Source organism: Xiphophorus maculatus, chromosome 23, assembly GCF_002775205.1.
Source record: "Xiphophorus maculatus strain JP 163 A chromosome 23, X_maculatus-5.0-male, whole genome shotgun sequence".
NCBI lineage: Eukaryota > Metazoa > Chordata > Actinopteri > Cyprinodontiformes > Poeciliidae > Xiphophorus > Xiphophorus maculatus.
Genome location: NC_036465.1, coordinates 25362862 through 25577335, shown reverse-complemented (window position 1 = coordinate 25577335; position 214474 = coordinate 25362862). Strand labels below are relative to the sequence as shown.

Here is a 214474-nt window from a genome sequence, read left to right as displayed (position 1 = left end):
CCATTATATTACTTTAAAATGGTCTCAAAACAACAATATTCTCATTTATCGCGATAACTTCTGGGACAATTTATCGTCCATCAACATTCGTCATTGTGACAGACCTAGTTTTATCCAGCCCTCTTTACTCTGATGCCCTTAAATAAAGTCCAATGTGACCAAATAACATCCCCAAATCTGTGTCATTTAATCTCAGCTGCTCTTTGTCGGAGAGCATTAGAGAACAAACAGCATCATGAAAACAAAGGAACACAACAGTTGGAGAAATTTAATGAACAGGTAATGCATAAAACAATATTACATTTCACACAGTCATGTAAGGTCAAACCAAAACTGAACTTTGCCTTTTTGCAAAAACACTGCACTTCGTTATTCTCACTGTAAAACACAGAGGGAGTAGCATCATGCTAGGGGGGTGCTTTTCTTTAGCTGGGACAGAGAAGCTAGTTAGAGTTTATATGAAAAAGGAGGACGCTAAATACAGAGCAATGCTAGAAGGAAACCTATTAGAGGCTGTAAAAGACTTTCAACACTATAAATATACAGCCAGAGATACAGTAGAATAGCTTAGGGCAAAGCAGAGTCATGTTTTAGGATGGCCTAATCAAAGTCAAGACTTAAATCCAACCAAGAATCTGGGTCAAGACTTCAAAATTGCTGTTCACGGACACACTCTCCCAAAAATCTGACTATTTCCCAAAGAACAAACAAGTAATTAAATCTCTAGACGACGAAAGCCGGCAGAGAAAACTTAATTGCAGACAAATGAGGTTTGTACAGTACGGCACTTACTCAGACGTAATCAACACAAAACACTGATATCTTCTGATTTTCATTTGTGAAGTGATTGAGAGCTCTGCATCACCTCCCTACCACCAAAAAATCCAAATGAAACGCATTGAGGTTTGTCACTGTAATGTGGGAAAACTGTCAAAACGTCCAGGGCTACAAGGCGCTAATGCTCAAATCCTGACATATGTTTTTGTGACAAACAGAGAGGCTTGTGTGCTGTTAGCAGTGAGGGAGTTGTGTTTCTGCCGTGCAGCCACCCGTCATGTAACCTGTCGCCGTTTGCAAAAGACGTAGATGTGTCTGACGCCGCTTTCTGACTGTAACCTTTGCCCTACTTTTAGCACAGATTTTCTATTTTTTTTTTATAATGCCAAGCATTATTTATAAAACGTGAACAATGATTTGCTGGCATAAGAAGGAATCACAAGCTACTATTCAAAGCTTTATGAATAATAACATTTTTTTGTTGTTGTTGAGACACTGACAATACCAAGGTATCATCTGCATAAAGTATGAAAATAGGGAAAAATGTTAAATTAGTGATAAAGTAGGGCAAAGGTCTACTTTTAGCACTAGTTTTTTTCACATAATGCTAAGTTTTATTTAGCATTCATTCTTCACATGCCAGAAAAGAATGAATCACTGCTGTGTGAAGGAATCACAATGTACAATTCAATGTTTTATACGCACCAACATCTTTTTTTGATGAGATACTGAGAACACCAAGGTGTCGTCCGCATAAAGTCTAACAGCGAAAAATGCTACATCGGTGCAAAAAGTAGACCTTTGCCCTAATTTTAGCACTAATATTTTTCTTTTTCCAGGCAGTACTAAGTTTTATTCATAAAATATGAAGAATGAATCACTGGCATATAAAGGAACCACAACCTACTATTCAAAGCTTTATGAATAATAGCATCTTTTTTTTTTATGAGAAACTGAGAACACCAAGGTGTCGTCTGCATAAAGTCTAATAATAGGGGGGGAGGAAAATGCATCAAAGGTACAAAAATTATTGGGCACAAAGTTGATGTTTGTATTCTGTTATAGTGGGGGTGGAGGAGGGAAAGGGAAATCATAAGACTTTTCACCCCCTGTGATTTGAACATGCCTGGACTTGTGGGGTGCTTCTGTGTGTGCGTGCACATGTCCCTTTGGTTTGGTTTGGAATAAGCGGCACTTGGCAGAATGACATTCCTCCCTTTGTGTCTGCATTCCTGAGGCAGCTCCATTCATTCTGTGCGACTGCCGCCGTCGCTGCTGCTGAGTTTGCCGAAGGAGCAGGAGGAGGATGCTGGAGCTGTGCGCATGGGAGAGCGTGGGCCCGGCCATCCTCTCAACAGCCCCACAAAGGCTAAGAAAATGGTTTAGTGCCATGGTAATTAGACATGAATGAGCTCTGAATGACACGACATGTCTCAGGCTTTTCTTTTTTCTTTTCTGCGGCTGAGGAATTTCCAACATCCAACTTGGTAAAAAAAAAAAAAAAAAAAAAAAAAAAAGAAAGAAAGAAAAAAAAAAATCGGACCGGACTGCAGAACTCTTAAGCTCCTGAATGCCAAAGTTATTTTGATTTCTATGCACTGTTTGATGACCCTTCCAACTCTTGAAGGCACTGAGGGGGTCTAACTAACTGTGTGTGACTGTGTAATTATTCAGAAAAATACATCTGGAAGAGGTAGTAGTGAACAGCAACACATCACAGTTGACCTTTCACAAGAACTGCCTTCTTTCAAGTCCCTTAAAAAAAAACAACTTTGTAGGACTTTTAGATTTTGCCACAGCAATCTTTTACACTGAAGGATGGATCCAGGGATCTCAGCTCACTGACTATTTTATTGTCAAAGCGGCAGTATGTCATTTTCATTTAAAAATACATGGTTTTTTTATGTATTTGTTGAAACTGTCACTATGTTGTGACAATATGGTGTCAGACAGATAATCTGTGGAACAAAATCAAGCTCCGCTGCCTTCTCCCAGTGCTAGTTAGAAACAACCAATCAGAGCCAGGGGGAGGGTCTTAGTGCTGTCAATCACCCTTATGTACGCTGTGAAATAATCTGCCAAAGGAACTGGAACTTTTTCCATCAATATCAAGGAATTACTTACCTAAAACAAGCTCCTATATGTTGCTGAAAAGTTACTTTTAAGTTAGTTTGGTCTTATTTCAAGTGCACTAAGATGCTTTCTGTAGAAGCTCGACCAAAACAATACTTGGTAAAATTTGGTGTTTTAGAAGTGTGCTGACATGGGCTGAAGGGCCGCTCAGACAGGAAGAAGCCAAATGCACCTGATTGAAAAACGTGCTTAGGAACAAAGCTTACTTTTTGGAAGCATGCCCTTTGTTAGCTTTGCCTTATTCCTAGTGTTCTATCATATTTGCACTAGAAACTGGTAAAAAAAAAAAAAAAAAAACACTTGGTAAAGTTTTGTGCTTTTGCAGTGGATTTCTCTTATTTCAACTGACGTTTAAATAATTTTATTTTATTCTATATCCTAACTTTGTACAGCAGGGGGGGGGGGGGTTAAAAAAAACAACCCAACTTCCAACTGATTACTTCATTGATCAGGAGACTCTTACTAAGATACATAAGCTCATGAATTGTACAGTAGTGAGTCACAGACAAAACTGCCCCGCCGATATCCTGCCGACTAACACTGAAGTGACCTTTCGCTCTTGGAACGGCGGCTGTTCCGGCATCGCCCCGAGTATTAGCCAATGGCCATTTCTCAAGCCTTGCGTTAGCATTCAGAGAGCAAACCCCCCCATCCTGGGCCAGCTGCTGTTCTCCCTGCTCATCTCCTCATAATCAGCCTCTCTTAACACCTTAAGAGCTGCAATCCAGCTCAGGCTGAAAAGCACAGCTGGACGAGGATGGCGTTTTAAAAAAAAAAAAATATTATTATTATTTTTCTTAATCTTGATCTGCTGGGAAGAAGGTGTGACTCACTACACCAGAGGGTTTCGGTGTGTAGAGTGTTTGCAGAGACAGACGTGGGGAGCTGACCTCGTTAGGAGAGCAGACAGACTTTGAGCGCAAACAATTAGGACTAATGAAGCTTGTTTCATTGTTTCGGGCGTGAATGAGCGTCTGTTACCAAAGGTGAACGTAATCAGGCCCGTTTAATCAGCGAGCTAATTCGCTAGTTGCGGAGCCCCGCGTGATCCGTCAGAGGAGAAGGGAGGAACAGAAACGAAACGGCAAAGGACGGACGCACGCACACGACCCGCACGTGGCGTGGCGGATTTGTGGAACTCCCAAGTCAGGGGAACCGTAAACTTCATGATTCACGGAGGGCTTTGAAGAGAAGAAGAGGGTGTAAAAAAAAAAAAAAAAAAGCACATGGAGCGATATATCTGCGGCACGGTTTGTCCTCTTCGTCACAGCGTGCCGTCCATTTTCTTTGGGTTATTTTTTTTCTTGTGGAACAATCATCAAATTATCAAACCTGTTGCACTTCACTGTGTTTTATTGCACTGGGAAGTTTTTTGTTTTTTTTTCCTTCCCACAAAACACCATTAAGGTTTTTAATACATTTTTTAACTACCAGCCTGCATGGCGAATGACTTCTTTAAACTTGCTGAACAACAAGCATCTCCGCGACGCCGTGCTTGAGAAACAAACTCTTAAAAACGCTCCTACGAGCACGAGAGTGGCACTCAGGCAGCAATATGGCCGACCAAAGAGTCCTGCGGAGGATAACAAAGAAGAGGCAGACGCAGTAAATCAAAGCGATTTATTTGGAGCTAGAGCTTTTATTCCGGCAGCCTTAAGAGTTATTTGTTGCATTTTAACTTTTTCCCTCATGCTCTAATGATAAGTCGGGCATGAGTCAGGGTGATAAGGCTAAATTGCTTTTTTTGTGTGTTCCCTAATTAGTTCAGCCTGAACATAATTGATTATTTTTGTGTGTTTTTTTTTTTTCCACTACCTAATCAGAAGTCGGTGGTTTCTCTGGCAGTGACGTAATCCTCCGTTGAAACCATGTTTGCGGTTAGCAGAGCAGCTCGTTCACCGCGATGGAATGGGCCGGTCTCTTAGCTAGACTGATTCCGTCAGACTGCTGTTCTTGGGCAAACCTGCTGAACTCACATTGACATTTTCAGAAATGTAAGCTACTCAAAGGGGCAGTATCGTGTAAAACTGACTTTACTGAGCTTCACATGTTACAATTTTATTCCCCCATCAAAAACAAACCTGGAGTGTTGATTTGATTCCTCCAATGCCTGTTTTAAGAAATCCTTTAATCTCCATGGCAACCATTCACTTGTACAAAATGCCTGGATGGACTTAGCACCGCCCTCGAGGACGAAGCTCCTCCTCTGAGCTTCAGTTTCAAAGCTTCAGCTTCACAGAGCAGCCCTGCCCCACTGGGCTCCTTCAGACTAGCCAGCAGCAATTAGCAAACACCTGGTGGAACTGCTGAGCTCATTATATTCGCTGCTTCTCTGTTAGAGGAGCCATGTTGTGACGACTACCTGAAGGCGGAGTTTCAGAAAGAGCAGGAGCTTCTTAAAGAGACAGAGGCCCAATTTCAAGGTGTTAAATTACTAAGTCAGTTTTTTTTTTAAGTTATATTGAATATAAACAGATTTGAACAATAACTGGAGGTAACATAGTTACTTGATCGTGTTATGCGCCTAGAAAATACATGATACTGCCCCTTTAAGCAAGTGAAAGATAAATTGCGCCGTCTGGAAAGATTTTGTAAATCATACTGAAGTGTTCAGACACCTTGAACGTTTCACCCTTCACATTCCAACCTGGAGCTTCAATGCATTTTGAGATTGACTGGAACAAAACAAAGTATTGCATAATTGTGAAGTGGGAAGGGAGAGGCATACATGCTTTTCCAAACTGTCCAAAAATCTGAAGTCTGGATTGGATTTGTATTCTGCCCCCTTTACTGTGCTACCCAAAAATAGAAATTAACAAACCGTTTGCGTCCAGAAGAACAAACGGCATCGTGATGGCCAGGGAACGCAGCAGACATCCACGGCGAGAGAGGCAGAGAAGGTCAAACACAATACTCCAAATCGTCAACAGTAAAAGTTTGGCTCAACTGCTGATCTACCAAGACATGGCCGTCCAACTAAACTGAAACTCTACAGAAGGAGAGTATTAATCCAGGAAGCAGACAAAGAAGAGCAGGCAAGTACTTTATCCTCTGGTTGTACATTTCAAATGTCGATATTCTGCTAATGTAAAATATATATCTATATATATAACATTTTGCAATTTCCATTAAATTTGAAATGCAATTAAACTCACACGAATAAGTTTGTTCACGTGGCAAATCACTATAAAGCACACCACTCCAACAACCTCCTCCCACTTCCTGTCGTTTTCTTCATCTTTTCCTCCATTAGTAACATCCGGTTGTTGATCACATGACTCCTGTGGCGCGGGAAAAGTATTTCCATTTTAGTTTTGCGAAATACGCCATTTCTGATACATCCACCTCATCCTAGCGCTTTTTTTTTTTTTTTTTTTTTTTACATTGCCGTGTTGCCATTAAGCAAATTTATTTTCGTAATTCCAACTTGCGCAAGCTGCCGGTAGGCATGCGGCAAAAGATCTGCTGTTGGCAAATGCCGGTTCTACGTAGTGTTTATTCATGGGGTCCGGACAAAAATACATGCCACACTTTTCAGATTTATGCTCGTAAAATAATGCGAAAACCCCGTGCTGCTTTCACTGAAAATCAATATGAAATACTGAGGTCTGTAGCTGGAACATGACAAAATGGGAACAATTTAAAAAGAACGCTCTTTGTAAAGTAGTGCGCTAAACCTTTACACACTTCGTGGTATCAAGTGCCGCAAAAAGAACAAAAAAAGTATTAATTAGCTACGCAGAAGCAGTGTCAATAACGTAACATAACAAGAGCTACGTTTTGTTGCTCTTGATTGGAAAAGAGGCGACAGTTTTCAGGAAAAAGAAAGAGAACTTCTCCGTCTGTCCACCGGCGCACAAACCGTCAGCTGTTGTCTGAACCAAGAATCGCCTCCTGCTTGTTGAAAGCCGCTTAACGTCCGCGAGGAAGCATCGCGTCTGAGGTGCCGAGCAACTGACACCGGAAACACTTTAGGACGTGCGCGATGACGCTGAGCGGGTCTCTGACATTAATAGCCGCGTCGCTGCGGCGGGAACGCGCCAACATGACCTCACACGTTCTGGAGAAAAGTCGACAAGCTCTCAAGAGGACCAGGCAGCGCACAGCATATGTTCATGTTTCCTTTTTTCCTCTTCTGACTCGGGCCGAAGCAGGCGGCGCCTGGTGCCGCAGAGAGGGACTGTGGAATGACACATCCCGGTTCGGTGTGGTCGTTAACAGACCGCGCCTGACCCCACCCTAATGTAATGACGGGTTGGGCTGGCTGTGAAGTCTGACAGGCTTTAAAATGGGACTGTACAGAGGTGTTTCCTCGAAAAAACTAAATCCCCACACATACTGCTCCGTGGACCACTACAGGAGAGAGAGAGAGAGAGGGAGGAAGCGTTGGCTAACATTAAACAAGTTAAAAGCAATTTTTTTTTTTAGCTGCTAAAATGTGTTTAGCTTGTTTAATATTTGTAAAAGTTGTACTTTTACAAAAAAATCAAAGTCGTTTTCCTCTATCTCTGTTAAAACTGTCATGGTGTGACAGTGTGAGACAGACAACTTGTGAAAACTGTCTTTCTCCTCCGCCTGCTCCCTGAGCTGCTGCTGCGCTCTGAAGAAACGCACCCGGACGAAAACAACCAATCAGAGGCAGGAGGAGGGTCTTAGCGCTGTCGATCAACCTACTGTACACACTGCTAAATGCGGAGAAACAACGTAGCCGTTTAGGAAATCTGTTTATCCGCCGTCATCGGTGGCAATGCTATTTAGCGTTAGCATTCATGACGGGCCATGCTGAGACCTAGACCCTCCTCCTGGCTCTGATTGGTTGTTTCTGGCTTGAGCGGCGTATGGGAGAAGGCAGAGGAGGTTGATTTGTTTTTCACAGATTATCTGTTTTATGCTATACCATTACAACATAATGATATGTAAAAAAGGTTTTTATAAGAGTTACATACTGTAGCTCTAAGCATGGCTTTTACAAACTGAATAAATACTGATTTGTGGATTAACAGAAATGGAAATACAAAAAATGACAAGAAAATAACTAAATCCTTCCATCCGCAATCAACAAGTGAGAAATAAAAGTAATTTAATAAAAAAGTAACAAACAAATAAGGAACATATGTGATGTAATTCATTAAATCGTGCTAAATCACTTCAAGCACTTTTCTACAAATAATGTTACATATATTCTATACAAGTGAACAACAGATGATTAGCACATCCAGTTTGTTTTGGGGCCTCGTACTTTTGTTTCAAAATGCTGGTTACTTACATCCAGCCACATAAATAAATCAGTTATTGATTAATACATTTTGTTTTCAAGGAAATTTTTGTCATAAACACTTTTTTTTCTCCCCCATTTAATTTAAATCTACTTGCAAATGAACTCTTTTACATTTCACATGCCTTCCTGCTTACGTTTACATACCAACACTTAGATTACTGTTATTACTTTAGTGAGACACATAATACTTACTTAAGGTGGACTGCAGGACTCTCTGTGATGGATTGCTGAAATGTCCGAGTCCACATTTTCACTCCGACTACTGGAAGAGTCACAGACAATAAATGATGGATGGATGGATGGATGGCCACACGCCTGATGTTATGGAGTCGCATTTTCTGAAAGCTTACCGCAATCAAATAATAAAAAAAAAAAACTACAAACATTTAAATCACGTATTATTAATGCAAGTGCAGAATTCACAGGACGCCTTTTTATGAGCCAGGTCAAAGTGCATCTGCAGAGCGGCGTTTTCTCTCCTCGGTGAAACCACTGAAGGAGCTTCTACTGCTATAAAATAATAATCATTATTATTATTTAATGTAGAAAGAACTCCTGGATCGGTGATTCTGCGTTTGTTTTCCTCTCCGTTCTGCGGCGGATGGACTGATTTTTACGCGGCTCCCCTGACCAAACATAAATTAAACAAATTAGGACAAAAACCATGACCTATAAATTCAAATCCGCTCACAAAAATAAAAGTTAGACGCAACACAAAGGGATAGTCTTTTCTAAGCTTCTCCTGTTGTCATGGTGACCAGGAGCCCATCCACTCATTGACATGTGAAGTTCACTTTGGTGCACCCAAACCCGCTTTTAAATGCTGCATTAAAAAAAAAAAACACGTGTTTTGAAATGAAGACTGACTTAGATCCTGTTTTGCTGATGAGAACCGATAAATGTTTTTGTAGATTTTCTTCAAAATTACAAGCAAGCTGGAAGTCATTTAGCAAGTTCTAGATCTATGATCTGGTTCCCATAAAAAACAACAACAAAAAATTTGGAGTTTCATTAAAATACCTTTAAAAAAAAAGTAACATTTCTGGCGATTTTAGTTATCAAAAATTTGACTTTTTTTTGGCCCGTCGTCATATTTTTGTTGACAGTTGTGGCCTAAGTGACAACGTCTGAACAAAACGTTTTTTTTTTTTACCCCTGAAATGAACCAAAGTGTTTAAAACTAGGACAGAATTGAATTCGAATACGTGCGTTTGACTGAATTGGACTTACTTCTGCATATAAAGTGGATCAGTTTGTCCTGGAAAGTGCATTGAAATGATGTTTGCTGTGAATGTGAGTTTTCCCATGTATGAATGGTGCAAATTTATTTTAAAAAAGTTTTCTTTTTTCCCCTGTAAAAAGTATGATTTACTGTAGATCGCAACATTTAATTGAGTTTTTCTTTTGAACAGACAGTAATTTTAACTTTAAAAACTACAACAACAAAAAAAAACCCCAAACAGTGAAATGATCTTGGTTTATTCTTGCTTTGTACTTTCCAGCGAGTTAGAAAACAGTCTGGCCTGCTGCTCCGCTTGCAGGCGGGAAACCTGCGTGGGAAGGAAGCCGCGCTACGGTTTATAATCACTTCCTCTTGCTATGACAAGTTAAACCTGCAGCTCCGAGCAGTCCGCAGGGTCCAGTTTTTGTTTAGCGTCTCTCTGCACATCCATCCTGCTTTCTGCAATACAAACAACACGGGAGCTGGTCTTGTTTTTTTTTTTTTTGTTTGTTTTTTTTGGGCCACACTTCCCTTTAAAATCCCAGTTAAATTAAACAAACAATAACATGAAATGGGACTTCCGACTTGTAGCCCCCAAAACCCCGAAGAGACCCAGGGATTAAACGCAAACGTCAGGATTTTGAAAAACCGGCTAGCTGAATGCACGCAAGCACACTACTGAGTTGCACCGTTTCTGTATATGCCATTTCAAAACTTGCTTTATGCACAGGGCGAATGAATAAGCGAGAAAGTCGTAGCGACGCGTCACATTCCAAACAGCGGATCGGTTCCCGAACTAAGAGATGGCAAATTAACACATTTTTATAAACGTGGCACCAACACAGGAACACACACACACACATCTGTACAGCTGTCAGGCTGAGTCACACACTTAAAGCTACCAGCTTTACAAAACGAAGCAGACTCCGCTCGTAAGAGTGAGAAAGAAAAACAAAATCAGCCAGAATTCATTTAGTTCATCAGATAAACACCCAAACAGGAACGATCAAGAGTTAAAAAGAGATATTTATAGCACAGCTTCTGAAAGGACAGTGCATCTTTAAAGGGATAGTGGAGAATTTTTCAGATGAGGTTCTGCTGAGAAGTAATGAGTAGTTAATGTCTTGCCTTCCTTGGCATCTTCTCTTGTCGTGAATCCGGATTAGCTAGTCTAAGAGGCTCGAGCTAACGGTTCAGGAGGAGCCGAGATTAAAAACAACGTCTGTCTCAAGAACTCTAGAGTGGTTTACGCAAATTCTATTTTATGAACCATGTAAACATTTGTCATGTTTACATTGGGACATTTTGAACACCAAAGTCAAAGATTATTTACACAGGAAATAGAGACAGGAAGTGGCGCCGCACCAAAGATCTTGCTGTGTGAAACGTATTGAGAATAAAACATTTCTGTTAAAGGGGCAGTATCATGCAAGGTAAACTTTTTTTTTAAGCTTTATATCATGTCAAAAACAAACCTGGAGCGTTGCCTTGATTCCTTCGTGCACGTTTGAGAAATCCTTTAATCTCCATGGCAACCATTCAGCTGTGCAAAACGCAGGGGTGGACCTAGCTCCGCCCCCTCAGAGCTGCAGTTTCCGAGCTTTAGCCTCGCAGGGCTGCCATAACCATCGACTCTCCCACTCAGCCCCTACAGACTAGCCAGCAGCAATTAGCAAACACCTGGTGGAACTGAGCATCAGCTGAGCTCATCATAGGAGCTACTTCTCAGTGAAACTTTGGTAAAAATGTTGTTAAAGGGTTAATGGAGGAGCCAGGTTGTGATGACTTCCTGAAGACGGAGTTTCAGAACGAGCTGGAGCTTTTGAAGAGACAGAGGCCCAATTTCAAAGCGCTAAATTACAAAGTCAAATTTCTTTTAAGTCGTATGTGATATTTATAGCGTTTTTATAACAGCTAAAGGTTCTGCACTTGCTTGATTGTGTTATAAAATGACACCATGTGCCTGGAAAAGTCATAATACTGTCCATTTAAGAGCAACTGTCCAGCTAAAATGTGGTTGGAGTTTAGTGAGTCATTCTGGTTTGAACTTCTGGGTTATTTTTTGTTGCTTTTCATTCTTACATTTCAATATTTTGATCACTTTAATTTCGGGTCATGCTTAAAGTTTCTGAGGCTTATTTCGTTTCCCTGATCTCACCGTTTCCCCAGTGGATTCATTCCACACTAATTAGTCATTTTCCCTCAGCTCCTTCAGTCTCTAACAGATGCAACCCTGCTCCCTCCCCCCCAATAGTCCCTCTTCTTGGTTTCTCTGCTTCCCGTCTCAGTCCTCTCCTTGTTGGATTAAACTTTTGATCTCCATGTCTGCCTGTTATTCCTGCTGTGGTTCATTTAATTCTCCGTAGTTTACTACTATAACTCAGATTCATAACAAATGTCACCTCAAGACACTTTAAAAGACCCAACAGACCCAGTTTATTTACAGAACAATGCAGTCAGTCCAATCCAATTATGAAATCAAGTTAAGAGTTATACATCCCAGCTGGATCCCAGCTCTAAGAGTGTTTTTAAGTTTATCTATGAACCTGCCTTCATCATGCCTGGAAAAGCCACAAAGCTCTTTAGACAGAACTTGTAGAAGTCCATGTTGGTTGAATCCGGCCCACCATAACTTTTAATGTGGCCATCTAGACTAGACAGACACATGGATATGAACAGAGCCTTTAGGATAATAGTTGTGGGCTTAAATATTCTTGTATCAATCAAATCAAAGCAGTTTTTGTCTGCAAAGTCCCAAATTACATCTATCTGGCCCTCCAGTTTGTCACCTTCCAGAGATCGCAGAAATTAGCGCAAAAGCAACATATCCCCCGCATAATGCATAATTGTGAGTTTATTGCAAATATTTCACAACTATGGTCAAAAACATCAGGTATAAGTATTGCCAATGTGGCAGTGTTTCTTACTGCCACATCGGCAGTAAGAAACACCAAGGCTGGAAGTAAGGCTCCAGCCTTACTTCATGTCAAGTTGAGGTATGTGGTCAAAATTGGGAGTAAGAAAAAGTCACATTTGTTGTCATGCATCAAGACAAATATTGCATAATTCATTGTAAATATCTCTAAAGTAGCTTCACAAATTCAGTTATTTCAACTGCAAAGAAAAAAAAAAATCACAAACACGACTGAAAAATCCAGGAGGGAGGAATCGATGTGAAAACATTTCAGTAGTATTTAGTTTTAAAGGAGCAGTGTTGTGTTTTTTCCAGGTACGTAGTGCCTTTTATAGCACAATCAAGTAACGACGTTACCGTCAGTTGTTATGAAAACACTCTATCAAATACGACTAAAAATAAATTTTACTTTGTAATTTAATGCCTTGAAATTGGGCCTCTGTCTCTTTAAAAACTCTTGCTTTTCATGAAACTCCGCCTTCAGGAAATCATCGCAACATGGCTCCTCTATTAACCCTTTAACAACATTTTTACCAGTGTTGCATTGAGAAGTAGCTCCTATAATGAGCTCAGCTGATGCGCAGTTCCACCAGGTGTTTGCTAATCGCTGCTGGCTAGTCTGAAGGAGCTGAGTGGGGCAGGGCTGCTCTGTGAAGCTGAAGCTCTGTGGGGCAGAAAATCGGCTTGGAAACTGCAGCTCTGAAGAGGAACTTCACCTAGAAAAGGGGAAGCAATGGGCCTTTCTGTCCCTTCATCTGTTTTATACAGCTTAATGGTTGCCATGGAGATTTAAGGATTTCTCATTGCATGAAAGAATCAAGGCAAGACTCCAGGTATGTTTTAGATTAGGGACTAACATTATAGCATGATGTAAAGCTAAAAAAAGACAGTTTTACATAACACTGGCCTATTAAGAAATACTTATCAAAGGCAGAGGCAGCCGCTTATTAATATTTTAAGAGTTTGTTATTGGATTTTATCAATACATTCTGGCCCTTTAAAAACAGTTGTGAACCAACTGTTAGTTTCTGCCTGGATCAACCAATTTGAATTCACGCTAATCGAAGATCGTTACCTACAGCAGGTAAGACGTTTACAGCACATAAGCACTCAGCAGAACCTTGTTTGAAAACAACTCTGGACTTTCCCTTTAAGTACGTTGATTCCCTATGAGCTTTCAGGTCCAGTGCTGGCAAGAGTTTCCCTCACAGTCATGAGGGAAGATGGCAGCGGCTGACGCTCGGTCCTTCCAGCTGGGCTACCAGTCGGTACAGACAGAGAGGTTGCACTTATTTACATGTCCACAGTTTAATAAATAATCAGCTTCTCTCCTGCCTTGTTGCTATAGAGACAAAGTCAGTATATGAGCATGTGAAGCCAGAGAGTACAAAAAAGTAAAGTTTGCCAGCTGGAAGTGTCCTTATTTACAAGACGGGATATGGAGTGTGCTTGATTTTGAAACGTCTGACAAATTTGAAAGAAGGAAAACTATTGTTAGAGTAGAAGAAAAAAAAAGGGGGTTTTGGTTGTTAATACTTCCTTTGATGGGGCCGCCGGTGTTTTAGAGGTCCAAAAGATTCATCACCTTCTACGTGTTTGTAAGGAATTTATAGCTAAAACAGGGGGCAGGAGGCCGGCTCCGTCAGTGGCGCCAAAGCGGGAGGAGTGCGAGCGTCGCTGGCAGCACGGGGACCAGGCCGCTCCTTGGCAACGGAGCCGCAGGTGACGGGGCCCCTCCCATCCCGGCGGTGGCCAGCCGAGGGGTCAGCAGCTGCTCCTGGAAGGTGAAGTCATCCAGGTTATCAGCGAGGTCTGAGGGGAGGCAGAGAGAGAAAGACAAAAGTGAGCGAAGTAGGAGATAATGGGGGCGAGGTAGAGGAACGAGAAACATGAGGGGGACGGAGAAGTTTAGAACAAACTTGGAGATGGAAACGGAAAAAATACACGCAATGCCTTGCGCAGCTGTAACAGACCGGACCTCCCTCCCTGCAGCTCCTGCATATAACCAGATGTTAAACGCTATTCTGCGGACGCACGTCGAACCGCGTCGCACGTTTGTTTAAGTCGGAGAGACTACCGAAACGGGCGGACTTGAAGGGCGCATCTGCTGGAAACAGAAAAAAAAAAAACCCCACAGAGGCTGCATGAAGTCAGTTTCAGACTCAGGAGGAAAAAAACAGCCAGAAATGTTTGACTGATGCGTGCCATCTGTGTGTCGGCTGAAAGCTCACTGAAACGTGGGGGGAATTATCTTTTATGACGCAACAGATGCTCTTCGCTGAAACAGCCGATTTGTGGAACGGTGCTGAGTTCGGGAGAGAGCAACTCACAACACTTTGAAGAATGGGTAGTGCTGCGTATGTTTTCGGTGGCTCCGCGGAGGATGATTTGCGGCGTTCAGAAATAGCTGAGATGGTATTTACGACGGCTACAAACGCCGTTTCCTCATGTCTCGGTTTAAAACCGTGGGGCCGTAAAACGGCATGCTTCCGTCTGCGAGAATGGCAACACTACGAACAGTAAAAACTGTTTAGGGAGCGTTGCACCAAGATACTCTGTCAAGATACCTGCTATTTTAAATAGACGGCTTTGGTAGGATCAGTCTGAAATGTCTTTTGGACAAAAATGCAGTTAAAACAACACATTTACATATAAACAACTGCTTTTTCTCACATTAAGCAAAACTTACATTTTACAGTTTCAGGCTAGTTAAGATGATCAACACTATTTCTACTTCCAGATTGCCAGAATAATGGGAGAAATACGTTTTTGAGGGGATTCTTTTTAAACTTTCTCCAAATTCAGATGCTTACCCTACATTTTTGTATACAGTAGGTCACGTTTCCAAAAGGTAAGACTGACGTCCCTAATCACGTTTCCAAAGTATAATCAGTTTTTTTCATGTTGCTTTAGGTACATTTGGCTTCTTCATCTGAGTGGCTTTTCATCCCACGTCAAAACCAGAAAATCTTACCAAGTATTTTGTCTAGTTTCTAGTGGAAATATTTACTTAAAACAAATTTTTGTAACTTGCTGAAAAGTTACCTTTAAGTTAGTTTAGTCTCAGTTCAGTGCTGCACAGTGGCGCAGTTGGTAGCACTGCTGCCTTGCAGCAAGAAGGTCCTGGGTTTGATTCCCGGCCCGGGGTCTTTCTGCATGGAGTTAGCATGTTCTCCCTGTGCATGGTGGGTTCTCTCCGGGTACTCCGGCTTCCCCCCACAGCCCAAAAACATGACTGTCAGGTTAATTGGTCTCTCTAAATTCTCCCTAGGTGTGAGTGTGTGTGTGCATGGTTTCTGTCCTGTATGTCTCTGTGTTTCCCTGCGACAGACTGGCGACCTGTCCAGGGTGACCCCGCCTCTCACCCGGAACGTTAGCTGGAGATAGACACCAGCACCTTCCGACCCACTAGAGACGAGGATGTAAGAAAATGGATGGATGGACTCAGTTCAAGTATACTGAGATATTTGCACCAAAAACTAGATGAGATACTTGGTAAGATTTGGTGTTTTCTGCAGTGTTCAGGACTTGTTTCACTGAGGATATTGATCACGTTACCAGCTTAAGTCAAACTCTTAAAAAGACATTTTGCTTTTGTTCTGCGATTGAGTAACACACCCCTGAAGATTTAAAACTTAAAACTATTAGGACTAGTTTTTGGAACCCGTTAATGACCAGATCATTTTTGACGTGTTCTGATTCAGAATACCGACAAACTAAGAGAGACTTTATTTCTGTTGGCTGTGGCACAGCTAACCTGACTATTGAGTTCAACAAATGAGAAATCGAGCTGGGTTTGTGACGTGAAACCAGAACCAGATAAAGTTGGGTATCGTCCTAGCCAAAAGCAAACGCAGTATAAAGGTTGTTTAAAAAGGTCGAGTGCTTCCGAAGAGAAACTTTATATATTTTTTTATGACTCTTTTGAATTTTTCTAAATCTGGAAGCAGAATCTGTGCTGTGATGATAATCTAAAAAAACAAACAAACAGAAAAACCTCAGATTTGACTTCGGTGCCAGTTTGATTGATAGTATGATTTTTGGATGGTTGTAAATGCCCGCCACGGACACAGGAAGTGGAAGATTTTGCTAATGTTATGAATTACTAGCAACAAAAAAAAGAGAAAGGGAAAAAAAAGGAAAACCCTTACTTTCCTTATATATTTGTTTGTTTCTTTCTTGGTTTCCCTTCTCTTTAGCAGTAGTAGCAGCTTCTTGAACACCTGCTGCTCTCTTCTTTCTTACTGCCGTCTTGTTTTGCATCCACAGCTTTTTCCTTACTGTGGATGCAAGTAAGAAGAGCAGGAGGACTGTGAGCAGGAGGACTCACAGGCAGATCCTCCTGCCTCTGAGTGTGTCTGCGGGTGTGTGTGTGAGTGTGCTATCTTGTCTAGCAGATAGCAGTGAGAGACTGAAATGAAAGAAGCGAGTTATGAGGCAGGCCAGAAGGATATCAGAAGTAAAGCTGCTCCGCAGCGAGGAACGCCAGGTATGAGGCGCGGAGTCCCCAGTCATGCCAGACGCAGACCAAACACACGGTACACGCTGATGAGTTTTTGAAATATCCGCCTAGTCTTCACGGACTTGGTTGCTCAGCATCATTCACAGCTTTTGGATTTTTCCACGTCCTATCGCTTCGGCTGCAGATTTTGAAGTGTTATAGGGATGTTATACGATTAAAACAAACAAAAGAGCGTAAATTACGAGGCGGAGGGATTTTTTTTTAATGAAGGGAAAGAATTCAGTATTATGAAATATATGTCTTTTCAGCTTTAAATCATAATGTTATTACCTAATCAAAAACACACCTGGAGTGTTGCCTTGATTCTTTAATGCAAGTCTCAGAAATCCTTTAATCACCATGGCAACCATTCAGCTGTGCAAAACAGTTGTACCTAGCTACGCCTTGGAGGGGTAGCTCTGCTCCTACAGACTAGCCAGCAGAAATTAGCAAACACCTGGTAGAATCTACTGATCTCATGAGCTGGTTCTCAGTGAAACGCTGGTGAAAATGTAGTTAAAGGGTTAATGGAGGAGAAATGTTGTGATGACTTCCTGAAGGCGGAGCTCCAGAAAAAGCAGGAGTTTTTAAAGAGACAGAGGCCCAAATTAAAGGCATTAAATTACAAATTCACACTTATTTTAAGTCATATTTAATACAGATAGCATTTTTTATCACAAGTGAAGCTTGTGCTATAAAGTGATACTATGTGGCTGGAAAATACATAATCTTGCCCCTTTAATAAAACACATTGTAGTTTCAGGTTGACGTGGCAAGAAATAAAGAGTTTAGGAAGTGTGAATCCCTTCGTAGGACTCAGTAACTCTCTGAGTTCTTACAGTCTGTGTCAATCTGCGGAGATGTCAAACTAAAGCGGACGCTCGGTAAGAGTGCCGGGTGACAAAAGGGAGCAGTTAGGAGTCTGTGGAAAAGCTTTGCTCTGGTGGAGACACAGAGCATGAGGCCCTTTCCCTCACGCTGTCCATCGCCCTCTGCGCCGCCAGGCTCCGTCTTAAATAGAGGAATGAGGCAAATAAATAAACCTCCGAAAGCTCCAAACTGCATCTCCCACGAATTCATCCGCAGTTACGACATCTTTTGAGCCGCGGCCCGAAGGACAATTAACTTTTTCCCCCGCCCCCGCCGTGTCCCCTGACATGGCAGTGGGCAGACATTCTCTGGGGCTCTGAAAGGGCGATTTGTCACTTTCGACAGCGGCACACTGTACCGCCGAGCCAATTAAGCTCAAGGTGCAATTCGATACAGCTTTTATACACAGTGTGGATAAGGGGCAGGGCGGGGAGTCGAGGAGCGGGGCGCGTCTGCATTTGTGTGCGGATGATTGAGTGGGGTGGATGTGCCCGTCCCAACGAGCGCTGTGTGAAAAAGCGAGAGACAGAGTGGAAGGACATTGTTCCCGCTGTCGCTGCTGCTATGCAGCGGCAATCATGTGAAGGGAGAAAAAAGAAGAAGAAGAAGAAGAAAAAAAAAAGCCTCCGTTTCTGAGAAAAAGAGAAGAAAAAAAAATCCCAGGGAGTGAGAGAGGGTCTTTCTCTCTAGTTTAAACACACGGACGTGAGCGGCACCACAGAGGGGCCTTGTTCCGCAGGATTTTAAAAACAACTCAGTTGGGACTGAGCTCTATGCAACCTAGATCCCTGCACAGTGCTATACGCCAGGCTGGGACTAATAATATCCTGGTATAATTAGTGACCAACACCTGTGGCTGTGTTTCTAGACCTAAATGCAGACAGGGTGGGAGTGAATCACACAGACAAGAAAAAAAAAACTGAAAACAGACAGAAGTCGTCCATATTCATGTTCCTCTGGTTCACTTTTTCCTTTTATGGCCTCGTGGGGAGGAGTGACAATTAGACACAGTATTTACATGCCTCACATTTTTTTGCATTTGTCACGTTACAACCACAAACTTGTTATCAGATAGAGCAAAACAAGGTAATGATTCTCATCCTCTCCGCAGGGAGTTTCAATTTCTTTTTAGTCCCTAAATGTAGGACAAGGCAGATTTAAAGAGGCAGTATTGTGCATTTTCCAGGCACAATTCTGAAAATATTTAGTCTACTCTGTTTACTCTGCAAAGTCTTCTCTGACTTTGCAGAGTAGACGTGCCTAGATTCTTGATGGTAGCGATCAAGAGACTACGCTACCATCACTTGTTATAAAAATGACATGGATATCAAATATGACTTAAATAAAATTTTTCATTGTAATTTAACTCTTTAGGTGGGACTCTATCTCTTTAAGAAGCTCCTGCTCGTTCTGAAACTCCGCCTTCAGGAAGTCATCACAACATGACTCCTCTATTAACCCTTGGACAACATTTTATACCAGCGTTGCTCTGAGAAGTTGCTCCTATAATGAGCTCAGCTGATGCTCAGTTCCATCAGATGTTTGCTAATTGCTTCTGGCTAGTCTGAAGGAGCTGGGTGGGGGAGTTGAGGGTGTGGGCTGCTCTGTGAGGCGGAAGCTCAGCTTTGAAACTGCAGCTCCGAGGAGGAGTTTCGCCTCAAAGGCGGCACTAAGTCAATGAAGACATAAAATCCCAATAAAACACGCTAAAGACTGTGGTTGTTGCCGTCCTGTGAGTGATTAATGTGAGCCCTGTAAGGTCCCTTCAGGTTTTCAGGAGGACACAGGCCTCCTGTGGCGCATCCATTCAGATCTTACGTTCTCAGACGCCCTCACACTGCAAAAGGGACACCACCTAGCTGGAGCATCCCCGCTAGTTCCACCCGGGCTTCAGGAGCTCAAGTTACGACCGAGGCGAAGGGTCAACGGTCCAACCATTGACTGGTAGCCCCATGAATGAGCAGGCCTGGTAGTCGCACGCAAGCCAACAACCGCGGCCGCATTCAAGCTTTAAATTTATGTTGTCTTTAGTGACCAGTTCCTGTCGAGAACAGAATGCGTGCAGACACTGCGGGTCTCTTAAGGCGGGGAGCGGATGTTCGTTTGGATCACCCTGACAGGTCTAACAGAGGCTGGAGTGCAAGTCCCATGTGTGTCGCAGTGGCCTTTCTGTCTGTCTGTCTGTCAGAGCAACAGAGGGAGGGCGGGCGGAGGGGGCAAGAGAGTCTGGAGTTTTGTTTTCAGCGGATGCCTACGGCTCGCCGTTTACAGTTGTCACAACAAGCAAACTATGTGGGGGAGAAAAATGGCTACAGGTGAAGATTACATGTTCTGGAATCGATCTGACACAGTCTGGACACATGTTGACTGAATTTGACTTTGCAGAGTAGACGTGCCTTGGTAGCTGGTTGACACATTGCTACAAGCCCTCTGGAGAGAGTGCAGCTTCACGGTGCTGTACAGTTTATTCAGCACATGTGTGCTGCACGCAAACTCCTTTTTAGGGTCAGATAAGTATGTGGAATGTTAAGTCTCCAAACACAGGTGCTTCTTATGAAACGGGAGAGATGGTTTAGATTGCCGCTGCATTGGCAGACCGTGTGTTCACATGGCACACCTAAAGCAGTCGAATTTGATTTAGGCCCTCGAGGCTGGACAGCTTACATTATGGTTCCTAAAGTAAAGCAAATATTTTATCAGTTTGGGTCAGTTCTGTGGAGCAAAAGTTTGAATGGATTTTGGACTCAGCACATTTGGTGGGGGGGGGAACAAAACAAAGGGGCTGTGTGCAGTTCCTGGCCCAGAGCCACCAAGAAATGTAAAAAAATAAAAAATAAAAAATTACATGACTGACCAAATCTGCAGAGTTTGGTTTCCTAAAAGAAGCTGCGTTTCCATTGAGTGTAAAATTGCGCAAATTGGAATTATGAAAATAAATTAACTTGATGGAAACATGCCAATTAAAAAAAAAAAAAACTCACTTTTTACGATCCAACATTTTTTCGGCTGTACTGAAATTGGTGTGTCTCGCAAAACTGCAATGGAAACACTTGATCCACATCAGACGAGCCACGTGATCAACAAGCGTTTGTTAAAATTGGCGGAAAAGGTGAAAAAGATGACAGGAAGTGGGAGGATTATGATGGCATGGCTAGGTCTAATTAATCGCATGATGAATTAAAACTAGCTCAATCATTTCTATTTGCATGATTTATTGCTTTTTGTCCAAGTTTGGTAGAAAACCTGTCATCCAGTTTTTGGTAGAAAACTGGGTGACATAGGTTTTCTGTTAGTCATTTCATTAGTTGTTTCTGTTGAAGATATTTAAAATGTCTTCCAGTTCCAGTGTTAAATGTTCATTAGAATATAAAATGCATTAATCTATGAGATTGTTAATATTATTACTTTCATATCACTTTAAAATTGTCCCAAAACAAAATGATCATTTATCGCAATAACTTCGGGGACAATTTATCGTCTAGCAAAATTTATTGTGACAGGCCTACTCATGGCATACCTTTTCAGGACTTATCACATTAAACTTTTTCATGTGTGATTTTAATTGCATTTCTTTTTTAATGGAAACTCCAAATGTGTTAAATATTCAACACAGTTATGCGCAGATTTGTAATGGAAATGCAGCTGCTGGTCGTTGGCCGGTTTGTCACTTTGCATAAACAGTGCGGAGCCGCTGCGCATTGACAGACTGGAGCTGGATGCCTTTGTCTGGGTGGTGGGGGGGGGATGACAGTCTCACAGACCAACAGGCCGACCACAGGGGCGCACAGAGAGGCTGGGAATGTCGAGCCAAGACAAACGAGACGGCCGCAGGAGGCCCTGCCCCGGGCCTTTAAAACAGCGCCGCTCCCTGAGCCGCTCCTGCCTCCCAGCTTCCCCAGCGCTCGCTGTTATTCCAGGCTGAGGGACACTCCCATAGAGAGGGCCAGAATGTGAGACGGGGGAGACGTCATGGCACAGACTGCTGCGGATGTAAAGACACAATAACGTCTGGATGTCTTTTAAACTGGAGTGGAGAAAAAGTACAGTGCAGTCTAATGGGACTGACACCTGTTAATCGTGTTCCAGTCAAGTCTAGTTTCTTTGTTTCAGCAGCAAGGCAGCTGAAACAAAGAAACTATTAACGCTATTAACAAAATACAGAAACCAATTCTGAAACAAGCAAGGAACATTACATTTTGTTCAATTCTATCATCAAAATCATCAGGCAAATTAACATCTAATATACTGATCAATGTTGGGGAATTCACAGTGAGTAGTTGTCCTGTCAACAGCCTTTCCTCACTGAACTGTGGATCAGAGTTTTCATGAGCCTCTTGATTGCTTCCCTAAATGACATGTTGTCCTTTGCTACCAGTTTAGGTTGACCAGAGTTTCAGCAAGTCAGACTTTTAAGAACTTTTTAATGCTACCTTGAACCAAACTATTAACAACAGGGATGGTTGGGGGATCATGCTGTATTACAATCAAGCGTAGCATTTATTGTGAAATTTCTGGCATCTGTGGTTGGCTCTTAGCAGTGGGTTTGTGCTTCTCACACTGCATGACTCTCTATGGTGATAACCCCCGCAACCCCAAGCTTAAGCATTTAGTTGTTTTTTTTAAAAAAATTTTTACAGAATGCACCGTAGCTTCAGATTGGTTGGCAACAGAAGTGAGTCAGTGGCATAAACGTTCGTCGTCTAGCCAACTGACGATAAATTTACACTTACCCATGTCTGACACAACAACCCTGCTGTATTACGCTTGATTGTAATACAGCATGATCCCCCAACCATCCCTGTTATTAATAATTTGGTTCAAGGTGGCATTCAAAAGTTCTTAAAAGTCTTAAATTTGACTATTAGCAGTTGGTTGATTATAGATACATGACTTTAAGATCTTTTACAGACGTGCAGACACCGTGTTGACGGCCATGTCTTGGTAGCTTTCCAGTTGTGCCTGTTCTTCCTATTTTCAGACAATGTATTGAACAATGCTTGGTCAGACGCCCAAAGCTTGGAAATAGAGGCTAACCCTGCTTTAAACTTGTGGTGCTCCTTGGTCTTCATGATGATGTTTGTTCTCTAACAAAGCTTGGAGGCCTTCACAGAACACCTGGATCTACGCCCAGATTAAACCACACTAGTTACCAACAACGCTGCTTCTGGACGCCATCTGCTCTGGTTTTTGTTAGGGAGCAAATGGAGCTTAATAAAAATGCCTGTGAATCCTTAAGCATGTTCAAAAAACCGTGTATCATTTTCCTTCTACTTTACAGTTATGAGCTACTATGCGTTGGTCTATCCCAATAAAAATCGCAATAAAACACACTGAGGTTTGTGGTTGTAACATGACAATATCGGGGGAATTTACAAGGGTGTGGACACTCTAGCAAGACACAGTAAGTGGAATCAGAAGACAAGTTCAGAAAAAAACAAAAAAGAAGATACAAATCTGCAGAACTCTAACTCCAAACCCCACGTCTAATGCCGTGGTTAGCTCTGATATGACTGGAATATAACTCATCACAAAGACTCTTTGTGGCTGGTGGAGAAAATGCAAGTCAAGATCCATTAGTTATATTGCATTGGCGAGGGAATAAACAGGAGCCTGCACTCACTGACCTCGCCGTGCACTGTCCAAATTACATTGACTTCAATGTATTTTTAGTCTCCACTTCCAGTTAATGGCTCACACCATCATAAATAGGAGAACAAGCCCGAGGCGGAGGAGAAGCTCGGAACAGACACATAAATTTTCGCCACAAATTCCTCACAGTAGCAAAGCTGCGATGGTGGAAAAAGGCGCACACGGCTGAGCGAAGTAAAAACCATAACAAATCACACATACAAAGAGTTGATTCTGTCCTGAGGGGAAGCAGCTTGTTCAGGGTGGGGCGTGGTAGAGCGCCCTGCGAGGAGCTGAGGTTAAGGCTCCGTGGAGGGTCAGAGGTTGGCAGGGAGCCCTGTCTCCGTGTCAGGACACAACGGACAATGACGGCTCTTATCAGCGCCAGAGACATTCTTCGGATGCTGCCTTTATCTTCTTGCGGCTAAAGACCTGACGCACGTGTTTCCATTCTCCTCCCAGTTCCTGAGGTTAGTCCAGTTAAGGAGACGTAGCTGGCACATTGAGATGGATTCGTAGCGGAAATTTTCCAACCAATGAGCGGGCAAATCCCCCCCACATTCCTGCAGCGAGGCAGACTGGGACCGAAGGCACATGCGACAATTTGACCGCAAACTGTGAGGTTCTTCTGTGCAGTTTCACTATCTGCCTCAACCCTTTCTAGTGGTTCACTCGTGGTTCTCTTTGGCAGTTCAGAGCGAACTTTACAGGGACCCTGCGATGCTCGCAGGGTCTTTGGGTTGCTTTCAAGAACGGTCTGGAAAACTGAGCCGAAGCAGGTCAGAGGAAAGGGGATGGAGGGCAGGGCAAAAAAAAAACGAACAGAAGGAGAATTTAGGATGCAGGTGAGAGTGGAGGGTGAACACGAGAAACGCAAACCGCTGAAAGCCTCAACCAAACTTTCAGGACGTTTCCACAAAATGGCTTCTGTGTGTCCCTGTGGCGGCCAGCGGGCCTCGAGAATGGCCCCGCTGTGTGCGGAGTGTTTGTGGACAGCGGCGGAGCTGATGGACACGACCCAGGAACGGGCCTGGAATCAATTTACTGCATCCAAAAAGTGCCTGTGAATGTAAATAAAGCTCTTGAGCAAACAAACGCTTTTCCAAGAGGCACAGTCACAAACATAGAAAAAAAAAAAAAAGAGTACGGTGCTTAGAAAAGGAACCAACTACTGGAGGGGCCCCCACCCCATCACATGTACTCTGAGAACCGAGTCAACTCTGCGCTCGTATCCACAGAAATTAAAACCAAGGGTCTTCATCCTGCCTTCGGGATATTCTTAAGGGTTTTATCTCTGGACCGATTTGGGAAAGCTTCAGAGTGAAAGAGCATTAAGGGTCCAATAAGAGGATAATTTCATCCATTCCTTCCTCTCCTCCCTCCTTTTTCCTCTCTTCCCCCCTATCTTCCACTCCACTGTCACCCCACTCAGACGCAGAGCAGGGAACGCTCATGGGTTGCTTCAGTGAGAGCGAGATGAGAGGCTGCAGATCCAACTAGCCGTGCCTGTTTACACAGATGGCAGCCGGCTACATAATTTTTGCAAGAGGCGTGGAAGCAGAAGGAAAGCAGAGGGACTGGCTCAATTTAAACAGACTGTTTAGAAACTACAACAGGGATGGTCACTGAGAACGTTGGGTCAGAACATTTCCAGTGGGTTACACGTCATCAACCACTATAGGAAAAAAAAACCCTGCTAAGCTACCCTACAAATTTGACATTTTACAACTTTTCAATCTAAAAGAAGGTTTCCTAAGCTGTGGTGTAACAATGCTGGTTGGGTCATGTTTAGTGATGCCAAGTCATCTACCACAAGGTAAATAAAAAGCTAACTAGCTACAGAGTTAACTGGCTACAGCCAAAACGATGAGGTGGTGAAGCAATACCTCATCGTTCAGAAGGAAACTACTCAAGAGAAGTGAAGAAGAGAAAACTTCAAGGACTTTAAGATGACCACAGTGAACCAGGAACAAGTGCTGATGGCTAGGCAATTATTCAAGTAAACCATAACCTGTGGGATATGCTAACTGTTGTGCTATGTGACAAGCTAACAATTAACAATACAACCTAAAAGGCTGTACTCTTTTTTTTTTTTCATTTTATGGTTTTGTTCCCTTCAAACTGAACATAACTTTATGAATGTGTACAGCACTAAGTCAGTAAAAGAGCTAACGAGACACAAAAAGAAGCACAAATAAACTACAGCTAAAACAACATTTTAAACAAGTGGTAGCCATTTTACATGAAACCGCTACTACCGTATTTTTCGGACTATAAGGCGCACATAAAATCCCTATATTTGCAAAAAAATCAGCAATGCCCCTTATATTCCAGCGCACCTTATGTATGAACAGTGTACCGTATGTTTTATTACGACTTTGGTAAGCGACGAAGCCACTCCCCTTGATTGTCGAAGCATAACCGCTGCTGGTCAGAAACCTCGTGGAATCAGCTTTCTATGCTGTCTAGACAGACTTGTTTTGTGGTGGCGAACCATTTCTCAACTGTCGTCCGAGCTTTCACAAAGGCCGGAATCATGAATGAACAGCCAAGCAACAGCAATGAGACTGAATCGGATGATGACGAGAGGGATTCTTGCTTGCTTGATGCAGCTATCGCCCAACTGTTAAATAATAATTTGGTTCAAGGTGGCATTAAAAAGTTCTTAAAAGTCTTAAATTTTAAAAGAAGGTTTCCTAAGCCACAGCTGTTCCTCGAACAGCTCTGTTCGAGTAATTTGATGGATTCGTAGAAGATGAATGATTGAAAAAGTGAGTGTACTTTTTTGTGTAATATTGACAGCTGTTGTTAATGATTTGAATAAAGTCTGACCTATCCGACTACCGTATTTTGTTTCGCTTTATGCGCCTTATAATCCGGTGCGTCTCATATATGAAAATAGACCCGTTCACTCATACTGCATCTTATAATCCGGTGCGCCTTATAGTTTGAAAAATACGGTACTTGGAATTCATGACTTCAGGCTTTTTTCTTGATTAATCAAACTTTAATGTTGTACATTTAATCTGAGTGAAACAACCATTACCATGGTGCATATATGCTGTATAATTCTGACAGACTGATAAATCTAAACACTTTGTTCTTGGTGGAGTTGCAATGACTGATGAGCTAATTAGCTAATCCAGTGGATTGACCCAGTTGACATGGTAAAATAACAATACTTAGGTCGTAAAATTACGGACTGTTAATATACGCTAATATAGCATTCTATCCCATTATGCTTTTCAATTTGAGTAAATTTAAAATAGCTAAAGTCAGCTAAAACAGGAAGATCAGGTCTGGCAAGCTGTTAGCTTCCACAGCTTGCTAGCTACAAACAGCTGCTAACAGAAGTTGATAGCTTGTCTTAGCTAACAGCTTATGTTAAACTTCTAAGCTTGGAAAACGTACCTAATTTAAGATTACTGGACTTTATTCTACTTCAGGTAGAGGAACCGTCACAGATGATAACTTCACAGAACCTCATGTCAGAAATATGCAACTATCCCTTTACATTGTTACCCATGTAATGCGTGGTACGATCATTCTCCTTTAGGTAAACGTTGGATACAGAAGTTGAACGTGGATCTTTTGTGTAGCCCCAGAGGATTCAGGCCATGTGGGCACCCACATCCAGATTCTTCCTCCTCAGACACCTGCACTCACATCTGGATTGTCTGAGCCTCTCTCCCTTTGGCGAGGCCTCACCTGCAGCACACAAGCTGTAGCTGACTGCCATGTTTCTCCTGCAACAACATTCATGAAGCTGTGTGGCTCTGGGAAACCAGACAGAGCTGAAAAACTGCAGGAACAAACATCCAAGTTCCCTTGATATCAACAGTATGAATTATGGCCGCGTTGATGAAGACATGTGGCGAACATTAGGGTGCGGGACCGGCGCCCGGTGACTCACCTATCCCATCAGGTGTAGTGGGGGTCAGGGGTGACAGCTGCAGCTAATTAACATACCAGCTTCCTGTACTGGCAGCGTGGTAATTCCACCCACATACAGAGCGAGGAATATTTAGGTTTTCCCAGTGTATCAACCTTTGCAGGTATCAAAGGTGTTTTTGTCTCGTTCTGTTCTATCCCCGCGTTCTTTCATCGCCTCCCTCTTTCCTTATGCGCCTTTGTTCCAGCCTAAAAAAAAAATAAAAAACTGAAAAAATTTGAAAGGTGAGCCCGGCCATGCCTCTCATCGCGAGGTGCGTGTTTCACATAACGGGAATATTTTCACTTTGGGTTTCCCTGACCACTGGGAGTTGATAAAAAAATAATTTAAAAAAAGCTATGGATTGCCAAAAAGGAGCGCTGCTTCAGTGACCGAACGTCTGATCGCGAGAGCGGAACAACAGCTCTGTTCGCTTGTCAGGGTGGGAGCTGAGAAACAAAGTTTCACTCCAGCGCATACTGTTTTTTTAACATTCTCGCAAAGGGCCAAAAAAACTGATTAGCCCACCTCTTCGCACTCAGTTAGTTCCTGAGGAGTTGTTCTAAGATCCCTGAAGTGATTTTGCCCAGAATTTCGGCACTCTCGTGCCGGTTCATCTCACCTCTCACCTGGAAACTAATGATTAATGTGACCGCCACAGAGACGGATCAATTTAAATCCAATTTCAGCCTAATGTATTCTGAATCAACAAGTTTCTGAAGCAGCAGTACATCTCTGATCTGACAGCAGGAGAGGTGGGGGCGTCTATGAGAGTATGAAGAGAGTGAAACCTGTGAGGTGAGGTTTTTTTTGTGTGTGTGGGGATGGTGGCGCGTTCTTTTGTTCTCCGCAGAGGCAGTACAGTCGGGGAGCAGGTGTGCATGAAAGCACAGAAACACAGGTGAGCCCTTATCAGGAGCACGTGGAATCCAAGATGAATGGATTTAGGGACAAAATTGAGTCCCAAACACCACCAACAGATTACTCTGTGGGCATTCCCACCGATGGAGGTGGGGCATGTGTCCCTTTTTTAGCTACGGGACGGATCTGGAAATAGTCACCCGACGCTGAAGTTAGAAAAGGAATCAGCTGACATTACATCAGCTTATTTGAAACAATGCGCAAGCGACAATTTGTATAAATCATCTGACCGTCTCCATGGCGATCTGACTCCATCACATGGGCGAACATATGACTGACTTTAGCAGATCTAAGGGTGGTTGGCAAACTAAAACCTACAGCCAGTATGTTTGATGTGTGTTGTAGAAGCACACATAGCACATTGTTATATTTTACCAAATTACAACCACAATCTGCCGTTTATTTGGGACTTTATTCAATAGAGCTACACAAGGTAGAGTAAAACAGAAACGTTAAAAGGAAAAATTATTTTTTTTGTTGTACCAGTCCCTGTGAGTCAATACGTTATGGTTTATGTCGCTACCAGCTTCTGACTGAAATGTTTTGCACAAGCTTGCAAAATACCCCAAGATCCCTCAGATTGGATGGAGATCGTCTGTAGACGTTAATTTTCAAGTCTTGCCACAAATTCTTGGCAAAATTTATGTCTGGATTTTGACAGGACCATTTTAATACATGAATATGACCTGATCTAAACCAGGAATCTGCAACCTGTGCAGCCCAAACAGCCATTTGTACAAAAAAACAAAACAAGAATGCACTAAAGTTGATCTGAAGTTGTTAAACTACTTACTGTAGGCAGGTAACCCTGTTGAGGACAGAAACAAAGTAAGTAGCGCGCAGACGTTCACTAGACTATAACAGCATGTGGGCGTGGCTCCACTCTGCTCCGCTCCTGTCAGTCACTCATCCCAGATGATTTGCACTTGACCCACCCTGCGGTCACAACAAGTGGCAAAATGGAGCTGGAGAACGCTAAACAAAAAACAAAAACGCCAGAAGTTACACTGCTTACATAAATGGTGCTCTAAAAACAAAAGCCGTAAAATCTCAATGGAAATAATATGTTGGGTTTACTTCTGCCTCCGGTCTGTAATTGAAGCTAATTAGTCGGATCGGGTTCAGACACAATGCCTATGGGTTCGGGCCGGGTCGGGTCGGATTCTTTTAGGCTCGATCTAAACTATGTTCCAGACTCATTGATGGTAAGATTTAAAAAATTACATACAATTCCTCCTTTAAAGCAACTTCTGAAAGAAATGCAAAAATTGTTTATTAAGGGCGTGGAATACAAGAGTGTAAAGTTTTATATACTTTCTTTTTTTGTATTTTGACAAAAAAAATACAAAATAAAAATTTATTTTGTCCAAAAAAAAAAAAACTTAGCCCATTAGATTATAGGAAGGTAAAAAAAAATCTATAAACTTTCTTACAAAACATAAAAAAAGATAAAACGGTGTGAACACTTTTGCGAGGCCCAGCTCAGTGCCTTACTGTAGGTCTCTCTTTAGGGGTTGTTGCTGCACGGGGGGTCCCCCGTCCTGGAATAGCTGCACTGGCCTGGAATGCTGTGGGGAATGTTTAACCGGGCGCTCTGATTGGTCGGCGGGGGAGGCACGTGTGCATCTGTGTGTGAGCGGCGTTAGTTATGAGACACTCATGGCCGAGAAGAGATCAATCATCGCGCCTGTTTGGGAACATCGTCGGTGTGGTCAGCAGGTTGACAGGGAAGCTGTGTCGGGGTCCCAGCCATGTGTCCGTCCTGTCTGCACCTTGTTGTTGTGGCTTCCACTACCTTTCCCCCCTTCCCCAACTCCAGCATGTAAAACACATATGTGTGTGTGTGCCTCGCCTTAGATCCGTGCAGGGGCTTTGTGAAACCAGATCCGGCTCGTCCATCTCAGAGGAGCGGAGCACAGACAGGGAGCCCATTAGGCCTCGTGCTCTACAGGTTGACCTTTGAACTCCAGCCCCCTCCCGTTTGGCCAAAAGGGAACCGAGCGGGGTCAGCGTTTTGTTGCCAAGTCATCGCGAGCTATCGGCAGCTATCTCTGCCAGCGAGCGGGGCGGACTACTCAGGGTCTGCAGAGCGGTGACGCATGAGGGGAACGCACAAAACGGGCTTAATTCATGGCTCTCGCAAGAGATCAGATCAAAGTCTAAAGTGGAGCTTTCAGCAGCCTGTAAGTCAGGGCAGGCGGCGTGATGACTCCGCGCTGAGGCCAGCAGCAAAGGGAGAGAGGGCATCGGACTCTCACGGCCTTCTGAGTGAACCCCCAGTTCCTCTCTGGGCCTGGCAGACCCAAACCTCCGCCACTGGAGGACTACTCCCACCACGCTGACTGCTCAGCTGCTCTGGATTTATGTCGGCAAATCGAACTCACTCGTTGCTCCTTTCTGGCTGGGTTCATCTTCTTTCTTCCAGCAATTTAAATCTTTTTCATTGTTATTATTATCTACAGCTGAAAACAGGATAGTTATATACAACACACAAAAAGATGCAGTACCTTTTTATCTCAAAGTTTAAGGTATAGGGGGAGTATTATGCGTTTTCCAGGCACTTAGGGCCATTTTGTACCACAATCGAGTAACAATGGTAACTTCAGTTGTTATAAAAATGTTTTGGATCCTTCTGCCCACCTCTGCTACAAACCTGACTCGGTTGCAGCAGTTCTGTCAGGAGGAAAGGACCAAAACCCAATAAAGTTAATGTTAGACGCTTTTGTAAATATACTAAAGAAATTCCTGTAAACTTCAAAACGTTTAAGAAAGTAAAGAAATCTTTAAAAAAATTCTCTCTCGTTGTAATGCCATTTAGAAGACAAAAATAATTCCAGTCATCCTGAAATTATTCAGGATAATTTCAGGACTTGAAACTTAAAACAAGAACCTGATTTAATCTCAGATCGTGAGGAAACAGCAACGGTCTGCTCGTCTTTTGCCGACCGTGTCTGACATTTTTCGTGAATGCTGACGCCAACGAGTTGCCTGCTACCAGCAGAAGTGTCACGTTGGTGTCAGCGTGCGCCGTAGCCACGTAAACACCCCACTGCCGAGCCCGGGGCTGTGATCGCACCAACTCTGGATCTGTCCACTAGCTCACCAGCATTTAAGTAAATGGCTCTGATTGGGTTAGTGGGCTTGATTGTAAATAAGTCATTGCCCGGGCTGAAGGTTTCTTTCTCGCAGCCATACCTATTAATCCAATTTCGAATAAATGCAAGTGACGGATCAATATATCACCTCAAAACCAATATTATCATTTATTGTGATAACTACTTGCGCAGTTTATCATCCAGCTGATTTTGTTGTCGTGATGGCGCCTTATGTGCGTCTGACCTGTGAAGATCCGTAGCCGTTTGCGTCTCGGAGGAGGCCCCAGCCCCGACACTTCGGCGCACTCGTCCTCGTCGTCGCAGTCGCCACTCGCAAACCCCTCGTCGGCGTCGGCTGCTCTTGAGCGCGCTCGCCATCGCTTCTCGGACACCGTCACCATGTTGAGCAGCTGTGGACGGGGAAAAGCACAGAGGTTAAAGGAAGCCGCGCCGCACTGGGCGCTTTGTCACATGAGAGAGCCAAGCAAAGTAGAGCATCATTTCCAGGTGAAAAGAAAATGATTCATGGTTTTTCAAAATATTTTACTAAGAAAATTTTTTTTTTATTTTAATTTAAATTCTGACACGCCTCAATAAATGCTCAGTAAAACTGCTTTGTTACATGTCTCCGATATTTTTGACTCTACTTCTGCTTAAAACCGGTGGGACTGGATGTGAACATCTGATGGATACAACCAGTTAAGTAAATCACAGGCATCTCTTAAAGATATGGAAATGGAAGAGTACTTCTATTCTATTCTATTCTAAATCTGGAAGAGTTCATTTCATGCCTTGAAATACTGAGAAAAGTCGTCGTCTTTGGACCAGAACCTTTGAACAAACAATCCGCTTAGTCAATCAGTCGATCTTTATGTTATTAAAATTGGCTTAAAGTGAAGAATCTCTGCGTTATTTTTGACCACAATATATCATTTAAATCCCATCTGAAGCAAGCTTCCAGGTTTTTCCTTGTTTCATCTGCAGAATGTTGCCAAAATTAGAAACGCCCTGTTCAGGAGTGAGGCTGAAACACTCGTTACTTCAAGGCTGGACTACTTTAATTCTTTACTGTCCAGGAAGTCCAAAATAAAAATGCAGCTGAAAGCCTTCAGCTGATCCTACAGCTGAAGGCTCTTTCTAATTTTCTAATTTTCTGATGAAATTAGAAAGAGAGATCATATTTCCCCTATCTTAGCTTCTCTTTGTCGGCTCCTTGTTAAATCCAGAATAGAATTAAAGATTCTCCTTGTCACAAATAAACCCTGAGGTCATCCTGAGCCATCTCTGTAAACGCTGCTTAGGCTGCTAGAGGACATAGTTACCACTTTTTTGTCTTTGCTACGTTTTCCTACTACTCTCCAATTTTCATTATTTGTTGTTATTTCAGCTTTTAACTTCATGTTCTCTCTGTTTTTTTGTTGTTGTATCCTCTTCTTTAACATAGAAAGGACTCCTGGATCAGTGCTTCTGTTTACTTTCTCCAGCCCGGTTCTGGTTCTGCTGGAGGTTTCTTCCTGTTAAAGGGGAGTTTTTCCTCTCCACTGTCGCTAAACGCTCATTATTTTTTGAGCAATCTGAGTTAACTGACAAAACTCGGAAAAGAACTGCTTTTAGCTTTTTATTTCTAAAAAGAAAAGTGAACCTACATATCATCTTCCTTCCATTTCGCAATTATGCACTGCTTTGGTGTTGGCCCAGCATGTGAGGCGCTCTACATTAACGGTTTATCAAAGCTGGGGCAGAGAAGTAAGGCTCGTCTCCGGGCCCGAGCATGTTCTGCATCATTACAGGAGTATGAGGGGAATTCCAGACAAAAACTCAGCGAGATCTGAGGGTATCGCTGTTTACCAAACGCTTACAATCACCAGGCAGCAAAGCAGGGTTTTTTTTTTTTTTTTTTGTGATTTCTGCCGGTTTTGTTATTTTTGTCCAAACGTGATTCACTCAAACGGCTGCGGCTTTCAGTCCATGTAATTTACTGGTAGAAAAATAAACTGAGGTGAGCGCACTGGGGCAAACTGCACGCTTACTGGCAAACACTGTTGTCTACGGTGGTCGTCACAGGGTAACGGCGCAGAAACACACACACCGGCCGGGTGAAAATCAAGGTCTAAGGATCCAAAATTAACGAATGCTCTGGGAAACACTGGAAGGAGTGAACGCTTAATGTTTGTTGTGCTTGTAGGCTACGGCTCACCGGGTCATGTAAGGCCGCACTCTACGGCAACCAAAACAGACCAAAGAGCAAGACAAAAAGTGCAACAGCCCTTATGAAACAAACACAAACTGAGCAAGTTGGAGAAGTGCGTCCAGGGCGGGACACAGAAGTAAAAACAGAGATGTTTTCCAGCGAACTTTAGTGAAGTCCGTTATATGTTGAACAACTGGTGAACGAATCAACTCAGGAATGAAGTTCTGAGCTCAGCAATGCAAGGTTAGGAGTTTCTTGAGTCCTTATTAAGACATAGCAACCTGTAATTGTTTTTACCAAATAAATAAGTGAAAATAATAACAATCATAATAATAATAATAATAAAGAAATTAATCTGTCATTATTTGTTTGTGTTGCTTTTCTTCAGAATCCAAAGGCAGGTGAAAAGCTTTCAGGAGGTTTTTCACTAAATCTTTTAGAAAAATTTAATTTTCAATTTTAGAATATTTAATTAGTGGAAATAAACAAACTATTATTTTTTTAAAATCAGGAGTTCACACCGGGCAACCAAAACCAGACTGTGGGTCTAGTATCACCAGGGTTACTAAGTAATCAATCAAAATGAGTTGTTTCTGCAGTTTTGATGAGCAGAGTGTTAGTGTCTCCTTTTATTTCGAAAAAAAAAATAAAAACCTGTCCTTCTGTTGGTGCTTCAGGAGTAACAGTATAAGCAGCTAAAAGGTGTAGAAAGACAAACGTCAGCGGTAAGAGAAAAAGGTGCTTTAAACAAACCTTTTTTTATTCATACTGTGCTTTTTAAGTTAAGAGCATCAATAAACATTCATTTAGTAACTCTTACTTATGCCAGATAGTCTTCAAAATGGTGTAAATAAGAAAACTATCAAGGCTGGTGATCTGATCTTCAAGAAATTGCTCCAAGCAAAACTGAACAGACCTAATCTTAACCACATCTGCAGTCAGAGAAATAATTGGAGTTTGAAGCAACAGGAAGTTGGTCAAACCGGGCCAGTGGAGAAGATACCAACACACAGCTAGCAGGACAGTGTGGCTTTAAAAACATACGTAAAGTTCAATCATAGCAGCAAACTATGCAGGTTTATATGAAACAAAATAATCATTCAAAGGAAACGAACCCCATGCAAATGTAAAGTATGGTGGAGGATGTGTGGTGCTGTGGGCCGGTTTCTCTTCTCTGGGAATGTTGTCAGACTGCATAGTATCATGAACTCGTAAAAGAAATTTGGTGGTTTTTACTGGCAAACTGAAAGTGGATCCTAATTGGGTCTGTCAAGAAGGTCATGATTAAAATCCAGATGAACGCAGGAATGGTTCAAAACACAAAATCTAAACGTGGGATAAACCGGATAAAAGAGACGACCCAGGCATGTAGTAGTGGGGATTTTATTAAATTTGAAATTCTGATTGGATTTTAAGTCTTTTAGCGTAATGCTATGCAGCTGCAATAAAAGTATATTTAAGCCCAGGCTTTTTACACACACTGAAAAATCAGAGCAATCGAAATGTACTGCGTTAATTGGTCACAAGTAATCCAGTTCAGTTTATCCAAGTTCATTTATTAGGTTTATTAAGTGGTCGTGTCAAACAAACAGTTTGACACAATTACTTGTGACCAATTTTCTTTTTTTTTAAGTTGGGGCTCTTATTTTTTTCAGTACACCTTTACTGCAATAAGTTTGGACGGCGTTGTTTGTTAAAAAAAAAAAAATCCCCAGAATGGATGAATGTGTGATGGTTTGTAGCTAACCTTCGGAGCCAGGCTCGTGTTCGCCTCCGGTGCCGTAAAGCACTGAGATCCGTGCCAAAGCAACAGATGTGTCAAATTCCAGCGGCCTGCCCTCCGACCGGCGTTTCATCTAACCGCGCTGCCTCCCGCTTGTTTGCGTTTTATTTATTTCCTTCCTCTCTGCACACGTCAGCATGCATTTTTTGGTTGTTGTTGCATCTTCTGGTGGCGGTGGTGGTGGTGGGGGGTTCTGTGGGAGAAAATTGGGTTCGTATGGCCTCGTCTCAGGTCGGCTGCGGCGTCTGGCTGGGCTCAGACGTCTCATTTGTGTGCGCGAGACAGAAAGCGGAGGTATAAAAAAAAAACAAAAAACGAGTGCTAATTACGTCATTATGTCAGTCCGGAGATAAACATGCCTGCTCCTGCCTGCTCGCGTACACAATCTGGGTTTTGGATGTGGCGTAAGCGCCAAAGTTTAAAGTGGGAACACACATCATTCTGTTCCCAGCAAGGCCGCCCCAACAAACCTCCATTCATTTCCCAACATTGAGGCCATAGATGGACGATGACCGCAGCGTTTCTGCAACCCTGCTCACTTTAGACCAAGGGATGGACAAACAGACTGCCAGGCAGCAGGAGGAGGAGCGTTTCCACCTCTGTTTTCTTTTTTTTACCAGTTATTTGTTAATTCTTACATTGTGTGTGAATTGTGAGACAGTTATTTTTTGTTTTAAGCATATGCACTGACTGATGGCACCTTTTAAATTTTGTTGTCCTTGTGATAGTGACAATAAAGATTTATCTTATCTTATCTGTTCGAGTTGGTAGTAGAGCAAGGCGTCACCTGTCCAGAGAACCGAGCCTGCTGCGGAGTCACGTCGAAATGCGCCGTTATCTCCCAGAAATAAACCCTCGCCGTGATGAATAAGACTTTAATGTAGGACAGCTTGTAGATAGCAAAAAAGAAAATAAAAAAAAAAAGGAAATAAAATGTCTGAGTTTAAAATTTCCTTCAGGCAAGTCAAAAATTCAGAGATTAATCTCAGAAATATCCTAAAAAAATTGAAAATTTCTGAGTTTGAGAAATTGACATGCTGGAAAAAAAACTATATTTTTTGATTAATCTCAGAAATAAAATAAAAAAGTTTGTGAGCTTCAAAAGTTGAACATTTGTAAGCAGAAATTTCCTCCAAATACAGAATATAGAAATTTTCCAGAAAAAAATTTGAAATTGTTTTTGACATTTTACATTTTTTTGGAGAAAATTTTTTACTCAAAAAAAAAAAAAAAAAAATCTGAGTTTGTTTCTAGCTTTTTTCCCCTTCTTTTTGAGCTCAGAAATGTCAAAATAAAAAATCTAAATATTTCTCAGATTATACTCAAAATTCTGGAGTTTTTTTCTAGCAACTTTTGGGGCTCAGAAATTTCAACGTTTTGTTTTTTTTTTTACTTTAAAAAGTCTGACAATCTCATTTTGAGTATTTTGGCAAAATTCACTCCTTTCTTCTTCTACAAACAGGAGCGCTAATACGCCGTCGCATTAATGTACTCAACCTTTTTGGCACGAGTTGAATGCATTTCTTCGACCTTCCGCAACGATTTACTGAACTCCTGAAATTCCTTATCGTGGTTTGCAACTTGGGAACTAGCTGGGACTCACCACCTCTAAAACCTTGTTAAACGGCAAACGGTTGTAAAGATGTTCAAGTGAGGTATTTCAATGCAACCAGAAAGAAGGCGAAGGAGTGCAGGAAAAACCCTTGACAAGAACCACTTGGCTCTTTTAAGAGCTCGGTATTTGCACGTTTGCATCAACAGCTCACCACATTCAACAGAGAAAAAAGTTTAAAGTAAAATGTGTACAGCTGCAGCTTTGGCTTTGGAGGTTTGCATTTTTTGTGTGGATCTTATTCACATTCGACAGCATCATATTAGATGTTATGAACCATGAATAAAATGTTACTCTGACCCAACAGAGGAAAGAGGTAATGTTGGTAATAAAATGTGTTAAATTCCACGTTGTTTCCAAAGGAAAAGCTGCAGTCATTGTAAGTTCATCTTCTTTGGCCTATGAAGACTTAGTTCATCACCAGTGCAGAGGTCGATGGAAAACCATGACTTGGCTGCTAAGATGTGAACAAATCATTTTTGCAGGTCAAAGTCAAGTCTCAACGATTTGAATCATATCACTTTATAGCTCTAATGGTCTGTCATGTCACTTAAGTTACATGGTTTGCATTGTAATATGTACAGATTGATCATTAGCTTAAAAACTAAATATTTGCAGATTTTACTGCAATTTCACTTTTATTCATAGATTTTTTCTAACAGATTTGATAGAAAATGCTAATCGGGCCACGCCCAAACGTTAGCAACTTGGTAACGTTTAAAACTTCAACAGAGTCCACGCCTCCAGGAAGCTTCTTAATAGTTGAGAGTCCAGACCCTCTGAACTTAGTGAAGCATACATGGGGGAAGTTAAAATACCTAGCTACAATGCTACTTAACATGCTACTTGCCAGCATCTCCAAAGGAGCCAATCCTATAGTGCAGTGTTTCCCAATTCCGGTCCTCAGGCCTCCCTGCCCTACATGTTTTAGGTGTTTCCCTTCTGCTACACACCTGGATTGAATATATGGGTGATCAACAGGTTTCTGCAGCACTTGATGGTCATGCAATCATTTGAATCAGCTGCTCTGGAATAGAGGCACATCTAAAACATGCAGAGCAGGGAGGCCTGAGGACCGGAATTGGGAAACGCTGCTATAGTGTCATCCATTTTCCTTGGAGCTGATTGGCTGTCTCCCCAAGAGCAGAGATAAGAAAGACTAATCATATTTGGTCCTGCAGGAGTGCTAAGGTGGTTTACACTGTGTATTTCTCCATATCAAGGTAGACTTTTTGTGTTCAGAAAGTTTTAGAGAGTATTTTTGGATTTCAGCTGCTCAAGGATCAGTTTATTTACATGTAAAACTGCCAGGTCAGAAGTTGCCAGCAGAACTCATGCAGCTGTGGCGGGATGGAGGGATAACAACAGAGTTTAGGTTAAATAAACGACCCAGCAGTTGGTAGAAGTGTCGAAGCAATGCCACACCAAGGGGCAGCGTGATATTATCCTTTGGAGACCATATAAATGTTTAGTAAGAATATAATAATAATTCTCAAGGCAATTCCGGATAAATTTTCCTGGCTGACCCACAGACAGAGAGACAAACCAACAATGCCATTTTAATAGGCCACGGGGTTAGCGCGGCTCCAGCTACCGAGAACCCGGTGTTCTGCTTCCTGACACTCGCAGGGTGAAGCAGAGTTGAGAAAATACCAACGATGGAAGCACATGAACCAAAGTTGAAAATAGTGCATGAAGAAGCGAACTGGCTGTGGCGCAAATGAGCCGTGTCTCTCCCCACAAAGGGATGACTAGTTCTGGCTGAGTCCGCCTTGGCGGGCTGCTGCCCGCTGACTGCCTGACTCGGCCACAGCTGCGGCGGGCAGGGAGGGGTCGCCTGGATGTTTGTTTTGAAAGTGACGCTGCACTTTTGGCGTTGCTGAGCCGCTGCCCGATCAGCCCTGGGCCTCCAGAGTCACCACAAGAGAGGGAGAGAAAGAGAGAGAGAGAGAAACCGCGAGCCGGCTCTAGATGGGACTCTTCTGGATTACAAAAATGTTGAAAGGAAAATAAGGCATGGAAGAAACGCGTAAGCTCCAACTATGATGCAGGGTTTTTTGGACAGACAGCTGGACTCGGAGAACGTGTAATCAGTGCGACGGCATGAGTCCCGCAGACCGCAGGGTTCACCTCCTTTTAGCACAAAAAGCCCAAGCAAACGGTGCAGAAACGTCGCACGGAGCCCCCAAAGCATGTGGCCTGATTGCTCAGGCGACGAGGGGCCAAGACACGGAAACACAGAAGCCGCAAGGCTGTCACTGCCTCCCGACACATGACATGAACTGCACACACAGGGTCACTGTTTGACACGACAGCCGCAGCTGAGCCTCCGAGCCGCGCCGCTCGATCCGCGCTGACGGAAATCAACCTGCAGCCCGCTGGGCTATCAGCTGCGGGAGACAACACTGAAGCGCACATACAGCTGAAACCAGAGATGGTGGAAAGAGACGCAACATTTTTTCCACACTCTTGCTAAATCATTAAAGCTGGGGTATGCAACTTTAATTAGAAATATGTTGTTTTTCAACTTATATGTCATGACATTATAGTATGAGACAGTTTGTGAAAAAGGTTTAACTCCTCTGCCTTCTTCCTGTGGTTCTAATGCCATCTGCAAAAAATACACCACTCCTCATAAGAAACATCCAATCAGGGCCAGGACGAAGGTCTTAGCGCTGTCAATCATTCTCACGTACGCACTGCTCACACCCTCCCTAATGCTCTTTTCTGTTACTGGTTGCCTTCCTGTGAAATTCCACTCGATTCTCATCTCCCTTCACCGCTCAGTCTGGGATTTCTCCCATTGAGCTGGATTCTCTCCAGTACAAAGTGCACCAGTCCCTCCTGCAGCAAAACATGATCCTGCCATCACCGTGCTTCAAAGTCGAGATGGTGTTCACACTTCTTCCTTCATGTCAGTACGGCCAAACACCATTTTGTCTCATCACACCAGAGAACAAGTCTCCAAAAAAATAAACGCTTTGTCCCTGAGTGCATTTGGACCACAGACTATTAGGACCACACTCAGAAAAATTTAAACATAAAAGCATAAAATGATGAGAACAAAGTCATAATTTTACAAAAATAAAGTCATACCATCATCACTATTTGATACAACTTTACTCTTGTATTATTACAACTTTATTCTTGTGATACTATAGCTTTATTTTTGTTTGACATTATTCTTGTAACTTTATTTTTTTTAGCATGGCCCTAATACTCTGTAGTAAATTTGTAAACTTCCATTTGACTTGTAATTTGTTTTTGCTTTTGTTCTGTGGTTGATTTGCAGAATTCACACCAAAACAATCTCAATCTCTCCACATTTGAAAAGAGCAAAAAATAATTTATTGTTTTTTTTACCAAATGGAAAATATCTTATAAGCCTAAGTGACCTAAAGCACTAAACTCAGATGAAGGAGGCCTGGGGGGAGGAGGGAGGAGGTTATGTTCTTTTTTTATTGAATGCAAATAACTGGTGTCAGCTGCTTGTTTCAGAGTCTCAGAGTAACACATTTAGAATCTGTTTAGACGAGTGCGGTAAGCTGTGGAAGGCAAAGAGTAAATGCAGAAACTGTGTTTAGAGAAAGGGGGCCTCCTCTGTGGCCGTGATTGGGATCAGGGCCCGCGGTGCGTCCCTCCTCTCTCTCCTTTTCCTTTAACTAGTCCGGACAAGCCCGCATGACTCGGGCCAGACGGAATCTGCTGCTCTGAATGTTTCTATCAATGCCTCGACTCATCTCGTCTGCAAATCTAATCTGCAAAAACTGAAGCTCCAAAACAGACTACTTACTGCGCGCTCCTGAAAAAAGCCGGGGCCTTCGCCATCTGATGTTGATGCTTTTTCCCCATAATTGTGCCGAGTTGAAGGCTTAAAACGCAGCCAGTCATCGCGGGCTGTTTTCCAGAGAACATAGCGACGACAGACTGGCCTGATTTGAAGAGTTTCAGACTCAAACCTGCTCTCATCGCAGGAGTTTGGGATATTAATGAAACATGTGGTGGGGAAAATCTGCCGCTGAAAAGTTTGGTGTGAAATTGTATACATCCTCCCCGCTGAGTTGAAGTTTGTAGAATCACCTTTGGCTGTAGTTAGAGCTGCTGGTCTTTTGGCTGTTTTACGTCTTCTATAGAGACGGACATTTGTCTCTTTCTTTCTTTGTCCAGTGAACATTAAGAGCTTTGTGTGTAGGATTAAAAGAGACACAAATATTTCCTTCTATTTGCAAGGAAATAGAAACTATTTCTAACATGTTTCTTGATTGTAAGCGACTTGCTTATTTTGTCTGGAGACATTTTTAAGAAATGTTGAGTTCATTGGTCTTAAGTGGCTTTTATAGTTGGTGCAGGTTACACAAAAACGATGTGCAGCCTGCACATCTTTTTTGAGACTATTAGGGCCACACTCAGATTTACTAAGTGTAAATTGTTGAATTTTGATGCAATATTACCAGGGCGAAAAGGTGACACAATGTTCACTTTGATTAATAAAAACAGAGTTTCTGGTTTTCTCAATGATTAACAACCTGACTTAGTTTTCCTCTCAGTCAGGTTGCAACAATGTTGCCTGTTTTGTGGTTGGTTTTTAACTCTGTGTTAATGTGAATGTTTTACTTAGGGTGTAAAATTCCAATATCATAATGCATATCAGTTGAAAATTTTGTTAAAATAAAAAAAAAAATCTCACAAAGCTTGTTTGACCTATACATCTAAGGTCAAAATTAAAAAATTAAAGGTTTGAACATTGATGGAACCATGCTAACAAATATGTCTGATCTAAACCACTTCATTATGTTTAGGGTAGTAGTCCTTTCAAGATTGCTCTGAATTTGCTGAAGAAACGCCTCTCCGTAGCATAATCCTGCCACCACCTTGCTTGATTGTGAAGGTGTTTCTTCTTGTTTTTTTCCCCACCAGGTGTTTTCCCCACCAACAATGTCTTTATTTGTTGCTTTTTCCACATATTTCCCCAAACATGGGTCACAAAACCATTCCAAATGTCTACAAATCCCAGAATGCTATGGCTGCATCCGAATACCAGAACTTCCAACATTTTTTCAATAATAATTCAATTGTCTTCCACGCAGTATTTGACTCTGACACCCATGGTTTATCGCATGAAGTCCCAAGAAAATACATTGAACTTTGTGTTGATAACATGAAAGCTCAATACTTTTGTGAAGAATAATAATAATCTTTTAAAAAAAGGATAGAGGCTGGTATTTCAAGCATTTTTCTTTTGGCATTTTTAAAGGAATTATTTCTCCATGTTGAGGAAATAACTATAAATTTGTTGTTTGCAAGACTTCCTGTACAGGAGGTAACAGAGCCTTCGGCTAAAGAGACTCAGTATTACTTTGCGGAGGCTGTGTGGTGTTATCCAGTACAGGGAGCGGTTCTTGCAACAATCAGCTGTTAGGACTCCAAGGGACAAAGCCTGCCTCTTTTTTAAATTAAAGTCCCAGACTCTGATGCTGCTACCCAAAGCCATGGCTGAAGCCAAAAAAAACCCCATCTTCACCACAGATGAGTAGCGTCTGAGCTGTAGTAGAAAAGCCAAGAGGTGCAAGTGGCGAAGACCAAATCTTAGAACGGGGTGAAAATAAGGGATAACCCATGGGACAAGAGTCATCAGGCCCCAGAAAGCTCTGATTTCAGAGAACAAGTCCCAGATCAACAAGCAAGAATAATAAACTCCAGTTCTAGTGTGTTTATCAGAACAAATTCATTTCACTTGAGCGCAGCCCCATGAGCTGCCAGACTCCAGATTTGTTGTTTTCCTCTCACTGTGGGCTCCCTGCTCTGTGCCTGCACCAGTCAGATCCACTCCTCGGGTGGACACACAGAGCACTGACTTGTTTACTCAATCGGTCTTGGACTCCGGGATGATGTAGACGGCCACTAATGCGGTGTTACTCAAGAATGTGGAATTGCTTCACTTTGTAAAATGACTGCATCGGATGAGCTGTGCCTGTTTTTAAGAGCACTGCAAACTCAATAAGCTTGAGTCCCATTAAAGCAATAACTGTACAAAACTTTTAACATGTCAGATAAAGACTTTATAAAGAAAACTGTAATTAGGGTTAGGATTTAGTAAATCTACAGATAACAAATGTTACAAAGCGACTGGTTGTAATAGCATGATCTCATGATTTTCAGTTGGATTTAAGTTTGGAAACTGGGATGGCCATGGAAGAAGTTGGGTGTTTTGTTGTCTTGCGATTCATTTCTGTGTTGATTTGCACAAATGTTGTCGATCATTCTTGGGAAACACATAAACTGACCATTGCCTTTTTATGCAGTTCCATTCAATTCTCATCTTCCTTCCCACGTCAGGCTAGGATTTCTCAAATTGGCTTGGATTTGTCCAATAGATTTTCTATCGGGCCAATCAACGTACAGAAGACAATGTTGTTAACGATGACGTTGATTATCTGCACTGTTTTAGAATTGTAGTCTGCCTGTAGTTTTAGCAATGGTAGCAAAAAATGGAAGAAAGTTCAGTCCATGTTTGCTATGCTTCCAAATATTGAATTAACACCAACAGTCGCCTCATTCGGCTCAGCACTTCTCTCTTCGCAGAGGAGAATGGTTGTTTGCAGTGCAGGCAATTTCCAGTAAGCTTCATAGCGTCGAACTGGCGCGTTACATATGTCACTGGCAAATGTTAGCAATTGGTTAACATTGAAAACTTCAACAGAGTCTACGCCTCCAGGAAGCAACCGTTTCTCAATAGCCGAGAGTCCAGACCTTCTGTACAAAGTCAAACAAAGAACAAGAATGACCCAATTTAAGCTATTTGGGGCGACATTGGTATTTGAATGTCTGAATGAATGGCTGAATGTAGAGTAAAGCACTTTGGAGTTCTCTGGGCTAGACAAAGTGCTTTTCAAGTACACTTCAGACACAAGATTTAGAGACAAGGGAGCCACTGTGGATAGGTGGGTAGTGTAGTCATCATCTTGTAGTCCAAAAGCTGTAGGTTCGACTCCAGCAATCTCTTGTCTGATGTTGATGTGAACACTAAAGGCACTAAAAGCCAACTTGCCTACTCGTCTGATCTGAATATTGGTGTATGAATCTAAGTGCAAATGGGAGAAAGTGGCTCTAGTTTAAAACACTTTGAGTGGTCAGTATGACTAGAAAAGTTCTGCATACAATACAATTCAGTCCAATTAGTGTATCTAAGAGATTCTGGTATTTCACAGGGTTCACGTCGTCACTCCAACAAGGTTCCCACTGCTTTTTTTAAGGGCAACATCACCACCATACTTCATAATGGACATATTCCTCATATCCTTCATGCCAAGCTAACCAGGAGAGTTTGTTACTAACCACAGCACAAAGTTTCAGTTAAATTCCCAACAAACTCCATATGTTTATGTTTGTAGTGGTTGGACAGGAAATGCCTTTTTTCCCTAACAAGTGAAAACAAGATGCTGCCTTTTGCTGCAGATTTGGCTGCCCTATTTGATTTTTTCACACAGTGAACAATAGATATGCGTTTCAGTTCAAACAATCTCAACTGCTTCATTTGGCAGCCGCAGTCTTCATTAATATGAACAGAACTATTAGAAATGCACAAAGTCAAAGCTGCACCAGCTTGTCCACCAACTTTGTTTCTCTTACAAATCAGTAACCCGTGGTTTTATTTCCAGCATGTATAACTCTCTGATTGTTTGCATGTCTTTCCCCATTAGAAACTTCTTAGCAAAGCGTGAAACACAATCAGAAGGCAGATTTATTACCCGCAGAACTTGTGCTCGGGCCGTAAACTCAATTCACCTTCTATTTCGACAACAGGACCTAAATGGCCCTTTTATGTTGCAGAACAACAGGCATACTGTAACTCTGATATGGTTTCCAGACAATGATTTGCAAACAAACAAAATGGTGCATTATATTATGCCGTGATGATCTGAATGTTTACTATTTGTTTCAGAGTTAATTTATATAGGATAGTTCAAGCCATGAATGCCCCACATGTGCACAACTACTACAGCATTCACACAACTGCTGCTCAAATATGGCAACATTGACCCAATAATATTGCCCCATCTTGTGCAACACGAGTACATTCCCTTTCTGTGCAGGTGAAGATTCACTCGCCTCAGAATGGCAGATCTTTGAAACTGACAGCATGACCTACTTTCTTAAGGTCCTTTTTTAAACAAAGACCAAAACATTAAACAAAGATCAAATCATATATTAGGTACAGAGAACCTTTCTTTCAGATATGCATAATGATTGCAATATATTGCACAGCGCTGCTCTAAATATTCAGAATTTTTCCTTTAAGACCAAAAGTGTACAACATATTATAAACCAGTGTAGTAACCAGGAGCTACTGTAATGCTTGGGTCAACCAGCTTACACAAACACGCTGCCTTTCAGCACTCAGACATCTTCTTTTTCGTTTTTTTTGATAAATGGAGGAAATGGACTTTCCTTCCAGCTAATCCCCACATGTCCAGGGAGCTGCTGGCTCCGTCTCATCCAGGCAGATGTCCTCCCCCCCCCGTTCGGAGCTGGGAGCTTGACACAACAGGCATGCGAGTGGAAATGAATGAGGCACTTCTCGGGAGAGCAGAAACAGACGGAGAGTGAATCATGGAAAGCTCCTCGGGCCGGACAGAGCGGCGTTTTGGGTCGGCTCGTCCTGGCCCGCGTTCCCACCGGCTCCCCTCCCCTCGTTACTCAACTTTTATTAAATCTGAAGAGGGAGGGGCAGAGCGAAGGAGGAGGTTGCTGTTTCATTCTTGTCCCTGTTTTCTTCCCCCCCAACCCGCTTGTCCTCTGCTATCTGTTCAACACTTGAGAATGTCATGAAACGGGTGCCCAGCCTCAGACGGTTAATGCAGACAACATTAATTTCCTGCTGTTCATTCCAGTCGGAAACAAAAGTCTCAGAAAAGAAAAAAAAGGAGGGCTTTAGTCCCCGCATTAAACTGGGCGTGTGTCCACTCCACCTTTCTGACTCAGCTTGTAAATCTATTTCCAGATTTCCCTGCATTTAAAAAAAGAAAAAACAAAAAATTCCGGCTGGGTTTTTTAAATGTGTCTGGCAGGAGCGTTAGGACTCTGCTGAGCACACTCTCAGACCTTACAGTTAAATATGCAGCAAATTGTCGTAGTCCTCCGAAACAGAAAGAATGGAAAGTTTCGCTCCGGTTCAGTACGGATCAGAGGGCCGCGTGAGAGCGGAGGGTTAACATTTGTAATATATCTGGTATGACAGCAATTTTCAGTGTGTTTTGTGAGGCTAACCAAATGAAAATCTTGACTTATGTCTGTGAATGTGGCTGATTGTGAGTTCGGGGTTTAAATGTTTAAGAAGTCTTCTCTTCCTGCACAAGCCTCTGGTTGCTAAATCAGATTACGCCTCTTTAAGACAATCTCTTTTTGTCTGCTGCTTGTCTGCTTTGCACATTATCGCCGTGGCGTCCAGAATCACGTGTTGCTAAGAGACCCTTTGTGTCGGCGTCAGCAGATGGTCGCCGGGCGTCCCGCAATCACACCTACTGGAAGACAGGGGGCGCTCCGGTGGGTAACAGGACGCAACTCTAAAACTTTTCACATATTCTGTCACTTTACAGTCGGAAACTTTTATATTTTTTTACATAACGAAGTAACATGAATGTTAAGTGGAAGAACTTTTTTTTTTTTTTTTTTTACAAATTTGCAATGGGCTACAAGAAAATTTATAAAAACAACTAGTTTAAGAAGTAATTTTTTGAGGATAACAACCACAAAGCTAACAAGATTCACATAAATTCCCGTAAACAGCACAGGTGGGCAGGCCAATCCAAAAATATCAATAATATTGATACAGAGCAGGTATTAGTATCGGATCAATATAGGAGGGATAAAATTGATACTATTTGAAAACTGATTTCTGTATTGTAGTTTGTCAACCCTAACTCTAAAAAGATTTAATTTTGATTTGCTCTCAAATTATTTGTTTTATCGCACTGTTTTCGACGGCATGCACAACTAGCACTCCAGGTACTCCGGCATCCACATCACGATACATGGTGATGGAAGAATCATGCTGTGGGGAGGCTTTTTTTTTTCCTCCTGAAGAAGAAAGTAAGAGTTAATTGTACGATGGAGGAGCTCAAAATAGAAAAAGAAAATCTATTAGAGACTTGAAAATGGGGGAATAGATTCAATTTCCAGCAGTATATTCATCCTAGAATGTCCTAATCAAAGTCCAGACATAAATCAATAACTTTATTAGCTTATTTAATTGAATAAGATTTCTTAATTACCTGTATTGTTGCTGTGTTTGTAATTTGTTGTATCAAAACAGGCCTCTCTTGTAAATGAGATCTCGGATCTCAACTTGTAAAAATGAAGGTAAAAAAAAAAAGCATAAAAAATGTCCACAGTTGCTTTCCATCCAAACCGAATGAGAGGAATGAGCGACAATATTCAGCCTTTTGATTCACAAAGGTGGCAGAGACCGAACACCGCAGTACTTGCAGCTGCGATTGCAGGCAAAGTTTGCGGTCACACATGAAAGTGTTGGCCGCTTTTTATTTAACAAACAACATCTTAAAAACACGTATGATTTTTCCTTCCACCTCAATTACGCACTTTGTGTTGGTTTATTACATTAAAAAAAAAAAATCCTAATTAAACATCCTGAAGTTTGCGATTGTGACAAAATGTGGAAAAGTTTAACAGTTTTGGGAGACACTGTAAAAAGCAGGGTGGAGTGACAAGCTTCACCGGGTCATCTGCAAAAACCGCCAACCGCTGTCGTCATCCATCTCGCCTAATGATGGATAAAAACCCGAGAATAACAGAAAAGAGGAGATGAAAAGAGAAATGAGGGACAGAACAAACTACTACTAAAAAAAAACATAGGGGTTGGAGGGGGGTTCGGACGGGATGAGAAGCGGTGAACATGTGGGGGAATGGAGGAGCGCAGGTCGGGGAGAGGCGCCTCAACTGAGCCGTGGACCCCCTGGGAGAGCGCTGCCATCCCAAACAAAAGGCAGAGCAGGAACACAGGAGGTCTCTGACCCTCGCGGAGAGACCCTCTCATGACCCAGAAGAGACAGGAAACAGGAAGTGCGACCCCTGACCTCTGCAGGGGAGGGATCCTGTTGTACGGCAACGTGTGGCTGTGCCCGGCGATAACAGGCCCGGGCCGCGCGGATCGAATCGGACGGGCAACAGGAAGACTCGGCTGTTTGTGTTCCTTCAGCTTGACGGCTGAATGAGAAGAGAGGAAGAAAGAAAAAAACATCTACTGCCAAAGAGCAGAATTAGAAAAGAGATGATAAGACCTCAGCTGTGATTCCTGGGACGAAAGGTCAACCTTTAAGTTTCACCAACTCAAATTTTAAACTTTTTAAGATTATTTTATAAGACCTGTGTGACAACAGAAAATTAAGTGTACAAAAGTAAAATTACATATTTTACATAGTAGTCCCAAGCTTTTTTTCCCCCAGAATGCATTGCATTGGCAACAGAAGTGAACCAGTGGCAAAGACTAACGTACTGGTGATAATTTACACTTACAAATGATAGAGTTAGCGAGCTAGGGTTTATTAGCAGCTATTTAGCGGTAGCTGCAATCACCTCGAGTCAGAATAGATTGAAGATGTCTGTGTGTCTCAAACGTTTGCCTGACAGAAAACTCCCACGAAATAAAATACTACATAGTATACAAGATCAACCGTTTCTACCAAAACAAAATCTAAGATCTGTGATAAATGCATTTAAAGCCAACTTACATTTTTTAAATGAATTTAAGACTTTATAAGGTCTTAATTTAACATTTATTAATTTAAAACGTTTTAAGGATGTGCACACACCGGCCATAGTCTGAGCCGGATTTATAAAGGGCTTAGAGGGGGTCTCAAAATACTTCTTTTTTTTTTTTTTTGCTTTTATATAAAGTACAATGCAAGACACGTGTTTTGCATTGTACTTTATATAAAACTTATTGGACCATATCAAATGAATTATTCTAACATTTTTATTAACATAAACAATACTCAAGTATTTGAAAATTAAGATTTTTTTTTATGCACATCATGGAGCAACTATTAAACCTACTGCATCAATTCATGAATAGGACTACGTATTAAAGCTGCAGTATGTAACTTTTACTATGTTTTTAATATATTCATTGAAACTGTCAAGTTGTCATGACAACGTAAGATGAGACAGATAATCTGTGAAAAAAATTAAGCTCCTTCACCTCCTCCCAGTGCTTCCATGCACCTTACCAGAGGGGCCGCGTTTCATTGGCTGATGCCCATTCTACGTGGTCATGTGCGTGGCCGTCTCACAAACACACTTAGCTTCCCGTTAGCTAAGTACAGCATAATGGCAGAACTGATACAACTTCTACACCTTGAAGCCTGTCTGCTACACAGTCTTACGTTAGCTAAACAGATCAATATGCAATGTGTCTGTATCTGACATACACTAAAGATTTTATTTGAGCAGAAAAGGCTTTGGACTAAACTGTTACTCGTGTTAGCCACGTTAGCACCAAGTACAGCTAGTCAATCAACCATCGCTGTGTTCAGGGAAGCGCTGATTAATAATCGAGACATAAATATCAAGCCTGGAAACTTGATATCGTAACGGACTGAATGTGTAATCTTTGCTCGTCTCGCGGGGCGCAGGCGGTTGCCACGGTAACAGGTGTGCTTAAACTACAAAGAGAGAGAGAGAGTAAAAAGGTAGGAGTGGTTTTGAGTTGATCACCTGTTCAGGTTATTTTACCTTTGTTTACCTTTGCTGTGGCGCGTTACAGCCGCTGTAGTTTCTAAACGTTGGACTAATTACCTGGTTCGTTTGTGAGTTTACGTCATTCACAACAAACATCAAATAGAACAAATATATTTAATAAAATTTTAACAAACAAATGGCTTCTACCGCGGTAATTATGTGAAATTAAATTAATTATATCCCAACTTCAGAAGATTTGCCTTTACCTTTACATAGCTCTTTGGTTCCTCCTATCAGTCTGTAGCTTCTCATATTGACGTCATCAAACCAAATTTCAGATCTACCATAACTGACTGACACCTGCTGGCCTCAGGTTTGGAACCAGTTTGTGACTGAGAAACCAGTAACCTCCTCCCAGATGATGACATGAACTTGTTAGTTCCTCTGTCCATTGTAGTAGCTGATATATTGTGAAAATCCGGTAGAAATGATGCACTAATCGAGTCATGTTTACATAGAAACAACGCGACGCGCTGCAAGGCTTTGTTTGTGAGACTTGCGGTCACGTGGGTCGGTTGTGGGCGGAGCTTGGTAAGGTCCATTTCTGTCTGAAGAAATGTACCGCTCCTGGTCAAAAACAACCAATCAGAGTCAGGGGAGGGTTCTAGCACTGTCAATCAAGCTCATGTACGCTGCTCAATGTGCTAATGGTGGAGAAACAACTCACCGTTACAGGAGAATTGTTTATTCCCCATGCTAACTAGTGTTAGCATTCTTAGCATGTTTGGTTGTAGTGAGCTAGCTGTAGTGTAGCAGCGTGAAAGATGGAGCTTGTAAGCAGAGCATACACGAGAATGATTGACTGCGCTAAGGCCCTGATTGGTTGTTTCTGACTGAATTGTGGAAGAAGGCAAAGGAGTTTGATATTTTCGCACATTATACAGTCACCACATAATAATTTTAACAAACATATGAAAAAAAACTTTTTGTTCATAAAAGTTACAAACGGCAGCTTTAAAGAATTGTAATTCGCATTAGAAGAAGAATTTTACTGTGGTGGATAGGGCACCAAAACACAGGCCCACATCGTTGTAGATGCGGCCCTGCTCAGTCAGAGGAGTGGTAGTGGGGGGCTGGGAGGAGCAGATAGATTGATGGTGGAGGGGGGATGAGGAGAACGGGTGAAGTAGAGGTATGGAGGTGAGGAGGAGTGGATGGCAGCGGTAGTAGGGATGGTTGGGCCTCATTATGAAGCAGACTAATTGGAAGGAAAAGGGCCCTCACATGTTCTGTCTGCCCTCACAATCAGCAGGGGAGGAAGCCAGAAGGAGAGGGCTCTGGGAGTGCACGGGAGGGTGTGAGGGGGGTGGAGAGGCTGAGTTAGATTTCTAGAGTCAAGGAACCATAACCCGGCAGAAAACAAAGACAGTGTGCTTCGGTGCGGCCGCCCCGCGGCTCCTCGCAGGTTTACACCAGGTGTCACACTTCACTTAAACAACCCTCATGGCTTATTCCTGCTCACAAACATGGCAGCATTACAACAACGCTTCTTCCACCCCCACACCTGCCCACCCACCCTGCTCTGCATCCTGAGCAGCCATACTTCACTTCACACACATAAAACCGAACCGAGCCAGAGTACCGAGGCCCTGAAGGTGTGTGTGTGTGTGTGTATTAAATGACGCTTCAAAAACCCCTCGGTAAATAACATCAGATGAAGGTGAGGCTCTTTGACGGCGTCAGAAGGAGAGCATTTACAGGACAGCAGGCCCGGTCTGACACCTTTGGCGTCTGTTAGGAAACCGGCTGAAGAGCGTCGCTTTCTTTAAACCAAGCCTTTTCCACATCCCCGTTTATCACGGCTTGTGAATGTCAATCTGCTGCAAGTTGCATTTGCAGATTACTGCCCGTAAATCACGTGGATGAGGAACGGCCACGGCGTGGGTGATGCTGCACGCACGCAGAGTGTTTTTGGTTTGCGCGCGCATGTCCAGGATCACAGAAAGCGAGGTTGCGTGATGGAATTTTGCGGCACTCGGGATCTGGTTTATTTTTCCATCCCCGGATTCCTGACCTGTATACCTGCAGGATTTTCCCAGGTTCTGGCTTCAATTAGGCTGGGAAGGCGCTAGCGTAGGGTGGGAGAGTGTCGGGAGTGGGTGTAGGGGGCTTGGAGGGGGGTTAGGTGAGGGGTAAGGGGGCGACAGAGCTGGAGTCTGTCACACACAACTCAGCACAGCTGTGGAGATGGAAAGGGAGGTGTCAAACATTCAGAGAGGGAGTGATGGGAGGTCAAAACTAAGAATACAAAATCACAGCTCCGAATTGAAATGTGACGAGTTCGAAAGTGAAGACGATCCAATAATAGACACTTTCAAGAGTCACATTAAAATTAAAATACCACAAACTGCAATGTATTTAAATTGACATTGGATTATAATCTTATTCCCTCATCAAAAACACACCTAAAGTGTTGCTTTGATTCCTTCATGCATTTTTGAGAAATCCGTGAATCTCCCAGCTCTTTCAGACTAGCGGCAGCAACAATTAGCAAACACCTGTTGGATCTGTGCATCAGCTGAGCTGATCACAGGAGCTACTTCTCAGAGAAACGCTGGTTAAAACGTTGTTAAATGGTTAATGGAGAAACCGAGACAGAAGCCCTATTTCAAGGCATGAAATTGTAATGTTACTTTTATTTTAAGTCATGTTTGATATACTTGATTGTGCTATATTAAGGTTTCCCCCAGAAAACTTGCTGATCCCTGTGGTTGGGGCATTCGGCAGTCATTCATCCAGCAGCCCGTTGTGTTTTTGAGTTAAAAAAATGTTTAAAGTTGACAGGAAATTTTTAAAATACCCCTTGATAATTATGTGTTATTGGAAGATTAGTATCTGAACACCAACTAAAAGTCTTAAAAATGCAAAGATTAAAAAAAAAATCATAAATAAGCCATGCTAAGCCTGGTGGGGTAACAAATAAAGCCTGGTGGCCCACCCTGTATAAATTGCACTATGTCCGTAAAACACACAACACTGCCCCTTCAAGATGAACACAAAATGGTACAAAAGAAAAATAGTGCATGATTTTCATGTATTTTTACTTTTCTTTTCAAATCGAAAAATGAAAATTGTGTCCTGCAAAATCCACCTTTGACACTTTTTTTTACAAAATAAAACCGACTAGATTGGACTTTGAGCCGTTCTAGCACATGAACATGTGATCGATCTAAACCATTCCCTTGTTTCTCTCTCTGTATAGGTAGCGGTTTCCAGCCTTATAGCAGGTTTTCCACCAGGATTATCTGTACTTCAACAGAGTACTGCCACCCCTTTATTTCGCCGTGGGAAATAAAGAGGAGGCAGTACTCTAAACCCGTTGATTATCTCTGACCTGAAAACAGCCAACCAAAAAGATCAATAGGTATTAATATGATTACTGTTTCCGTATTATTCGTCATGCAGCTCTACGAAGAGCATCGAATCGAAAAGAAGAGTTTGCTCAAATAATCCCACGAGGCTCTACCCTCCAAATGGCAAACTCATCTGACAAACGAAGCGCTCTGTAATCAAAAGCCAATCACATAATTGGCCTATTTTGCCACTAGCTCCAACATCTCCTGCCAGATTAGTTACTCAGAGGAGAAACCTGATGCCCTGGGAAGTTAAACAGATGTTTTCAGGGGGAGGAAGGAAAAGAAAGAGAGAAAATAAACCAATCCCACCAGAACAAGAAGACATCTTCCAAATAAAAATCTTCTAATTTGGGCAGACTGTGTGCAGAAATTCACTCGGCCCCAAAAAAATCAGAGTCTGGTTTGCTTTACGGGGAGAGACAGAGAGAGAGAGAGAAGGCACAGAGGTTCGCCAGCGTGGCATCAGAGTTATCTTCAAACTGACATGAGGAGGCGAGTTAAACGACGTCCGTCTTTATCCGCTTCAGCTTGCCGTGTGTACAGGGTGCCAACACACGGACGGGGACCTCGCATGGGAATTTGTTGCACAGATTCCTGCGGCCGTGTGGGAGACGGCGACTCGCAGCACGAAGAGAGCGCTCTGTTTAAAGATTCCTAGAGAAGAGGAGGCATTTAAACAAAGCCGAGAGACGGCTCTCCTCTCCCATTTAGAAATGTTGCCGACTCTCTTGGCCGACGCTCAGTCATGACATCAACAGCCTTGGGCGTGAGAAAACAGTGTTTTACAAGCCGAGGCGACCGGCTTAGAGTGCTCTCTCTCTCCTTCTCTCTCTCTCCCTCCCTCCCCTCTTGGTGTTAAGTTTAGGTTCGCTCAGGCACAAAGGCAAAGGAGTCCGCCTGCCAAACCATAGGTGCCTCCGCCAATTGCCTGATCAACATCGACCACAGTTGGGTAGAAACTAGTTGCTCATTTACATTTACTTGAGTAACTTTTTTTTGAAAAAAATGTTAATTTTATGAGTATTTTTACTAAGCTGTACTTTTAACTTTGACTTGAGTAAAAGTTCTGTATTCTCTACCCACTCAATGAAAATACATGTTTTAACAAAAAATTGACCAGGCACAGAAACAGACCTTTGCCTGATTTTGTTATTTTTTGTTACTTATACAAATTATTGTAATTTTGATCCTTAAAATACCAAAGTTTCCAGGTAACTTTATATTTTGGTCAGTCTGATTACATAAGTTGTAAATGTTAAATCATTGGTAGTTTGATCAGTAACTTCAGCAGACTTTTTACCAAATAATTTTTTACTCTTATTTGAGCAATTTATTGAACATCTATATTTTATTTTTACTTCAATAAAAATATGTTTAAATCTAATTACTCTTATTGAATACAGTTTTTGGGTACATTGCCCACCTGTTACACCAACAATGTGAGAAGTGACACATTTCAGTCACCACGTTTTTGTACAGCTGTCATCACGGAGCATTTATGACAGAAAACCCCCCCAAAACAACCAAAACTTGGAGGGAAGTTGATTCTGGCCCCCTCTCGCCCCCGCCTTCAGTGAGTGTGCAGTCCCTGGATTTTTAAAAAGCACAGCCTGACGTGCTGTGGTCTGGGGCTAATTTGAAGTTTAAAAGTGGGTCAGCGCAAGCTGGAAGAACCACTGGTTATGCTCAGTGTTTCAACCAAAAGGAAGAATATTGCTCATTCGAACGGAAAGTGTTTGCAGGATGAAGGCGTCTCAGAAGAGCCCTAAAGGCCGGCATGTGGGTGACCCAAGCCCTGAATGCATCGCCCGGCGACAATGCCTCAAAAAAGTGTTTATACCTTTTGAATTCTGTCCACATTTCATCACGTTACAACCACAGATTTTAATGTATTTAATATGACTTTGAATTGTAATGCGCAAGGCGAAGTGTTGTGTCCGTTTGCATGAGGCCTCTTTGTGCAGCAATTTTTATTTTTTTTGCAAGACCATGCCATGGCAGAAACTTTAAAAAATAATTTTTGCAACTTTGACCGCAACCTTTTGAAAAATGAGCAATTTTAGGCTGCAACAATCAGAAAAAATACATCTCAACATCCTGCAGCACATAGTCAGAAATATATTGTCCAGATCAAACCATAGTCATGTGTTAAAAATGGCCCAGTCAAAGTCCAAGCCAACAATCAGATTAGAATTAGCAAAAAAATTCAAGAATTGGCATAAGAAAAAAAAAAAATCATTCTAATATGCAACGCTAGTGGAAACACACCCCCAAAGAGAATAATTTCTTCCCAATTTACAACAATAATGCCGATAATATTGCTCTCATGCATAGAATTTCAGAAGAGAAAAGTAAATTGAAGTCTGTGGCTGTAAAATGGCAAAAGATGAAAAGTTTTAACGGGTGCAAATAGTTTTGCGGTTCTGCTTGTGCTCTGAACGCAGCCAGACCCAGGGGAGTCCACGAGATCAGCTGGTAAACAGCACCGAGCTGCTCCGCTTTCAGGAACATTACACATTATCTAACTTCTGGCCCGCCTTCATACACTGGGCATAAAAAAAACAACAACAAACAAAAGAAAAACACAGGACATGAAAGTAATTATCTGTGCGCTGAGGGCTGCTCTCTCACATCAGATGGTTAATTAGCCTGTTCCCTTTCAGCCGTGCCTCATCCAGAGCCGCTGGTCTTTCAACTGGGCGGGAGGCGGAGGCCTTGTAAAACTGCTTTTAACTAAACAACATCACTTTCCCTGGTGCCCGCCGAGGATGTTTAAAATACGCAAGCCGAGAGCAGACAGGGCCATGAAACACCGAGGACAGTCAATAAACACTTAGCGGCATTAGAACGGTTTTGCCTCGCTGGTGACGAGTGACATCATATTTTCCCTTCGACAGACTCGGTGGCGAATATGAGGGGAAGTTTGCGCAGCTCTGCCGAAGTGAACAACTGCTCTTTTTTTTTTTTTTTTTACAAAATCCCCCCATTTCAATGATGGTGGCGGGGAGCTGAGACCCATCGGACCGGGTTCACGTTAAACAGATGTCTGCCTCAGGGTCTCTAAGGGCTCCAGGTGTAAGAAAAAAAAACAAAAAAAAGAAGACTGAATCAGCAGGGGCAACTTCTGTTAGTGTGCTGTGTGAAGATCCATCAGGAAACTCAAGGTTTAGGAACCAGTCTGCCACTGGTTCCTTATTAGCGCTGAACAAGCTGAGAACTATGCGATGGCGAGAAAAGCAGTCTCATTAGAAACAGACAGAATTTTAATCCTTTGCAATGTTTACTTTTTTTTTTTACTTTAAATTTCACCTGCAAAAACTTGCATGCAAATTTAGTGACTGAAGCCTAAGAAGTCAGCTTAAAGGGGCAGTATCGTGTATTTTCTAGACACAGGCTCATTTTATAGCCCAATTAAGTAATATGTTGACTTCAGCTGTTATAAAAATGCTGGATGTATCAAATACGGCTGAAAAGAAATTAGGCTTTGTAACTTAACGCCTTAAAATTGGCCCTCTGTTGCTTTAAGGAACTTCTGCTGTTGTTTTGTTTATTTTTGGATGTTTAAGATGTTCTCCAGTCCTAGTGCTAAATGTTCATCAGATTTTTAAACTTTATCGATCGTCGAGAATGCGTTCTTGCGTCATCATGCCGTTAAAATAACATTACTTGAAAATGGTCTCAAAACAACAGTATTATCGTTTATCGCGATAACTTCTGGGACAATTTATCGTGCAGTAAATTCTGTTATCGTGACGGGCCTAGGAATAACATCATAACATGACATAAAGCTCAAAAGAGTCGATTTCACACAAACTGCCACTTTAACAGCTTGAACTCTTAGCAGCGCTACATAGCTAGCTAACTGTCACGTGAATTAGGGAGCATAATTTAATTGGCCAAAACCTGCCACCATTACGTGAGGTCCGGTTTTCAACTACGAGTCTACTGTTATGTGCCTAAACGAGCAGAAATCCCCTGGACTGTGTTATCAGATGGTAAAACTAAAACATGCTAGCCTCATTAGATGGCAAAGGACTTGTTGAAGTCATCCTGACAACCTTAAAAAAAGATACAGAAAAAGGCAACCTATATGCTGGACTTAATTTGATTCAGGAGGCATGTAAGACCAGCATAATGATGATTGGTTTGTAAAAAAAAAATAGTTATCTGATTTTTGCAAAAAAGAAAAAAAAACCACAGCTAGAAGCCAAACAGCCTCGCTGCACATAAAATACTCAATCAAGCGCAGCGATTCTTCTGTCAGATGTTCCTCCAGCGCACTGAAGTAAAGATCTGATGAGAAGCTGGAGCTGAGGAAGAAACACTGAATTACTTCACTTTAAAGTCATCAGATATGACTGTAAAAGCTCCCATGTGGATATAAAACCTGCAGAAATATCAGGAGGTCATGGAAACACCAATCAGAGCCCCCCATAAATGTCAGCATGCGCCACACGTCACCCCATAGGCACGAGCCAATTAGAGAACAGAACAAGGTTACAGAGGGAGCATTTGATTTGAATGAGTCCATGTGTTTAAGGTATTTTGTGAATGGCTGTAAGAAGTACAGCTCAGCCGTTTTACCAAACTACCTCTCTCTCTTTTTCTTTCCCCCTATCAAATCTCCACAGGAGCCAATCAGAAACCTGAGCTTCCTCAGTAAATGTAACGGCTGCGGGGACGACAGCTGGTCCCTGGAAGCGCAGGTAGACGATTCCAGCAGAGTGTGTCCAGGGCTTTATGACTAAATGGTGACTGCCTGATTCAATGTTTCAGAGTTTTTTTTCTTTTTTGTTTGTTTTTTGCTGTCACTCTCTATTTAAAAATAAAGTTTTATATGTCATGAAAAAGAAAACCAGCAAGGGAAGTAGCATGTCCCACTTTTATGTTCAGGCGCGTTTCAGTTACAAATGTTCGCAAAACTTGGTAGACATGTCGCTAATGTCGAAAAAACACAATTTCGTAATTGCTTCCATTTAAGGGGCGGTATTTTCCGTTTTCCGGCCTCATAGTGCCAATTAATAGCATATATTATATCAAATATGACTTAGAAGAAAGTTGACTTTGTAATTTAATGATGTGAAATTTGGCCTCTGTCTCTTTAAGAAACTCCTGCTCTTTCAGGAAGTCATCACCCCCTGAGGAGGTGCTTCGTCCTCGAAGGCGGAGATAGGTCCACCCCGACGTTTTGCACAGCTAAATGGTTGCCATGGAGATTAAAGGATTCCTCAAACGTAAATGAAAGAGTCAAAGCAACACGCCAGGTATGTTTTAGATGAGGGAATAGCATTATAACACAACGTAAAGCTCAAAAAAGTTAATTTTACATAACACTTCCCTTGTTTTATTCATGTGGTTTTTATCTCTGTATTAATGTACTTTAAAATCAACCTGTTGACGGGACTACAGATGGAAATATCCCACCTGGCTATAATCTCATACATTTACTTGTAAATGTTTATTAATACATAATGTCCCATTTAAAAAAAAACAACCTTGAAGATAGTTGGAGATAAAGACATGATAGAAGAAAACCTGGTAGAAGCTGCATAGCACTTGAGGTTTTCTCCTTCCAGCAGAAAACCAGAGCTACAGTGGAACAGCTTACAGCAAAGCATATTCATGTTAGAATGGTCCAGTTAAAGTTCAGACCAGCAATTTATTTAGCAAGCTTCAGAAATCTACAATGGTAAACCCATAGAGCTGTAACTGCATCTAAAGATGATTCTGCTAAGCGTTGGCTCAAGAATGCTCTATATAAATAGAAAAAAAGCCACTTTTTGTAAGAGTTGTAGAAATAAAGTTGCAAAAACCGCTTCTCAATTACGCACTACTTTGTGTTGGTGAGTCGCACTAACTCACAATAAAACTCACTGATGTTTTTGGTGAGAAAGCGTTAAAAAGGCTAAAAAAAAAAGTGTGTGATTGCCGTTGCGAGGCACTGCAGCTGTACTTTATTATGAAGCTCTTCTCACAATTTACACCCTGCTCTTGACTTTCCGAAAGGCCCCTCTGACACGACGGCGAGGAACAGGAAGACTTACAGTACTTCAGATGTGCGTCGTATCCGCAGAGCCCTGGGCTGTTTAGCTTGGCTCTACAGTTTGGGAGCTGTTCCTGGTATTAGAGGATGTTTCTCAGGTGGAAGTTTTGAAAACTAGCCTGGGGCTTAAGGGGCCAAAGCCCTTCCAGAGCCAGATCTGCAACAGATATGTACGGAGGCCCGTTTGAAGGTGGCTGGGAGGGGAGTCTGCCGTATATAAATGGAGTAAAACAGCAAGAGTAAATGAGAAATGAAACACATTGTAATGCTTTCATTGAGAGTCCCTGGCTGTCAGTCAGAAGGGAGGTGATGGGGTTCCTCAGATCTGGCAAATAAAAGGGGGGAGAGGGAGTGTAATCCATCGAGACGTGGGTCTGCTGTGCTAACAAAGTGCACGCATGTGAAGCTGGAAGAGTGCAGGTGCCCGGCTGGGTGTGTTGACAGCTACAAGTGGCAAGACGCTGGCAGCTCCGGCTGATCTGCAGGGCTGATACATCAATCTAAACAGGCGCAGTTTGATCTGGCAGCAATCGCCAGGCTCAAGCGGCGAAATCCAGAGGTTTCCATCAGAGACGAGTAGGGCTGCAACTAACGATTATTTTAGTAATCGATTATTCAACAGATTTTTCCAGTGATTAAGTTGCCAATCAATCTAACAATTAATCGATCATCTAAAAAATCTGCACCTTATGCAGATTTTTTTTAACCTCTCCAATGTTTCTTTTAGACAATGTTAGATGTTTATTTGCATCTAACAGATGCAAATCTGTTAGATCTCCAGCTAAATCACTACTCACATCATCATGTGAAAAGTTCAGCTCTTTCTGCCTGACTTGGCGTCAAACAGCGTAGGTCTGAGCAAGCTTCATTATGTTGGTCATTTTTTATATTAACCAATTTATTATAGGACAGAAAAAGGTGTTTAACTCTCCCTCGGTCTTAAGAGACGGGGTCCATTCGAGTTTACCCTGTGTGCGGTCCAGCAGGGTGGGACCGATGCCACCTGCGCTTTCTTTGTGTCGTTTCGGGAACTGACGGTATGACTGAACAGTCACCCCCGCCGTTGTCCGACCGTGACATTTGCCGCGCTCCTCCTTGGCATCACGCTAAGACTACATGAGGGTTAATTGATTTTTTTTTAAATAGATTTTGCACTGGGTGAAGCTAAAATTGTTACCTGATTTCTGTGTACAACATATTTACAGACAAAGGGTTTTTTTCCCCATCTTGAATGCAAAATGTTTGTATTTTCTGGCCAGTTTTGGCTCAATTACTGCTATGAGTGTGTTTTTCTTTCAATAATCTGCCTTTTTTGGAGTCTATATCCTCCAGTTAATGATTAATCCATTCCTAAATTAGTTGACAATAACTTCAATAATCGATTAATCTGGATTAATCGTTTCAGTCCCAGAAAACAAGCCACGAAGCAAATTTGAAAAATGTTGGCGAGTATAGATTTTGACGTAGATGAGCTGAAGTGGAACTCATCTCTTTGTTTCAGGAGAGGAGAGACGCAGAAACACGCCATGTAAAGGAAAGTTCAGAAATTCCTGCTGCCAAAGCACATTTGGTGCAAACAGAAACCGAAGCGCTGGGCCCTTCAGCTCACCTGGTTGATGTGTTTCAGTTTGTCAATGATCTGGCTGATGACCGGCTCCGGCTGCTTGTTGCTCTTAGACTCCGAGGCGGGATGAAGCCGTTTCTGGCTGGGCCCGGCAAACCTGAAAGACAAAAACAAACAAACAAGAAAAAACAATAAGTGTTGCTGAATCTTTCCTCTTTTTTCCTGTAATCTGTGCTTTGCAAAAACCACAGTGTGAGCTGCCATGTCTCCCCAAATACGGTGTTTATCACCATCTAGTGTCAGGAAAATTGATGACAGGTCTGAGACGTTTCCTTCCAGAAACCTGAAAAGTCCATTTGTAACTGAGCTCTGACTGAACGGAGAGCTGAGCCCTCAGTGGAGAAACATTTCTAAAGTTAGAAACAGTGTTTTCCAGGACTTAATGTCTTAAAATAGATTTTGTGGTAGATAATAATAAAAAACAACAACAATGGAATCCAAATGGGATTTTCTGGACAAGATTGAACATAAATCTCCACCAGCCTCTGCGCGTAATGGGTCTTAAGCTTCTAATAAGTGGATTTACACGCGCAGTTTATGCACATATTTTGTCGAGATGAGGCAAAAAAAAAAAAATCCTCACACGGTTTCAGTCATTATGCAAAGTTGAGTTGGAGATTAATTTTATGCATATTAACTTGCCACTAAGCGATGTTTTAATCATCCGTGTCGATGCAACGACTTCAGGAGAGATGCGTTTCTGAGCTGCTGCTGCAGCTTGGAGGGTGAATTTAGCTCAAGCAGCCAACAGGCGAGTGCTTACAAGCCTCCATGTGTACCTTAGGAAGCGCTGCTCTGTTGACTGGTTCGTGTGCGTGCGTGTGTGTTAAGAGGAGGAGGAGCTGCTGTGTCTAAAAGGCGTGTCCTCTACCCCCAGACTTTCATGCTGAGACTTTCCTGCACACGTTTGCTGAGTTCAGGCGGCGCCGCAATTAACCCGTTCCCATCTTTCAGATTAGCCACTGCTTCCAGGTACTACCAGATTTTTCCATCCATCTTCTAACACCCTTGTCCCTAGTGGGTCGGGAGGTGCTGGTGTCTATCTCCAGCTAAAGTTCCAGGCGAGAGGCGGGGTTCCTGTAGAGGTCGCCAGTTTTTTTTTCGTTATCACAACAGTGCCAGGAAATATTGTGATAAGATTTTAAGTCCATAGCACTACTTGACAAGACTTTAAAAATTAGCTTTAGTTTGTGTGTTCATCTGTTTCACACTTTATTACTTTATGTTTATCTTCTGTAAAGACCATAGGGTAGTGTGTTAAATTAACAGATATGTTTTTTCCAGCATTAACTCAGAGGGTGGAGCCAGGGTTGTGTATTTTAGTCAGCATTGAGCTTTTTAAATCAGGATTACTCCATAGATTTGGAAACAAATGACATTTAAGGCGCTGCAAGGCAACACGTAAAATTTTTTTTTCTTCTTTTTTTGCAGATTGCATTGTTTTTGTGATCAAACTTAAACTGAAACACAAATGTGGTTGTTTGCAACCTGAACCCAGATCCGGTTGGAGATGAAGTATCATCCTCTGCAGTAAATGATTGAAACCTGAATGTCTAACTCAAATCTGGACTCTTTTCTTCTTCTTCAAAGAAACTCAGTAAGCCTCAAAGAGCCTTGAGATAAAAACATATGAAGGCATATGTGTGTGTGTGTGTGTATGTGAGGTCATTCTCTGCTCTCATCTCTGTGACACTGGCCTGACTGCTCGCCCTCACACACACACACACACGCACACACGCACACACACACACACACACACACGCATACACACACACACACACACACCCACATACACACACACACACCTCTCTCCTGACGTCTGCGCTCATCACTCTTTCCCTCTATACGCAAAGTCAGACTTTTCATTAAACTCGAATTACGTTCCCCCAGTTATTTATTCTCCTTATTAGCCATGATCTCATCTCCTCTCAGCTCCTAATTATCACATTAATAATGGAAAGATGTGTGATCAATTAGTCAGAGGAGAAAGAGAAAATATGGGTCGAGGAGAGAGGATCTGGGGAGAGGGAGATGGAGTGAGAACGGGGAGCCGAGGCAGGTTAGCGTTTCATGTGATAAATGCCACTCAGATAATTTTACCACAGGATCATTTAACACGCGTCGCCGCGTTTCCCCACCCACTCCGTCTCTCTCTCTCTGTTTGTTATCCAATCTCTGTGTTGCCGCCTGCCGAGCTGATCAGATGGGTAAACTCCTGCGATAAACTAATCTAATCACACCCCGATTACCGCACTATTACGCCCAGTCTGACCGGGACCAGCGCCTCCCACACCGGCACAAACAGACGAGGAGGAAATGGGAGCCCAGGTAATGGAGTGCGGAGTCTGACACGTTCTTATCACCTGATGGATCACGCCTCCACCCGGTCCCAATAAGGGCAGGCAGGCGCGCAGGTCACGGTGCGCCAACACTGCCGCTGCTACTGCCGATGAAAGAGGAAACCAGTTTTATCTGGAATGGTCGGTAATTGAAACTCAACAGCAGCTTTATTAGTTTTCTGGTTGTTATAAAGGAGCTAATGTGGTCAGCACCGGTTCAGCAGTGACCTCACGCGGAACGGGTTTTGATTGTGTGTGTGTGTGTGTGTGTGTGTGTGTGTGTGTGTAGGAGTGTTTCATCGCAAGCAATCAGTGCTCAGCTTTCCTGGTCGCATATGGAGGCTCACACTGCAACTGTGTAGAAACGGCGTTATGGAAAATATGTCCAACACGCTACCTTAGCCTCAAACATTTTTACGTGTTTTATTCATAGCTACATTTCTGGAAGCGGTTGTCGACTCCCTTATGTTGGTTTTGAATGAGGGTCTAACAAACACATGTTTAAGATTTTTATGACCTTTTTAAGAGAACAATGAATTAAATTTAACACCTGTATCACGGCAGAAATGCCCAAGAGAAACAGCCATTACTGCTGTTTTTGCCCTTTTAAAAATGTATCGATACACAGAATGAATGTAGCGTTGTAATGGGTTGGCAACATAAAAGAAATAGTAGCAAGGACAAAAGTCATCCAACCAACTGGTGTTAAATTTGCACTTAAAACCATGACAGTCGCAAAAAAGCTAGCTAGCTTTTCTCCTTCTGTTTTCACTGCATGAACCAGAACCAATGCTGCTAATATACCTGTCAGTTAATTTATTTATTTAAAATGGGACAATGTACAACATTAAACCACATGAGGAGAAATGTACTGCACCAGGTTATAGATAAAATTGCTAATTTCCACCTTTAGTGCCCAGATGGAAATTAGCTAGCAAGCCTAACCAAAGCTAGTTAGCGATGGTATTTTAGCACCTGGTTAGCTTCAACCTCCGTGAGTCATAGTAGCAGCTATGATAAATAACTTATTTTAAAGGTTTAGTGATAAAAAGATAAACTTACAAGTCTTTCAATGACAAAAGACAAGCATGGAAAAGGAAGAATCCAGCACTGGTGTATGGACAGAGTCGCTAAGTGACAAAAGAGGCAGAAACTCTAATCAGCTGTGATAGCAGAGAGACTGGAAATGATCTAAGAAATAGAAATTCAAGAAACAGAGCAAAAGAGTATACCAAGAAACTAAACATAAAATGAAATAATATGGCAAAATCTTAGAAACAATATTAAACAGAGAAATGAACTGAATATAGCAAGACCTGTAGAACACAACCCAAACGAGACAATCAAACACAAACAATAACCAAAACCCAAAGAATGAGAAATTAGTACCACAACAGACGAAGACAAGCATAAAAACCACCAATAAGTGGATGAGGACAACATGAACTTAGATATTTAACACTGATTATTACAAATTCCTAAGAACAAGGTATGTTATTTAAGAAAACCTTACTGAAAACAAATCAAAGTCTCGTGTCGTCTGGACACGTAACAAATGGCTTGTGTGTATTTTTTATTTACTTTTTTTTCCCAATTTGGCTGAAATTAGAAAAAGCAAATGTAACAGAAAGTTTTGCTGTGCTAAAGTATAGATAATTAAGAGTTAAATGTTGGTTTACTTTTTAAGTTTAAACATTTGTATTTGGTTTTTTTTTTGTTTTTCAATTAACATTACGGCTCCATATTTTAGCTCCTTACCGGAGCTTTTATCACTCCTTGTGATTTTCCAGCATCATTAGATCCAAAGCAGGCAGGGAAGCCGGATTCTGCATCGCATCTCTCTCACGCCTATCGGCGAGGCGCTCTTTGATGTGGAGCAAAGTGTTGCTCCTCTGATCTCGGTTCCAGGTGGGGTGGTAAACACACGCCTGATTAAAAAGCAAACAAACAAAAAAGAAAAAAACGCCTCATTTAGCGCCAAACGCCGCTCCTAAAGCATGTCGGAGGCGTTCAGCAGTCGACCTCTCCGGAGCTCACCCTTTTCCCCTTCCCCCCCCCGCTTCGTCTAAATTTAACAGCGTGAGACAATACGCCCGGTCCGGGTTTCTGGAGAAGGTCCTAAGAGAGAGGGGATAATGAACGACGATCCGGAATAGATTGAAAACGAATCCCGGCTATATTTGCAGGCGGAATGCCCTCGCAGATGACACGGGAGAATTGCCTGCTGCAGGACATTGTAATCTCTCCATCATTTTGTCTCCCTGCCTGCCTCCCTGCCACGCTGCTATCGCGCCGTTCGGTCCAGCTTGTAATCATCCCCTCAGGACAGCTTCGCCCTCCTCTCGCCAAAAACGGATGTCTCCTTCACAGGCTGATGCCAGCTTTATGGAAAGATAAAAGAAGTTTGAGCAAAGATGGGAATTTAATCTTTGGAAGGCGAGAGGAAAAATATTAACCCGCAGGGGACTCCTATCTCAAATTTGTTAAGACTCATAATTAACAAAACAAGCGAGGAAGAAACAGATGTGTGTATCTGCCCAGGCTAAAAGTAAGCAATGTGTAACAGTTTTTTTTTTGTTTTTTTTTTACATATCTGTTAATCATTTTGCTGTGACAGTGTAATCTAAGACCAATAATCTGTGTAAAAGTCGAGATCATTTGTTGTTTCCCAGTGCTACCACAGAAACAGCTCAGTCAGAAACAACCAATCAGAGTCAAGAAGAGGGTCTTAGCGCTGTCAATCAAGCTTATGTGAGCATGGCTCACAACCTTCCCTTTCGCTCTCTGCTAAGCTTCTTCCCGACAGCAGAACCTGTTACTAATGCTAAGGCTAGTTAGCATAGTGGTGGATAAACAGTTTTTCTGTAACAGTAAGTTGTTTCTCCGCCATTAACACATTTAGCAGCACGTACAAAAGGTTGATAGACAGCGCTAAGACTAGGGTTGCTGACTGTCCCGAATTTTTAGTCAGTTTGAAGTGTGCTATACAGTATGCTCTATCAACCGTATTTTTATTGCCATTTGTAATTTGTATTTGCAAACACTAGATGGCACTCCTCCTCTTACTCAACATGACCTGCATAAAAAAAGTAATGTGGAAGTAGAAAGCGAGTCTCTGGAGGAGAACAGGAACGCTTAAATATTCTTGCATGGGCAGATGTAACTCCAATGTTGGGGAAATAAGAAATACTGCGGGATGACGTAACAACGGACGAACTTGAACTGTATTTTGGAGGTGCTGAGTTGGCAACTTAGCTAAGCCCCTCCTCTTGCCTATGATTGGTTGATTTTGATCGGGCTCAAATATTTTTTCAAGCTCATTATAGTAGCTCAGGGAGGCGGTGGAGGATCTAGATTTTTCTTCCATAGATTATCTGTCTCACACCATGGTGACAGTTTTAATATGTAAAAAACTGATTTAATAAATAAATAAAAGTTACATTGTGCCGCTTTAATGGGAAAAAGTGTGCAACTGGAGCCACACAACAGGGAGCGAGTGAAAAAGCGCTCAAAGCAACCACAGTTCTGCAGGGTGCAGGAGATGTGCTGGAGGCGGGAGGCAGTTAACGGAAACAGCAGTTAACTGCGCGAGGAGAAGGGGACAGCACGCTTGACATTTATAACATCCCATAGAGCCAAAGTCAAGATTTACGCTCACACTCAGCTGGAGGAGAAGGAGAGAGGAGGAGGAAGCCCTTCAGCTCGGGGAAAACTTACCCTTCAAGTCACCTACGCGCTCCGAGACGTGAAATCAACCCGCCGGATCGAGGATCTGCTCGTGAGCCGATACGCTTTAAAAGCACCGGGCTCCGTGGATTTCCCAGCAGATGCGCTCAGAAATAAATGCCATTATTAATCCGTACCTGTCTGTCATCTCCTGTCCGTTCCAGCAGAGGGAGTTGTTCGCCGCGGCGAGCTCCCGACTGCACAGCGCCTCCCCGAGGCCGCTGTAGAAGGAGCTGAAGCTTTTCAGGTTGGTGATGAACTCCCTGAGGTGAAACGGAGAGAGAGACACAGAATAAAACTATCACAGAGATAAAGAGAGAGAATTCAGCTTAATAAGACTGAGAGCAAGTTGATTAGATCCACCCCGACGCCCCCCCATGAGACGCAGAGATTAAAAGGGGCCAGAATAGGCGGCTGTCTCTGCTCCTTAATTGACTTTAATCTGACCATTTGGAGACTGAAGCCTGCAGTCCTGCTGGGCAATTACGGCGCTCAGCTGGGGTCTCGAGTGGAGAGAGAAAGAGTGTTACAAGGAACCTGGTGAGACTGTGAGGAGCCTCTTTGCATTTTACATTAGAGATCAAAAAACAGCAGGGCATCACTGGGAATTTAAAAGACAACGATACATGGTTTTAAAGATTTCTATTTAAAAATCTCTGCTTTCCTGAGTCTTAAGAGTGTGGCATGCTTTTATTTTCAGCCATTAATCTGATCCCCCAACATCAGAATCCATCTGTGTAAATTATTTTCTTGTTGAAAGAGCCACGAGAAGCCAAACTTTCATTAAACTTTGACAAAAATATAAAACACTACAAAATGGACAAATTCTTCCAACCAATTGAAGTATATGAAATTATTAGATTTTTAGCAAATTTGTTCAGAGCACAACCAGAAAATTCATCTTAAAGTTATTTGGTGTCCCGCCCCTTTCTTCTAACACCACCCTGGGCAACTGCCCGCATCAAAACACGTCCCTGTTTCCAGTGATTTCCTCACCTGCGGAGTCCAGCCAGCGTCTCATCGGAGTCTGAGGGCTGAGCGTCCCGGGTCGCAGATGCAGCAGGAGGCTGATGGAGAGGGGGGGCCTCTACAGAACGGGAGGCTCGCTTCGTAGCGTGTCCACACATGCCGCTCACCTGCAGAGCAGAGAGGAGGAGAAACCGACACTGAGTGAACGAATTAACTTCCCTCTTCCCCCTCCAGCTTCAACCTGTTTATTTCATCTCTTATAAGAAGGGATGCTTTAGAAAACAAGAACCTGTCAGCAGCCAAACCGGCGGCACTTCTTCTTTTTTTCCCCCACTGAGCCCCTCTGCAAATTGTCATCTGTTTTCTGTGTGTTTATTTTTGGTAAGGATGAAAGCAGTGGGGGTGAAGATGTGGGGGGCTAAGGGGAGCATTGGATTTGCATAACAAACAATTCACTGGATCCTCTGCCAGCCGCCTTGTTCAAATTTGTAATCATAACTCAAAAAAAAAAAAAACACGAGCAGGAAACCGAGGCCTCCGGTTCGTCCTGTCTGTCCATGCGCGCTGTGGCTGCCATTGTGTCGTCCATGTGGGATGACATTACAATAACAAATAAGGAGTCCCTCTCTGTCTCCCGGAGATAATGGAGCTGGCACATTCTTTTCAGGTGTAATAAAAATGCAAATGGCTGCTAATGTTTAGCTTGTGATTTAATGATTTGGCGGATCCTTAATTTCCCCCGGGGATGCCGGCCCAGGCTTAATTCTGCCATGTAATGTTAACAGCTAATTGTGCCCGGCTTCCCTTAAAGCGAGCTGCCTGGAGAGACTGCAGCTGAATACCAATGGGTCCGGACGGAGCAGCACCGTAAGTCTTCATTTGGTTGTAGCAAAGGGCCACAAGCTCTCTCACACACACAAAATCGTGTTTTAATGACTTGTGGGGACTTTACATTGATTTCCATTCATTTTCAACAGCCCAGCTCTTACCCTAACACTAACCATCACATACCAAACTCCCTAACCCAAAAACAGCATGTCCCCTCATGAGGGGAACCCACATTGTAGACAGAGATAGGTCCCCACAAGGATATAAAAACAAGGATATCTCTCTCTCTCACACACACAAACGTATGGACATGGTCGTGCGCGAAGACATACATGTTTTACAGCTTAAACAAAAGTCCTTTCATCTATTATTCACTTGAATAATGCACCTGAACCCATTAACATGACACAGTGCTACATCATACACACTCACACACACACGCAAGCAAACACACACGTTAACTTAAGCATTTATATTCAACAAATGCTGACAAGCGAAAGTGCTTATTGTCAAGAACACAGATTTATCAGGGTTAATCTATTCAGAGCTGCAACAGCACACACACACACTCCACCCTAACAAACATCAGGTCATCACCATGGCGACTTCCCTTCACCTCAGAGCTGACATCTAACCATAACGAGGAACACTGAATGCAGTTTAAGTCCCGTTCGGATGGATCCGTGGGGGCCTGTGAGGCTGACTTGTCCTGACAACATCCGGGTTTACGCCGAGAGAGAAATGACAGAAATGAGCGGATTGTGCGGAGATACATGCGGTATGTTGCCAGGAGTATTACGATATCACTCCATATCGGTGAATCTCAGTGTTACAATCACTTGGATGTTTGAAAATCGAGCAGCTACACGTTCAAACCGCTTCTGCAGACATCGGTGACTGTCTGCAAAGGTTAGAGTGACAGAACAGGACTGGGCAAAATTCAATAAAATCTTGCATGTTTAAGTTTATTGTTGAGCAGATTAAAAAATTGCACACTACATTTATTTATACAGTTTTATTAATCCATCCATTTTCTAACACCCTTGTCTCTACTGGGGTCAGGACAGGTGCTGGTGCCTATCTCTAGCTAACGTTCCAGGCGAGAGGCTGGGATCACCCTGGACAGGTCGCCAGTCTGTCGCAGGGCAACACAGAGACAGACAGGACACAACCATGCACACACACACTCACACCTAGGGAGAATTTAGAGAGATCAATTAACCTGACAGTCATGTTTTTGGACTATGGGAAGAAGCCGGAGTACCCCGAGAGAACCCACGCATGCACAGGGAGAACATGTAAACTCTGTACAGAAATACCCTGGGCTGGGAATCGAACCCATGATCAAGGCAACAGTGCTACCAACTGCGCCACTGTACAGCGACAGTTTTATTCAATTAAAGTAAAATTTTGACGCAACCAAAGTGGTTTCCACAAGATGATTTTGGTCCTTCTGGTAAAAAGTTAATAAACAACGTCCCTAGGCGCAACGCAGAGTTCGCTGCCACTGGACTCCAATTTTTCTCTTTTCTTTCCCTACAATATGAAATAAAATAGTTTTTTTACTTGATCTTTATCGAAAGGGTCATGCAGCTCTATGCTAATCATATTAGTAGAATGGAAGGTAAAAATGTCTCTCTGGATTGCAAAGGGTTTGCTCTAGAGCAGGGGTCTCAAACTCCAGTCCTCGAGGGCCGTAGACCTGCAGTTTTTAGATGTGCCACAGGTACAAAACACTGGAATGACATGACTTAATGACCTCCTCCTTGTGTAGATCAGTTTTCCAGAGCCTTAATGACCTAATTATTCTGTTCAGGTGTGGTGCAGCAGAGGCACATCTAAAAGTTGCAGGACTGCAGCCCTCGAGGACTGGAGTTTGAGACCCCTGCTCTAGAGTGACACATCACGTCTCCAATGAACAAGTCTGGGTTTGGCAGCTGCTAACAGAAGACTACTTTCCTGACTGCAAGAGTAAAGTTTGGTGGAGGGATATTCAGGTGTGGTGTTGCTGCCCCCTTAGTTCTGGTGACAGGATGTCGTGATGCAGCAGCAAACACGCTCATATATTTTGGTTCGTTTCATACTCCCAACTTTGGGAGCGGCTCTCTGTAGTTGCTACATGACTGTACACCAGAGCACATAGCAAAGTCCATGAGGACACGGATGAGCAAGTTTGATGTGAGAGGACTTGACTGGCCTGCTGTCCTCAACCTGACAGAGTACCTCTGGGATGAATTAGAGCAGACACGGCGAGCTAGGGCTTCTTTCCCAATGCTCTCCTGGAAAATCAGTCAAATATTCCCATAAACATGGCTTCAGAGTTCACGGACAGCCTTCCTAGGACAGCAGAAGCTGTTGTAGCCACAAAGGATATTGGGCCAACTTGAAGCCTTGTGCATTATGTGTTTTCCAGGCACATAGAGCCATTTTATAGCACAATCAAGTAGCTATGTTACCTCCAGTTGTCATAAAAATGTTCTATATATATCAATTAAGATTTAAAAGACATTTTGCTACTAATCACCTTTAAATTGGGCCTCCGTCTCTTTAAAAAGCTCCTGCTCTTTTTGAAGTTCTGCCTTCAGGAAGTCATGACAACATGGCTTCTCTATTAACCTTTTAACAAAGTTTTTACTAGTGTTGCACTGAGAAGTAGCTCCTATGATGAGCTCAGCTGATGCTTTGTTCCACCAGGTGTTTGCTAATTGCTGCTGGCTAGTCTGAAGGAACTGAATGGGACTCCGTCTCTGTGAGACAGAACTTTGGTAGCTCAGAGGACAAGCTCCGTCCTTGAAGGTGGGGCTAGGTCTGCCCAGGTGTTTTGCACAGCTTAATGGTTGCCATGGAGATTAAAGGAGTTCTCAAACATGCATGAAAGAATCAAAACAACACTCCAGGTTTGTTTTTCATGAGGGAATAACATTATAACATGGTGTAAAGCTAAAAAAAATCAACACCACATGATACTGCCACTTTAAGAATGGGATGCCATCAAAGTTCACGTGAATGTTTCTTAATGCTTAAGGCAATGTAGTTTGTCGAGAGTTGAACTCAGATCCGAGTACAATTTGCTGTGACACAAAGTAAACAGGTGTTAATATGTGTTTGTAAAATGTTTTGTCTTTTTTCTCCTTTATTTTGTAATGCGTTGTTGTTGCTCACAACCAGCCTTAGGTGTAACATCATCTCCAGTGACTTTGTGTATCCGCCTGACTCTACCAATCACTCAATCTGCAGACGCCTACAGCGATGCTGGTGATTTGCTCCCAGATCTCACTCACAACTCCTCGACCCAAACGCTCTCTGGTGCTGCTGGAGAGGCTACTAGCTTCCAAACTTCCACGACAAACATAATAAGCAGTTTAACTATTATCTGAAAGCATTTTTCTGAACCATCTGAATGATCTGTCCTAGTTCAGTGTTGGCGTTCAGAGTGCATGAGGGTCATAAAACAACTATCACAACTTATTTCCTTACTGATTCACAGCATTAATGTCCTAAGCTAAAATACATCTGCCTCGATGTTCCATCTACATAAAAAAATATGTTAATAATTAAAAAAGAAATAGCCGTGATTGCTTTACTGTGCAGCTCAGACTGCTCAATCACTTGTCATTCAGTCCGAGATGAGAGAAAATCAGACAAGATTGATGAGGAAAAGAGTGTTGGAAAAATGCTAATTATACATTTATGCTCATCAAACAATGCAGTGACAATATATAAGATGATCCTGCTACCGAAAAGCAAAGAAACTTCATTCACTTACCTGTAAAGCATGAGGGACAATATTAGAAGTAATGACATCATGTCTCTGATTTAAGCTAAATAATCACTCCTTTAGAGCAAACCAAACTATTCTTATACGTCAGACTTATCTAAATAACAAATCCCAATTTAACTACAGACCCACGATAAATCAGTATTAACATCGGTATCGATATGATTTTTTTAACATATTGGTATTGGTCTGACAAAGTCGATATTAAAACAGATATTTATTTCCATCTTGTTGCCGTTTGTTTCTGGAGTGGAGGAGGTTGGTCATGTGACAATGATACTTGTGCAGCAAAGGATTGTGGGTAGTTTAACTGAAGAAGACAAGTAGTGGTGACGTCACTGGTTTGGCCGTTCTTTTCAAGATGTCAAAAGGGCAGCAAAATATAAGCACTGTATTGGTAAATACCGGTTATCGGTACCGCCAACCTCTGCTCTCCCATGCATTAAATAAAACCGACATCTCTGATCACCAACAATCTAAACAGCGTCCCTGGAGAAAATACCAACAACACTCTAAGGTGCCTCTCTGTCCGTTTCTCTGCCAGCTCATTTCCTCCCCTCACATCTTCCTCTCATGTAACTCTTTCATCCTTGCGGGGCCCGCAGCGAGCGCCGCCGCTCCCGCAGGCCATGATTAATGCGATCGGAGCTGCGCTCGCCTTTTTGTTTACGCATTCCCGGGAAGCCGGAGGGGACTTGTGACACAAGCAGGGGAGGGCCCAGAGGGAAGCGGGGACTGATTCAGCACACAGACTCTGCCCTGCCCGATTGTTTTCAGATTCTTCCAGGAAGGGGGGAGGCTCATTAGCCAAGCATGAGCATCACCCAGGCCTGGACCGACACAACCAACAGGAGAGTCTGCCGATAAAGCCTGGCTCAGCGGGGAGAAGCGGGAAACGTCTGCGCGCCTCCGTCCGTCCCAAGCAGTCCACCTCGCCGACACACACATGTTCTGCTGAGCGTCTGCTCCTCAGCGTCTGTGTGGCACTTTGCTCGTGCAAACACGTCGTAAAGATAATCTCTAAACAAATCAATGGGAATGCCCATGGGCCAGGAACAAATTTATGATGAGGCTTTTACATTGTCCTTGATCATGAGGATTTACAGCAACTACAAAAAGAGAAAAGAGACTCCGTCCATTGGTGAAGCTGGAGAATATCCGATGAGGACCCAGTCAGTCCTCCTCCACCTCCTCCCTCTTCTTCTTCTGCTCCCAAATGGACTCTCGTCACCAGAGGTAAAACTGACAACTGGTGAAATCCACGTGTTATTTCCACTGAAGACCTTTCAAAGTCTCAAATGAAGAGAAAAGGATGGGGGGGGAGAATAGTCTTAAAGTGAGTAAAAAGTCAAACGATATCCAGCTGTCACAGTTATCTCCAGAGGAAAAGAGCTCTGGCTGTGTTGAAAGTGAAATATTGTCTTCCACTGTTTCATACTGATAAACAAAAGAAAGAAAAGAAGTTGCACTGTAAAGAAAAAGTTTCATTTAAAATCTTCCCAACTCCAAACTCTAATTTAAAAGTGGGTCTCTGTTAGGCAATTACTATTAACTATTTCCTCTCAATAGGAATCACACTGTAAGGATATTAGAGTCAGATGCTAGCTAGCATTAGCTTTCACTTGGTTGGTATCAAGGTGCACCGAGGTCTCCAGTTATTCTAGTTTTACATTCTGGGGGGAAAAAAATCTAGTCTCATCAAAGTTGTGGAGCATAGAGTAACACGGTTCTGCCCCTCCGCCCAAACAAATCCAGTCTAACCCAGAACAAACCTATAGATATCATCTCCAAGTCCAAGCCTGAAGTAAACCTGACATATTTATACTGTATTTAATAATATTTTACTGCTTTTGTTTTTAGACCACAATTTACACAGCTGTGTAACTTCTGCCGCTTTTAGCGTTTGTTTAACATCTTCCTGCTCCATTTAGTCACTTCTTGTAACAGCAGAGTGAGTCAGGTGCAAATCGTCTGGGATGTGTGACTGATAGGAGCTGCGTGCACATTGTGCTGTGAGCTGCGGTTTTACAGCCCAATTAACTTCTGCACCTTAATGTCTTCATGTCCTCAACAGGGTAAACTAACTACTCTATTTAGACTACAACAAGCAGATCGTCACAACTTTATATCATACATTCTTGTTTCGTTTTCTCTCTGTTGGATGGACTAAAAACGTATTAAACTCGCCACTGAAGCCCGACACCGACCCGACCATCAAGCGCGTCGTTTTTCAGGAATTTCAGGTCGGGTTCGGTTCGGGGCATAAATCTAAACTCTCTAAGGATCGGCCTCTGCTGCTCCAACACAAGGAGCTGAAGAGTCGCCCACGCTTCTGCAGGAAGGGGTTTATGGTGAGAGCAAAAAGTCCAGCCTGGCCACCGGCCGCTGCTGGCTGCGAGGCGTTATAAAACGCTGCCATCCTCGGTGCCGAGGCAGTGGTCTACATAGAAGGTGCGAGAACCGAGGAGAGAGAGGAGTTGTATAATCAGAGCGACTTCCAGGAGGAGCGATCGTCAGACTCACATCCGAGAAAAGGGCAAACGCAGTACCACCTCAGAGTGGAGCACATTTCTCTCCAAAGAACCTGAGGAGTGTTTTCCACTTCATGACTGTTCCTGAGTTCATTCTTTGTCTGGTTATTTTTGGACAAGGTCTAGGCACAAATGCAATCAGGACATTGGCAGGCTGCACGACAGAGTTTCACTTCAGGAAACTGAAAGAAAATATACGGCTACTAGCAGCCAGTTCCCGTAGCCGTGTGTCATGTTAGCCAACTACTGTATCGTTGTCTCATGTTTGTCAAATGTTGTAACATTTAAGAGATTTCCACCCCATGATTAGCAAAAGGTGAACACACACAGTACTCTATCTTAAGATATTCTTTTTGAAAATAGCTGAGCTACACACAGGAAGCCCGTGGTAACTCCGGAGGAGCCCCCGGGTACAAAATCCCTCAAGCTAAAGTCTTTCTGGAGGAGAATTAAACACAGTGCAGGGATGTAAGCGCTTGTGTTGTGCGTACTGCACACAAACTCGACGAAAAGACCCATCGAAGGGACACGGAGCACGACATTGATTTACACAAGCACAATTGCAGCTAATGCTGTGATCAATATTTTCAAGCAAATTTAGAACAACGAACAGCTGAACGGTGTTGAGAGAAGTTACACTAACGTGGGAGACGTGCTCTGTGTTTTAGAAACAATGTGAAAATGCTGGCTGGACGTGTAAAGAGAGGGTTGCGTTGTGCTATGGATGTATTTAGGCAACTACTCAAGACGTAGACCAGGAAGGTAGCGTCTGTGTGTCCTGATCTTAGTCCTATTGAAAATATGTAGTAAGATGGCCCACAAACCTGACCCAAAACACACACCTTCAAAGGAAATCCAGCTAAATACTAATAAAATTCAAATGTATAATTTGGAGAAAAGAACTAAAAGTCTTGTTATTCTGGAAATTGAGCAAATAAAAATCGTTTTTCGTCATCCCAATTTACCTAAAACGTGAAAAGCTTGGTCGGATTTCACGTCAGAAAGTGAGAAAAAAATGACTGTCTTTTTTTACACCTTGTACGTAAACGTCTGGTTTTGAACAATATCACAGTGAATAGTGAGTGAAATTCTGCACCGAGCAAAAAAATCTGTTAAAAATGGCTTTAAAACGCACAAAGTTTCAAGCTTAATCACGTTTCCAGCGTTCAAACCGGCGATCAGAAGTTAATAAGCTTAATGGCTGAATTGATGTTCATTAACTTTTAAGCATTTTGCCATCGTTTCTAGAGCAACATCTATAAAACTAATTGGTTTTTGATGAGTCCTTCTTTTTTCCCTTCCTGTTTGTGTTTTTGCGGCCGGAGGGCCGATTATTCATCTATTATCAGACGAGCAAACTGTTTGTTTGTCAACATCAAGCGAACCACTTAGCTTTCGATTATTGTCAACAAAACAACAAACAGTTCCTTGGGGGAGTTTCGAACAGCATGGCCCGCCTTCTGAAAAACTGGGTTAAACATGACTTCATTGTGTCTGAACAATGAAAACACACTTGACTAGACGAATAATAACTTTGATGATATTTTGCAGCTCCGGCGGTGTTTACATTTCAGGGCCGAGTCTGGCTCCTGCCACGTTAGAGCTGAGTAATCAGAAAATAAAAACGCAATACATGATTAATTGGTGCTCTTGCTCCGTCTTTGAAGCAACAAGTTGGATGTAATTTAAGCTCCCTGAGAGCAAAGGTAAAAGGAAAAAATATATATACATGTATATTGCTGATTGAAAGTGCATTATTGAGAGAGAAACTCAAGGAGGTATTTGATATTTAACTTAGAAAAAAATGTTGTAAGTATTCTTTCACCTTTGAACTTTTTTTTTCTTTTGTATTTTGCAACCACAAAGTTCACACAGCACAGGAGTCGAGAACGTTAAAGCAGGGTTAGGTTATGAAACAACAGCCCAACCTGTGAGAATCTTAATGAGCATTGTTCAGTCCTATCAACTGAAAAGTGCGGCAAACACGTAAATCTATCGAGATGTGAAGGGACAGGCCTGGCAGGGAGACGACAAATCAGAGAAGCAGACTAGAGGTCAGCCATTAGCCTAAGAGTGCAAGTCACTCCGCCAGAGCCACAAGAAAACGGTTGACTATTCAGATCAGAGCATGTGCTAGAAAGGCCCAGTCAAAGTCCAAACCTAAATCCAATTAAGAATCTTGAATATTGATCTTGGCTAAAATATTTGACGGGGTGTGCGTAAGACGGACATGACACCATCATAAACGTGACATAACACCTGCTATGAACATGAAGGAGTTTTCAGGAATGTTTACAACTATTGTCATGAAGTGTCATTTGGTAAGTTATTACACTCATGATGCAAAACTGACTATTTGGTCTTTTAATACAAATTTTATTACGGCTTTGTATTAAAAGTGTCATTGTTTACCGAACAATGCAAAACTGACCCTTTTAATGGACTTTTAATGCAACTTTGCATTAAAGGTGTCACTATTTACCGAATGACACATCATGATAACAGTTGCAAACATTCATAACTCCTTCATCTTCATGACAGGCGTTATGTTTATGACAGCACACCCCGTCAAATATCTGTCTATAGGCATGCAAAGATGCAGACATACTGTAGAAAAAGTCTTGTGGAGTTGTAAAAATGTTTGGTGAACAATTTAAAAATTACATTTAAATAATAATAAAAAAACATTTTATTTGTAAAACATCTTAGTGGAGGGGTATTATGTAAAATCATAATTTTTCAGCTTTATGTTCATCATAAATATCATCATAAACATGCCTGTAGTGACGCTTTGATTCTTTCATGCATGTTTGAGAAATCCTTTAATCTCCATGGCAACCGCATTCAGAGGTTCCTAAACGCTAATTCTCATAAAGTGCCACCCCTTTCCATACAACTGCTCTTTGGAGCCGAAGTCTCCAGCTCAGCTCCTCTAGACTAGCGGCAGCAGCAATTAGCAAACGCTCATCATAGGAACTACTTCTACCTGGGAGGCTTTCCATACCAAACGGTGTAATGATGACTTCCTGAAGGTGGAGCATTGGTGAGAGCTGGGGCTTCTTAAAGAGACAGGGGCCCAATTTCAAGGCATCAAATCGCAATGTCAAAATTTCTTTTGAATTCAGTTTGACATGCAGACATTTCAACAATTGAATGTAACATTGTTACTTGATTGTACTACATGGAAAATACTTTAACCACCACGAGTCCTTTTCCTTTTCCTTCCCAGATACAATCATGCACTGCCTTGTGTTGGTCTACCACTTAAAAATTTGTGATGTTACCCTTTAAAAAAAACAAGAAACAGTGAGACTTACACAGACATGAATGATTTTCTAGCAACGTTTCAACGTGCGGAAAATCTCTGATCCTGCTCAAATCTGTCACATTTCCGGCCTCAACCTACTTCCCCTTCTTCATTTTCAGCCGAGCGGGTCACCAGGTGATGGATGCCTCTTCCACAATCTCCTGTCCTCCCCCCCCCCTTGGGCTCACTTTGACACCCCACTCCCCCTCACCTCCTTCCCCACTCCCACACCAATCTTTTTCCTCCCTGGTTCTTTGTCGCTCTTTTTCTCCTGTCCTTTTCCTCAGTAACTGGTAAAAATAGAGCTTCATAAATCATGTATTTTTTTTCTCACAGCAGAGAGAGAGAGAGAGAGAGAGAAATAAAAAATGGGAAGGAAAAGAAATAAATGAGGGGATGAAGGAGTGGGAGAAAAAGATGTCGAGGGGGGAGAGAGAGAGACGGGCAGCGGACGGAATAAGAAAAACTCCATGGGAGAGGAGGGAAGCTGACAGGGGAATAGATTGGAGCGGTCGGCCTCTCGGCTGCCCTTGCCGAGCCTCTTAACGTCGGTTGATTTACCCGGGAGTTGCACTGGATGGAGGGACTGAGTGTTAACACGCCAGAAAGCGGGGCAGGGCGAACCGTGAGTGGTCATCTCGCCTGCGGAGCTGCTTGTTCAAAACCCGCAGAGGAGACGTCTTCCTCTGCATCTCAAGGACTCTCTTACTCAGATACTCAACCCGTCCGCCTCCTGAAGCGGCGGGGGCCTCAGTCCCACTGGAGGGCGGGTTAAGTGGGAGATGGAAACGACAACCACATGACACTTGGAATCGCAGAGCACCGCAAAACAAGGCTGCGATGCGTTCAAGATGTTAGCGGTGTACGGCCGAGTCGCTCTGAAACGCTGCGGGTTTCTCCTTGTCTCTTCAGACGCGTCGCTGATTCATTTCATCCCCTCCCACAAGCATTTTAGAAGAGCGTGGAAAATGGATTATATGCTGCTTAAATTGCTGTTATTCACACTGTGGTTGTGTGCTGAAACATACAAGGTTCCCATGTCACATCAGTCCAAAATGTTGATATAGGATTTGTCTTAAACTGTGTAGAAAAATAAAACAAATAACCAAAAGCAGATTTGATTAAAGGGACGGTATAATCTGTTACTAAGGCACATGGCGCCATTTTATATCACAACGGACTAATTAAGTTACCTTCAGTAAAATATTCTATATATCAAATATGACTTAAAATAACTTTGATTTTGCAGTTTGATGCTTTGAAATTGAGTCCCTGTCTCTTTAAGAAGCTCCTCCTCATTCTGAAACGCCACCTTCAGGAAGTCATCACAACATTCCTCCATCAAGCATTTTTTTTACCGGTGTTTTACTGAAAAGCAGTTTGTATAATGAGCTCAGCAGGTGTTTGCTAATTGCTGCTGCCGCTAGTTTGAAGGAGCTGAGTGGGGGAGTCATTGTCTGTGAGGCGGGAGCTCGGCTGGAGGTCTGCAGCTCTGAGGAGGAGCTTTGTGGAAACAGGCGCCGCTTTGCGAGAGTGGGCGTTTTTACAAACCCGACTGGTTGCCATGGAGATTAAAGAATCTCTTAAACATGCATAAAAGAGTCAAATTAACACTCTAGGTTTGTTTTTGATGAGTGAATAACATTATAACATTTTTGGGATTTTCCAACAACAAATCATGACAAGAATTTTTTTTTCCACCTAAGAAGCAATGTACTTGTAGATGTAGTGCTGAAATAGAAAAGCTACAAACACAACAGCCGTGACACACACGTCGAATCTGTCATTCATTAAAGTTGCACTTCTTTAAGAAGAAAGGCAGTCGCACGTGCTAGCAGTGATTGAAGTGGAATAAAAAGAATAAATAAGTGCCAGTACTTGGCGTCAAGCAAACGTGGGACAGAAACATGAATGATATATTTATATAGATCTATCTATTGATCTGGGGATCAATAGTTGCTTTGTACAAAAATGGCAAAGAATAAAAGAGAAGCCGGTTCTTAATCAAATCCAATCGAGTCCAAAGTGTCACTTCAAGCAATGAAAAATAACACAGAAAAAATAAAGATACCAAACAAAAAGTTCCTTAAAAATGTACAGAAACATGTAGAGAAGCTGTTATGGTTTCCTTCTGTAAAACATGAGGGGAGCCTGGGGAAAGATGAGCTATTTTGTAGGATCCCTACATTAAGGCAACCTTACCTGGAAGAAAAATTTTAATCCTTCCTCCAGAATCATAAAATCTTTCAGAGCACAACTGATATATTAAACAAATTAAAAATATCTACCATGGTCTAAACACAATTCTTATAAAAGTTATGATTCACTTTCAAGAGTGAAAAATGTTTTTTATTTTAAAGGATAAAAACCATCTAAACAGTTTACCTCTGAGGTTCGAACCTTTCCAAAACTTTATTAAATGATGCCTTCCTCCTAACTATTGGGCCGCATGATCAAAGTTTTCGTATTTTTAATATAGTTTTCATTCTGTTGGCTCATTTTCTTCCCAATTAGGCCTGACCTCAACCAACCCACTGCACTTTAGCAATATTATTATGTTATGTCAACATAATATTAGTTCTATTTTTATCTTTGATAAATAAAAATACAAAACTACATGCAAAGGTGCAAATAAATAGTTCATTACTGCAGCTTTTGCCATATTTAATATGTGTGGCCGCCATATTGGATAATGAAACAGGGGTTTCTTGAAGACCTAAAACTGAATTCTGACTTCAGGGTTTGCGTTTTTCTCACCGAAAACTCGGAAAATCTAAAATTGTTCATTCGGGGGGTGGCGCCCTCTGCTGGTTTGGCAAGTGGCTTCGGTAAACCTCAGGCCAGCTCTGGCTGCAGTACTGACATTAGCTTGTACATAACAAGCAAAAGAACAAAGTGAAGATTCATTTTCATCTATGTTATGGTTTCATTTTTGTCCTTGAACTGAACGGAGCTGCTTTTGGTATGTTTTGCTAGCACCTTTGCTTAATAAAAATCCAATTTTTAAAATAAAGATGCTGCTAATGAAACGTTGTAATTTCCCTCAGCCACCACAAGAGGGTGAGCTGTAGTTCCTCTACTTTTTCTTTCTTTCTTTTTTCTAACAAAACTATATTCCTGCACTGCAACAGACCGCTAATAAAATATATTAAAAAAAAAAACAATCAAAGAGTGACGTTTCTGTAAGAACTCAGAGCTTGTTTACATATTAGCAGGTCCTCATCAGCCTCAGGTTGGCTCAGATCGTCTCGATGAACAGGTCAACTGCGACCAAACATCCAGGTGCGGTCTAATTGTGGCTCATCTCCTGTGGCTCGGTGAGGCTAAATTAGCCAGCAGGAAAACAACGCCTCTGTCCCCTCGAATGACACCAAGTGGTTGCATTCGAACCTTACACAGGAAGCAGACAGACTCCACAAACGTAACGTGAAGTCCGCCGTGCCGTCAAACAGACGCGCATGTCAAATTGGTTTAAATTTAAATGAGAATCCCAAACGGCAGGCTAAACACCCCCGCCATGGTCTGCTACTCACAGATACAAGCGCTCCCTCCTGCTGCAGAGTAAGTGAGGTCAACCTGTGTGTTAATAAATGATGGCTTCTGAGTGGAAACCTGGTCACCGCGGGGATTCGGGGCGCGAGAGTGAAAAGTTCAGCAAATATACAGGAGCGAGGAGCACATCCAAGCTCTGTGGCTCCAGAAGGAAACAAGGCCCTTCATATTTTATGAGCTCGCCTCTCCGCCTTCGCATGAGGGCTGCGAACTACGCTGAGAGTTTTATCACACTGCACATTACGGGTCACTGCCGCTTATGAGTAAGAGACAGATTTGAACAAGACATGCTGGGAGAACCTGTCTTTAGAAACAACTAGAGGAATTTTTTGTTGTTTTACCTTTTACCTGTTTTTTATATTTTTTTCATGTGTTTTTACGTCTCATAGGCTTAGATGTGGTAATGTAATGCATTGCAAATACTTTATATATGTTGGACAAACTAAAGATGTGTCTGATCAATGCTGTGGGGACAAGCAGCCGTCGGGTTATGAACATGTTTTACGTGATTTCTTCGTCTGGTTTTCTTCTACAGAGATTTAGGGTGTTTTCACTCCTTACAGTCCGGTAGACTCGGTTTAAAATTGCAACATTTGTTACATTTTTAGTTGGTGCGATTCGATTTCACAATGCACTGAATCAAACAATCCAAACTCATTTAAAAACCTGTTTCCCTCCTCGCCTGCGGTGGCACTGCATCAAAAACCACTGAAGGAAACGACATGAAAACCTCAGAAGAAGAGACTGAGCGCAACTTCCTTCTTCACAGAATGTAAATAGATGTTGAGTATTGTCAGATTTTAGCGGTTGTAGGGTTTCTCTTTCGTCTTTGACGAAAGACCATGAGCCATTTCTCCTGTTAGCGCTAATGTTTGTTTTAGCTGTATTGACCGAGTTTCAGCGGTTTCTGCTTTAGGACCAGAGATCCCTTCAACTGAACCGAGACCAAGGTTTGTAGGCGGACCAGAGTTCATTGTTTTGGTCCACATCAGAGTTTGATTGCACATTCACACCTTCCCAAACAAACCAGACTTTCTATTTCTAGGCAAGTGAACTAGAGTTTGATTAAAACAGACCAAACAACAGGGCTGGTGCGAATCCACCCTTAGAGGCAGTTTGCCAAATATGTCCTTAAACCTGATGGCATTTCCTTGTTTTGAAAAGACGCCAATATTTGCCCCCTGTTCTTCCCACTTTCATCGACTGTTTTAGGGAAATGCTCACACCCGGCAGCACTGCTACTCCAATTACTGTAATTCTCTTCTCTGTGGTTTGCCACACAAAAGCTATTAATAAGCTTCTATTAGTTCAGGCTACCGCCGCTCGCAAGTTCACCAGAACCCCAACTAATGAGAATGTTGCACATCTACCATCCTCCCTCCAAAATGCTCCTGCATCACACCCCATCCGGAATTATGATTCCCAAAACTCTCTCTCTATTCCTCCAAGAATTTTACAACGACGTAATAGCTTTAGATGACTTGGATCCTAATCATGCATAGATTGTGGTTTTTTTTGGTCACTCTTTTTTTATCTGTTTATCTTCTACTATGAGTGACAAGAAATTAAGTTTTGATTTAAAACAACCGAATTTTCCATCCATAGAGTCCATCGTGTGATCAGAAATACCAAAAAGCCGATCTTTTTCCAATCAATGAATGCGTGAATGCAGGTTGCAAAACCATCAAAACTCTTCAAAGAGGACACTGTCACTTTAAACTTATTTATTTCAGTATCAGTTATGTTTTTAAACTGAACTTTGCTCTATATGTACAGACTTATCAGTGCTTCATTCAGGTGCTAGCTGCGTTAACTATGCTAGCTTCTAATACTCGGTTGTTCACGTTTGTTTTAAAGGAAACTCTTACACATTCTAAAACTACAGTACAAGTAATGAATAATGATCAAGCACATCAGGAAGACTGGAGAAAAAGATTTTCAAAATGGTTAATTGTAGTTCTTGAATATGACTCTGATTACTGCGCCTTATCTGGTTCTTCAATTAGTTATCATTGAATGTGGGTTAATTTTCTAGTTATATTCCTACTGATGTTTATGTTGTAATGAAACCATGTCAAAGGAGAATTTCTTTCTCATCTGGAACAGACAATAAAGCATATCTATCTACAAGAGAAGCAGTAGAGCTGATTTTCTGCTTAAATAATTGAATGGCTAAGGCATCTGTAAAAACAAAGCTGAATGAATAAAATTAGCAACATTACACTAACTGAGTAAAAATATTCTGTTGCTTCATTAAAAAGGCTTAAAAAGCCTTCCCCATGGAAACCAGTTCTGACAGCTTCAGGTTCTTTTGTAAATTATTTCAGTAAAACAGTGGCTGCATATTTGACAGCGCCTCTTTCTAATTTGGTTCACACTGAACAGTGACGGCAACTCCGGCTCGTACAAACACACATGGAAAAAGTCCACAGACAGACAAAGATGGATATTTAGCTGCGACATGCAGAGATTTGTGAAGTGCGTCATTCACAGCTAGCAATGCTAACTAGCACAGTGATGGTTAATTGCAGGTCTGGTTCAAACAGCAGTTCGCCATAAACACACAAAAATTTAAAATGCTAATCTGGAGAGAGAAAAAAGGTACTTCAGCTGGGTTTCCCCCAGAAAACCTGCTGGTGCTCAGGGTGTTAGGGCAGTCATTCATCCAGCCGCCAGTCGTGTTTTTGACTTAAAAAATGTTTAAAGTTGACAGGAAATTTGAAAATATCACCTGATAGTTATGCATTATTGGAAGACTGCAAGGTTAAGGCCTAAACATAAACAATAAAGTCCTAAAAAAAGGCAACAATTACAAAAAACTAAGATAAATTAACAATGCCAAGCCTGGTGGGGCATAAGTAAAGCCTGGTGGCCCACCAGGCTTATAGTATACTGAGGGAAACCCTACTACAAGGGGGGAGAACAAATCAAGTTTCAGCTTCTAATACAATGACAGGTAAGATGATATAAGATCTCAGAGTTTCACTGTGATCCCCTTTCACATTTGAGAACATCATAAACTTCCTCTTGTACGTCTGTAGCTCTAATATATGTTGTCTTAAGTTACACCGAACAACATAATAAGCACGCCGAAGCAAATCGGGAGTTTGAACTTCAAAAGAGACAAACAATAAAAACGTGTCAACTTAAAAAAGCACATTTGCTTCATTATTAAGACAGTTTATATGTACCGTGAAGAAGAGAGGTCCCAATATCAAGCTCTGAGGAACTCCAGTGCATGATGAGAGAAAAACATGTGAAGGGTTCAGCAGGGCAGAGACACCGTATTTGACCTGATAAAGTGGAAACTAACTTGCCGGTCAGCCAGTGTTGTGTGGTCAACCGCTTTCATAAAGCGCTTTCATAAAAATCAACCAAACGAGCAACACAGCAACATTTTTTTCAATCTATGGCTTCAATAATGCCATGTACCACTTGAAAAGCAGCACGTACTGAGTTATATTGTTGTCAAAGCCCTTGATTGTGTAAAGAACAGTATTTCTGTCTGTTTTGACTGGAAGTGCTTTAGAAAACCTGTGTAGCATTGTTATTATTATTTAATTATATTTCTAGAGTCGCTTTGAAGTAGCTAACGCTCTTACTTTTTAGCAGGTCCTTTGTTCAAGTCTTGATTGCCTTCAGGTGTGTGTGTGTGTGTGTGCGTGTGTGTGTGTGTGTGTGTTTGTGTGCAGGTGTGTGTGCGTGCGTGCGTGGGCGTGTGTGTGTTCATGGCTGTTAGTACTGTTTGTATCTGTGCTTCTTCCTGGTGTCCCTGACTGCTTGTTTCCATCTCCAGTGGGATACCGGACTGTCAAAGTCACCACTGCCACCCAGCAAGGGTCGGAATAGAAATTGAATGTATAGAATAACATTCTGGGGTTTTAGCAAATGGAACAAACCTAATTAATAGCGGTGCGCCAATTGCAGTTTTCTAGCCCACCCCCGATTACTGATCTGTAAGAAGCCTGATCTGCCGATACCAATGTTGGTCGATACTGATTTTTTTTTTGTCTGAAATGTTGTTAAATATACAAAGAAAGTCACTGAATTGGCAACAGTGAGGTGACTGTTGTTAACTACAAATGTGCAGATATTAGCTGATGGGCCGGTCTGTCAGTCAAACACCTCTCGCGGCAGAGCAGAAGAGGACATTGGTTGAGTTGTAGATAAGATCGGCTTCACACGTAAGTATCGGGCCGATCACAGATTTCCCAAAATGGAGGAAATTCTGCCCGATAAATCAGCTGGCCGATTTATGGGTGTACCCCTACTAACTAAAGCCGTATCCATCTCCGTGACACACATTTGGTTTTCAAAAGCCGGTCTTTAAAGAGCCCAAGTAGTTTCAGTGGTTGACGTTGTAACAAAAGCCAAAAGAACAGTTACGTTTTGAGGATAATGTTGATGTAAATGAGAACCTGCGGGAATGTTCCTCCTAGTCAGAGCTGTTGTCAGTGTGACGGTTCACTAGTGTGTGTCGGTGAATGATGCTCACCAGGGCGCTGAGCCGGCTGCGGGCATTCACAGCCTGCTTCAGAGCCAGCTTAATCAGCGACGGCAGCCTGAGAACAACGGCCTCCATATCCTGCTCCCCTCTCATGCCGCCTGCCAACTTCCCCAGTCCGTCAATGTAGCTCCTCCAGTGGGGCTGAACCTCGGCGGCGCCCCCCAGGCAGCCCTGCATTGCCGTCTGACAGAAGCCTCTGCAGGCCGGCGGGCTGAGCATGCCCTGGCAGTGCGGGCAGTACCACAGTCTCAGCAGGGCCCGGCCGCAGTCCCTGCTGGGCCGCAGATGGTCCGTGGTGTTGACCACCTCTATGCCCAGGTTGAGCGCCTGCAGGAAGACCCTTGTGGCCAGGAGGGAGCGAGACAGGCGGGTCATGATCAGTTTGGGGTAAGGCCCAAATGCTCCGGAGTCCTTCCAGGCTCCCCGCACGCACTCCTCGGACTCGGCGGACGTACTGCCGCCGAGCAGCCGGCGGTACATGAGGGGAAAGAGTTTGCCGAAGAACACCGCCACCATGTGGTCCACCGTGGAGTCGGAGCCGAGGATGTAGAGCGACATGTCCAGGAAGAGCTGCCCCACGGAGCTCTGGGCTCCAGGGAGGAGAGCCGGGAACTCCGACTTCAGCACGGTCAGGGTGGAGTTACGGCCGTGACGCAGCACCAGGTCGAAGGCCTCTGAAAGGAAACGACAGAGCACAACGAGAAAAAGTCAACTGAGGCGAAGCTAATTATCATCCACGTGGTAAATAACGTGGTAAGCCCCAAGTGTTTACAGATGCTGTGCCAAACTGTCAGAAATACAGGTCACAAAATATAAAACACAGATAGATGCTTCTCCCTCCTCAACAATCACAGGAGAAAACCACACACTCTCCCACTCTTATTCGATTTACCTGGTTTTTCTTCATCCACTGCTTTCTCTTAAGGGATTACTTCTACATGTCCAGATAATAAAAAAAAGGAAAAACTCTGCACTAATGCGTGACAACTTGAAACAAGTAGGCAACAGCACCCTCCAAGAAAATCTTTGCGAAAGAAAAAGCATTTAGGTCGATAAATGTGTTTGGCCGTGAAGAGTTTCTTTGAGGAGTGAGAGGCGTGCAGAACAAATGAGGATTGTCGATGCGCAGAAAGGAAAATGAAAAATAATCAGCGCCATTTCCAGTCACAAAGAGAAGCCTTATCAACAAGGTTGCACGAGACGGCGGCGCGCCGCCATCGACCCGGTGGCGCGGCGACAGAGGGCCCGACAACAGAGGGGATTTAAAGCTCCATTACTGAACCTAGCAGGGGAGCTGAGAGTCGGTGAAATGAAGCTTTGGACCGCAGAATGGCTGCAGACGCCTGAAATCCCATTTATGCCACAGCAAGGCCACTTAATCACTCTGTCGAAAGTGGCGGCCGCCAAACTGCTCTTTGAGGACGGAAACACTGGTTGAAGTGACGTTTAGACGGACTCGGTTTTTGTGCTGGTCGTTTCATCTTTCTCATTTGGTTTTCCTGCCTGGACAGTTTCATTTGTTTCTTGTCAGGCTTCTCTGGCATCAAACGAGGCTCGTCGGCACAGTTTTAGGTCTCTGGAGAAAAAAACCCAGAGAAACAATCCGACAGCTCTCTTTGTTGGTGGGGTTATGTTGAACTTGTAATGTAGTTTTTTTTTATTTATTTATTTTTTTTGGCTTGCAAGTTCAAAGACATCTGAAATTAATATCAGTTTTTCATTATGGAAGTGGAAATTTTGTTTAACTCATAAGTTACGGGGTTGATATCCCAAATAAACTCTAGGAAGAAGAAGGGAAATGTTGTTTCTAGCTTTTGGTTTTGCTACGTTTGGGACTCAAAACAGACACAGGCGAGGCAGAGTGACAGTTAAAGATCGGTCACCACTCCTCTTCCTTCTGCCTGCTCAGAGTCATTACCACTAAACGTCTTTTCAGTTCTTTAGGAACGGTTTTCTGTGTGTTCACTGAGGTTCTGATCCACCTTCATATTGATCAGGTCATGTGTTTTAAATCGGTTAATCAGCTGCAACGGCACATGGTCCAACGAGACTTCTAGGATCTTCATCCATCCATTATCTAACACGCTGATGCTCGCGAGGTCGCAGAGGGGGCTGGCGCCTCTCTCCACCGGTCAACGGGTCATCGATTTGTTGGACGTCTGAAAGAAAGATCGTCCCACAGCACCACAGGTCCTCCGCTACATTTATCAGAGAGCGCAAGGAGGGCGCAGTTACACATTTTTATTTGTTTCACATCAGATCCACATGAGATATTTGGTTGCTCGATCTTACATGCGTGTCAAGCTATTGCACACCTGCTATACGCTTTAGAGGCATTGGGAGACATAATAATAATACTAATAATGACAATAATAATGAATAATTTTGCACTATGGCATAAGCATTTTGACCGCCAGGTTGCAACAGATTTTTAAAAAATCTATTTCTCTTGCTAAAAACACAACTGAAACCTAAATGATAACCCTAACAACAACCCAATAATAACATTTCTTAATATCAAGGCTGGTTGAACCTGAACGTGAAACTCAAGGCATTCATGACTCTCATTAACTTGACTCATAGTCATAACTTCTAGAGTATGGAGCCCCCTAGAGGACATGGGGAAACATTCTTCTTTTGCATTCCCTTGCAATAAGCAAATGCACTTTTTATACAGTCACAAATGTAAAATACATACACACTTAAAGAGCCTCAGTGAAAACGTGTTTATATATTCTTAACTCTTTGGTGCAAAAAACTGAAGATCAATTTATTCACTGCCTGTTTATGTCTGTTTGTGAAAGGTTGAGAAGGAACTGCACATGACAACGACCCTTAAACCATTCTGATCATCAACACAAAAAGACATAATAAAACTTTCAGATATGACTTTAGCATCCCCGTTATAATAACTCAGAATTAGTCCAAATAGTTTGGATATAGTTTTTATTTCTTTCCTTCTTACGGAAAGTTCCTGTTTAGATCTTAGAGGAAATGGATAGAGATGGAAAGCCCATGTTTGGCCTGTTTTGCTTTTTCAGTTCATGGTGCATTTCTATCCTAAAGAAAAAGATATAAAACTTGCGATATCTCAAAAACAAAAGACTTTCGGTATTCAATGATGCCGCATGAATTCACCAGTATGTTCTTGCGAGGAAAAGCAAAAGAAAAAAATATGTCCCATGTCCCCTAAATGGCAATCACAAAACACAGAAATGTAATGGATTCGGAGGTTTTGGGGGGGCATTGCTATGAAAAAAAAATAAAACATAAAATGAGACAGTGACGGAAAAGTAATGCACCCGGACATGATGGTCCGAGTGCATTATGTCCGGGTATCAGTACCAATGAATACTGATACTCATTGGTATCAGTATACAGAAACCTTTAAGAACAGACGCAGACGTAACACACACGCATCATACACGTGTTTGGTTCTCACTGACACACACCGATAAGCAAAAGATTCCCCCATTTTAAGCGCAGCGTTAAATTTCCCCCAGTTGCAGGTTTACTTGTACGTGTTCTTAACCAGGACTTGAAACCGCGTCTCGACTCGCTGCGGAACGAGAAGGTGAAGGAGAGACTGGGAGGATGTTTGGGAGCAGCTCACATCTGTTTGGCTTCCCGGGCTGCAGCCGCCCCACTGCGTCTGGAAGCAGCTCCCTCTGTGATCGCTGAGCAGACAGATGTGCAGATTTCCCACCGAGACGAGAAAGCAGACCGAGAAGCTCAAACTCGTAAAAACTGAAAGACCTACTTAGAAGCACAAAGTTTTATTTTCCTGCATGGAAATGAGAAGACGTCTCGTTCCCTGTTAGGTTATTGATTGAAAGCTGCAGGCTGAAATTAAAGCCGTTTGCTTCTTCTTTCTTCTTCTCCTTCACATTTATATATAAAAAAACTATTCCAGCAAAGCCGTGTAATTAAGCCACTATCTGTAACATCTCTTATATCCACTTTGCAGGGGTAAAGAGAAAGACTAGAGGGCTCTTCATAAATGCCTTTCAATGACTCTGACTCATTGGGTTCACGGTGAGAGCCATTGTGAGCCCATTTCCTCCGCTCATTCACTGTCATCAGTGAAAACCTCCGTGGGATCAGGTATCGTTTAATGGAGGGGAGATGGGCTGTGTGTCAGGGACCTGTGACATGCTGGATGCAACCACACGAGGTTCAAGAGCCCCACACTGTTAGAGACCGGCTTAAAATTAGCAGCCAGAGGTGGACCGACGCCTGCCGACAAAACCCGTTCCTTGTCAAAGTCGCATCAGCCAAACCCGGCGGAGGGAAATGTTCCTAGAATGTCCTACTTTACCTTCATTGGGATACAGCAGCCATCGACTAACGTTTACTCCGAGGATTTGAGGCCTCTCGGCTTACCGCCCTTATCAGATCCTCAAGACATAATCCGGTTTTTGTCAGGTACTCTGTCACATGGTGATATATTATTTATGCATGCGACGTTACCTTTGTGAACGCCTGCTATCCTTATGCGTTTCTGCACATCTTGTCGTTTTTCACTCACGGTAATTACATGGAAAAATGCAAAATCTCAACGAATAATTTTGGTCTACTTTCTAGTGCAAATATCTTAGCAAATGTGACTTACAAGTAGTTTTTTTAACAAGCTGTAGAGGCTTGTTTTAGGTAAATTATTCCTTAATATTTCTGACAAAGTACTAGCTCCATTGGCAGATAATTTAACTTGGAACAAAACACTTTTCCCATGTTATAAATTCATTTATCCACCAATGAAACTAGTACTTTTTCATCAATATTAAGGAATTATATACTTAAAATAACCTCCTATGTGTTGCTGAAAACTTACTTGTAAGTTAGTTTAGTCTTATTTCAAGTGTATTAAGATGTTTGCACTAGAAACGGGACCAAAATTACTTGGCGCCGACATGTTCATCCTGATTCGGCGACCAATGCTTCAAACTGAACTGGATGAAATAAGTCGCCGTCAATGAACGTCGACAAATACCCCATCACTCTGTCTTTCACATTAACTAGACATTAATACAGTCTTACATGAGGCCTATCTAATTATCAGACATGACGCTAAAGGGTCTATCGGTCTCGTTGTAGCGTCACTCTCACGGCCCCTGACTGACCGTCGTCTGCGGTCGGCGCTGTGAAGACAGACACGCTCCGTGTTGCCACATCCATCAGCCGGTCGTACTCCCATTATCCCACAGGAGAGGAAAACATCAATAAATTACCAAGCCAATGAGAGCAACTCATTTGGTTGATGGGGCTTCACCTCTAGTTGACACTGGAACGGATGGATGGATGGACAGACGGATAGTCCATTTTAAGGAGTAGTGTCCTATGGCTGGGAAGCTTAAACATTTTTACGTTACAACCACTTGCTTTAAAAATAGTAATTTTTTGCATTTTATGTGACTGGCCAACATAAAATAACTTGCGAAATGTGTGAAATAGAAGAAAGAAGGAAGATGATTTTTAAGTTTTTAACAAATAAAACCCGAAATTTGCATCTATATTCACGTTCTTTTGTTGTTTTTTACTAGAAATAACTGAGTGTGGATAGGTCTGCAATGTGTGCAACTTTATTACGCATGGTCGCATCTCCCATGTTTGTTAACCTTCACAATGGAAGCGCTCAGAGAAATTTGAAGCAATGCTAAGTCATAAAACAATATCCCAAACATTTCAAATCTCTCAGCGTGTCGTGTTCAGACCATGACGCGAAAACAGGAAGAGGATGGCGGCAAAGCAAAACCTCCCAACACACGGCCGAGGAGAGCGTCTGAGCAAGAAGCAGCGATGACTCTGGAGGCGCTGCGGAGAATGCCAGCTCAGGTTGGAAATTTGCTGACGTGTTTTCAATGAGCTCTGCACTCCAGAGTCCTGGCATTTTACGGAGAAGTGACAAGAAGAATGGCAGAAGAATTTCATTGTGTCATTTCACCAAAACAAAACTCTGTGGCCTACACACAATGTCACTGTAACATGACAAATTGTGGAAAAAGTTTAAAAGGGGTATGACCAGTTTTGAAAGGCACTGCATCCGCACAGTCAGCAGAAAAATGACAGACACTTCCAAGCTGCCGCTGGAACCAGTCAGGAATAAGCGAACTGGCTAACCCCCAAAATCAGAAAGGACTGTAAACAATATGCTGCTGTAGGAGGCGCAGATTTATCCGGGGCAACCTGGTAACCTAAGACTTGGTCGACCCAACGTCCCCTCTGCGGTGGGACGGCTGTGTGTCCGAGAGCCGGAGGCGGAGCGGAGGAGAGCGGGGCGAGACCGTCCCCTTCCAGGAACAAAGCAGACAGGATGCCCGTAAGGCCCAGATAGCATCACCAGCGGACCGTAAGGGCCAATGGACAGCGGGGTAGAAATGAAGCATGGATTAGGTTACTCCATCTGTTAGAGACCATGTCAGCTGACACACACACACACACACACGCACACACACACTGCAATCACAGCGCACAGCAGCAGCCAGGTGGTGACAGCGTGGGCGAACATTTGGCAAATCGTAGCTGGAGGTAAAGGTGTGAGTCAGGTGGAAGGACACACACACACACACACACACAGATTTCTCTTTTCTTTCATTGAACTGAAACCCTTTGAGTTTCTAAAGGAAAAAAATATATCACAGCAAGACAGACTGAACCGATTTTTTTATATATATTAAACTCAGGAATATGACCATTTTTTTTTCTTTCACAAAGCAATGTCTCAGTTTCAGGGATATTTTTGTGTGGTTGTTTTTTTCCCCCCCGCTACGGTCAAACCTCGACAACGAAGCAGGCGGTCAGCTGTCCGCCACTTTTAAAAGTAGGGGAGCAAACCTATTTTCTTCAGCCTTAGTTTATTTCCTCAAGATCTGATCTCTCCCTGCTGTCAGACAATTTACTAAGCATGAAGGAATTTTTTTTTTTTTTTAACAACAAACTGAAAAATTAATATTGAAGAGGGAGGGGAAGCTAAATTCTCATGTTTAATCAGTCCAGTTCATCCAATAAGTCTGTGACATCACAACGTACTGTAAAGGTCAGGGATCTGAATCTGTTTTTATCATTATGGAGCCTTGGCAAAAATTCAAACTGGGAGACTCGACCAGCTTCACCACATCATCTAATCACTACGCCCGACCGCAGCCAATCCGGACCAGAGCTTCACGCCGCTCCAGCCAATCGTCGTCCAAAGACACCTTCAAAAGTCCGAGCTACCCTGGGGTCTTCCTGCTCGTCAGCCGTGCTTCGACCCACCTCCTCCCCTTCTCCACCTTCACCATGAGGGTCGTCGTCCAGGATCCCTTGTGCTCTTCCTCTCCAAGCTCCACTCCACCACCAGTTTCGGTCCCGGGGGGAAGACTATCCCGAGCTCGCCGAGGAGACCGCCTGCTCACGGCGATCCTCGGCTCACGGTCTTCTGCCGGGTCCGAGCGCCAAAGAAATTGTACCATTAAATCTTTTTAACTGCTATTTTCTTCTCTGTGTGAGTCTCTCCAGATTGAATTATAGTTCAGTGATATGATTAACAAAGTTTGGACACCCTGTTGAATGATTCATGTAGCCATCAACATTACTTTCTAGAACACTGAGGAATTCATGAAATATAAATAAACAACCGAGAAACATTTCTGGAAGGAAATAAATGAAGACATTCATGGCATTTATTCTCACTTCAAACACTAAACCACCACATGCCCGTTATAGAATAAAAGAAAAAGGCTTCTGACGACAACAGAGATGAAATGTAACTCTACAGGTACGAAGAGTCCAACAGAGTATTTATTATGCACCGTCTAAGTAGTCTCGACTCTTCTCTCCATTTCCAGACCCGAGGAGCGTTCATGGTCTCGTCTTTGCGTTGGAGCTTAAACCGTTTCTTCAGGTCTCTGTTTGGCCGTTTTAAATTCTGCACAAACATCCTGACCTGCCGCCTCCTAAACAACTCAGACAAGGCTTCATTAATAATGAGGAAGGTTTCTTCGCCGCTGTTTTCTGCGTTCGGTGTTTAACTCATCACTTTGTGATTTTTTTTTCTTCTTCCCAACATGAATTTATACTCTTTTAGGTAACTTATAAAACAGGCAGCAAATCAAAGAAATTCCAAAACAGTTCAAACTCAGCAACTTTCTTGTCATTGAGGCATCATGTCTTTCAAAAGGAAAATATGAAATATTAATCAGTAATGAGGAGCGTATTGTAAAACGTTACGTGTAACCACTGGGAGGCAAATGCTGAAATCAGACAAAGAAACTGTGCAATGTGCGTTTGGAAAACGTGGACGAGGATGAGGAAGCAGGAGAACACGGCTCCTGGTGACGAGCAGAGACCAAAATCAGTCTTTAAAAACACACACAGACTCAAAAAATTACTTTCCAAAGAAGTAGTTTTAATACCAATCAATCCATCAATCCATCAATCAAGTTTTTTGTATAGCTCATTTCAGCAACAAGTGCAGTTCGAAGCGCTTTACATTGTAAAAACACAAACCTCAGCCAACAACATGAGAATTTGTTCTAATGAATAAGAGTCTGATCTGTTAATAAAACATTTCTTTCAGAAATTTGATGCAGAAGAAGAAATGGCTTTTAAAAAATGTCAGTATTGGGGTTTTTTTGTTTGTTTTTTTTGTCAAGATTTTCTGCAATAAATCAACACAAAGTTGAGCATAATTGTAGAGTGCAAAAAAAAAAAGAAGAAAAATTAAGTTTTCAGCGGTCCTCACTCTGATACTCGTAAAAGCCCCCCAGCTCAGTTCATTTTCCTGCAGGAGAAACCTAACAACTGCGCACATCAGCCCGAGCGCTGCCACGGTTACACACGGCAGCGGCGGCGTCAAGAAAGGACAATGACTGATTAGGGGAGAGGGGGACGGAGGAGAATATGGGACGAAGCTTTGAGAAAACCTGTCAGAAACGTCTAAAGAAAACCTGAAACTGACACGGTCAGAAAGAATCAAAGAAGCAGCCAAGAGTCCAGTGCTAACTCTGGAGGCCGCTACGTGTGGTTGATGACCAAAAACCATCTCGGCATGAAAAGTGGTGGTGGCAGCATCATGTAGGATGGATGCTATTCACCAGCAGAGACATGGAAGCTGATAAAAGTCGATGGATGGAGGAACCATCCTGGAGGAAGACCTGTAAGATCACCTTTCAAAAGGACGATAACAGTAAACACAAAGCATATAAGTATGTCAGAATGTCCTAGTCAAAGTCGAGATATAGAATCATTCAGAGGCTGGGGCAAAACTTAAAAATGTGCCATTTACACGTGCTCTCCACCAATCCAACTTGAGATATTTTACAGAGAAGAAAAGGGTAAAAATTCTAACAGTGTAGAAAGACATATTCTACAAGACCTGCAGCTGTAACTGGATGTTGATGCACCAATAATGCACATGATCTCTGTTTCCTTAGTTTTGGGAGACCGGTGATCGGCCGATATTTAGACGTGAAGCTGATCTAATCCAACAATCTTTTCGACTTCGGCAAAGATCTACAAATCAACAACTCTCCTCCTTTTCTTTACCATGAGAGCGGTTTGACTGTTAGCCCTACCCACCAGGTCATGTCTCCACATTTGCATTTAACAATATTCACCCCACTGTTATCAACTCAGCAACTTTCTTGCTATATTTAGCAACATTTTAGACGAAAAAATATCGGCAACTGCCAAAATCAAAATCGCCAGGTCAGTCAACTGCAATCGTTGCATTCCTATCGACAAGGTATTAACTCAGGTGGCTGAACGCAAATGTATGACCACCATATTAAGGCTATTATGTGTTAAAAACTATGTAGCCTTTCCCTTAACAATATGCAATTTTTTCTGCAAGTCTGTTACACAAAATCCCAATAAAATCCATTTAAGTTTGTGCAGGAAATATAATACAGAATAATAATAATAAATGCCGCCATGTTTCCACCAGTCGCCATTGACGCTATTGATTTCCGGCGCCACAATCCCCACACAGGTCAAAGTTGAGTCAGGGCAGAGTTTGGAGGACACAGCGAGATGCGAAGGACGGAGGGAAAAGTGTACTGAAAACACACACACACACACACACATTCAGCAGAGAGCTAGAAGGAACGGGGGGAGGTGGAGTGGGGTTAGGAAACGTTGCCAGATCATGTGGAGGGAAACATTCAGCGAGGCAGGCTTTGAAGCTGCATTCAAAGGCAAACGGAGTCAAGCAGCGCCAGAGCTGCGAGACACATCACACACACCTCTCGCCAAAACTCCCCACAGCTGAGAGAGACCTGACACCCCAATCAAACACTCGCCTTGCAGACATAATACACATCCTCGCACTCCAAGGGATCCTGCAGCTCAGGAAAGTGATACTTGAGTGAAAGGCTATTCCAATAATGGATTTATTTCCAGCACGCAGGCGGACACACAAACACACCCACAGCCCTCGCTGCTAACTGTGATTTGAGAATCTGGCAAAAGATGGAGAGGAAAAAAACAAAAACAACCAAAAAAAAAAAGAAAAACAGCCTGCAGCCCATCCAGAAGATGAGTGAGGTCACGACTAACACAGCTTGAGAACCCCAAATTAAGCCTCCCCGCTCTATTAATCCAATACGCGTCTTTGTGTGAACGCTCCGCTTTCAAATGAACACACACCCACTCGTTCAGCCTCAATCCAGCTTTCACGCTCGCGACGCATCACGCCCATGCACCGGCTTAACTCCGCACAGCTCGCTTTCACACGGAAACAAACGTTACAGGGGAATTAACGCACGCGGTGAAGAGCAGAAAATGCTAACAATTTCAGAGAATTATTTTCCCCCTTTTTAAAAAGAAAAGGAAAAAAAAGGAAAAGTTGGGCTTTTTGAGACAGCGGGCCGAAGTGAGGCGAGCTGAAGAGTAGCTGCTGGAGGACGGGCAGAGTGTTATTGAAGTTCTGGAAGCAGATGGGTGCGCAGTGTGTGACGGAAGACAAAACAAGAAGTGTGATAGATGGAGACAAGCGGGTGGAAGGAAGCAGTGAGGCCGCCGCCGCCTCGACTGGAACATGCTGCAGGCGGGAATCCCTTTGAGTGGATTAGAAAGCGATGTTGCCATAATCGCAGGAGAGTTTTCCATCCCTTCAGCTGACCTCTGCGCTGCCTTTTTTTTTTTAGTTAATGTCACCTTCAGACGGTGGATGCATTAAATCGGCACAACACGATCAAATAGTCGCTCTCTCTTAAGATGAGAAGGAAATAAACCGAAGGAACAAAGACTTTTTAATTATGACCGGATGAATTTAATAACGTGGAAGGACGGCCAGCGACGTTCTGCCTTACCGACCGATTAGAACTTATGTGGAAACTTTGCAAAAAAATATTCAACATTTCATTTTGTCACATAGCAAACTCACAAACTTTGATTTGATTTACTGAGATGCTATGTCCCGTTGTGCTTCCAACCACTTCACCAAAGAGACTCTTTAACTCATCTTTATCACCATTATTGGTATAAAAAAAGGAGGAAAAAAACTACAATAAATAAACAAACAATGCTCAGCCTGGTGGAAGTGCAAGTTAAGTCTGGTGGCCCGCCAGGCTGATAATACACTCCGGAAAATCCTAGATGTTCAAAACTGGTAGACAACACCCCAAAAGGACAACTACACAGTAGTAACCGAATTTAAATGCATGATTATTTTTTTTCTGATTTGTATTTAGTAAAATAAAAAATTGCTAAACAAGTTATAGTTTCCTTCCACTTCAGAATTATTGACCACTTTGTGGTGATCAACCATATATGGTCAACACTGAGGTCAGGGGTCATTATTTATTTACAGGACCTCCATAACAAACAGTTTTCCTGTAACTTCCTGTTTCTTCGCCTCTAGCACATTTAGTACACATTCACCATGTTGATAGACAGCTCTAAAACCCTCCTCCTGGCTCTGATTGGTTGTTTTTGACTATAAGAGGTGCATTTTTGCAGACGGCAACAGTAGCGCTGGGAAAAGCTCAATTTCTTCACAGATTATCAGTCTCACATTATGCTGTCATGACATGGTGTCAGTTTTAACAAATATGTAAAACACACTATGCTGCATACTGTAGTTTTAACTGAATTTAATTCATCTTAACTAAGCCTGTCTGTCGTGTTCCTTAGTATTCATGATGTTTGTTCATTAATGTTCTCTAGCAAACCTCTGAGGCTTTCACAGAACTGGATTCATCCTGAGAATCACACACAAACACACGGTTGTGTTTTTGTGTCTTTTGAGCACTTTACATTGACTTCCATCCATTTTCTACAGCCTAACACTAACCATCACATACCTAACCCCTAACCGAAAATTAGCCATTCCCATCATAGACACCAAGAAAATGTCCCCACAAGAAGCAGTGGTCCCCACAACCCACATTGTAGACAGAAATATAACCACATCCCCACAAGTATATAAAAACCTAGTACACACACACACACACACACACAAAGATGGGTTCTGTTAGCTAATTAGGGAGCCTAGATTTAAGGGTACCACAAAAAGGGAAGTAGAATACATATGCAAAACACACTTTTTAAATGGTTATTTATACATATCAAAGTAGATCTGTAATAACATACCACTTTGTCTTGGTCTATACCAGTGAAATACATTAAAGTTTGTGGCTGTAATGTGAAGAGAAGTGAAACGTTTCTTGGGGCATGAACAATTGCAGTGCATATGAAACGTGACATGCTGCTGTATAGTGCATCCAAAAAGCTTCAGGACAACTTATTCTGTTCCTCAGATGGACTTGGAGCATCTGAAGGTCGAAGGACGTCAGTGACAGTCTCATTACGAGGCGACAGAGTGAAGCGTTTGCTGGAGCTTCTGAAGGCGACCCAAAACCAACGACTCAGTCTGACTTACCAAGGAAAAGAAACGAATTAAACTCCAGGAAACCGTTTTTCTGTAGCTGAGCTGATAGGGGGCCTCTGGGACCGAAAGAGCAAACAGACTTTGATGTAGAACATGGTAATACAATGCTTTCTTACTCGCAGCAGTAAAGTGAAAAAAAAAAAGAAAAGTGCAGGAGAAAGGTGCAAGCTATGACTTTTGTTGCAAGGCTGAAAAATAGCCGTAGCAGGCTTTTGAATGCTTGAACAGGATAAAATGTTGCAGCTCGCAGCATAGCAGTAGCTGTCACACAGAAGTGAATTATAAGGGCTGAAATGCGTGGTCAGGAGGGCGGCCAGGTCAGCCGATGAGGACGAAACAGCTGGCTGAGCCGCAAAACGCTAGAGGCCGAGAAATAAAAACGGCGACAGTGACAGCCAAGTAGATCAATCTAGGAGGAGAAAAAAAAACCCTGGAAAGTTATCAAAATAACTTGAACAAGTGGGAAATCTCTCTGAGTCGGAACGTTAGAGGATGGTGCTTTACACCGGCTTACTGACACGCAGATGAAAGCTAAAGAAGGTGAGCATTTAGCATTCATAAAAATCATTTTTCTCGCTTGTTCCTCTTCACACAAGCAAGTTAAGAACACAGGCGGCCGTGTCTAGACGACGCTCGTGACAGGTTTTCTGTTTGCAGCTTGTTTTTTGAGAAACGCAGCAGCACATGTAGCTGACAGCCCATCAGCCTCCTTACCGCTGTTTTCTCCAGTCAGAAGTCGTTACAGCTCTTTTCATCTGCTGGAATCACGCATCTTCAAACACTTTCCAACAAAAAAAAAAGTGCTTTATGCATGTAATTGTGGAAACTGTGTTGGAGCAAACTTTTTTTTTAAAAAAGAAGTTAAAAAAAAGACAGCCCTCTGAAAAGTAATTTCCCCCTTACTTTTTTTTTATTGTTACACAAGCTGGTTTTAAATGGTCATTTTATTTATCCAGAGGAAATCAGTTACGCAAAATCTCCCCCGTCATGTGTGGAAATATATTTGTTAAATTATGACGTTCTATGATAACCACATCTTTGCACAGCTGAGTTCAATTTATCTGGCCTGACTGCTTCCTGAGCTGAGCTCAATAGAACCGTTCTGACGACATGAAGCGGGCTAAAAGATCTCAAAAGAGCAGAACACTGTGCTCTGATCTAAACAGGTTAAAGAACATTCAAAGTCAATCACATATATAACTGTGCAGAGCTGAAAGGCTGTTTTAAAGGGGCAGCGTTATGTGTTTAGTGCCATTTTATAGCACAGGGAAGTAAATGTGTGAACTTCAGTTGCACAACTTTATGCAGATTGTTCATGCACAAAAATCTTCCAATATTTCAGCATTAAAAGAAATCTGCAAAAAAGAGTGGGTCAAACTTTCTCCACGGTGATGTAAAAGAAGACTCGTCTGCAGATGTCAAAAATGCTCGAAGGCAGTTGCTGCTGCTAATCAGTTGTTAGGTTTAGGCCTCAATTATTTTTTCCATTCGGGGCCAGGTTGGCTTTGGATAAATTTTTTCCCTTAATATTTGTAAAATCTGTGAAATGAAATATTTAAATACGACAGAGTATTGAGGTCATACTAAGAAAAGTGTGAAAAATAAAGTAAAATTACAAGAGTAAAGTCAAAATATTAAGAGTCGTAACAGAATAAATTCATAAAACAATGAAAATAAAGTCATAATACTACGGCTTTTTTCTTGTAATTTAAATTTTTTTATTTTATTAGTGTGGCACGAATAAGTGCAGCAAAAAAAAAAAAGTAAAAAGAGGAGGAATCTGAAAGGGAGCAAATACTTTTTCACAGTGAAAGTGTTCGACAGCATCCCTGCATAAAGGGATGTAGAGCCGAGCGTTTGAGTGGAACAGCGGCTTCCAGTACTCACAAACCAGAAAATGAACAGGTGTAATTAATGCGATTAAGCAGCGTTACACTAGAGTTAAATACCTGCAGCTCTGGAGGTGGTTACAGCAGGCGCTACGCGGTGCAGATGTGTCTGCTGAAACGTAACGGTGACATTACATCTGGCGAATCCAGCAGGTTACCTGAGTGTCATTCAGTCTGATTCAAACATCCCACACAGACGACCCAGAGAGGCTCAGCGCCACGCAGGCTTTGTTTGGCTGCTGGAGCAGAAAAATAAATAAAAAAATAAAAAATTGCTGATAAGAGGAAAACTGGCCTTCAGAATCCTTGGGAACACCACGATCTCCTTGCATGTTTTTACTCTGACCTTTTTATAATAAAAGGCGGAAAACATTAGAGCCTGACGTTGCAAAAGGCCTGTGTGCCTATGTGAGTGTTTTCTTTAATGAGACAAATATTGTGCCTCTCAAGCTGATTTTGGCTGCAGTGAGGTTACAGGTAATTATAACCAACGATGCACCGATCCACCTTTTTCACTTTCGATACTGATACCGATACCGATACTTGAGGTCTCTGATACAGGAAAACAGCAATGATTTGACTTAAAATGTTTCTTTTCTAAACACAGATAGAAATATATTGAATCAGAAATGTATTTGATAAATTTGCACCAGCACAGCCACTTCAATACACCAACAAGATAAGAAGCTCGGTCAATCATGTAAAAAAAACAAAACTTTCATTTGGTCAGTCAGGATGTAATTAGGATGTACAATAAATAATAAAGAAACTGACAAAAACAAAAGGTTGACTATTTTGATCAAACATGTAAAAAATAAAGTGCAGTAAATCTTCTTCCAGAGGGTTCAGAAAGTGTAATTAGGGATTCTAAATATAATTTCAAATAAATAATAAATCATGACGTCGCTCAGGGCACAAATCATAGAATTAGACTAAACAGATCTGCCCTCAAGGACCAGGAACATTTTCACAGATCTATATTAATTTTTTTTTTCCAATATTGAATTTTCTTTCAATATCGGGACCGACACAGATGATAATATCAGATTGGTGCATCTCTAGTTACAACTAGGATCAATGTTTAACTACTAAGCATGAAGACATTATGAAATTAAATCTATCAGATCAATCAGCCAGTGATCGTGTTAAGCTAATTTTTCTGATTTTGATTGGCTCAGTGATTGGCTATTCAAATACAAACAGATCATGTTTTTTTTCTTCTGTTCATGAAAAGCAACCAAAACGACATTTACCCTCTACAAATACATCAATCAATAATACGTCTTTGATCCACTTTTTCGAGGTTAATAAAAATCAGACAAGGGGGTACAATACGTACGTTTTGATGCATAAACAGGGATGATGTTATCATTGTTTCATTTTCTATCGATTTAGAACTACTTACATCAATCAAGGAACTTTTATTCCTTGGTAAATGTAGATGTTGATGGATTTTTTTTTCATCTCTTTTGTTTTTGTAGTTCAGAATCGTTCCACAATTGGGCTGCAGGGCATCTGATGGTAGAAGGTTTAATCTCACCGTAGGCGCTTCAGGAACAACAAATATAAGCGTTCATTGATCCTCTGTTTCATCTCTCTATTCGGCTCAGACCGCGGCGACTGAACACCCATCAAAGTTTTTATATTATATTTTATGTTATGTTTTTAGATATTTATGAAAGTCTGTTTTTTACAAGCCGTCCTGATTTCTGTCTCATTTTATGTCAATAATCGTGTTGCAAGATAATGAAACATGCAAACAGAAAGTACTTTCTCATCTAATCTACCTTTTCTTACAAAATGGACTTGAACTTGGAAAAATGATTTCTGGACATCTCTGATAAGGCTTATCTGATCACAGCGTAAAAATAACGAGTTGGATACAGATTTTATATATTTATTTGATACAATTAAGACAACAGCTGTTGTGACCCTGGTGAAAAATTAACGTACTATGTTAAATTTTAACATACTTGAGCATACTTTAAGTCAGACTTATCATGAGTATACTTCAAGTTCACTTAGGATTAGTTAACTTAAAGTGACATTTTGGAACAACTAATTTTGTGCTTAGTGTACTTTAATAGTATCTAAATTGTATTAAAGTACAATTTAAAGTGTACTAGGCACTTTTTTTGGACAACTTAAGTTACACTTTGTATACTATCGCTTTTTATGTAATATAAACGTGCTTGATTAGTACATTTTGAGTGTCTGAGTGACAGGTCACCAGTCCATCACAGGGCCCTGATAGGCAACAACAAATAAAACGTATGAAAGAGAAATGGCAGATTAACAAGGGGAATAAATTCTGTCCAGTTATTTTTTTAAATCAAATCATGTTTATTAAGCACTTAGTGTTGGAAACACACCCGTTTTGGCTGTTGAAAATGTAGCCAGCTGTTAGTTAAAAACTAATCTTTTGACGACGTGGAGGTTCATCCTCAGAGCTGGTTGGTGATCTGATGGAGCCAGAGCCTCTTCTGGAAAGTATTTAGGTTTTCTAATTCCTGATCCCTGGCTTTCTCCTTCATCTTAATTTGCTTAGACTGCAAAAATATGTCGAAGATAAAAACAATGATGAACGAGTTATAACAACAGCTTCACAATATCAACGTCTCTTTGTCATACGGAGCTTAATTAAAACCAGGTTAGGTTTATGAACTATATCAAGTCGCAACACACAGAGCCTCCATACAGTTATAACATGTACCTGAATGATTGTTATGGTAATAATCATAAAATAGAATTGATAAAATAATTATTTCTGAAACCATCGTAAGTTTGTTTATATCTTTACTGCACTGTTTATAATTACAAAATTAAAAAATAATTAATAAGCAAACTTACCACCAGCTAGCAACACGTTAGCAGCCTCATTTCCATCGGTTGTTGTCCTGTTGCGTTGTCGTCTAACTCAGACTATGACGTCACCTGCTTGAATTTACCAACACTACTAACTATTATCAAGGTCCTCTGTACTTTCAAGGCAATATTATGCGAGTAAAAATGGCGAATTTGAACAGCGTCTGTTATCTTCTCTTGCTTCGTGGCGCTTCTTTTTGTGGCGCTTTTCAAAGAAAAAAACTGAAAAAGTGCAATACCGCCACCATCTGGTCTGGAGTGTGAACTGCAGCTAATGCCTTTCAATAATATATCTTGCATCAAACATCTGAAAATGCATTGAGTAAAAACAGCTCCCGTGTTTTAGTTAAAAACTGAAAACAACAGATCATATTCGGAGCTATGTAAAACTGAAGATACCTACATTTAGTGTTCAGGACAAGTATTGTTTTTGTTGTAGGATCTCTGTCACTAAACTGTCGATGTTTGATATATAGGCATGAACACATTAGTTACTTTGTTAAACAACATTACATCAAGTTCCACTATAAGGATTTTTTTTTTTTATTCTTTGCCATTTTAACAAAAATAGCTGTAGCTTGAGTTTGACACCTGTGGTGTAAACATAGCCCATGTTAACTTGAATGACCAATACGGCATTCTTCTTTTGCACTTTGACAACTTATCGAAACATGATTTAATTTGTATTAAGGATGCTATTCCAAGAAGCTACTTTGAAGAATGTATTTTCACTTTAACCCGTATTATGGCAAAAAAATAAAGTTGAAACAAAATCTTAGAAAAAGGTGCTGCAAAATCGATCACTCTTAGGCCGCAACAATCACCAATAATAGAAACATCACAACATCCTGGAGCGAATACACAAACTGAATTAAACCGAGCTGGATCCACTAGTTAGCGCAACACCATGGGAATTTGCTATATGTACACGGATCTCAGGCCCGAAAGCTTAATGCTACAAAAGAGTCTCAGTTCTGACTCATCTGTTTTCTCCTGCTTTGCTCTTACATCATATCAGGGTTCCTATTAAGCATGCCTTGGGTTTTTTTTTTTTTTTTGGTGTGCAGCTGTTGCATCAGTTCTCACCACATAGTATCATAATGTGAGAATACACTCATGACTTGTGGGATTAATTTGTGTGGATTTCTCAAACTGCAGTCTCTGGTTTCTGACACCTAAGGTGACCCTCTTTCTTGTTATCGCTTCTAACTAGGCAGCAGTTGCTCGTGGCGCGCCGTTGGACATGTTGTGTGAAAGAAATTAGTTTCATTTACTGTTTTACAACATCTCAGTAAAATATTGATATGACACAATCCTCAAAGAGAGAGTTTAACAACCCACCCCAGTGTCTCCTCTGAGCAGACAAGATGGTGGGAGATGGTGGAGTCTGTCGGCTCACGATAAAAAAGAGAAAAATAAGAGGCAAAAAGTAGAGAAGAAGGAGGAATTACGATCCAACTCTGAATGCTTTAGACAAATCTCTATCTGGCCACAAACCCCTTTTATCTGTTGGCAATTATTTTCTTAAGCGATGGTAGCACGGTGGTTGGCAAATGATAATGAACCATCACATTTAAATTTATGAAGAAAGTAAAAGTAGCTCCAAAAACCGACTGGCATCGTGTTCAGCAAGCAAGGCAACAGAGCGAAGATCCCCGCCTTGTTCAGTGACGTCTGGAAAAATACATTCGCCTTCAAACGCACGCCGCGGCCCTGTTTCACAGCAATTTTAGAGAACATACAAATGCTGTAATTTCACCCCGGCTCGTGAAAATTGTCGTGCTCGAGGGCGACGCTCTCTCCCTTTTAAATTCAGCTACGTAGGAGGAGAAAATTGTTTGGGATAAGCATCAAGTTAGAACCGAGAACAGAGAAGAGAACAAACATTGGAAAACGAGTGGACCTCAGACAAACACCGTCCGAAGCAAGATGGGTCAAGATTTCATGATGTGGTAAAGAAAACCATTCAAAGTGAGTAGATATAGAGTATTTTATTGGCCCAGCAACCGTTAGCTACTAAATCATTTATCTGTTTTAAAACATGTTTACTGTTTATTGAAATAGATATTAAGGCCTGTTAGCCTAAAGCAACAGGTGGTCAGCTAACGGGTAATTTGCTAGTGAACGAGCAAACTGTAACTGGTTTTATCCTCTATTCCATATAGTCCATGTATTGTATGTATCATCTTCCCATAAACATCATTTTGTGCTAATATTTCTATGTACAGAACAATCTTAGCACACACTGTTCTTGTCGTTGGCTCTCAGTTGCTAAAAGAAGCTAACAAATGCTATCTAGGAAGGTCTCAGTGGTTTTGAAGATTTTTTTCACCCAGAAACTCTTCTTCTGCCAAACATTCCCAACTTATTTACACAGTATACATAGTAGACATCAACTAGCATAAGGTTGCCACTGTTTTTACATTAAATGCCTACAACATGATGATAAAAAATGAAAATGTTTCCTATTGCTGGTAGAGAAAAGAATTTCTACACAAGACTTTGCAAAAATATTAATTTACTATTAAATGTAGAATACATTTTTAAGTGTTTTTGGTGCATGATAAAAGTATATTATTATCAATTTGATTTTAGCCAATTAATTAGTTAGGTCATCAACTCAGCTAGCTAGCTAGCAATTTGTAGCTTCCCCCAGTCATAGGGAAGAGATCTGATGGTACACTTGTTTAAGTTGCATTAAAGTATTTAATGATCATCCGTGTCAAAAGCTTTTTATGCCTTTAAAAATTTCAAATGTATTCTCTCTTATTTAGTTTTTGCATCAGAAATTTGTCTTACGGTACAAAATCCACCAGGTCCAGTGTTGGCAGTCAGATTTGTTTCTAAGACTATAGTCATTGACAAAGTGAAGATGTTTAGTGATTTAAGATTTTAAAAAGTGATTCACAAATTGTCTTTTGGTATTTCGAAGAATCGAGGTAATAATTAAATCTCTCTAGAATTTGGAAAGTGTTAATCACCAGATTGCCTTTTTTTTTTTTTTTGAGGAGATTCTCCAGCAGTCAGTGACTGGTTGCATGTCTTGATGATTTGTGGCGAGTCCCAGATCTCAGTGGCAGCATCTCACCAGCCAATTTACTGGCAAATGAAAGCCCAACATGAACCGTCTGAGCGCAGAGACCTGTTCTGTCAGGAAACCTTCCACTTCTTGGTGTGTACTCACCTTTCCTATTTGCTCACCATGTTTGCGGTGGAATCTAATCTTCTCCGGTTAGCTTTTTCTGCCTTTCTGACGCATTTCCTTCTTGGCCTCCTTTGTGCTGCTGTAGCGCCGGCCTTTTCCCATCAACACCCTAACACGGGGAAGACCCAGGAGGCCGCCCTAACTTTGGGCGGCTCTGACAGCAAAGTGAAGCCATTTTGTCCGTTTGCCCGCAGTGATCTTATTAAGTCATAGGAAGGTGTGATTGGTATGCTGCCCACCTCGGCCAGGACTAATGATGCATGGAGCCGTAGCCTCTGGGTTAGACGTCACGGACCACAGGAAACCAGCCGGGCTCCTGCGAAAACGCCGTAATCCCTCATCCTTCGAAACATTAAGCACGTCAAAGTGTGTAATGGATCGGCCCAATTAGCATGTAGCTTTGACGGAGACCACACTTGTTTGTGCATCGCACTCCGACGCATCGTTCATTTGCCCCGCAATTGTCTCGAAGTCTCTCTTCACCAAGGTGGACGCAATTTCATTTCACAGCCGGGTCCTCGGCTCTGTCAGCAGACTATTAAAGCTGAGCGATTATTCCGAGTAGCAACGCAGACAATGAATTTACTCTGAGAAAAGAGGTGACATAATGCCTCACACCCTCCCTGCAGAAACTTTAGAGCCGTCTCCTACATTCAGGCTGGATTTCATAGTGAATGTGGTGTGTGTGTTTAAGTGGGGGGGGGTGTAGTTGTGAGGTTTGACCCTGAAGTTCAAGGACAGTCTTGAATGTGCCGCCTCTGGCTGCTCCCGTCTGTACCCAAGCGGTTTTATTTAGGGACCTCGTCTGCCCACACTATCTCTCTCTCTCTCACACACACACACACACGCACACACACACACACCTGCACACGTCGTACTCGCTTTTTTTTTCTCCTGTAGTTTATCCAGTTTTGTTTGGATAAAAAAAAAATACTTGTCTGGAGTATCTGTTCTGCTCCCAGTAACACACACACACACACACCGTCTCACTCTGATACACTGTCCTGAAGCGGCCCGATGTCCTGCAACCTACTGGATTAATTACTCTCCCCGCTGCCTATGATCCCCGAGAGCATCTGAGCCGCGTTAGCCGGCCTCTGCCTCTCGCTAGTGGGCATGGAGATGGCAGCGCTCAGCCATTCATCACCTTGACTCGCTGAAGAGCGGTACGAGGGATGAGAGGTGGGAGTGGTGGGGGGAATAAAAGTAACAAGGATATAGGAAAGGAAAGGATTGAAGGTGAGAGGAAGGTGGTGAGAACAGGTGGGGAGTGAAATAATAGTAAAAAAAAGGAAAAAAACCAAGTCCCCTCTGACTGAGGCCCTGATTAAAAATTAAAAGTGTTGCCATTTCTGTGGTTCCAGGGGTCCAGATTGTAATGAACGGATTGCTGATTTTATTCCCGAGGCAGGAGGAGGAGGAGGAGGAGGAGGAAGGGGAGGAAGTACGTTTGCACGGTGGGAGAACAGAGGTGTAGCTTCACCTGAAGATAAATAACCTTACATTGCAAAGTGCGGGGACTGTCCTTATTGTTCCCACACCAAAAAAAAAACTTCCATTCATTTTTTTTATCCTGTCTTTTTCTTTTTTCTCCACAGGAGGATGAAGGCTGGGATGGGAGGGGCTGCAGAGGTTCAGGGGACGGCCGGGCCTGAGGGGCGTCGAGGGGCTCTGACGGCTAGCGCGGCTCTAATTAATGACGACAAAACACAAAAGAAGAAGACAGAAGTGGGAAGGGGGAGAGTGCGTAAGTATGTGTGTGCGGAGGCAAGTCGGCCTTTGATCAAACCACTCGTCAGGCTGCTTTTGAGAGCTTCCGAGCCCCGGCGCGTCTCATTTATGTTCTGGTGGCGGAGACGAGCTCCGCGCAAAACTGGCATCAAGCTTAACAAGTGTGTTTCAGGGAGCAAACAAGGGAGTCCTGTTCTGCTGGAGGGATGAGAGAGACGAGTGAGAGGAGGGGAGAGAAGGAGACGTGTGTGTGTGTGTATGTGTGTGTGTCTTTAACCAGTCAGGCAGCGTAGGCGTAGGGCTTTTATCTGCTCGCTAACACTCACAACAAAGAAGTTTTTACCAATTTTTTTTCTCTGTCGAATAAAATACTTTTTTTCCTCTCATTCTCACTTATTTATAGAAACACAAGTGCAAATGTATGGCATAGCCTGAAACTCTATCTATCTATCTATCTATCTATCTATCTATCTATCTATCTATCTATCTATCTATCTATCTATCTATCTATCTATCTATCTATCTATCTATCTATCTATCTATCTATCCATCTATCTGACAGCCTGTCTACTCATCCATCAGAGCACCTTTGCTTTGTGTTGGCGTTCTGCATTATGAATGTGCAGTAGCTGTGATGCTATCGTGCCAACATGGACTGAAATCTGCAGCCCAGTCATCATCAAACTTGATTTGAAGCCCAAATTAAAAATAAATGGACCCTCATCCAGAATGTTGAAAGACTCCTGCATCTGTCCTGTGTTGGACCAAATCACCGGTCAGCTGTCCCCCTCTCTCCTCCTCTCCACCGTCCGCTGCTTTACCTCTCTTTCTCCAAGCTTTTCATCTCTTCCCCGTCTTTTAATGTCACCCACATTAAAGAGTTTTCTGGATTGATGAATGTTTTATTAGCACTCTCTCACCTTTTTTTTTTTTTTGAAGGGTAAATACAAAGAGGAAGTGAGGGAAAAGTTGATATCTCTGTCTCCCTGTAGACTCCATTTCCATATCTGTCAGTCCACACGGTGACCCTCCTCATCTTCATTCGTCCCTAAACGCCTCTTCTCTTTCATTCAGTCTCTTTCTTTTCCCATCACCATATCTCGCTTTACTGGAAACCAGCTCTTGGTTCATTAAAGTCATGTATGAGTAAAACAAAAAAATAAGTAGGCTCAAGTTTCAGCACCTCATAAAAGCATAAAGAAAACCTAATTTTGGCTTTCAGCTGCTGCACCGCAGCAACAATCGCCCCATAGCTGAACAAGTATCTTTTATTAAATTTGCAAGCAGCTCAAATATGTTTAAGGGCGCGGAGGACTTGCTGGTTGCACTTTGGAACGACTTGATTCCTCCACTGCTCTGCTGAATCCTACATTTGGCCCGAGGCTCCTGGATGATGGTGTTTCCTGTGCTGGTAATGGCTGCCTGTCCTGTGGGGAGGCGTGTGCGCTCCCCGCCTCGCGGCACCCCTCGGCTCTGCTGCTGATTGCTGCTCCTCCCTGGATATGTGGGTCAGGTTACGTGGGCCGCGGCGTGACATTGACTTCCACCAACCCTCAAGTACGAAAACCCCATGTCAGAGAGACAACAGCGCTCACACACTCACACACTCACAGGGCGCTTTGTTACGACTTGTACCGCAGCGGAGCTCCTTCTGCCGCCAGAATTGCCGTTAATTCTTTGTGGCGTCGATTCAACAAGGCGTCAGAACCAATCCTCGGCTGTTTCTGGTCCATATTCACATACGGATGATATGGACTTAATTACCGTATTTTCCGCACCATAAGGCGCACCTAAAAACCTTCAATTTTCTCAAAAGCCGAGAGTGCGCCTTATAATCCGTTGCGCCTTATATATGGACCAATATTGAGCCACAATAGGTCTCGCAACTACGGTAAGCAGCCGCCGACTTCATTTTCCCCCGTAGAAGAAGAAGCGCGCGGTGCATGCTGGGTTTTGTGTAAAGACCCCAAAATGGCTCCTATTAAGAGACACGCTTACGACGCAGAGTTTAAGCTCAAGGCGATCAGTGACGCAGTAGAACACGGGAACAGAGCAGCAGCCAGAGAATTTAACATGAACCAATCAATGGTGCGGAAGTGGATATATATTGTGATTGCACTAATGTTTGATTTACCGTAACAGTATCAGACTGTTTTTTACGTGTTTATTGAATCGAGGAAAAGTTCCCCTCCACTATATGTTATACCTTGCTGTTGTTAAAAGATAAACTGTGTCACGAAAATACCACGTCATTTACTTTACCTCGGGTGAAAATGATAAAACGGCTGTTTATTCATTTTGGGAATGAACGGAGTTTTCAGAACGCTGGTTTGTAATTTATTAATAAAGTTTGACTGACCTATCTGACTGTTTTGTTGACATTCCCTTTAGCGCAGTTCCGTCTAATGGATGCATAACGTAACCCCAGCCTCTACTGTAGCCTCTATTCTATGCGCCTTATAATGCGGTGCGCCTTATATATGAAAAAAGTTTTAAAATAGGCCATTCGTTGAAGGTGCGCCTTATAATGTGGTGCGCCTTATAGTGCGGAAAATACGGTATTTATCACGATTTCTTGGGGTACTATTCCGATAACAATAAAAATGACAATAAGAGCGATTTATTGCTAATTGTTTTAGGTAACGTTATGGTTGTGACTTCATCACACAGAGCTCAGAGCTCCCCACAAACTCAAATACTGTTCTTTACAAAGATACCTGTTTTTAGGTCTGTCACAATAACACGTTTCTGATAATAAATTGTCCCAGAAACTATTGCGATAAACAGTAATGTTGCCATTTTGAGAAGACTTCCAGCTAATATATTAAATATAATAATGGCATGCTAATGCAAGTTTGCCCATATAAAAATAAGATATTCAACACTGGAACTGGAAAACATTCTAAATATCCAAGATAAAATAAAAAACTATCAAAACAACAATTAAGATGGATTATAGTCTCTACATGCAAAATTGCATAAAAAATATCAATCAAAAGTGGAAGTTAGGACTTGTAAAAAAAAAAAGTGCACAGTAACTTTGTGCTGGGTGTCAAATATTTGCCATGGTTTTTCAAAATGCTGGCTTTTTGACAATATTGCTTATTACTTAACGATTATCCAGTCGGACATTATCAAGCTAACTTTGATTTATTACGCTATTAACTGATTTATTGCTTATTGTGACAGGCCTACCCATTTTTAATGTCTTCCTTTAGGACAGCTGTCACATAAATAAGTGTGATTTGTATCACTAAGCTGCACGCAGTAACTGCATTTAATCATATTTTCAAATGTATTTAATATATTTATTGAACAGTGGAAGAAATAGCAAAAATAACGATCCCAACAATATGGGTAGTTTCTGGGGGGTTTAAACATCATCTATTGGAATTTGTGGTGACACTTTATTTGACGGGTTGTGAATAAGGCTGTCATGACACCGTCATAAACATGACATAACGCCTGTCATAAACATGAGTGAGTCTTCATGAATATTTATGACTGTTGTCATAAAGTGTCATTTGGTAAATCATGACACTTTTAATACAAAGTTGACATTATTCAAAATGTCTTTGTTAAAAATGTCTTTGTTAAAAATTATGTAGCTTTATGTTATTAAAGCTAAAGTTTAATCAGTAATACTTTTATAATAAATCTGCCAGATCATGATTTCTTGGTTAATGTCAAGTTGACATGACGAAGACATTTTGAATAATGTCAACTTTGTATTAAAAGTGTCATGATTTACCAAATGGTACTTTATGCCAACAGTCATAAATATTCATGAAGACTCACTCATGTTTATGACGGTGTCATGACAGCCTTATTCACAACCCGTCAAATAAAGTGTTACTGAATTTATTATGAAAACGTTGAAATCAATAGGCTTTCCATGATAAGGAATGTATCACGATAAATGATAAATGCCCACTCCTGTATTTGCATGATATTCTCTCTCAGCGGACATCTTGAGCTGCACTTCCATAATGTCATTATTCCCTTCTGCCACAACCCAAAGCCATTCTATTGGATTGAGATCTGATGACTGTAGAGATCAGTAGAGGACAGGAAATTCATAGTCATGATGAAGACACCAGTAAACCTCCTCACTCCCAGCACACACACATTACACCACAACCAGGCTTATCCATCGACATGATTCAGCAGGAATCAATGCTTTCACGTCATTTACCTCAAATTCTGACCTTACCCTGGAGACTCATCGGACCAGGCAACGTTTTCCCAATCTGTTATTCTCCTGATTCTGGGGAGCCCATGTGAATCGATAGCCTTAGTTTCCGTCTGCCTCAGGGTTCAAAACGTCATATTCTGTTGTAAAGAGTTTGTGAATTTGAGCAACTGTTGCCTGCATTTTGGAACAGTCTACCCATTCTTCTCTGATCTCTGACACCAACAGGCCCAGCGTCAGTCGTGCCCCCCAGGACAGGAAGCTGTTTGTTGCTTTTACCTCAGAGTCGCCAACTCTCTGTTATTCCTATATCAATTTGATACAGTAGGGGCTTCCGCACTTCCCATATCTGTGTCCTCTGTCAGTTTCTTCAGCAGTTAAAACGGTTTAATTGTTGTTAACATGTCGTGACCTGTTTTTGCGAGCCGCCTTTAAACGCAACATGAGCGCTAAGACGCTCGCGCGGGGTTTACACCTGTGCGGCAGCGAAGGATACCTGCTGCTCCTGCTGTGCAAAGATACTCAGGTGTGTTAGAATCAGGGCAGCAATCCAGCAAAACACAAAGAACTTTGTCAGTTTCCCCCCCAAACTAACAGAGTGAGTTGAGTAAAGCTGCTGGATGCAGGTAATGTTAGCTAAAAGATGACTAGCTAATACCAATACAGCACCTTAACAAGTAGCCTGTAGGCTACTGGTGTTGTCTATGTTCAAAAGTGGGTAGCACTTGTTACACTCAGTTGAGTAACTTTTTTGTAAAAAAAAATAAATAAATAAAAAAATAGTGTTAAGAGTAGGTCTTTTTAGTAGTATAACTTTAGTTTTACTGCTCTGTACAATTTTCTTTTACTTGAGTAAAAGAGAAGAAAAAATTAATCTATAATTTTGCCCCCCCAAAATAAGCCAATGCCCCCCCCCCCCCCCCCCCGTTAAACTCGTCTGGAGTCGGGGCTGGACACCAACTGCTCAATGGAGATTTTCTCTTTTCCGGATAATTCTCCGTCAACCTAAAAGGTGGTTGTGCCTTAAAGCTGCAGTAACTTTGACAAAAAGTATGTTTTTTTATCCATATTTGTTAAAACGGTCACGATGTGGCGACAGTTAGGTATGAGACAGATAATCTATGAAAAGATAGAGCTCCTCCACCACCATCCAGACAGATGAGGGTCTGTCAATCATGCACATGTACACACCGCTAAATGTGCTAATGGGGAAGAAACAACTTACCGTTACAGGAAAACTGCTTATCTGTCGTCATCTGTGGCTATGCTAACTAGCCTTAGCATTTGTAGCAGGCGTATGCGTCTCTAAATGTATTGAGTTGCCACTATGTTATTGGATTTTTCAATTTTGTGTTAACAAGCGCCAGGCGTTTTATCTAAAAGTTGCAGGACAGCGACTCTTGATGACTGGAGTTAAATTAAATATAACTCTAACCTCTTTCAGTTCATGTTGCATGCTGGGTAGTTGGTGTAAGACACATTTAATCTGGACAAAAGCTGAGCAGCCGCAGGGTTGGGTGTTCATCTGATGATTCCTGCAGCACTTCGTCTTCGTCAACACTGATACCAACTCATAGAAAGGAATGATAAATCGCTGTTTCCTACGAGCCAAAGAACCGTAACACAACCTGTAACAGTGATTCAGGGTTATTGGCAAAATCCAAAAATGTCTCAGGGATAAGAAAGAAATTAAAAGAAGTCAGTGATTTGGAGGTTGAGACAGACATGAAAATATTTTTTCTGGACGTTTTCGGAAGAATCTAAAACGGCACATAAATACAGTTTTGGGGGATTTTAGTTTGCCCAGCATTGCCTGGATTTGTCACAGTGACTACAAACCAATGGGAAAAGAACAAGTCTGACTGAAGGGATCAATCAAAGACCAGAACGCAGAAATGAACTAAGAAACGGACAGGAATGAACTCACGGCAACACCATTCATTCCAGCAGCAATGCAGCCAGAGGACGGAATGATATATGGCAAGACCTTATGCACATAAATGAACATGATGAGTAAATGATGAAAACACAAATGGAAACAAAAACCCAGACACAGAAAGAATTGTGACATTTAACTTTCTCACATATTTGCTCCTCCATAACAGAGCTGCAGAATCAAAATCATTCGACCTTTCTGCTGGTAGAAGAAAAAAAACAAATGCAATGAACTCATAACACTAACTTAAATTGTAATAAACTTATGAAAATATGTAAATAGCATGACTGCAAATGCCGTGACTGAATTCACTTAGCCTTACCTAAGTGGAATAGTTACTGCATTTTTGTGAATCCGATGGAAAATTAAAGTTTTCACTAAAAGCGCCACACGATGAAAAACATTTTAATTTTTAATTTTTTAATCAAACTTCTACTTCTAAGGTCAGCAGAGACTAATGATTATTTTCAATGTGACATTCTTTCATGATAAATTTCATTTTATTTCCTTAGAATAAGAGAGAGAAGGCAGAGGCGTGACAAAGAAAGCATAATTACTGCTGGGAAACACATCAAACATGGGAAGGTTAGGGCCTTGGAAAAAAAACGAAGGCATCAATTTTTAACAGTTGGTTAATGCACGAGTCTATGATCTACTGACGTATCTATCAGCGAGTGAAAACATTTCCACAGGGCTGCGAGGATTCATTTGAACCCAGTGAGGCTTTTTTTAATCATCCCCCCCCCCACCCCCCATCTTCACAATTATAATTGGATTTCAGATTTCTGGTTTTTATTTTTCCATCTTTTCCCAAACAATGGAAGATAACGTTGAAGAAAACCAAACACAGTTTGTATAAAAATGTGATTCAGACGAAGGAGCAGCAAGCAAATATAATTCTATACACCACAGAATATCATATACGGTATTATATATGCTTTCTGGTATTACATCCCAGTGTAATAGAGATAAATGACCACCAGGATGTCTCACTGGCAGGACAAAGACAGCAGGATCACAGCACTGAATGTGTGGTTTTATTTCATTCTTGAGACCAATTTACAGATTTTTAAACTATTTATTCAACTGAAATTCAACATAAAGCTCTGTACAGTATTACTGTCAAAGAACTTCGGGCGCTACATAAAACATTTCACTGAGTCACTAACTAATTGGAAAGGACACACATGTTCAAGTTCAAAGCTACAGATTAAGAGAGACGCTCTAGAACAAAGTCTTGCTGAACTCCACATGTGATCTTTATTTGACTAGAGCTTAAAAACCTGCTAAATTGTCACCCAATGAAAAAGCGTTCAAAATCAATTTGGCAACATTTGGTAAGAATATCATATTTTAGGTAATGTGGGTTCAAAGGCTCTGCATGCTAATAACATATCTGACGAGCTGAACTGACTCTTATGGTGCGCTCACACCAAACTTGTCAAAACCGCATCTGACGCTTCAAGTTTGACGCATGTGCACTTTTGGTGCGTTCACACCAAACGAGTTTTGAGCGTTGGACGCGTTGGACACGCTCGGCGCGTAAAAACGCTCCAAACAGTTCAAATCTCGCCACGCTAGACTCCCCAAACGCATCGCGACGGCCCTCGATGCGCCTCCACATAGACTTTGGATGTAAACCAGACGTGACTGACGCTAAAAACGTGTTTGGTGTGAACGCACCATCACTGCCTGAAATCCCCAAACCTCATGAGTCCTATCTAAAAGGGTGGCGTAGCTCTCATTTGTAAGAGGAGTCTGTTTGGTGTTAGATGTTGGGAATTAGTAATCGTGTTACTAAATAACTACTAGCTTGCGCAAAGCTAGATTTTACCACATTCTCTATAACTGGAATAACAAGTAGCATGTTGACTATTCAAAGCTACTCCTCAATACTAAACTTTAAAACAAACAAGCGATCAAAACTAGCCCTGGCAGGTCAATAATAGATCCGGATAATTGCAGCTCCAACATTGTTCAGTTGTGTAAAAACTAATGAAGCAAAATCAAAACTCGCCGTCGCAGGCGGAGAGATCAGGTAATGAATAAATAATTACTGTTGGTCTACCTGATCATTACGAGAGCTCCCATCTGTTTCCCGATGTCAAAGAGAAAATCAGCCCCGCGATAAACTGCAGCCACATTGCACATGAATAGATATGCAACAAAGACGTGTCACAAATTGCACTGATTGTTATTCCGCCGAAGAGAAACACAACAGATGCAGCCGTAGGGGGCGACGCCAAGAGTGCAAAAGAACAAAGGGACATGTAAGGAATAATCATTCACCAAACGTAATCACAACAAACAAATTCAGAGCAGCCTCCAGTCTGTTAAAGATTCATCACTGGAAAAAGCTGCAGCATGGCCCACTGGGAACCCCCTAAAATTACCCACCATATTGGATCGCTTGGCGGAGTAATTGTCCAAAACCTCAGTGCACTCCTAAAATGATAACATTTATCTAAAATCGTAAGGAAAGCTACAGAAGCTTTTTTTGTGTGTGTGTGCAGTAATAAAAGTTAGAGATTTAGGGATTAAGTCTGCTAAAAATAAAAATAAAAGAAGAAGAGTTAATTATGTTCACATTTACAAATACACATTTCACATTTTCACTAAATGCATTTTAAAAACATTATTTTTCTCACCTGTTGCTTGAACAAACAAACAAAAAAAGCCATTATGGAGCTAGAGTGGATAAGAATGTTAAATTTTATATCAACATACATATATGGTTGTTTTAATGCTGCTGGACAAAAATCAGCCAAGATTTAAAGACTTTCATGCAGTTTTGCGTGAAAGTCATGCAGCCTGATGCATGTCAATGTGGCATTTTCATTAATTTAATTTGTTCTTGTTGAGATGAACAATTATATTGTAAAATAATAATTACGTCTTAAAAGGTTGATGTCATAAAATACATTTTTAAATAATAAAAAACTACTCTTATGTTTTGTCTCATATGTAGAAGGGAAAACACGTCTTGCTTCTGACTCCTCTTTTATTCATTCCCTGCTAGAAAACTCATTTTTTCCCCCCATCTGTTTATGAAAGGTGCGAGCGATGCGTCCTTCACAGTTCTTTCCTGACAAACCGGCAAAACGAAACCTTTTTGAAGAGCATGTTCTTTTTAGTGATGTTTGAAAAGTGCTAATCTCTGAGAAACTAAGCTTCCATTGTGTAACATCCTGCGTTAATTACTGGAAAATCTGCAGTAGTTTTGTTAAATTAGATTGAACATTCACACACACTTTTCAAAATATTTCAAAACAAACATTTCTGCATTTTTTGAATCTTTGCAAGGACTGCTCTTAAGTTCCTTTTTATATTAACAGCATTTTATATTTTTACAATTTATAGCATTTTATATTTTATTTTTTATTTTATCTACAACTACTATTCAGTGGTAGTTGTTATTGTGTCTTGTCTCTATGCTGTAACTGCGAAGTAATTTCCTGCTGGGATGAATAAAGTACTTCTATTCTATTCTATTCTATTCTATTCTATTCTATTCTATTCCATCGTCTCTTTTCTACCCTCTTTTTTTAGCCTTTATAAATAAAGATGTTTGGCTGTCGATCATAACTGGCTTCACCAGCAACCGGTAGCTGGATGTAAAATCAAAATAAACTTTTTCTCATCAGTGAACCAACCGTGAGGTTTCCATCTTAACTATTTTCAGCAGCCGCGATCACAGTTCTGCTAACGCGCTAATAGTGGGGCTAATTTTTATGACGTTGTGGCATTTTGCCAACTTTGAAAACACACATTTAGCTTCTGCTAAATACATTTTTCGGATACATTTTAAAGCGCTAATTTACGTGGCTGTTTTGTAAACCTTCAGTTGAATGGCTGCAACGGGCAGCAGTGGTCAGCTATCGGCTCACTACTCGCCTTGTGACATGCCTGGCTGTCTCAGTGGCGAGAAGCCAAATATAGCATCGTGTAACTCTGCAGCCTTGCATTGTTTTCAGCTGGAGCGCGTTAGCTTTAGTTTTCTCTAAATACCATGTTGGTTTAGCGTTTTAACGCTCTTAGCGTTAGCAGAACCGCCGCTCATAAACAGAGCTTTAGGGTTTGCGCGGCTAACGTTTGAGCTACCTGAGAGCTGCATTTCCAGGTATAGATTCTTATACAGGAAGAGATAAAGAAATTAAATGGCATTAAGTTAGTTAAGGCTGAAACAATTAATCTGACTAATTGCAATGAATAGATTATAGAACTAATAGTCAACTAATTTAGTACTTAATTAATCGTTAACTGGAGTAAACAGACTTTAAAAAAAGGGCCAGTTGCTGAAAGTCAGTCAGAGCAGTAAAATTAAGTCAGACCTGCACATAAATATATATATTTAGCATTTAAGTTAAAAAAATCCTCTTCAATAAATATGTCCTACCTTAAACTCCTCTAGTGACATATTGTTGTTTTGACCTGCTGAAATTCGGTAAAAAAAAAAAAAAGGCACCTTTTGTTTTCCAATGATTAATCGGTTACATTTTACGCAACAATCCTTTAGGAATGATCTGTTTATTATATCTTTTAATGTATTTTCCAATTTTGTATAGAAAAGGCCTAACAAGTCTGTAGAATGGGCCACTTTTTATCCGATTATCACCAGAATAATCGATAGATTAATCGATAACTAAATTAATTGTTAGTTGCAACTCTAAAATTGACACAAAGTGTCACAAGTTTTTAAGACACTACGCCTTTAAACACATATAGAAATTTTTAATTTTGACCATACTTCTTGATGTCAAAGTAACAAAGCTACGTTACAGTAGAGCTGCGACGTCACAGCGAATCATAAACATTTCTAAAAGCTCACTGATGACACATAGACCAGCAATGCTCCAGTTTCGTCATGTTATTAGGTGACACGTTGGGACAACGCAGGCTGAAAACAAACGGGCCGCATCCTGCAGGAAGGCAGAAAATGTGTTGCATGCATAAATCATGTTTAGCCTCTGATGTTGCTGCTGATATTGTTCAAACACACACTAGGCAGCATAAACCAATTTTTTAAAAAAAACCAAACATCAGAAAGTAAACTGTCTTGAAATGGCGGCGTTTTCAACCAGGAGCTTTCCCCACTTCCCTTGAAGGGAATTTCAAGAAGCGGGAGCACGTTTCCACCTGAGAAGAACATTACAGAAGCCTCTCCAGCTCTGATCACAAATTCACAGAGTGGAGAAACCTAAGAGACGCGTCGACAGCCTCCAGGCCCGCACCGCGAGAGCCCGAGTTCACGTCTCACTGGGGGGGCTCGTCACTTTTCTGTCTGTATTAAGTAACTCAGGCAGAGCAGATCACATGCATACAGAAACAAGCCAACACACACATATACTGTATATATATATATATGCTCAGAGACATCCACACACACTTGTACGGTTGTTGTGTTGCTCCGGTCGGCGGTTTGTCTGTCACACAGTCTGTGCCGAGCCAGACAGACTCCAGGGAGGAAATCTGGCTCAGGCAGCGAGCGGCGCCTGATCTCGTGGTGACACGGCCATTCCACGCCGCGAGAACCCGAGGCTCGTGCAGCCATCTGATATTTACCGAGATAACTCTGACCATTTACTGAGAACCTAGAAACTCCCTCCTAATGTTTCTTCATGTATGTTTCTCCATCTAAGCACGTCTCCTTGATGTTTCCACCAATCTCACAGAGACACAAATCTTCTTTTTTCACTGACTGGAACGGCAAACCCACAATTCAGCGACGCGTCCATTTCCCGAAGCGTCCTGCCACTCTCACAGCATCGGCGTGCCACATATGTTCCAATTTGTTCCAGCTAAGTGGAGCACAAAATGTAAAAATATGTCCTTCTCAGGTCAATGCCAACTCCGGAGAGCCAGAACAGGAACGTCCAACATTTACTGCTGTCGGTAAACCTCCACCAACAGGAGAGGAAACTATGTGCTCTGAAACAACGCAGAGCATTTTATTTGGAATACGGGCCAGGTCCGTTTCATATTTTTTTAATCTGGAAAAGGCTGTCGCCTCACAGTGCCACACAGAGCGGATGGGTGGAGGGATAGATAGATACAGCATTTAAACGGTGAGATAAGAAATAAGTCAGGAAATTTACTTTTTAAATAAACATATTTCTTTAGAACAAATCTACACAATATATTGCTGCATTTTCCTGTGTCTTCCTGGCAGCAGCCCGTCACTGCGTGTTGGTTGTTTCGCTACATTTAGTGCAAGACCTTCAGTCTCCCAATCTGGCCAATAAAACCTTGAGGTCAAATTCTAGATTTCTCCATACTGCATTTCAACCCTTGATATGGGTTAAATCCGTAAAATTTGATACACATTTTAAATTGTACACCACTGACTAGGAATACCAATGTCGGTGCGGATATAGCGTGCATTCATACTGCTAACTTACTCTGTAGCACATTGTAAACTCTTATAGTAGGGCTGGACTATATGGCTGAAAAACCTGTCACAAAATAAGTGTTTCATTCGATATCGATAATTATTGATTGCCTTGGTGAGTGGCTAAAGTCTTTCTTCTGCCTACATATCCCAGAATGCTGTGCGGCTCCGGATCAGAGTACAGTGAAATGATCGAATATTCTATCAGGTGCATTATCTATTGATATTGATCACGTGTCTACTGTGATATCAGCTGTTATTGATTCGTGTTGAATGTCTTCTCAACAGCTGAACATAGCAGGGTCTAAAAGTCTAACCTCACAACCCATCACATCACATGCCAGTCAGTTTTTATGCTGCGAAGCTTAATGGTTACGCTTAAATCTCGCCGTAACGTTAATCAAGTTATCTTATCACCAAAATCTCACTAAACCTTTGGGAACAAAACACAATAAAAAAAGGAATTAAAGAGAAGTGTGCTTCAAGCAGAATGAAAAGCCTTTAAGAGGCTGAAATGGACGAAGCCAAGCAGAAGATGCTGCCGGGCAGGAAACCCAGGAAAACATAAGAAAACAAGGATCCAAAAATAATCAAGAGATTGGCAACGGGGCTGAAAATACAGGTGGTGAGGCACACAGAGAGCTGGCAGGAAGAGGAGGGAAAATGTGCAGGATGTACATAGTGAGGGGTAGCAGGTGTGACAATCACAAGGACCAGTTGTGCTGGGAGGACAGAAACTCAAACCAGGCTGAGGAACAATCTGAGACACAAAAACAAGCAAATGTGTCACCGTGATGCATCTAAATGATATAAAGCAACTGAAATGCAAAGAAAGTCAACAATTACAGAAGAAGTCAAACAAACAAAAAATCAACACACAACATAAGAGATGCATCAAACAAAGTGTTTTCAGTAGACATTTTCATTTCCCTTTGGGATCAATAAAGTATTTTTGAATTTGAATTGAGTCAAATAATTAAAAATCAGACGCCAAAAGAATCAGAACCGTTCAAAATTCACCTTTTTTGCAAAGAAAAAAAAAAAATCAGCACAATTCATTAAAATCTTGATTGGTGCAAATCTACACAATGCAATAAAACCTCAACAGTGATCGACTCCAACATGCTCCACTCTACCTGTCAGGGATCGGTGCGGCCGGTCAGACGGAGCTGTGGATAGTCTCCGGTTCTAATATAGTTGAGAGATCCTGTAGCTACCAGGAGTTTGGATCTATTGGCCCCAATTTGTCATCACCATTTTATGCCACCTGCCACTTCATTTTCTTTTCAGCTTCTCAACAAAGGTTGCGACTTTAAAACAGTGAATCTGAAGTGATTTCAACAGTTTGTCTGGCATAATAAACAGGAAACAAAACCTCAAGGCAGTAATTACATAAAGTATTTCCCGCTGTTGTCAAGTTATCTTGCCAGCTTGTACCGACTCCATGATGAGACGTTCTACTTTCCTGCTTTACCGATCTGTAGCGACGAGGGCAACTAACGAAGAAACAAAAAGCAAGCATTGTACAAAAATCAAATTCTGAGCAATATCACCGCAGAGATTGCAGCGCATCTAAGGGCAGAGAGCAGAACTCGGCCTGGTTCGCTTGGCAAAGCCAGGCTCGCAGACACAGAAGGTGACGCTGATAACTATGCCGAATGCCAAAAAAGATGAATGGAAATCGTTCAATATTCAGAGGGCATAGCCCTTTGCCAAACGCATGAGAATATTGTGGATCCAGGCCATAAATGAGCTCCAATGGGAGCAGAAGTCTCTGCAGGGCCTAAAAATACGAACCCTGATACCGTGTTACAAGAATTTATTCCTTGGAGCTACGCGACCAAAGGAGACGTTCCGTATGTGTGAGGATGCATACAGATTGGTCTAAAAGACTGGGATTCTCACTGAGATTTGGTCCCACAGAGACATCACCTAGTTTGTTGGGGTTTTTTTTGTTTTGTTCTTTTTACAGTTTTTCATATTTATTGAAATAGGTCATGACCCTAGCAGTGTCGGCCACAGTTCTGAACTGAACGGCTGTTAATCTTGTCTTATTTTTAACAGATTGTGTCATTTAAAAGTGGGTCAGCTTAAAACACAAACTGCTTCACGTGTAGGTACGAGTACAGAAAACCAGACCTGGGTCAGAGAACCAGGAGTGATCATGGGGCGACTGTAGTCATCTTGAGATCGGAAGGTTGTAGGTTCGAGGCCAGCTTCCTCCTGCCACATATCAATGTGCCCCTGGGCAAGGCACTAAACCCCGAACTGCCTACCGATCTGCGTATCGGTGTATAAATGTGTGTGCGAATGGGTGAATGTGACTCTAGTGCAGTCTTTCTCCCCTAGTGGTCCGCGAGGCGCTGCGGACCACTAGGTGGGAGAAACGGCCATTCATTTGCCGTGACTTGCGCTCAAAGTGCCTCGCTACAGCTAGCTTACCAAAGTTGTTAAAACTAATAATGGAAAACTGGCCTAAGACCGGGTTACTCAAAAGAAAAGCTGCAGATACTGGTGGAACGACTCCAGGAATAGTAAGTGATCAGAGAAATAGCTGCTGAGTGTTGATGTGTCGTTCACTAGCGATTGGATTCCTTTGAACGGCTCTATGCGGTGAGCGGTAGGACTCGACTTTTTTTATGACTATGCTTGGTAATGTATTTATTTAATTAGAAATTATGAAATTAATTAAACACAATAGATGAATGCAATTGATAGAAATGGGTTAATTATTTGTATATGTAATGGTGCAGAAAAGGATTCTTTTGTTTTTGTTAAAGCAACTCCAGTCTATTTTTCTTGCTATATTTTCGTGCTTCTAAATCACAAATAGAGAAAACCACCTTTCTAACGTCTGACCTTACCTGCAGGTCTGAGCTAGACAATCATCTGTATTTATCTGAAGAGAAAAGTCTTCAATTAGAGGTCTGAATGCGTACTGGAACAAAAATGCATGTAGCAATGCCTTTAAGTCATTGAATGTGAAGAGATTTATATTTCTAAAGAGCGAATCTGAGGCTGTGATTCCATTATAAAATTTGTTGATACTCCGCTAACGTCGAAAAAACACTACTTTGCAGTTGCAGTGTTTCCATTAAATAAGAAACTAAATTAAAGTCACACGTGACAAGTCGTTGAAAAATATACTGCGCCGTCATCCTCCTACCACTTCCTGTCACGGTCTTCAACTTTTCCGCCAACAGTAACAGCCGGTTGTCAATCATGTGACTCATTTGAGATGAAATAAATTTCAATAGAACCAAAAAACACTGCATCCCAGTGCAAAAACCTATCAAAAAACGTCTTTTTTTTTTCAAAATTGGAGTGTTTCCATTGAGCAAATTCATTTTCGTAATTCCTGTTAGTGCAACTATTTGGTCAGTGGAAATGCAGCTACTGCATGTTGCGTAAAACACCCTCTCGTATTTACGTTCCTTATTACACTTTAGTATATTTGTGCTTGCATTTCTTCATTTCATTCGACACCCAGGGCTGCTGCTGCAGGGTTAATGCTGTGCTCCTGACCTCTGGAGCGCTCGCTGCAGAACAAAGACGGCGATCGCAGTATCAGAGCTCAGCGTGTTTCCACGGCCCGAACTCCTTTCAGAACGGCGACAGGCGGTGGGACGCTTCATCTCCGATTTCTCCCTGCTCCTTCTGAACTCGCTTTCATTAGAAAGACCTCAAAATTCACCTGTAGGAAGTACAAGGAGGTCAAAGGTGAAGTCCACTATTAAACCGCAAACACAGGAAGCAACAGAGTGAGATTTAATCTTTGCAAGGACAACAGTCGAAGTCAGACTCATCATCACACTTGTGAGGTCAGTTTAAGACTTTTCAATAGAGGTTTTGTTAAGAAGCTGTAGGCGGTTAATTGCTTACCTACAGCAGATAAATCTGTCAAGGGCTTCAGTTAGTATAAATACAGAATAATTGGTCCGCTAAAGCTAACGGCTAGTCCAAGATGTGCTAAGTATAAAGTAGACCTCTATTGTCTTAAAACAACTACAGTCTCAAAGTAATTCATGGGCTAATGCAGAAATTACTGAGTGAATTCTTAAACCATCATCACAGTCGCACTGTATGTTTATTTACAAAGAGAGAGATGAATACGTAGACAGGAAGTGTGTAAATAATCACACTTCCTGTGTGATTATGTGAGTTAAATCTGACATCTCTGTTTTTAGCAACTTAAATGCGATTTGGGTCTAAAGTGGCAGACAATGGTCTTGCATCTCTGGAAGAGTTTGAGACGCAACAAAAACATTTGTGACATTTGCCTTCTCAGCATCTCCAAACGGGCAACGCCGCCTCCCAAAAAACCGCTGAGGCGCTCTCGGTCAAAAACGTGAATGAAACCTGGCATCTAAAGTTGGGGAAGATTTGAGCGAGAGCTTCCGGAAACGTCTAAATGCCAGCGAGCAATGGCCGCGATGCGGCCCGCGGTTTGTTCACGGAGCAACGTGGCCGCGCGCGATAGTGAAAAGCAGCAATTTAAGTTTCCTCCTTCACACTCTAACAGCGTCGTTTCTTGACATTATATTGTGGTATTTCGGTAATTGCATATTTCCGGACGTTTCACATGCTATTTTCCCCTCGCAGCTGGAAATCTTTTTATCTCCTTTCTGATGAGAAATCTAATCCGACGGTTTCAAGGTTAGTCCCGTCACCACGGGGCGAGTCCGGTGGCACCGAACTGAACCGAGCCGAGCCCTTTTCTCTTTTTGATGAACTGATCAGCTTTATCGCCCTGCTGTGGTTTCAGATAAATGCGGCTCGACTGCAGTTCGTTAAGATGCTTCAAAGAGAGGCTTTGAAACGAGGCCGTGGAAATGCCAGCGCTCTGGCGGAGCGTGGCGCTGTCCTTTAAAGTCTGCGTTAATGATGAACAGATAAAATAGGCAGCTGACGTTCCTCCGTCTCCGTCGGGCGAGGACGCGGAGCGGCGGGACGCCTGCATGCGCGGCCTTCTGTCGGCTCGCCGCCACGTCGCTACGCAGCGTTGATGTAGCCGGCTGTGTTCTTTAGCCTGCGAGCACAAAGGGTTGCGGATATGTGGTTTTTGACTGAGTGCGAGGCAGCAGGCAGTCGGTCTTATCGAGGAGAAGGAGAGTTGGGTTGTGTAATTATTTTTACTGGCTTTGATCCAGAGCGGTCTCTTCGAGACACCTGTTGGCCTCTGGCTCCTCTCAGAGGCCCGATAATTAGACCCACAACTATAAGAGCAAGAGGGGACACACACACACACACAGAGAGAGAGAGCAGTTCTCTGCTCTGGTTTCCAATAATATTACCGCAAACCCTACAGAGAAGGAAATCCTTCTCTCGTTCCGCATTCTGGAGCGAGTCTTTCCGAGGGAGAATCTGTGCAGCAACTGGTTAAAAGAGAGCCACAGGCCACGTCGTCGTCAGTCAGACTGCAGCTCCTTGTCACAGATTTCATTTCTTCTGCGTACCTCTCGCCGGCGTCTCGCCGTCGCTCACACGGCACACGCTTTACAAAAGACACTGACAGCCAAAGACTTTCCCCACTGCTACGACAAAGGCAGCAGCTATTGATTATGCCTCCCTTAACAAGGAAACGGATTTCTTTCATTCGGATTTTTTGTTGTTATTTGTGTGAGGGTTTTTTTTTCTTTTATTCCTTAAAAAGAAAATACATAAAAACAAGCACCTGAGGGAGAACGGTCAGTGCTGCCTTAGAGAGAAGTTTATATAGAAACACTAATTCAACAGGAAAGTCATTTCCTGACATGCTTTGTCTTGTTCTTTCATTTTACCACATTCCCAAGGTTGCCTATTATTTTTCAAACACCGTCTCTTTCTGCCACGCGAGCCAAAAGAAATTCAATGAAAAGGTGGTCAAATCCGACCCAAAGCAAAGCTTTCAGTGAATGGCGTCACGTCGCCTCGTTTCACTCCGTGTTTCTGAGAGAAGCGGTTTTGATAAAACTTGGTTTTCATGTGGAAGAGGCCTGAGCGTTGGGCTGCATTCACACCAGCTTCTGTTCAGTTCGCTCCAATCGAACGCTGATTCGATTGTCTAGGACGTCCGGTCTGTTTGGGAAGGTGTGAGTGCGAAATCGAACTGTGATGCGGACCGAAAAAAGCAAAATCTGCGGTCCGCCTGCAAACGTAGGTTGGGTTGGTTGAAGTGAACTGTGGTACGCATCAAATGTTTATGTGAACGCCAAGTGGACTGGAGGCTCCTCCAAAAGCAGGAAGCAGCCTATAGTGCAGGGCATTCTGGGTAAATACAACCAAAACAAATGTATGTAACGCTAGCGGGAAAAACGGTCTTTTACCAACGACAAAAAAGTACAACCGCTAAAATCTGACGCCACTCCATTTTTGTTTTCATAAAGAAGTGGTGCTCATGTCTTCTTCAGTGGTTTTTGGGTCGTATCCTTCAGTAGTTCTTGGTGCAGCGCCACCACAGGTGCGGAGGGGCACAGGTTGCTGAAAGGGTTTGGTTTGTTTGACACAGTGAAGCGTGAAATCAAAACATAGGAGCTGAAAATGTAACAAATGTCACAACTTTGATCCCCAGTTTTGGTTCCCAATTGAACCAAGTCTACTGAACTGTCAGGTAGTAAGAATCTAATCTGAACTGAACGCCCACAATCCGTCATCATATCAGGAGGATATGGTGCTCTGTCCAGACTGGAATGGTCAGCAGGGAATCACGGTGCAAAAAGTGTAAAAAAAAAAAGTTAGTTGTTCAGAATAGATTTCCATATTTGCACATTCAGTCAATAGGGACTGGGCTTTCCTTTGCGTTGTGCAGTGAAAGAATGTTGTGAAAGAACCAATGCTAATTAACGAGTGAAAAAATTAACCTGCACATAATATTTCACGCTTAAATATTTCTGTCAGCATCCTGCTCCTTAGATTGAAAAAAAACTCAGAGACTTTAAAACTCTCCGGTTTATACTTCTGTCTCCGTTTCAAAGTTGGGTCTCCTCTGAATTCAGCATCAGCAGCGATATACGCCACATGTCAAACGTGACAGATTGTCTCTTTAAATAAAGTGGAGCTGAGGTGTCTTTTACCTCATCAAATTAGACAAGAAGAAGAGGAAGAGAAAAAAAAAAAACACACTGCCCTAGAAAACAAACGCTCACTGTTACTCACAAGATCTCATTTGGAAATCTCTCAGCAGGTAGCTGGTTAGATGAGTTTATCAGAACATTCTTTAATCTGAAAACAGCTGCAGGCTGCAGCTTAAAAACTAAGCTGACAAGAAGATATTGTGAGGTTATGAATGTAAATGAGTACTAAATAGAGCCCTAAAAGCTGTACAAAACGCAATCTGAAGAGAACAGAGGACAATGGCTTTCCTCAGGGACCCTAACTGGGCCAAACCGTCTAACAATTTGCATCGCCGTTTAATCAATTGTTGGTTAAAAGTCTGTTGATTTGTGCACCAAACACTTAATATTCAAGTCTCCTACTGCCCCTCTCCTCTCTGCAGCTGCTGTCGAGCACGTTTTCCCTCACGTCGGTCATTAGCCCGCTGCACTTGTCTAATTTTTACTCTCTTAGCCTAACGAGGGCATCTCTACCCATGCCGCTGCGCTGTAAGGAGATCCAGTCACCAGCACACCCTTGGGTCTTGTCAACAGTTTGCTCTCAAATGTTGTGGTTAAACCCAACACCTCTCGGGGGATTTTATCAGGATTTTGGACAGTTCTCGCTGTATGTCCGCCATCTGAGTTGCATCAACCAGGAAGCTTAAATTTTGCAGCTGGAGCGCGGCTGGTCCTGTTGCGCCTGTTTCTTGAATGTCTGCTACGCAGCCGCACCGAATGTGGTATTTTTGCCACGTTCAAAACTGTTAAGATCAAAGGAGTTCAAGCAAATAAACAGATGTGGAAAAACGTCCTTTGTGGAGTTTTTTTTTTCAAAGAAACACTGTGACTTCTTTAAGCGCTTTGAAAACCCAAAATAATGTAACGTCCTCTACCATCTGTACACATAAAGAACTTCTTTCTTTAAAATTAACAAAGACAGATACGTAGATTGAATGCAAGAAGACTTGCCTCAGATTTTTACGTTGGAGTTTCGCAAGGTCAATCTAACAAAAATAAGTGTCAGAGCTTCAAACCGTTCCATTGTTGCTCTGGTTTTATGTTTATGATTTAAGAGATTCCTCCAGCCAGAGCGGACTGGCCATCGGGAGCATTGGGATATTTCCCGGCGGCCTGACCATTGGTCCGTTCAGCAATCGCCAAAGGTTCGGTTCAGATCGTATCGGCCTGGCTGAAAATCCCACACCCTGCATTTGCAGTAGGGAAAAGACACACCCACCCCCACTCTTTTTTTTTGTGAGCTTGTTTGTCACAGCAGTGCAGAGAGATATACGTCGGGTTGTGCACAGCGTGCGCTTTATGGTGAAAAGCGCACGCCTGGTGAAATTTGGATGCCCTGTCGCAAGAACACAATTTGCTCAAAACGGAGTGAAATATGACCGACAAGGCAACTTACAAACAGGCTATTCATATTAACATGTTTCTTATCTATTAATACCTAAAAACAGGTGCTGTTTTTAGGTAGATTAATGAAAAAAACTAATGGTTTTGATAACACGTTTGAGTCAAATGTCTAAAGTCTGATGAAGTTATCTGCTCCCCACTTTTTCTACCAACAAAACAATAACTTTACGTTATAATAAGTTCTTGAGTATTGAACATTGAGTATTGAATAACAATACTCAAGCTATGGGTGCAGTCTACGTTAAAATAGGATTTATAACCATAGTTGATGGTAAAGGGCACTTAACTTAAAATTTAACTCAGTCCTGGTGGCTAATTCAGTAGAGGTGGCCTGTATGCCATCAAATTCTTGGCCTGGATTATTGTCCCCATCCCACCACTGCCTCCAATATTGTAAAATATTTAACTCCACCTATTGTCCCATCAACTATGATAAGCCCCCTATTCTCCACAGCATGATCCTGCCACCTCCATGGTTTAATGTGGGAAATGATGTGCAGTGTCAGTTTTGAGTTTTGCCTGTCGATATGAATTCATCAACCTTACTGCAGAAGGTCTATGAATAACAGACTATGTGCTCAGAGACAGACACGTGAGCAACCGTTCAGACTTTCCCAGGTTGCTCGGCTGTGCAGTTTTGGACAGAACACAGTCTGGCATCAAACGGAAAAGCTGCATAAGATCCAACATCCTACGAGGTTTGCAATCTAACCCGCCTGAGACAAAGCCGAAGATGGGAGGTAATCTGCAGTGGCTCAGGCACCCTGAAACTATTCTTTTTTCCTTACACACACACAGAAACGGCCCTTCCCTCCTGTCCCAGCTCGGTCCCGGCCCTTAAAATGATGAGTACCCCTCACCTTCGTGTTTCAGATTGTAGAAATGAAGCGGGTTCAAAGCAGGACAGGGGAAAACTCTGCAGTCTAATGGGAGCGGGAGCGTCCCGCAAACAGCTGTGACAAATCCCGCTCATCTCGGGAGAACAGAGAGCCTCCAGACAGGGGGAAAAGGAAGAGAGACGAAGATAAAAAGAACATTTGACCTCAAGAGGTCAGTTTAAATCCTGCCTGATCTGGTGTGTTTAGTCACATCTTTTGTCTCCGCGGCGTATCCTCCACAATGGCTGATCTTTACTCAAAGGATCGTTTGGCAAGAGACGGATATGAGGATCAATAGCGTATGACCTTGTAGATCGCATATCTCCTATATGCACCGGGAATAAAGAGCTATCTGGCAGTTGGCTTATCACAAATGTAACTTTGAATGCTTCAGAGACAAACAAGATACGACAAGTTATTAGAAAAACCTACATTCATCTGATGTGATTTATTTTTTATCTTCCCTTGTTTTCCTGTCTGTACAGCCAGCTTCTGAGTACGGACTCGGTTTCAGAGAACGATGTGAATTAATGGCAGATGCCATCAGCCTCAGGAGTTATAGCTCACCTGAACCGATCAGTTTTGGTGCTCGTCAGGAAACCAGCCGGGTTTGCTCAATGGCTCTGCTGGCTTACAAACACTAACATCAATCTCTGCGATTTCCAAAAAGGCTCATCGTATTTCCAAATGCAACGGGTTCCATTACAGACGGAGGCTAAAAGCGAGTTGAGGAAACGAGTCACGGAAACATGTTATTTGTAACTCGCCTCTAAAAAAAGGTTCAATAAAATAAATAGTATTGAGATGATATTTTTGATTACGATCAGCCACAATTTTCCTTCCATTTCATCATCACAGTCCAAGTCCTTGTTCCTGAACTTTAGCTTCAGGACGGTCACTGAAAGTCCATTCAGGAGTCCAAACATATTCCTGATTAGAATGAAGTTTGGACTGCAATAATTATTGTCTAATACAATCAAAGTTTTATGAACTTTTCAGCTTAATGTGACATTTAGTCAGTGTTGTAGTTTCAAGGCTCCATCACAAGTCTGACTCGACAACTAGCCTTAGAGTTTCATTTTAAATACCTCCTTGTACTTGTTTACTTCCTCAAACCTGATTTTTTTTACACGCCACTGATGCTAAAAGTAGCTAACTCTGATTCTTGTAGCGTCTTCCACATCAAGACTTGCAGCTAGCATGACCTATTTCTTCGTGCTATCGCTGATCAGAAAGATCTGATTTCTGAGTTTCTGACTGGTCTGGTTGGCCAAATTAATAATTGGCAGATGGCGGTCAACCGATTTTTTTCAAGCCACCTCTTAGTAAGACTGTGAAGTCACAATTTGAAGGATGTTCTTGGTTTTCCTAGTAGTGGCATTTCTAGATATGGGCCATATAAATATACCCATGGAGTTATTCCAAACGGGGCACAACATGAAAACTTGGGCAAAATAAAGAAGAAGAAAAACCTTATGCTGTAATCCCTCTGTGATGTCTTGCTGTAAGCACTGTGAGAAAATATGGTCATACAACTATAGGCTTGTGTTTATAGGATATTAAAAAAATATTTTGTCATTTGGACTCCATTTGATGATCTTTTGTTCAACATATAAAATACTTCTGCTGCGTTCTAGTTGTTCTCAGAACCGGAAAAGTCCAACTTCCCAGTCTGAAAATTCAACTGAACGCCCTCTGAAGTTGGATTTTCCACTGGGAAACTGGGACCAATTCCGACTACCACTGGGGAACGACTTATAAGGCCGACTTCGCCTTTCAATATGGCTGTTCCTCGCATCAACAGTGGCAAGATGAGGTGGAAATATGTTTATTTTACAAGACACACATGTAAGAGTGCATCTAAAATGTTAAGTGTAGAGCCTGTAACTCTAAAAGTCGTGTTTGCTTATGGAAAGTAAAGCTTACACTGATGTTTGTTAGAGGTGCTATTATGGGCGTCGATAACGCCATGTTGAATTTCCAACTTCTTAACCAGATCGCCGTTACCTCGGGTCTGACGTGAAACCCAGCTCCAAGTTCCCACAAACAAACAATATTTTTAAAAAATCTAAACATCTTGTAGACTGGGCGTGAGTGGAGCCCCCTAGTGGTCTGCCATAGTTTCACAATTAATATATACTTAATTTATTAGTCATAAATTGGTGTAAGACGCAGTAGGACGGTACAATTCATGCATTCCATGGAGGGCTTTCACCTAGTCTGAAGTACCTACTGTACTTTGCTTTAAGTGAAACAGAGTTGTTGTCAACCAGTTTGGTGACCCATAACCAATGAAATGCTGCGCCTTTCAGGAGACATGATGCACAAACCTAAAGAAAGAGAGCCCTTTAAGTACAGAAGTGAACAGAGAGGCTGTTTTCCATGGCTGGCATGAATGATACCGAATATGTCAAGGGCGCATTACATAGTCTGACTTTGAGATTTCATGTTCATCCAGGGAGGAATTTAAGAAATCCAATAACGTGAAGCAGAAAGGGAAAAAAAATTACTGGAAAAGCAAAAGAATGTGGAGGACGCCGGGTGCAGGAGGAATGTTTATTACTTTTCCTTTTATTGTGAAATAAATTGAACAACAGTATAATTGTTTGGGGGAAAAAAGTGCCTGAACTTCCATTTCTCGAGGTCTGAATATTTGTGTTACCTAAATTACAGTGTGGTTGAGTTTTCGATTCATGAGAGTCGGGTTTAATACCAATAAGTCGTAGTTTTAGAGTCTTTGGCATCCCTTGTAGTTTGAATGAGTGTTGAGGACAGAATGTTTATTTAACTTTATAGTTCACCTCAGTGAAAAAGTATTTAGTAGACCTACTGCAATTCATTGTTGAAGAGGTGTACAATATATAATGGTAACGTAATATGTGTAAGATATTTGATTCAATATGCTGAAATATTATGTATTTATATCAAAAATAAATCTGACTTAAAGCCACAGTGTGTAACTCTGATATATTTTTTAAATATTTATTGAAAGTGAAACTATGTAGTCGCATTATGGTATGAGACAGCTAATCTCTGAAAGAAATTTAAAACAAATCGATCTCCTCTGCCTTCTCCCAGTGATAACTAGAAACAACCAATCAGAGCCAGGAGGCGGGTCTATCAATCACCCACGCATGCGCTTGCTTCCTGCTTCCCCTCTGGTACGTTACAGCCTCTCAGTAAAAACAGAACCTGTTACGGATGCTAGGCTAGTTAGCATTAGCATGAGCACAGCAGATGTGCAGTTTCACCAGGTGTTTACTAATTGCTTCTAGCTAGTCTGAAGGAGTTGAGTAGAAGGAGGCGGGGAGCTTCCCTGTGAAGCTCAGAAGTTTGGAAACTGCAGCTCAGAGGAGGAGCTTAGTCCTGGAAGGCGGGGCTAGGTCCACCCAGACATTTTGCACAGCTGAATGGTTGCCATGGAGATTAAAGGATTTCTCAAACATGCATGAAAGAATCAAGGCAACACTCCAGCTATGATTTTGAGGGAATAACGTTTGAAATTTTATTTCAAACTGCCTCTTTAAAGAGGTTTTTTCTCATATTCATTACGTCTGAGTATCTATGTCCATCTCTTATGGACGGCCTGTGCTCAACATTCCTTAAAAGGCAGCGCTGAGAGGAGAGTGGCCCACATTCTCCTGAGATAACACACATCTCTGGTTTCTAGGAATCTCAAATGACAACATCTTACTTCGGCTGAATATGTTAGGCGATACAAAAACAAGAAATTATGGAGAGGGTAAAAAAAAAAAAATCTATGCCATTAAAGCTGCATAAAGTCTTGAACTCTGTCTGACTGTCGAGCACCGATATGCTCACGGAGGGAGTAAGGGCGAACATGTGGGCGAATGCCTGTCATTACCTTTAGAGTGGTGGGAGAAAAAAATAGGCAGGCAGAGATTGGTCATTAGTCAACTTGGACCATTCACGGGTGACAAATAAACAGCGCAAGCTCTCATCAGCAGCATCCAGATGAATAACAAGGATATTTTTACTAATTGAAAAGGAGATAAAAATGAGTCACCGCTGCACGGACGGAGAATAATCGACCGAGGTTGACAGGTACGGGGCTGCACAACGCAGCTCTCTGATGGGTGAGGGGGAAGAGACCGACAGAGGAGCAGCATCCCTTTAGAAGCTCAGGGGGGAGGCACCGCAGAGTGGGTGACACCGTCAGCTCCTCGGCGCTCTCCAGGGAGGCCTGGAGCATGATCTGTTAAGTAAACAGCTGCAGCGCTGAGAGCTCCTCAAATATTAATGGCTAGTGATCCCCTCCAGTCGCCCTGTTCGAGCTGACAACCCCTGAAGTGGACCACAGTCAGGAGGAGACGTCCCCGCCCTTTGTGACACACCGTAGGGCCATCAGGGCCACCCGCAGCACCCATCACACCTGACAGGGTGCCGGTCAGTCCCTGGACGGCCGCTCACGTGGAGGTGGAGACCCCCCACCCACCCACCACGCATCAGCAATCCCCCAGCGGCTTGTTATCCTCACGAGAAAACTCTCCGGATTGCTAATAAAAACGTCTTAAAACGGAGCCCGGCCCGACCCTCTTCCATCATCCATCTGCTCCCCATCAGACGGAGATGAATTATAAATGTAAGGGTGCTCAATCCGAGAGGATCAATACTAACAAGGTCCAAGTTAGCCGTGACACAGTTCTGCCTGTCTGTTTCCGCCTCCCACTCACCTGTCTCTCAGGCGCCGGAGAGAAAAAGCAAGCCGACCCCTTAATGCACTGAAAAGTCAAGCTAATGAGGCAGAATTAACTACTTTTTAGAGCCTTCATTAGAAAGTTAGTAAAAAGCGTACACACAGCCCCATGATGGAGCGGGGAAATGACTGAGACCCCGGCTCTGTTCTCCTCTCTTCTGATGAACCTCCCGCTCCTTCCCCCCACTCTCCAATACCCACCCGCCCGCCATCACCTCCTCACTGACAGGCCGACCGGGGGAATTGCCTGAGGAGAAGTAATGGAGCTTGTCGGAGAGCTCCTTGCTTCACACCACTTAGCCTCTTCTTCCAGTCGAGGGTTCAGGAGGCGGGGCGGTGGAGGGGTGGGCTTCCCGCTGATGAGGCTCCACCGGGACACGGGGCAGACTCCTCACCACCCAAACATTTCTCCTCACATCAGTCACGCCGTTCAGGCAGAGAAGGGTACGGCCGCTCTCCCTCCACCACCACCTTCCCCCCTGCTCTCTCTTTTCTTTGTTAAGTTGTTCGGTGCTGGCACACCCTGGGGCTGTTAGTGCGCTCCTCGCACCCGCCTGCTGGGGCATGGCGGTGTCCTGCTTCATCAATAATTCCTAGGGTCAATCACTCTCTTAAGGCCGACTGTGCGCTAGGCTGCAACCTGAGCAGCGGGGACGTTTGCAGGACTGGGAATGAAAGAACCGTTGTTTCAGTCTCAGCTGATGGGATCAAAAAAGCAGAGATGCCAAAGTCTTTTTTGCCATGTGCGCCAAAATTGTCCAGTTGAATGACCTTGGAGGCCACAAAAATCAGATTTTTAAAATAAGAAATTCAAAAGTAAATTTATTGTGCGCTTTTTACAATAAACTAAACACTGCAACATGAGATGATCTGGGAAAAGATCGATCATCCCCGTGTATGTGCTGCCAAATGTTCCACAGTTACTGGAAAGCTATCATTGGTCTCCATGCTAACTAGCATTAGCATCCACAACAGGGGCTGTTGTTGATGCACACAGGATGATTGACAGCGCTAAGACCCGCCTCCTGGCTCTGATTGGCTGTTTCTTGTTAGCACTGGGAGAAGGCTAACAAGAAACAGCCTTCTTGTTAGCCTGAAGGCTGTTTCTTGCTTCAGGCTAACAAGAAAAAACTGTGTTTTTTTAAAAAAAAAAACAGTATTTTTACAAAAAACTGTATGTGAAAACAGTTTGTTTCACATATTACCTGCCTCATACTGTACTGTAACGTCATAATGATAGTTTTAATAAATGAGTAAAAAATGTTTATATAAGTTACATACTGCAGCTTTAAAAATGTTTCATTCTCTCTGTTTTTAATGGCCTTCATTAACTTTGTGATAATGTCTTCATTTCCAAAACAGCTCCTCTTATTGAGATATTTTAACATTTTAGTCATCAGAGAATAAAATGTGTCTGACATCTGAACTGAAAAGCGATCGGTTTGGGGCATTTTGGACTCGCTGTCAATTTCCACTTTCTTGTTGCCGTCTAATCAAAGTACACAAGGTTGTTGCTTTGGCCTTCAAACTGGTAAGAAGATCAGGCAGTAACGCTGGACGGCAGCCAGATACTGACAGCTCCATGAGAAGTAGAAGCACATTTATTATCACTCTTTAGTCGTAAAATCTAAATACATCCACATGATCTACTATATACATTTGGCCATAAGGGAGTTAAAACAGCACAATGTACCCCATTTTAATACAATCATGCTCCTGTTTAAGCATATTAACAGAGAAATCCCTCAATTATGTAAAATAAAGACATAAATCTGTGCTATTATTCTGATTATATGACTTCAAATTAGTCAAAACAAACCAACTCCAACTGAGCTGAAGGAGTGTTTCACACGATCGACCAATCAGAGGTCAGTTTCATTTACCGTCATTTCAATCCGTTAAAGAAAAGACATACTGGTCTCTTCACCACTTCCGTTTAATTCCAGCAAATTTCCTTTTCTTACACTTAAAATTACCACTTTAATTAACCACAATCTATCAAACTAGTCTTGTAGGCATTTGCGTTTTCTGATGAATTATGGAGACATATAATCAAATGTGAAATATATAATTTACTGAAGATTTTACAATGTACTCTATTTTCATGGACTTCGCTGCAGATCAGTGTTTGGAGCAGCTGACTCTGATGAAATATGACAGGTTATAACCCCTGATTACATCGAAACAACCCTCAACAACCTCATGCTGGTCGCTATGACTTATTGGAGCCACATTTGCTTACAGTAGACTATGAATATGTTATGGAAAATAACTTTAAATCATCGGTTGTCAAAGCAGAAACTCCAAAAGGCTCCAATGGAGCCTAATGGGAGACGCTGATAATCTAAGGAAAGCACAACCAGCTAAACACCACATTGGAATAATAGTTTTGCTGCACTGTCACATAGCAATAATGTCTTATTGATTACATAAAAAATGATATCTGGGCTCAAATAAATACTTTTAAAAACATACATGGGAAGAAAATGGAAAATTAGCAGACTGGGATTCAAACCCAGAACCATTTGGCTGCTTGTCAACAGTGACACAAAACTTTCTGGATGTGGGGTTGAAGTAGGGTTAAGCGAAATGGACGATCAACCCTACTTTGATAGGGTTGGGCGCCAAGTCAAACCCTACCAACAAAAGTCCTATTGTGATAACAATAAAGTGACCATGAGAACTATTTATTACTTATTTTTTTAGGCAACTGTATCAGTGTGACTGCATGACGCAGCATTAATATCCCCACTAACACAAAAACTGCTCTGGAAAGACATTCCCATGCACGTGTAATACGCCTCTGCTCACAGTAACTGCATTTAATCATATTTTGAAATGGGATGATGATTTGATGCGCTCACCAAACAAACTGTAGAAAATAATAATATTCTTTTTCTAAAAACAGTCCCGATAGTCTGAATTTATCAGGACAATTAGTCAAAATTTTAATCATCATGAGAGATTTATTAAGATAAATGAAAACCAATACTGCTGGATAGAAGAGCAAATTTATAGCAGCAGCCATCAGGGGTGGGCAATATATAGTTCGAATTTTATCACGATTTAAAAAAAACTTTTTTTATTTTTAGATAACTGCATGACAGTATTCATAGCACAAACATGAATGCTGCTCTTGAAAACCATTCCTGTTTGAAATGAGTTACTTCAGGACGCCGCAATCTGAACGAAGTGGTTTATATCACCGAACTGCGAACTGCGTACAAACACTTCATTTAATCATATTTTAAAATGAACTGATATTTACTGATGCTCTTGTCAAAAAACAAAACAAAAAACAGTGGCAAAAACAGTAAAAATAACATTTTTGTCAGTTTTTTAAACATTAACTGGAACTTATCGTGACAACGATAAATCAAAAACCTTATCATGACAAGAAATCTTTCACGATAAATGATAAACGATACGATAAGTGTCCCCTCATCACCTCATCGCCCCAGCCTCCTCCACCCAGACCGACTCATGGTGGGCAAAAAAAAAATAAGTAAAATCGCAAAGCTTCAAAATAACCAGCATCCGTTTGTGCTACATTCTGCACTGAGCGAAAGGATTTCCATTGATTTTACTTTCTATATATCTTAACGATGTGAAAGATTCTGTTCCACTACATCTTTCACAGCCTACAACAGAACCGCCCTGCAGAGAAATGAGAAAAACAGAGTCAGGTGAGTAGGTGGTCTTTAAAGGCAGCTCTGCTCGGCACGCCGCACCTCTATACATAGACACGGCTGGATCAGATCGGTGAGTGTGTTAACCACACCTTCCCAGACACTGCAGTAAATCTAAGAGAAAAAAAAAGTGATTTAATTAAGCTCGTAAAACGGTATGTAAGTAACTCTGCTGTTGTACTGAATGGGATGAAAGCGGGTCTCGTTTGTTGAGCTTAACGGTTGTGACGGTTTTTTTCCCTGCAGATAAACTTCCGGCGTGTGGAAATCAGCCCTTCTGCCCGGCTCCACCCTGACCCGGCACGCTCGTTACGTCCGCACGGCTGAGTGCGCCTTGCGTAAGCGTTTTTAATATTTCAAGGCCCGAGATGAAAAATGCATCTGTTTGAACTGTAAGTGCATGATTGGAGTTGGACGAAAAGGTCACAACGGAGCGGCCGCGGGTGAGGGAAGAAGAGGGAAGTGTTCATAAACGGGCTCCTTTTCTCGCTTCCGCAACGTTTCTATTTGAGAGGAAGAGAAACAAATCTGACGGCATGAAAGCTCCCAGAGTTGTTGACAACTTCACTCAGACAAAAAGGAGGCTTTCTCACGAGCGCAGAGGCGTCGCGGTTTAATTCTGGGGCAGGTGTCCCAGGCCGCGGCCTGCCAAGCGTTCTGCACGAAAAGGTAAGATTGACAAAAAACGCCTTCAGGTCTGCCTCTGAGGAGTCCCATTCAAAAAATGAAAAAAAGAAACTTCAGAGCCCGCTTTGAAGGATGGTGGAGAGGAAGGCTTGCAGGCGGGACGCGCCCGTTCCGAGGTTCAAGACGAATATGCCATCTCGGGAGTCGGAAGGAAGCAAACAAAGCGACGTCTAAAAATAGACTCCATTTGCGTTAGCGCGAAGACGAATGTGGACTTTTGAGAGCGAGTCTCGTTAATAGATTTGGCTGTTCGAGTTTGCATTGATTGAGCTCGGAGAGTGGCTTTGATTAAAAGGAACCGTGGGGGCATTTTGTGAGAGGCGCTGGAGGAAAAAAAACTGAAAAAAAAGCCCCATGATGCACGGAGGCGATGGGTGATTGGTTTAAAGCCGCTCGTCGGGCCGATACGATGTGCTGTGCAGTCAATACTCGGCTCCTCTCCTCTCTTCTGCGTCCCAGCTGATGCAGCAGGAAACAAAAAGGCTCCTTCTCTCAGCTGGAGCTGGGAGGAGCTGTCAGTCCCTTCAGCTCGGCTTGATGGTAGCATTTCAAGTGGCACTTTGATCCTCGCTCCACACTGTTTGTTTTTTCCCGGTGATGAAATTCAGCTGGAGAGGCGTGCAACAGGGCGCATCGTTACAACGCCGAGCAAACAACCCTGGCTCGTCCCTAGCAAAAAAAAAAAAGGCTCACGACGATTTTTTTTTGTTTGTCACATCTGCTTAGAGAACACAAGGCGGGGTGGGTGGCAGGCAGACGCGGAGGCCCACCACCCCGCCCCACTTCACCCTCCGCTGGGACTCCGCCGGAGCGACGCTGGAGCTAAACTCTGGAGAATAAACGAGTCTGGCAGAGCGGAGAGTCGTCTGAAAGAAGCTTTTAGGAAATTCTTTCTATACAGCCAAGGAGAACATTTAAGGGTTACCTATTACACAGTACAAAACATGTTCATTACACTTTTTATTTTTTTTATTTTACAAAACGTACAGCTGTATCTCTTTGAAAAGCAGAAGTGGAGTCTCCTGCACATCCAACAACAATGCAGCAAGTTTTTTTTCTAGACTGTAAGTCAACAGCAAAACAATTTGTCTCTTCCAGAAGCCGTTGTATCGCGTAAGACAAGCTGACCAAACGTGCTGGAGCTCTGTTTGGGTTGCTAGGTAACAGGCTCAACGACTGTCAAATGTGGCTTAGCAATCGAGAGGTTTTTGAAAAAACACCAAATGACATCTGAGTGTATTCTTTAGGCGCTTGGGCTGTTTTAGAAGCAGCAGAGACCCAAATGGAAGCACAAAAACAAACAACATATGAGTTTTGCTTAATAGGTTCCTTAAAGAGTTGCCAAACACTGCCCCTAGAGGACTGGGGTTGAATCCTCCTTGACGTACGCCTTGAGCTTTTTCACTTTTTGTCTCACAAACTTCAACATATGTCATTAGGATTTTACGTTACAGGTCAACACAAAGTATTGCATATTAATTTATGGGAAGAAAAAAGATGCATGGCTTTATTTATTTAAATGATTTTAAATTTATTTAAAATTTATTTTTAAATAAATGTAAAAATAATCTGTGAAGGGGCATTTGTTGTCTGAGTCATTGTTCATTTTGAGGTCTTTTGGGGTTTGTCTCTCCAAACTGGTTGAATAATGTCTGAACATCAACTTACCAAATCATTTCCAAAAGTAATAAGGTTTGGATATCAAGCAGCTCTACCTGTATATTCACGTATCTTGTGGCGCTTTTAGTAGTTTTTTTATTCTCTAATTTGTGGAGTCTACAACTATCAGCTGTTCTGTCAACAGATTCTCCCACAAGTCGTGGATCTCTGCAGATGAAAACATCTTCAAATCCATGAAAAGATTTATGTTTCTTTCGCTGTTGATTGAAAACATTCAAGGACACAAATTTGATGAACTGAACAAAACAAAGATAAACAACACATTCCCCTCTTTTGAAGTAGATTTGCACTTTTCTCTTTTCTCCTTCCTCCTCTTTTACTTTTAATTTCTATTTCTAAAAGATCACAAGCGAAACTCAGCAATCCACAAAGGGTCTTTTCACAGCCATAGTAAACTGAATTTACCGAGTCTCAAGAAATGAGTCTTCGCTTAAAATAATAATGGTAACGAATAATATGAACAACTCAACAAAAAAAAAAATATACAAAAAAAAAAAAAATCCGTCTGGAAGTGTTGGCTCATTTCTTTCTGTAGTGATAATGCTCCCATTGAAGACTCCCACAGTCACAGCTGAAATAATATGCAAATATCCAACCCGTGGGGCGCTCACTCTCTGACACGGTATCAGCAAAGAGACAGACGTCATTTTTTGGGGGCTTAAATGTGCCGGAATCAAAAGACGGAGGCATGATTAAAAAAAAAGTGTTCTGCAAGGCAAGCGAGACAACGGGAGCACTTTAAACAGGATGCCAGCCCTGTTGGGAGCGCGCTGCTGAGGCATCCTGCAGAGCCACAGCGCCTGGCAACCCAGACGAAGCCGCTGGAGATAAGACGGGGCAGTTTGGAAAGCTAAACAATGGGAAATGAGAGCACGCGAGAATGGAAAATGAAGTTTATCTGGGTGAATTAATAAGCAGGCCTTTCAAACGATGCAGAGTGATACTTCTACACGGCGTCCTCGCCTCGTCTGGGGGCCTCGATAACGGCAGTCAGTTGTGCGGGGCGACATGTCTGAAGAAAATCTTAGCCTGGAGTTTAAGCCTTGGGACACATGACCCCATTTCCACTGACTCTCGAGGGCTCAGCACGGCTCTACCCCACTCGACCCCACTCCACTCTGCACAGAACCTGGTCCGTTTCCACTGGGAAACTGAACTCTGAAGTGCTGGCTTGAAGCCCCGCCTCCAGAGTCTTCCTCTCTTATACGTGACCTATTATGCTTCCTTGAACAGATAAGTATAACAGCGATGGGTTAAACAGAACCTGCTCATTACATTTTTTAAATAATGACATTTCAGTCTGCCCAGTTCTTCCTGTTTTGAGTCGTTTTAGGGCGTCTTGTCACTTTAAATCCAAATAAGCTGCTGCGGGCCACACCCCCCGCAACTCAACTGTAAACCCGTATGTGAAAATGGCTGCAAACAGATGAGCAATTATACAACCATACATCTTTGAAAAGCAGAAGTGGAGCGTCCTGCACAACCATCAAGAGTGCAGCAAGTGGTTTTTGGATGGTAAGACGACAACAAAACACCTTCTCCTTTCCAGCAGCCATTGTACAACACATACAATGGTAAAACCAGCTGATCAAGTGTGCTGGTGTTCTGTTTGGGTTGCTAGGTAAAGGTGCAGTGCCCAACGATTGTTACTCAACAATTGGGAGGTTTTTGAAATGGCTCATTTTCCAGACACCAAAGTTATTCCCTAAGAAAGCACTTTGACTGTTTTTAGAAGCAGTAGAGACCCAAATGGAAATATAAAACATGCAAAGAGTGAACTCTGCATAATATGTCTTCTTTAACTGTTGCTGTGTGAAATCATTAAATTAAAAAAAAAAGACACCATTAAATATTTAGAATTTTTATGTATTTGGACGTTTCTTTATTTGATGGTGTAGCTATTTATTTAATTTTGAATGAAACGGCTCTACACACTTTTGGACCTCCTCTGTAGCGAGATCCTGCCTTGTTTTTCACACTCTCAGTTGTCTAAAAACAACATTGCCAAGTTAAAAAGCAGCAATTTTCCCACAGCCCTTCCCTAACATATCAAGAGAAGTACGTCTCATTTCAATGAACTGTTTTCTTATAAGCTTGTAGCCGATTTCCTGAGATACGATCTATTTCTGCATAAGAACTCAACTCCTGCCCGCATACAGGTTTGTATTACACCACCAATGATTTGGAGGTTTTCGACAAATACCACCATCTGAGCAAGGTTTTCCTGACAGAACTGGTGCATTGTGTTGCTTTGATTAAATTATATTTAGGCTCGTTTTCTAAATACATAAAGCAACTGCTAATGGGACAATTCCTCTTTAGAAGGAAAGGCTTTTATCTATTATGCAAAGACGACGCAAACACCAGCTAAGCACCATCGCCTCGCAGCAAGGTCACTGTGTGTGTGTAAGTGAGTATTTTTCATATTCTCTTGGTGCTCGGGTTGATTTTTTTTTTCAGGTACCTGTTTCCTCCCACAGTCCAGTAGTAGCATGTCGCAGGTGGTTACCCACTATGTGAATGTGTGTGCATGCAGGGCTGTTTGTGTCTGTACGATCGTCCTGGCCAATATTGCCCACCTTATGTTTGGCGCTCCAGCTCCTCTGGCTGCCCACCTGCGACAATGAAAAGGACATTCCAGGTACACAAAGGGTACAAGTGACTCCACCAGAGACAAATACCTCCTCTTTGAAAAAACATTATAACGTAAACACATTCCAACAAAAAGAAAAATAACTTATAAAAGGCTTTAACCAAATTAATGCAGTAAGTTTAACTTTGGAATATTCTTTTAAAAACACTCAAGCTAGCACTACATCTAGCTTAATCTCTAAGCTAGCTTGCTATATTGCTAGCTTAGATATTGGTGTCTAAACTGGATGGCTAGCTTAATGTCTAAGCTAGCTAGCTATACAGCTAGCTTACACAATACATCATTTGGGCTAAATAAATATGAATTGAAGTTCTGCTTATCTTTCTTACCTGGTAATGCCTGGAAGCAGAAGGTTTTGTTTAGTTTTTTTTCTACTCTTGACTGTTTCCTGTTAGTTTCAATTTCCTAAGGTCAACAAGCTAGTGATTGAATTGACTAGTTTCATGTATAAGCTAGCTATATTGCTAGCTTAGATTTTAAATCATTTAGGCTGAATGACTGAACTAACTGTTTATCTTTGGGGCTTTTTTCTACCTCAGTTATTTCCTATTCTATTAATAGAAAATGTTAATTTTAGTTTGCTCGCCTCCTGACTTATAGAGGCAACCTCAACACAGATTTTGCACAAGAGTAGACTGGTTTACTTTGAGACTCCCTAATCTAGTAGTTATCTCAACAAGTACGAGATGTGGAAAATTGCCTAACAGTGCCTTCTTTCTAAGAACTGACTGCAATAACTTTAGGTGAATATGTAATGAAGACGACATGCAAACAGTCTTTAAAGAATTTGGCTTCTTTAATGTGAAAAAGCACTTTAGCCAATCAAGCATAAAGGCAGTAGGATAAAACAGTCCAGCTCAGATTTATTTTCATTAAAGTGAAGACATTCCCCTTATTTAACCTCGAAAGATGTGCAAAACATGCACAATGAAAAACTAAACTTTTTTGAATAAAATTTACATACAATATACAGAGATACTTTAGTGTACTGAGGTATAATGCAAAGTAAGAGTGTACTGTTGCACTTTCAGAGAAGGAGATTGTATTCCTCTTTCTAATAAGTAAAAGAATAAAAGAAACAGATCCCGTTCCTGAATCCATAATCACGACCACAAATCCCTCTGAGATGTAATGAGTGGAAGCACTCTGCAGTTGGAACCATTAAGATCAGATCCAAAGCAGGGGGCCAGAGAAAGCAAGACGGTCAGTGGATAACAGGAAGGCTGAATATAGTTCAGCAGATTTGCACTGTTTAAGGTTTTTCAGCTTTCAACCACCATCTATCATGGAACTTGTTGGATTTGGAAACTTTGTCCACCTTTGGAAACCTTAAAAGTTGAGGTAAGAATCTACATTCTCAAGTGAATGCAGCGCTGTTCTTGCAGCGCTAATCGCTAATAAAAGTTGACAGAAGCAGCTTAAAATCTTGTCTAAACATTTTACTGTAAGATATCAGTAAAGCTACTTTTACAGCGGCTTCTCCCTAAGCTGCAAGGTCTGGCTTAGAGAAGCCCTGATCATGATATCTGTAACTAATAACTCAAAGCAGATACTAAAATATATATATTTTTTTATTATTGTCATATCTTACGATATTATTGTTATCAAAGAAAAATCAGTATTGTCAACTCAAAGGCCTGGCTATGGAGCCTGACTATTGGCAATTGGCCACAACATTAGGATCGGTGTGTCTCAAATTTAAAACCAACAGACTCCAGATCAGATCAGAAACTAAATATCTCCAGACATTAACAGCTCTGAGTCTTTAATGGACTCTTTTGGAAGTAAAACAAGGTTGTTTCCACCGAGTGAAACACATCTATTTTAGTCTATTATGTTATATTTTTTTCTGCTAAATCTCCTCATTGCCGACTTTAGGTGAATCTAGCAGAGAAAAGAAGCAGCAGGCTTCTCCCTGACACACATGAGGGGGGAAAACACGACATGCTGCAGCGGAACACATTTTAGATCTTAATTCGACGGTAAACTGCACCCATCAACATCTACTTTGTATTTGCCTCTGGTGACATGAGTCCATTTCCCCAAACAGCAAACTGGATAATGAGAGTAAAAGATAAGAAGCGGCACCGATGGATTACGCATACCTGAAATTTATTTATTTTTTCTCCTTTTTTTTTTGAGGCTCTCTGTGGTGCTTCTGCTGCTGCTGCCGTTTCCTTCCTCGGGCTCAAAACACGCTACAAATGTTCTGCCAGGCTCACTCAGAAGCGGCAACATCCTTCCTTTTGTGGCTCCGAGTGAAACCTCAGAAGTCAGAGTTATGCCGCTTTATTAAGTATCAATCTGAACAACAGTTTGCCGGCACAGCAGAGGGCTCAAAATGTCTCGAAAATCCCATTACGGGGAAAACTAATAAGTTACGCATAATGATAAAAAAACGCAGCAATTAGGTTAAAACCAAATTACGAGCGGATCGGAGAAGATGTGGTAATGGCTGGCGAACCCCATCGCGTCTGGTAAACGACGCTCAAAGGAGCCCATTGGACATCGCCGAAACTGCCTCTCCCCGAGTTATTAGATTAGCCCCGGGGCAGAAAGTAAACAACTTCAGACATCTCACAGCAGGCGTACATCCCTCCAGCCCTCGCCGTTATTGGATTACTCAGGGAAACTTCTCCAGAAGACAAAACGACTCCATGGAGAGAGCGGAGCAGGGGATGGTTATTGGCGGGCAGATGATGCAGAGAGGCAGAGGCCCTGCTCGGGCCGGACGCCTGCAGCACTTAAGGATTGAGCGGACGGCTAACGAGGGGGAGTCGGCGAGGGGGGAAATTGCCGTCAGGGGCCACCGGGGTCTCGGTCTGATTATTGGCTAACAGTGGTCGGGCTTCGGGCCTGCCAGGATCTGTGTCATCCGTCTCCTGTCATGTTTCATTTGGGCCGCTGCCACGGCAACCGTCCACTCAGCATAATCGGAGACAAACGAGGGCCAACCTTTCGCAAGGTCAACGACCGTCTTCTCCCGGGCCACTGTGGGGGCTTAGACGGAGGTTCTGCCATTCTAATTCCTGATACACTCAGAGTAATTAAAACCCAACGAGCGGAAGAAGCAGAAGTCGATGGAACTTCTTTTTTTCCCCCATTTTTTTCTGAGACTGCTAATGAGATGCTAATTTGTTGGCCCGCTAGGAATGAGGTACGAGCGACTCAAGGACACGAAACCAGATTTGTACACACAATCTGAGGGGCGAACTTTTTAAATGATGACGTAAGCCGCTTCCAAACTCCAGGTCGCTTACACAGCGCCGGTGCCTCTGGGTCGGAGAACGTCTCAGCTCAGACTCCATCGGATCGCCCTCATGCTGCCTGAAAGTAGTCCAATTCAGACCTGTTTTCGAACACCCCACTGTGCCAGCCCCCTCTTTCTACACATCGACTCATTCCAGGATCACCAGGCTGGCTGGCCCACTTTTTTTTCTTTTTTAGCAGATATCACACAGACTCTCTGATATCTTCACACACATTTATAAACAGATCGCACAACCTTCCCCTTGCCTTCTCTTCCCCAAACCCCCCAACCTCCCAATCGGGCCAATCCTGGTCCTCTCATGTTTATTAATCAGGGCTGCTCTTTGGACGTGCGCTCGCCTCCCTTCAGCCGGTGGCATGCATCTCAGGAGTGCTGAGCTGTGATGAAACCAAACAGACAGTTGTGTGGCCCCGCTCCCCTCAGCCGAGAGCTCGTTTTCTGATGTGTCAGTTTACATAAGACGCCCGCAACAACCCCGCCTGCACCGTCAGTCAGCCCCTCGCGCCAAAATAACTTCTGCGAATCATTTTTTTAAAAAGACTGAACAAACAGATGTCTTATTAACAAAGAAGAACAATTGGATTTTTAATCTGGCGTCCTGGGGTCGCGCCGAAGAAGAATCCTGAAGGACGCCATTGCTGGGAGAACAACAATTAGAGCTGCCAATCATCCGTAGCGCCAGAAGACAGTTTTGGTTGAACTACTGCTTCGTTGAGTTGTTACACCGGGGATGAAGACAGCGCAGGATGTGGGGTAACTTGGCACATGAGAGATATCAAGTTAGCAAATATCAATCTGTGACTTTAACTCTGCATCGATGGAGAGTTGTTGTTTTTTAAGTTAGAAGAAGGGCAAGGATGGAAATATCATGGAAACTGCTCATTTAGCAGCTTTATCAATTGACATATTTACCGTATTTTTTGGACTATAAGCAGCTACTTTTCCCCCACGCTTTGAACCATGCGGCTCGTAGCCCGGTACGGCTTTTCTGTGGGTTTTTCTTCAACCACCAGGGGGCTCTTTAGCAGGAAGTGAATCATCGAAAGTCAAAATTGGAAATCAAAGAAGAAAGTGCTAAATTTCAATTAGAACAAGCTCATGCTAGCAGCAGGCAGGACGGAGAGATTTCTTCAAACTCATACGTTGTCATCATGGAAACAACACGAAGAAGTTCATATGATGCAGCTTTTAAGTTGAGGGCTATCGATCTGGTAGTACAGGAGGGAAGTAGAGCCGCTGCAGGTAAGCTCGGCGTAAACGAAACCATGGTTCGGCGTTGGAGACACAGGGCTGCGTCCTTAATAGCAGATTTATTCAGGACGCAGCCCTCTGCTGCATCATTGTTGAAAACCAAGAGCAGCGGAGATATCAGCAGCTTATAGCCCGGTGCGGCTTATATATGTACGTTTCCTGGTTTTTTGGAGAGTGTTTTTACTTTTTGGGTGCGGCTTATAGTGAGGTGCGCTCTATAGTCCGGAAAATACGGTATGTCAACTCATACCAGAGGTGGAGATGTTTGGCCCGGAAGCCGAGATCAGACGTTTACTGCATGTACTTTTCCCCGATGGTTTTCTCCAGATAACGAGTTGATTGGTGTGTGTGTTGAACCATCCTTCAAATGCAGGCCACAACAACAGGACCGGACTTAGAAGAGCAAGTCAAAGCATGTATGGATAGCCATAACTCTTTATCTCAAGAAAATCACTGTGAAAAAGCAATACAGCCATCTCGTTATCTCAAGAAAAGAAATAATGTCTTTTTCTGAAGATGGAATAAATGTTCTCATTTGGTGATCATCTAAATTTCTCGTGATATCAGGGAAAGAAAACACGAGTACAGCCACTCTGAGCTTCTGTAGTTTTGCATGTGCTTTGACAGCAATTGGCAGAGATTGTCTTTTACCTGCACATGGAGTATGTGGTCTCATGTCTTACAAAAAACATCTGCAGAAGATTTTAAATGAAGGGTTGCGCAGGTATGAAAGGCTGATTGATGAATAAATCAGTAAGTCATTGGACCTTTCCAATGACTGTCAATCAAATAAAATTAAATGTGTTATTTGTTGCATCAAACAAATAACTCATTTCAATATTTAATCGGCTCAGCTCTCATTGTGCTGCCTGGTGCACAATGAGAGGGATGGAGCCTCATCACTTCCTTCCTCTGGAGAAATAAACCGCCTCAGCCTTTGAGCTCTGCTGTCCGGTGTGACTTCAGAGCCGGCACCGATGCCAACACGAAGGCTTTAGTCCGTTTGGGACGACATAGTCTCCTCGTCATTGACTCAATAGAATGCATTGTGTTTGTCTTGTGAGCGGGGTGTGTCCAAAGTGTGGCCATTTTTGTACCCAAGTTAGGACTCAAAGTTGTTTTGTGACATTTGTATCTCACCGCTGACATAAAACCTTCATTAATCTGACGTTATTTTCTCCTCAGGAGATTTGTAAGATGCTGGTACTCTTAGACTCAGTGTTTCCAAGCCAAACAAGGTCTAGATAAGGGCCGTCAAACTCATTTTCATTCTGGGCCGTATCAAAAGTCTGAATGTTCTTAAAGGGCCAGTTGTGCCAGGATCTATTTCTAGAACCCATTAAACTTTAAAAAAAAAAAAACATCAATAAGTAGCTGTTGGTTTCAGCATTCAATAACTGTTTCTTAAAATTAAAATAATATCAAACACCTTTTCAGTCCGTGATTGTTTTTGTGGGGTTTTTTTTGCAATCAAATTAATATATTTTGTGGTGCTAATATAGAAATATTTGTAGGGAATTTTTACGATATTTATGCTAATATTTGAAAAATTACTTTAAAAAAATATATAAATAAATATCGCCGCATCGATCGTGATCACGGACTATAATTTGACATCAAGTAAGGCTGAGGCAGCAGTCACTTTGACCCAATGTTCTTGGCCAATTTTGAAAAGAAAATTGCAGTAAAATCAGATACAAATCAAAAATATTAATTTTGTGTGAATTTTGCAGATTTGTTAAAAACTGGAGGGACTTATTGATGTAATTTGGAGTTTAGAGGGCCACATAAAAAGCTAGAGCAGGCCAGATTTGGCCCCCGGGCCTCGAGTTTGACACATGAGATCCAGATATAAGGGACTCTGGAGCGACGTTCAGCCAAGACTAACAGCTGACTTTTCTCCAGATTTCAGTCGGAGTTTGAATGTTTATGATTTTTTAAAATCCTCAAATAGAAAAAAAAAAACACATTCAAGCTTTATTGCCACAAGACACTTTTCTTTGAACTTTGCTTATTAAGTGTTTTTGGTGGAAACAGCTTAAGGCATGTTTTGGGTATTTTTCTGTCAAAAAATAATGCCGCAGTTGGCAGTGAATTTCACAGCAATAAACATAGTAAAGACGTCCGTGTCATTTTTTTTTTTCGAAAAGGGAGAACTAAAACAGATACTCTGAGGTGTGAACGTTGTTTTTCAGCTGTGATGTTAATACAGTCACACAATTACACCAAATATCAATTTGCAGCAGACAAAAAAACAAAAAAAAAAAAAAAATGTACCATTAAAGCTGAAAAATCTCAGCTTGAATCTGTGCGAGAAAAACAAGAAGACGCAGCAGCTAGTACGTAATCCTTCTTCACCAGCACTTATACACATTGCCGACTAGATTGACCGACACTAAATAACACTGGGTGTAAAACATTGCTATGAAAATTCTTTGAGCTTGAACAACTTTTCTTTCTGGCTGTTTGTGTTCATTAGCGCTAAATCCCAACAAGATTTACATCTATTCATTATTCAGTGTTTTACCCGTAACTTTGCTTACGGGTAAACTATAATTTGCTTGTATTTCTTTGTATATGTGAATTACCTGTTGGTAATTTTACACCAATGGCCCCATTAGAAATGTTCAGACTGAGACAATCGTTTACTTTCCGTACACTGAAACAGTGTGGGGCCCTATCAAGTGCTACACGGACTCTGTGCATTTTTTTCAAGCTTATTAAAACCCCTTCATGCCACTCTGGAGTATTTCTTCTTCTGCTTCTACAAACAAAAGATGTCTACCAATGTAATGCACACGTACGATATGATGCGCAGGATTTTGTGGACAGTACATGCTCACATTTCCATGTGACGTTTTTGGTCTGATAAAATCACGAGTGGTTTTAAATCTCTCTCTTACACGCCGCTGAGACCGTTAGCGATCTAATTGTGTGGGAGATATTTTTGGACCTCTAGTAAAACTGGCGTAGTTTAAATGCCTACCTGAGTGTTACTGCTGCAGAACATTTCCCATTCCTAAGTGACCAGAGTGTACTCATCGTCTCCTCACATCATCTTGTTTCTTCAGGATGACGGCAAGTCTTTCACAGACACCAGATTTCAATCCAAAAGTGCATCTTTGGAATACGGTGGTACGGCAGATTTTGATGGTGGATATGGAGACGACTAATCTGCACCAACTGTGTGACGCTTTCAATTTTAGAGGAACTTTCCCACGCCTAGTTAAGTTCTTAGTTACAAACAATTAAGGCAGCAAAAGAGAATCCAGCAGTACAAGTAGATCTAAAACCGACATGCCCAACACGTGTAAATTCTCACTCTGCTTGGTTCTGTTTCTTTGAAAAATAGGATGTGTGAAAAAAAATAAGTTTGTCATTTTTTCCATACACGAGGTTATTGTTATTTTTCTGTCTGAATTAACAAAACCGAGTCTCGTTATGTCCATCAGCTCAATCTGAGAGGCTTGCTGCCTTTTTAAAGTTAAAAAAATGGACATTCCTGGAATCTGTGATTCTCCCATTAGTGGTTTATAGTTAAGAATCTGACACTTCCAGAGTGATTTGAGACTTTTTAACGTTGCTCTTTCAACTGTGTCAAAACTCTTCAGGTGTGTTACCTGCATTTATTGTGGCGATGCTAAAAGTGATGATAAAAAACATTCAAAAATACCACAGCAATAGATTGTATAGATATGAGTGCACTTCTTTGCAGTTAGAGCCTTACAAACATGAATACTTCCCTTAAAAAAGAAAAAAAAAACAGAACGACTAACTTATTATTTCTGGCAGTGCAATGATTGCATTTGGTCATATTTTTTAATTCATAAATATTTATTGTACCTTTGGTGGAATAAACAAAGAAAAACAGTGAAAGTAAATCAAAATTCTTATGCCAATAAAATAAAATTACAATCAATGATAAATAGTGCGATAATAGTTATTGTAAATTTGAAATGATCCATTCTGTTTCCCAACCACTTCATTCATAGTGGATTTTCACCACAATAATAGTGTGTAGTTGCATGACAGACAGACTATTAAGTTACTGCAGAACATAACTGTCACTTAAAAGACACTGTTGCTATTCCAGACTGGTATTAAGGTTCATGTAATCTCAGTTTTATCGACTATTGAGAAAAAAAAAACTAAAAGTTAGTCTGAAGTGCAACTAAAAGTCAATGGATTGTGGAAGTTTGTCGATGCAAAATGGACAAAATGGACTCCTGAATAGCCACTATCAACCAACAGCATGCAGGAAAAGCAATATGCATTTGGGAAATCGGCTTGATGATCTCACTTATGTGAATTAAAATGAAATCTTTTCATCTGTCATGTCAGAAAGGACGCTGAAGTCCATCCATTACGTTGCGTATTGCTGATACTAAGAGATCAGCTTGCGCTCATTAGATGGTCAAATGGCACTTAAGATGTCCACAAGGGGCCACGCGTCATTAGAAATTCCCAACATAATACCTACTGTATTTCTAGGTATCGATCACGAAGAAGCCTAACATTAAGGCTGCCAGTCATCTAAATGCTTTAAAGACAGCCATTACTTTGCAGCTGTTTGGAGAAGTTGACTTCAAAAGGGTGAAAACCTCTGGTGTGTTGTAGCGCTTGGGAAAGAGGAGAACATGGAGTCGGTGGGAGAGAGATGGGGGGGATGCGGGGATGGCGAGAGCATACAGAGATGGGAGATAAAGGGGTACAGAGGGGAAGGCCTTTGATCTCTGGCAGGAGTCAGTGATGAAGAAAAGAGACGGAGAGCAACAGAGACGATTACAAACAAGGCATGCACTCAATAATTCCCAACAGCACCGCGAACGCAGGAGGAAGAGACAGGCAGGGGGAGAAAGAAAAGTTGAGCAGATTGGGAGAGACAGGACAGGGTCACAGAACGAGAGACGGAGAAGAAAAGCGAGGATGAAAATGAGGCAGAGGGAAACAGATAAGACCAGGATGTTAAAAGGATTTCAGTCCAGAGGCTGTTTGGGGAGTTCTATCAAACGCTATGCTAAAGCAATTAGTATTGAGCCCCTTCTTGGAAAGTGAAGCCAAACCACAGCGGCAGTCTGTAACATAGTTAGGGCGTAACAACCAAGTCGAGCAAACCCCACGGTCCCCATTAAACCTCAAGTTTTAATTGGCGTGTCAGGATGGTGCTGCTTTTCACAGCCCACAAGTGGGCACGGTTGAAGAGGTTGGCCCAGCGAGCGAGCACATCCCGCTTCAAGAGGAAATCCCCGAGACAATAAACAGCGCTGCTTTGGCAGATTAAAAGGGTCTGTGTCAAGTGGCATCAAAAGCTCAATACCGAATGCAAAAGTGAAATCTGATGACAACAGTTGCTAGCATAACGGCAGGGAATCGCTGTGTAAATCTTACGTCTTACGGCGCTGGAGCTACACAGCTGAGGCAAGTTTGAAACTAGGGAGTAATAATAACTTTTATGATACAGAGAAATCGAATTAAAAGTATGTAAACAAGAGGAGTCAAAGGAAAAAACATGCGCTAACCAAGCCACGAAATATGATGTTAGCTAGTTCCCAGAAGGCTACATATTAGCTACCTTCAACAACCGGGGCAAAAATCCCAAAACCTCAATTTTACAAAGAGGTTTAAAGGTCTCAGGGGCTACACCTGGTGTCAAAACACACCGAATCATTTCTGCTTTTTGAGAACTAGCAAGCAACCACTTCAAACTTAAAAAACTATAACAATATCTTATAATACAAGAATGCTAACTGCTAAGGTTTGAAGCTTACAATTTATGTGATAATCATTGTTTCAGGAAGGATGACGGTGAACCGTAACAGAGTTAAAAGGACCTGAGTGAATTATGCTGCAAGAAGCAAATGAAGCAACATGTTGCTAGCTAGCTAATAAAACTAACTGTTAGCTAACACTGAGGATCTTTGTCATTTGTCATTTTAAGATACAATCGTGCAATAAGTCTGCAGGAAATGGTCAGTGTCTGCTGCAGATATTGCTAACAAGTATCTGGACAGTAAATATATGAAAACACACAAAAGCAAGATTATCAAAACCTCAAACGCTTTGAGATATATTAAAAACCTGTCAGTTTGTTTTTGTTGCTGTTTTGTTTAGGATATTACCCAAAGAAATATGCAATTAACACAAAAGCAACAGAACAAACATAGTTTAAGTGCTACAATCCATGACTAATCAACTAGACTGTATTTCTCACTTTCACTAAAGGATTTAAAATTTTAATGCAAAAGAAGTGCATTTGATCTGAACTTGTTTTCTTGTTTCGGTTAGTGCCCCAAAAAATAAATCCTTATTTACTGAACAGAAAATAAATGAAAATCTTCAGCCCTTGAGAGGCATTAGCTTCATTATGAACTTCCAACCCAACGTTCTCAGTTCACCAGCGTTGCTGTTGGTCGTAATCAGCACTGGATCTGAGATTATATGGCATCTCTCTGATGCGTCCACATAATCTCTGTTTGATGTTCAGCTCATCTTTGTCTGTAGTCCATCAAATACACGCTGAATATAATGTGATGTATTCAGACATTCAAGAAATTGAAGTGGAACATAATAAAAGTAATTCTGATAAACATTAAGATTATAACCAGGCATGGCTAAAGAAAAACTAATAAAGAAAGAACAATACCTGCATCAGACCTTTCAAATGGATCAGAAAGTGCAATTAGGAATTTTAAATATAAGTAATTAAACATGACGTTGCTTAGAGCACAAAACATAGATTTTGCCTCAATAGATCTGCCCTTATAAATCGGATTCATTGCTGTGATACCCGATCTAGAATTTTATTCTGAAATACAGCTATGGAAAAAATAAAGAGCCCACTTAAAATGATCAGTTTCTCTAATTTTACTATTTATGTTGGAGTAAAATGAACATTGCTCTTTTATTCTATGAACTACTGTCCACATGTCTCCGAAATTCCAAGCAAGAGGTTTATATATATTTGCAGAAAATGAGAAATGGTCAAAATAACGAAAAACATGCAGCGCTTTTGGACCTCAAATAATGCAGAGAAAACAAGTTCATATTCATTTAAAAACAACAATATTAATGTTTTAACTCAGGAAGAGTTCAGGAATCAATATTTGGTGGAATAACCATGAGCTTTTAGTGCAGTGGGCTCTTCGTTTTTTCCAGAGGTGTATATTTAAACTTAGTTGTATTTTCAGTATACTTATACATTAACTGTTAAGCCATATATCAGAGTCACAATGTGCTGCTTCCAGCCTCCTGTCTCCTCATTGTTCCTTCTTACAGCAGTCACTGCCTCCTTTGCCTTCAGCGTTTTTGCTCTCAGCCTGCAGAGCTCCAACAGCGTCAGCATCTCTGAAGTAGCACATTTTTCACATCAGTCCGTTGTCATTTCGCATACATCTGTTAGCTTTAACCACAGACACCAGTATCTGGTGGCCACTCTGATCCAATGGTTCCAGGGCTCTTTCTCTCCCTCTCTCTCTCTCTCTGTGTGAAAAACACTCTGCAGCGTGCCAAGTCCCAGGAGGCTGTCACTTTCAGGAGAAACACGTCTGGGGGGGCCGACAGAACTACATCTAAAGTCACTCAAACCGCATGTGTCTGCCATTCTAACATTTAGTTGAACAGCCGCTGAATGTCTAGCCTCTTTCTGATTGTGCTTCAACTTTAACGTGCGACTCCCCAGAGAAGCGAGTCCCCGACGCCAGAAAGGCAGCACGGCGAGAAAAGTGAACACTGCACAGATTTGAACTCATGCAACGTCCGTTTCAGGCGGGTACGGCCGCAGTGGCATCTTCTGCTTACCTTGGAAGATAGCAGCGTTCTGAATGATGAGGCGTTTGAGATGAGCGCTGACAACCTGCAGCCCCGACTCCATGTTGCTGCGTGCAGCTACCTGATACCGCTCCTCCATCTTCTTGGAACAGCAGGTCGGGCCTTTGGTTTGGCAAACCTGCAGATCTGCACCTGGCAGTGAACCAGCAGAGACAGGATGAGCAGAGGGAAGGAGCTGCAGAGCCACTCTTTGTTTTAATTTTTAGTCTAAGACAGAAGCCTCTTACAGCTCAAACACACACAACAACAACAGCAACAAAAAAAAAGACTCGGCATCATCCTCTGCAAGCTAAATGTAGAAAATGTAATTTTCCGCACATTCTGCACCCTTAATTAGTGTATTATTTCTGTGTACAGGCCGTGTTATCCGGCACAGCTGAAATCAAAAATAAATTGTGGTTTGAAAATGACTCATTTTGATGCACAGTCATGCAACGCAGAAATGTTTTCCAGCTCCCCTAAGAGATCGGTTTGGTCGACAGAAAACCTTTTCACCACTCAAGGCTACACTTGATCAAGAAAATAATCATTTTAGGCACAAGCATCGGCAAGAGAAGACTTCAGTATGTTTGATTGAATGAAACAACACTGGTCCATCTGAATGTGAAAACTATTCACACAGGTAAGTAATTAGACTCCTGGAGCTTTTATGAACGAAACAGATGTATTAGTAAAATGTAAGAGGGACTCTTCATTGGACTGATGTAGCTGTACGAAACTAGATAATCAACACTTTCACAGAAGAGTAATTAACATGTTTGTGCGCGGACATAATGACCCAGCAGGTAGAAATGGTCAGATATTAGGATCTAATCTATTCTGACAGATCTAAATCATTTCTCCTTTTTTCCTGTTACTATATGATCTCAACATTTCATTTAACTGGAAACAGAAAAAAAAAAAAAACCTAATCCAAACAAGTTTAGGACGTCAAAGTGGATGTGAGTCCTTGGACTTTTCCCCACAAGTCGATGGGGTTGGCGACTGTTTCAGTCAAGCCGAAGACCATACATGTAAGACCAACAGTACCTTGTTAAAGTAACCACACCTTTTCACATTTTATCACATCTCTGCCACAGACTTCAAATGGTTCATTGGGATGTTTTCTGTGAGTTGCAATAAACACAACAGAAAGGTAAGAGACAAGTTGTGGAGAATCTTGTATGTAGGACGTAGATGTAAGTGAGGCTACGACACAATGTCACTAGTCTGAACTTCTTAAACAACGCTGTTGCACAACTCTGAGCCAGCAAAGAAAGAAAAGACCACAAGACTAAACTTCTACAAACTGTTGGACTTGAATTATTTCCGTCACACACCTTCATGAGGTTTCACACACATTCTAATGACTAGAAAAATCTTTTAAAATAGGAACTCATTCCAAGTTTCTGACTATTTACATCCAGTTGTGCTCATTGTAGCCTTTTACTGGCAACACTGAGGATTCTGAGGACTGCCGACTCTTCACCAGGTTAGGCAACATCTAAAATCCCTCTAGTGAGTTCTGGTTTTTCCAAATGTCTTCTCCCAGTGAGACAGGCATCCAAACCGCATTAAATGACTCCTTTTTATTCTGTAAAGAGGGGCTTCCAGCTCAATCCCATCTCTAGGTTTGAGTCTGGCCACCATTCAGAGGAAGTCCATTTCAGCCACTTGTATCCGAGATTTCATTCTTTCTGTCATGATCCATATCCTCTCAAGTGAGGGCCAGACATTGGATGGACCAATAAATCGAGAGATTTGCTTTTTGGCTCAGTTCTTTCTCCACCACAACAGACCAGAGCAACACTTGCATTACTTCAGACGCAGCCCCAAGCCGTCTGTTCGACTCCGGTTCCATCCTACCATCATTTGTGATACTTTAACTCCTCCGCTTGAGGCAGAGACTCTAACCCTTAACGCAGAGGGAGCAGTCCATTTATTTCCAGGCCAGATCAATGGTCTCAACCTTCCAGGAACTGACTCTTATCCACCTTGCTTCAGTCTCAGCTACAAACTGCTCCAATGCACGCTGGAGGCCTGGGTCTGGAGACACTAACAGAACCACGTCATCTTCAAAAAGCAAAGATGGGTCCCCATACCCGTCACCGTCTTCTCTGTCAATACAAACTGAGATCCTGTATAAACACTTAATCACTTAAGGAACTTGACCTGCATTTTAGATCTTGACTCAAAACTAGTATGTTTGTGTGAGCAAGTCCCAAAACTTTAGCTTACATGATTAGGAACAATTGGACAATCTGCCATTGCTGTTTTAACAAGACTTACGGTGATTTCAAGTCTAGCGCTTACATTGAAACTTTCTGGTCTCATCCACTGCCTCCAAAGCCTTTTGCACACTAATAGTTGCGCAGGATATCACCATATCCACTTGTGCTTTATCACGATTAGGTGGATACTAAACTATATTGGTCACAGAGAAAGTTGGAAGTCTTGGACTTAACTCAACTGACTTCCTTTTTGCAGAATTTCTCAATGGTACAATTATCTAATAGCTGTTTACAACAAAACATTGTAGAATGCATATTTTTGAGCCTTTGCTACAAGATAATCTTGCAGTAAAGCTGTTACCAAAGTTTGATGGTAGTCTGAGCCCATAATAGGTAGAAAAAGTGATCAGTTCCTTGCATTCCAACTGGGAATTCACTTCAGCTTTTGTCGTACGCACTACCTAAGCAGTGCTGAGGTCAGTGAAAGAAATGTTGCTGGATTTCAGAGTCATGGGTTTTGGAGTGAATGTTTTACAACAACAATTTCTGTGATACCATGTTAAAGATGCTTTTTCAGAATGCAGGCAGCAAGTTTCCTTCTTTCACCCTACCTGTGTACACTGACGAATACAAAGAGATGTAAGTAGGACTCAAGCACCCAGTTTGGAAAACAAAAAGGAGTTCCAGTGAAAATGCTTCCCTTCAGTGCCTCCCCCTTCGTGCCATCCAGCTGCCTGCAGATCAGTGGAGGCCGCAGTAATAATGTGCCAAGCTGCGTTGACGAGTTGTTTGCAGGATTGGCTCTTGAGAGGCATCAGTGACAAGGGGTCTGATTGATGGTTCGGTAAACAAACGTCAGGGGAGTCTGCCAGCTTCCATGCGGGATGTGCAGGATAAAGAGACAGAAGCAGAAAGATTAATTTGGAAGTTGGGTTCTGAGTAGGGGGATGGTGGGTGTATGGGTGGGGGGTCTCAGAATGCGAATGCATCAGAAAATGCCTGATAGCTTGCTTGTCAAAAGATAGGGAGGCGTCTTTTGTCAAGTTGGAGGGTTTATCTTAACGGCAAAGGGGAGTCTGTTGGTGTGACTCCTCGAGATCTTCAGACAATAGAAACAATGCAGACAAAGAAAGTTCATCTACCTGGAGATGCAACAAAGTGACAGACTGGATGATTAATAAGTGTGGAATCAAACAGAGGACAGCTTCTGTAAACTGCTGACAGCCATCGAGGTTTAGGGGGTGCAGCCTAATGAGCAAAAGAGGCAATAAAGCTGTCAAACGGCACCTTTTGTATGCAAACTGACATGCTTAATATCTCAAATCAATACCAACAAAAGACTCCTGACAGATAAGATCAAGTTAATTTCAGACTGCGGGGTAGAATTATTAAACTTTTACGTGAGGTGAGACGGGTCGCAGCGGAGAGGAGACGGGGATTTGGCAATTATTTCCAGCAAAACAGACAGATTCATCTGCGCGTTTTGTCGTGCTGTGGATGATAAATGTGTTTCATTACACAAGTTCCACAGCAGTGAGGGGGAAAGGGACAGGATTCCCACTGGAGTTTCACAAATAATAAAATCACACCGTCTAAATATAAAGCCTTTCTTGTGACTGACAGATCAGTTGGGAATAAGCTTCCTCCGTCTCTCCTTTCGCTCAAGGCTCAGCTTTGGTTCTCCTCCCGCTGCTGTTCGTTGTCTTTTTTCAAAACTTTTTTCTCTCTTTCAGCTGTGCAGTTTGGCGCTGAACTTGTTTTCACTTCTTCCACCTTGAGTTTAACAGCTACTGGCTACTGGAAGCAGCTTTCTATCAGCCTGTTATTGGTTACTCACTTTAGTGTGTGCAGGTGTGTGTATGAATACTGGTTTTTGTTGCCTCCTCAGGACCTTTTATGGTATAACATCCAACCGCCTCGGGACTGATTGGATTTATGGACCAAAGTTCAAACCTGATGCAATAGAACATCTTTTTTTTTTTTACTTTAGGACAAAGCTAAGGTGAGAATTGACTAGAAATGTCTGAAATTTGACATATAAAGTTGTGGAATTTTATCGAACTTGGTCATTTGTGTATTTGCTGTAACAAACCTACAAAAGTCAAAAAGATCTTTCATTGACATACACAGTGAAAGAGCAGTAATTCAGAGCAGGTCTTGTCTGCTGTGGTTGCTCAGCTCTCCCTCTTATAAACACCTGAATGCATCATAAATCTATTTATTAGTGGCTAAGACTCGCAAAGTGGCTCATTTATGACACAGAAAAACAGCTCTGATAATAAGTTTTGTCCAACACCAACATGTTCTGATCCGAATGATCAACTAGTTTCCTCTCATCACAGAGAGGAAACAAGCCAGCATTAGCTTACCGGTACCATTTCTGTAAACTCTTGCCTTAGCAGAGATCCTGAGATTACCTTTTTTAGCCATATATGCTGAGTCAGGTTGCCATTTAGTGATAGATGATGAAGCTTCACATATTTTAGGTGACATATTGTTCCAGCTAAAAAAGCTTATTAAAACTAAGTTAGCCCTATGTTAGACTGAAGAACAGCCTCCAGAAACTCTATAGGATGATATCCGATGAGGAAAGAAGAATATTTTTCTCTGCACAAAAGCTTCCCGACCCTCATTATTGAAGTGCAAATTAGAACACCTTTGCAAAAGTTTTCATTCTACAAAAGGGCAGTTTCTTGACTTACATGTGAAATTTGTGTGCTACTATTCTTACAACAAAAATTGGGAGAGATATCTGACAGAATCTAACCAACTAAGTTATTTTAACTATCTAATGAGATACTTTTTAAGGTTAAAGAATGAGCCCAAAGCCCAAGTCCCACAACAAGAAGTGCTGCTTTTGGGTTATGAGTTATAAGATAAGATATGATTTGAGTGTAGGTTAGATTTAGCCATGCACCTGTGATGTTTAGATATAGGGAAACAGTCAGGCTTAGGTTAAAGAAAAGAATTAAAAATGAATAGAAGTCAATGCAAAGTCCCTGTGAAGATAGAAAGACATTCTACGTGTGTGTGTGTGTGTGGGTGGGGGTGGGTGTGTGGGTGGGTGTGTGTGTGCCTGCGAGACTGTGATGGACAATTCTGTTAAACAAACTAAAGAAGGACAAAGATCCAGGCCAGGAGCAATTTGCATGTAAATTCCCCCATCAGACAACCTTGAGGCGACACCTTCGAGTCATTACATACATTCCATCAATACTCTGCAAGGTGTCAGTGTTGGACTATTTCCCATGCAGAGCAGCTGCCAGTATACAGGCGCCTTGCAAAAATAAGAATTTATCTCTTATCTATCTGCATTTTGTCAGAAAATGCTGAAATGTATATTGTTGGTGAAATGTTTGTCTGAAATAAATGATCATCAGTCAAAATTACCATCAATCAATCAATCAAAACACACAACAGTATTTTATGATGACAATAATTCAATTGTCTGAATACTGAATTCATTATAACTGAATAACAGAATTCACTTAATGGGTTAATTTTAAAAACATTTTTTATGTGTAAAAAAATAAAAACAAAGTCAAATTTTCCTTCCACTTTACAATCATGCACTACTTTGTGTTGGTCATATTATAATGAATAGAAATTCTTGAATGTAATGAGACAAAATATGAGAGAGTATTAATTCTTTGTCACATGAAAGCCAAGAAATCTGTAATCAATTGAGATTATTTGAGTCTTCATTACTTTGTAATGAATGTAGTTCCGAAACTTTGCCTCCGATTTCTGCTTGGAGTTCCTTCCTAAAGCATCCATGCAACTGAAGTTTACTCATCAACCTGAATGCAACATGTCTACTACTAAACAAACTTGATGAAGGCTGAGGTTCACCTGCCAGCAAAACCACAACCCTTACCATAAAGTCCAAGCTTCAATTGAATGGTTTAGATCATAACATATTCAGATGTTTAAATGGTCTAGTCAAAGCAAGGTTATTATAGTTAATAAAAACTAGCCAATACACTAAACTCTAAAACTAGCTGCATTAGATGAATAAAAAGTGACATCAAAATAGAACTAAACTATCACAAGAAGCCCAAAACTATTACAACCCTGATTCAAAGCCCAGATGAGAATAGATGCTCTCCATCCAATCTCATCCTGGGTTATTTTGCAAAGAAGAAAGAGAAAGAATTTTAATCTATAGTGGCAGAAAGCTGGTAGAGAAGAACCCCAAAAAGTTTACAGCTCTGACTTCAGCAAAAGTTGGTTATTGGGAGGAAAAAAAACCCTGACTCATTAAGGCTGCATGCATACTTTTTTTTTTTTTAAAGTTGAAAACCATATATCCTTTTCCCTCTGCATCAAAGCTACACACTTTGTGCCAGTTTACCACTTAAAACCCCCGTAAAATACACTGAAGTTTGTGGTCGTGACATAAATATGAAAACTCAAATCAAGACACATCAGTGCAGGCCACTATATTGTGATTTAAAACACAGTCTCCGTCCAACCATCCCTCGCCGCTTCCCTCCGTGGCTGAAATGTTCATTTTGGATGCGGAGAAAGGGAGCTTAAAATGTCCAGTGTACACACACACAGACGAGACGAGTCCGTCTCCTCTCATCTTTTAACAAGCTCGGGGACTCCGAGTCAGGGGAGCGGGGGCATCCACAAATACAGTACGTGTCTAAGTTTTCCAGCGCCAATTAGAAAGCCTTGGCCATGCAAGTTTAATGACAGAGAGCAGAAGAAGAAAAACAAGTGGTGTTAAGATATAGAATATGCTAAAAGCCGTTCATTATGAGCATAAATTATACAGCAGCTCCCAGTGCAGAGGGGAGAAAGCACGCGGGAATCTGTAGCTGCCTCTGCGGGAGCAAATAAGTCGGTGTCACTTTGTAGAGACAATAAGTGAAACAAAGACGGAGCAATTTAGAGCCAAGCGAAGGAATGCGAATATATTACCTACTGGGGATTGCCATTGTTTCTTTGGAGTGGGGGGGGGGGGGTTGAGTATTTTTGGAGCTTTGTTCTCTGTTCTAGTTTATGCATTTGATGAAGCAACAATTTGAAAGCTAGAAGCCCGAATGTGAATGTTTTTTTGTTGTTTTTTTTTTTTTTAGCAAAAACAAAACAATGAGGCAGTAAACAGCAGCTTGCCTTCATTAAAGGAAAAAGTGAAAATGCAGTTAAATTAGGGTTTATTAGGCATCAAGAGCTGCAGCTGCACTTCAGAGTCGTGTCGACTGGTGTCTATTAGACAGCGGAGTTATTTGAAATTTGATCACTTTGGTAACCCAACTTAAAGGGGCAGTGTTTTGTAAAATAAACTTTTTTTGAGCTTTAAGTCAAGTTATAATGTTATCCCTCATCAAAACACATCTGGAGAAATCCTTTCATCTCCATGGCAACCATTCAGGTGTGCAAAACACCTGGATGGAGCTAGCTCTGCCTTTAAGGTGCAGCTCCTCCTTCAAGGTGCAGTTTCCAAGCTTATGCCTCACAGAGCAGTCCCACTCAGCTCCTTCCAACTAGCCAGCAGCAATTAGCAAACACCTGAAGGAACTGCACATCTGCTGAGCTCATCATAGGAGCTGCTTCTCAGTAAAACGCTGGTAAAAACTTTGTAAAAGGGTAAACAGAGGAGCCATGTTGTGATGACTTCCTGAAGGCGGAGTTTCAGAAAGAGCAGGAGCTTCTTAAAGAGACAGAGGCCCAATTTAAAGGCATTAAATTAATTTGTTTTAAGTTAAATTTGACACATATGACATTTTTTTTAAAAACTGAAGGCAACAAAGTTAACTGACTGTGCTCTAAAATGGCACTATGTCCCTAGAAAATACACAATACTGCCCCTTCAAAATTAATCTAAAAAAGAAAAAAAAAAGTTGGATCTTTAGCAGCACCAGCATAGAACTTCCTCAGCTCAGCCTGCAGCAAACTTTTATCCCTCTTCCATTTCACGAGCGCCTCATATGATCCAGAACTCGTGCTGTTGTCAGAGAACCGCCACGTCCTGCGACGAAACTGACATCAGCGCATACGGAGCCGTCTCACACTCTGTTGGGGTTTTTTTATGCTGATATGTACGGTGACATGAAGGAGTGAAGTTATGCCTCGTCTCTGCTACAACCCTTGCCTCAGCTCAAACAAGGGTTCCCACTGGTAGAAAAAACAAATCTAAGACTTTTCCATGACCTTCAATATAATTTTCCATGACCCACGTACAACAGGTTCATAAAGAAAAGTGTATGACTGGAAGACCAACACCACCAAGTGGAACAATAGCGAACATGTAAAAGTGCAGAGAGATAGGGAGGAACATAAATGTCAAAAATGAGAAACTGAAGCCCAGACAGACGGGTATGGGCTGAAAAATGTCAATATATTGACTGAGGAATCATATGATAATAATGTCAATGCATAACAAAAACACATTAGCAGTAATGCAAACACAAGATTGTACATGTACTGTATGTAATGAACTATTTCTACAAAGGTTCAGAACAGACAGGTGTGGCACACAGTCGATGTAAATTAATGTTGTTTTGTGTTTTATTTATTTACTCGTTGTGAGATATTTTCTGAATAATTGCTCTCACTATGGTTCATATAATCATGCATTTTTGCCTTCTCACAGACTAAAACACTAAAATGTTGTACAGAACCCTCCACATTACAACTGGAAGACTTTTTAACATCCAGAATGAAACAACCAAAAACAAATAAAAAGGAAATAAAAGCCACACACAAACAAAATCGTAAATATTATGAAGTCTCTAACCAAACTGCCCTTCAAAAAATATTAATCGTCAAAATGGAAATCATATAGCTCATTTTAATTGATCATGCGATTAATTGCTTATTGCAACAGGATTACCGATACGATACACGTATCGCAGCTTTGAGTATCGGTCAATACCAATAGTGACCTGATACGACATCAGCATAAATCATGCACACGTTTATTAATTATTTTGTAGTGTGAAATGTTGGAAAAGGCTTCATCAAGTCGTATTACTCAAACAGAAAACAACTAACCCATTTATTATTAACCAGTGGGTTTGGGAACGGGATACAAACGCTGATGGATAGAAATACTGGAGCGGACCAAATGCTGGAGCGGAGTTTTATATCGGCCGTCATAGATTTTAGATGAAGGTCAATATAATCCGACACTCACTGTTTGGTTGATGTCGGACCGATTTCCGATATCATACCAGGACACCCCTTAAATCATCTAATTATCAATCAAAGTTGCCTTGAAACTCCCACAGCAGCAGCTGCAACAAAGACGTGTATGGCAGTACTCCCACAGCTGCACTGGGTTTTGTTTCTGTGTGATGCTGTTGCACTGCAATCGCAGTGGATCACACTGGAGGAAACAGCAAACTTTTGTTTTTTAAGGGGTTGGGGAAGTATCACCCTCAGGCGCTACATATATTACATTTCTGATTCGCTTTCCTACGGACATGGCTGTGAGTCAGCTCCAGCTCCTCTCTAATGATACAGGCCACTTCTCAATTCCCCTGTTGCTCATATCATCCTCACTGTCACATCTTTAACCTTTGACCTGCAGCACTGAGAACATGTCCATGCACGAACATCCACAGATAGACAGTAGGAGGTGCTAGAGCATGTATCTTTTTTCTTCGATGATAAAGTGCCCTGTTGAAATCTTTATTTTTTTTTGGCAGTACTGTTTTCCCATTAACCACTCGCGTCTTTTTCTAAAACCCTTTTTACGCTAAGATGAGGTGGTTTTTCAGCTGCATCGAAATTTATGAATATTGCAAAACTGCAAAGGAAACAGGCACGTGCAGAGGGGGGGAGAAAGGGGGCAAAGCCCTGCCCCTTTTATCCTTGATGCCCTAGTGCCCTTTTGAATTTCTTTTTTCAAAAATTTTTTTTTCAATTTTTAATTTTTTTAATCTGTATGTCAAAAGGCCTGTTTGTGCCCCTCAGCAATAATAGTTAACTAAATATAATAATTTAGCTAAATAAACTAGTCTGGCTGCCCTCAGTCTAATAATGACTCTCAGAGCCTCCATGTTGTTCAGACTCCGGGTCCATGGTGAGGAGGAGGAGGGCGGATTTGTGCCTCTAACTATCAAATTATGGGCAAGAATATTTTTCACACACTGGTTTGTGAATAATGTAGGTCTGATGTTGACGTTAGAAAAACTGTTTCTATTTATATTTTCATAATTGTCTTCGCAATAGCGGGAAAAAACCCGCCTCGCCCCTAAACTCAGAAATACTTCAGCTGCAGAGAAACTTCTGACTTTAACTTCATCATTCTGCTAAAAGCCCGGTTCGCTACAGGCAGCCTGGGTCGGTCCACCGACAGATAGAAAGAATGTCTGTCTTTATATCAGACATCCTGATATAAGACACGATACTGCGACTGTCACTGCGAGTCGTGGTTATTGGATATTTGCTGTGATGCATTTGTGAACAAACCCAACTCAAACACAAAGATTACACCATATTGTAGCCATGGTAACGCAACAATCAAACTATCAAGATGATTCTTTAAACTTTGTAAACTTCCTAATTAAATCCTAAATATACTATTTATTTTTTTCTCAGCTGAATGCATTAAATAAAATTTTATAACATTATCATTCTCCATAAATGATGCTACAGGTTTAGATCTACGGTCTGTGTTACAATTAAACCATTTCTAGGGGCCCCTGAATGTCTGGAGGCCCCTGAATGGCCCCTACCAGCAGCTACTGAGTTTTCTTTGCCTTGATATCTCAGTCCTATAATTCTAGATCTAGAGGTTTAACATCAAACTATTATATAGAGTTAACCCCTTTGAGCTTTTTTGATCTATAAATCAGTCTGCAGCCAGGTTGTTCTAGAGGTTAAATAGATATTATTAGGGCTTCATTAGTAAAATGGCAGCAGCTTATTTCATAACTTTATAACCAGCCACTTTCTCTCCTCTGGCCTGTTTAACAGGCAATGATATAGTAGGATCCAATTAAATTCTTGATTAATATGGGTTGTTGCTATGTTGCTGTTCGGTGTTTTAAGATCTTGTTCAATGTGCCCCTTTTTTAACTTTGAGCCCCCGCCCATCCAAAGGTCTCTGCACGGCCCTGAGTCACATGAACAACAAACTGATGTTTCTACTGACAGAAATGACAAAAAGACGACAGGAAGTGGTAGCGCTGCATGTTTTTTAAATGGCTTCGAGTGAACCAATTTCTTCACATGATTTTAATGGTTTCTTTGATGGAAACCCCTCAACTGCAAAACTGGTTGTTTTTTCCTCCAGATTAGAAGAACATCAACAAAGTTTTGTGCACATCTGTAAACACAGCTGGTGTGTTGTGTTCATAACTGTCTGTATGAATGTTTGGGTTGTTCGGCTCATACAAACGTATAATCCTGACAGATTAGCCATCTACTGGAACAAATTAAATCATAAATTTCCAATAAATAACATGGATGTACTGTTGACTCTGCCCACATCTGCTGTTTGACCAGTTAAACAACTTGGTTCTTTCTTAAAGGCTTTAGCGAAGCGTCTTAATGCCCTGCTAAAACATTTAGTTAAGCATTAGCCGGGAAGCATCAGCAAATATATCACTGCCAATGGAAATATTCAACGAGCAAATCTCATGGTGGTAAATTTGCAATAACAATAAATGCATTATATACTCTGTAACTCTAGTCAAATCAAAGCTCATGGTGGCAGGATAAATATGTGTCTCATTCCAAGTTTGTCATAGTTCCAGTTGCTCTAAACTAGTGAGACATGAAATATTGACATCAGAATTGTTAGTCTTTAGCATGTCATATCAGCCGGATAAGTAAAATCAGACCAATATTAATAACCTATATTTATTTCCATCCTGTTGCCATTTGTGTGTATTTTTCTACAGTTGGCAAACTCTATGGGGGGAAAAAAAAATCAGAATATCAATAAATATTGGTTACCGGCTGTCGCAGTGATATTAATATCGAATATTGCTATTGGTTGACTTTTATATTGGAGCATTGCTACTCTAAACTTAAGAATTGCTCAGACTGCTGATGTCAACAGTCACCACCTTCCTGAACTCCTGCAACGGCATTCGCCTGGTTAAGGAAGGCAACAGTGAGCAAAATGTGTGGTAATTATAATCGATACCCTGCGATATTCAGCACCAGAATTACAGCCGTTTGTTTTCCTGATATCGCCTGCACTTTTCCAGGGTTAACGATAAAATTGGAGGTTGTTGTGTAAAATGTTAATTTTTAAATCAAAGGCTCACAAATATGAAACGCAACTCAACTATGGCGGAAATTCTCTTAAAATGTGACATGAGGACCGAATCGGCTAAAATACGACACCGACTGACCAACAGGAGAGAGAGAGAGAAAAAATGTCCACAAAGAGTCGCAAACACAGTGAGTTACACAACGCAAGAATAATAAAACCATTTGTCTCGACGATGAGAGGAAAACAACCTTCCAGATCGACGCGTAAAATGATCCTGACCCGCTGCAATAATTAATCAGCGAATTCTGTTTATAAAACCTCCATGATGTCATGGATTCAGCTGAGAACTGTGGTGGATAACGATGAAAAAAATCTAATCTGCGTTGTCGTTTGAAGCTTGACAGTTAAGACAATTTTGTCCAATCAGGCCCATTAAGCGCTGCTGACCTAATTTTCTGTGTCGACACCGACGTCCAGGCCTCCTTTCACTGCCTGATCCAAACGGACTTTGTGATTGATTTGTTGAAGTTGTCACTCCACGCCTGAATCCCCTCTAATAAACCAGCCTGCACCCTTTTCCACCTGCAGTAGAAGAGCCCTGCTAGTGGCTTGTGAACTCATTCCACATGAGCGCCGGCTCTCCGACTGAAGGTTGCCTGACCTACTCTGCCTCGGCTTTGGGGAGGCTAAATATTTCTCTCTGCCCGCTGCTGTGTTTCGCCCTCTGGCTGCCAGATAAAACGCTGGATGTGCCCTGGCGGAAGGTGTGTGATTAAAGATGGATGTGTGGAGGGAAAGGAGGGCTCAGCAGCCGGCGATTACCTTTACAACGGAGGGGGGTGGAGAGAGCATGACAGGACGGGCTTCAAAGTGTTTTCCTCCACAGTGTTTCCCGGTTTGTTTCGCTCTCTGGAGACGACGGAGCGTTTGCAGAGTCGTGTAGGAGCAGGAGGATCCCATGCTGGGGCCGGAGGGAAAGCCGTTAACCCGGGGAACCTCCCCGTGCCGACACGACACTAAAACACCCAATTAACATTTGCGGCCGGCTGTTTGTTCAGCCGCACGAGCGGCTTCCGCATTGAAGTGCCGAGTCGGAGCGGAAGCAACGACACGCTGGTTTCTGCACAACGGAGCAGGAGATCGGTGCTGAATGCATCACTTTTTAATCACATTCCAATCGCAAACGTAACGGATTTCATTAGACGGATCAAATGGCGATCAAACGAAAAGACAAAGAAAAGTTTGCAGGGGGGGGATTTGTATTCGCCACCTCTTTTACTCTGACACCCCTAAATAAAGTTCAGCGCTACTAAAAAGCAAATAGTATGACAGAGTATCAGGGCCATATTAAAAGAATTTTTAAAAAATCATAATATTATGACTTTATTCAAGTACAACTTTGCTTCTTGCGATATAACTTTATTTTTATAATAGTACAACTTTATTCTTACGCGACTTTATTCTCTTTTTTTTTTTTACATGGACCTAATGCTACATTACAAACTATGTTGGTAATTTAATCTCAGTGTAATCTGTTGAAGGCCTCCGAGGTTTGCTGGAGAACAAGCGGCGTTACATGAAGTCCACAGCTCAGGAGGGACAACCTAGTGATTTCTCAACTTTTGCTTTTACAGAAGAATGCCCACCTTCCCCCAAAAGATAAAAAAAAATTATAGGAAGCTCTATAGTAGAAGCAGGGGACACAGCAAGCATGTGGAAGAACGAGCTCAAACCAACAAAGACGTTTCTGGACTGCATGAAGAACACGAGCGTATAGCAGCGTCGTGCTGCGAGGATCCTTCTCTCCCGAAGCTGGTCGGGAGATAAATGGTGCTAATCCTGAGGAAAACCTGCTACAAGGCTGCAGGAGACCTGAGGTCTGGGTGGAAGTTCACCTCTCAGGAAAAAAAGATTCCCCTTTACATCCCGTAAAATTTCATCCACACTTAAACCCCATCGATCCGCGCCGGGACTTGGAAAAACCCGACGCTTCGGTTGCGGAGACGTACCGTTGCCAAATTGTCACAAAGTGCGGCTCAGCAGTCTTCAACGCACAGGGGCTGGATACAAAAGCACACCACACTTTTCAGATTTTTTGCTGGTGAAAACCCATTCCTTTCTCCAGTCCCAACTACGACTGAGAGTCTCATCAAATCGCAACAAAACCCCCACTGAAGTCTGTGGTAAGATGTGAAAGTTGAAGGGCTAATGAATTCTTTTTCCAGACAGCATCTATTTATTTTTTTCTCAGTGTTTTCACTCCCAACATCAGATAACATTAAAGTTAAGAGTTTCCAACAGCTGCAGGCAGATGTTCATATCTGCTTCCAGATTTCGGGCTGTAAAGGATTGCGTCTCGCTTTCGTGTTTGGATCGATATTAGAACAAATTGATTCTCTATACGTTTTGCAGACGGTACCGATTCAGCGCGGCTTTAACAAGATGCTCAACGTGGGCGATAGATTTTTATATATATATATATTGGAGGAGGTTCAGCCGAGGAGAATGAAGAAAGAAGGACCAGAGGAGAGAAAATACCTGAAGTGCATTCTGGAACTTAAAAGAAAAGAAGAAGAAAAAAACAACAACATAAAATCTAGATGTGGAAGTTACCTGACACCGGGCTTTCAGGGACCCACTTGGAGCCGGGATGCAGAGCGTGAAACGCAGCGCGCACCTCCTGGCAGTTTGGTGCCTGTCCGCCGGGAAGCGGGAACAGCTGGAGGAGGAGGGCGCACAGGAGGAGCGCTCCGTGGACCGATGCGGCCACCATGGCAGGGAGGCCGGCGGAACCGGAGCGAAACCGGACGTAACGGGGGGAGAGAGGGGGAACAACAAAAACTAGCTGATGTGAACTTCAGCTCGTTAAAAAGTTACAGACGGAACAACCCGGGTTGGCGGTGATGAAGAGAAGCTGCAGCTCCCGCTGACTCTGCTGGGATCAGCATCCTTATGTTTCCCTCCTCACTCAGCCTCCTTTGGGGGGTTTTTTTGGCGCTGAAAGCTGCTCCACTGAAGCTCCTTCTCCAAACCACACCGAGGACAGCAGCTTAACCCGCGTCCCTCTTACCTCCAAAAAGAAAATCACAGCTGTGCGCGCAAACGGACCAGCCCACGGTATGTGTGCGCGCTCCCGCAACGCGCGCGCCGCGACCCGAAGCGGCTTCCCTCTGGTGTAATAGTAGCTGGTGATGATGTGGGCTGATACACCGACCGGCCGCGCGTGGGTGGGTGCATGAGTGGGCACGCGAGGAAGGGATTGCTGCTGCCGTCTACTCGGATGAATGGCAGCGAAGGTAAAAGAGAAGCTGAACTTTTACGGTTTACCCATCAGTCAGCTCGGCGAGCTGAGTGAAGCTGACACCCCACCCACCTCAAAAAATTCAGCAAATAGTCTGAGTGGTTAGTGCTCCGTTAGTGCAGGTTTGTGCCGTTAAAATTTTCGTTTGTGCAGCTTTCGTTTTCGAGATATTAAAAATTATATTTTAGGTCATCCAGAGTTCACCATCCCCCCATGTTGCTCCAAAACAAACCAAACTAGGCTACTTCGTTAGTGCTCCGTTTGTGCAGGTTTGTGCAGTTAAAATTTTCGTTTGTGCAGCTTTCGTTTTCGAGATATTAAAAGTTATAATTTTGGCCGATGACGTCACCATCCCCCCATGTTGCGCCAAAACGAACCAAACTAGGCTACTTCGTTAGTGCTTCGTTAGTGCAGGTTTGTGCAGTTAAAACGGACGTTTGTGCAGCTTTGGTTTCTGAAATATTAAAAGTTATAATTTTGGCCGATGACGTCACCATCCCCCCATGTTGCGCCAAAACGAACCAAACTAGGCTACTTCGTTAGTGCTTCGTTAGTGCAGGTTTGTGCAGTTAAAACGGACGTTTGTGCAGCTTTGGTTTCTGAAATATTAAAGATTATTTTTTAGGTCATCCGAGTTCACCATCCCCCCATGTTGCTCCGAAACACACCAAACTAGGCTACTTCGTTAGTGCTTCGTTTGTGCAGGTTTGTGCCGTTAAAATTTTCGTTTGTGCAGCTTTCGTTTTCGAGATATTAAAAATTATATTTTAGGTCATCCAGAGTTCACCATCCCCCCATGTTGCTCCAAAACAAACCAAACTAGGCTACTTCGTTAGTGCTCCGTTTGTGCAGGTTTGTGCCGTTAAAATTTTCGTTTGTGCAGCTTTCGTTTTCGAGATATTAAAAGTTATAATTTTGGCCGATGACGTCACCATCCCCCCATGTTGCGCCAAAACGAACCAAACTAGGCTACTTCGTTAGTGCTTCGTTAGTGCAGGTTTGTGCCGTTAAAACGGACGTTTGTGCAGCTTTGGTTTCTGAAATATTAAAGATTATTTTTTAGGTCATCCGAGTTCACCATCCCCCCATGTTGCTCCAAAACAAACCAAACTGGGCTACTTCGTTAGTGCTCCGTTTGTGCAGGTTTGTGCCGTTAAAATTTTCGTTTGTGCAGCTTTCGTTTCTGAAATATTAAAAGTTATAATTTTGGCCGATGACGTCACCATCCCCCCATGTTGCGCCAAAACAAAACAAACTGGGCTACTTCGTTAGTGCTCCGTTAGTGCAGGTTTGTGCAGTTAAAACGGACGTTTGTGCAGCTTTGGTTTCTGAAATATTAAAAGTTATAATTTTGGCCGATGACGTCACCATCCCCCCATGTTGCGCCAAAACAAACCAAACTAGGCTACTTCGTTAGTGCTCCGTTAGTGCAGGTTTGTGCCGTTAAAACGGACGTTTGTGCAGCTTTGGTTTCTGAAATATTAAAGATTATTTTTTAGGTCATCCGAGTTCACCATCCCCCCATGTTGCGCCAAAACAAAACAAACTGGGCTACTGCTCATCATGAGATATTACATAATTTTCTTTCATACGCCAACTGACTTCACCTAAATTGATGACTGTGGCCTGCTCTGGACATAACCACAAAGCAAGCAGTTATTAATTTCGTATGTTATTGTGTAAGTTAAATTCTGCAGATTTTCAGCTGTTGTACAATGTGTACCTTCTTTTGTTTTGAACTTCAATAAAGATTTCGAACAAGAAGAAATTTGTCTCATTTCAAGAAATGTTTTTAGATAGTAATGTTTTCTCACCAATATAACTTTCTCCACAATAAATGAATCCTGTCAAGACAGGACATGCGGCCGTGACCGTAACGTAATGTGTGTATTTGTACGACTGTTCAACTGTGCTTTGGTTTCGGAGGTGGTTTCAACAATTATATTCACATTGTTGACTTACTTTCTGCTGATTATGCAGCAAAAGGGTAAAAAACGACAACAACAAAAAATCCATAGCTAACATGCTAGTTTCTTGAGCAAATAAAGTTTTTGCAGAGTTAAACCGGAAGTGCATGGCAGGGTCATTGGTTCAACAAAGTTCATCCAAGTAATGTACTTAATATTTAGTAAATATATTTTAAATGCAACGAGTTTCATTTCATCCAATTGCTGACATTAAATGTATATGCGTGATCTTCAAGGATTTTTAAAAGCACGTAAAATGTTTTGCCAACTTTGACAAAGTTCTCACACAACGTCAACTGTGATTGGCTCCACCCACACTGTAGCGAGTGTTGTTTTTGCGGAAGAGCAAGTGTAATTTCAGCCTCTCGTTGAAATTATTCTAGCAGTTTGAAAGAAATCGTTTTGAAAGAGTCATCTTTGGAATTTTTCCAACCCTGATTTTGATTTTTGAACAAGGTAAGTAAATTAATGTTCAGGTTTCATATAAAATGTTGACTCGATGCAAAGCAGAGAGGATGTATGCATGGATAGCTTACGGCACAAACCTGCACTAACGGAGCACTAACGAAGTAGCCCAGTTTGTTTTGTTTTGGCGCAACATGGGGGGATGGTGACGTCATCGGCCAAAATTATAACTTTTAATATCTCGAAAACGAAAGCTGCACAAACGAAAATTTTAACGGCACAAACCTGCACAAACGAAGCACTAACGAAGTAGCCTAGTTTGGTGTGTTTCGGAGCAACATGGGGGGATGGTGAACTCGGATGACCTAAAAAATAATCTTTAATATTTCAGAAACCAAAGCTGCACAAACGTCCGTTTTAACTGCACAAACCTGCACTAACGAAGCACTAACGAAGTAGCCTAGTTTGGTTCGTTTTGGCGCAACATGGGGGGATGGTGACGTCATCGGCCAAAATTATAACTTTTAATATCTCGAAAACGAAAGCTGCACAAACGAAAATTTTAACTGCACAAACCTGCACAAACGGAGCACTAACGAAGTAGCCTAGTTTGGTTTGTTTTGGAGCAACATGGGGGGATGGTGAACTCTGGATGACCTAAAATATAATTTTTAATATCTCGAAAACGAAAGCTGCACAAACGAAAATTTTAACGGCACAAACCTGCACAAACGAAGCACTAACGAAGTAGCCTAGTTTGGTGTGTTTCGGAGCAACATGGGGGGATGGTGACGTCATCGGCCAAAATTATAACTTTTAATATTTCAGAAACCAAAGCTGCACAAACGTCCGTTTTAACGGCACAAACCTGCACTAACGAAGCACTAACGAAGTAGCCTAGTTTGGTTCGTTTTGGCGCAACATGGGGGGATGGTGACGTCATCGGCCAAAATTATAACTTTTAATATCTCGAAAACGAAAGCTGCACAAACGAAAATTTTAACGGCACAAACCTGCACAAACGGAGCACTAACGAAGTAGCCCAGTTTGGTTTGTTTTGGAGCAACATGGGGGGATGGTGAACTCTGGATGACCTAAAATATAATTTTTAATATCTCGAAAACGAAAGCTGCACAAACGAAAATTTTAACGGCACAAACCTGCACTAACGGAGCACTAACCACTCAGACTATTTGCTGAATTTTTTGAGGTGGGTGGGGTGTCAGCTTCACTCAGCTAGTGCGGCGGGCTTGGAGCGTCGCGTCACATACAGCCGCGTTCAAAATGTTTAAAAGGGAGTGAAGTGCAAAGTTCTTGGAATGCCAAAGCAACAATCTTCTGTTACAAATCAAAATCAGAAGGAAAAATTATGTTTTTATAGCACAATCACGTAATATGTTACATTCAATTATATATATATATATAAGGTATGTATTTAAAATATGAAAGGAAATTTGACTGTGTAATTTAATGCCTTGAAATTGGGCCTCTGTCTCTTTAAAAGCTCCTGCTCTTTCTGAAACTCCGCCTTCAGGAAGTCATGGCAGCATGGCTCCTCTATTAACCCTTTCACGACGTTTTTACCAGCGTTGCTCTGAGAAGTGGCTCCTATAATGAGCGCAGCTGATGCCCAGTTCCACCAGGTGTTTGCTAATTGCTGCTGGCTAGTCTGAAGGAGCCGAGTCACAAGAGAAGGTTGCTTTGTGAGGCGGAAGCTCGGAAGCGGCAGCTTTGAGGAGGAGCTGCGTCTCGAAGGCGGAGCTAGGCCCACCCAGGTGTTTGCTGTGTGCCATAACATCTGGGTTGTCATGGGAGATTAATTAATTCCTCAAACATGCATGAAATAATGAGGTGAAAATATAAGATTACATAAAGCTAAAAAAAAAAAAAGAAGTCACTTTTACATCATACCGCCCCTTTAAATGCGTTTCCTCTAAAATGACAGGAAGTGAGGACACGGGGATGCCAGGCCGTTCAGAGTATAAACATGAGATTTTTCACCTTCCTGTGAAGCATTAACCAAATATAACAGCTGTTTCTGTGAACTGCTACACATCTGTGCTGAAGTCAATCAACCGGCAGGTGTTCCAGCCCAGGATAAATTAACTACACTCCAGAAATCCTCTTCATTTCTTTGTTTTGCCTCAGTTTGGAGTCATTGTGCCACCGAGTCATTCACTTAAAAAGCTTCTTTCTGTTTTTTTTTAACTCCAGCATAACACAACATATTCAAGAGTTTTTTTCTTCAGCCATGTTCACACGTTCAGTAGATTGGCATTCTGATGAGGCTCATTTGTTTGCACCATTCAAATGTCACACATGGTAGAAAACTGAAAATCTTTTTTCTTGGTCATCTTTTTAGGGTATCAGATGTCAAATCGGCTAATTTTCTGCATGGCCAGGCCAGTAAAAATTTAAGGCAGGTACAGCTAAACTTCATTTTATAAAATCTTATTTATTGGGTTTTATATTTATCTCTTAATTGAAAAAGATGAGTCAGTAAGGCCTACTCTGACCTCATCATGATGATGATGTAAAGCACTTTGAAATGCCATGCTGCTGAAATGTGCTATACAAATAAAATTTGATTGATTGATCATGATTCCTTTGGGTGGCCAACATTTTTCAGGAGGGGGCCAAGGCCCCTCGGCCCCTCCCTTGGGGTCACCACTGTCTCAAACACAAAAAACGTAAAACATTGCAGGATTAGCTGCTATGTGGTTTTATTGTAACAGAATAATCTGGAACCAACAAATTAAAAGTTAAATCAACCAGCCTCATTTTTATCATTCTTATAATGGAATGATAATGTATTATAACCTTATAAAGTTCTAAGTATGATGCTTCAAAATTATGTTTGTATATTAGCGTTAACGTCACATTGCAAAGAATTTTTTTTTTTTTAGATAAACTGCTGCAATACATATATTACTGTAGATCCAGAACAACAAATGAACTATTCTGCTGTTGTAGTCCTTTACCATTACAGTTGAAATGGCGCCATCTAGTGTTAGGTCTGCCACACAGCATCTCATCTCCTGTGGAAAAAATAAAAAATAAATAAATCACATCAGTTCAAATTCCCGCTTTCCACTCAGAGTGCTGCAACTTAATACATCTGCTTCGCCACATCTAATGGCTTCCCCCATGTCAGGCGCTAGAACTGTGATGTCCTCCATCAGCAGCTTGTTCAGACATGTTCAAATACCGCCGACGACGACGACAACAACATGAGAGGGGCTCCTCTCTGGTGCCTGCAGTGACAGACATTTCTCGTCTTTTCAAATGCTCTTCAAAGCCCGGAACAGGCGGAGAACAAGAGCAGCACCTCTGTGCGCCTGAGCCGCGGAGAGCTTTGCATGGATTTGCACAGCAAACACGGAGAGAAGCTGAGAGCAAACCGACAAAACTCGCCGTGAACTCAGCTCACTTCCGGCCTTTCACGGCAGCGCGGAGAGGAGAGCGGGTGAGCGGGCGGGCGGGGAGGCGACCGGCAGTGCTTTAAGTGCTCAGACTGCAGTAGTGCTGGGTTTACTACCTGCACTGAGAGCACTTTTCAACTGCAGAGTCGACAGCTTAAACAATCCGATCCAGGAATGTCTGTGCAAACAAAAAAACAACATACTGCTGGAAATATGACGGCAGCTAATAATACTGCTTAAAAAAAAATATGTTTATAGATGAAGATATGAAAAGTGGAACATCAGTTTGTGTTCAGCTCCGTTTCTCTTTACTATTAATGTAGGAATAAACTATTTTGGAACTGCTGTGTTTTACGTTAAATAAGAAACGCAATTGAAGTCGTACGAAAAAAAAAACATGCCGCGCCGTCATCACCCTCCTCCCACTTCCTGTCGTCTTCTTAGGCTGTTCTGCCAGTAGTAACATCCGGCGGTTAATCGCATGAAGTGTTTCTGTTGCAGTTTCGCAAGATACGTAAATGTTACCACAGCTGAAAAACAACTTCATCTCAGCCCAAGACCTTCTTTAGTGGAAAACTTTTTTTTTTTTCAAAAATTGGTGCTTTTCCGTTTAGCAAATTTATTTTTCATAATTCCAATTAGCGCAACTATATGATCAATGGAAATCCAGCTATTGATGCTGGTCAGAGATGATAAAAAATACTTTCAACTCACTGACTTGGAGAGGCTGAATACAAATGCATGCCACACTTTCCAGATTTTACTTTGTAAGACATTCCCAGTACCAGTCTTCCTTCCACTTAATGTATCCCTACTTCATGAGCAAATCACATAAAAACCAAAACACAATACACTGAAGTTGGACAATGGCTCCTGACAAAACATGGAGAAGGCCTATTAATATTTTCAGAAGGGACTGCAACAGAAAAAAGAAACACAAATCATCATCAGAGAAGCAAGACATTGGAGACCTGCAGCAGATTTCACTGCAAGAAGTTCCTGGAAACAAACAAGCCCTCCAGCCAGAAGGAGCAACTAGGGCAGTAGATTCTGAAATAACTCACTAACTACACTAGATGCACCTTAACTAGAGGGCTGTGACACAGGAAGAGAGAGGCTGAAAACCAAACCAGGAACACCTGAAACACAACAAAGGCAAATGTCAATAGCAAATGATTAGAAATATGCAATTTGATGCTGTACACAAAGTCCGAGCAACACCGAGGCATCCGTCAGGCATGAAATCATGTGTAATGTAAAATCGCACTTCTACAACTAGCCTGGAGAGTATTAAGCCAGGAGGAGCTTAATACTCAGAATGCAAAGTGGTGCCCTTTGTTTGGGCATCAGTTCTCTGATACGCAGCTTTTGATTTTGGACTCAAGTAAAAGGTTCTGTTTCACCGCTTTTAAATCAACTTCGACTTAAGCTCTAAAATACCTAAAACAGGCCAAGTCTGGACTGGAACATTTGTACGGCGAGGACAGAATGTTTGCAACCAACGTTGGTTCTAAACAAGTCCAATTCCACTCGGATTAAAAATCCTCCAAAACGCGGCTTGTGATGCCCGACGCCTTTACTCCAGGTGTTCGCGCACAAAAACCAGGGATTTCGGCGTCATTGTATTCGGCAGGCGGACCTAAAACAAACAAAAAAAAACACCTAAAACATTTCAGTGATGATAAACTGAATTTGTGATTAGTGTTGATCCACACGATTCTCTTTCATACCATAATAATCTACAAGAGGCTTCTCATTACATTCATATTAAACAACAGTTTGTCCAGAATGACATAAATCTGTCCTCCACGGCTCTATTTCGGGACCACTTCTGTTTCTTATTACTGTTAATTATTACTGTTGCGTTACTCATTACTTTTAAGTAATAAATAACTAATCGACATAAGTAATGGATTACTTATTACTTGGGTTTATAAGTAACCCATTAAGGCTCAAGGTTGTGATAAAGAGTTAAAGGTGTAGAAGTGCTGCATTTCGTTTAAAAGTATTCAAACGCCTTGAATTTTTTCCCCATATTTTGCCACATTATTTAACAGACCAACACAAAAAAATGCATACTTCTGAGGTGAAAGTGAAATTAGAATTTTTTTAAATGTTTCACAAATTGAAATCTGAAAAGTGTGGCATACATTTGTATCGAGTCAGCACTACAGAACGACCTTTTGACCGCATCACAGCCTTCTCGTCGACTCGTTTGCCGTGTTCCTTCATGATGCCGTTTGATCGATAATGTCCTCTGAGGCCTTGCTACAACACTTTGATGTGCACCAGGGGTCGGCAACCTTTACATTTCAAAGAGCCATTCCTACCCTCCGTCCAGCTAAAAGAAACTTGTTTGGAGCTGCAAATGTTAAACGACCTTTGGAAAACAAAAAGGAAAGAAAGATAGCTTTTGATAAATATGTAGAATAGGAAATGACATTTGTAAAGAACCACAATTTAATTTCTAACTTTATATATTTACATAAAGGCGGAGAAAATTGTAAAAAGAGAATGAATACCCTTTCTTCAATCCGATGTCGATATCTGGAAAACGTCAACGTCGAGCTAGCAAAAAAGGAAGAAAATAAAAAAGAGAAATGGTTGGAAAAATATCACTTGTACTTTCAGCATGTTTCTGTAATGTCTCTAATTATTGCATGCAAAAATAAACTTAACTGCTACAATGTGCAATTGTGATTACATCTATATTTAATGACATTCGTTGGTTCTTTATCATGTTTTCAAAGCGATTAAGAGCCACTGTGATGGGTCCAAAGACCCAGTGGCTCCACAGGTTGGAGACCCCTGATTAATACAAACACCATATTACACATACAGTCTGTTTAGTAATGATGAGACTGGAAGTGACTAGTAGAACCATCATCTTCACCTGCTCTCTCTCCACAATTATGCACCAATTTAACGTGAAATCATAAAAACAATTTGAAGTTTGCTGTTGTAACGTAAGACGTGGGATGGCTGTAACATACTTTTTCAAGCTACACTCACTTCAGCCGTTTTTCACAAGGTGGGGAGATTACTAATAACTTGGGAAAAGTGGAGAAAATGCTTCAACCTGTTGACAGTAAAGTTCATTGTTGCTTTCCCCCCCCCCCCCCCCCCCCCCCCCCCCCCAGGTTGTTCGGCCTGTTGGACCCAGCGGAGTCTCCTTGTGCGAGGCTCCAAGGGGAAATTTCCACAAACTTCTCCAGTTATCCGCATCACGAAGGCCACGAACCAGGGCGGAGTCTAAAATCAATGAGCTTCATTCAAAAAGAAAACGATATCAACTCAAAATACTTTAATTTGACTCTGGATAGCGGGGCCTGCGTTGTTATCGTCTCAACTGAGCTCCGTTTTTCCGACAATTGGCGTCGTTTAAGGTTTTTTTAGCCCAGCTCAATAAAGCTCAGTTTTAAAAGTGGCGCCCGCACGAGGCCTCTACGAAGCTACAACGAGCATGCGCACTGCCAGCCTCAATTAAAAAAAATAAAATAAAAAATGGAGGCTAATTTATACAAGCTCTGCCAGCTCCTTAAACCGCGTGAACGTAAATATTAAACCGCTTTCTCGGAGTTCCGGTGCGAAACTTCAAAACTCAGACAATATTGCACAAATAAAAGAGAGAAATGCGCTTAACTAATCAGTCAAACATAGCACGAAAACATTTAGTCACGTTTTTTAGTCTTAAAAACTCGACAAAGTGGGTTGTAAGCGCATTAAAGCAACCAGACTGATTGGGAGACAGCCTACCTCGGTCCTGCCCGGTTTGAATGGAGCCATGTTGTTAACCATCAGTCTTCCTCCGTACCTTGCAGACCCCTCTCCCTTTGCCAGAAACAAGAAGTTTCGTCATGCATAAAACTGCGAGAGCATCTTTCTTTAGTTGTTCCTCTCTTTGTGGGGGGTGGGGACAGGAGTGCTCTGTCGGGATGTCCCCCCAAAATCCTTCCCACGCCAAGGTAGTCGGTTTAAACGTGGCTTCAGACGCCAGAAGAGGTCCTCTCTGTGAAATCCAGTTTTACACCGCAGATGCGAAAACGGGATTTCTATGATCCAATTTCCTCCGCCGTCTAATGCCGAGCTGGTCAAGGAAGCCCATGAGGCTTGTGACCTGTAACCCCTGTTGAAACCCTGCCCCCACGTCCCACACCCACCCGGCCCCACTCAAGAGCTCGGTAGTGTCACAGAGCAGAGCCAGGAGAGCTGATAGATGTAGATCCTCTTGGCAAAGCGTGGTGACACTCCCCTTCTCTATGGGAAAGCGCTGCAGCTTTGCAGGCCTTCTTCTCCTATTCAACTTTAACCTACTTTCCCATGCTGCTGCTATTTTCCTGATTAGACTGCGATTGGTGAACTTTAAGGGCTATAGATGCCTTTCGTCTCACTGTGCCCTGATTTGATGGAGCCTGAAGGCAGAAAGATTTCTTATGGTCTCATCCTGGGGAGAAGAAAAAAACAAATTGGGTTGCAGTTTTGCAAAAATAGTACCAAGTAGTCTTTTTCAAATTCAAGCCTCTCTGAGGAAAGAAACTGGATGCACATCAAGCATCAAGAATAGGTTACAGTCCAGGGTCCGTATAGGGTTCTCATGTCCAAAATTGAGTACTTTACCAGACTAATCATTCCGATTGTAGCCCATTTTTCAAAAGTAAATATAAAAGATCTCTGCCCTAAATATGCACCCTGCAGTAGCCAGTCTAGATGGATGGAAGACAACTAATAGATGGAAGACAACTAATAGAGACAGAATAACATTTTGGGGGGCGGGGGGGAATTGTTTCTGGGAAACCCTTTAATCGAGTCCTTTCCAGAATGTGTAGGAATCCTCAAACGTTGGGTTACGTTTCGGGCTTAACCTAAAGACACTTTAGAGAGAGAGGGGATGATCATCAGAAACACCCAGACGGCTCCCTCTCTGGATCTCTGCGCAGATGATTGCAGTTAAGCTTCCTTCCATGATGCCTTTGAAGTCATATTCTGCAGGAAAAACCTGAGACTCTTTGAAGCATGTGCATGAGTTCTGGTGATAAGCCTGTCCTACTACAGTACGGGGAGGGGAAAAGGAAAACGTTGTTGGCGGACAATGCGGACGCTGGTTCTAATGTCAAACACGGTGGGAGCACAGTTCCTTGGAGCCGTCCTAGCCAGCCCAGACATGTGGAAGCTTGAAAAAACAAAGAAGAAAAAATCATGGGAACATTTTGAGTTCAATTGGTTCTGACTAAAACATTTTTATTCATTAAGAAAATCAGTTTCTTCCAAATATAGGAAGACGGGTGATTGTCAAAAAGGACTTTAATATCTAAAACTGGAGCTTTAGCTATGAATAATTGTACAGAAAAGTTAAGGAAATGTTCCGGGTTTGTTAAACCTGGATATCTTGTTCTGGATTATTTTGCGTCCTTGATCCCCTCTTGGAGTGATTTTGATGAAAAGGCTCTTCACTGTTCCATGTTTTCTCTATCTGTGGCTAACGGCTTTAGTTCCCTGGAGTCCCGAAGCTTTGTGACGCTCTCTACATAGAAAGAATCATTTCTAGATTCGCCAGTTTCCAAACTAGCCTGGCTGTGACACTTTGAACTCCAGATTTAAGCAGATACATTTTCTAAAAGTCACTTTTTCAGTAGTGAAGCCCACTGTAAAGATGTTAAACTGCAAGAAAACCAAGACGAAGGGCAGCAAAGAAATCATTGTGAAGTTTATTGGGTTATGATGTCAGTACTTTACTTAATCTGAAAAAAAGATGCAGCATTAATCAAAAACTTAATTATAGCTTTTGAGGTACAAAGCTAGTTTCTTCAGCAGCCATGCCTTTTTAATCATATTTATGGTCTCTTTTTGGTACATGGTCAAAAAAATGACTGAACATCCTTCTCAAGTACTGATTCTAGGTTTTTGTCCTGTCGGTTGTGAACATAAGCATAGAAAAAATCCACGCAACACAACACAAGTCGCCAAAACACTTTATTTTCATAAATGCGTTCACACTTCAATTATCCTTTGTTATGTACACTTAATTTGCTCCCATGGTAAATAAAATATCCAGTGTGGAAAAAGTAAGGGGTGAAAAAGAGAAGGTAGCAAAATAATGAAAAACTAATAAGCACGAGATAAAGAAAACTTAAAAAAAATAATCAAGGAATATATACTATTGATCTTTAATTATTAAATTTGATGTATACATGGTATTGCTAGAGATGTACAGGACTGTGCAAAAGTCTTGAGCCATGTGTTTGAATTTGCTTTCAAAGACTCACATGCTGTAAGTTTAAAGTGGGTCCAAGGATTGGCTCTCCAGGCTTTCGAAGGTTCTTACAACTTTTCAGTCATTTTCCAGTCTTTCATTTTCGTCTGACCATTTTTAGAAAAAGATTCGTCACTTTTCTTAACCCAATAATCACCTCTGTACTCTTCCAACATTAAAAAAAAATGCATTAAGTTCAGGCCAATCTGTCAGATAATTTATTCAATTTTCAGGTCCTTGTTTTTCAACATCAATCGAAGTGGGACACTCTTGACACAGAACAGGAACTCAACACTTTATATTCCTGAAGAAATAACAAGGGGGCTTACCAGTAAGAGCTCAGTTAGTCATGGCATAGACTACCTTTAACCACATTAGAATAACACAAACTCTGATTTTGCCTCATCTGTTGCAGTTCCATTCCTGTTTTTGCATGCTTCAGTTCATCAGCAAAATAAAAAGAGAAGAGACTTTTACGCAGTCCTGTGTTATCTCCCTATAAGAGGTAGGGTTCCAGAAACTTGAAACGCTGCCCAGCTGTTGCCTACAGCTCCCCCTGGTGGGAACAGCTCTGAACAACACACCCTTTTTTTTTTTCTTCTTCAAAGTGCATGTCATGCCTGGACTTAAATCTCAAAAAAACCCCAAAAGGATTTCATATTTACATAATCGGCAAATAAAACAAAAATGTGTTTAAAATATAAGTTAAATCGAAGTCTTATTTACTTTTGTTAGACGCCAGTTTTAGTACTCCTAAACACAGCAACATGTTTAAACTCCTGGGGATGTAAATTTAACCTCACTACACATTTTGACTTTCCCACCCCATATGTATGTTAACAGAATTGTGCTTCACGTTGGGGAGTTACAAATGATTCTTTTAAAGAGATTTCTGCATTACTTTCAGAAAATTACAAAATGACATCTCCCGTCATTGTGACTTTGGCTTATAAGCATGATCAGAGGTCTGGAGTCTTACACAACCTTTACTATCAGTTACATGTCTTTAAATAAGGCACCATCACATCCATCACACGGTGGCACAGTGCAATTCATTATGAATTAACATGAGCTACACCAACCAGAGAAATGTCAAAAACTTTCTTTTCCACTGAGAAATTGAAGCGGCACAAAAGTGCTTGCGTACATGTACTGTCTTTTCAAAATGTTCTAGTAAGGTGGTAGATAACCATTTTCAAATGATGATTTCTTGACTTTTGGGTTTTTAATGGCAAGGAGAAAAGGTTTAGGATGAATCACTCTAGCAGGATATTTAATGCATATTAGCGGTAAAACCAGCACTGGTCCCCAACGCCGCCCAAAGGCTCATGCAGGCTACGTTCTTCAAACTGTCCTTCTAATTTTACTATGTCGTGACATCTGACCTTCCCCAGTATTATTATAACATCAAACATATTAAAAGTCTATTTAAATTATTCACCATAAGCAGAGATGCACTAAGACAGTAATTAGTGGCCCGAATAAGACAATTTTACGCTGCACCAGTTTTTAAAGTTTGTGATCAGTGAACACATCACGTATGAGTTCGCTGGATATTGTTACCGAATCAAGAGGATTTAAAACACGCCATCAGTAGAAGGAAGAAAAGCTTTAAGGCGGTTCCAGAAAGAAAGGTTTTTTTTTTTAGAGACGCATGTCAGCTGTGACGCCAGGGAGTTGTTTAAACGAGGGAATAACAGGAAGGCTCTGTTTAATCTAACTCTGTTAGTCATGGAACATTCTGAAAGTGAAATGCAAGTCTTTGGAAATATTAGAGTTAAGGTAAAGTTTTACTGACCGTAGGAATACACACAGAGACTGCTGTTAGCAATGCTAGCTGTGGTAATCCAAAGAGTTTCAAACGTTACCTGTAATCATTTTGTCTTTGGTTTGAAATGGCATTAAAATCTTGTTCAACTGCAGAGCTGTGCAACACCAACATCTCACTCCCTCACATAGTGTGACATCACCTCTGGTTCTAAAATAAATAGTTAATGAGTGATCACAGAAAGGCTGCTTAAGGCAATAAATAAATCAATGGCTTAACAACACACCAGATAACAGCAAATATGCATTTTGTTATTAAGTTGGACACTGATGTTATTCATTTTGAAATAATATTCCAGAAAAGAAATGGCGTCATGAAATAGGTGATTGGAAACTGGCCACCAGACTCTAATCGATGCACCTCTAAACATATTTAGATCAACAAAACCTAAAAACCAAACTGTTTGTCCGGTTGGGGCTGCATCCATAAGTGCAGCCATTACCATGCAAACCGCTGTTATTAGTTATTAAGCTTTATTAATGTAGTACTATGAGTATTCTGCATGTGGAAATGACATGGAGTGCTTTCTGCGAGATCAATTGTCTGGCTGAGAACCCTGCAGCGTTATTTGATTCTTTGTTTCTATTTCAGTCATGTAAGCGTTGCCAGACGCAACCTCAGAATAACAATATTAATAATAATAGTTAAAAAAAAAAAAAAAATCCGCAACAGATTTGATCGATTCCTCGTCGCTTTTGACTTGTGCTCCCCTGCATAGACAAATACAGCACTGCTGGATTCACGCCCGACTGCTGCCAGACGCGCAAAAGCAAGCAAAGACCCTGGCTGCCGACCCTGCCAACAAAGAGAGACACATGCCACTCTGCCACGGCCGCATTTCAAAGAGATCATTCAACTCCCACACAGACAGACAAAGAAAATGTACAATAATGCAAATAATAAAGCAAACTGGATCGCTTAGAGGAAGCAGTTACATTAGAAAAATAATATATTTTACCTCTCAGCATTTCAATCTTTATAATATAGACAAGTTAAGGAAATTCGCTTTATGAGAACATCTCTAGAGCCTGTGGAAATGTTGGGAAGTCTTAAGCAACACTCTACGTGAAGGAGTAACAGTTTTGAGATCCAACATTGCACAAGCAGAGCAAAGGCATTCCACTGTCACTAAATAAAAAGCACTGTGGTTTAAATAACAGTTCTCGGCCCACCCAGGTGACGTACAGAGTCACCTCCGTATTCACGCTAAACCAGAAAAATGAGAAATCGAATCATCTTTTCCTATGTTTTTCTATTTGAAATTATATTCTTAAAAGGTTTGGGGGTTTTTTCCACTTTCGACTCACTCAGCCCCTCCAGCGGCTCCAGACACCACCTCCACAACACTACCGCCGGAGGAGAACGCGTCGTTCCTCTCCGGCTCTAAGACTCCTCGGATGCGGTCGGTCTCTTCAGGTCTCGGATCTGCTTGATCAGGTAGTTCTTCTCGTCGCAGAACTGCTCGTCTTCGGACCGGTCCGTCTGGAAGTGGCTCAGGAAGTCCACCAGCTTGGCCTGGTTCTTCAGCAGGATGTCTAGTACTGGCTGCGTCTTGTTTGGGTTTGCAACAAAAACCTTAAGAAATAAAAAAAAAAAAAAAAATTAAAAAGAACACATTTTTCATATGTGGAAAACACATGCTTCTATGTGAACCAAAGGGGTCATATTTATTTGCATAAAGAAAGGGGAATGATTTTCTCCCAGTGGGACAATAGGGTGGTATGAGAATCTTCACCTGACAATAATGTTAATCAAGTACAATACAGCATTTCTACACAATAATTTGACAATAAGACAGCACAATATATTGAATTGCTCTTTCAAAGTTTGTAATATCACAATCGCAAAGATGGTGTGTTCTGCGCATTGCCTGATGGTAAAAATGGAGAAGTGTCAAGAAAATGCTGGTTAATCGCAATTAAGGCTGAAACAATTCCTCGAATGACTCGAGTACCTCGATTATTAAAATTCCTGGAGGAAAATTTATCTGCCTCGAAGCTTCGTTAAATTATGGTTTATTATGTAGCGCATGGTGTTCCGCCCGGATCATTATTTGTGGTGAGCACAAATAATCTCACCTCTGCCTATGAGTTGTTGTGAAGTGCTTGCAGCATGGTGTCGAATTGTGCTGCGTTTTGTGAAGGTTTGGGGGAGAAACAAGGATTGTTGAATTTTGCAAAGCGATTGTTGGACTATGACAGCATTTGTGGCGTCGGAATCACGTCGTCACGGTTTTAGAGCGAAAGGTAGGAATGGCAGGGAGGGAGGGGAAGAGAGAGAGAGATCCGATTCCTCAGATAATCGTAAAAATATTCTATAGAGTACTCGATTACAAAAATATTCTTTCACAACACCCCTAAGCGCAATCAATATTTTCCACTTAAAGCTGCAGTTTGCAACTTTTATAAAAGATATGTTTCTTTTACACATTTATTTAAAATGTCACCATGGTGTGACGGTTTGTTATGAGACAGATGATCTGTGAACAGATCGATCTCCTCCACCACGTCCCTGAGCTACTATGGTCATCTGAGGAAATGCACCACGACCAATCAAAAACAACCAATCGGAGCCAGGAGGCGGGTCTAAGTGCTGTCAATCATCCTCATGTTCTTGTTGTGCTAAGAGGCTAAGGTGCTAAATTTTTTCATACATTATCCATCTCGTACCATGCTGTTACGACATAGTGACAGTTTCAACAATTATGTAAAAACATGATTTTTTTATTAAAGTTACACACTGAAGCTTCATGTACCATAATTAAATATTTTCCGGATATTAACCTCTTCTTGATACAAAAAAATGCAATGTATATTTTATTTAAAGCACAGACAAAAATTCTGAGAAGAAAAGCGAGAATGTTAAAAGTTTTGAGGCCGTTTCTATGGTAATAATTTTGTAATTTCAGCCAAAAATGCAATGTCATTCTTCTCTCAACCGCCTGAATCCCAGAACGCAATGAAGATGTCTGAGTGCAACTCAGACTTTTGCCTGATAGAAAACTCCCAGGAGAAGAAAATATATATATATATACACACCACACATATAAGATTAAATAGTCCTGTCACGACAAAATTGAAGACCTAGAATTAATGTATTTAAGACCAACTTACATTGTTTTTTAAAAGAACTTAAGACATTTCTAGGTATTTAAGACTTTCTAAAGAGGCGGGCACCCTGATTCAGATGCCAGAGAAATCCCCTGAGTTTTCTCTTGCTGTATGAAGCATGGACTCATTCTTGCCCTTTTACTTTAAAATATAAACATTTAGATCGTGCATGTAGATCTTTTTTGTGTCAATACAATGACACTGTGGTATTTTCAACCTCATCATACCGTGAGAATCTCGGGACGAATTTGACATGCACACCTTAAAGACGTGGAATGCTTCAAACTGGATGTTGCGGCTGTTGTCTCGCAGGAGGTTCATCATCAGCTTCAAGTTCTCTGCTCGACTGATGTAATTTGTCATGACAGTGAAGTTGTGTCTATCCAGCAGGAGTTCCCCGAGGAGCTGGACAAGCAGTAAATAAATGCAGTAAAGCAAAAATGTACGCTCAAATCAAAGTGTAATTCAAACAGAAAATGTATGTGAACCTTTAAAGACTGCCGCTTGGTGACGTAGTTATCAGAATGCAGCAGTTTTTCGTACTCCGTGAACACCTGGTGGAGATTTTAAAAGCTGGTTAAGCACAGAATAGGCAACGTTTGAATAACGGAAAAGTTCAGACTAGAAAAGCAAAAACACTCACCCTGTCATAGTTGTTCTCCAGAAAATCCGCACACATCATCTTGTGTCTTGTGAGAAGATCCTAACAAGGACAAAAAAAATAAAATAAAGGAGGACCAATTAGCCAGAAATGATCGGGCGTAGTCTGGCAGTTAAAAATAGAAACGGCGTACCTTGAAAGAGGCGAAGGCGTCCGAGGCGATGTCGAAGGTGGAGACCTCCACGTAAAGGAAGAAGCAGTAGAAATCCTCGGAGAAGAGCACCGACCGGGCCAGCGGCTCGTGACGCAGACACTCTCTCAACATCATGCCGCAGTTCAGAGCCACTTCTGGGCTCTCGTATCTGCACAGGTTAACACATGTCAGCGTAGCCGCGAGCGCAGTCACACACAAAAACTCAAAGCCCGAGCAATTAGACGAGACCGCACAGCAAATGAAACAAACGACAAGCGCTCAGGCCCTCGAAACGCTTTTGATCCGACAACAAAATTGTATCTGCGGCTCTTCTTTCACAGCGAGGTTGCTCATTTTGGAGCCTACCGGGTAGCTGGCCAAAAAAAAACACAGCCGACCGCGCAGACAGGACAGTACATGAGTGGCGAAATGATTTACCGCATCGGCATTAAATGTCAACGTTTCAAGTCTGCCCTCCCAACAATTACGCTAAAAGGTCTTCTTTGTCGACATGACATTTTAAGAGTTTAGGTTCAATCAAAAACGTGCAAAAAGTAATAACAATCCATCACACAGCTGCCTGGGATGGTATTTGATCTGCTGAAAGTTGCCTGAGACAGCCCCAGTTCAGAGCAGCTAAAACTGAATTTTGTTCTTTACAGCATGGTGGGACGGTTTTTTTTTGGGGGGTTTTTTTCAAGAGCTGTGAAACCAGCGCTCTTCTATCTCTCCATCTGCATATGAAACCACATAGGTGAGCGCAGCGAGTTTCTGCTTGTTCTTCAGGGAGCTGTCGAAACTCATACGGTGCGCGGAAGTGCAACCTACCGCCATGTGTAAGGAGATCAGACAAAAAAAAAATAAATAAAGAAATCCAAACACATGAAAGGAAACAGGTTTGTTTCTTGCTTGATTATTTCATTCTTTATTTTGTTCAACCTTAATGCATGGATGTTTAAACACAAACCATCACATAAGAGCATTCAGGACTCACCCTTTCAGAAGCATGAAGAGGATTTCTGGGTGCGTGGAGATGTATTCGACGGTGGGTGTGCGGCTGCCAATCTGACGTCTCACAATATTGCTGAACAAATGGACCACATCCTTCTTGCCCTGCAATAAAATGACTCAGCTCAACATGCGGCGTTCGGATACGAACAGGAGTGTAGACTCTGATCGTTTCAGGTCTCTGCAAAGCTAACTTTAAAGAGGAAATAAGCCCCCCCAACACTCCCCTACCTCGAAATCAATCTTCTGCAGGTTTGCGATGAGTGCGATGAGAAGGTTGGTGTTGTATAATTCTTGCGCCAGCTGGGCCACAGCTTCAGTTTGAGGCTCCTTGTCCCCTGTCCCACTCAGCACCTCCTTCAGGGAAGCAAGGTTTTTGGACACTTCTTCTGCAACCTTGAAACAAGAAGAAGGATAATTGGGCCGTGCAATGCAAATTAACAATGAAAAAAAAAAGAGTTTAAAACAAGCTAAATCAAAACAACAGCGACGAGAACGTCTCAAACCTTTTCACACTTTTTGCTGTCTGCAGCATCCAACTTCTCCATGTGTGCAACATTCTCCTTCAAACTCCTGACTATTTCAGCTGGATTCTTCTGGGACTTTCCGAAAGGAAAAGGCATGACTGAAGACAGGTAACAGGTAATCCAATCCTAAAAAAAAAAAATTAAAATAAAATTAAAAAATCATTGCAGAAATAAAACGTTTTAATTAGAGATGAACGATATAACAGCGATGACATGAGTAAAACCGGGGTAATATTAATAACCGATGTTCGTCCTGTTGTCGTTTCTGTATGCGTTTCGGGAGGTGGATGAGGTCGGCCATATTTGTTTGGCCATGTGACGCTGATGCAGCGCAGGACTGTGTTGTGTTTGACTGAAGCAGAGAAGCGACCTCAGTGAGGTTCCTGACGTCGCTTTATTATTGTTTTTTTTTCAAAGTTGAAACAGCACGGAAGTACACATGGAATATTGATAACTACAAATGTTCACATCGCTTAAATATGATACACGGTTTCTGCAGGTTTCTCCAAGACAAATTTAAGGCCTTTTTAAGACCATTATGAATGGAATTTAAGAGCTATACCGCCAAGGAAATGTACGAACTCAGTCAAGCCAACTGGGGATAAATTCGCACTTACCCATGGCAGATACAAAAAGCTAGCTAGGATGTTAGCAGTGAGTCACAGAACGCAATGAGGATGTCTGAGTGTGACTGAAACTTTTGCCTGACAGAAAAGTCCAGCAGGAAGAAAAAAAAAAATTCTAATAGTCCTGTCAAGAGAATATTTAAGACCTGTGATTAATGTATTTAAGATTAACAAATTTTTTTATATATGAATTTAAGACAATTTAAGGCCTCAACTGTTTTCGGATTCATTAATTTAAGACTTTTTAAGGATTCACAAACATCATGTGACATACACCACACTTGTAAATGTGTGCCCATGTTTCTACATCTTTGTTCTTGTAGAATATGGCTGTAGTCTCTCAGCTCCAGCGCAACTAAAGCTACGAGCTCAATACCTCATGACCTCTGGAGGCTCTCATACTTTAGTTACATGCAAACACACGAAAACCTGAAATAATCAAGCTACAATGTAAAATAGGGAGACACAAATTTCCTACGTGATCAAATCAATTCAAAAGAAGCAAAAACAAATGACAGTTTGACAGATTAGTACCTGGAATGGTTTAGAGAGAAGCATTACAAATTTTAGAACTGCCACAATGAGGCAAACATAAAAGCTGAGATACAAAACAACTAAAAATAAACGAGTTGGTATCTCAGGTAGGTAATCGATAGTTTGCCAATTATTGCTGTAAATCATGAAGATAAGAAGGAAAATGCCAGAATCTAACACGTAACTGTATTTGAATGCATGCTTCATTTTTGAAGACTTTGTGTTGGATATTTCCATTTGTTGTGATTACTTGTTTGAGCCCGTTTAAACTGATGAAATATGACAGATTATAGCTACTGTTTTTTAACAAAAGTAACTCTACTAGTAGAAATTTAATGCAGTTACAGGAGACTACAAAAGATGACAGGATTTTTTTTTTTTTTACGTTATCAGAGCAGGAACAAAAGGATTCCCGGGCTGGAAGGAGCTTAAGAATTGTTAGAACACTTTGTCCCTTGGAAGAAAGATCAATTTCAAAGCCAGTGGCACTAATTTGTAGTGGCCACCCCTACAAATTATTGATATGCATTAAATAAACATATTTAATGCATATCAAAATTATTAATTCAAGACAGGAGAGAAGGAGCTTGAACTAGTTGAAAAGGTTAATATATTTGTGCATTTCTATTTATTTAAACTTGTGTACATGTTTGAATAATATCAACCTCTATAGACTACAACAACATGATAAAAATGTAATTCTGCTATATCTTTTGGGTTTATTGAGTCGCCCTAATGTTATTAATTGCTGCCCTTTTGAAAACGTTCAAAAAGGACCTTTGTGCATAGCCAGAAATGGCAAAAATTACAACCACTTAAAATAGCAAAGCAGTAAAATTACCCACATCAAACAACTACAACAGGTCACATGGTCAAAAAGGAAATCCTAAATAACTAACAGGTGCAAAAAAAAGAAATAAAAAGAAGTAACATGGCGCTAAAATGTAATTGAATAAAGAGAGAGAGAGAGAGAGAGAGAGAGAGAGAGAGAGAGAGAGAGAGAGAGAGAGAGAGAGAGAGAGAGAGAGAGAGAGAGAGAGAGAGAGAGAGAGAGAGAGAGAGAGAGAGAGAGAGAGAGAGAGAGAGAGAGAGAGAGAGAGAAAGAGAGAGAGAAGGGGGGCTTGTGGGCACCTTGTTGCCCCTGGAGCCAGTTGTTTCATAATCCGTCCGTGGCTAAAGTTAGCTCTGAAAAATATCACAACACTGGTAAACTTGTATAACTTTAAACTTTTTAAAGGTAGTTTGCTACTTTTGTCCCAACTATTACACACATTAATGTTTTGTGTGCAATGATATGCCAGGCGAGTGGAAAAACGCCAACTTTCAACAGCAACGTCAAGGAGGATGTTACGGCTAAAATGACGTTAAAATGTCAACGTTACATTCGGTCCATCAGGAAAGTACAGCTTAGCTTCTGACCTAGTTAGCAGCGCCGAAGACCGGCCGAACTAACGACAAAAACACCTTTACAAGTTACAAAGAAACCTCACAGAAAAACAATAAATATAAATTCCAGGCTATCAAAACTCACCAAATGAGGTGTCGCCCTGAAACCGAAAGACACTCGACTGCTAGAGGTTAGTTAGCGAGATAGCAAGTTGCCTCCACTTTCTTTACTGTGTGTCGCTGCTCTAAACTGTAGGGAACGTTATCTGATAGTCCCGTAGCTGAGTGACACTCGCTAACTGACGGTCATAGCGCTGATTTTGTCATCTAAAGCTGCCTTCTGAACTTGGAAGGGGCCGAGTTGAACGTGGAGAGCTGCGGGGCTAGCCTGTCTGACAACTTCATTTCCCTGTTCTTTTTCTAGCGAAACAGCCGTCCTCTCTCATCCCGGGGACACTGGGCGGGTGTGTTGCGCTCCGCTTGTTCTGTAGAAAGTGACGATCGCCAGTGTCAGCCAATCAGCGTGTCCGCGGCACAACTCCACGAGACGCCCTCTTTACTGCGGGGTGCGCCTGTTTTACGGCTCACGCTTTTTTTTTGTCGTAGAGGGAAGCGCAAAGTCATCAACGGAAGCCCTTCTGGCGGGCTGCCCTGCGAAGAAAATTAAGCGCATCTGATTTGTGTTAAAAAAAAAATACAAATAAAAAATAAAACCCGGCAAGACCTGGGGCTATTTCATACCATTAAACTAACGGTTTAAAATAAAGATAAAGAAACTATTAAAGAAACTGGAAAATGTTGGAGTCAAAAAGTAAACATATTAATTTGTTTAAGGTACTTAGCACAGATAATTATTAAAAATCAAGCAAGCAAAAAATATATGCAATTAAAATAATCTATTTCTTAAACATTAGGCAAGTCTGGAGATAAACTTGAAAAATAAAATCAAAAAAATTAAATGAGTCCAGTAACAAGTAAATACATAAATAATTTTAATTAATTGACACTAACCGATTAATTACAACTATTTACTGATTTATTACACATGGCAGACAAACAATTTAAAGTATTTATTTATTTGCTGCATGTTGTTACATGATACCTTCATTTATAGACTGTACAAGAAACTCCATGATATATATATTTTTTTTTAAACAAACAAAAAAATATTTCATTCAACCAGACTCAAAGCTTTTTACACACACAAAAATTATTTAAAACAAAACCATCAGAAGTTATCTTTTTAATACGGTAGCTGAAAATATTGGTTCTTATTCTTGGGCTCTTTGGCGACATCTCATCACATCAACATCTCACATGCTGCGCAATTTTGCAAACAGTCTCGGAGCTGCAAGTCTTGGAGCTGCATGAATTATTGTTACAATTTATTATTTAGCAGAGAGCTTGACTGACTAAATAAAGCTCCTGCGTCCTAATCCAGTCATGAATTGCAAAAAACGTATACACTTTAATCTGCACGTAATTGCAAATAATACCTACAGTATACGCAAAAGTAGATTCTGCTAAATTCTCTTAAAACTAGACTGAACCAAACAATTCCAGTAATTCAAAGCAAATGTGTTCCACAAGGATTCTCACAACCTCTCGTATAAATACAGATTACATCAAATACTTATTAATAACTCATATTTTAATGTTGACAGTTTCACTGACAGAGTCAGTGACATATACTGTATATAATCCGATATTATGTTTGATGGATGCGCTGCATCAGCTGTATATTGGAACGCGCCAGCATCTAGACGCGATCTGCATTTTCTCAGATGACTCGGAAGGAACGAACACAAGAATCATTTTGAGAATCATCCGTATGGAAGAATATATGTCAAGATAGCTACATATACCCAGACTTAGTCAGGCATGCGCGAACAAATTGTCGTTATTTTTAATCCAAAATTAGCAACAACCCAAAAAAAAAAAATCTATAAACGAATAAATAATAAAGCATTGTGAAAAATAAATAAACCTAAACCTGGAAATCCTTCACTTCTCAGGAAAATAAATAAATAACTGCATATGCAGCAGAAAGAGAGAGCTTGTCGACTAACAAGCTGCTGCGACTGCTTGACTGACAGGAAACGAGGCCCGAGCAGCTGTCCTGTCAGCTTAAACAATGGGAAGGATCTGAAAATTCCTCGGAGAAGGAGCCACGACATGTTGGCTGCCGCGGTGCTTCTGGAGTTCACCGAGCAAACATGCCGGGGAAGTTAGACCAGGGACATTTACTCGCAGAGTGAGAAAGAGGAGCGAGAGACATAGCAGACAGATCTGTTGGAGGGAGAAAAAAAAAAAAAAGGATATTACTTCAATTTCTTTCCAGCCAACTCTAAGCATAAGAAGAAGGGGGGAAAAAAAGGTTTCAGTGACTGAAGTCATGCTTCAAAATGAGTCAACATCAGAAAATGCAAGAAGCCAGTTTGGGTCTTAAAATTAAAGGAATTTACATTCATTATAATTTATTTATTTATATATTTCATAACAAACACCCCAACTGTAAACTTCAGGAGAAAGGAAAGGTTTATGCCTGTAGGGCTAAAAGTAAACTGCATCTAGGACAAAAGCATATGTTGGTACAAGAGCAGCCTGATAACTGAAAGATCGGCCTATATTTCTATCTTCAGAGGTTGAATTGACTAAAAAATGTAAACAGTGAAGAAAATAAGCTGATTTAACCAGTTACTGACAACATGCAGATGAAGCAAAGAACCACAATATATGGTTTTTATGCTGAATTATGCCTCGAAGTCTTAAAGACTTTGCTCATCAAGTCTGAATGCTTAGGATAGACATTTCTGTGGATGATAACCAATGTGGTCAGAGCATTAAAACTATTCCTCCTGGACACGGTCCGATGACGTGGCCCAGCAAAAAAGATAGCTGTGATTTTGATTGAACAATAAAGTTCAATCAAAGAGAGAAATGAAGTTGCTATCCTGCGAGGTTCACACGTCAACTACTAAACAAGAAAAAAAACGAAATCTGCGCAAGGATAATTGTTTCGAGATAGTAAAGTCCATGATTTACAGAATTTACTGAAGCTCGAGATCAGGCGTAGCGTGTTGCTGGCATTGCAGTTGGCTCCAGCTGGTGGACAAAAGTTAACAAAAATCTGGGTTTCAACACATTTTCATTTTGAAATGTTACTTTTCCGTAGCCAACTTTCTAGATCTTTGTTGCCATATTACAGCATTTTGACCTATCATGTGAAAAATATTTTTGCGAACTGCTTGAATAATAGTTTTATCTCTAGGTTCACCAAGTCACAATAGTATGTCACCATTTCTCTGCTTAATTTGAATCCCGATTTATTTAGACCGTCTGGAAGTTTGAAAAAGAGCAGTATACCAAAGTACTTAACATATCACTCACAGGAACCGTTTAAGGACCACGCTGCAGGTCAAGCTGAATGTAAAGATGTCTACAGTCCACAAAGTTGTGAAACAAACCGATTCGCTTTTGGGACATGTGTGCAATCAGCCAGTAAGTCAAAAAACAGAATGCTGATGTGTAAAACATAAGGTGTGATGAGACAAATCAATGACAAAGCGCGTGATTTAATATAAACATAACATTAATATAAAAATACAGATTTTTGTCCTTTAGCAAATTAAAAATAGTTTCCGTACTTATCCAGACCTGAAAAGTACAGAAAACCAGAGCCAGAGCCAGTTGGTTGGTCTGCTTGTGTCGTTTTTGCTGTTTTCCTTTTATGACTTAAAAAGCAAAACGAATAGTAATTGTTTACCACAACTTAATTACGACCTTTTAACACAGCTCCACTTTTTTTTTCTTTTTTTTTTTTTTTGAAGACGTACTCGACTTTTATTCCGAAAGGCAGAGCCGGAAGTTGTGCTGTGCTGCGCCGCGGCTAGCTTCATGCTAGTAGGGGGGGGGGGAGAAAAAAAGCACACAATCACTTCTGAAGGACGGAAAGAAACGCCGCCGTTGTCCGGATCATTTCCCCACGTTTCGTACCTGCTCAGCGCCATAAGATAAAATCAGCAGGTAAGAAGCGAGCCGTGTCGCCGCGGCTGGATGTTGTCCTCTGCGCTCCGTGGCCTGGTGTCGGTTCAGGCCGTGCCGCTGGCGCTACAACACCGAGCTGCTCGCTTTGAACACGGACTCCACACGTATGGCGCTCTTTGCCTTCGAAACGACTCGCGAGGACCCGCGCCTGTCATGATAATTTCCCCGCATTTAAAGGGAAATAAACGCAAGTTTCTTCGGAGGGACTTCCAGAGGGAAAAAAACTCATGTCGGAACATACACATTTTCCTACCACCGACCTTTATTTTCCCGCATCATTTACAGGCCGTGGGAGAACATTTCAGGGGCGCTGGAAATGTTCACAAGAGAAAATAGTTTTCAGCTGAGGCTTGTAGTTTGTTGGAGAAACGAGTTACACGCCCCCTTTAATTCAAAACTTTGGAGGAGAAATTTAGAATAATTCTCATATTCCTCGTTCCCCCCCCCCCCCCCCCTCGCTACAATTACTCAGAGACACCCCGGTTTGTTACGAGACCGCTGCATGGGAACGTTTTAGAGAGCAGAGGCTGAAATAAAGATGATTATTTGTTGTTTACCCGGGGCTGTGTTCGTGTTTTCGCCGCCGCAGTGAAAGCCTGGCCCTGCTATCATGGCTGTAATGGCTCTCAATCAAGGCGCCGCAGCACAGTGCTGTTTTGTTTTATTTCATTTTTAAAAATTCCACTTTTATTTATGAACTAGAACAGATTGAATAGATTCGTATTAGTCTCCACTTAAATATACATTCCTGGGGATCTTCCGGGGAATCCGGACAGCATGGCAGCGGATTTCAGCAACACAGGTTTGATCTGTTGCGTTCATGCAGTGAATGCATTGCATAAGAAGATTTTTTTTTTTTTTTTTTTTTAAAGTGCACTAATTAAAAATAAAATAAAATAAAAAGGAGCAACACGTATAAATTTTTTAAGCTACAACTCAGACTTTTTTGTAAAATCATCCAACCTCCTTTTAGATACAGTCTGTCACTCATAAAATCATAAAAACTACATGTAAGAGTCAGTCCCCTCCTGCCCATTTGGTTGTAAAACGTTTTAATGGAGATAAAAGCTACCATACAAAAAGTCAAACGTCAAAGCACCCAAGTCTCTGGTGACGTCACATAAGGCAGCTGATCACCATTAATTTAATCCAGTTTGTACCTAGATTTTTGTCTTTTGTTAAAGAAAATCAAATTCCCTTTTCAGAAGATGAGATCAAACCAAAATCGATTAACAATTTTGGGAATTTTATATCTTAAAAAAAAAACAACAACAAAAACAACTTGTAGGTCTGCCCTGGAAAGGAATTCATTCAAACTTATTCCTAACAAACTACTGTAACACGGAAGAGGAAAAATAAATACTTTTGAATGTAACAGGACGTGAAACAATATGTCCTGTTACATATTGTAACAGGACAATATGCTACTGCAGAACTGCAGATCTTCACTTGATCTGCAGCTTAATTTAGATTTTTGTCTTTATTTAAATGCATAATAACTAATAAGTCCCACCATTTTCTGTCTACAAGCACATCAACTCAAAGTATGTGCTCTTATTTTATTCTCTTTTTTTTTTGTTTGATTTAAAAATCAGATAAGAGGGACATATGGCATAAACATTGCCAGTCTTGTAATTGTTTTGCTTCCTGTTGCGTTTAAAATCCCTACCTCAGTGGAGATTACCCCAACGCGTAATAATGTCTTTATCCTTTAATTTCCGATGTATTGTAAACCTATCATAATCAGCAGGTCAAAACAGCGGAATAAATGAAACGTGGTATCAGCCAAGAAATGTTTCATTGGAGGATCGCTACATCTCTCCTCAACCCCTGATTTGTTTTTATTTTTTATTAAACTGATTAAAGTGCATGCTGTTTTTTTTAGATTATTATTTGCTGCTGATTTATTTTTAAAAATAGCAAAAAAATGAATCTATTTTGGGAGTGTTTGAGTCACTGGTCAACAATCGGAGCCATTTTAGTTCAAATTTGGCCAAATTTTGTTTGGCGTCTTCTTTTCACTAAAACCGTCTGATCAGCTCGGCTCTCGTGCCTCTCGTGATGTCATCGACCCCAGATCCGCGCAAAGCGGAATTTGCTCGTTTTACTTTGCGAAATCCTCCAGTTGAAATCTTTACTCGATTGCTCAGCTGTGTTTGCCTTGTCCCGGTGAATGTTTGGTTGTATTGTCTTTGCGCGATTTTGAAAAACGAAAATAACCACGGTGTTGTAAAGACTGCAAGTATGACACAGCAGTTCAGCCCCGCAGCATTTTTTCATTTCTTTCACACGGGTGTTTTAGGAACGAGGCGGATGAAATGTGGAAGAACGCTCATGTCGAGTGCAAAACAGGCTGCATGCTGCATCGTTTCCAGAAGTGCAAGGGGGGGGCCGGCTCCTGCCGTGGCACCGAACTAAAGCGTAACCTGCGTCTTCCTGAGTCATGCATCTGCTGCCTGCGCTTTGTTGTCATTTCTGTAGCAGCGTAGAGGCTACGGCCGTGTTTCCATTCACAAAACTGCTGTGGGTGAAAAGTGCCTCCTAAAATTCAGCAGAGACGTCGATGACCTCTGGCTGCGGCACTTCAGAAAAGTTTCATTTCCTCCACTTAGACGATGAACGTCTACATCACCAGGCTGTTAGAAGCTCATCCATATTTCAGCCGGATCAGCCAACGTCTCCCGTCCCGCGTTTGATCTGTTCGAAGGCTGTGCTGAGCTGAACTTGGTGGTTCTCGCACACAGAGCAGCTCTGTCGTAACAGAGTCTTTTCAAAGTCATTTAACTGCCGGTTGATCCAAAGTTTAGTTTCCGGACGTTTCTGGGATCGCTTCTCCTCTCTAATGGGTTTTATTTGTGATTCTGTAATACTTGTGTAACTTTTTACCCTGTTTTGTTTTTCTGAGAAGGAATTTCAAATCCTACAGTAGTGTTCAGCATGCAAGCTAATCGATTAGCTTTATATTTAATGACAGCAGTAATAGTTGAACAGCTTGGCTGTAGACGTTTACCTTTTAAGAAAAAGAATCTATTCTAAAGAGCCTGAATATTGCTGACAGCGCCAGCCACGTTTATTGACGCTGCTGGTAAAGATGACCACAAAACCTTATAAAAAATTTTTTTTAAAGCAGTAGTATATGGTCACAGAAAAAGTTTAGGAAGTAAAACTTTTAATTTGAGTACATTTACTTAAGAGGGGACGACATCCTACGTTCGAAAATAATTGTTTTTCACAAAATCACTGGTGACATAATTACTAGCATTGCTAACAATATATTTATAGCAAGTTTAACTGAAACATTTGGTTTGGTTGAACTTTCTTAAGTAGACGGTTTCTATGAATTTTGAATTAAATGTTTTTAACTTTGAGTTTTCCCAGGATTTAGACAAGATATAACTCAGATAATTGTTTATTTTAGCCACGGGTCGCTAGGTTGGGAAAACATCTATAGTCCGGTGTCCATTATACATAGTGGAAAGGTAAAAAAAAAAAAAATCTGGGCCATATTCTGGGTTCTGGGCCATATAAAGAGTAAGGCTGAAACGATTAATCGTGATTAATCGATTATTGAATAAATCGTCAACTAATTTAGCAATTGAGTAATTGCTTACCGGAGTATACACTCAGAAAAAGGCCATTTTGTAAAAATTCCCAACATATTCAGAGCAGTAATTAAGTCAAAGCTGTAGACAAAACAAACACAGTTTGCATTTAAGATAAAAACAGCTTTGTCTGTAAATATGTTTTAGCCAAAACTCCTCAAGAGGAATCGTTTCAGCTTTTGTTTTTCTTATTTAAAAAGGAAATTGGGATTATTTATTTGCATCTTTTAATGTATTTCTAATATTGTGTAAATCGACAGAATAATTGATTAATCGACAACTAGGTTAAGATTTTTTTAAATCTTTGATACTTTGTCTTTTAGTTTTTATACTTGCTGCAACATCAATTGCCCAATTTGGGAAATGAATAAATCTGAATTCTGAGATAATCGATAGTTGCCGCTCCAATAAACAGTCGACATTACAGTGCTGCAATCAAAGAATTAAATTTAAGGTTTCGTTCACAGAACTTCCAACAAATGTGACCAATTGAAATGAGATGGATTCGAGAGAAATCATCTCTCAGCGTGAGAATTGATTTCTTAACTCCTCTTTAAAAGCTTCATCACCCTTTTTTTTTTGTTGTTGTTGTTTTTCCTTATTATTGGACGACGTCCCCGCGTTTCCACCTTCGCGCCTCTGACGGGTTTTCTAATTGTCCTTTTTCTTTTCAATCAGCGTCTCTGCAGCGCGTCAGAAGCTTTGGCAATGTCCGGGCAGAGGAGAGGAGCCGCAGCACGGCTGCCCAAATGTGCCTTCTGCAAGAGCAGCCGGGACAAGGAGTGCGGCCAGCTGCTGGTGTCCGACAGCCAGAAGGTGGCAGCCCACCACAAGTGCATGGTGAGAGGAGCTCCTTGTTTTCATCTTTTACTGCCTCGCATCCCTCAAGCGCGCACGTCTTACCAACCCACTCTGTATGTTGAAGAAATAAACATTACAGCCTCAATAGAGCCACTATTTCTGTTTGACTCGTGTAGAAACTAACTCTATGGTTAACTCTGTATGTCTAAATACAAGCCAGGATGTCCTTCTACTAGAAAAATAAATAAACAAACCCAAAACTATCCGACAAATATTTCAGATTTGAAAGAAAAGACATGAAATCCAGCTGCTCGCTGTTCTGTTTCTCCTCTCCACAGCTGTTTTCTTCGGCTCTGGTTACGTCACACTCAGACAGCGAAAACATCGGAGGGTTTTCCGTCGATGATGTAAAAAAGGAGATCAAGAGGGGAAGCAAACTGGTGAGCTCCCACTTCTCACTACCGCATAATGGTAATCGCTGCTCCGCCGAGATGTTATCTGGAAGCGGGCTTCAAATGTTCCATATTCCTCCATCCTTCATCTTCTTCTTTTGTGCGCGTGTTGAATTTCATAGCAGATGTGTTCATGCTTACATTAGCCAAGAAAAGAGTCTTGACATTTAAGTCTGAAGAGTGTGGGACTTTAACTTTATAAAAATGCGTAGGGACCCTGATTATTATTTGTTTATTTATTTTTTGCTGTGTCGACGGCAGAATGGATCAGCGCTGCAGAGATTTAAATAACTTGTGCACAGGGGCTCACCTCATGGGTCCAATCAGAGAGAAAAACAAACATATGTGTCCAGAGATACTTTGTTCACCTCCGGGGCTGGAGGAGGCTTGCTGGAGCCACCACAACTCGGATGTTGTTTGTCTTTATAAGTTTTGGCGTGGCTCTCCGTAGCTCATGCCGACAGCATGATGCATTGCTCCCTGCTGTGTGTGAGGGGCAACTAAGAAGCAGTAACTGCAGAGTTGCGGTTCCCTGAGTGAGCTAGAGATGCACCAATCGCAGTTTTCTGGCCGATCGCCGATTGCAGAGCTTTTAAAAAGCCTAACTTAGCGATTCCGATTTTGACCGATACCATTTTTTTTTGTCTGAAATGTTGCTCAATTTTATCAACAAAGTTGCTGAATTAGCAACAATGGGGTGACTATTGTTAACTGTAAATGTGCAGACATGGCCGGCCAGTCAAACTTCTCTCAAGGGGAGAAAACAAAAGCACAGGGGTTGATTTTTAGACCTTTGCCGAGGTTGATAACATCGGTGGATAAGATCAGCTTCACATGTAAAAATCGTCCAATCTCCCAAAATTAAGGAAATTGACACCGATAACTCGGTACACCCCTAATTTTTATGGCCGATTCCCGATTTGTAGGCTAGGTTTAGCTTCATAATCTTCATGTTTAGCGGTTAGCATTAGGACTAACATTACTAAATTTACTAGCTTTAGCTATGTTTCCATCTAATTGTCATGTGAGTTTTAAGCAAACTTTTGAAATGTTGCAAAAAATGGGAGAAAAAGAAAAAGGAAAATGTTTCCATTTAACATGTAAGGTGTTGACGCTGTAATAAACAAGATGCAGAGGTTGCAAGCTAGCATGAATAATACATTTTTGAACAATTTTGTTATTCAATCTGAACTACAGCAAACCAAGGAGTGGTGAAATAAATAAAAAAAAGTCAAGATTTTTCAAAAATGAAATCTTTGTAAGCATAAAATTCGATAAATGGATAAAATCTATTTATCGTCCAAAAAAAGAGAAAGAAATGGAATCAACCAAAATCAGAATCGTCAGGCTTTTTAAATAATCGGCAATCAGCCGGAAAACTGCAATCGGTGCACATCTGACCTGTACATCATTCTTGTTGCTGAGAATAGACTTTCCTGACCTGCCAAACAGAAAACAATTAACCCCAGAATATTTCAAATGTGACGCCTTTTATTTTAACAGCGCATATATTTGAGACCCTTTTTTTCTTTGCTTCAGATGTGCAGTGAGTTACTGAGCCCCTTTCTACATAAATCCAACACCTGCAAAGCATTTGGAGGCCACTGCCCTCGACATTGTTGATCCTTTACTCTCAGTATTTTAAGAAATTGAATTGTCCTTGAGAGACCGGTCATGACCAGTATTTAATTTTAATTGGGATCAACAAAGTATGTTTGAATTAGAATTTTAAGGTTCAGAAGAAAATGTTTCTGTTTTACATTCTGCCTTCCCATTATATTTTGGAGTGTTGCTTCCTCTTGTCCTCCTGCAGCCATAAACGAATTGCAGACATGTCTTTTTTTTTCTGCAACAATTTCTTTCAAATAACTTCTTGCGCCTCTTTTCATTTTCTAAATTTATTTTTAAACATCCTGCTGATGCTAGAAATGGCCAATGCTTGAGTTTTCATCCTCTTCACTTACAGCATCATCACCACAGAGTGGCATTGTCAGCCCAGCCTGTTCGCATTTAACGTGGTGTGTTCAGTGACTGGGGACAAGATGGATCTTTTGGGTTTCGAACTGACCGGCTGAACTGAAATCCTCTCCTGTCTCTAGCCAATCTCTAAGATGAAGATAAACCCTCTGAACTCTGAGAGACATTATAAACCCAAACCGACTTTTTCAAGGCTGCACTTTGAAAAGTTTTGCCACTAGCCAACATCAAACTTGGTGCAACTTTATCTGATTCCTGTAGTGATTCCAAAGCAGCAACTTTGTGAAAAACAGGATCATTCTGGATGTTTTGTGCTCTCAGTGTTATGCTCCAACTTATTCCTTTTTTCTCCTCTCCGAAATCTGGATTTAATCCTCGAATAAAAATATGTTGACTTGCTTTCTGATGTTTCTCCAATACCGTTGTCTTTTTCCTCCCTGTGAAATGCTTTTATTTTCTTTCAGAACAAGGAGTCTGGAGGTCTTGCTTTTATTTTTCCACAATGAGAGTTCCTTTTAGAAGCTTGCCTTGGCCTTTGGTTATCAGTAAGAGTTGATTTAACATCCTTTGGAGTCGAATTTACTTGGAGAAAAAAAAAAAGATGATTGCATTTATTCAGCTTCTTGACACTTCACAGGTTTTTCATGCCTAAAGTCAGACTCAGTTTGTACGTTGTTCGATATCAGTGATGCTTTTCCTTTAAAGCCAAATTCCCCTTCAGGAACACAGTTGGATATTCGAAGGTGGCCTTTCTCTGGAGAGGAATTATTAAATAAGAAATAACCTCAAAATCTCACTTTAATGAGCTTGTTCACATGGTAAGTCATTAAAGTGCATGGCAAGATCTGCGTTGGTGTAACAAGACCCTTATACTTGGGAGCGGCTATGTATGCAGCGTTTTGGGAAAATTGTATACGGTAGTTGTACAGAAGAGCTCTGGACTCAACACGTTCTGGTGGAGTCCAGAAAAAAAAAAAACTATAAACCACAAAGAATTTTACTTCCTGTCGTCTTCTTTGTTGCTTTTGCCACATCTGGCTGTTGAACACGAAATGTTGCAGTTTTGTGAAATTCATCTATAACGACACGGCTGAAAAACCACTTCATCCCAGCACGACTTTTTATCGAAAAGCAAAATTGGCGCTAATGGAAACGCAGCTACCCGTCGGATGTTGGCTTTCGTTAAAGCCGTCCTGCCTTGAGCCTCAGCCGAATCTCTGCTTCCCTCCTCTTCAGATGTGCTCCTCCTGTCACCGGCCGGGCGCAACCATCGGCTGCGACGTCAAGACGTGCCGGAGGACGTATCACTATTTCTGCGCGGTGAACGACAAAGCCCAGATCAAAGAGAACCCGTCGCAGGGGATTTATCTGTGAGTTTAGTTCTGAGCTCTTTTTTTCCCCCCCCGCAGCAACATAAGCAGATTGTTATTCCTTTGGTGGGTTCACTTCAACTAATTTCTTTGTGTTGGCAGCGTTTACTGTCGCAAACACCGGGATGCGTCACAGGATGATATTCAAGGTGAACAAGAGTTCGCTCTCTGCTGTGGGTCCAATCTATCTAGAGCCACTATAGTTGTGAATCTAAGCGTTTTATTGGGAACGTTTCAGCAGATGCAGAAGAGGAAGGCGTGGCCAACGACTCGGACTCGTCTCCTCCGCAGAGTCGAGGCAGGGGCAGATTCGAGAAAAGCCGAGCTAAGGTGACGTCCCGCGGCCAGTCGGAAGAAACCCGCTCCACTTCCTCCTCACAGGCTGCCGACGAGGAGAGCTCCTCCCACGTAAATGCACTCACCGGTTGAAAACCGATTTGTTTCGGTGCGCGTGAGCTCGATTCTGGGTTTGACCTTTATGCCGTGTTTCAGCGGGACAGGTCACCGCTTCGAGCCAGCCTGGGAGACGGCGGCCAGCGCTGTGGCTTCTGCCACGCAGGCGACGAGGAAAACGAAACGAGAGGCGTGCTGCACACGGATAACTCCAAGAAAGTGGCCGCACACTACAAGTGCATGGTAGGATCAGTCATTCAGCCTCAGGATGTGCTTACACTGCCAATACGAGCTTTATGTGATAGTCTTATATGGCGTTTCTCAATTATTTTATGTCACGCCCATAGTGTTTTTTTTTCACGTCTTCCAGTTCATTTTATGGTTTTACGTCTCAAACAATTTCCAAGTTCGATTTAGTAATTAAAGACTGTGATGTGTATTTCTAGACTTAACACAGTAACACATTTTAAAACAGCAAACATTGGCTACATGTCAGCTTTTTGAGCTTATTCTTTTGCTAAAGGTTTATAGCTCTTTAACATGTTTTGTGCAAAATTTGCAATTTGCAGTATTGCTCATAACAGATCTATCTATCTATCTATCTATCTATCTATCTATCTATCTATCTATCTATCTATCTATCTATCTATCTATCTATCTATCTATCTATCTATCTATCTATCTATCTATCTATCTATCTATCTAATGTCAGAAGAGGAAAAAGTGCATAATGTTTTTCATTCACAGTAAACCCAACGGTTATGTAGGCTTCGTCTATTTCCTGGCATTCTTCTGCTACTAGTTACTTCCATACGTTGGACTACCTAAAATACTTTTTCCCTATTTATTTTTTCCTCATATATGGGAATAAAATAATTTTATAACTCTACACTAGCTGTGTCAAAATTAGGACTATCGAGTGTCTTGTGAAGTAATAGTTTATCGGTTTTACAAATTATTTTCAGCTCTGAAACTATTGTTTAAAAGTCTGCGTCTGCTTCAGAGAACAAACCACGGACTCGCGGAGCTTTTCCCGTCAGACCTAGATAATTCTATCAAAAAGTTTTTAAAGACGTAATTTTGCGTCTTTACTCTGCGGTGGTATAGCTGTTCTTGTAATATGAGTTTGGTCTCGTATTATTATGACTTCATTCTTGTGTTGTAAAAAATTATCTTAGTTCGGCCGTAATACTCCATCATAATTGCTTTACTAACCTCTGTCGCCATTTTTTTTTTTTTGTTTTTTACGAACCTCGTCACCTCTCCTGATATTTCAAAACATATGTGCCGTCAGCTCCGTTTGCATCAGTGTTTCTGTGTCAGCTACTTCTTTTGGCTTGAACATGCAGCCTGTTGATTAATTTGAACACTGCTGCCACCTAGTGACTGGAAGCTTATTTTTAATCAGGCAGGTAAGACTGATTCTCTGCTTCTCACGCCCCTCACTACTTGAAAAGTACTGGTTTAATATATACTTGGGCATCTTTGGGAGCTTAAAAGACCTGATTCATGATTTTATTAATAAATAAAGGTCCTTTTCCTTCCTCTTTACGATTATGCACTACTTTGTGTTGGCGAAGCATGTCAAATCCTTCTAAAACATGTTGACGTTCATAGTTGAAGAAATCCAAGGAATGAGACTATGCTTCCAGGGGTCACTGTGTATTTCTCAAGATCTCTGATGTGATTGCAGCTTTTCTCGTCGGGGACGGTGCAGCTCACGACTACATCGCGGGCCGAGTTTGGCAACTTTGACGTAAAAACGGTCATCCAGGAAATCAAGAGAGGCAAAAGAATGGTGGGAACATTCATGCAACATCAGGTTTTTGAATTTGAAGCTGACTGCTTTGCCTGACTTACTTTAGTATTCGTTTTTTATTGGGGTTTTTTTCTTTTCTTTTCCAGAAATGCACACTGTGCAGTCAGCTGGGTGCTACTATTGGGTGTGAAATTAAAGCCTGTGTGAAGACCTACCACTACCACTGTGGGCTACAGGACAAGGCAAAGTACATAGAAAACATGGCCCGCGGCATTTACAAGTGAGCGCAACATTTACTGCAACAGCAAACGCATCGAATGTTTTGCTTTTGAATTTTCTGTAAAATTATCAAGAGAAATTTCTGAGTGACTTAATAGTGAATGCAGAGTTTACATATGAAAGGGTAAATTTCTAAACGAAGGCTGATTCTTTTCATGTTTTGACCACATTATATTGGCTTATTTCTGTCAACATAATTTTATAAACCAAATACAAAAATTATTTCTTGCAAAACTCGTTGCTTTTTTTATTTTTTAATTTTATAAACTGGATCTTGATGTCACTTCCCCCACCGCCCCCCCCAAAACTTTCCAAAATCTGCATCAACGCAAGCAAAATTGATTTCAGAAGACGTGCACAGCTATAATTCCTGAATGCAGATTCAAACACTGCAGGTAGTTTTACAACAATTCTGTTTTTCCTTTGTCACTTTAATAAGTGTCCTAAGTTAATAAAAAAGGATATGAAAGCAACTTGAATGTATTTCATACCAAATGTAAATTGCTGATAGCTGTGTGAGTCTTCCTGTTTCCTGATGTAGCTCTGTATGGTTTTTAGTTACTATTTCTAGTTACTACATACATAGTGCAGAGTGAACAGTTTTAGAGCTTTAAAACCACCTGGCCTCATCCACATCTGATTTTCAGATATGTTTATTTCCATTTTACTGTAAAGCAACAAAAAAAAAATAGACACTGCCAAAATAAGATTAAAACGGTTCAAACCACTTCTGCTTTTGATTGTTTGCCTGACGATAAACAGCGTTTCAATGGTAGTTAATGAAACTTGGAAGTATTGTTGTGGTTTGTTTTTCTTTTTTTCAATAAACAGCTTTTTTTGTGCTTCCGTTTTGTTCTTAGGCTCTACTGTAAGAACCACAGCGGGAACGAGGAGCGGGACGAGGAGGACGAGGAGCGAGAGAACCGTAGCAGAGAGAGGGCAGCGATCGGCCACGGAGGAACACCGGCGACGCAAGTAAACGGCAACTAGGTGGGGCTGCACCCACCCAAATACAAGGCGCTGCTCTACACAGCAGAACGTCTTTTGAGATTTTATTCCCTCAAGGAAGCGCAAGTCACACACACAGTGATATGTATGAAGTGTTTATTTTTGTTGACTATGAGTTACAGCTGCCGAACCAATGTGTGAATGTGTGAAGTCATTCTTCAAACGGAAACATCACCAGCATGGGTTAAGGAGTTTGGATGTTTGGACTGGATTTGTCCAAACATCTGCTTTTCAGATTAAAGTAAAGTTTGCATTTCATTTGGAAATAAAGATCCCAGAGTCTGGAGAGGAAGAGGTGGAGAGGCAACGGATCCACGTTGCTTGAAATCCAGTGTGAAATTTCCACAGTCGGCGATGATGCGGTGTCCCAGTGTTGGTCCACTCGGCTTTGTGACGTGACAGTTTACTACAATTAAACCATAAATGTCAAAGATTCCTACCTGTCATTTTTTAATTTCTATTTTCCATCTTGTCATTTCTCTCTTCTTTTTCCAGTATTCATTTGATTTGTATTGTGTTTTTAAAGCGTCTTGCATTTGGGCAACATGGCCGAAAATATCCCGACATATCAGTCGATGTCGATAATTATTCAATAGTTTTTTATTTTTTGTTTTAAATATCTGAAACATGCCAGACTGGTCATGTGATCTTTCAAGCTGTTGTACTCATTTTCTTCGTTCTATCTACACCGTTGTTTTTTTATATTTTTAAGCAGTTCCTAGGCAACTGGCAAAAACTTGAAATTGCTGCTTCGCCAGTTATTGAACAGGTTGTTGCTAGGTAACCAAAGAGAAGAGTGAGTGAGTTGGTTGATCCTACCAACCTTTCTTAGCTCGCTTTGAGAGGTTGAGCGGCTAAAGTTTTTCTAAAGCCTACATCCCCCAGAATTCTTTTTTCTTTTTTGCTTTATTCTTAAACTTGTTTAATTTTTATCTATTTGCTGTGTTTTCTCTTAAAGTGTGTTGTCTTTGACTTCTTTGCATAATCAATCAATCAAATGTTATTTGTATAGCACATTTCAGCAGCAAGGCACTTCAAAGTGCTTTACATCATAACAAACACAGAAACATAAAGGCATGCAACAATGACTCAATGAATCAACAATCAAAACACGACATTAAGTCAGGTTCCATCAATAAATTTGTAACTGATTACATTTCAAATACAATCCTAAACAGGTGGGTTTTTAGTCGAGATTTAAAGGAAGTCAGTGTTTCAGCTGTTTTACAGTTTTCTGGAAGTTTGTTCCAGACTTGTGGTGCATAGATGCTGAAAGCTGCTTCTCCTCGTTTGGTTCTGGTTCTGGGGATGCAGAGCAGAACCAGAAGACCTGAGAGGTTCTGGAGGGTTGATACAACAACAGCAGATCTTTAAAGTATTGTGGTGCTAAGCCGTTCAGTGATTTATAAACTAACAGCAATATTTTTTTTAAGATTTTATTGGCTCTAGGGACCTTTATTTGACAGTGAATTGACAGGAAATTGGGTAATGAGAGAAGGGAGAAGACATGCGGCAAAGGTCGCCAGGCTGGGAATCAAACCTGCGACAGCCGCGTCGAGGACTAAGGCCTCCTTATGTGGGTTGTGCTTAACCCCTGCGCCACCACAGCACATCCCATAACAGCAATATTTTAAAAGTCTATTCTTTGAGCTACAGGGAGCCAGTGGAGGGACTTTAAAACTGGTGTTATGTGCTCTATCTTCCTGGTTTTAGTGAGAACGCCAGCAGCAGCATTCTGGATCAGCTGCAGCTGTTTGATTGATTTGTTGGACAGACCTGTGAAGACGCTGTTGCAATAATCAATGCGACTGAAGATGAATGCATGGATGAGTTTCTCTAGATCTGGCTGAGACATTAGTCCTTTAATCCTGGAAATGTTCTTCAGATGATAGAAGGCCGACTTTGTAACTGTCTTTATGTGGCTCTGGAGGTTCAGGTCAGAGTCCATCACTACTCCCAGGTTTCGGGCTGATCGCTGGTTTTCAGTTGTAATAACTGTAGGTGTGCATTGACTCTAGATCGTTCCTCTTTAGGTCCAAAAATAATAACTTCAGTTTTGTTTCTGTTCAGCTGGAGGACGTTTTGGCACATCCACACATTTATCTGTTCTAAGCATCTGTTCAGTGATTGGATGGGGTCAAAGGTCACCTGGTGACATCGTAATGTAGAGCTGTGTGTCATTTGCATAGTTATGGTAGCTAATATTATTTCCTGTTATAACCTGAGCTAGTGGGAGCATATAAATATTGAATAAGAGGGGTCCTAGGATTGAACCTTGGGGTACCCCACATGTGACCTTTGACCTCTTTGATGAGAAGTTTCCAATTGAAACAAAGAAATCCCTGTTCTTTATGTAAGATTCAAACCAGTTGAGCACTGGATTGGAGAGTCCGACCCAACTCTCCAGTCGATTCAGTAAAATGTTATGATCGATGGTGTCAAAAGCTGCACTGAGATCTAACAGAACCAGCACTGTGGTCCTCACACAGTCTGTATTTATATGGATGTCATTGAACACTTTTACGAGGGCGGTCTCTGTGCTGTGGTCAGACCGGAAACCAGACTGGAGGGAGTCAAATGTATAAGCAATTTGAGTTGTCTTCAGCTGAAATGTGCTATATAAATAAAGTTGCCTAAAGCAACCCCGGTTTCCTTAGCGACAGCCTTCATCTCAGGCTGAAAAGTTGCTGGAATTCAGAGTCCTGACTAAGCTTAAGCTGTACATATTTTTTAATTAGCTGACATTTCTGTATTTAAAAACAGGTTGTTCTTGTGTTGTACTCTTTCTTTTCTGAGGAACTTTAAACCAGTAATCATCAAACTGACCTGAAGTAAATGCTTAAAATATATCACTAGGTAATGAATTTGTATAATGGGCTTCATATCATTCATTGCTAACGTGATATTTTGTCTGTCCTTACAGGTTTGTGACGTGGAGAGAAGCTGAAGAACGTTTTTATACTAAATTTTAGCCTACTCACACAGTCATGGTCCAGGAGCTCCCTTTGGCCTCCCACGTGATTTTTCTTTCTTTTTTTTTTTTTTATACATTTCCCAGTAAAAGGACATAAGGTTCCAACGTGCACCAGATGTCGTCTTTATGAGAACCTGCCTGGAGTTGGCTGGGTACTTACCGCAGATCAGTGTCACCCTGTTGAACACTGGACCTTCAGAGCGGGATGAAAAGCAGTGGGCTAATCTTTCTCCAGATTCGTCATCATGGGGTGCAGATTAAAGGCATTAGCATGAACAGATGGACTGTCAGTTTTTGCCCCCCTCCCCCGCGCTCTCTCCTCCCCAGATTACACGAACCGCACTCATGGAAAGCCGAGACTTCTTCCTGCCTCCGTTGGACTCACTTTTAAGAGGGGTCTATTTGTTACTAGTCTTTCTGAAGTTGTGCAGTTTGATTACCTTGTTTCTGATACCATGTCTTAAGAAGTACTCTTCATGTTAGCCTTTCTTTCTTGATAATGTAATATTTTGCTACTGTACTCCCAATCATTAGTATTTTGAATATCCGGACTTCAGACGGCGACGAGCTTTGCCAGCATGCACTTGGATTTTCCCACTGTTAAAGCTGGTGTTTATTTTTGTTTTGTTTGTTTTTGTTTTTTTATCTGGTTGCTAAAGAGCAGCGCAGAGCTCTTTAGGGGAAGGCGGGTGGACCTTGTTTTGGTGTACTGTTTACTTGTAACTCAAATGTATTCATGGATGATTGGAATAGAAAATATTTTGTTTTACACATTGTCGGCTGAGCCGGGTCTTCATTTTCAGTCCTTGTACAGTTTCCTGGGAAAATGGCTGCTGCACCACCATATTTCTGTACATTACAGTAGTGTAACTATTTCTCACATCCTATTGTGAAAGCTAAACGGAGAAGAGTTTATACAGTACCACATTGGTCAACTTTTGATAAATCAGTGGGGACATTTTAGTCATGAATATAGTTGGCACAAAGAGTTTTTATGGTTATATTCAAAAGTAAAGGTTTTTCTGCAAGGTCCTAAACAAAACCAAATCTTGAATTTCATTGTCTTCATTTTAAGCATTAAAAATCTTAATTATACCCAAATCTTCCACACCAGCCCTTAAAGGTGAGAGATTATGTGTTTTTGAACAGGTTATGATTGGTCTATGGGCTATGCAATACATGTTCATCACATTTTATGTACAAAATAATTCTTAGATAATGAGAATGAGATGGTTTAGAGTGTCTTGTCACTTTAAATCCAAATAAGCTGCTGCTGGCCACGCCCCCCCCAACTCAACATTTACACTCGCTCGTGAAAATGTCTGCAAATCGATGCACAACTGTACATGATTGAAAAGCAAAAGCGGAGCCTCCTGCACAACCAACAGGCATGTAGCAAGTGGTTTCTGGATGGTAAGTCAACAACAAAACTCGTCTTTTCCAGCAGCCATTGTGCAGTGGTAAAGCCAGCTGACCAAATGAGTTCTGCTTGGGTTGCTAGGTGACTCCACAATCAGAATGTATGCTCATTTTCCATACACCAAAAACATTAACTTATTGCCAAAAAACCGCTGGGAAGTTTTTCTGGGCTGTTTTTTAGAAGCTGTTGAGACCCAAATTGAAGCACAAGAACATGCAAAATCTGAATTTTGCATAATGGGTCCCTTTAAATTTGAGTTAAGTCTTAAATTTTCCTTTTTTTTAAATACATTTTTACCTTGATTTGTAACTGGTGCAGGAATTGTGGTCTTTTTACACTGACAGAACTACAAAACTTTGGGGGGAAAAAGTTCCGGTAGTGTTTACCTCATGGCTATTGCCTTTTTAATGACTAATTTTAACTGTTCTTTTAATAGAATGAGACAAT

At 41.6% G+C, this 214474-nt stretch overlaps 3 protein-coding genes across 4 annotated transcripts; 1 reads left to right on the top strand and 2 right to left on the bottom strand.

The window, feature by feature from the left end:
- Window positions 1–12932: 12932 nt before the first annotated feature.
- On the bottom strand, window positions 12933–172173 carry gpc3 (glypican 3). Its single transcript, XM_023328158.1, has 8 exons — window positions 171401–172173; window positions 156365–156526; window positions 86161–86846; window positions 67697–67836; window positions 66838–66963; window positions 60621–60732; window positions 31515–31680; window positions 12933–14136 (listed from the first exon to the last, which is right to left on the bottom strand). Exons 1-8 carry the CDS (start codon window positions 171558–171560, stop codon window positions 13967–13969), a joined length of 1722 nt encoding a protein of 573 aa, XP_023183926.1. The 5' UTR covers window positions 171561–172173; the 3' UTR covers window positions 12933–13966.
- An 11665-nt stretch (window positions 172174–183838) lies between these two features.
- On the bottom strand, window positions 183839–194426 carry LOC102225385 (calcium-binding protein 39-like). The gene is made up of 9 exons (XM_005810921.3): window positions 194091–194426; window positions 191379–191525; window positions 191104–191268; window positions 190859–190977; window positions 189865–190033; window positions 189714–189773; window positions 189559–189624; window positions 189332–189475; window positions 183839–187535 (listed from the first exon to the last, which is right to left on the bottom strand). Exons 2-9 carry the CDS (start codon window positions 191493–191495, stop codon window positions 187344–187346), a joined length of 1032 nt encoding a protein of 343 aa, XP_005810978.1. The 5' UTR covers window positions 191496–191525; window positions 194091–194426; the 3' UTR covers window positions 183839–187343.
- Window positions 194427–197840: 3414 nt separating this feature from the next.
- Window positions 197841–213381, top strand: phf6 (PHD finger protein 6). 2 transcript variants are annotated; one of them, XM_023328976.1, is made up of 11 exons: window positions 197841–197971; window positions 202273–202434; window positions 202734–202835; window positions 206061–206194; window positions 206297–206343; window positions 206436–206602; window positions 206687–206830; window positions 208281–208385; window positions 208493–208626; window positions 209486–209615; window positions 212557–213381. In XM_023328976.1, exons 2-10 carry the CDS (start codon window positions 202303–202305, stop codon window positions 209613–209615), a joined length of 1095 nt encoding a protein of 364 aa, XP_023184744.1. In that variant the 5' UTR covers window positions 197841–197971; window positions 202273–202302; the 3' UTR covers window positions 212557–213381. The 2 variants fall into 2 exon arrangements, with proteins under 2 accessions (XP_023184744.1, XP_014328740.1); XM_014473254.2 differs by having other exon boundaries at window positions 206433–206602.
- Window positions 213382–214474: the final 1093 nt, after the last annotated feature.

Coding starts and splice junctions, on each gene's coding strand:
- gpc3 (XM_023328158.1), bottom strand. CDS start 171,560: ATGGTGGCCGCATCGGTCCACGGAGCGCTCCTCCTGTGCGCCCTCCTC. Junction 67,837..86,160: donor GCAGCCGGCTCAGCGCCCTG/GTGAGCATCATT, acceptor TCTGCTCTGCAG/GTGAGCGGCATGTGTGGACA. Junction 66,964..67,696: donor ACGCTGGCTGGACTCCGCAG/GTGAGGAAATCA, acceptor GTTTCACCTCAG/GGAGTTCATCACCAACCTGA.
- LOC102225385 (XM_005810921.3), bottom strand. CDS start 191,495: ATGCCTTTTCCTTTCGGAAAGTCCCAGAAGAATCCAGCTGAAATAGTC. Junction 191,269..191,378: donor ACAGCAAAAAGTGTGAAAAG/GTTTGAGACGTT, acceptor TCTTGTTTCAAG/GTTGCAGAAGAAGTGTCCAA. Junction 187,536..189,331: donor AAGCATTCCACGTCTTTAAG/GTGTGCATGTCA, acceptor TTATTTCTTAAG/GTTTTTGTTGCAAACCCAAA.
- phf6 (XM_014473254.2), top strand. CDS start 202,303: ATGTCCGGGCAGAGGAGAGGAGCCGCAGCACGGCTGCCCAAATGTGCC. Junction 202,836..206,060: donor TCAAGAGGGGAAGCAAACTG/GTGAGCTCCCAC, acceptor CCTCCTCTTCAG/ATGTGCTCCTCCTGTCACCG. Junction 206,831..208,280: donor CCGCACACTACAAGTGCATG/GTAGGATCAGTC, acceptor ATGTGATTGCAG/CTTTTCTCGTCGGGGACGGT.